The 288358-nt window shown below is 44.0% G+C and overlaps 1 protein-coding gene across 4 annotated transcripts; it reads left to right on the top strand.

The window, feature by feature from the left end:
- The first annotated feature begins 119031 nt into the window (after positions 1-119031).
- On the top strand, positions 119032-241422 carry p2ry1 (purinergic receptor P2Y1). 4 transcript variants are annotated; one of them, XM_072254931.1, is made up of 3 exons: positions 119032-119186; positions 172127-172250; positions 237085-241422. In XM_072254931.1, exon 3 carries the CDS (start codon positions 237130-237132, stop codon positions 238213-238215), a length of 1086 nt encoding a protein of 361 aa, XP_072111032.1. In that variant the 5' UTR covers positions 119032-119186; positions 172127-172250; positions 237085-237129; the 3' UTR covers positions 238216-241422. The 4 variants fall into 4 exon arrangements, with proteins under 4 accessions (XP_072111032.1, XP_072111034.1, XP_072111029.1 ...); XM_072254928.1 differs by lacking the exon at positions 119032-119186 and adding an exon at positions 168894-169110; XM_072254933.1 differs by lacking the exon at positions 172127-172250.
- Positions 241423-288358: the final 46936 nt, after the last annotated feature.

Here is a 288358-nt window from a genome sequence, read left to right as displayed (position 1 = left end):
ATGAAGATTCATCAGACAGGGGTATCTTCAAAAAGTAATGCCCTCAGTAAGGTGGCAACCATCATTAAGGACCCCCACCACCCAGGACATGCCCTATTCTCATTACTACCATCAGGGAGGAGGGGCAGGTGCCTGAGTCCACACACTCAACATTTTGGAAACAACTTCTTCCCCTGTGCCATCACATTTCTGAACAAATCCCTGGTTTCTTAAATTGGACTCCCGACCTCTCAATCTGCCGCATCGTAGTCTCGCATCTTATTGTCTAACTCCACTACACTTTCTCTAGCTGTATAACTCTGTGCTGCATTCCGTTATTATTTAGCTTGTACAACCTCAATGTCTCGTGTAGTAAATTGATCTGGAAAAACAGTATGCAAGGCAAACCTTTCACTGTACCTTGATACATGTAACAACAATAAACCAATTCCAATTCTAACTCAGCCAGTCTGTGTAATGCATAAGTACACCATTGAGGACATCACCAAGAAGGCAGCAAGGACTCTCACCATCTGAGGCATACTCTCTTCTCATTATTAGCCTAGGGGAAGAGGTACAAGAGACTGAAAATCCACACACAACATTTTAGAAACAGCTTCTTTCCCTCTGCCATCAGATTTCTGAATGGTCCAGACGTCCATGAAACTAGCTTCACTATTTTGACTTCTTTTTGCACTACTTAAAAAAAAGTCTTATTGTAACTTGCAGATTTAAAAAAAATGTATTTCACTGTACTGCTGCCACAAAATAACACAATTCACAGCATGCAGTATGTCAATGATAACAAACTTATTTCTGATTCCAATTCTGAAACTTCGTTCCAACACATAGAGGATCCAAGCTCCACACACAAAATGCTGTAGGGATTCAGCAGGCTAAGCAGCATCCATGAACAAGAGTAAACAGTTGATGAGATCAACTGTTGAGATCCTTCACCAAGACTGGTGAAGGATCTTGGCCCAAAACTTCAACTCTTTCTCCAGCATTTTGTGTGTATTACTTGGATTTCCAGTGTCTGCAGATTTTCTCTTGTTTAAGATCCAAGTTCAATTGACCAAATGTGATACACAGAAAGTTAAAGCACAAAAGGAGCTCACTCATGGAACTACAATGGTCAGAATTTCCATTTGGCCCATCGTGTGCATTCTAGTGCAGAAAAAGACAGATGCATTCTTGAAAGTATCCTGACTGGTTGCACAGTTCCAATGTAGAGGAAGACAAGAGGCTGCAGAGAATAGTGGATATAGCAAAGTCTCACCACCATTGACAGCGTCTATATGAGGAGTTTTCTCACGAAGGTGGAATGTATCATTAAAGATCCCCACCATCTGGGCCATGCCCTCTTCTTGGTGCTATCATCATGCAGGGGGTACAGAAGCCTGAAGTCCCACATTACCAGGTTGTTGAAAGCACTGCTGGAGGTGACGGTAGAGGCAGGTATACTGGGGACATTTAAGCAACTCTTAGAGAGACACATGAATGATAGAAAAATGGAGAGCTATATAGGAATGAAAGGTTAGATTGATCTTGGAGTAGGTTAAAATGTTGACACAACATCATGGGCCGAAGACCCTGTACTAAGCTGTAATAATCTATGTTCTAATAAACTTATATTAACACAAATTATACAGTATATTCATGTTTAATCCATGATTTATGTATAAAAAACTAAAGAGCTGGTGGTAGACCTGAGGAGAGCTAAGGTACCGGTGACCCCTGTTTCCATCCAGGGGGTCAGTGTGGATATGGTGGAAGATTACAAATACCTGGGGATACGAATTGACAATAAACTGGACTGGTCAAAGAACACTGAGGCTGTCTACAAGAAGGGACAGAGCCGTCTCTATTTCCTGAGGAGACTGAGGTCCTTTAACATCTGGCGGACAATGCTGAGGATGTTCTACGAGTCTGTGGTGGCCAGTGCTATCATGTTTGCTATTGTGTGCTGGGGCAGCAGGCTGAGGGTAGCAGATACCAACAGAATCAACAAACTCATTCGTAAGGCCAGTGATGTTGTGGGGATGGAACTGGACTCTCTAATGGTGGTGTCTGAAAAGAGGATGCTGTCCAAGTTGCATGCCATCTTGGACAATGTCTCCCATCCACTACATAATGTACTGGTTGGGCACAGGAGTACATTCAGCCAGAGACTCATTCCACCGAGATGCAACACAGAGCGTCATAGGAAGTCATTCCTGCCTGTGGCCATCAAACTTTACAACTCCTCCCTTGGAGGGTCAGACACCCTGAGCCAATAGGCTGGTCCTGGACCTATTTCATAATTTACTGGCATAATTTACATATTACTATTTAACTATTTATGGTTCTATTACTATTTATTATTTATGGTGCAACTGTAACGAAAACCAATTTCCCCCGTGGTCAATAAAGTATGACTATGACTATATTTATGTGCAGATTTTAGTTCTGAAATGATTTCCATGCCGTTCAACACAAATGTAAACTTATTGTTCTTGCTTCACTGCCTTTGTCTGCCTCAGGAATGTGGCTTGAATGTTAATATCAGTGCACCGATGGTGTGCTTTTTGTGGAGCTCTCACTTCATAAACTGCCTAATAGTCCACTGCCTTTGCTTGTCCATGAGACATATTAGTAACACAAGGGCCTGACTGGAGCTGATCACCAAAGTCGACTTCGTTGTCACCCGCACATGTACCAGTCTGCACAGGGGCAATGAATATCTTACTTGCAGCAGCATCACAGACACATAGTTTCAGATAGTCAGCATTCGCAAAGAAAACAGGAATTAAAAATAAATCATACACATTGGAGACAAAACATTGAACAGAACACCATTTTTTACACAATTATAACAAGACAGAACAACAATGGAAACAAAACCCTTTGTAGTGATCAAAGTGGTCATAATATTGTAGTCCTGCTGAAGGATTTCGGCCCAAAATGTCAACTATAGAGTCCTGCCAAAGGACCTAGGCCTGAAACGTCAACTGTACTCTTTTCCTTGATGCTTGGTTGAAGGGAAGTAGATGTTCTTGATCCTGGTGCTGTGGGATTTTAGGCCTGTTGTACCTGCAAGACGATGCTGTGGCCAAGATAGTGGGCACTTTTGATGGTAGATATTGCTTTCTTACGGCAGGGCCTCCTCAAGATGGTGAGAACGGATGTGCTGATTGCCAGGTTGTCCCTGGAGAAGGACAACATGGTATCTATGAGCACAAAGGCATTTTCAGGAATGGTTGGCCCGTCAAGGATTGAAATGTGTTGTAGATAGTAATAATCATCTTTTAATTTGAAACCGTAAATGGTCTATGAAGCCAGGATTTATCGTGAATAAGCTCATGTTAAAAAAAAGGGGCGTGCCAGTAATGTGTTGTGCTGAGTTCACAACTCTCTGCAGCTGCTTACATTCCTGTGTATTCAAATTGCATACTAGACCATGACACAACCTGTCAGGACAATTTCAAGTGTAAAAATTTACTAGAATGTGCAATAACTTGTTAAACCTCTTTAAACTTCTAAGAACATAAAGACGTTGGCAGGTCTTCCATGTCTTCTTTCAGGCTAGCTCACTGATTTGGAAACAGTGAAAAGCCGAGGCCTCAGAAAGGTGACATCTATCATTGAGGACCCCCGTCTCCCAGTTCATGCCCTCTTCTCATTGCTATAATCAGGGAGGAGGTACAGCAGCCTGAAGACACACACTCAGTGTTCTGGGAACAGCTTCTATCCCTCTGCCATTGGACTTATGAACGGACAATGAACACTACCTTACTATTTATTGCTCTCATTTTGCACTAATTAATTAATTTAATCTCTATATATAGCTTACTGTAATTTACTGTACAGTTCCTTTTTAGTGTATTGCACTGTATTGCTGCTGCAAAAGAACAAATTTCATTACGTATCATTGATAATAAACCCAATTCCATTTCTGGACTTGGTTTGCTGTGGAATTTTGGGGATAATTGGAACCTGTTTTTGGAGTCTGTGGGTAAGATCCCAGTGCTGGATCCTAATGAGATAGGTGTAGAATGATTAATTGATAATTCCCTTCCTTACACAGCCCCCTCCACCCACTAAATTCATCCAGTGGGTTGCTGTTCCAGATTCCAATGCCTGTCATCTCAGCACTAAGCAACATTCGCCATTAAAGACTCTCACCAGCTAGGAATAAGACCATTAGACATGGGAGCAGAATTAGGCCACTCAGCCCATCTACGTGAAATGCTCCACCATTCCAACATGGATGATTTATTTTCTCTCTCAAATCCATTCTCCTGTTTTTTCCTTGTATCATTTCATGTCTTGTCTAACCAAGATCCTGTTAACCTTGGCTTTAAATATATCTGATTACTTGGCCTCCACAACTGTGGGTGACAATGAATTCCACAGATTCACCACTGTCTGGCTAAAGAAATTCCTCCTCATCTCTGTTAACATAGAAACATAGAAAACCTGCAGCACATTCAGACCCTTCGGCCCACAAAGCTGTGCCAAACATGTCCTTACCGTAGAACTACCCAGGCTTATCAATAGCCCTCTATTTCTCTTAAAAGACCCTATCATATCCACCTCCACCACCGCTGCCGGCAGCCCATTCCACATACTCACCACTCTCTGCGTAAAAAAACTTACCCCTGACATCTCCTCTGTGCCTACTTTCAAGTACCTTAGAACTATGCCCCCTCCTGCTAGCCAGTTCAGCCCTGGGAAAAAGCCTTTGACTATCCACATGATCAATGCCTCTCATCATCTTATACACCTCTATCAGGTCACCTCTCATCCTCCATGCTCCAAGGAGAAAAGGCCGAGTTCACTCAACCTATTCTCCTAAGGCATGCTCCGCATTCCAGGCAACATCCTTGTAAATCTCCGCTGCATCCTTTCTATGTTTTCCACGTCCTTCCTGTAGTGAGGTGACCAGAACTGAGCACTGTACTCCAAGTGGGGTCTGACCAGGGTCCTATATAGCTGTAACATTACCTCTCGGCTCCAATCCCACGATTGATGAAGGCCAATACACCGTATGCCTTCTTAACCACAGAGCTGACCTGCGCAGCAGCTTTGAGTGTCCTATGGACTCAGACCCCAAGATCCTTCTGATCCTCCACACTGCCAAGAGACTTGTCATTAATGCTATATTCTGCCATCATGTTTGACCTACCAAAATGAACCACCGCACACTTATCTCGGTTGAACTCCATCTGCCACTTCGCAGCTCAGTTTTGGATGCTATCAATGTCCTGCTGTTACCTCTGACATCCCTCCACAGTATCCACAACACCCCCAACCTTTGTGTCATCAGCAAATTTACTAACCCATCCCTGCACTTCCTCATCCAGATCTTTTATAAAAATCACAAAGAGTAGGGGTACCAGAACAGATCTCTGAGGCACACTACTGGTCACCGACCTCCATACAGAATATGACCCGTCTACAACCACTCTTTGCCTTCTGTGGGCAAGCCAGTTCTGGATCCACAAAGCAATGTCCCCTTGGATCCCATGCCTCCTTACTTTCTCAATAAGCCTTGCATGAGGTACCTTATCAAATGTCCTGCCAAAATCCATCTACGGCTCTACCTTCATCAATGTAGATGAGGGGTCATCCCAGCATTCTGAGACTCTGCTTCAGGTCATAGACTTCCCCAATACAGGAAACATCCTCTCCACATCCCCTCTGTCTAGGCCTTTCAACATTCAATAGGTTTCAATGAGGTACCTCCTCATTCTTCGAAACTCCAGCGAGTACGGGCCATGGGCTCTAATCAGCACTACCTTCAGGGAGGAGGAGCAGGAGTCTAAGGATGCACACTCAAGATCTTAGGGACAGATTCTTCCTCTCCACCTTCAGATTCCTGAAAATGGTTCATGAACCCATCAACACTACCTCAATACCTTGCTCACTTTATCCACTTTTTTAAAATTTTTATATACAAATGTTTGTATTTCTTATTGTAACTTATTAGTAATTTTTTACATATTGCTCTGTACTGTTGCCACAAAACAACAAATATCATGACGCACATCAGCGATAGTAAACCTGATTCTGAGGTCTGTACTCTCCTCTCACTGCTGTTAACCACAGACTTCTATTCCCTTGGATGGTTGTGAAGCCATTACAGTGTGACATTAATATGTGCTAATGATTATTAGCAGCATATAGGAAGGAAATTGAAAATCTGTCTGAATGGTGCTACATCGACAACCTCTCACTCAATGCCAGCAAGATCAAGGAGCTGATTATTGACTTCACGAGGAGGAAACCAGAGGACCATGTGCCAGTGCTCATTGGGGGATCAGAGGTAGAGCAGGTCACTAACTTTAAACTCCTTGGTGTTATCATTTCAGAGGATCTGTCCTGCGCCCAGCGCAAAAGTGCAATTACGAAGAAAGCATGACGTCACCTCTACATCCTTAGGAGTTTGCGAAGATTCAGCATGACATCTAAAACTTTGACAAACTTCCACAGATGCGCATTGGGGAGAATATTGACTGGCCGTATCACAGCCTGGTATGGAAACACCAGTGCCCTAAGATGGAAAATCCTACAATAAGTAATGAATTCAGATCACGGGTAAAGCCCTCCTCACCACTGAGCATATCTACGCAGAGCACTGTCGCAGCAAAGCAGCACCCATCATCGGGGACTCCACCACCTGGGACATGCTCTCGTCTGGATGCTGCTATCAGAAAGAAGGTACAGGATCCTCAAGACTCACACCATCAAGTTCAGGGGCCATTATTACCCCTCAACCATTAGACTCTTGAACCAAAGGGCATAACTTCACTCTACTGCACTTGGCCCATCACTGAAATGTTCACATAGCCTATGGACTCACCTGCAAGGACTCTTCATTTCATATTCTTGATATTTATTTCTTATTCATTTATTATTATTCTTTCTTTCTTTTTGTATTTGCACAGTTTGTTGTCTTTTGCACATTGATTGGACATCCAAGTTGGTGCAGACCTTCATCACAAACACGAGGAATTCTGCAGAGCTGGAAATTCAAGCAACACACATCAAAGTTGCTGGTGAACGCAGCAGGCCAGGCAGCATCTCTAGGAAGAGGTGCAGTCGACGTTTCAGGCCGAGATCCTTCGTCAGGACTAACTGAAGGAAGAGCTAGTAAGAGATTTGAAAGTGGGAGGGGGAGGGGGAGGGGGAGGGGGAGGGGGAGGGGTGGAGCCAAGAGCTGGACAGGTGATTGGCAAAAGGGATATGAGAGGATCATGGGACAGGAGGCCCAGGGAGAAGGAAAAGGGGGAGGGGGGGAAAACCCAGAGGATGGGCAAGGGGTATAGTGAGAGGGACAGAAGGAGGAAAAGGAGAGAGAGAAAAATGAATGTGTGTATATAAATAAATAACGGATGGGGTACGAGGGGGAGGTGGGGCATTAGCGGAAGTTAGAGAAGTCAACGTTCATGCCATCAGGTTGGAGGCTACCCAGATGGAATATAAGGTGTTGTTCCTCCAACCTGAGTGTGGCTTCATCATTACAGTAGAGGAGGCCATGGACAGACATATCAGAATGGGAGTGGGATGTGGAATTGAAATGTGTGGCCACTGGGAGATCCTGCTGTCTCTGGCGTACAGAGATATGATCCTCTCATATCCCTTTTGCCAATCACCTGTCCAGCTTTTGGCTCCATCCCTCCCCCTCCTGCCTTCTCCTATCATTTTGGATCTCCCCCTCCCCCTCCCACTTTCAAATCTCTTACTAGCTCTTCCTTCAGTTAGTCCTGACGAAGGATCTCGGCCTGAAACGTCGACTGCACCTCTTCCTAGAGATGCTGCCTGGCCTGCTGAGTTCACCAGCAACTTTGATGTGTGTTGTCTTCCATTGATTCTGTTTTGGTTATTATTCTATTATGTATTTACTAAGTATGGCAGAAAGAAAATGAATCTCAGGGTTGTATATAGTGACAGATATGTACTTTGATAATAAAATTACTTTGAACTTTGAGCTTTGATTAGTGACAACAGCACAGTCGCTGCCACATGCATTTCATGTCCATGGTCCTGATAGGCTATTCAGCCTATTCCGTTTGTGCTTGGGATTGTGGCTAAGCAGCTCTCCAGTACTGCAAGCAGGGTATCTTGGGAAAGTTGGCCAAGCTGACCTTTGCTGTGTGGAAGGCCCTCATCCTCAAAACTCGCAGGCCCAGACAAATGTACAGATCACATGCAGCTCCATCGATTTGTTATTGAATGTACATGCAGTGGCCACTTTATTGGGTATGGTTGTACCTAATAAAGAGGCCACTGAGTTGTATGTTTGTGGTCTCCTGCTGCTGGAGCCCATCCACTGCAGGGTTTGACATGTTGTGTGCCCAGAGATGCTCTTCTGCACACCGCTGTTGTAACACATGGTCACTTAAGTTACTGTCTCCTTCCCGTCAGCTTGAACCTGTCCATAAATGAACACTGAGAACATGAGTCGCTGAGTCCTGTAGGTTGTGGATTCAGTTATGTGCTGAGGTGAGTGACGTTATCCATGCTGGATAAGAAGCCTGATGGTTGAAGAGTAACAACTGTTCCTGTACCAGGTGGTGTGGGACATAGGGCTTCTGTAGCTCCTTCCCAATAGCTGTAGTGAGAAGAGAGCATGACCTGGACGATGATGGATGCTGCTTTCTTGGGGCAGTCCTCCTTGTAGATGTGCCCAGTGGTGGGGAGGGCTTTGCCTGTGATGGACTAGGATGTATCTATCACTTTCTGTAAAATTTATAAACACTACAGGTTCTGCAGATGCTGGAAATCCGGAGTAACACACAGAAAATACTAGTGGAACTCAGCAGGTCGGACAGCATCAATGGAGTGTCAACATTTCAGGTCAAGACTCTCAGTAGGCTTGAAAGGTTTAACATATCGATGCAGTTATAAAGAAGACAAGACAGTGACTATACTTCATTAGGAGTGTGAAGAGATTTGGTATGTCAACAAATACATTCCAAAACTTCTATAGATGTACTGTGGAGAGCATTCTGACAGGCTGCATCACTGTCTGGTACGGGGTGGGGGCTACTGCACAGGACCGAAAGAAGCTGCAGAGAGTTGCAAATTTAGTCAGCTCCATCTTGGGTACTAGCCTACAAAGTATCTAGGACATCTTCAAAGAGAGGTGTCTCAGAAAGGCAGTATCCATTATTAAGGACTTCCAGCACTTCAGCACACTTTTCTCACTGTTACCATCAGGAAAGAGGTACAGAAGCCTGAAGGCAGACACTCAGCGATTCAGGAACAGCTTCTTCCCCTCTGCCATCCGATTCCTAGATGGACATTGAACCCTTGGACACTACCTCGCTTTTTAAATATATATTATTTCTGCTTTTTGCGTGATTTCTAATCTATTCAATATACATATACTGTAATTGATTTACTTATAACGCCTTTGTAATTTGGAAAACCAAGTGAATAACAACTTTTTCAGATTTGTTTTTGGGAGATTGTTTAATGTCTTTTTCTCAGTTAGTGGATAAATATGATTTATCTAATGTACACTTTTTTAGATATTTACAAATTAGGAATTTTTTACGTGGTTTCTTGCCAAATTACCCTTCTGCTAATCCATCTAATATGACAGATGCTGTCTTTCAGCTTAAACCACTTCAAAAAGGGTTGATAGCTATAATTTATAAACGGCTATTGAATTTATGAATGATATCTAACGATAAAATTAAACGTGCTTAGGAATTGGAATTTCAAGAGTCATTTTCAGATAATCAATGGAGTAAAATTTTTCATTTGGTTAATAACTCATCTATTTGTGCCCGTCATTCCTTTATACGGTTCAAGGTAGTGCATCGGGCCCATATGTCAAAGGATAAACTAGCACGTATTTTTTCTAATATTAATCCTATTTGTGACAGATGTAATATTGAGGTGGCCACTTTAACTCATATGTTTTGGTCTTGCATAAAGCTAGACAATTTTTGGAGAGATGTTTTTAAAACGTTATCAGGAGTCTCGGATCTGGACCTACCACCTAATTTGCTTACGGCAATATTTGGGATTATCCCATCAGAACCAGGAAATATTCCTATTTCTGCTTAATGTATGATAGCCTTTTTGACTTTATTGGCTTGGAGAGCCATTTTACTGAAGTGGAAGGATTCTAATCCACCTGCTGTCTGTTATTGGCTTTCCTCCATTATGTCCTGTTTAAGTTTAGAGAAAATAAGAAGTTGGACATTTGATATATCCTTTAAATTTGAGCAAATCTGGCGACCTTTTATTCTATATTTTCATTTGATTTGATTTATTACTCTTCCAGTTTTTTTTGAAGTTTTAATTTTGATCAGAAAGTTTTTTTTGGTTGTATCCTCAGAATGGACTGCCCAGTCCCTTTTTTTTGGTAAAGTGTAGTGGGTTTTTTTTCTTCATTTAAAAATTTGAAGTTTTTTTTCTCTCCATGAATTGATAAGAGGAGAATTATCCGTCTTTTTTTTTATTATATACTGCATATTAGCTTAACACTATGTATGATTTTGATAATGTCTATTTCACTTTCTGTTTGTATTGTTATTGATATATATATATATATATATATCAATAACAATACAAACAGAGGAGAATTACCTCATATATATATATAGGAGGTAATTCTCCTCTTGTTTGTATTTATACTCCTTTTAAATCAATAGAAAGATTGATAAAGAAAGAAAGATTTATTTATTTATTTATTTATTTATTTATTTTCTTCTTCTACATTATGTGCTACATTGAACTGGTGCTGCTAAGTTAACAAACTTCACAACACATGCCGGTGATAATAAACCTGATTCTGATTCTGAATTGGGCAGAGGCCAGAATAAGAGGGAGATGTACAAGCTGGCAGGTTATAGGTGAGAGCAGTTAATTGGTTGGCTTGGTTGGGTTGTGGAGGGTGGATGAAAACAATGGTAAGTGTTAGATGGAAGACATCATTTCTCGCCATCAGTGCCACCTGACTTGCTGAGTTCCTCCAGCATCGTGTGTGCATTGCTCAAGGTTTCCAGAAGACCTGCAGAATCTCTTGCGTGACGCGCCACAGCCGATGCGGAATTGCGAATTTATTTGCAACATAAGATTTGGAATGATAATGAGCAACCAATATCCGTAGTGCATTCTATAATGCTAAAGGTGTTCCGTAAAGAAAACATGTGGAAATCTGCCATCATCTGTCTTGTTCAGCTGCGTTGATGTATGGTTGAATGATTTGATTAAACTTGATTGATTGATTAAACATTCTGAGACCATTTGTGACAGCAGTTCCAAAGAATTGCGTTCGACACCTAACTGCCTTCTAACGTTACACTGTTACATGAAAACCGTTACACACTGCGCAGCATGGGCATTCAGCAAGACAGGAAGGAAGCTGAGCACCCTCAGAAGTCTTTAAGTGTTACATAAGTAAAGTTTACCCTAAAATGGACTTCCTTTTTTTCTAATTGTGCTCTTTCTTATAACATTTATGTTTAGTTCATGCTTTTTTGTGAATGCTGCTTATCTAAAGCCATATGCCTGTGATGCTGCTGCAAGTAAGTTTTTCAATGCACCTGTACATACATAGACTTGTGTGCATGACAATAAGCTCGACTTTGACTTTGACTTTGGTATTGGAGCCCACAATCTTCAAATTTAACAATAAAGTACGAGGTGGATTGTGAGGTCAAAGGGCCATCTTATCATAGAAGAGGTCCATCCTGCTTTTATCAGATTCCTGATCAGACCTCTTGTATGGTAAGATGGACCCCTTGACCTCACGATCTACCTTATGATGATCTCGCACTTTATTGTTTATCTGCAGCGCACTTTCTCTGTAGCTTTTACACTTTATCTGGCATTATTATTGTTTTATCTTGTTCAAAGTCCGAAGTGAACTTATTATCAATGTACATACAGTGTATGTACAATATGCTACCCAAGATTCATTTTCCTGCAGGCATTTACAGGAAAACAAGCAATACAATAGAATTTATGAAAAATTGTATACAAAAAAAGACTGACAAACAACCAATGTGCAAAAGGAGACAAACTGTGCAAATAAAATAATACTGAAAATATGAGGTGTAAAGAGTCCTTGAAAGTGAGTCTATAGATTACCGAATCAGTTCAGAACAGTGTTGAGCGAACATCAGTTTAGGAGCCTGATGGTTGTAGGATAATAACTGTTCTTGGTGCTGTGGGACCTCCGGTTCTGGACCTTAGACAAAGTCTTAAAAACAACCAACGTGTAAAAGAAAACAAACTGCAATTTAAAATAACTTTGAGAACATGAGTTGTGAAGAGTCTTTGACAGTTGGTCATAGATTCAGCTTAGAGCAGTGGTGAGTGAAGTTACCCATGCTGGTTCAGGAGCCTGATGACTGTAAGCTAACAACTGTTGTTGAACCTGGTGGCATGAGATCTCGGGCTTTGTCGAGAAGAGAGCATGGTCTGCATGATGGGAGTCTTTGATGATGGATGCTGCCTCCCTGTGGCAGTGCTCCATGTGAATATACTCATTTCTGGGGAGGGCTTTGCCTGCGATGGACTGGGCTGCGTCCACAATTTCCCACAGCCTATTCTTTTCCTGGGCTATGTGCTTCCATACCAGGCCAAGAAAAAATCAGTTAGGAGTCTCTCCTCTGTGCATCTATCGCAATGCACCATGATCTGAGTGAACAGTTCTCGGCTTTTTTTTGCCCTGCCTTACTTTCCATTTTTCTATTTTCTATTTATGATTTATAATTTAAATTTGTAATATTTACTATTGATTTGTAATCCAGGGAGTGGGAAGCACAGAATCAAATATCGCTGTGATGATTGTACATTCTAGTATCAATTGTTTGGTGACAGTAAAGTATGTAAGACAAGCTTTTCACCGTACCTCAGTGCGTGTGACAATAATTAACCAAACTACAAAATCAACTAAGCTAAATTAATTCGTTCAGTCAACCTGCCACATAATAAAATTAGTTGTCACATTGCCATTACCTCCAGCTGTGTACACTTCCTTTCCTTCAGTTCCTGGAATACAGCAGACAGCAGTAACTTCATCAGAGTTCAGCATCAAGCTGACACAACAAATACATTTAATTGACAGCTTGGGTGGTTTTGGACTATTTAGTTTACCGAATTGTGAAGAACAATCATTTTAAGATACTGGAGAACTCGTTTATAATCCCATAAAATAAATATGCCTTTTAGTACAAATAATTTCTAGACCATGTTAACTGCCAGGTGAGCCAATAAATGTGAGATGGGAACCTGGAACAAATTTATTTTAATGTGATCAAACAGAGTGGTAGGTATGCTTCCTTTTCCTCAAACAGTGTCTGCAGCCAGAATTAATTGGAAAAGATAACACTAGGTATACAAAATTAAGAGGGGTATAGATATGGTAAATGCAAGCAGGCTTTTTTTCCACTGAGGTTGGGTGTGACTAGAATTAGAGGTCTTGGGTTAAGGGTGAAAGGTGAAATGTTTAAGGAGAATCTGAGGGAGACCTTCTTCACTGAGAGTGTGGAACAAGTTGTCAGCAGAAGTGGTGGATACAGGCTCAGTTGCCACACATTTGGATAAGGACATGAACAGGAAGGTGAGAGGGTTATGGTCCAGATGCAGGTCAATGTGATTGGGCAACATAACAGTTTGGCACAGACTAGATGGGCTGAAAGGCCTTTTCCCATGCTGTAATATTCTATGACTCTATGACACTATTTATTCAGTTGGTTCATATATTATCAATTGTTAAATTCCACGTCATTCGCTGGCATTGTTTAAGCCCTCACTCAAATCTACCACATGTCCCATGAACTTGCAGATGATCTTCACCAAAGACCACCCCCAACATTGCCTTCAGACCGCTTGCTGTCACTTTGCATGCTGACTCCTATTTTGTGCAGAGCAAATGCAACTCTCAGATCTCTTCTCAAGCTTCTCGCTGGAATGTGCTGCCACTGAACATCAGGCTATTGTCTCCTAGACAGTCACTGATCTTATCTCCTCCATGCAGTCTTCAAACACCCCTCAATCCACTTCTATCTCCTCCCCAAAGTCCACAAACAGGACTGTGCTGATGGATGTATTGTTTCTGCTTGATCTTTTCACTCCACGTAACCTATCTATTCTTCCACTGTCTCCACTCTTTCTCCCCTTCTCTGATCCCGGGAGATGTCCCCACATATGGACAGTTTTTTTTCTGGTCCCCTCCAGCCCATCTGGAGAAGACTAGAATATAAAGGCAAGGACGTAATGCTGAGGCTTTATAAAGCATGGGTCAGATCACACTTAGAGAAGTTTTGGGCCACTTACCTGAGAAATGATGTGTTGGTATTGGAGAGGATCCAGAGCAGGTAAACAAAAATGTTCCCAGAAGTGAAAAGGCCAATGTATAAGGAGCATTTGCTGGTGTTTAGAAGAAAATGAGGAGGGGTCTCTTTTGAATATTGAAAGGCCTATACAGAGTGGACATGAAGAGGATGTTTCCAGTAGTAGGGGAGTCTAAGACCGGGGGCACTGCCTTAGAAAACAAGAAAGACCCTGCAGAACAGAGAAGAGGAGAAATTTCTTTAACTGGGGTGTGATAAATCTGTGGAATTCATTGCAACAGGTCGTTGTGAAGGCCAAGTTATTGGGTACATATAAAGCAGAAGTTAATAGGTACTTGATTAGAAATGGTGTCAAAGGTTATTGAGAGAAGGCAGGAGAATGCTATTGAGATGGATATTAAATCAGCCATGATGGAATGGTGGAGCAGATTTGATGGGTCAAATGGCCTAATTTTGCTCTTTTGTCTTATGGTCTGTACTGTGGATTTTCCATCTCTCTTCATATTTTGCACACAGCAAGTTGGTCTGAAAATCCAGCCAGCTCTTCTCGATTATCATGACATTCACCTCTCTGAATCTGTTCCTACACTTCTCCTTCCACTCCTCTCCCTCTCCAAATATAGGTGGTAGAATCTTGTCTAGTCAGTGTTGTGCTTCCTCTTTGTGGGATATGTGGAACAGCCCTCGTTTCAGTCTTCTTTAGACCTTTTTCTCGCTCTTTCTGTGTTCCAGTGCTTGGTGCTGTTCCTGCACCCATACAGACCTTGAAACTCTCATACTGTTTGAAGCGCTGTCATTTTCATTTTCATTTCATTTTAAAATCTTTTTTATGAATTATTATTGAAAATCAACACAAAAAATACATTAAAGTAACGAAGTCAGCATGTCAATATGTACAATAAGAATTAAATTATCAAATAACTGATTAACAAAGCTAAACAATATATCAATAATATTAAAAAAATGTTAAAACTATTTTTTTGGAAAAGAGAACCCCCATTAACTAAACAAAAAAAATAATCCCTACTAACAAAAAAAAACAAAAAAAAAAAACCTCATTGGGAGAACAACCCCGGAGATATACGCCATACAAGTTTCCATAAAAGAAAAACATCAATCTACCAACCAAATCCATTTAAACAAGAATCAGAAGGGACCACCTTAATTAACTCAAATCAAATGATAACCCCACCTTTTCTCAAGTCAAATTGAGGATCAAAAGTTCGACTTCTGATTTTCTCCAAACTAAGACATAACATCACCTGAGAGAACCATTGTATCAAAGTGGGAACAGAGTCATCTTTCCATTTCAATAAAATAGCTCTCCTGGCCAATAATGTGACAAATGCAATTACATGTTGGTCTGATATAGAAATACCATGAATATATTGATGAATTATACCGAACAAAACCGTCAATTTACTAGGTTGTAAATTAATTTTTAAAGCTTTAGAAATTGTAGAGAAAATATATTTCCAAAACTGTTTCAATACAGAACATGACCAAAACATACGTGTCAATGTAGCTGTCTCAGTTTTGCATCTATCACACTGACTATTAACATTAGGAAATACTTTAGACAGTCTTTCCTTTGTCAAATAGTAACGATGCACAAACGTACAATTTTAAATTGAATTAGATAGTGACTGGCACAAATCGAAGAAGAGTTAACTAACTTCAAAATTCGCAACCAATACTCTGTTATCAAGATCATGTTAAGCTCTCTTTCCCAATCTTGTTTAATCTTAAGTAAAGGATAATTGTACTGTTATAATAGTAAATTACAAATCTTCCCAATAAAACCTTTCACTAAAGGATTCATTTTAAAAATAATGTCTAACAGGTCAGAATCTTGTATATATGGAAAATTACTTAAATATTCTTGTAAGAAATGTCTGACCTGAAGATATTGCAAGAAATGTGAGTACGAGAGAGAATTACTAATTTCTCAAAAGACATCTATCGGCCTTCTTGGAACAGATCCATGAAGGAATAAACTCCTTTATTCCTCCAAAGAGAAAAGGTAGGATCACTCAGTGAAGGTTTAAATAAATAGTTTCAATAAATTAAACTCAGAAGGTTAAATTTTTTAATATTAAAAAAATTACAAAACTGGTACCAAATTCGTAATGACTGCTTAATCATGGGATATAAATTTAGAATAGAAATTTTGGCTAGTTGTACAGGTAAAGAAGCTCCTAATAACGAAGTTAAATAAAATTGTTTCACAGCTTTCAATTCCGAATCAACCCAAGGTGGTCATTCATTTTTATCTGTCCAATATAACCAAGAACACGCATGATGTATATTAACAGCCCAATAATACATTCTTAAATTAGGCAGAGCAAGACCTCCATGCTTTTTAAATTTTTGTAAATGATATTTTCCAATTCTTGGTCTTTTATTATTCCAAACAAAAGATGAAATAATAGAATCAACCTGATCAAAAAACTTCTTAGTTAAAAAAATAAGAATATTTTGATATACATATAAAAATTTTGGTCAGATCATCATTTTAATTGCATGAATTCGGCCAGCTAACTAAAGTGTAAGTGGATTCCATCTACAAAATAATTGCTTCATAAAATCCACTAAGGGAACCAAATTAACTCTATAAAGGTCTCCATAATTTTTAGTCATGATAATACCTAAATATTTAAAAGAGTCTGTAACTTTAAAAGGAATGTCTTCATATATAGAAGCAGAATCATTTAGAGGAAATAATTCCGTTTTATAAAGGTTTAGTTTATATCCCGAAAACTTTCCAAATTCATTTAATAATTTCAATAAACTAGGAATAGATTCTTCAGGATTTGAAACATAAACTAAGAGATCATCAGCATAAAGGGACATCTTATGAATAGTCCCATTTATGGAAATTCTTTAATACCTTTAGCTTCACGAAGTGCAATGGCCAAAGGTTCCAGCATCAAATTAAGTAACAAAGGACTTAACGGACACCCTTGTCTCGTACTGCACAGACGTCAAAAAAAAGGAGATCTGCAATTATTAGTAATAACAGTAGCAATAGGTCTTTTATATATCATTCTAATCCACTTATTAAAATTAGTACCAAAGTTGAATTTCTCTAAAACGTTAAATAAGTATTTCCATTCAACTCTATCAAATGCCTTTTCAGCATCAAGAGAAACAACACATTGGGGAGTCTTAGAAAGGGATGAGTATATAACATTTAACAGTCTCCAAGTGTTAGAGAAGGAATAACGGACTTTTATAAAACCTATTTGGTCCTGAGAGATAATATTAGCTAGAATATTCTCCAGTCGATTAGCCATTATTTTTGAAAGGATTTTAGCATCCACATGTATATGAAGCGCACTCTGTAGGGTCTTTATCTTTCTTAAGAATTAAAGAAATAGAAGCTTCATAAAATGTGGGAGGTATCTCTCCTAACAAAAAAGAATCTTTAAGTGTTTCCAACATATATGGAGAAAGCAAGTTTTCAAGCTTTCAAATTTTTTATACAACAGAAAAACCATCCAATCCAGGAGCTTTACCAGATTGCATTGAAAGAATAGCTTTCTGAATTTCTTTTCTAGTAATAGGAGTATCAAGAGTTTGTTGATCTTCAACAGATATTCTAGGAAAATCAATCTTTTGTAAAAAAGCATTCATTTTAGAAGGATCAGCTGGAAGCTGAGATTTATAAAGTTCACTGGAAAAGTCTAGAAAAATTTTATTAATGTCTTCATAAATGCAAGCTAAACTACCGTCTCCCTTACGAATTTTTAAAATTTGTCTTTTAGCTCTAGTTGCTGTTAATTGAGATGCTAATAACTTATTATTTTTATCTCCAAACACGTAAAATTGACTTTTCAATTTAAGCAAATTTCTTTCAATAGGATAAGTTAACAGTAAATTATATTGTGATTGAAGTTCAACCCTTTGTTTAAATAAATCAATGTTAGAAGAGACAGCATAAGTATTATTCAAGTCTTTAATTTGTTTTGAAATCTTACCTAATTCTATTTTTGTCTGTTTCTTAAGCTTAGCCAAATAGGAAATTATCTGACCTTGCAAATATGCTTTAAATGTATCCCATATAATCAATTTCGACACATCTCCGGTATTGTTAAAAAGAAAAAAATCTTTTATCTGAACCTCAATAAATTTGACAAAATCCGAACTTTGTAATAAATTTTCTTTAAAACACCAAGGCAAGTTTGCAATACCGACAATCATTCCATTCAACAGTCAAGCTTCAAGGCGCGTCATATTCACATTTCTAGACTTTGGACAAAAATCTGAAATCAGCTATAAAATAATCAATTCTCAAATATTTTTTATGAACATGTGAATAAAAAGAATAACCTCTATCATTAGAATGTAGATTTCTCCAGATTTTGATCAAACCATAATCAATTAAAAAAAAGAGTTAGTAAGTGATGCTGAACAACTCAGAAGCCACTGATTGGTTGAACTCTTGTCAATCAAAGGATTTAAACAACAGTTAAAATCAATCACCCATTAACAACATATATTCATTTAAATCTGGCAATAAACCAAATACGTTTTAAAAAAAAGGATCATCTACATTAGGTCCATGTAGATTAACCAGGACAATTTTCCTATTACAAATTGTTCCTCTGAGAATTAAAAATCTACCATTAATATCTGACACAATATCTTCTTGGATAAATAAAATATTAGATTTAATAAAAATAGATGATCCCTTTGTTTTATTTTGACAAGTGGCGTGATATTGAAGGCCCCTCCACTTTTTAAAAAATTATTTTGATCGCCTGTTCTGATATGCATTTCTTGAGCAAAAATTATATCGGGCTGGAATTGATTAATAACTTAAAAAGTCTTCTTTCACCTGATTCCAGCCACGTACATTCCAACTAATAACATTTATCTGTTTAACTACTATAAAATATTTTTTTAACACAAAAATACATGCATACCAACGTGGGCTAATCAAAAATGGCGGTGATAAGTATAACCACTTAGAAAACACGCATGCTCCAGAACTCCGTAATGGGAAAAAATACAAGGAGAAAAAAAACTGGGAAAAAAGAAATTAATCCTGCAATGAAACCCACCATCCCAAAAGGTAGAAATCCGGCAAAGAGAAGGAAAAAGCCGGAATGTGTCCCCACTGAAAAAGAAAAAGAGAAACTGAAACATGACATCCACCTCTCTGAATCTGTTCCTACACTTCTCCTTCCACTCCTCTCCCTCTCCAAATAAAGGTGGTAGAATCTTGTCTGGTCAGTGTTGTGCTTCCTCTTTGTGGGATATGTAGAACAGCCCTCGTTTCAGTCTTCTTTAGACCTTTTTCTCGCTCTTTCTGTGCTCTGGTGCTTGGTGCTGTTCCTGCGCCCATACAGACCTTGAAGCTGTCATTCCGTTTGCTGCCATTTTCCATTCTGCTCTTGTTTCCACATTGCCCCTCTCCGACTCTTCTATAGGTAGATTAAAAGTTAGTTTTATTTAACCTGTGTACAGTGAAATGTGTTGTTTATGCCAGTGACCAATGCTGTCCAAGGATTGTGCTGGGGGCAGCCCGCGGGCGTCACCATGCTTCTGCAGCCAACATAGCATGCCCACGGTTCCAACCCCAACCCTAACAGTACATCTTTGGGCTGTGGGAGGAAACTGGATGCCTGGGGGAAACCCACGCAGTCACGGGGAGAACGTACAAACTTCTTACAGACATCAGCGTAAATTGATTCCCGACCGGTGATCACTGGTGCTGTAAAGCGTTGTGCTAACCACCACGCTACTGTATCACCCTTCTCTTCCCACTCTTGATATGCTGCATCTGTCACCCTCTCGAAGGAAATAGGTTAGTGGCCAACATCCATTAAAGCCACTAACTCCCACAGCTGTTCTTCCAAACAGCTTCATGCAAGCAGCTCATTCCAAACACTCAGATTCTCTCATCTCTGTGACGCAAGAGATTCTACAGATGCTGAAAATCTGGAGCAACACACACGAAGTGCTGGAGGAACTTGGCAGGTCAGGCAGCATCTATGGGGAGAAATAAACAATTAACTTTTCAGATCAGGATCCTACATCCTTCCGCAGATGCTGCCTGACCTGCTGGGTTCCCTTAGTATTCTGTGTGTGTTTCTCCATCTCTGTCCTATCCAAACTGAGGACAATATCTTCCACATTCCTTTATGATTCCTTCTTCTACTTTAACCACAATTGTCCCTCTCTTGTCTAAAGACTTTTCGAATCTGAAATGCTCAAACTTCAGCTTCCTCGTCCCAGCAGATCAAGGATAGAATTTATGTGTTTGCAACTCTTTCTGTTCCTGGTAATTATGCACATTTTATTTCATATCCATGCACTAAGACCATAAAACATTGGAGCAGAATTTGGCCATTCGGCCCATTGACTCTTCTCTGCCATTTGATCATGATTGATCCATATCTCTCTCAAACCCCCTCTACTGCCTTTCCCTATAACCTTTCATGACCTGACTTAGCAGGAATCTATCAACCACCACATTAAATACACTCAATGACCTGACCTCCACAGCCGCCGGTGGTAATAAATTCCACACCCTCTGGTTAAAGAAATTCCTCCTCATTTCCATTCTAAATTGAAGTCCCTCTATTCTGAAGTTGTGCCCTCTGGTCCTAGATTCCGCCACTTTCGCAAACATTCTCTCCACATTCACTCTATCGAGGCCTGTCAACATTTGAAATTTTTCAATGAGATTCCCCCTCATTCTTCTAAATTACAATGAGTAAAGGCCCAGAACCAGCAAATGTTCCCCATATGATAATCCTTTCAATCCTGGAATCATTTTTGTGAAACTCCTTTGAACCCTCTCTAATGTCAGCAGATCCTTTCTTAGATAAGGGACCTAAAGCTACTCACTATACTTCAATTACAGTCTGACCAATGCCTTATAAAGCCTCAACATGACATCCTTGTTTTTATATTTTATCAATGCTAACATTGCATTAACCTCTAAGTTTGTATTTTAGATAATTCTTTATTCATTATAATTGCTGAATGTTGTTATTTTTTTGCATGTCGTGCCAACACACCACAGCAAGTTCCTAATACATGTAAGTGTATATGACAAGTGAAGTTAATCCTTGAAGTTGATCCTTGACCTTCTGGCTTCCTGTCCCTTCAACAGATGATCGTCTGTAATTACCACTGCATTCAAACAGGGCTCCTGCACCAGGCACATCCTCCCCTCCCTGTTACTTTGCAGTTTGTACCACACAAAAAAAGACATCGATGGATTTTCAAAATCCACCATTTTCAGGCACTTTCATGAATTACCAGTTTGACATCTGCAACCAGATAAAAAACCTCAGTGAGATTTTATTTGGCAGTCTATTGCTCTCATGAAGAGGTAACAGCAAACTGTGTTGGCAATGGTTCCAGGACATTACTAGTTAAAGGAGAAAGGGTTCTCCAGGAAAAGATGATGATAGAAAGCAGGAATGGCGTTCACTTAGCCGTCACTTTATTAGGTATATCTGTACACCTGCTCATTAACGGAAATAACTAATCAGCCAATCACGTGGCAGCAAAACAAAGCATAAAAGCATGTAGACATGGCCAAAAGCTTTACAAAGAGGGGTTTCTCGCAGGTCGGTGGCAGTTATTTAAAGAGTGAGCTTCGAGAGTATTTGTCCATTGTACGTGGCCAATTAACGGCTATAACCAGAGCACCAATCGTGAGTTAGATAGCAGGGAAAGTTCAGACATAAAAGGGAGACACTGCCTAGCAGAGTGGTCATCGACGGAGTGATCTGAGGCTTTGGCTCATTTGGGCTTCGGCGATAACGGGTCGAGACGAGGTAAGTTACCTGTGAGGAATAGAAACAGTAAGTATGTCTGTGAGGCCGGTGTTCTGTGCTGGGTGTCAGATATAATCATATAACCATATAACAATTACAGCACGGAAACAGGCCATCTCGGCCCTTCTAGTCCATGCCGAACTCTTACTCTCACCTAGTCCCACCGACGTGCACTCAGCCTATAACCCTCCATTCCCTTCCTGTCCATATAGCTATCCAATTTAACTTTAAACGTCAACATCGAACCTGCCTCAACTCACTTCTGCTGGAAGCTCATTCCACACAGCTACCACTCTCTGAGTAAAGAAGTTCCCCCTCATGTTACCCCTAAACTTTTGCCCTTTAACTCTCAACTCATGTCCTCTTGTTTGAATCTCCCCCATTCTCAATGGAAAAAGCCTATCCACGTCAACTCTATCTATCCCCCTCATAATTCTAAATACCTCTTTCAAGTCCCCCCTCAACCTTCTATGCTCCAAAGAATAAAGACCCAAGTTGTTCAACCTTTTTCTGTAACTTAGGAGATGAAACCCAGGCAACATTTTAGAAAATCTCCTCTGTACTCTCTCAATTTTATTGACATCTTTCCTATAATTCAATGACCAGAACTGTACACAATACTCCAAATTTGGCCTCACCAATGCCTTATGCAACTTCAACATTACATCCCAACTCCTATACTCAATACTCTGATTTATAAAGGCCAGCATACCAAAAGCTTTCTTCACCACCCTATCCACATGAGATTCCACCTTCAGGGAACTATGCACCATTATTCCTAGATCCCTCTGTTCTACTGCATTCTTCAATGCCCTACCATTTACCATGTATGTCTTGTTTTGATTAGTCCTACCAAAATGTAGCACCTCACATTTATCAGCATTAAACTCCATCTGCCGTCTTTCAGCCTACTCTTCTAACTGGCCTAAATCTCTCTGCAAGCTTTGAAAACCTACTTCATTATCCACAACTCCACCTATCTTAGTATCATCTGCATACTTACTAATCCAATTTACCACCCCATCATCCAGATCATTAATATATATGACAAACAACATTGGACCCAGTACAGATCCCTGAGGCGCACTACTAGTCACCGGCCTCCAACCTGACAAACCGTTATCCACAACTACTCTCTGGCATCTCCCATCCAGCCACTGCTGAATCCATTTTACTACATCGATATTAATGCCCAACGATTGAACCTTCCTAACTAACCTTCCATGTGGAACTTTGTCAAAGGCCTTACTGAAGTCCATATAGACAACATCCACCACTTTACCCTCGTCAACTTTCCTAGTAACCTCATCAAAAAATTCAATAAGATTTGTCAAACATGACCTTCCATGCACAAATCCATGTTGGCTGTTCCTAATCAGACCTTGTCTATCCAGATAATTATATATACCATCTCTAAGAATACTTTCCATCAATTTACCCACCACTGACATCAAACTCACAGGCCGATAATTGCTAGGTTTACTCTTAGAACCCTTTTTAAACAATGGAGCAATGTGAACAATACGCCAATCCTCCGGCACCTTTGGCACAGCTTTGTTAGTCCTGACGAAGGGTCTCGGCCTGAAACGTCGACTGTACCTCTTCCTAGAGATGCTGCCTGGCCTGCTGCATTCACCAGCAACTTTGATGTTCATTGCCTGTATTGTGCTGTAGGTTTTCTATGTTTCTATGTTTCTAAAAGGTTCATTTGTTGTTTCAACCTAACATCAGACTGGGGAAGAAATGTGATCTAGGTGATTTTGACTGTGGAATGATCGTTGGTGCTAGAACGGGTGGCTTGAGTATCACAGAACACAGCATTAACCCGGTTTTTGCCACCTATGTGTTTTATTTTAGTTCCAGTTATTGCTCTGGCCCTACAGGTGGAGGTAAGTATAGCAGCCACAAAAGAATCAATGTGATATTGCTGCCGGATGTAGAGATGGAGACATCTGAGACATTGGTGAGCACCAGAAGCTATGTGAGCTCTCTCTACAACTGGATCTGACTTTCTCACTAGAGACCACAGTCTGTGTGGATCGGAAATGACATCTCCTCCTCACTGCCAATCAAGGATGCGTGCTCAGCCCACTGCTCTTCTCTCTTTACGCTCATGACTGTGTGGCTAGGCACAACTCAAGCGGCATCTATAAATTTGCTGATGACACAGCTATTGTTGTCAGAAATTCAGATGGTGACAGGGAGGCATACAGGAGTGAGATAGATCAGCCGGTTGAGTGGTGTCACCGTAACAACCTTGCACTCCGTTTCAGTAAGACCAAAGAGTTGATTATGGGCTTCAGGAGGGCAAGTCAAGGGAACACACACCAGTCTTTGTCAAAGGATCAGAAGTGGAAAGGCTGAACAGTTTCAAGTTCTAAGGTATCAACATCTCTGAAGGTCTATGCTAGGCCCAAAATATTGATGCAGCTACAAAGAAGGCACGACAGGGTCTATATTTCATTAGGAGATTGAGAAGAATTAGTATGTCACCAAACGCACTCGTAAATTTGTGTAGATGTACCGTGGAGAGCATTTCGATTGGATGTGTCGCTACCTGGTGTGGAAGGACCACTGCACAGGATCAGAAAAAGCTGCAGAAAGTTGAAAACTCAACTAAATCCATCATGGCCGCTAGGCTTCCCAGCATTCAGGACATCTTTAAAAAGTGACAACTCAATAAGGTGGCATCTATCATTAACAATCCCCATCACGCAGGTCAATCCCTCTTCTCATTGCTACCATTAAGTAGGATATACAGGACCCTGAAGACACACATTCAGCATTTTAGGAACAGCTTCTTCCCCTCCTCTATCAGATTTCTGAATGGACAATGAACCCATGAATGTTATCTCACTATTTTTTCCTCTCATTATGCAGTACTTACTGTATTTCATTTAATTTCCTTTTTTTACATATATACGTATCATAATTTTTAATTTTTATTATTAGGTATTGCAATGTACTGCTGCCACAAAATTACAAATTTTGCAACATACACCAATGATATGATACTTGATTCTGATATGTACAGGGTCTCTCAGAGTCATAGAGTCATACAGCAGGAATACATACCTTTCGTTCAACCGACCCATGCCTGCCAAGACACCCATCAAAGCCAATCCCTTTTGCCAGAACATACATAAAACATACCTTTGTATGTGCCTATCCAAGTGTATCTATGTGAATATGCCTGCTTGAACCACTTCCTGCAGCTTAATCTATGTACTGACCACCCTCTAGGTGAAAAAGTTGCCTCTTAAGTTCCTCCCCCCTCTCACCAACCTAATGGCCTCTAGTTCTTGATTCCCCAATAGTGGGAAAAAAGGATTATCTCTGCTGTTCATAATTTTCCATACCCTATAACGGAAACAATTGTTGGAAGAAAAAGTTGTAGTTGCCAGTGCATGACGTTCATGAGTTACATCAAGGGATAGATCGACAAAAGTCTTGAATCAGAATCAGGTTTATTATCACTGGCATTTGACATGAAATTTGTTAACTTAGCAGCAGCAGTTCAATGCAATACATAATCTGGCAGAGAGAGGAAAAAAGAATTAAATAAAAAAAACATAACGTATAAACAAGTAAATCAATTATGTATATTGAATAGATAATTAAAAATGTGCAAAAATAGAAATACTTTATATTAAAAAAGTGAGGTAGTGTCCAAAGCTTCAAAGTCCATTCAGGAATCGAATGGCAGAGGGGAAGAAGCCATTTCTGAATTGCTGAGTGTGTGCCTTCAGGCTTCTATACCTCCCACCTGATGGTAACAGTGAGAAAAGGGCATGCCCTGGGTTCTGGAGGTCTTTAATAATGGACGTTGCCTTTCTGAGGCTCCGCTCCCTAAAGATGTCCTGGGTACTTTGTAGGCTAGTGCCCAAGATGGAGCTGACTAGATTTACAACCCTCTGCAGCTTCTTTCAGTCCTGTGCAGTTTTCCCTCCACAGACAGTGATGCAGCCTGTCAGAATGCTCTCCACAGTACAACTATAGAAGTTTTTGAATGTATTTGTTGACATGCCAAATAGCTTCAAGCTCCAAATAAAGTACAGCTGCTGTCTTGCCTTCTTTATGACTACATCAATGTGTTGGGACCAGGTCTCACCTTTCTGAGATACTGCCTCATGAGGATGTTAGTATTGGATTGAATTCTCTGCAATGGGCTCACCGTCTGGCTGGCTATTGACAGAACTCAGGCAAACTATATGCTGGAGATAGAAGAGACTGCAGACGGTGGAAACTGAAGTGTCACACAAGATACTGGAGGAACAGAACACCTGGAGGGAATTGGACAGACGATATTTTGGGTTCAGGCTCTTCATCTGGTGTGAAAGAGTAGAAGGGACATGGGGAGTGTAAAGAGATGTGGGGGGGGGAGAGTGGTGGAGCAAGAGCTGGCAGGTGAACAGGAATGGTGGCAGAAGCTGAGAGGTGACAGGTGGAGATGACACGATAGTATCTGACAGGAGAGTAAGATGGGGCGTGGAATCGAATGAGGGAGGTTGGGGAGTGGTGAAGGAGAGGAATCAGTGTGTGGGTGATGGGGAGATGGAAGGGGGGCAGGAGAGGAAAGAGGTGTGGTGATGGGTGATGGGGGCCCAGTGAATCAGGAAGGGAGAGAAAATGGCTGAGGACTGGGCCGAAGAGCAGTTCTCAGAAGTTGGAGAAATGAATGTTCATACTGTCCAGGCAGATGAGATACTGGACCTGAGGGAGAGTGTGGAATGGCCACCGGTGCATAACAGGAGCTTGCAGAAGTGACAGGCGGCTGGAGGAATTCAGCAGGCCATGCAGCATTTACAGGGAGGATGTGGAAGGAATTGACAATGTTTTGGGTCAAGATGTTGACAATTCCTTCACCACCCCTACCAGGACCTGAAGAAGGGTCTCAGCCTGAAGTGTTGATTCCTCTCCATTGATGCTGCCTGAACTGCTCGTCGTCCTGCATTTTATATGTTTGAGATGGAGGCAGACTCACTTCCTAGAAGTAAAGATCTTGAATAGCCTGTCCTGGTTTAACCACGTAAACAGCACAGCCAAGAAAGCCTCGTCGGTGCCTTGCTCAGTAGGCTGAAGAAATTCAGCACGTCCTCCCTCAGGTTCACCAGTTTTTGTCGATGTGCCCTGGAAATCATGTTGCATCACAGCTTTGTTCGGCTGCTGCTCTGGCCGAGAGCACAAGAAACCGCAGAGCGTTGCGGACACAGCTCAGCACACAAACGGCCTCCCCGCCTCGGGACCTGTCTGCACCTCTTGCTGCCTCGGTCCGCACCCACCCTGGATATTCTCTCTTCTCCCCCCCACCCCCCCCCATGGGCAAGAGTCCGAAAGCACGCACCACCAGGCTCAAGGTCAACTTCAACCCTGTTGTTATCAGAATCGGGTTTAATATCACTGGCATGTGTCGTGAAATTTATTGTTTTGCAGCAGTACAGTGCAATACATCATAAAAAAACTAAATTACAATAAGAAATAGTCAATTAAATTCAATAAATAATGCCAAAAGGGAACAAAAAATGCTGTAATGTACATGGGTTAATTGTCCATTCAGAAATCCGACAGCAGAGGGGAAGAAGCTGCTCCCTAAAACATTGAGTGTAAGACGATTGAATAATCCTCGACTACGATAAAATGGACGCTTGACTTTACAGTCTATCTTGTTATAGACTTGCCCCTTATTGTCTACCTACACTTCACTTTCTCTGCAACTGCATTCTGCAACACTTTATTCTGCATTCAGTTATTGCTTTTCCCACCTACTCCCTCAGTGCACTGCTGTGGTGGAATGAAACAAAATATAGTTTTCCTCTGTACCTCAATGCATGTGACAAGAATAAACCATTCTACCAGATTACCAATTTATTCAAAACAGAAGTCAGTAAATTTTTGGTTATTAAAAGTATTAATTGAGTCAGTGCAGGGAAGTAACACTGATGAAGAGGCTCAGCCATAATCTCACTGAATGACAGGAAACTACAAAGGGCTGAGCAGACTATCCCGATCCTAATTATTCTTTACATTCTTCTGTGATTACCAGGGCTGTTCTGTAAGGAAAAGTCAGAGGAAATGCCTTTGTGATTTCAAATGGGACAGCAGGATGGAGTAGTGGAAACATACAGTTGGTATGTTTCCTGGTGGAAACATACAGTTGGTAGTTGGAGAAAATTGCTAAGGATCTTTCTGGGGCTCGAGGGCGAGATTAGTAAAGAGAGATTGGCTAGGCTAGCACCTTTTACCACTTTGGCCTGGAGTCTTAGAGACCATTTACTGCACAGAAATAGGCCTTTCTGCCCATATAGTTTGTGCCAAACTATTATTTTGCCTAGTCCTGTTGACCTGCACCCAAATCATAGCCCTCCATACCCTGCCCATGCATATACCTATCCAAATTTCTCTTAAATCTTGAAATCGATCCTGCATCCACCACTTGCACTGGCAGCTCGCATCGCACTCTCACCACCTTCTGAGTGAAGAAGTTCTCCCTCATGTACCCTTTAAGTGTTACATCTTACAGCCTTAACCCACGACCTCTATTTCTACTCTCACCCAATCTTAGTGGAAAAAAAACCTGCTTGCATGTATCTTGTCTATACCCTTCGTTATTTTGTACATCTCTGTCAATTCTTCCCTCATTCTCCTGTGCTCTGGGAAATAACCACCTAACCTATTCAACATTTCCCTGTAACTCAGGTCCTCAAGTGCTGGCAACGTCCTTCAAAACTTTCTTTGCACTCGTTCAACATTATAGATACCTTTCCTGAAATAGCTGTCCAGAACTGTAGACCTATGCTTTGTAGGAGGGGTGAATTTATAATCATGAGGTGTATTACCTGAAAGCAGTGGCAGTAACTTTAAATACGAGTTATCATATCTGAGGACTAGCACATAAATGACGTTTCAAAAAAAGCTTGGCAGTTCCTGTACTTTCTTAAAAGTTTACACAGATTTAGTATGTCATCTGAGATCTTGACAAACTTCTATAGAGGCACAGTGGAGAGTACCCTGACTGGTTGTATCACAGCCTGGTATGGAAACAAGAACAGAAAAGCCTACAAAAGTGGTGGATTCAATCCCAGACCATCACAGGAACAGCCCTCCCCACCTTTGAGCTCATCTGTAAAGAACACTGCCACAAAAATGCAACATCCATCATCAAAGCCCCTCATCATTTGGGCAATGTGCTCTTCTCAATTCTACCATCCAGAAGGTATGTCCCACACTACCAGGTCTAGTACCAGTTATTACCCTTCAACCAGTGCCTACACCAATGTCAATGGAGGGCAGAGCTTAAGATGACGGTGCCTACTGGCAACCCCTTTGCTCGCATCTTCGGAAACAGGCCTATTTCGATCTTTGGTATCTCTATTATTTTCCCTTTCAGGGTTCTTTTGAAGACCCTGATCTGGAGTTACATGCTGACTTCGATTCTTTGTGGGAATGGGACCCGCTGTCAGGGCCTCAGGACCGGCTGTTTTTCGATATGCCAAGGACGCGGCCTGGAAGACTAGCACACGTTCAGGGTGTCGGATTTTCGTGGCTCTGGAGGCGGGCAGATTCGAGGTCAGTGCCACCGCAGAAAACTGGTGAGTCGTGGGAATATATGGGAGACCGGAAGCAGCAAGCTGGCCGGTGGCTGTGTGCCCAGAGACGCAAGAGCTGAAGGCACAGAGCTAGGAAAAAGCGATGCAACAGACTTTTAACGCAGTAAGTTGACGAGCTGTTTTGTTATGTCTCCCCTCTCGCTGTAAAACAGGGACACCTCTTTTTCCCTTGTTAGGGAGAAAGAGAGCCTGTGGCATGTTGACTTACCAGGTACTGCAACTCTGTGCCTTTATTGATGCTTTGCTGCAGGCTTGAGTGCTCGGTGGAGGGTGCAGGTGCTTTTTTGCTGGTGGGGAGAGGAGTCGTTGTTTTGTTGCTGCTTGTGCGTGGGGGGGGCTGGAGGGGCCTTCGGGGTTCTAATGTTTAACTGTCATTCATTCTTTGGGGCACTCCTCTGTTCTCGTGGATGTTTGCGAAGAAGAAGAATTTCAGAATGTATATTGTATGCATTTCCCTGACATTAAATTGAACCTACTGATCCTATTGAACTTCACTCACTTCAGCTCTGAACTGATCATGGAACACAACTTACAGACTCACTTTCGAAGACTCTAAAATTCATGTTCTCAGTTTTGATTAATTACTTATCAGAATCAGCTTTATTTTCACCAGCATGTGATGTGATATTTGCTAACTTAGCAGCAACAGTTCAATGCAATACATAATCTAGCAGAGAAAATAATAATAATAATAAATAAATAAGTAAATCAATTACAGTGTACATATATTGAAAGTCATACAAAAAAGCAGAAATACTATATATTAAAAAAAAGTGAGGTAGTGTCCAAGGATTTAATGTCCACTTAGGAATCGGCTGGCAGAGGGGAAGAAGCTGTTCCTAAATTGCTGAGTGTGTGCCTTCAGGCTTCTGTACCTCCTACCTGATGGTAACAGTGAGATAAGTGCTTGCCCTGGGTGCTGAAGGCCCTTAATAATGGACGCTGCCTTTCTGAGACACCGCTCCTTGAAGATGTCCTGGGTACTTTTTAGGCTAGTACCTAAGATGGAGCTGACTAGATTTACAACCTTCTGCAGCTTCTTTCGGTCCTCTGCAGTAGCCTGCCTCCCATGCCAGTCAGAATTCTCTCCACGATACATCTATAGAAGCTTTTGAGTGTATTTGTTGACATGCCAAATCTCTTCAAACTCCTAATGAAGTATAGCCATTGTCTTGCCTTCTTTATAACTGCATGGACATGTTGGAACCGGGTTAGATCCTCAGAGATCTTGATACCCAGGAACTTGAAACTGCTCACTCTCTCCACTTCTGATCCCTCTATGAGGATCGGTATGTGTTCCTTCATCTACCCTTCCAGAAGTTCACAATCAGCTCTTTTAAATTACTGATGTTGAGTGCCAGATTGTTGCTGTGGCACCACTCCACTAGGTGGCATATCTCACTCCTGTACGCCCTCTCGTCACTACCTGAGATTCTACCAACATTGGTTGTATCGTCAGCAAATTTATAGATGGTATTTGAGCTATGCCTAGCCACACAGTCATGGGTATATAGAGAGTAGAGCAGTGGGCTAAGCACACACCCCTGAGGTGTACCAGTGTTGATCGTCAGCGAGGAGGATATGTTATCACAAATCCGCACAGATTGTGTTCTTATGGTTAGCAAGTCGAGGATCCAATTGCAGAGGGAGGTACAGAGGTCCAGGTTCTGCAACTTCTCAATCAGGATTGTGTGAATGATGATATTAAATGCTGAACTATAGTCAATGAACAACATCCTGACATTGGTGTTTGTGTTGTCCAGTTGGTCTAAAACCAGGTGGAGACCCATTGAGATTGACTTTCCCATTGACCTATTGAGGCGATAGGCAAATTGCAATGAGCCCAGGTCCTTGCTGAGGCAGGAGTTTAATTTAGTCATGACCAACTTCTCTAAACGTTTCATCACTGTAGATATAAGTGCTACCGAGCGATAATCACTAAGGCAGCCCACATTATTTTTCTTAGGCACTGGTATGATTGTTGCCCTTTTGAAGCAAGAATTTGAAACTGTCCTTGAGTACTCCTGCCAGTTGGTTGGCACAGGTTTTCAGAGCCTTGCCAGGTACTCCATCGGGACCTCCTGCCTTGCGAGGGTTCACTCTCTTTGACAGCCCAACATCGGCCTCTGAGACAGAGATCACAGGGTTGTCCAGTACTTATTTATTAATTATTATTATTACTTGTTCCTTTTTGCATTTGTGTAGTTTGTCAGTCTGTGTGTGTGTGTAGTATTTCATTGATTGCATTGTACTTCTTTGTTCTGCTGTGAATGCCTGCAGGAAAATGAATCTCAGGGTAGTATATGGTGACACATTTATATTTTGATTATAAGTTAACATTGAACCAAACTTGAGGGCATATGGTTAAGTTGAAAGAGGAAAGATTTAACAGGAACCTAAGAGGCACCTTTTTCCACACAGAGAGTGGTCATTATATAGAACAAGCTTCCAGAGGAAGTGGTTGAGGTGAGTGCAATACATCATTATCATTACATGTCATGTTGTACGACGTGGGCGATCATATCTATCCATGACCATGATTGTTCTTAGCAAATTTTTCCACGGAAGTGGTTTGCCTTTATCTTCTTCTGGATAGTGTCTTACAAATGGGTGACCCCAGCCGTTATCAATACTCTTCAGAAATTGTCTAGCCTGGTGTCTGTGGGTGCATAACCAGGACTTGTGACATACTCCAGCTGCTCATACGACTGTCCACCACCTGCTCCCATGGCTTCACGTAACCCTGATCGAGGTGGGGGGAGGGGGAGCTAAGCAGGTGCTATGCCTTGTCCAAGGGTGACCTGCAGGCTAGCAGAGGGAAGGAGCGCCTTATACCTCCTTTAATCCACCCCGCCACCCATGGTACAATAACAACATTTAAAAGACACTTGGTTAGGTACACTGGATAGAAAAGGTTTAAAGGATCTTGGCCAAACAGGGTCATGTGGAACTAGCTTAGATAGGAATCTTGGACAGCATGCATGAGTTGGGCCAAAGGGCCTGTTTCTCTGTTCTATGACTCTATGGTTTTTTAGGGGACAGATGGAAAACAGATACATGGAGTTGAGAGCCAAATGAAACAACCAAGGTAGCGGCTGTATTTGACATCTGGTAACAAACTAAATACAGAAACACACCAGATACAATTACTACACTGAAATCAGATACAATTGCTGTTATGTTTTGTAACTTCAAAACATCAGTCCAATTCAAAAGAAGGCACCAGAGTCCAAAATGTGAGTCTAACTTTGTGTGTACTTTAAGAGAGGCTCAAATGTATCGTGTGGTAGTGTGGTGATGTATGCAATTCATTTATTTTTACATATGACTTAATTAAACGTGGGCACGTGGCCATGTGGTAGGGCATTCGACTAGCGATCTAAGGTCGTGAGTTTGAGCCCCAGCTGAGGTAGCGTGTTGTGTCCTTGAGCAAGGCACCTAACCGCACAGTGCTCTACGACAACACTGGTGCCAAGCTGTATCGGCCCTTGCTCTTCCCTTGGACAACATCGGTGTCGTGGAGAGGGGAGACTTACAGCATGGCAACTGCCGGTCTTCCATACAACCTTGCCCAGGCCTGCGCCCAGGAGAGTGAAGACTTTCCAGGCGCAGATCCATGGTCTCGCAAGACTAACGGGTGCCTTTATTAACTTATAATTAATTATTTAAGCAAACAAGAATGTTTAATCGAGCAATATATTCACAAGATTACTGAAATATTAAATGCACAATTACTACATTTAAGAAGCATTTAGACAAACATGCAAACAGAAGGATCTAAACTAAAGTGATAGTATAGATGGACAGAAAGGCTAGCATGGACATGGTTGGTTGAAGGGCCTGTCTGTGTAGCAGACAGCTTTAGAATCCTCTTACTCCGACTCTGATGACGCATGACTGAAGCTACTGTAGAAGTTATTAAATTATTAAACGGAACACAGCAATATTGCAGTTGCTGGAAATTCAGAGTAACACACACAAAATGCCGGAGGAACTCAGCAGGTCAGGCAGCATCTATGGAAATGAATAAACTGTCGAGGTTTCGGGCAGAGAACCTTCTTAAGTTTTAAGTTAATAGCTGATGTTTAGAAAGTATATAAAGAGATGTCTATAATTGTGCAGAGGTTTTGAGGCAGTAAAGGGACGGCACAGTAGGGTAGTGGTTCATGCAATGCTCTACAGTACCAGCGACCTGGGTTCAATTCCCACCGCTGCCTGTAACATTCTCCCCTTGACCGCGTGGGTTTCCTCCAGATGCTCCAGGTTCCTCCCTCAGTTAAAACACTGGTCGGTTAATTGGCCCATGGTCAGGCTAGTGTTAAACTGGGTGATGCTGGGTGGCGTGGATCAAAGGGTCAAAAGGGTCTACTCTGTGCTCAATGTCAATAAAATAAAAAACAAAATAAAGTTATATTAAGATAAAAACTGTAACCTCCGAGTGGACCACAGCCTTATTGTGGTTTGGAGGCTGGCGTGCCTCAATGACCCGGGGAGCTATGCTGGCTGGAGTCAGGACTTTCTGCTTCAGCTCTTGGTAGGCTCGCCCACGCCAAACAGGTCAAAGGGCAGAGGCCAGACTAAGAGTGATCCACCGGTCCTCCAGGTTCAGGGGTTCAGCTCAGGGCTAACAATCCCGACTCGTCAAACAAAAATTGTCACTGAAACAGCAATGAAGAATCCGACATCAGAATGTGACAGTATTCCTGATCTCCGCTGGGGACTTGCAACACTGACTGTAGTGAAAACCAGGAGGAAGCTGCTGACATGATGAAGGAAGCCCTGAACACCACCAGAGACAGAGGACCTTCAGTGCTGCTCTAAACACCAGCAGCGTAACGGGCAGTAAGTAAGAAAGTAAAATCTGTAGCGTGGGTTGAGCAATCCCAAGCATGTGAAGACAATGTGGTTCATTCAAGTTACTAGAGTCACAAATACATTCCTTAGGGATGTGAATTACAACCAGAAATGAAGATAGTTTGCACTTCAGAAGGCTGACATTGAATGAAGGAATGTTCGGTCAGGTTTATAACTCTGCATATAGATCTCTTTGTATAATTAGCTGGTTGCATAAACTGATTTCTGTGACTAGGTAACAAGTGGTTTCATTTGATGTCAGAATCGGGTTTAATATCACTGGCATATGTTGTGAAATTTGTTATCCTAGCAGCAGCAGCAGGACAATGCAATACATAATAATATAGAAACAAAACTGAATTACAGCAAGCACACACACACACACACACACACACACACACACACACACATATATATATATATACATACTATGTATGTATATTAAATATTTAAATTAAATAAATAGTGCAAAAACTGAAATAAAGAGTATGCATAAATGTGTGCATAAGTACTTGTTTGATGAGTCCTGATGGTGAAAGGTCTCAACCTGAAATGTTACCTGTCCATTTTGCTCCACAGACGCTGCCTGGCACGCCAGTGTTTTGTGTGTTGTTCCATATTTTCAATTTCTGCAGAATCCCTTGCATCTTGAGTTAATAGTGCGTATGAGTTATGTTATATGTGAAGATTACTTTCCTTTCTGAAGATTCCTACAAGTTCATGAGGGTCCTGGCATACTCTGTATGAAGATTAATGTACCTTTGAAAATGGGTACAATCGCTTCCGAGACATTGTTGAACTGGGCGCACAGTTAATTAGGCATTTACTATCTTCAGTGAAGAGATGAGAGAATAAAGAAATCTCAGCTTTATTTGTCACAAGTACATCGAAATGTCGAAGGATGCAGTGAAATATGTAGTTTGCATTAACGACCAACACAGTACAAAATGTTCAGGGTGCAGCCTGCACCAATTTAGCGTACATACAACTTACTATTGAATTGACTTTATTTCTTACACCCTTCACATACATGAGGAGTAAAAATCTTTATGTTATGTCTCCATCTAAATGTGCAATGTGCAATCATAGTAATTTATAATAAATAGAACAGTCAATGTAATATAGAGAACACTCAAATCAACATGAGTTAATCAGTCTGATGGCCTGGTGGAAGAAGCTGTCCAGGAACCTGTTGGTCCTGGCTTTTATGCTGCAGTACTACTTCCCGGATGGTAGCAGCTGGAATAGATTGTGGTTGGGATGGTTTGGGTCCCCAATGATCCTATGGGCACTTTTTTCACGCCTGTCCTTGTAAATGTCCTGAATCATGGGAAGTTCACAACTACAGATGTGCTGGGCTGTCTGCATCACTCTCTGCAGAGTCCTGCGATTGAGGGAGGTACAGTTCCCATACCAGGCAGTGATGCAGCCAGTCTGGATGCTCTCAATTGTGCTCCTGTAGAAATTTCTTAGGATTTGGGGGCCCACACCAAACTTCCTCAACCGTCTGAGGTGAAAGAGGCGCTGTTGTGCCTTTTTCACCACACAGCTGGTGTGCACAGACCGCGAGGTCCTCAGTGTTGTGAATGCCGAGGAACTGAAGCTGTTTACTCTCTCAACCCCAGATCCATTGATGTCAATAGGGGCTAACCTGTCTCCATTCCTCCTGTAATCCACAACCAGCACCTTTGAGTCTGATTGAGGGAGAGAGGTTGTTTTCTTGACACCACTGTGTCAGGGTGACAGGGTGACGACTTCCTTTCTGTAGGCTGCCTCGTTATTATTTGAGATCAGGACAATCAGTGTAGTGTCATCAGCAAATTTAATTAGCAGATTGGAGATGTGGGTAGCGACACAGTCATGGGTATACAGAGAGTAAAGGAGGTTACCCCTAGCTTGTACAGAATGCCTTTGGAATGTGGGAGGAAACCGGAGCACGTAGAGAAAACCCACAGGATAGAACATAGAACATAGAATAGTACAGCACAGTACAGGCCTTTAGGCCCACAATGTTGTGCCGACCCTCAAACCCTGCCTCCCATATAAGCCCCCACTTTAAATTCCTCTATATACCTGTCTAGTAGTCTCTTAAACTTCACCAGTGTACCTGCCTCCACCACTGACTCAGGCAGTGCATTCCACGCACGAACCACTCTCTGAGTAAAAAACTTTCCTCTAATATCCCCCTTGAACTTCCCACCCCTTACCTTAAAGCCGTGTCCTCTTGTATTGAGCAGTGGTGTCCTGGGAAAGAGGTGCTGGCTATTCACTCTATCTATTCCTCTTATTATCTTGTACACCTCTATCATGTCTCCTCTCAACCTCCTTCTCTCCAAAGAGTAAAGCCCTAGCTCCCTTAACCTCTGATCATAATGCATACTCTCTAAACCAGGCAGCATCCTGGAAAATCTCCTCTGTACCCTTTCCAATGCTTCCACATCCTTCCTATAGTGAGGTGACCAGAACTGGACACAGTACTCCATGTGTGGCCTAACCAGAGTTTTATAGAGCTGCATCATTACATCGCGGCTCTTAAACTCTATCCCTTGACTTATGAAAGCTAACACCCCATAAGCTTTCTTAACTACCCTATCCACCTGTGAGGCAACTTTCAGCGATCTGTGGACATGTACCCCCAGATCCCTCTGCTCCTCCACACTACCAAGTATCCTGCCATTTACTTTGTACTCTGTCTTGGAGTTTGTTCTTCCAAAGTGTACCACCTCACACTTCTCCGGGTTGAACTCCATCTGCCACTTCTCAGCCCGCTTCTGCATCCTATCAATGTCTCTCTGCAACCTTCGACAATCCTCTACACTATCTACAACACCACCAACCTTTGTGTCGTCTGCAAACTTGCCAACCCACCCTTCTACTCCATGGGGAGAAGGTACAAATTGCTAACAGACAGCAACAGGAATTGGGTTCCGATCTAGCAGCTGTCACTGTAAAATGTTACGCTAATCTCTATGTTACTGCGCCACCGGGCTGGTTTGAAATAGCTCCACCTCTAGCACTTGCAACAAAGGGTCTGATCGATATGACACGAGAGATTCTATAAGATGCTAGGAATCTTGAGTGACACACAAAAAATGCCTGAGAAACTCAGCAAGTCAGGCAGCGTCAATGGAAGGGAATAAACAGTCAACTTTTCAGCCCTCGAGCCTTCATCATGTCTCGTCCTGAAATGTTGACTGTTATTCCCTTCCATTGATGCTGCCTGACTTGCTGAGTTTCTCAGGCATTTTCTGTGGTTTTTGGCAGATGTGGCAGATGCCTTCAAAACAGATGGAGATCAGGTTTTCAAGACAAAGACCAGAGTAGGGAGTTTTAGTTTATCTCAGGCCGGAAGTGATGGCCTTGCGACCTTGCCACACATTCTGTGATGGAGAATGTGAGTCAGTTACTGGAAAAGGAAAGCTTGGAAAGCCATAAGCTGATTTGTCTCTCGTCATTCCATTGGGATGCCAACGAGTTAATCTTTGATCACATTTTAGGCATTTTGTAAGGGTATCTTTTATCTTTCTCCCAAAAGTAAACATTCCTCTTCCTGCACCCTTAATCCATGACATACTTTAGTTGTTATTGAATGAGACATGTCTTGTTTCATGTTTTATTTCTGGAATTCAAAGAAATCATTTGACAGTCTGAAAGGGACTGTTTATTTAAACTTTTGATCTTCGTTTGAATAGGGTGCGCCTAGCCAGAGGACTAGTCTGTGTGCTAATCCTACCCGAAGTGTTATGTGCTCACAAATCCCACTGCCACTTTGTTGTAGCGGTGTGCAGTTGTCACGTAATTGCTGCCAAAACAACATTAACTAACATACTCAATCTTCTCTTTTATCTCCCCAGTCAGTAGTTTCAGGTTCCAATGTGTGTATGTTTTCTCGGGCGGCAGAGTAACTGATACATAAATCTGATGTTTGTTTCCAGTGCTCATTAAAATATCCCATGGCCAAAATTCCAATTCATGGCCAACTCCAACGAGAGAGAGTCTAACCACCAACCTTGTCACTCAGTGCCATCTGCAACATGGTGTTCCTGTGGACAGGGTTTATCACTGAACGGCAACAAAGCTGGACAAGCCACATAGATACTGTGGTTGTAGAAGCAGGTTAGTAGGCTTTGGTATTAGTTTATTATTGTCTCATGTACCGAGATACATGTCCATCCATATATAAATAAGTGGCCTGAAGGTTAGACCATTTTGGGAATGCTTGGAATATTGTGTTCTGTCCTGGTTTCCTCATTATAAGAAGGATGGAGAAGCTGTAGAGAAAGCATAGAGGAGATTTACCAGGATGCTGCCTGGATTAGGGAGCATGTCTTATTAGGAGAGATTGAATGAGCTAGGGTTTTGGAGTGAAGGAGGATGAGTAGTGAGCTAATAGAGGTGTACAAGATGCCAAGAGGCATAGATAGAGTGGACAGCCAGAAGCTTTTCCCAAGGGCAGAAATGGCTAATACAAGGATCATAATGTTATGCCTGGTAGCATAGCAATTAACACTTCAGTTTACAGAGCCAGCGACCGATGTACGATTCCCACCGTCATCTGTAAGGAGTTTGTACGTTCTCCCTGTGACTGTATGGGTTTCCTCTGAGTGCTCTGGTTTCCTCCCACATTCCAAAGACGTACGGTTTGTTCGGTTAATTGGTCACATGGGTGAATTGGGTGGTGTGGGCTGTTTGGGCAGGAAGGGTCATTTACCATGCTGCGTCTCCAAATTAAATAAAAACTTAAGGCGATTGGAGGAAAGTATAGGGGGAATGTCAGAATGAAGTTATTTTATGCAGAGAATGATACGTGTGTGCAATACCCTACCAGGGGTGGTGGGAGAGGCAGTTACATTAGGGGCATTTGGGAAACTCTTAGATAGGCACATGGATGATAGGTAAATGGGGGCTTATAAAAGAGTGAGGGGTTAGATTCACGATCATGAATAGAGAAAAGAGAAAGAACAGCAGCATGAAGGGGGTCTTCCCCACAGTCAGATTAAAGGCAAATGGAAGACCATGATCAAACGACATAGCCATAATAATGATAATGAAAAGGTTGACACAATACCAAGGACCGAAGGGTCTGTATTGTGCTGTTGTGCTCTGCGTTCTATGTTCTAAATCCTGAAACCCTTTCTATCATCTATAAGCATGACATTCAATGGCTTGTCGTGGATCATTATGCCACAGGAATGCACCCTTCAGACTAAAGTGTCTGCACTGAACACAAGGCCAAATTAAAATAAGTCCTTTCTGCCTGTGCATCGTCACTATTGTTCCATTCCCTGCATATCGTGTGTCTATTTCGCAGCTTTTAAATCAGCACTATCATGTCTGTTTTCATCACTTCCCCTGCCAGCCTGTTCCAGCTACACATCACTGTGTGAAACTTTTCCCTTCACATCTCCTTTGGACTTTTCCTTCTCACCTTAAATGCATCTGCCTCTCATAATTTATTAAAAGTCCATCAGATTTTCCTTCATCTTCTGACACTCCAGAGAAAACAGCACAAGTTTGTCCAACCTATTCTTGAAGCTCATGCCTAGCATCCTGGTGAACCGCTTCTGCACCCTTTCCAAAGTCTCCCCATCTTTCCTGTAATAGGGCATCAAGAACTGCACTCAATACTCAAAGTGCAGCCAAAACAAGCTTTTATCCAGTTGCAAGATGACCTCCTGAATCTTATACTCTCAACTTGCCAGGTTTCCCTAAAATACTATGTGACTCGTGGTATTCAGTAGGGATCAGAGTAGGGCCACTTCTTTTTACATTATAGGTCTATGATTTGGATGATGGAACTAATAGTTTTGTGACCATGTTTGTGGAGGAAACAAAGATAGACAGAGGGGCAGGTAGTATTGTGGAGGCAGGGAGGCTGAAGAAGGATTTAGACAGATTAAGAAAATGAGTTAAAAAGTGTCAGGTGAAACATAGTGTTGGGAAGTTAGTCGTCGTGCACTTTGGTAGAAGGAGCAAAAGCATAGGCTATTTTCTAAATGGGGAGAAAATTCAAAAATCTGAGGTGCAAAGGGACTTGGAAGTCCTCGTGCTGTCATGGTCCGGTCCGTGAAGTCCACATTCCAGTTCACGGTCCAGTCCATCGTTCCTCATTCCAGGTTTTCCAGTTTTCCCTTGTCCTGTTGTCTGCCTTAATTGAGGCACATGATTCCCATTTTGGACTGGCTACATAAACAGCTCCTGGGTTCAGCTTCAGTTACAGCATTTGTTAGAGGTAAAAAGGAAAGAAAGATATAAAACAGATTTGGTAAATGCATTTAACTGTCATGTGATGGAAAAGTATAGTGATTATACTCATATTTATATGGATGGTGCGAAGGAACCTGAAACAGGAGTGACAGGGTTTGGGGTGGTAATACCAGCAAAAGAAATTGGAATCAGCAGAAGAACATCTAATAAGTTAGGGGTGTTTACAGTGGAGATGCTGGCAGTGTTGGTTGCATTGCAACGGGTGCAGAAAGCCAGACAAGCCAAAGCATTGATATGTTCAGATTCATCCTCAGTTCTAGCAAGTGTAAGGTCTTTTCACACAAACAGCTGGCAAGGTGTACTTTATGAAGTCTTTCAGTTAGTTACAAGAATTGCAAATCAGGGAGGTCAGGTAAAATTTCTATGGGTTCCAGCACATGTAGGGGTGAAGGGGAATGAGAGGGTGGATGAGTTGACAAAGAGGGCGTTAAAGAAAGAAAATGTGGAAATGCACATTAGTATCAGTAAAGCAGAGGTTAAGTGTGTAATCTGGGAAAAAGTCATCCGAATGTGGCAAGAAAAATGGGACAGGGAGGGGAAAAGGAGGCATTTATATCAAATACAAAAGAGTGTTGCAGTTACTAGGGTAGGCAATGGAAACAGAAAAGAGGAAATTGTGTGGACTAGGTTAAGGCTGGGGCATTGTGCATTAAACAAAACATTGAAAATGATAGGGAAACACCAGACAGGATTGTGTGAGGAATGTCAGGAAGAGGAGTCAGTAGGACATGTAGTTCTGAGTTGCAGGAAGTATGGGATACAGAGAGAGATGATGAGAAATAAAATAAGGGAGTTGGGGATGCAGGAATTCACATTAAAAAGGTTGCTGGGCATGGGTGAGAGAGCACAAGTCCGGGTATTTTTAGCGTTTTTAAGGGGTACAGGGGTTTTTTTTATAGAATATGACGAATAATCAGGAATAGGATACTAGGATGGTCAAAGATGGGAGGGTGAAGTGTAGGTTTGTATATATATATATATATATATATATATATATATATATATATATGTGTGTGTGTGTTGCGCGCATGCGCGTGCGTGATTGGGTGAAGGGATTTAGAATGTATGTCTAGTGCACATTCTGGAGCAGAGGGTGGAGGTAATGCACCATTAAGCTGGATGCCAACCGCCGTAAAACAAGATACAGAGAGACAGACAGACAGCTTCAGTTGCTAGACTGTTCCTTTCCCTTCCCTTTCCTTCCGTAGCCCTCGCCTGCTACCTTCGCCTGAAGACTTGCCTGCAACCTCGACTGTGTCCTCGCCTGTATCGCTGTCAAGTTCTATCGCCGGAGCAAGACCGGCGCCTTGCTGTGCCTCGGTAAGGAACTGTCTATCATTGTTTGGAACTGTCTCTGTGTCCACGCCTTCGCTAGGTAGGTCTGGCTGTTTGCCTCTACCTTGTGTAGAGATTTGTCTCTCAATGTTCTGTGTATGAGTCCCGGCCCTACGTCCTGCTCCCCAGGAGGGGTCCTGACTCTGTGTTGAACCCTGGCCCCAAGTCCTGTTCCCAAGGAGGGGTCCCAGCTCTGTGTTCCACGTTCCTGTTCTCCCACGACCAAGGCTCTGCGTTCCTGTTCTCCCACGACCAAGCCTAGGCTTCGTGTTCTCGTCCTGCCTATGTGCCACACCCAGCCCGGTGCTGGGGTTCCCTTGTCTTGTGCTAGGGTTCCCTCATCCTGTCCAGGAGTTTCACGTCCAGTCCTGTTGCCACACCTCGTCCTGTAGCCGCGTCTTGTCCTCGCCTGGATCCAGGGTCCAAGCCAGAGTCAAGACCCAGGTTCCGGGTCCCTGTCCAGTCTCTGGCTCGGAGTCCTTGTCCAGGTTCCAAGTTCCTAGTTCCTCGTCCAGGTCCCGCTTTCCTAGTCTAGTCCTACCCCAGGCCCTGTATCCTATCCTTGTCCAGGGCCTGTGTCTTGTCCAACATCATTTCTTCCCCACTTCTCTTGTTTTCTTGACACACCTAGTCCTGTTCCTAGTACTGCAGTGTCTGTGTCTTGCATTTGGGTCCGCCTCCAATGCCGGCCCCTATGACTCGTGCAGGATTCCCTAGAGGCTAATTTGCAGGTTGAATCAGTGGCGAGGAAGGCGAATGAAATGTTAGTATTCATTTCAAAGAGACTAGAATATAAAAACAAGGATGCCATGTTGAGGCTTTATAAGGCACTGGTGAAGCCTCACTTGGGGGACTGTGACCAATTTTGGGCTACTTATTTATGAAGGGATCTGTGAGGGTTCAAAGGAGGTTCACAAAAATGATTCCAGGATTGAAAGGCTTACCATATGAGGAATGTTCGATGGCTCTGGGCCCACAGTATACTTACTGGAATTTAGAAGAATGAGAGGGTGATCTCATTGAAGCCTGTCAAATGTTGAAAGGCCTCGATACAGTGGATGTGGAGAGGATGTTTCCTATGGTGGGGGAGGTCTCGGACCAAACTCAGAATAGAGGGATGTGCATTTAGAATGAAAATGAAGAGGAATTTCTTTAGCTAGAAAGTGGTGAAATACATTGCAACAAGTGGCTGTGGAGGCCAAGTCATTGAATGTATTTAAGATGGAAATTGATAGTTTCTTGATGTCAGGGCAGTGAAAGTTTACATTGATGGCAGAAGAGTGGGGTTGAGAGGGAAATTTATCAGCCATGATCATGTGGTAGAACAGATTTGATGGGCCAAATAACCTAATTCTTCACCAATATACTTTATACTTTATTGTCGCCAAACAATTGATACTAGAATGTACAATCATCACAGCGTTATTTGATTCTGCGCTTCGCGCTCCCTGATCGATAGTAAATATTAAAAATTTAAATTATAAATCATAAATAGAAAAGAGAAATTGGAAAGTAAGGTAGCGCAAAAAAACCAAGAGGCAGGTCCAGATATTTGGAGGGTACGGCCCAGATCCAGGTCAGGATCTGTTCAGCAGTCTTATCACAGTTGGAAAGAAGCTGTTCCCAAATCTGGCCGTACGAGTCTTCAAGCTCCAAAGCCTTCTCCCAGAGGGAAGAGGGGCGAAAAGTGTGTTGGCTGGGTGGGTCGTGTCCTTGATTATCCTGGCAGCGCTGCTCTGACAGCATGCCGTGTAAAATGAGTCCAAGGATGGAAGATTGGTTTGTGTGATGTGCTGGGCTGTGTTCACGATCTTCTGCAGCTTCTTCCAGTCTTGGACAGGACAACTTCCATACCAGGTTGTGATGCACCCTAGAAGAATGCTTTCTATGGTGCATCTATAAAAATTAGTGAGGGTTTTAGGGGACAGGCCAAATTTCTTTAGTTTTCTCAGGAAGTAAAGGCACTGGTGGGCCTTCTTGGCAGTGTCCTCTGCTTGGTTGGACCAAGTCAGGTAACTTGTGATACTGACCCCGAGGAACCTAAAGCTTTTGACTCGTTCCACTTGCGCACCACTGATGTAAATGGGGTGGTGCAGTCTGCTACTCCTTCTGAAGTCAACAATCAATTCCTTCATCTTGCTGACGTTGAGGGATAGGTTATTGCCTTTGCACCATGCCACCAGGTTCTTAATTTCCTCTCTGTACTCAAACTCATCTTATAAAGTAATTTTTTTGGGATGTATCATGAACCAGAAACTCAGGTAGGCCAACCACATAAATACCATGTTTATAAGAGTGAGTCAGAGTCTGGCCCTTCTGCAATGATTGACTCCCCAAAGACTTTCCACCATCTACAAGGCATGAATCAGGAGTGTGATGGAATATTGGAATTGGAATTGAAATTTGTTCATTGTTAAAACAATGCCAATGCAGAATCAAATGTAACAGCTACAGTGCAGCAAACAATTAGGTCCAAGATTATAATGTAGATTGTGCAGTCAAGAGTCCATCTTATCCTACTAAGGGACTATTTATTTATCTTGTAACAGTGGGGTAGAAAAATATTTACCACTAACTTGCAAGAGTGCAGCCTGCAGACATGGTATGGAATGGAATAGAATGGAATGACTAAAGAATAGAGATTTGCTTTATTTGTCATATGAACATCAAAACATACAGTGAAATACATCACTTGCATCAAATCAAATCAACAAGGATTTTACTTGGGGCAGCCAACAAGTTGAAAAAAATGCCCACACTAGTCCTAACCCTGACCACATGGCTTTTGAGCGTGGGAGGAAACCAGAGCATCCCGAGGAAACCCAGACGGTCATGAGGAGAGCATGCAAACCCCTTACAGACAGCGCCGAGAATCAAACCTTGAATGGTGATCGGTGGGCTGTGTAAAGTGATCATGCTAACCGCTATGCTCCAAACAACCCCTATGGAATGGAATAAAATTGAAATGGTTAATTATTGTCACATGTAGTGAGGTACGGTGAAGAGCTTGTCTTGTATACCATTTACACATCAAACAAAATGCTGGAGGAACTCAGCAGGCCAGGTAGCATCAAGGAAAAGAGTACAGTCGACGTTTTGGGCTGAAACCCTTCGGCAAGATTGAAGGACTGTGCACCATTTAGTGTTTTGAGATTCAACAAGGTAAGGCAATGACCAATGCAGATTACAGTGTAACAGCTAGGGAGAGTTTACCATGCAGGTGAACAATATGCTGCAAGATCACAACGAGGTAGATTGTGAGGCCATGGGTCCATCTATTGTACTAGAGAGCTATTCAATAATCACATAACAGTGGGATAGAAGTTGTCCTTGAGCCTCATAATATGTCCTCTGAGGCTTTTGTATCTTGTGCCCAGTGGTTGAGAGGAGAAAAGAGAATGTACGTCAGTTCACCAGGGTTGCATGCTAGCGTAGTGGATAGGACAACACCTTACCACAACAGCGATCATGATCGGGATCAGTTCCATTGCTGTGTATAACGAGTTTATATGCTCAACTTGTGACCATGTGGACTTCCTCTGCTTACTCTGGTTTCCTCCCACACTCCAAAGACAGACGGGTTAGGGTTAGTAATTTACAGACATGTTATGTTGGCGTCGGAAGCATGTTGTGTGATTTATTACCATAGTTTGTATACATTATACAACCTTGAGATTCGTCTCCTTACAGGCAGCCACAAAACAAAGAAACCCAATGGGACCCATTACAGAAAGGAAGACCGTTGAACACCCAGCATGCAGAAAAAAAAATCCTGCAAACAATAAAAATAAGCAAATAACTTTCAGAACTCTGATAAGTCCAATTTGAAGACAGAATATAATATAAATGGTAAGACTCTTGGCAGTGTGGAAGATCTGAGAGATCTTAGGGACTGTGTTGACAGGACACTCAAAGCTGCTGTGCGGGTTGGCAGTATTGTTAAGAAGGCGTATAGTGTATTGGCATTCATCAACTGTTGGATTGAGTTCAAGAGCTGTGAAGTAATGTTACAGCTGTATAAGACCTTTGTCAGACCCCACTTAGAGTACTGTATTCAATTCTGGTCACCTAAGAGTTCGGCTCGCCTTTGAAGGCCTAGGATCTCAGGGCTCTGGCGACGGGCGGATTGAAGGTCGGTGTCCTGGACCGGTGTGTTGTGGGAGCTGGAAGATCTTTGGCTGTGTGCCCAGAGACCTGAGATCTTTGGGCACAGAGCTTGGAAAAAGCGAAGCAATGCACTTTTAACATTATAAACCAGCGAGTTGTTTGTTATGTCTCCCCTCTTGTTGTGAAACGGAGACACCTCTTTCCCTTATTAGGGGGAGAGAGAAAACCTGTGGTATGTTGAATACCGGGTGAACAAGTGGTCGTTGGAGTACCACAAGTCTGTGTCTTTGCTGTTGATTTTCCTCCACACTTCAGTGCTCGGTGGCGGGTGGCGATGCGTTTTTTTCCTGTGGGGGGAGGGGGATCATTGCTTGTTGCCGGTTACACGCAGGAGGGAGGGGGAGCTGGGGAGGGGCTTTGGAGTTCTAACATTTAACTGTCATTCATTCTTTGGGGGCACTCCTCTGTTTTCGTGGATGGTTGTGAAGAAAAAGCATTTCAGGACATATACTGTGTACATTTCTCTGACATTAAATGTACCTTTGAAACCTGGGAACTACATGAAGGATGTGGGTACTGCAGAGAGAGTGCAGTGGAGTTTTACAAGGATGTTGCCTGGATTGGAGGGCGTACTTTATGAGAATAGGTTGAGTGAACTTGGCCTTTTCTCCTTGAAGTGATGGAGGATGAGAGGTGACCTGATAAAGATGTATAAGATGATGAGAGGCATTCATCGTGTGCATAATCAGAGGCTTTTTCCTGGGGCTGAAATGATTAATGCAAGGAGGCGTAGTTTTAAGGTGCTTGGAAATGGGTACCTAGGGGATGCCAGGGGTGAATTTTTCACACAGAGTGGTGGGTAAGTGGAATGCACTGCCGGTGGCAGTGGTGGAAGCAGATACAACAGGGTCTTTTAAGAGCCTCTTAGATAGGTACATGGAGCTTAGAAAAATAGAGGGCTATGCGCTAGGGAAATTCTAGGCAGTTTCTAGAGTAGGTTATATGGTCAGCACAACATTATGGGCTGAAGGGCCTGTAATGTGCTGTAAGTTTCTATGCTCTGTGTTCTTGAACTGAAGTTCATGAAGGTAAGTGCTCAACCATGAAGCCAGTCACAGCCGATCCAGGAGCCCGCTTGTCAGGCCACACCCTCAGTTTAGCACCAAGATGAGTAAACTTTGTGGAGCAGTGAGCTGAACACTGGCCCGTCCCTTGCCTCTGACCCTGACACCCTGACCTTTTCAATCTGGCCCGACAATGAAGTCTGCCAGACAGCGGGTCATTCCTCTCTCTCTCGGAATGGGGCCCTGCTGCTTTGATACGCACTTAGTCCATGAAACCACCACTCTATTATGCCAATACCCAACCTTTCCAATTTAGCCCGGAGCTTAAATCAGTCAAGCATTAGCTTGACTCTCGGCCTTGGCCCTGGGGCCTGCCGCCTCAATTCGGCTGCTTCGCATCATCTCCAAATTCGCACCAGCAGCTCGTTCCCTGCCCTCAGGCCTCTGTCCCACTGGTTCGATTCAGCCCACACACACTACACTGTAACTGCCCTGTGCTTTCAAGTCTTCAATGCAAACTGCAAAACTCTCAGGTCAGACAGGCAGTTCAAAAGCTCAGCTCCAAAAGGGAATTTACAGACTATTGAAGTGACAATGATCACTTTTGAGAAAAAGTGTGAGTAATAACATAGATAGTAGTTGTGTTTGCCACCAGTAAGTCATCGCTGTGCTTCACCAGTACCATTTTCAACTGGAAATTTAACATGACAGGAAGTTAACACACGAGGGGTGATTGATAGGTTCGTGGCCTAAGGTAGAAGGAGTCAACTTTAGAAAACCTAGCACATTTATTTTTCAATATAGTCCCCTCCTATATTTACACACTTAGTCCAGCGGTCATGGAGCATACGGATCCCTTCTTTGTAAAAGTCAGCGTCTTGGACCTCCAGAAAGTTGTCCACAGCAGGGGTGATTGATAAGTTTGTGGCCTACGGTAGAAGGAGATGAGTTATACAGCTCTCGTTACATGCACATGCAGTTCAACTCTTTGAGTGATAATCCAGAAAGTTTGAAGTTAATAACTCATCTCCTTCTACTTTAGGGCTGAAACATTTAACGCCTATTTCCCTCCACAGATGACTGACTCACTGAGGTTCTCCAGAATTTTGTTTGTTCCTCCTTCTAAAATCTCCCGAGTCAGTATTTGAAAGTAGCATCACGGGTAGTTAGGATCGTAAAGAGAGCTTTTGGCACATTCATCATCATCATCATTATGTACCGTGTTACATACCCCGTGGGTATCTTGTGACTGTCTTATGAGCATGATGTAATAGTCTTGTGGAGGTCACATGATGTAATTTTCCCGCCAGTGTGAGGTCACATGATGACCTGTTCTCAACAGGTATATAAAGGGAAACCCTGGTGATGCAGTTTATTTTTTTCAGTTTAGTTTTGTGTTAGTTCGTTATGCTACTCCATTGTGCTGCATATTTGTCATGATGCAGTTTCATTTTAAAAAGGAGTTTTCCTGTCTACTTTAAGGTGCAAAGATTGGTGCTGGCAGTTTCGCCAATTTCTGCCAGGTTTATGTGTGTTGCATCTATAATTTTCCCTTTTCAGTAGTATTGGAGAGTGAAGACTTTATTAAAGGACGGGAACCTGAAGGATCGGAATAAAGTTGGAGTTGTTCGGCGGCTTTATAAAGGATCGACCTTATTGAGGACTCGTTTCAGAAATGGTGACCTGTATCTGAGATAACTCCTGCAGGAGCAGGGAAGTTTGAGCAGTGTTCACTCGCCAGTGAAAGGTCAGTTCCTTTAAGCCGTTTTATTTTCTTCGTCGTGAATTCTTTGCAGAATCAGCAGTAACATCACGCCTTTGAAGAAATTCGTTTCCAGAGAAGTCTCTCCTTTTGATTGTGTGAATCGCTTGGACTTTTGAATTTACCACTTTAAGAACTGTTTTCGCATTTACCTTTTTAAGAACTGTTCCAGAGTTGCCGTATAGCAGTTAACTTCTGGTTAAGTTAATCGCTTGAATACTTTTCGCTATTTGTTGAGCAGAGTTTAATAAATGTTTGTTTGTTTATAAAGCCTGCCTCAATTCATAACTCATTGTTGCCGATCACATGACAACCGTGTTGTATGACATGGGTGATCATGGTCCATCGTCATGATTATTCTCGGCAAATTTTTCTACAGAAGTGGTTTGCCTTTGCCTTTTTCCAGGCAGAGAATTTACAAGATGGATGATCCCCACCATTATCAATACCTATCAGAGATTGTCTGGTGTCAGTGATCACATAACCAGAACCTGTGATATGAACCGGCTGTTCATCCAACCACCCGCCACCTGCTCCCATGGCTTCATGCGGCCCTGATCAGGGGTCGAAGCAGGTGCTACACCTTGCCCAAGGGTGACCTGCAGGCTAGTGGAGGGAAGGAGCACCTTACCCCTCCTTTGGTGGGGTGTATCTCCACCCCACAGCCATTAGCACATTGGCCTTCGTAAATCAAAGTATTGAGTATAGGTGTTGAGATGTTACATTGAAGTTGTATAACACGTTGGAGAGACCAGAACTGCACACAATACTTCATATTAGGCCTCACCAACATCTTTACAACTTCAGCAAAACATGCCAACTCCAATACTTAATATTTTGATTTATGAAAGCCAATGTGCCAAAAACTTTCTTTACTTCCTTATATCCATCTGTGATGCTACTTACAATGAATTGTGGATCTGTATTCCCAGATCCCTCTGTTCTTGCTTTTACAGCAGCTAATTTTTCTGCAAGGAAATTCAGCGACCAATTTACACAGAGCCCTCTCAGGAGTAATTATGGGGTCTGCAGTGTAGGGAATATGTCCTCAGCTGACTAAATAATCAAGAACACTTATTAACTGTGTAGCAGAATCTACACGTCAGACCCTGAGCTGTAGATTGCTGTGGAGCTTATACACAGCTGGCATCCTAGTTTCTGGTAATAGGAAACCTTGGTGATATTATCAGCACCTTTCCTGCTTTTCATTAAAGTTTGGCTCTTTGAGTTTTTTACTGAGTGCGTGCTGAAAGTTGAACTGTTACTGCACTGAACAATATGATGGTAGGGGTGGCATGGCGGCGTAGTGGTTACCACAGCGCTTTACAGTGCAGGCGATCTGGGTTCAATTCCCGCCACTGTCTGTAAGGAGATTGTATGTTCTCCCCATGACTGCGTATGTTTCCTCCAGGTGCTCTGGTTTCTTCCCACAATCCAAAGACTAACAAGTTGGTAGGTTAATTGGTCAATGTTAACAGTCGCATGACTAGGCTAAGGTTAAATTGGTGGTTTGCTGGACGGTGTGGCTCGAGGGGCCTATTCTGCACTGTATCTCAATAAATAAAGTAAGTAAATTAGAGACAGGCACCATTTCAAAAGGACATAAAAATACCTCCTGCATTTTATATTTAAAATGTTTCCCTCTCTCTCTCTACAATGGACAGTGCAAATATTTCCTACATTATAAAGTGACTGTCCTTCAACAATGCATCATCAGTTGAAGACTGTTTCTGGAACGTTCTGAGAAGTCAAATGCAAATCTTTCTTATTTATATTTTATAGAAAGGAGAGAAGCCAGGTTGAAAGCAGAAATGGGGACGGGAAAGGAAGGGAGCAGAGGCCAGATTAAGAAGGAAAGTGGTTGAGGATGGAACGCTCCTTTGAATATCCCTTCCTTCTTATTCTGGCTTTTTCCCTCATCCTTTCTTGGCCTGATGAATGGTCTCAGCCCAAAATGTTGACTGCTTATTTCCCTCCATAGATCCTGCCTGACTTGCTGAGTTCCTCCAGCATAATGTGTGATTTACTCAAGGTTTCCAGCATCTGCAGAGTCTCCTGCATTTATGAAAGCAGAGATGTTGAACAGGGCCTCAACCTGAAACGAGGACTGTCTATTACCCTCCGCAGGTGCTGCCTGACCCACGGAGTTACTCCAGTGTTTGGGTGTTGCTTCAAATCCCCAGCATCGGCACTCTCTTATGCCCTCAGATAAAGAGAGATTTGACTTTATGTAGCATCCTGTCGTAACCTCAAGAAAAGAGGAGACATTAACAGCAACACAGGAAACTCTAGAGGAAATCTATAGATCAGGCAGCATCCCAGAATCAGGTTTAATATCTCTGTCATTTGTCATGAAATGTGTTGCTTTGTGGCAGTAATACATTGTGATACTTAATAATGAAACTATAAATTAGAATAAGAAATGTATACACTGTAGTACTGGGCAAAAGTCTTCTGCACAGTAGTGCACCTCTCTATCCCTTCAGATCGCCAACTCCTAATTTCTTTGCCCTTCCTCTCCGACCCCAAGTGCCTATCTCCCTTTTCACTGTGTCCTCTTTCCTCACGGTTTCCATCTGCTCACCCCATTTCACATATTTGTTTCTTCTTCATCTTCCTTACCTTTCAGACTCCACCATTCTACAGCCCCTTGTTAGAAGATAAAAATTAGGTTTCTCTTTTGCCACATGTACATCCAGGCATTCAGCAAAATGTTTCGTTTGTGTCAATGACCAACAGAGTCCGAGAATGTGCTCAGGGCAGCCTGCAAGTTTCTCCACACTTCTGACACCAACATAGCATGCCCACAACTTATTAACCCTAGCCTGTCTGGCTTTGGAATGTGAAAGGAAACCGGGGCACCCTGGTTACGAGGAGAACATACAAACTCCTTACAGTCAGTGGCATAAATTGAACCATGATTGGTGATCGCTGATGTAGATAATTCCACCACTCATTGGACTAGAAGTGCCTGTTACTGTGCTGTAACTTAAAATCTACAGGGCACTTGAGTCATAGAGCACTACAACATAGAAACGGGCTCTTCGCCCCATCTAGCCTGTGACAGTAGCTTATAGAATCTAAGAAAGAGTACCAAAGGAAGCCATTCAACTCATCACATTTGTCCTGGTCTACCCAATTCCTCCGACACACACTCAACCACCACCCAATCCAATCACCAATATCTCTTCCCCTTCCTCCACTGTCTCTATTGGTCCATTAACCACATTCCTCACACTAGGCCACCTGCCGACACTGTTCCATCTTCGCTCCCACCTCTCTCACTCAGCTCCATGCTCCATCTTCCTCTCCTATCACATTCCTCTCGTTTTCTTCTCCTGTCACTTTCCACTCCTACAGCCCTTTGCTGCCTCTAGACTCTTCCACAATTCCCACTCTCCCCTCCTCCATCTGCCTATCACTACTCACCTGGATCCATCTATCCCCTGCCAGCTCTTGTCTTGCCCTGTTCCCTTACCTCTTTAAACTGGCTACCTCCCTCCTATTTTTCAATTTAATTGAGGTGTCTTGACCTGAAATGCTGAATATCCTTTCCCCTCCATAGATGTCGCCTGATCTGTGAGTCGTTCAGCAGCTTGTTTTTCTTTCCTCCAGATTCCAGCATCTCCAATCTCATGTCTCCATGACAACACTGGCTCTCTTAAAGAACAAACAAGTTCATCCCCGCATCCTGGCTTTTCCCCAATGCACTATTATTTCTACTATTTAAGACATATTTTCCTTGCACGCAATGTAGAAACCGTTCATGAGACTGGTTCCTGAGATGAACCTATTGTCCACTGAGGAAGAATCATGCTGTACACTCTTTGGAGTTTAGAAGAATAAACGGTATGCACAAAAGCAGTAAGATTCTGAGGGGGCTCTTGAGAATGGAAAGCTTTGGGTAACAGAAATAAATTTAGCACAAGACGACAAGGCTTTGCAATAAAGTGACTAACAATGGAATTTGTTTTACCTGAGAACATTTTAGGAACAGCTCCTTCCTCCCACTCTCTGATTTCTGAGTGGTCCATGAGCCGACGAACATCACCTCAGTACTTTGCTCCCCTTATATAATGTTTAATATATTTCCTAATGCAGCTTATAGTAAATTTTTATGCATTGTACCACACTACTGCCACAAAATAACAGATTTCATGACATATGTCTGCAATAATAAATTTGATTCTGATCCATGGGAGCTCAGTACTCAATATTAAGTATACCGTAAGATGAACAAGTACGTGTGTGCTCAGGTGCAATGAAAAACTTACTTGCAGAGGCATCACAGGCACATGGCATCAGATCAGCAGCGTTGACATGTAAAACATAAATTAAACACAACCCTTACAACAGGAGGAGCACAAACGATGCCCATTTCAGTGCAAAGCGGCCATAGTGCTGCTATGCAGAAGCAGTTAGGATTATGTTGGTTGCTTCAAGAGCCAAAGGACTAAAGGGAAGTAACTATTCTTGAACCTGCTGGTGTGGGACTTCAGCCTTCTGCATCTGCTGTCTGATGGTAGTTATGAGAAGATGGTGTGGTCCGGATGGTGGCGATTTGTAATGCTGGATATTGCCTTATGGAGGCAGCGCCTCCTGTAGATACTACTGATGGTAGGGAGGGATGTACCTGTGATGTACTGGGCTAAGTCCAGTATTCTCCGCAGCTTCCTGTGTTCCTGTGCCGTACTAGACCACGATGCAACCACGATACTTTCAAAAGTACGTCTGTAGCAGTTTGTTAGAGTGCTTGGTGACTTACCAAACCTCCTTAACCATCTCAGAAGATAAAGTCGCTATCCTTGTGATTGCATCTATCTGCTGGGTCCAGGATGACATGTTGACATCTTGGAATTTAAAGCTGCTGACTCTCTCCACCGCCGACCCCGAAATGTAAACTGGCACATGCTCGCTCTCCTTCCCTTCCTGAAGTCAATGTGATAGCCTTGTAACACACACAAAATGCTGGAGGAACTTAGCAGGCCAGGCAGCATTGATAGGGAAAAAAAGTACAGTCGACGTTTTGGGCCGAGACCCTCCCCACCCCGCTGGCTGACCGTCCTTTGTTCCATCGATGCTGCCTGGCCTGCTCAGCTCCTGCAGTATTCCGTGTGTGTTGCTTGGATTTCCAGCATCTGTAGATTTTCTCTTGTTTGTGATATGATAGCATCGTAGTTAGAGTAAGGTTTTAAAGCACCAGCTAAAACGTTGGGGTACAATTCCCATTGCTGTCTGTAAGGAAGTTGCCCATTCTCCCTGTGACTGTGTGGGCTACCTCTGGGCACAATTCCTACTGATGCCTGTAAGGAACTTGTACATACTCCCTGTGACCGTGTGGGCTTCCTCTGGGTGCAATCCCCTCTACTGTCCGTGAGGAATTTGCACATTCTCCCCATGAGTACATGGGCTTCCTCAGGATGTTCTGGTTATATGTTGTGGGCTTGCCACGTTGGCACCGGAACTGGGGTAACACTTACCAGATGTTCCTAGCACGTCCTCAATACAAACAACACATTTCACTATTTGATTTGATGTTTCAATGTACATGTGACAAATTAAGCTAATCTTAATCTTAATTCAATTCAAGTTTAATTGTCCTTCAACCATACATGAATACCTATTAATACAGCGAAATAAGATATCGTTACTACGGGGTCAAGGTCCAAAACACAATACCAACAGTCACACACAGCACTAAGTACTTACAGCACATTCAAGAAAGCAAGTACGTGTAAGATATCAGTAAGGTACAGTGACGCAGAAAAAAAAGTCCAGACCAAAGGCATGAATGCCACAGAAATCTGCAATTGACCACAATACAGCTTGTCTTCTGCTGAGTGTACACCCGGGGGCAGCACTGGCTCCAGCCTGGACGCTGCACCACATCAGTCCCCGGCGGAGTGCAGCAGCTCGGAGGCCTCCCTTCTGGCAGCTGTAAGCAGGTGACATTGCAGTTTGAGGCATAGTCCTCGTACGCACAAGATAGCAAGCGCGGTAAACTTGTAAGATTAATACACTATTCTGATATTCAGCAAGAGGTTGCAGTTATGTTACTACTCAACCAGCTTTGCTTGTTCATTATAATCCCCGAATATCCCACTCCTTTCTAGCGTTCTTGAATTCAGAATGTCACAGGACCTTCTACATCCACCCGAGAGACCTTGATCAACATCCCATTTCAAGGGTGGTTTCGTACAGCATTAGAGACTCAATGAAGGGTTTTATGCTTGAATCTCTGGAGTAGAAATTGGACCCACAACCATGTGACTCAGAGGCAAGAAATGTCGATCCAGTGAACAGCTAACAATGAAACAGGAAATGAGAAGACTTATAGCCAACAGAAAAGCCAGGAATAAACGCTCAGTAGTAGACTGTGGTTAGGCATGTCAAGTTATGCATTAACAAGCTAAAACAGCTCACTTCCTTATCTCCCACAGGCATAACTTAGCAGAGTTTATTTCATGTCCATTGCAAGACGCTGTCTCTCTGCCTCTGTAGAGTTTGGCCAGATTATTTAATTTGAGCAGAGTTAAACCCATAATTCAGAAACCTTGATAGAACAGCTAGAGAGAGGAATCCGGGTACCAGAGTAACTTGAGAACTTGAATCTAAGTACTTGAAGTGGGGGAAAAACAACTGGTATCAGTTATTGTGAAGATAAAATTACTGTTGTGAAAAGCCTTCTCGCCCTAAAGGATGACAATCTGCTTTCCTTACCCGGGACAATAAATTTTAAGTTGGTCTCACAAGCTCTTACATTTATCTTTATATAGCAGACAGCCTTCAGCTCAATTGGGCCTTAGGAACTTCTATCTACATTAATCCCATTTATCTGCTGTTGGCCCATATCCATCTAAAATTTTCCCTTCAATGTTCAAAGTTCAAAGTTCAAAAATTCAAAATTAATTTGGTATCAAAATGCACACATGTTATCTTATACTACCCTGAGATCCATTTTCTGACAGGCATTCGCTTTAGACCGATGACTGTGTGGCCAAGTACAGCTCCAACACCATATACAAGTTTCCTGATGACAGCACTGCTGTTGGCCATATCAAAGGTGCTGATGAATCAGCATACAGGAGGGTGATTGAAAATTTGGCTGAGTGGTGTATTAACAACAACTCACTCGATGTCAATAAGACCAAGGAACTGATTGTAGACTTCAGGAGAGGGAAACCAGAGACTATGAGCCAGTCATCATCAGAGGATCAGGGGTGGGGAGGGACAGTAACTTTAATTTCCTGGGTGTCACTATCTCAGAGGACCTGTCCTCAACACATCATATAATTGTAATTGCAAAGAAAGCAACAGTGTCTCTACTTCCTCAGGAGTCTGTGGATGTTCGGCATATCATCAAAAATCTTGGCAAACTTCTAGAGTTGTGTGGTAGAAAGTCTGAGGACTGGCTGTTTTACAGTCAACCATTGAGCATATCTACATGGAAGATCTCCTAGGAAAGCAACATCCATCATCAAAGATCCTCACTACCCAGGCCATGCTCTCTTCTCGCTGCTGCCGTCAGGTAGAAGGTACAAGTGCCTCAGGACTCTCACCACCAGGTTCACAAACAGTTACGACCCCTCAACCATCAGGCTCTTGAGCAAAAGGGGATAACTATACTCATTCTATTTCCATGGTTCCCACAACCGATGGTCTCACTTTAAGGGCTCTTTATCTTGTTATTTCATGCTCATTATTTATTGCTGTTTATTTATCTTTGTATTTGCATAGTTTGTTGTCCATTGATCCTGTTTACAGTTACTGCTCTATAGATTTGCTAAGTATGCCCATGGAAAAAAGAATCTCAGGCTTGCATGTGGTGACATGTATGTACTCTGATAACAAATGTTACTTTGACTTTGGCATTCACAGGAAAATGAAGAAATACAATTGGATTTTACAAAATAGAAGTCTACATAAACAGACAAAGATGGACAAACATCAGTTGCAAAAGAAGGCAAAATATGCAAATGAAAATAATGCCGAGAACATGGGCTGTGGAGTGTCCTTGAATGTGAGCCTGTAGGTATTGGTATATGATCGTCACATGTACCAAGCCACACTGGAAAACTTGCCTGGCATCCTGGTTTTGCAGATCAGATCATTACACAGCACATCGGGCTGGAATTGGCTAAAACATTGACACTGCAGAATAAAGCATAAAGGCTACTAAAAAGTGGATGCAGGTAAACGATAAATAAGGTAGAATATAATGAGGTAAATTGCGAGGCCAAGAGTCTGTTTTATTGTACAAGAGGTCATTCAGGGGTCTGATAACAGAGGGGTAGAAGCTGATCTTGAGCTTGATGGTGCATACTTTTAGGCGTCTACATCTTCTGCCCGGTGGGGGAGGGGAGAAGAGAAAATGTTCTGTGGAAGAGATCGCAGAATCAGGTTTGGAGTCCATGCTGGTTCAGGAGCCTGATGGCCGTAGGGGAAAAACTGTTCCTGAACCTGGTGCTGTGGAACCTAAGGCAATTCTGTATCTCCTGCCTGATGGTAGTTGCGCTCAGGGGGCATGGATTAGATTGTGGTGCTCATTTATGATGGATGCCTTTTCTTGTGGCTGCACTCAATGTAAATTACTCATTAGCAGGGAGGGTTTTGCCTGTGAAAGTCTAGGCTGTATCCATGACTTTCTATAGCTGTTTCTATTCCTGGGCATTGGTAATTCCACACCAGACCATGATGTAACCAGTTAGGATACTCTCCACTGAGCATCTAAGAACATTTGCTAATGCTTTGGGCAACATGCCGAATCTACCCAAACTTCTAAGAAAGTGGAGTGACAGTCATGCCTTCCTTGTGATGACACTTTGCTCCTCTGATATGTTGTCTCCAAGGAATTGAAAGCTACTCATCCCCTCTACCTCTGTTCCCCTGTCTCATGGACATTTGAACCCTTCCTCCTATTAGTGATGATAACTTTCTTGGTTTTGCTGATGTTTGGTGAGAGGTTGTTCTTCTGGCACCACTCAGCCAGATTTTTCAACTCTTTCCTATCTGTCCCAAAGTTTTGATTTAAACTTTGTAACTGTACCAGCCTCCTCCACCTCCTCTGGCAGTCCGCTCTACATATACACACCATCTTCTGTTTGGAAAAGTGTGTCCCTCAGATCCCCTATGAATCTTTTCCCCTCAAACAAACTGCTGGAGGACTCACTCAACAGATCAGACAACATCTGTGGAGGGAAAGCATCTTGGCCTCAATACCTCTGTGTAAGATTGGATAATGGATTTCCTTACCTGTAGACCCCAGTCAGTTTGGGCACAGCTCTAACACCATATTCACGCTTGCCGATGACACCACTGTTGTGGGCCCTATCAAAGGTGGTGATGCGTCAGCATACAGGAGGGAGAATAAAAATTTGGCTGAGTGGTGTAACAGCAACAACCTCTCACTCAATGTCAGCAAGACCTAGCAGCTGATTGTAGACTTCAGGAGAGGGAAACCAGAGATCAATGAGCCAGTCCTCATCAAAGGATCAGAGGTGGAGAGGGTAGCAGCTTTAAAATTCCTGGGTGTTACTGTTTCACAGGACCTGTCCTGGACCCAGCAAGGTAAGTGCGACTGTGAAGAAAGCACAGCAGCGCCTCTACTTCCTCAGGAGACTGCAGAGATTTGACATGACATCTGAAACATTTACAAAATTCCATAGATGTGTTGGGGACAGTACATTGACTGGCTGCATCACGGCCTGGTATGGAAACACCAAAGCCTTTGAACGGAATATCCTACAAAAGATTATGGCTTTGTCCCAGTACATCACAGGTAATGTCTTCCCAACCATTGAGCACATCTACATGAAACGCTGTTGCAGGAAAGCAGCATCCATCATCGGAGATCCCTACCATCCAGGCCATGCTAAGTACTCACTCTGCCATGAGGTAAAAGGTACAAGAGTCTCTGGACTCGCACCACCAGGTTCAAGAACATTTACTACCCCTCAACCATCAGCTTCTTGGATAAAAGGGGATAATGTCATTCAACTTCACTTGCCCCATCTTTGAAATGTTCCCACAACCAATGGTCTCACTTTCAAGAACTTTTTATCTCATTATCCCATGTTCTCAGAATTTATTGCTGTTTATTTATATTTGCATTTGCAGTCTGTTGCCTTCTGAAATCTAGTTGATCTTTCATTGATCGTGTCGTAGTTACTATGCTATAGGTTTGCTGAGTATGCCCACAAGAAAGTGAGCCTCAGAGTTGTATATGGTGACACATATGTACTTTGATAATAAAGTTACTTTGAACTTTGGACTTTACTTTGAGCAAGGTGGACACTGAGTGATAATAAAGGTGATCTGATTTTGAGAGAAATGCACGTGGGTGTCTCCAATGGACAATCTGTTCAGAGGGCACAGTAGATGTGAACTTTGCCAACCGATTGGCCAACCTGTAACAACACACATACTTCCTCCAGGAAGCTCACCCAGACTCTGTAGCGAAGGAAGAATGACATCGTGGAGCTTTCACTTTAATAGCTAAATGCCTTTAAGTTAATGATTTATTGGTTTAAGTTAGTTTCACAACGAAGTCTGTGGACTACTCAGAGTAACGTACACAAAACACTGGAGGAACTCAGCAGGCCAGACAACATCTATGGAAAAGAGTACAATTGACTTTTCGGGGCAAGACCCTTCAGGTCTCAGCCTGAACCATCAACATTTGACTCTTTTCCACGGATGCTGCCTGGCCTGCTGAGTTCCTCCAGTAGTTTGTGTGTGTTACTTTGATTTCCAGCATCTGCAGATTTTCTCTTGTTTGTGACTGGACTAGCTAAACCTTAGTTAGCATTCTCCCAGATATCTGCCCCTCTCCCTAGAAATGAATACAATCTCTATTTGAGACAGGCTAGAAATTGCCCAAGTGTAGTGTGGAGATATCCTGACATAACTACAGGGAAACCAAAGGAATTGCCACTCTGCCATTGGACAGCAGGACGAGCCCAACCTCGAAGCTCAGTTAGAGCAGTAGCAGGAAACAGCTCACTGAGGGAGTCTGAGATGCGTAGATATGTGCCAAGTGTTTACAATGTTTAGTTTGGCCTTTCAGGCCAAGATGCCCTGCATTAGTGCATTACAGCCATCTCCCCCAGGGAAAATACAAAAAGCAGAATGATTTACTGAAGATCGCCAGACGTTCCGCATTCTAAACAGAAAGCCCTTCAGGACAGCAATTTATGTAAATAAAATATTAAATAGTAATACAGATGGTGTCTACTAAAGAAGCTGAATTGATGGTAAGTATAAATTGGCAGTGTGCTACCGTCCTGGAAATTCTTCACACAGAGAATGGTTATTAGAACATAGAACAGTACGGTAAAGTACGTACCATTCAGCCCACAATGTTGTGCTGGCATTTTAGCCTGTTCCATGATCAATAGAATCTTTCTCTCCGACACAGTCCATAACCCTGCCATAGGGTGGCATGGTAGCATAATGGTTAGCACAACACTTTACAGTAGCAGTGACCCAGGTTCAATTCCCGCCGCTGCCCGTAAGGAGTCTATACGTTCTTCCTGTGACCACGTGGGTTTCCTCCGGGTGCTCCGGTTTCCTTCCACAGTCCGAAGATGTACCAGTTGGTTGGTTAATTGGTCGTTGCCAATTGTCCTGTGATTAAACTCAGATTAAATTGGGGGATCACAAACAAGGGAAAATCTGCAGATGCTGGATACCAAAGTAATACACACAAAATTTTGAAAGGGGTAGATAAGATAGAAGTAGGAAAGTTGTTTCCATTGGCAGGTGAGACTAGAACTAGGGGACATTGCCTCAAGATTCAGGGGAGAAGATTTAGGATGGAGATGAGAAGAAACTGTTTTTTCCCCGAGAGTGGTGAATCTGTGGAATTCTTTGCCCAGGGGAATAGTTGAGGCTTCTTCACTAAATATGTTTAAGATACAGTTAAATAGATTTTTACATAGTAGAGGAATTAAGGGTTATGGGGAAAAGGCAGGTAGATGGGAGCTGAGTTTACAGACAGACCAGCCATGATCTTATTGAATGGCGGGGCAGGCTCGATGGGCCGGATGGCCTACTCCTGCTCCTATTTCTTATGTTCTTATGTTCTTCTTAAAATACTGGAGGAACTCAGCAGGCCAGGCAGCATCTGTGGAAAAGAGTAAACTGTCGACAGTTCAGACTGAGACCCCTCATCAGGACTAGAAGATTCTCAGCCCAAACCATTGACAGCTTACTCTTTTCCACAGATACTGCCTGACCTGCTGAGTTCCTCCAGTACTTTGTGTGTATTAAATTGGGGGATTTCTGGGCAGCACGGCTCTAGAGGCAGCAATGGCCTATTCCCCACTTTTATCAATGTGCCCATCTAAGTCTGTTAAGTATCCTGAATGTATCAGCATAACCACCACTCCCAGTAGTGCATTCAGGAACTTACCACTCTCTGTGTAAAAATACAGTAACTGACATCTCCTCTAAATGTTCCTCCACTCACCTTGTAATGATGTCCTGTGTTGCAAGCTTTGCCACCCTGAGAAAAAGGCACTAGCTGTCAACCCTGTCTGTGACCCTTAATCATCGTCGTGGCTATCCCTTGAGGTCGAGGATGATGGTCTTCATTCTGTTGATCTACTTATGGGCTCTCAAGTGGCTTATGAGTCCAACCTTGGCTTTGAAAGTTCTGCCGCATTCAGGACAGGTAGTTCCAGATGGCAGATTGGGCTTTGGTTGTTGCTGCCTCTCTTTCCATTTTCCTCTCTTTGCTTCTAATTCTGCACATCTGTTGGCTTCGAAAGTGACTGTTCCTTCTCGGATGATGGCTTGCCAGAGTTTCCAGTCCTTGGCATTGGTTTCCCAATTGTTGATGTCGATGTTACATTTTTTCATGTTGGCTTTTAAGACGTCTTTGAATCTCTTCTGTTGTCCGCCTCTTTTACGTTTGCCTTCTTTAAGCTGGGAGTAGAAGATTTGTTCCGGCAGATGTTCGTCTTTCATCCAAACAACATGACCGCTCCATCTTAGTTGGTTCTTGATGACGTAGGCTTCAATGCCTGTTGTTTTTGTTTCGTTTAGCACACTGACATTGGTTCTTCTATCTTCCCAGCTGATATTTAAGCTGTTTCGAAGACAGCGTTGATGGAGCCCTTAATGTTATACACCTCAATCACGCCACCTCTCATCAGCCTTCAAAAGGCAAAACAGAAGTTGGGACTATGGGGAAGGTGCTCCCTGTCAGCAGTGGTCATCAGGTACGAGGCGCTCTCAGGGCTGCTGTGCTTGGCACAGCTGTGGCTCACTCCACCCACCTTCTCCAGCTTGGGAATCACCTGAGCTGTCTTCAGGCCCATCTGGAGATCCAAGATGGAGTGGGTCAGATGGGTCACGATGCACAAGTCCATGGACAACCGGGGCAAATATGTACCCAGTCGCCCTCACCCTGATGACCACCTTCGTGCGTGGCTCTGTGTGGAACCGAAGAACATGGACACCAAGTAACACTACATGCCAAGGTTCTATCTGTCCCTGGTGTTGTGAAGGATGGGTCTGTCCCCGATGCCTCACAACGTCCCAATCAGCCAGGTGCTCTGCACTAGCTGTCCTCCATGGAAAAGGTCTTGCAGACCAACACTTTGACCACAAGTCCATCAGGCCGTGGTCAGCACGGAACGTCCTGCAAACATTTCAGAAGAAGGGCTCGATGAACACAGTGGGGTTGTTTCCTGCGCAGACTATCCAGACCATCTGACAGAATGCCTCATCGTCAGACCATGCCAACAGGCATCAAGACCTTGCCTGGCTGATGGTGAGGGGGGTGCCCTCCAAGTCAGATCCTTCCTGCATATCTGGGCCATCACTCCCAAGTTGCGCTGCCTGTGGGATGACCGTAATGGGGACAAGACGGTCACTCACCTCTTTGGGTTTGCAAAAAGGGTGTGGAGACAGATACAAGGGCCTGTGTCACGGTTGATCCTGAGCAGCTACGAGAGAGAGAATACTCTCTGATCTACAGGCTGCTCCCAAGGGCACACAAGCAGATGAACACCTAGTGCTGCTGACAGATCACCAATTTAGTAAAAGACACCCTTTGGTCTGACCGAAGCTTGTTGGTCTGCCAGCACATCGAGGTGCCCGTGGAGGATTGCTGGCAATTGGCACATCCAGGCTGCAGGGAAACTTGCCGAGGGCTGGATTGAAACTTTGTGCATCCACTGCAAAGGCTCCGTGGGGAAGGGCCACTGTATAAATTCTTCTACCGGAGAGGCGGGGGCTGAGTTGGGTGAGGAAGTCCCTCAACTATTGTAGTAGTACACTGTCCCAGGAGGCCACTTGAGTGCTTTTGGTGTGTAGGAATGTAATAGAGCAATACTGAAAGCATTGACTTTGAATGTAAAAGTGCACGGTTTACTCTTGTAAATAATTATTTATTATGAATAAAGTATAATTTGATATGACAAGAACACCTCAGTCAAGTTGCCTCTCATCCTCCTTCGCTCCTAAGAGAAAAGGCCTAGCTCATTCAACCTTTCCTCATAAGACTTGCTTTTTAATCCAGCCAGCATCCTAGTAAAATCCTCTGCATCCTCTCTAATCCTCTCGCATCCTTCCTATAAGGAGGTGACCAGAACTGAAAGCAATACACTAAGTGTAGTCTAACCAGAGCTTTATAGAGCTGCAACATTACCTCATGGTCCTTGAAATCAATCCCCAACTAATGAAGGCCAACACAACATCTGCCTTCTTAATCACCCTATCAACTTACACGACAACTTTGAAGGATAAATGGACGTGTTCCTCCACATTGTTACGAAACCTGTCATTAAATTATACTCTACCTTCCATAGTGAATCCCTTCACACTCTTCTCGATTGAACTAGTTGCCAAGTCTTAGCTCAGTCCCGTTGTGACCTATGATAACCTTCTATGCTATCCACAACACCAACAAACTTAGTAAAGCTTTCACCTAAGCCATTTATAAAAATCCCAAAGAGCAGGATTGGCAGAATAATCAACCAGAAGGCTTTGAATGTGTTTGAACAATGAATGGAAGCTGTGATGTAATGTCAAGAGACCCACTGGAAACGGCTTCAGTGGAGCCAGCGGTGGTTCACATCCCTTCTATTAGACCTTAAAGTAGACAACTTTACCAGTATCTCTCGGAATCCTGCAACACCTCAGTTGATTGATGTTTGAAACCACACACTACTCATGGTATCTTTTCAACAACTCCTGACATTTATGATAGAACATAGAGCAGTACAGGCCCTTCAACCCACTACGTGGCGCCGACTATTAACCTTCCCTCCCGCACGGCTTTGTTCTTTCAACTGTGTGCCTATCTAAGAGTCCCTAATATACCTACTTCTACCATGCACCCACCACCACTGACACCTTCCTATAGTTTTCTCCAATCACCATAAAATTATGTCCTTTCGTGTTAGCTGTTTCTGCCCTGGGACAAAGGCAGTGGCTAGCCAGTCGATCCGTTCTTTGCTCCAAAGAGAGAAGCCTTAGATCACCCTGTTATGTTTTGTCACTTCGAAATATTAAAGTAATACCAAGTGACCCATGATGAGCTCGGAAATACCAGTCCAGTCCATGTTTTACTTTAACCGAGATGCGTGCATATCAATTGGTACCGTGATGATGCATGCACTTAATGTATATTTACCTGTAACCTGTGACTAGTTATTTAAATGAACAAGAATTCTTAATCAAACAATATATGTACAAGATTACTCAAATATTATTGAAATATTAAATATACAACACACTCAACCTTTCCTCATAAGATATGCCCTCTAAACCAGGCAGCATTCAATAAATTCCCTTTGCCCTCTCTCTAAAGCTTCCATATCCTTCCTATAATGGAGTGACCAGAACTCAGCACAATATTCAGGTGTGGTCCAGCCAAAGTTTTATGGAGCTGCAACATTATCTTATGGCTCTTGAACACAGTCCCCTGACGAATAAACACCAACATACCATATTCCTTCTGAATCACCTTGTCAACTTGCGATCTCAGAGCATTCCTGGTTTGTCAATTCTGGTTGTATTCTGGTGCCCAGCTAATTTCATAGTCTTTCAGTCCAAGTGAAACTAAAACTGGCCCTTCAGCCCATCAAGTCTATACTGACCATCAACTGCATTAATAAATCCATTTCTTATTCTCCCTGACTCCCCTGCTGTCCCTCCTCCCCTGATTCTAACACTCACCCGCACAGTAGATGCAGCTTACAACTGCCAATTAACTTACCAACACATTTAGGCTGTGGGGGAGTCTGGAGCACAAATAGAATCTCATGCAATCATGGAAAGAGCATGCAAACTCCACATGGACAGCGCTGAAGGTCAAACTATAATTTATCACTTTGACAACCCTTGCTATCCTTTCAGAGATATTCCCTTTATCCTACCCACCTCTTTCCTACCCATTCTGCACTTTTTAAAAATATTTTCTGTTTCCCCCAGTTCCAACAAAGGACACTAAACATGAAATGTTACTAAAATTACTGTGAGGTGATGCATTATGGAGATTCAAACCGGAGTATCACTTATACTATGAAAGGTAGGGCACGATGGAGCATAATAGATCAGAGGCTACTCTCCAAGGAGCATCACCTTGTTGTGCTGGAAAAGCTTGTGGGTTTTTGAGATCCCGAGAGTGATGCTGCCTGGAGTTTAGCCATCTGGTGGTAAGATCAAAGGGAAGGTTCCACACACAGTGTGATCCAACCAAGAACTCAACGGTTAAGCTGGCAGAAGATGATAACACATCACAGCAGCAGTGAACGTGGAGAAAGACTGCAGCAGTGAAGGGTCTCCAGTCCTCTTGCGTTCCGTGACCCCAGTCTGTCAAGGTCTGTGTGGTGGCTCTCCATTAAGGGAATCCACCCAAACACCCCAGTTATGTGGACCCCTGACTGGATCTACAGCCGCCTGAGGATCCAGCAATAGGTAACCCCTTCTGAGAACATTAGACTTCTCTCAAGCGATTGCGCCCCTGCTAGTAACAGAGAGAAACCTGGGAGTACAAGGGCACAGTTTATTGAAAGCAGCGTCACGGGTAGACTGGGGTGGTGTAGAAAGCACTTTAGCAAGCTGGCCGTAATCTGTCAGGACACTGAATACAGAAACCGGGACATCATGTTGCAGATGTATAGGGTTGTCCGTGAAGCTGCACTTGGAGTACCATATATAAACTCGTTGCTCCTGCTGCTGCAGCTCACCCACTTCAAGGTTCGATGTGTTGTGCATTCAGAGATGCTCTTCTGCATGACTGTTGTAACACTCGGTTATTTCAGTCACTGTCGCATTCCTGCCATCTTGAACCAGCCTGGCCATTCTCCTCTGACCTCGATCAAAATGTTTTTACCCACAGAATTGATGCTCACTGGATTTTTTTCTTGTGTCTGTCTTTTGCACCATTCTCTGTAGAGACTGTCGTGCATGAAAATCCCAGGACATCAGCGGCTTCTGAGATATTCAAACTGCCCCATCTAGCACCAACAATCATTCCATGGTTAAAGTTACTTAGATCACATTTCTTCCTCACTCTGGTTTGGTTGAAACAACTGAACCTCTTGACCGTGTCTGCATGCTTTTACGCATCGAGTGATTTATTTATTAATTGTTTGAGTGATTGAGTTACAGTGCAGAACAGGATCTTCCAGCTTCGTGAGCAGCACTGCCCAGCAACCCCCAGTTTAATCCTCACCTAATCACGGGACAACTTACAATGGCCAATTAACCTACTAACTGGTACATCTTTGGACTGTGGGAGGAAACTTAAACACCCAGAGAAAACCCATGCACCCATGGGGAAGATGCACAGACAGCACCGGAATTGAACTCCAAACTTCAGAACACCTCGAGCTGTATCAGCATCACGCAGGCCGCCGTGCGACCACGATTGGCTGATTAGATGTTTCCATGAATGAGCAGATGTGTTTAATTGACGTGGCCACTGAGTATAGTTTTATACTCCCTGTTATAAGAAAGATGACGTTAAAGTGGACAATGCAGGAAAGATTTATGAAGACTTTTCTTGGACTAGAACACATGAGTTTGAAACATAGAAAATAGGTGCAGGAGTAGGCCATTCGGCCCTTCGAGTCTGCACCGCCATTCAGTATGATCATGGCTGATCATCCAACTCAGAACCCTGTACCTGCCTGCTTTCCATACCCCCTGATCCCTTTTGTCACAAGGGCCATATCTAACTCCTTCTTAAGTATAGCCAATGAACTGGCCTCAACTGTTTCCTGTGGCAGAAAATTCCACAGATTCACCACTCTCTGTGTGAAGAAGTTTCTCCTCATCTCGGTCCTAAAATGCTGCCCCTTTATCCTCAAACTGTGACCCCTCGTTCTGGACTTCCCCAACATCAGGAACAATCTTCCTACATCTAGCCTGTCCAATCCCTTTAGAATTTTATACATTTCAATAAGATCCCCCCACAATCTTCTAAATTCCAGAGAGTATAAGCCTCGTCGATCCAGTCTTTCATCATATGAAAGTCCTGCCATCCCAGGAATCAATCTGGTGAACCTTCTTTGTACTCCCTCTATGGCAAGAATGTCTTTCCTCAGATTAGGGGACCAAAACTGCACACAATACTCCAGGTGTGGTCTCACCAAGGCCTTGTACAACTGCAGTAGTACCTCCCTGCTCCTGTACTCGAATACTCTCGCTATAAATGCCAGCATACCATTCGCCTTTTTCACCGCCTGCTGTACCTGCATGCCCACTTTCAATGACTGGTGTATAATGACACCCAGGTCTCGTTGCACCTCCCCTTTTCCTAATCGACCACCATTCAGATAATAATCTGTTTTCCTGTTCTAGCCACCAAAGTGGATAACGACACATTTATCCACATTTGGGGAGAGCCAGCCAGGCTGGACCTTCATTCCTTAGAATGTAAGGGAATTAGTGGCAATGTTATACATGTTTAAAATTATGAGAAGCATAGGTACAATGAAAGTTAACAGTCTTTTCCCCAGGGTAGGAAAGACCAAAACTAAGGATGGGAGGGCTTAGATTTAGGGCAGGGGTTCCGAACCTGGGGTCCTTGGACCTCTTGCTTAATTGTACTGGTCCCATGGCTTAAAGAAAGTTTGGAGCCCCTGATTTAGGGTGACAGAGGAAAAACTTAAGGGACAACCTTTTCCGTAAAGAGGGCTTAACGTTTAAAGTAAATTTATTACCAAAGCACTTAAATGTTACCATATACTAAATTGAGATTCATTTCTTGCAGAACCTTACAGGAAAAGAATATAATAGAATTTACAAAAAAAACAACTATACATAAGCAAAGAGTGACAAACAGTTAAACAGCCAAGGCAAACTGTGGGAAATAAATACTATAATACTGAGAACGTGAGTTGTAAAGAGTCCTAGCAATTGAGAAATGAGTGTGCTTGCCTACGCCCGTCCTTCAGGTTTTACCAGCTTGAGCTGAGAAAAAATAAATAATAAAAAAAATAATCACTTATTTACGGAGGACTCTTCAGACAAACAATATAGTTCAAAGTGCTTTACAATGGGATAAAATGCAAACATAAAAATAAAGAACAAAATGATGTTAGTTAAAGGTTAAATAAATAGGTTTTGAGCTGGAGTTTAAAGGTGTCAACTGAGTCTGCATCCCTTGTAGTTTTAGGTATTGAATTCCATAGTTTAGGAGCGTAGTTCAAAAAACTTGACCTGCTAACTTTCTTTTGAGGGAGATCGTTTAAACTTAAGAGACAGAAGAAGACCAGGGAGCTTGCGAAGGATTATAAAACAAATGGACCTTTTCAAGTGAGTCTTCTGAGCACGTTCCTTTTTGTTTTTCTTCAAACTTTAGTTTGCTTGTTCCAAACTAATACTGATTTTCCCCCATCCGGTATCTACAATCCAGTCTGTAAACAAGTAAGTGTTTCAGGATGTTGCCAAAGATTTTCCCGTACATAAAGCAGAAACCCTTTGTCAGTTCTGTCTTGACTAATTCACATTCCATGATTAGAGCAATTACTTTCAGTAATTACCATTTAGATAGGTTAATGAGAAAGAAGTCATAGCTTATTTTAATGAACTTGTTCATCTAATTTCTGCTTAGTTGAAGCAGATCATGATACTACTGCTACTACGTCAACTCAGGCCTAGGGGGCCGGCGTCGGGCACGATGATGAACTCTCCACTTCTCCCTCTCCCTCATCAGTGTGTTCAGTTCATCTATATTAGCCGCGCCGCTATCTTCCAGGAGCGTGTTGGCCATAGTCTTGGGAGGGCACCCAGGGTTCATCCTCCCGTGCTTGGGCTCCCATATGATGACTAGGCTGGCAGGTAGCTCGGGGTGGCGTAGACAGTGCCCCGCTAGTTGCGGTCTTCTCGCCTTGATTTTAGTGGAGAGCATCGGTGGGTTGTTATAAAGCTCAACGTTCGTCATGTGCTGTTGCCAACTCACTTCAAGAGCCATCCAGAGCATTTGTGTATAGCAACCATCTAGAGACTTTCACATCGTCTTGGTGAGTGTCCACGTTTCACATCCATACATGAGAATGGACTCTATGACTCAATGAAAATCCTCTTTTTATGATACACAAGGCATTAAAACACCACCATCAAATTAGCAAATGATGGAGAAAGCAATGATATATCTTGTGTCTTCAATCCAGTTCTGAATTCCATTAAAGCACAAACCACAAAATGATAATCGTGTTTTTTTTTAGAGAATAAATGTATAGAGGGATTGGACAGATATAACAGACACAATTGTCCACTGAGCCCATTAAGTTGGAGGCTATGATCTCTGAGTGATTTTACAATTCAAGCAGTGAAATATATTCAATAATTGCTTACAGCTAATGGGCTATCCAGCTTCAGTGTTCATTAAACTGATGGTTGCCCCAGCTGGGAATGGAGCAATGATCTACACTCATTGGCCACTTCATTAGGTACACCTTTATACCTGCTTGTTAATGCAAATATCTAAATATCAAAGTAACTTTAACCATGGAATGATGGCTGGTGCCAGATTGGATGGCTTGAATATCTCAGAAATGGCTGATCTCCTGGGAGTTTCATGCACAAAAGTCTCCAGGGTTTACAGAGAAATATTGTCCCTTATGGGAGGCCAATCCAGAAGATGAAGATGCATGGGGTCTGCGGAGCTGTTTGAATTCAGAACTGGCTTGCAAATAGAAGGCAGAGGGTATGGTCAAAGAGACTTATTTGAGCGGGTGGCCTATAATTAGTGGTGTTCCACTGGGACCACAGCTGTTTGTGATGTCTATAAATGACCTGGATGAAAATGTAGATGGGTGTTTTAGTGAGTTTGTGGATGATACCAAGATTGGTAGAGTTGCAATTAGTGTAGTAGACTGTGCAATATAATCAGTTGCAGATATGGGCAGAGAAGTGGCAGATGGGGTTTAACCCAGATAAATATGAGGTGCTGCAAATGCAAGGAGACAGTGCACCATTAAGGGCAAGATGAGGTGGTCTGAGTACGTCAGAAACTGCTGATCTCCTGGGATCTTCACGTGCAACAGTACAGCCCTTCGGCCCATGATGCTGTACCACCATTTAAGCTACTCTAAGGGCAATCTAGTACTTCAATAGCCCACATCAAAGTTGCTGGTGAACGCAGCAGGCCAGGCAGCATCTGTAGGAAGAGGTGCAGTCGACGTTTCAGGCCGAGACCCTTCGTCAGGCCTGAAACGTCGACTGCACCTCTTCCTACAGATGCTGCCTGGCCTGCTGCGTTCACCAGCAACGTTGATGTGTGTTGCTTGAATTTCCAGTATCTGCAGAATTCCTGTTGTTTGCATTTAACTTCAATAGCCCTCCATTTTTCTTTCATCCATGCGCCTATTCTACATGTCCCTAATGTGTCTGCCTCAGCCACCACCCCTTGCCACATGTTATTTTGTCATGCTCAGTGGGAGCTCAACGATCGGGACTGTAAAATAAATAATCACTTATAAATCCTGACCTCAGGTGCTGTCTGTGTGGAGTTTGCATGCTGTCCCTGCAACTGGGCAGGTTTCTGCCTGCTGCTCTGGTTTCCTCCCACTTTGAGGACAGGAATATAAAAGCAAGGATGTAATGTTGAGGCTTAATAAGGCACTGGTGAGGCCTCACTTGGAATATTGTGAGCAGTTTTGGGTCCCCTATCTTAAAAAGGATGTGCTGATATTGGATAGAGTCCAAAGGACATTCATGGAAATGATTACAGGATTGAGAGGCTTATCATAAGAGGAATATTAGATGGCTCTGGGCATGTGCTCCTGAAATTCAGAAGAATGAGGTGGGATCTCATTGAAACCTACTAAATGTTGAAAGGCTTCAATAGAATGGATGTGAAGAGGATGTTTCCTATGGTGGGGGAATCTAAGACCAGAGGACACATCCTCAGAATAGAGAGATGTCCATTTATAACGAAGATGAGTGATTCCTTTAGCCAGAGAGTAAAGAATCTGTGGAATTTGTTACCACAGGTGAATGTGGAAGCCAAATATTTAGGTATATTTAACACAAAGGTTGATAGATTCTTGATTGGTCAGGGCGTAAAGGGATGTGGGGAGAAAGCAGGAGATTGGGGCTGAGAGGAAAAATGGATTAGCAGAGCAGACTCAATAGGCCAAATGGTCTAATTTTCCAACTCTATTGTATGTTCTTATGGTCTGAACCAAATTGTGAGGCTTGGTAAGTTAATTGGCTGCTGTAGATTGCCCCTGGTATGTAGAAGAGTGGCAGAAGTGAAGGGGGCAAAAGAATTTGAGGAAGATAGGTTTAGGATAAAGATGAAGCTATTGTCTTTCGGTGTTCCTTAGTGTCAAGGGTAAAAATCATGCAATGTAGTTGTGTAAGTGCATTATTCCTTACTTTTTAATGATGGGAAGCAAAGAGTACCAGTCACTATCTTTGTCCAGAGTAGAAATGTCTAACACTAGAGGGCAAGCGTTTAAGGTGAGAATGGGGAATATTCAAAGAGGAGGTTCAGGAATGTTTACTGACACACAGAAAATGTTGGGTACTTGGCACATGATACCAGAGGTGATTGTGGAGACGGAAGTAATTATGGCAATTAAGCAACTTTTAGCTACAGTACCGTGTAAAAGTCTTAGGAGGAGTGCGGGGGCGGGAGGTGGCACGGGCGCAGACACACCCAGCCCTGAGCCACCAGCAAGGTCACTTGATTCCAAACAATTGGTTTATTGATCATTACACAATGTCCCGCTGGTACTTTCCTCTCCCTTCCCCTTTTCCTAACCATGATTTCCTTCTCCCTGCCCCCTTCCCGCGCTCAGGGCACAATAGAGACCCAGATCAGAATCAGGTTTATCATCACTGATATGTAACATGAAATTTGTTTTTTTTTTGTGGCAGCAGTACAGTGCAATACATAAAATTACTACAGTACTGCGGAAAAGTCTTAGTTGCCCTAGCTAAGTATATGCACAGTACTCTAGGTACACGAATAAGCAGAGAATGGAAGGATATGGACTATGTGCAGGCAGAAGGAGGGATTCTTTACCTTAATTAGTTTGAAGGCTTGGCTCTGTTTTATGTTGTCATTCCTTCACCATTGCTGGATCACAGCTCAAAATCCTAGTCTAATAGCACATTAGTGGAATTGACGGTCATTTAAACAAAGGGCCCTCCCGTTTCCAAGATGGTCATGTTTACAAGACTGTTGCCGGGACTGTAGGACCCGAGTTATAATGCAAGCAAGCTTTTTCCACTGAGGTTGGGTGGACTAAAACTAGAGTTCACAATACTAAACACCACTAGAATAGACTGAAATTTTCTAGCAATTGAAGAATAAGTCTGCACGGCTAACCCATACCTTGGGTTTTACCAGCTTGAGCTGAGAAAAAATATATAGTAATAATAATAATAATAATAATAATAATAATAAAGTAACGTAAAGTGTGATGATAAACCATTCTAAATCTGATCTGAAATGTCGATTGTCTATTTCCCTCCACAGATGCTGCTTAACCCATTAAACTCCTCCAGCACTTCATCTGTTGATCCTATAGTCAATCCCTTAACTGTCAGAAATGTTCAATATGTCTGATATCCAAGCTATTTATAGAGGGAGCTAATAACTCAAATTGTCATTGCAGTCCTACTACACACCCACCGAAACATCCGGTCAGGAGCTCCTGAACCTCCAGTCAGATACTTCATGTTCAAGAGCCGTGAGATAATATTGCAGCTCCATGAAACCCTGCTGTGGCCTCACTTGGGATGTCATGTTCAGTTCTGGTTGCCTCATTATAGGAAGGTTGCATAACCTTTAGAGATGGGGCAGCGCATATTTACCAGGATGCTGCCCGGACCAGAGGACATGGCTTAGGTTGATAGATTGAGCAAGCTAGAGCCTTTCTCTTTGAAGTGAGGGAGGATGAAAGAGGACTTGGTAAAGATTTTTGGAAGCATAAATAGAGCAGATTGCTCGAGAAATTTTCCAAAGCAGAAATGGCTAATACATGAGCCCTAATTTTAAGACAAATGGAAGAAGGTATAGTGGTGATGCCAGAGGCAAGTTCAGTGGTGGATGTGTAGAACCAGGAGTGGTTCCAATGCATTCAGCAGAATTGGCACTTGCTTCTCACTAGCTGTTCCGCTGGCTTCAAAATACGGTTTAGTATACATGAGCCAATTACCTATTGTATAATCAAACTCATCAATATTTCTGATGTAGCCAGACATTTCTGATTTTTTAGTGATTATTATCACCCAGTATTCACTCTTTATGAACCTTGAAAACTTCTGTTTACGGCCTTTTTATAACCCAACTCTCAACTCTGCATGTGCTGGAGTGCGGCTTTCACTCGCCGTGCTCTTGCTGTGTTGTCGTTAGTCTGAACATCTTGCTGCATCTTGGATTCTTTTTAAAAATATTTTGTCACCGATGTTATGTTTTGTAACTTCAAAACATTAAATTAACTCAAAGGAAGACACAAGAGTCCGAAATGTGAGTCTAGCTTTAAGTGTACTTTAAGCGAGGTGCGCATGTGTCACATGATGAAGTAAACATTTAACGTATTTTTACATGTAACCCTTAAATAATTTCTTAAATGAACAAGACTGATAATCAAACTATATATATATATGATAAGTCAAATATTGTGGTTCGTCCACCGTCGTCAATGAAGACCTCGATACCATTAGTCACTTTGAGACTGGATGTGGTGCGTCCGAAGATGACTGGTCAGGCTAATTCAGGCACGGATTGTCCTGGCACATGTTGGGCAGACATGTGTAGGCACTGCAGTTGGTGCGCTGGTGGCTCTGGACTTGCACAGCTCGCGCTTGTGTTGTGCTTCAGCAATGCGCCTTGTTTCGTAAGCTTGACAGCCCTTGTGGATGAGGCCGCGCCAGGTAGGGCGGTTTTGTGCCAGCGTTTACCAGGAGGTCGTGTCTATGTCAAATGACTTCAGGGAGGCCCTTTGTGTGTCTTTGTACTATTTCTTCTGCCCTCCATGCGAGCCTCTTCCAGCAGAGAGTTCCCCAAAAAGGAGCTGCTTGGGTATGTGCTCGTCCGGCATGTGGATGACATGACCTGCCCACCGGGTCTGTGCTCTCATCAGCCGTGTGTGGACTGATGGTAGACTTGCTCCAGAGAGAACTTCAGTGTCTGGTACTTTGTCTTGCCATCTGATGCCTAATATTCTGTGAAGACAAGTCATGCGGAAATGGTTGAGCTGTCTTGCATGCCTTCGATACACAGTCCACGGCATACAGGAGGGTTGTGAGTACCACGGCTCTGTAGACCTTCAGTTTTGTTGCTGGACAGATTCCTCGATGTTCCCATACAGTTGAGCGCAGTCTACCGAAAGCAGAACTTGCCTTTGCTATTCTGCAGTTAACTTCTGTATCAATAGTCACTGCTCGGGAGAGGGTGCTGCCAAGATCAGTAAACTGGTCCACTGCCTGTAGTTCCTGTCCTTTGACAGTGATTTTGGGTTCTGTGTGTGGTGCATGAGGGACAGGCTGGTGCATGACTTTTGTCTTTTTGATGCTGATGGTGAGTCCAAAGTTGTCACAAGCTGTGGAGAATTTGTCCATATTGACTTGTATCTCTGGCTCTGAGCCAGTATACAGGGCACAGTCATCGGCAAAGAGGAAGTCTCTAGAACAGTCTCCTTCTCTTTGGTAATAGCTTGGGGTCTCCTCAGGTTGAAGAGCTTCCCATCCTCTCTATACTTGAGGCTGATTCCAGCATCACTGTCCTGGAAGGTATCATTCAGCATGGCAGTAAACATCATGCTGAACAGTGCGGGTGCGAGCACGCAGCCCTGTTTTGAGGCCATTGGTGACTGGGAACGCCTCAGAGGACTCTTCGCCGTCCAGCACTCTGGCAATCATGCCATCATGGAACTGACGTACCATCTGAATGAATGTGGCGGGGCAGCCGAACTTTGACATGATTCTCCACAGGCCTTGTCGGCAGACAGTGTCGAAGGCTTTCGTGAGGTCAGCAAAAGTTGTTTAGAGTTCGCGATTCTGCTCCTGACACTTCTCTTGAAGTTGGCATGCAGCAAAAGTCATGTCAATAGTCCCACGACCTTTGCGAAAGCCACACTGTGACTCTGGCAGCAGGCCCAGCTCCAGATGAGTGACCAGACGATTTAGCAGAACTCTTGCAAGGGTTTTTCCTGCGATGGAGAGCAGGGAAGTTCCACAGTGGTTGTTACATACTTGTCGATTGCCCTTCCTCTTGTAGAGGTGTACGATGGATGCATCTTTAAGTTCCTGAGGAATGGATCCTTGCTTCCAAAAAGACTGGAACAACTCGCTGAGTTTCTCTGTAAGTACAGGACCACCAGCTTTGTAGATCTCTGCAGGTATAGCATCTGCCCCTGGGGCTTCGCCACTGGATAGCTGGCTGACAGCTCCGTGACTTCGGCTGCTACCGGTGGGTCATCTGTGGCGCTGTTGATGTCGACCTGGGGAATTCTGTCTATTGCCTCATCGTTAATAGATGACCGTTGGTTGAGGATGGCTTCAAAGTGTTCAGCCCATCTCTGCAGGATCTGAGCCTTCTCTGTAATGAGAGTTGCACCATCTGTATTCAGGAGGGGGCAACTCCCGAGAGACTGAGGTCCGTAGAGAGTGTTGAGGGCTTCATAGAATTGTTTCAAGTCATTTCTGTCAACTTATCCCTGTATTCCATCTACCTTGGCGCTCAGCCAGGCATCTTGCATTTCACGCAGATTATTCTGGACTATCCTGCGAGCACTGGTAAAGGTGTTTTTCTTGGCAGCTGATGATGGGTTGTTCTGATGGGCATGACGAAGACAGTGCTTTTCAACAAGTTGAGCTTGTATCATCTCATCATTCTCACCGAACCAGTCATGCTGCTTGTGGGTAGAGAGCCCTAGCATCTTCAGTGCAGATGAATGAACAGCATCCCTGAAGCGATCCCAGTCGTCCACAGCGCTGCCTGCAAGGTGTAGGTCAGCAAGCTTGGTTTCTAAATCTTCAGCCAGTGCTGAAGCAATGCTGGGATTCTTCAGCCTGGCCACATTGACTCTTTTCATAGTCTTGCTTCCTTGTGGTCGCATCTTGGGTCCGATGCGGAACTTCATTTTGGAGACAATGAGCCTGTGATCTGTCCAGCAGTCAGCACCACACATGGCCTTGGTCACTCTGATATCCTGCCTGCCTTTTCTCCTGACAATGACATAGTCGATAAGATGCCAATGCTTAGAGCGGGGGTGCATCCAGGAGGTCTTGTTACGGGTAGGCAGGCGGAAAGTTGTGTTGGTGATGAGGAGGTCGTGTGCTGCACAAGTCTTCAGTAAGAGTAGGCCGTTACTGTTACATTTGCCCACTCCATGTCCCCCAACGACTCCCTGCCAGGCTGCAGAGTCGCACCCTATTTAATATTATTGAAATATTAAGTACACAACATTCTATATCCTGAAAATTTACATTCTCATCCTTATCTGGATATTCTGAAGTCATGTGTTGACATACCCAGGCAGATATTTAATTGGGACTCTAACTTGATAGGGATTGGGTTAAGGTCAGGGGAAGAGGCAGCCGTGATTTACTGACTTACTGAGCTGCAATTACTTTGCCTGTCCAATGTAAAGAAGTGCAATGTTCCATTATCAATGTCACTCAGATGCTTTTGCGCAATTATCTCCCCAACATTTTCCCAGCAATCCTTCAGGATGGAAGAAGCATTTGAAAATGAGGTCATGTCTTGAATCAAGGCCAGGCATGAGTGCTTGCAGTGTGGAATGATCTCAGACAGATATATTAATAGTTACCGAACAATGGAAAGAGGCCATGCCGTCCATTAAGTGAGAACTGGCTCCGTGAAAGCATGTAATGAGCTCTCCGGTCCTGCGGAGGGAGCTGGTGAGCGATGGACACTGAGGTTTTTAAGAGTACCTGAATTAGTCTATTGTTGTTTGACATGATTCATTAATTGTTTATATTTCCTTGCTAAGTTTATTTTGATAGGCTCAGGGATTTCATGTGTCTTATATTATTTAGGCACAGGCTCTATTAGCACTATCGAGCAGGGCCCTTTTGTTAACGGTGTGTGCTGGCAATGATGGGACCCAAGTGCAGAGGAAAGACAGACCCTCATGTGGAGATGGCAACCAAAGGAATTCCATCAATGGTCAGCCGAGCAACACTGCACAACGTAACATTCTCAAAATTGGACCCCATGATATTTATTTATCTATTTATTTGTTAACCAGTTTATTTATTTATTTGTTTGTTTGTTTGTTTACTTACTGAGATATAGTGTGGAATAGGGCCCTCTGGCCATTTGAGCCATGCTGCCCTGCAATCCCCAATTTAATGCTGGCCTGATGACAGGACAAGTTACAATGACCAATTAACCTACCAGCTGGTACATCTTTGGAGTGTGGGAGGAAACCAGAGCCCCCGGAGAAAACACACACAGTCATGGGGAGAATGTACAAACTCCTTATAGGCAGTGGTGGAAATTGAATGCCTGCAGGCAGGGGGTTGGGAACCGGAGTGAAGGGACTCAGGATTGAATGGATGGTTAAAAAAAGCAAAGATAGCGTGCAGTCAGACTGTCAGGAAGGGCAGGCAGATGTTAGGACAAAATTGCAGCCAGCAAGGTGAATATCATAAGACCATAAGGCAAAGGAGCAGAAGTCAGCCATTCAGCCCATCGAGTCTGCTCTGCCATTTTATCATGAGCTGATCTATTTTCCTATTTAGTCCCACTCCCTCGCCTTCTCACCATAACTTTTGATGCCCTGGCTACTCAGATACCTATCAATCTCTGCCTTAAATACACCCAATGACTTGGCCTCCACTGCTGCCCATGGCAACAAATTCCATAGATTCACCACCCTCTGGCTAAAAAAATTTCTTTGCATCTCTGTTCTGAATGGGTGCTCTTCAATCCTTAGGTCATGCCCTCTCGTACTAGACTCCCCCATCATGGGAAACAACTTTGCCATGTCCACTCTGTCCATGCTTTTCAACATTCGAAATGCTTCTATGAGGTCTCCCCTCATTCTTCTAAACTCCAAGGAATACAGTCGAAGAGCAGACAAACGTTCCTCATATGTTAACCCTCTCATTCCCAGAATCATTCTAGTGAATCTTCTCTGTACCCTCTCCAACGTCAGCACATCCTTTCTTAAATAAGGAGACCAAAACTGCCCACAGTACTCCAAGTGAGGTCTCACCAGCGCCTTATAGAGCCTCAATATCACATCCCTGCTCCTATACTCTATTCCTCTAGAAATGAATGTTAACATTGCATTCGCCTTCTTCACCAATATCAGTGCATTAGGGATGCAGAATCAAAAACAGTAGCAAATACAGCTCTCAAAGCATTATGTCTCAATGCATAAGAGTATAAGAGATGAGGTGGATGATCTTGTTGCACTATTACAGATTGCCAGTAATGATGTTGTGGCCATCACTGAATCATGGCTAAAGGATGGTTGTAGTTGGGAGCTGAATGTCCAAGATTACACGTTGTACCAGAGCGATACGAAGGAAGGCAGAGGGGTGGTGTGGCTCTGCTGGTAAAGAATGGCATCAAATCAGTCGAAAGATGTGACATAGGATCAGTAGATGTTGAATCCTTGTGGATTGAGTTAAGAAACTTCAAGGCTAAAAGGACCTGATGGCAGTTATATACAGACCTCCCAACAGTAGCTGGGATGTGGACCGCAGATGACAACGGGGAAAAAAAAAGCGTGTCAAAAGAACAATGTTATGATAGTCATTTTAAAAACGCAAACAACAGGAATTCTGCAGATGCTGGAAATTCAAGCAACACACATAAAAGTTGCTGGTGAATGCAGCAGGCCAGGCAGCATCTCTAGGAAGAGGTGCAGTTGATGTTTCAGGCCGAGACCCTTCGTCAGGACTAGGCCTGAAATGTCGACTACACCTCTTCCTAGAGATGCTGCCTGGCCTGCTGCATTCACCAGCAACTCTTATGTGTGCTGCTTATGATAGTCATGGGAGATTTCAACATGCTGGTCAATTGGGAAATTCAGTTTGGTAATGGATCTCAAGAGGGTGAGTTTGTTAAATGCCTGAAAGATTGCTTTCAAGAGCAGTTTGTCAGTGAGCCTACTAGGGGATCAGCTATACTGGATTGGGCGTTAATGGTATGAACCGGAGACGATTAGGGAGCTTAAGGTAAAAGAACCCTTAGGAACCAGAGAACACAATACGATTGAGTTCAACTTGAAATCTGATAGGGAGAAAGTAAAATCTGACATAGCAGTATTTCAGTGAAGTAAAGGGAATTACAGTGGTGTGAGAGAGGGGTTGGCCAAAGTAAATTGGAAGGAGCTGCTAGGTCGGATGACATGAGACCTGCAATGACTTGAATTTCTGGGAAAAATGAAGAAGGTGCAGGATAATGTATTCCAAAAACAAAAAAATACTCAAATGGCAAAATAGTAGAACCATGGCTGACAAGGGAAGTGAAAGCTAATGTAAAAGCAAAAGAGAGGACCTACAACAAAGCTAAAATTAGCTGGAGATGGAGGATAGGGAAGCTTTTATAAACCTACACTGAGCAAATAAAAGAATCATTAGGAGGGAAAACATGAAATATGAAAGTGAGCTACCAAACAATATCAAAGTGGAGAGGAAAAGCTTTTTCAAGTATGTAAAAAAGAGATGAGAGTGGATACAGGACCACTAGAAAATGAGGCCGTAGAAATAATAATGGGAGAGAAGGAGATGGCAGATGAACTAAACCAGTATTTTACCTCAGCTTTCATGTGGAAGGCACTAGCAGTGTGCCAGATGTTGAAGGGGGTGAGGGAAGAGAAGTGAGTGCAGTTACGATTGCAAGGAAGAAGGTGCTCAAAAAGCTGAATAACCTAGGGGTACATAAGTCATTGGACTCTGGCATGGTGCCAGAGGACTGGGAAGTTGCAAATGTCACTTCACTCTTTAAGAAAGGAGGAAGGCGGAAGAAAGGAAATTACAGACCAGTTAGCCGGACCTCAGAGGAGTCAATTATTAAGGATGAGTTTATGGAGTACTGGTGACACAGGACAAGCTAGGACAAAGTCTGCATGGTTTCCTTAAGGGAAAATATTGCCTGATGAACCTATTGGAATTCTTTGAAGAGATTACAAGTAGGGTAGATAAAGGATATGTGGTGGATGTTGTATATTTGGACTTTCAGGAGGTCTTTAACAAGGTGCTACATATGAGGCTGCTTACCAAGTTAAGGGTCTGTGGTATCACAGGAAAGTTATTGGCATTGTTAGAGCATTGTCTGATTGGTAGGAGGTAGTGAGTGGGAATAAAGGGATCCTTTTCTGGTTGGCTGCCATTGACTAATGGTGTCCTGCAGGGGTTGGTATTGGGACCACTTCTTTTTATGTTGTATGTCAATGACTTAGATGATGGAATAGATGGCTTTGTTGCCAAGTTTGCAGGTTGTACAAAGATTGGTGAGGAAACAAGTAGGCTGCAGAAGGACTTAGACAGATTAGGAGAATGGGCAAGAGAGTAGCAAATGAAATACAATGTTGGAAATGCATGATCCTGCACTTTGATAGTAGAAATAAATGTGCATACTATTTTCTAAATGGGGAGAAAATCCAAGAATCTGAGAGGTAAAGGGACTAGGGAGTCCTTGTGCAGAACACCCTGAATGTTAACTTGCAGGTAGAGTCAGTGGTGAGGAAGGCAAATGTAATGTTAGCATTCATTTCAGGAGATCTATAATATAAGAGCAGGCATGTGATGCTGAAGGTTTATAAGGCACTGGTGAGGCTTCACCTTGAGTATTGTGAACAGTTTTGGGCTCCTCATCTAAGAAAAGATGTGCTGGCATTGGGGAGGGTTCAGAGAAGGTTTACAAGGTTGATTCTGGGAATGAAAGGGTTATCAGACGAGGGACATTATAAGGCTCTGGGTCTGTACTCATCGGAATTGAACTGAATTGAATTGAGAGCAATGCACACAAAATGCTGGAGGAACTCAGCAGGCCAGGCAGCATTTATGGAAAAAAGTACAGTCGACATTGGGGCTGAAACCCTTCGGCAGGACTGGAGAAAAAAATTTGAATTAAATTGTATTGACTTTATTTCTTATATCCTTCACGTACATGAGGAGTAAAAATCTTTATGTTATGTCTTCATCTGAATGTGCAATGTGCAAACTAGAGTAAATTGTAATAAATAGTATGTACTGTAAGATATACACAGAACAGTCAACATAGCTTAGAAATACAATTGCATCAGCATGAATTAATCAGTCTGGTGGAAGAAGCTGTCCCAGAGCCTGTTGGTCCTGACTTTAATACTGCGGTACTGTTTCCCAGATGGTAGCAACTGAAACAGTTTATAGTTGAGGTGACTCGGGTCCCCAATGATCCTTTGGGCCCTTTTAATGCACCTGTCTCTGTAAATGTCCTGAATTGTGGGTTGTTCACATCCACAGATGCGCTGGAGTGTCCACACCACTCTCATGCTGAATTTAGAAAGATGGAGGGGGATCTCATTAAAAAGTTTTGAATGTTGAAAGGCCAAGACGGAGTAGATGTAGAAAGAATGTTTCCCATGGTGCGGGAGTCCAGGACAAAAGGGTACAGCCTCTGGATAGAGAGTCATCCACTTAAAACAGAGATGCAGAGAAAGTTCTCCAGCCAAGCTGTGGAATTTGTTACCAAAGGCAGCTGTGGAAGCCAGGTCATTGGTTGCATTTAAGGCAGAGCTTGATAGATTCTTCTTTCGCCATGGCCTCAAAGGTTATGGGGAGAAACCCAAGGAGAGCGGCTGAGGAGGGGGAAAAAAGTTCAGCCATGATTGAATGGCAGAGCAGACTTGATGAGTCAAGAAGCCTAATTCTGCTCCTATGTCTTATGGTCCTTTGGTCAGTCAGTCAGTCAGTCATCGGGTGCCGTCCCAAATCCGGGGTTGGCGGCTATGCACCTCTATCTTCTTCGATCTTGTGACAGCACCGAGTACAGTCTCTCCTCCAGTTTGTTCTCGCTGGCCGCCTTGGCACCGCCGGCCGCCGCCCTGCCGAACCCGAGCCCGAGGCCATGTCGGCCTCCAGCCGCGGCCGCTTCTTTGAGCTCGGCCCTTCCTTAGGCGGAGGCCTTCGGCAGGTCCAGGCACACGGTGCAGCGTCCAAGCTCATCATGTCTCTTCTAACTAGGTGCATAGCATACGATTCATAGATACGTGGTGAGGCTTTAATCTCTTCCACGGAAGATGGCTGTTGGCTCACAAGGAGCTCATCCGCCCTTTGTCAGGTCTTGTCTTTTTCAGTCCTGCTGGGTGTCCTCACACACTCCTCACCAGACTAAGTCCAGTGGGGGAACCGGCCCAAGTCACCGACCACTCGACCATGGCCCCCGGCCGAGTGCCGGGTGCCCGCCTTTGGTCTGTACTGTACTGTAAAGCGCTGTGCTGGCCATTATGCTGTCGTGCCGCCCCGCAATCTGTCTGTCTATCAGTATATTTTATATCTGCTATTTATTTACTTTTTTAATATTCACACAGTTTGTCTTCTTTTGTACGTTGGTCACTTGTCAATCTTTGTGTGTAACGAGATCAGCACAGACAGAGTGACAGACTGGGCCCTTCCGGCCTTTTGAACCTCGCCATTGATTCTATGGTATTTCTTTGTTCTACTGTGAATGCCTGCAAGAAAATGAATCTCAGGGTAGTACCGGGTAATGTATATACAATTCGAAAATAAATTTACTTTGAACTTTGAAACACTTCCACTTACGGATATTCAACTGAATCTCCTTTAAGTGCCATTTCCTCCTTCACAACTCTTTGGCAGAGTAAGTGCTTGCCAATCCAATTAACAAACAAATGGTTACAGCAGAAATTCCCAATCTAAGATTTACTCGTCGTCCATCAGTTTTTCCTGTTTGTGCTTTGATCTGATCTAAATTGCTTTGTTTACATTGAACCGGGAGTTAAGCCAAGTGTAATTACTAACGCCTGGAGCTGTGTGCACAGAGCAGGAAATGAACCTTTGGAGGAACTCAGTGGGTTAAGTTGCATTGTGGAGGCAGAGGATGGTCAGGAGCATCGGAGCAGCACAGCACAGTAGCGCTGCAGTTACCGCAATGCCTTACAGCCGTAAGTTTCGGGTTCAACTCCTGCTGCTGTCTGTGAGAAGTCTGCACATCCTCACAGTTCAGACTCCTGATCTAACAGCACACTAGCGGGATTGGTAGTGCTTTATGCAAAAGTTGCTCCCTTTTGCAAGACGGTGGTGTATGACGTGGGGTACTGATGCTTCCTTGTTTCTCTTGACCCTGTCCTAAATGGAGTCTATACTCATGATCAGGAGACAAGGTGAAAATAAAATTTTCCTCTCCAGTACTTCCCCCCCCCCACCCGAAGGACAGCTAAAAGGCTGGGGTTCAATTCTTGCCACTGTCTGTGAGGTGTTTGTCTGTTTTTCCTGTGACCGTGGTGGTTTCCTTCAGGAGCTGATTTGCTCCCACCATCCTAAGATGCAAATTCGTGAATCATTCCATATCCTTGGGGGCAGCACATAGTCATAGTCATTGTCATACTTTATTGACCACGGGGGACATTGGTTTTCGTTGCAGTTGCACCATAAATAACAAATAGTAATAAAACCATAAATAGTTAAATAGTAATATGTAAATTATGCCAGGAAATAAGTCCAGGACCAGCCTATTGGCTCAGGGTGTCTGACCCTCCAAGGGAGGAGTTGTAAAGTTTGATGGCCACAGGCAGGAATGACTTCCTATGACGCTCAGTGCTGCATCTCGGTGGAATGAGTCTCTGGCTGAATGTACTCCTGTGCCCAACCAGTACATTATGTAGTGGATGGGAGACATTGTCCAAGATGGCATGCAACCTAGACAGCATCCTCTTTTCAGACACCACCGTCAGAGAGTCCAGTTCCATCCCCACGACGTCAATGGCCTTACGAATGATTTTGTTGATTCTGTTGGTGTCTGCTACCCTCAGCCTGCTGCCCCAGCACACAACAGCAAACATGATAGCACTGGCCACCACAGACTCGTAAAACATCCTCAGCATCGCCCGGCAGATGCTAAAGGACCTCAGTCTCCTCAGGAAATAGAGACGGCTCTGACCCTTCTTGTAAACAGCCTCAGTGTTCTTTGACCAGTCCAGTTTATTGTCCATTCGTATCCCCAGGTATTTGTAATCCTCCACCATGTCCACCCTGTCCCCCTGAATGGAAACAGGGGTACAGCACGGTACCGTAATGATCACCACAACGCCTACAGTATCAGTGACTCGTATTCAATTCCTGCCACTGTCTGTAAGGAGTTTGTACGCTCTCCCTGTGACTGTGTGGGTTTCCTCCGGGTGCTCCTGTTTCCTCCCACAGTCCAAAGACGTACCAGTTGGTAGGCTAATTGGCCATTGCTAATTGTCTCATAACTAAACTAGAGTTAAGTTCTGGGGTTGGTGGGCGGCATGGCTCAAAGTGCCAGACGGCTGATTCCGTCCATGCTCTACCTCAATAAATAACTAAATATATAAATATTCTGGTGAGGGCTAGTGAGTTGTGAGCACGTTACGTTGGTGCTGGAAGCGTGACAACATTTGTGGGTTGCCCAGCACTGCCCCCACTAGTTTGACTTAGTGCAAATGACCCACTTCACTGTGAAGTTTGACATACATGTGACAAATAAAAATATTCTTTAATCAGGCCCAAAGCTGCAGCCATTTCTCGCCCCCACCCCAACCAGCAGAGGCTGCTTGACTGATCACATTCTTCATCACCTGTGTTGTTTTGCTTTCGGTTTCAGCATCTGCAGATTCTTGTGTCACCACACAGCTTTGTAGTCACATTTACTTGGCCACAGATTGGTGCCCAACGTCTGCCCCTGAATGCAAAGGCAGACATTGCTAGGCTTGCAATATTAATGCAGCCATTTACACTCAGTGGCCCCTTCATTAGGTACCTCCTGTACTTGAGAAAGGGACACTGAGTGTATGTTATATGCGTGGATCTCTGCCACATTAGCCCATTCTCTTCAAGGTTTGGCACGTGTGCGTTCAGAGATGCTCTTCTGCCGTAACGTGTGGTTATATGAGTTACTGTCGTCTTCCTCTCAGCTTGAACCAGTCTGGCCATTCAACTCTGGCCTCTCTCATCAACAAGGCATTTTAGCCTACAGAACTGCTGCTCACTAAATTTGTTTTTTTTTTGCACCCTTCTCTATAAACACTAGAGACTGTTGTGTGTGAAAATCCCAAGAGATCAGCAGTTTCTGAGATACTCAAACCAGCCTGTCTGGCACCAACAATCATTCCAGGGTCAAAGTCACTTGGATCACATTTCTCCCCCATTCTGAAGTTTGGTCTGGACAACAACTAAACCTCTTGACCGTGTCTGCATGCCTTAACAGATTGAGTTGCTGCCATATGATTGGCTGATTAGATATTTGCCTTCATGAGCAGGTGTCCAGGTGTCTCTCATAAAGTAGCCACAGAGTGTATATGCGTTAGACCATACTGGTGCTGTGATTTTGGCCGCTGCATTGTTATTGCTAACTACTAATTGTTTTTATTGCTGTCAAAGTTGAAGACAAGATCAAAGTCGAGTTTATTGCCATGAGCTCAAGTACATGTACACACAAGTACAATGAAAAACTTGCAACTGTAACACTGGCACATAGTATAATATCAGCAGATTCACAAGAAAAAACATGACAATAAACAACTTTTACAAGAATGAACATGTGTTGATATACTGCCATAAAAGTTGTTTTGCATGCCATGCATGGATCATTTCAAAACATTAATACATCAAAGTACTAACTTTCCAAGATCCTGACTGGTTTCAACCATGTCTGGTGCAGCTGTAGGAAGGTAAGAAGCGGAAGAGAGGAGTGTACTCTGCCCAATGCATCATGGGCACATCTGTCCCCATCATTGAGACTTCAAGATGGAAACACATCTCATCAAAGATAGCCACCATTCGGGCCATACTATCTTAGGCAGCAACTGTCAAACTCATAACCTCTACCATAAGACCATAAGACATAGGAGCAGAATTAGGCCATTCAGCCCGTCAGGTCCATTTCACCTTTCGCCATTTGATCATGGCTGATGATTATCCTCTCAGCCCCATTCTCCTGCCTTCTGCCTATAATCTCTGATAACCTTATTAATCAAGAACCCTTCAATCTCTGCTTCATCTGTCTGTGGCAATGAATTCCATGGGTACACCACCCTTTGGCTAAAGAAATTAATCCTCATCTCAATTTTAAAGGGAAATCTTTCTATTCTGAGGCTGTGCTCTCTCATCCCTGAATCTCCCATTAATAGAAACGTCCTCTCCACATCCACTTTATCTAGTCCTTTCAATATTCAATTGGTCCAGCTGGAAGGACATTGGTCAGCAAAAGGACATTACGAACTGGAGCCACCTCCTGGCCTCACTCCATCCTGATTTGGAAATGGTGCATCATCTCACTGTTGCTGTATCACAATCTTCAAGGGTAAAAATTCAAAGTAAATTTATTATCAAAGTATGTCTCTCTCACCTCCCTGAGATTCATTTTCTTCTTAGCATTCACAGTCAGTACAATAAAACCTACCAATTTCGAAGCTCCCTCCCTTACCCCATCTGGGTGCCCCACACTGCAAGGACTACAGCACATTAAGGCAGCTCACCAACACATTCCCAAGGGCAACTAAGGATAGACAACTAATCCTCTGCAAGGCTCACATCCCTCGCACTATTTAGAAAAGGAGGGATTTGAGCTTCAATGCATGTTTATCTGGCAGTTCACAATCTGGTGCTCTCAAATAACTGGCTGTTCAGTGGTGAGAGTTAGAGGGGCTTCTCCATTCAATGAACCAGTGGTGGAGCATTAAGGGCAAGGGAGCTGCCACGGTTGAGATAGATGTAGGGCTGAGGGAGGAGCTTGAATAGGTGGGAGGGTTCCAGGCTGGTCTGGCCCAGATTTGCAGAATCGACCTTCAGGCCTCTAACTCTGGACTCACTGATTCTGGTCTTTGACGTTTTGGGCTTCTTCCTCTGGACGTACCAAGCTCTGTACTTTGACCTCCAGACTTTGCTGACCTCTGGGTATTGGGCTCTGAACTCACTGACTGGGGATTTGATCTTCGGGCTTAGACCCTACCATTTGAAGAGCATAAGCAAGGTCATGAATGGAGCAGCTGAAGATGATTTGACCTAGAACAGAACCCTGAGAAAATTTTTAGACAATGTCTGGGGGTGGTGGTGTTGGATGATTAGCCTTTAGTAATTACAACCATCTTCCTTCAGCAAAAAAGATTTATCGATGTGAGGCTGTGAATTGCCAAAAGCAACAAAGAGAACAAAGAGAAACATTAATGGAAGTGTACGATTAGAAATCCATAGAAACCATAAAAAAACTACAGCACAGAAACAGGCCTTTTGGCCCTTCTTGGTTGTGCTGAACCATTTTCTGTCTAGTCCCACTGACCTGCACATGGACCATATCCCTCCATACACCTCTCATCCATGTATCCGTCCATTTTATTCTTAAGTGTTAAAAAAGAACCCGCATTTACCACCTCGTCTGGTAGCTCATTCCACACTCCCACCACTCTCTGTGCGAAGATGTTCCCTTTAAACTTTTCCCCCCTCACCCTTAACCCATGTCCTCTGGTTTTTTTCTCCCCTTGCCTCAGTGGAAAAAGCCTGCTTGCATTCTATCTATACCCATCATAATTTTATATACCTCTATCAAATCTCCCCTCATTCTTCTATGCTCCAGGGAATAAAGTCCTAACATATTCAACCTTTCTCTGTAACTGAGTTTCTCAAGTCCTGGCAACATCCTTGTAAACCTTCTCTGCACTCTTTCAACCTTATTTATATCCTTCCTGTAATTTGGTGACCAAAACTGAACACAATACTCCAGATTCGGCCTCACCAATGCCTTATACAACCTCATCATAACATTCCAGCTCTTATACTCAATACTTTGATTAATAAAGACCAATGTATCAAAAGCTCTCTTTACGACCCTAACTACCTGTGACGCCACTTTTAGGGAATTTTGTATCTGTATTCCCAGATCCCTCTGTTCTACTGCACTCCTCAGTGCTTTACCATTTACCCTGTATGTTCTACCTTGGTTTGTCCGAAGATCATTTCAGGGGGAGCTTTGCAAAGTGTGAAGTGATGCATTTGTGGGAACCAAAGCAAATGAAATTGACCAACTTAGCAAATGGGTCCCTTTTCCCTTTCCTCCTGATCTACCCAGTCCTTCCTGCTGCCGCTCCAGCACCAATCACCTATTTCTAACTCCTCAACCAACTCCATCTGCCTATTATTGACAAACTCCTCCCACTAGATCCCTTCCCCCAAATGTTCCCACCTTCCTTCCATATCTCTCTTGTTCAGTTTCATTCTCCGCCTTCCTCTCCTATCCGATCTGACCATCTGCAGTCCTTTGTTACCCCTACCTATCGCATGTCAGCCTCTGGCACCACTTTCTCTCTCCCCTCTCCATCTTTCTATCACGGCTCCTCATCTAGATTCATCTATCCCATTCCATCCCTTGCTTCATCCTGTTCGTCCACCTTTTTGCACTGGCTATCTCCTATTTTTCAGTGTAGATGAAGGGTCTCATCCTGAGACGTAGAATGTCATTTCCCTCCCCAAATGCTGTCTGACTGACTGAGATCCTCCAGCATCTTGTACATTCGTCCAGGTTCCGGCAACTGCAGCCGCTTGTGTCGTCAGCAGGATGGCAAGTACTTTTAAAGATTCAAAAAATTTGATAAATTTGATAACAGGCAGGAGGAGAAGATGGCGGCGTGACACAGCGCGCGCCACCTCTCTGGTGATGAATATCTGTTATCTGTCAAGTAGGATGCCGTGCACAATTCTGATTTGATGGGGGCAGACGTGAGAGCACGGAGGAACATCTGGTGAGACTTCTGAAATGCCTGTTTCGCTGCCGCCGCTACTGTGTGATACGAAATCTCCGGAGGGGAAGGCCCCGAACCCTTGGCTTTGCCTGTTGCTTGGCAGCTGGGGCTGGGGTCGAAGCGCTCGGCAGAGATGGCGCTCGGTGCTCGGTATTGGAGGGGTGGTCTGAGGCTCGAAGTTTTCGGACGGACTCAGGATCGGACTGTGGTTGGGTGCTTCCAGGATGCTGCACCGGCAAGTTTGTGGTGCTGGAAGCTCATGGCAGGGAGAGTTTCTCCCTTCTACTGTCTGCGTGAGATGTTGGGGCTATCGGGACTTTGAGTGTTTTTACCATGCCCATGGTCTGCTCTTATCAAATTACGGTACTGCTTTGCACTGTTGTAACTATATGTTATAATTATGTGGTTTTTGTCAGTTTTAGTCTTGGTCTGTCTTGTGTTTCTGTGATATCATACTGGAGGAACATTGTATCATTTTTAATACATGCATTTCTAAATGACAATAAATGAGGACTGAGTGTCCTCATAATCTAATCTAATCTAAATCTAAATTCCTGCCTTTTATCCTCTAGTCTATGGTGAATGACGGTCTTATAAATCACTCCATGCGATAACGTTCTTCAAGTGGCTTCTATTAGCAAGAATCAAAGCCTTTGGTATTTTCTGCTCCAAAACTTCAATAACGCAATATCATTTTTTTTTATCTTCATATTATTCATCAAGAGAATCAATTGTTTTTATTGAAGTTACAAAGCTTGCAAATATATAAATTACTTTAATGATGTGAGGTCCAAAGTCACAATGGACTTGAAAAATCAACGGGTTTTCCAGAAACAGATTTTATGTGATCCTAATATGTGCAAAAGGCAAACATCATACATCCAACATGTATCAAAGTGGCAGCGATGTTGTAGCCCCATCAGCATGGATAACTTCAGCCACCTCAATAATGAACTGAATCTACAAATGACGGACTCACTGTCAAAGACTCTACTACTCAGGTTCTCAGTATTATGTATGTCCACATTATTTAAATATGCATGTATTTATTCATCTATTTATCTATTTGTTTGTTTGTTTATTTATTTATTTTCCTGTTTATTTATTATTTGTCTCTTTGTTGTTTTTGCACAGGTTACAGTTTACATGGTATTACAGGAAAGATACTAACATGGACAGAGCATTAGCTGACTGGCAGGAGGCAGTGAGTGGGAATAAAGGGGTCTTTTCTGGTTGGCTGCCGGTGACTAGTGGTGTTCCACAGGGGATGGTGTTGGGACTGCTTCTTTTTACATTATATATCAATGACTTGTACGACAGAATTGATGGCTCTGTTGCCATGTTTGTGGAAGATACAAAGATAGCTGGAAGGGCAGGCAGTGTAGAGGTAGTAGGGATTCTGCGGAAGGACTTAAACTGATTGAGAGAATGGGCAAAGAAATGGCAGATGGAACATAGTGTAGGGAAGTGTAAGGCTATAAAATTTGGTAAAAGAAATAAAGGCATATACTATTTTCTAAATGGGGGGAAATTTCAGAAATCAGAGATGCAAAGGGATTTTGGAGTCCTCGTGCAGTATTCCCTAAAGGTTAATTCACAGGTCGAGTTGGAAGTAAGAAAGACAAATGAGATGTTAGCATTCATTTCAAGTAGTCAAGAACATAAAAAGCAAGGATGTAATGCTAAGGATTTATATGACATTGGTCGGACTACACTTTGAGTATTGTGAGTAGTTTTGGGCCCCCTATCTACAAAAAAAAATGTTCTCGAATTGGAGAGGGTCCAAAAGAGGTTTATGAGAATGATTCTGAGAATTGAAGGGTTAATATATGTGAAGCATTTTACATCTCTGAGTCTGTACTTATTGGAGTTTAGAAGAATAAGGGGGATCTCATTGAAACTTATTGAATAATAGAAGGCCTTGATAGAGTGGATGTGGAGAGGTTGTTTCCAATAGTGAGGGAGTCTAGGACCAGAGGGCACTACCTCAGTATAGAAGGAAGTCTAGACCAGAAATGAGGAGGAATTTTTTTTAGCCAGAGGGTGGTAAATCTGCAGAATTCATTGCCACAGTAGGTTGTGGCGGCCAAGACATGGGTATATTTATAGAGGAGGCTGATAGATTCTTGATTAGTAAGGGCATCAAGGTTTACGGGGAGAAAGCAGGTTGAGAGGGATAATAAATCAGCCATGATGGAATGGCAGAGCAGACTCAATAAGCCCAATGGCCTATTTCTGCTGCTGTGTCTTATAGTTTTGTGGTTGACTTCTTTTGCACAGTGGTTGTTAGTTTTTGTGTGCAGTATTTTAGTTGATTCTATTGTATTTCTTCATTCTACTGTGATTGGCAGCAAGAAAATGAATCTCAGCGTAGTGTGTGGTGACATACCTTGATGATAGATTTACTTTGAATCTCGTACTTTTTGGAAAACAGTGGCTGAGATGGTGTTGTGCTGTGCAAAATGCTACTGTTGAAATCCTGCCAGCAGCATTCTGTCAACAATGAGGTAATCTGTGTCTTTGCCTTTGTGTGCCAAGACAGAACTCCCCAGATCTACAAATGTTTCCAAGGAATTACAGTATTGAGGTCCACTCCTTTAGGTCTGCTGCTGTCAACAACCTTGAGCACCGTCTCCTAGTTAACACCTGTGACGGAGTTGCTGGTGAGTTTTTATCTTGCACATCTGCATACATGTACTCGTGCATGTGACAGTAAACTCAACTCTGACTTCTGAATCAGAATCAGGTTTAATATCACTGGCATATGTCATGAAATATGTTGTTTTCTGGCATCAGTACATTGCAATACATGATTTAAAAAGCTATAAGTTACAATAAGAAATATATAAATAAAATTTAAATTAAATAATTAGTGCAAAAAGTATAAAACGCTTCGGTACTCCAAATTTGAAAATCTGATGACCAAGGGGAAAGGGCTGTCCTTGAAACATTAAGTGTGTGTCCTCAGGCTCCTGTGCCTCTTCCTTAAAGGTAGCAATGAGAAGAGGGCATGTGCTGGCTGATGGGGGTCCTTCACAATGGATGCCATCATTTTGAGGCATTACCTTCTGAAGGTGTCCTCGATGCTGGTGAAGCTGGTGTCCATGATGGAGCTGGCTGAGCTTGAATCTTTCTGCAGCTTTTTCCAAACCTCTGCAGTGGCCCCTCCATACCAGACAGTGATGCATCCAGCTAGAATGCTGTCCACAGTACATCTGTAGAAATTTGCAAAGTCTATAGCAACATCCCAAGTCTCCTCAAGCTCCTAATAAAATATAGCCGTTGCCATGGTACCTTTGCGATTGCTTCAATATGTTGGGCCGAGGATAGATCTTCTGAGACATTGACACCCAGGAACTTGAACCTGCTCACCCTTTCCACTGCTGACCCCTCAGTGAGGACTGGGGTGTGTTCCCCTGACTTCCTCTTCCTGAAGTCGATAATCAATTCCTTGGTCTTACTGACGCTGAGTGCAAGGTTGTTCATCCACCCAAAACGTTTATTCTGTTTCTCCATAAAGCCACAAGACCATAAGGAAAAGGACCATTCAGCCTATCAAGTCTGCTGAATTATTATCCCTCTCAACCCCATTCTCCTGCCTTTTCCCCATAACCTTTGACACCCTTTTTACTTAAGAACCTATCAATCTCATCTTTAAATATACTCCAAGACTTGACCTCCACAGCCACCTATGGCAATGGATTCCACAGATACATCGCCCTGTGGCTAAAGAATTCATTCTCCCTCAATGGATGCTGTTGGACTTGCTGAGGATTTCCAGTATCCATTGCTCTTATTTCCATATTAGAATATCGACTGCACTAAAAACATTTCATAGCAGGTCACTTTGCTACAATCTGAGATGGTAAAAGGCACTATAAAAATGTAAGTCACCTTTGTTCCTTATCTGAATTACTCTCAATAGATACATAAGGTACGATCATTAGGGAATGTTCCCTCTGGAAAAACAGTTTTTTAAAATGAGGCTACAGAACGAAAGAAGATCAGGAAGATCACCTCTCATTTGAAAGAAAGAACCACTGGCTTTATTTGTCGCATGTATACAAAAAACGTCAAATCATGCAGTGAAATATATCATTTGCAACGACGACCAACTCTTTCCGAGGATTGTGCTGGGAGCAGCTGGCAAGTGTCGCCATGCTTCTGCCACCAATGTAGCATGTATACAGCTCACTAACATTCGCTGTCCATCCTTGGAATGTGGGAGGAAACAGGGACACCCGGGGGGGGGGAGCCCAGGCGGTGATGGGAGAACAGAATTTGCTGCCCTTTAAAACTCCAGCCTGCTCAACCTTTCCTCAAAAGGTAGCACCTTCGTCCTCCCTTCATTTCCCAATGGTAGTCAGCCTGTAGGTAAATCTAGCAGTTGTGAGTGAAAATGCTGAGGGAATTCTGTTCCACTCCTAATCATTTCCTCCCCTTGCGTAATTGTGTCTTAATGATGACAGCAAGCCATTATGCCATTCTAATTAACCCTACCCCTTCCACAACCCTCAGTCTATTACCCCAGTCATTGCACTGCACTGCACTTTAAATCTCTTTTTTATAATGCTACTTACTTTGTAAGTACATGCTGGTGTTTATGCACATTTTATTTCATATCCATATTTTAACCAACAATTTTGTTTTTATATAATTTTTAATGTTTTATAATTGCTTTTGTTGCATGCCATACCAACACACCACAGCAAATTCATAATACATGTAAGACCATAAGACCATAAGACATAGGAGCAGAATTAGGCCATTTGGCCCATCGAGTCTGCTTCGCCACTGCATCCTGGCTGATCCTTTTTCTCCCTGGCCTTCTCCCTTTGATGTCATGGCCAAACAAGAACCTATCAAGATCTGCCTTAAGTACCCCCAATGACCTGGCCTCCACAGCCACCTGCGGCAACAAATTCTACAAATTCACCACCCTCTGGCGAAAGAAATTTCTCCACATCTCTGTTGTAAATGGATGCCCCTCTATCCTGAGGCTGTGCCCTCTTGTCCTAGACTCCCAAATCATGGGAAACATCCTTTCCATATCCACTCTGTCTAGGCCTTTTCAACATTCTGAAGGTTTCAATGAGATCCCCCCCTCAGCCTTCTAAATTCCAGCGAGTACAGACCCAGAGCCATTGTATGATAATCCTTTCATTCCTGGAATCATCCTTGCGAACCTCCTCTGGACCCTCTCCAATGCCAGCACATCTTTTATTAGGTAAGGAGCCCAAAACTGGCCACAATACTCGAGGTAAGGCCTTACCAGTGCCCAAAGCCTCAGCATCACATCCCCGCTCTTGTATTCAAGACCTCTTGAAATGAATGCTAACATTGCCTTTGTTTTCCTCACCATTGCCATATATATTGTAAAGGTACAGTGTGAATGAAGTTGATCCTTGGTTCTTGATTTCCCACTTCAGATATAGTAAAGCCACTGTTCAAGTTCCTCTAATTCCTTTTTCTCTATAATAATTAGTGCTTTGTAAAGAGCTGTTACTGTTTCCACCACACTAACTTTCACTGTTAAAAGAGCATTGTCCAGCTGCCACTGTGCAAATGGAGGGCACTGTTCTACTCCATTATCTCCCAGTCTGGCTTAGATCCCTTCTTTTTATTGGGAAACATTTGCTTCTTCTTCCCAAAGTAAAACTCAAAGCATGTCTCTTTTTAAAATATTAGGGATGTTTGAAAGGCCTAGATAGAATGGATATGGAGAGGATGTTTCCGCTGGTGGGGGAATCTAGGACCAGAGGGCACAGACTCAAAATAGAAGTATGGCCCTTTAGAACCGAGATAAGGAGGAATTTCTTTAGCCAGAAGGTGGTGAATCTGGAATTCATTACCACAGACAACTGTGGAGGCTAATTCACTGGGTACGTTTAAAGCAGAGTTTGGTAGGTTCTTGGTTAGTAAGGGCATCAATGATTACAGGGAAAAAGCAGGAGAAGAGGGTTGAGAGGGATAATAAATCAGCCATGATGGAATGGCAGACAAGACTCAATGGGCTGAATAGCCTAATTCTGCTCTTATAAATCTTATATTTATGCCTTGTAATATTCTGCTGCTACAAAACAACAAATTTCACGGCATATGTCAATGATAATAAACCTTATTCAGATTGTGATTCAATCTTGCAGATGCCTAAGTCTTTCTGAATCCAGACATGGTCTTCATTTTGTGAGCAACTGGGGACATAATCAAACAATGTGCCACATGAACATTCCCAACTGGAGTTGGTTTATTAATGATACATACTCCAAAGTACAAAGAAAAACTTGCCTTGCATGTCGGCCCTACAGATCAGTTCACTACATAGTGCTTCATGCTGGTACACGGTAAGACAATAACAATGCAGAATAAGGTGCAACAGCTACAGAGAAAGTTCACTGCAGGTAAACAGGAAGATGCGAGTTCACAACACTCTGCTGAACTGAATTATGTCTGGACTCTTTGATTTTGTATTTCCTGCTTATTTTTTATGATGTCATTTGCATGGTTTTTTTGTACGTGGGTGCGTGTTGATGTTTTTCTTTGAGACGGTTCCATGGTTCTCTTTGTTTCGTGGCTGTCTGTGGAGAAGACGAATCTCAGGGTTGGATACTGCTTACGTATATGACAATAGATGTACTTTGAATCTTTCAGTTTAAGATGGTGCTACTGAACATGGATGACAGTTTACTGGTGGTTCATAAAGCTGGAAATGCAACTAAATTAGATTAGATTAGATTATGAGGACACTCCGTCCTCTTTTATTGTCATTTAGTAATGCATGCATTAAGAAATGATACCATGTTTCTCCAGAATGATATCACATGACAAACCAAGACTGAAAAACTGACAAAAACCACATAATTATAACATATAGTTACAACAGTGCAAACAATACCATAATTTGATAAGAATAGACCATGGCAGAGTAAAATCTCAAGGTCTCTTGAAAGTCCCATCGTCTCACGCAGACGGTAAACCTCCAGCGCCGCAAACTTGCCGATGCAGCATCCCGGAAGCATCCGACCACAGTCCAACTCCGAGACCGTCCAAAAACTCCGAGCCTCCGACCAGCTCTCCGACACCGAGCATCGAGCACCATCTCTGCCGAGTGCTTCGACCCCGGCCCCGGCAACAGGCAATAGGCAATAATGAAGTAATAAATACTTCATTAATAAAACAGTTTCTGTGGTAAATGATCACTACAAACCATGAAGACGTGAGCAGAGGTGAGGCTGACTCAAGGATCAAGGTGATGTAGTGCGATGTTGAGGCACGTTTGAGTCGGAATCAGAGTTGGAGAGAGTTGGGGATCAGTGTTCGTCCACCTGAACTGGGAGCAAGGTTGGATCAACCTCAGTGCTGGGCGAATTTGGATACGTCAGGTACGGCTGAAATGTGGCAGCGGGGTCCAGGCCCAGACAGTATCGCTGTGGTGAGACTCACGACCTAGTGCCGGGGGCAACTCGGTGTCTGGACAATTTAAACACTGGCCCAGGTGGACTGAAAAGGTGAGGCATTGGGACCAGAGGCAAGGGTTGGGCCAGTTCTGCTCGCTGCCCTGCAATGCTTTCTCCACTCTCTGTAGGGAACTGAGGCTCAGGCTGTGAGCTGCTCCGTCGGCACTGGGCTTCGTGCCTGCGAGCTTTGTGATAAATTGCCCCGCTGTGTGATGAACTGAGGATGAGGCTAGTTTTGGCTGCTTCAGGCTTCGTGTCTATGGAAGACCGTGTAAGGAATCTGGAGCAGCCCCTGGATGACCTTCGACTCATAAGGGAGAATGAGGCAGTCATAGATGAGAGCTACAGGGAGATAGTCACACGTGGGCTGTCGGAAGCAGGTTGTTGGGTGACAGTCAGAGGGGGGGAAAGCGAAGGTGAGCAGATGGGTAGTGCAGAGCACCCCTGTAGCCATTCTCCTGAATAATAAGTTTACTGTCCTGGATACTGTTGGCGGGGACGACCGACCAGGTGTGAGCCACGGTGGCAGGGCCTCCGGCACTGAGTCTGACCCTGTGGTGCAGAAGGGTGGGACGGAGAAGAGGAGAGCTGTCGTCATTGGAGACTCTATAGTCAGGGGAGCAGACAGGAGATTTTGTGGACGTGAGAAGGATACCCGCATGATTTGTTGCCTCCCGGGCGCCAGGGTCCGGGATGTCTCTGACTGGGTGCACGACGTCTTGGTACGAGAGGGAAAGCAACCAGAAGTCGTGATACATGTTGGGACCAATGACATAGGCAGGAAGAGGGATGAGGTCCTGAAGTGTGAGTTTCGGGAACTAGGCAGAAGGCTGAAGAACAGGACCTCAAGGGTGGCGTTCTCAGGATTGCTGCCAGTGCTACGTGACAGTGATGGTAAGAATTGGAGGAGATGGCAGTTGAATGCGTGGCTGAGGAGTTGGTGCAGGGAGCAGGGTTTTAGATTTTTGGATCATTGAGATCTCTTCTGGGGAAGGTGGGACCTGTACAGATTGGATGGCTTGCACCTGAACTCGAGGGGGAGCAATATCCTTGCAGGTAGGTTTGTTAGCATGGTTCAGGAGGGTTTAAACTAATTTGCGAGGGGGATGGGATCCAGAGTGATAGAGCAGTGAAAGAAGTGCATGGAGTAAAGCCAGATCTAACATATAGAGAGGCTTTGAGTAAAGAGAAACAGAATAAACGGTGTAAAGACAGTAAGGTAGAAGGGCTGAAATGTGTGTACCTCAATGCAAGAAGCATCAGGAGCAAAGGTGATGAACTGAGAGCTTGGATACATAGATGGAATTATGATGTAGTGGCCATTACAGAGACTTGGCTGGCACCAGGGCAGGAATGGATTCTCAATATTCCTGGATTTCAGTGCTTTAAAAGGGATAGAGAGGGCAGTAAAGGGGAGGAGGGGTGGCATTACTGGTCAGGGATACTATTACAGCTACAGAAAGGCTGGGTGATGTAGCAGGATCCTCTTTTGAGTCAGTATGGGTGGAAGTCAGGAACAGGAAGGGAGCAGTTACTCTATTGGGGGTATTCTATAGGCCTCCTGGTAGCAGCAGAGATACAGAGGAGCAGATTGGGAGGCAGATTTTGGAACGGTGCAAAAGTAACAGGGTTGTTATCATGGGTGACTTTAACTTCCCTAATATTGATTGGCACCTGATTAGTTCCAAGGGTTTAGATGGGGCAGAGTTTGTTAAGTGTGTCCAGGACGGATTCCTGTCACAGTATGTGGACAGGCTGACTAGGGGGAATGCCATACTAGATCTAGTACTAGGTAATGAACCGGGTCAGGTCACAGATCTCTCAGTGGGTGAGCATCTGGGGGACAGTGACCACTGCTCCCTGGCCTTTAGCAATATCATGGAAAAGGATAGAATCAGAGAGGACAGGAAAATTTTTAATTGAGAAAGGGCAAATTATGCGGCTATAAGGCTAGAACTTGCGGGTGTGAATTGGGATGATGTTTTTGCAGGGAAATGTACTATGGACATGTGGTGAGGTTTAGAGATCTCTTGCAGGATGTTAGGGATAAATTTGTCCTGGTGAGGAAGATAAAGAACGATAGGGTGAAGGAACCATGGTGACAATTGAGGTGGAAAATCTAGTCAGGTGGAAGAAGGCAGCATACATGAAGTTTAGGAAGCAAGGATCAGATGGGTCTATTGAGGAATATAGGGAAGCAAGAAAGGAGCTTAAGAAGGGGCTGAGAAGAGCAAGAAGGGGGCATGAGAAGGCCTTGGTGAGTAGGGTAAAGGAAAACCCCAAAGCATTCTTCAATTATGTGAAGAAAAAAAGGATGACAGGAGTGAAGGTAGGACCGATTAGAGATAAAGGTGGGAAGATGTGCCTGGAGGCTGTGGAAGTGAGCGAGGTCCTCAGTGAATACTTCTCTTCGGTATTCACCAATGAGAGGGAACTTGATGGTGGTGAGGACAATATGAGTGAGGTTGATGTTCTGGAGCATGTTGATATTAAGGGAGAGAAGGTGTTGGAGTTGTTAAAATACATTGGGACGGATAAGTCCCCGGGCCCTGATGGAATATTCCCCAGGCTGCTCCATGAGGCGAGGGAAGAGATTGCTGAGCATCTGGCTAGGATCTTTATGTCCTCGTTGTCCACGGGAATGGTATCGGAGGATTGGAGAGAGGCGAATGTTGTCCCCTTGTTTAAAAAAGGTAGTAGGGATAGTCCAGGTAATTATAGAGCAGTGAGCCTTATGACTGTGGTGGGAAAGCTGTTGGAAAAGATTCTTAGAGATAGGATCTCTGGGCATTTAGAGAATCATGGTCTGATCAGGGACAGTCAGCATGGCTTTGTGAACGGCAGATCGTGTCTAACAAGCCTGATAGAGTTCTTTGTGGAGGTGACCAGGCATATAGATGAGGGTAGTGCAGTGGATGTGATCTATATGGATTTTAGTAAGGTATTTGACAAGGTTCCACACGGTAGGCTTATTCAGAAAGTCAGAAGGCATGGGTTCCCGGGAGGTTTGGCCAGGTGGATTCAGAATTGGCTTTCCTGCAGAAGGCAGAGGGTCATGGTGGAGGGAGTACATTCAGATTGGAGGATTGTGACTAGTGGTGTCCAACAAGGATCTGTTCTGGGACCTTTACTTTTCATAATTTTTATTGACAACCTGGATGTGGGGGTAGAAGGGGGAGTTGGCAAGTTTGCAGACGACACAAAGGTCGGTGGTGTTGTAGATAGTGTAGAGGATTGTCGAAGATTGCAGAGAGATATTGATAGGATGCAGAAGTGGGCTGGGAAGTGGCAGATGGAGTTCAACCCGGAGAAGTGTGAGGTACTTTGGAAGGACAAACTCCAAGGCAGAGTACAAAGTAAATGGCAGGATACTTGGTAGTGTGGAGGAGCAGAGGGATCTGGGGGTACATGTCCACAGATCCCTGAAAGTTGCCTCACAGATGGAATAGGGTAGTTAAGAAAGCTTATAGGGTGTTAGCTTTCACAAGTCGAGAGATAGAGTTTAAGAGTTGTGATGTAATGATGCAGCTCTATAAAACTCTGGTTAGGCCACACTTGGAGTACTGTGTCCAGTTCTGGTCGCCTCACTATAGGAAGGATGTGGAAGCATTGGAAAGAGTACAGAGGAGATTTACCAGGATGCTGTCTGGTTTAGAGAGTGTGCATTATGATCAGAGATTAAGGGAGCTAGGGCTTTACTCTTTGGAGAGAAGGAGGATGAGAGGAGACATGATAGAGGTGTACAAGATATTAAGAGGAATAGATAGAGTGGATAGCCAGCGCCTCTTCCCCAGGGCACCACTGCTCAATACAAGAGGACATGGCTTTAAGGTAAGGGGTGGGAAGTTCAAGGGGGATATTAGAGGAAGGTTTTTTACTCAGAGAGTGGCTGGTGCGTGGAATGCACTGCCTGAGTCAGTAGTGGAGGCAGATACACTAGTGAAGTTTAAGAGACTACTAGACAGGTTAACGGAGGAATTTAAGGTGGGGGCTTATATGGGAGGCAGGATTTGAGGGTCGGCACAACATTGTGGGCCGAAGGGCCTGTACTGTGCTGTACTATTCTATGTTCTATATCTTCTACATGACTCACTTTCACTCTGAATACTGCTACTTGCTCCTACTGCATGAACGATTTGCACTTTCTCTCTCTCTCTCTCTCTCTCTCTTTCTGCATTGTGTGTTGTTCTTTTTTTAATTGGGTTCTTTCGGCTTTCTTGTTTCATAGCTGTCTGTAGAAAGATGAATCTCAGGATTGCATACTGAATACATATTCTGATAATAAATGGACCTTGAATCTTTTGAATCTTTGAACTTTTGGATCCCCTCTGCTTGGAGTAGTGAGAAATGGTCATATCCCAGATAGTGAGCATCCTGAATGATGGAGGTATTGTCTCTTGAAAATGTGCTCGATGCTGGGGTCAATATGTGGCAAGTTATACATACACACACTACAAAAGTGCCAGGCGAGACTATCTCTAAGAAGAAAACATCTATTGATCATCTGTTGGCAATCAATGGTTGCTGATTCCCACTGACATTGTCCAGAAACTCATCTGGACCAGTGACATAAATACAGTGGTGACTGGAGCAGAGCAGAGAGTGGACTTTCACCCAGTAGCACTCACATCTGCTGATCTACTATGATGAAATGCTTTGAGAGGTTGGTCATGGCCAGAATCAATTCTTGCTTAAGCAGAGACCTGAATCTACTGCAGTCTGCCTATCGCCACAGTAGGTCTACAGTGGATGCAACCTCACTGACTCTCCACTCGGCCTCGGACCAGCTGGACAATAGCAATACCTGTGTCAGACCTCTGCTTATTGAGTTGAGCACAGCATTCAACACCGTCAGACCATCACTACTAATCAACAAGCCCCAAAACTTGGGCCTCTGTACCTCCCTCTGCAACTGGACTTCCTCACTGCTAAACCACAGTCCTGTGCAGATCGGAAATAACTTCTCCTCTTCGCTGCCGATCAGCACCTGCACACTTCATGGATGCTTCTTTTGTGCTCTGCTCAACTCTGTCTACACCCACGACTGTGTGGCTTGGCACAGCTCAAACACTATCTATAAATTCACTGATGACACAACTATTGTTGGCAGCATTTCAGATGTTGACGAGGAAGTATATAGGAATGAGATAGACCATTTGCTTGAGTGCTGCTGCTGCAACAACCTTGCACTCAATGTCAGTAAGACAAAGCAATTGATTGTGGATTTCAGGAAGGGCCACACACCAGTCCTCATCAAGGGATTGGCGGTGGAAACAATAAGCAGTTTCAGGTTCCTGGATGTCAAGATCTCTGACGAACTATCCTGGGTCCAACATATTGATGCAATTACAAAGAAGGTACAACAATGGTTATAGTTCGTTAGGAATTTGAGGAAGCTTGGTGTATACCAGAGACACTTGCAAATTTCTACAGGTGTGTCCTGGACAGCATTCTAACGGATTGTATCAATATCTGGTATTGAGAGCCCACCGAGCAGGATCAGAAAAAGCTGCAGAAAGTTTTAAACTCAGTCACTCCATCATGGGCACCAGCCCCCCAGCATCCAGGACTTCTTCAAAATGTGATGCCTCAAAACGGTGGCACCCACTGTTAAGGATGCCCATCACTCCGGAAGAGCTCTCTTCCCTTTGCTCCCACCAAGGAGGAGGTTCAGGAGCGTGAAGACACACACTCAGTGTTTTAGGAACAGCCTCCTCCCCTCCACCATCAGAATTCTGAATGGACAATGAACCCATGAACAGCCCCTTGGTGTTCTTTCCCCCTTGTGCTGCATTACCTAATTAATTTTATATATATATCTAAGTTTATACGGTGATACAGTGGATTCGGATTAATTGGGCCATTGGTTAATTGGGACAGCCACTTATTTGGGACAGCTCTTAAAGAATAGAAGCTAATTGAGAATATAGCCGGGATTCCCTTTCTTTATTTGGGACACTCTACCACTTAATTGGGACTGGAGACCGGTGCTGAATATTTCCTAACTTCTGTCAGTCGTTTGCACTCATGGTCATTAGGCACTATACCATCCTTAGAGCAATCGGCATTTAAATACCATCAGTAATGTGCATTTGTCTTCAAAAAGCAGTGCTTTTTGTCATTGATAAATAGTATAAAATAAACAGTAAAGCTGTTAAGATCGCTGTGGTTTCACGCACTCAGACTTGCAGATGCCAGAAAAGACCAGAAGAGAAAATGAAACAATTTCAGAACTTCAGCAAGTTAGTAACTATGAAGAATTGGAAGGTATTGACAATTATCTTCAATAGTCATAAGCATTGTATCAATCAGCCATGATAAAATGGTGGAGCAGACTCGATGGGGCAAATGGCCTAATTCTTCTCTTACATCTTATGGTCTTCTGGTCTTATTATCTGCACTAGGTTTCTGTGCTAATTTTGTTAATTTACGAACAACCTAAAGAAGATGGCAACGTGCACTGGATGAATTTCTCCATCAATAACTATTAGGAGATAACAGATAGTTTTATAACACTGTAGTGCTATTGATGATGTTCTAATCTGTTCTGTATTCCATTTAATTACGTAAGTTGTGACTCCATTAAATGTCGGTTTGTCTTTTTTATTGCTTTTTAACTATTTTCATGAAACCTTGGCTAGTTGAGGCAGCCATTTAATTGGGCAGTCAGCACATTTTACACACCACAGTTCCTGAGGAAATGCTGGATTGCGTAGAGAGAGACCAGGAGATTAAAAGAAGCAAAAGGGAACAGTTGGCACATTTTTCATGACACAGTTCCCAAGCAGATAGTGGATTGCACTTACTGTAGTTAGGCACTTGGTAAAATCCAATAAAAGGAACTCAGGTTTAAGTGGAGTAGCCATTGTGTGGGTGGGCTATTGATAGAGTGAGGAGTTGAGGCTTTAGTTCATCCAGGCTTTGGCATTATACTATGTTCCTTCATCTTGGCTCCACTTATCATTGGAACAACTTTCTTGCCTGCATCTTATATATCTCCTTTATATGCTTCCAAATGATCCCTTCTCATTATTCTGAATTCCAGTGAGTTTAGACCCAGGCCTCCCAGTCTCTCCTCTTACACTAAAGCCTTCATCTGTGGAATCTCCTCCCAGTGAACCTTCACTGCACTAGCTCCAAAGTCAGTATGTCTTTCCCCCAAGTAAGGAGAAGCGGATGTTTGGACAAAGATTTAAATGCCAGGCTAAAGAGGAAAGGTCAGGTCCAGGTTGAATCAATGCCAGAGCTTATCGAAGTGATTGAGCCCAGTTTGGACAATAACTGGGGTGATCTAGATTCAGGGCATCAGGGGCCCGAGGCGAGGGATGGGCTGGTTCGGCTCGCTGCTCCATTGCATTGACTCGGCTCTGCGCTGAACTGAGGTCTGGGGATGAACTTTCTGTGGACTTCAGTTCAGAGTGCTGTTTGCTTGTGTTTATTGTCTGCATGATTTGGTTTTTCTTCTGCACATTTTGACGGTCTTCTTTTTTTATGTGTTCTTTACGATTTCTTTGTTTCGTGGCTGCCTCTTAGAAGACAAAGCTCAAGGTTTGTATAGTGCATAATATAATATAATATATTCGATAATATAAATGTAGTTTGAACTTTTAATCTGAACTGTATACAGTACTGTGGGCGCAGCCTCAGCATTTCTCTGTAGAGTTGCAACATAACCTCCCCGCCCCCCCACCGCACCTAAAATCAATCCGTCTAGCAAGGAAGGCCAACCTCGATTTGCATCTGACTGGGAATATATTATGCTTCTTCATTGCCACTGGATATAAGACCTGGAACTTGCTTCCAACAGTACTGTGGGAGTCCCTGCACCAAATGAACAACAGTGGCTTAAGATGGCAGCTCACTATTACATTACCAAGGGCAGTTAGCATTGGGCAACATGTCTTGGCTTTGCCAGCAGCGTACAGATCCCTGAAAAGGAATAAATAAATAAATTTCCAGCACTTGTAGGCTTTGCTTCTGCATCCGTTTTCTTATGTTCATCAATCTTCCAACTGACTTAATCTATGTTCTTTAGCCCTGCGTTATCTTCCATCTTTTCTGCAACCTATGAGCAAATTACTTGGTTTGCCTGCTGGCTCTGTGTTAAGCTGAGATATTTTCAATTCCTCCCACAGTTGGTCTGTACTTCCACCCTATATTTGCCTGGTTCCGTTCGACTAAATTTTAAAGTTAGCCTTACCAAATTTAGAAATGGTTTTAAGTTTCTCGCTGTATAAACCTCACATTTGAGCTTGCTTGCATTTTAATCTCTCAGCCGCCATCTTTCAGCGGATTTTCTGGTCAGTTGCTTCCATTGACTTTAGCTCTTCCCACCCTATTTCCGGTAAAAATGCTATTCCCTTTTCTCAGTCCTTTGCTTCTGCCGCATCTGTTCCTAGGACACTACTTTCCTTTGCAAGAGATCAGAGATGTTCCCCTTCTTCAAAGAACAGAATTTTCCTCCTTCTGCTATTAATGCTGCCCTCACCCACATCTCCCCCATTTCCTAAGCATCTGCACTCACCCCATCTTCCTGACACCCTAGCAGTGAAGGAATTCCTCTAGTCCTTACTATAAGCCTCCGCATCCAACATATCATCTTCTGCAACTTCCACCATCTACAAAGGGGTCATACCACTAAATCTATCTTTACCTCCCCCCCCCACTCTGCTTTCTGCAGGGATCGCTCCCTCCACAATTCCCTTTTCCATTCATCCCTTCCCACTAATCTCCCTCCCGGCATCTAAACCTGCAGGCAGCCTAAGTGCTTACCCCTGCCCAATCAGCTCCCCCTTCACCTCCGTTCACAGCCCCAAATAGTCCTTCTGGATGAGGGAGCACTTCACCTGCGAACCTCCTGGGATGGTCTATTGTGTCCGGTGCTCCTGATGCGGCCTCCTTTCTGTTGGTGAGATGTATTGTTAATGGGGAACTGCTTCATTGAGCACCACTGCTCCATCCACCAAAAGCAGAACTTCCCGATGGCCAAATATTTTCATTTCGATTCCCATTCCCATTCCGACATGTTAGTCTATGAACTCCTCTTGTGCCAAGGTAAGGCCACTCTCAGGGTGGAGGAGCAGTCTGAGTCTGGGTAGTCTCCAATCTGATGGCATGAATATTGATTCCTCCTTCTGGTAAGAACCATCCTCCTTCCCTTTCTCCTATGTTCCTCTCTTCTCTCCTATCAGATTCCTTCTTCCCCACACACCAGACTTCACCTATCTCCTTCCAGCTATCCTCCCTCCCCTCTCCACACCTTTTTATTCAGGCAACTTGGCATCTCCTAACCGTCGACTGCTTATTCACTTCCATGGATGCTGCCTGAGCTGCTGAGTTCCTCTAGCATTTTGTGTGTGTGTTGTTATGTAAGGGTAACCACAGAGATGCCACTGCCAAGAAATCTCTTCTCAGGAACCCAAATAAGTTCAGCACGCCCACAACGGTTCTCGCCAGTTTTTATCGATACTCTATAGAAAGCATTCTGTTGGATGCGTATCTGCTTGATATGGCACAAGAAAGCCACAAAGAGTTGTGGACACAGCTCAGCACATCACAAGAACTAGCCTCCCCTCTGTGGAGGTGTACTCTGTGCGTAGTTCACACTGCCTCAGTAAAGCAGTCAGCATAATCAACACCCCCACCCACAGTCCCAGACAGTCCCTCTTCTCTTCCCTCCTCCCCTAATCGGGTAGAAGGTACAAAAGCCTAAAAGTACCAGGCTGAAAGGACATTTTCAATCCCACTGTGATCAGACTGCTCAATGCACCTCTTGGACTATAAGATGAACTCATGACCTGCTCTGAACTCTTTCGATAACTTTACACTTTATTCTGCATGGTTATTGTTTTACTTACTGCAGTTCTAACGATTTAATCTGTATAAACAATATACAAGATGAGCTTTTCTTTGTACCCTGGTACATGCGGCAATGTAAATAAATCAATAGCATTTTGCCCATTAAGATATCTGCGTTAATGTGACATGCATTTCAGGTGAGAGGACCGGGCTGCCAGGACTGGTGGTGGAATCTGATATGAGACTTAGAAGCTATTAGAGAGGTGCATGGATGTGCAGGGAGTGGAGGAAGATGGATTATGTTCAGGCAGAAGGGCTTAGTTTATTCGGCATTGCGTCCAGCACAGATATTGTGGGATGAAGGGCACACTCCTGAGCTGTACTGACAGCCCCCGACGACCCTTTGGTTTCGATCTCTGAGGCTGGGGTGAGAGCATCCTCCAGGAGGGTGAGCACACAGAAAGCAATTGGCCCAGCTGGGATACCTGGCCGAGTACTAAAGACTTGTGTTGGTCAACTGGTTTGAGTGTTCATCAGCGTCTTTAACCTCACGCTTCAGCAGTCTGAGGTATCATAAGACAAGAAGATATAGGAGTAGAATTAGGCCACTTAGCCCATTGAGTCTGCTCTGCCATTTCCACCATAGCTCAACCCCATTCTCCTGCCGTCTGTTCGAAACCTTTGACACCCTAACTAACCAAGAACCTATCAATCTCCACTTTAAATATACTCAATAACTTGGCCTCCCCAGCCACCTGTGGCAATGAATTCCACAGATTCACCACTGTCTGACACCAGAAATTCCTTTTCATCTCTGTTCTAAAGAACATCCCTCTATTCTGAGGCTGTGCCTTCTGGTCATAGACTCACACATTATAGGAAACGTTCTCTGCACATTCACTCTGTCTGGTCCTTTCAATGAGATTCCTCCCTCATTCTTCTAAGCTCCAGCAAGTACAGGCCCAGAGCCATCAAACACTCCTCATACATTTACCCTTCCATTCTCAGGATCATTCTCATAAACCTCCTCTGGATTCTCTCCAATGCCAACACATCTATTCTTCCCATTTAGAAAATAACCTACGCCTTTATTCTTTCTATCAAAGTGCGTTACCATATGGTTCCCCACACTATATTCCATCTGCCACTTCTTTGCCCATTCTAGCAAACTGACCAAGCCATTCTGAAGACTTCTGTTTCCTCAAAAATACCTGCCCCTCACCTATCTTTGTATTATCTGCAAACTTGGTCACAAAGCCGTCAATTCTATCATCCAAATCATTGACATATTATGTGTAAAGAAGTGGTTCCCCAGTGGATCACCATTAGTCACCAGCAACCAAACAAAAATTAGCCCCCTTTATTTCCACTCGTTGCCTCCTGCTAGTCAGCCAATTTTATATCCATGCGAGTATATTTCCTGTAATATCATACACTCTTATCATGTTAAACAGCATCATGTGCGGCACCTTGTCAAAGGTCTTCTGAAAATCAAAGCGAACAACATCCACTGACTCTTCTTTGTCTATCCTGCCAGTTACAGTATTTGCTCAAAGAATTCTAACAGATTGGTCAGGCAAGACATCCCCTTAAGGAAGCAATATTGACGTTGGCTTTCTTTATCATGCACCTTCAAGTATCCTGAAACCTCATTCTTAATATGGACTCCAATATCTTCCTGATAACTGAATTCAGGGTAATTAGCCTGTAATTTCCTTTGTTCTACCTCTTCCATCCTAAAGAGTGCAGTAAGATTTGGTCCAGTCCTCTGAACCATTCCAGAATCCAGTGATTCTTGAAAGATTATTACAAATGCCCCCACCATCTCTTCAGCTACCTCTTTCAGATCCCTGGGGTGTAATCCATCTGGTCTAGATGACTTATCTACTACAGTCTATGCAGCTTCCCAAGAACATTCTCCTTAGTAATAGTAACTTCTGGCCCCAGCACTCTCGCTGTTCTGGCATACTACTAGTTTCTTTCACAGTGAGGACTGATGCAAAATGCTTATGAAGTTCATCTGCCATTTCTTTGTCCCCTACTACTCTCCTCACTAACATCATTTCCAATATCCATTCTCGCCTCTCTTTTACTCTTTATATATCTGAAAAAACTTTTGATATCCTTTTTAATTTTATTAGCTAGTTTACCTTCATTTTCATCTTTTCTCTCCTTATGTTTTTAGTTGCTTTCTGATGATTATTAAAAGCTTCCCAATCTCCAACCTCCTAATAATTTTTGCTGCATTATCTTTTTTGCTTTTATGTTGTCTCTGACTTCCCTTGTCAGTGACGGTTGCCTTCAGAATATTTCTTCATCTTTGGGATATATCTATACTGTGCCTCCTGAATTACTGCCAGAAACTCCAGCCAATCTTTTTCCAATCAACTTTGGCCAGCTCTGCTCTCATGCCTCTATTTCCTTTTATTCCACTGTAATATTGATACATCTAACTTTATCTTCTTCCTCTCAAACTGCAAGATGAATTGTACCATATGTAATCATTGCTTCCAGAGGGTTCCTTTCCCTTAAGCTCCCTAATCAAATCTAATTCACTACACAACACCCAATCCAGAAATGGCTTTTTCCTAGTGTGCTTAACCACAAGCTGCTCTGAAAAACTATCTTGTAGGTATTCTACAAATTTCCTCTTTAGGGATCCAGCACCAATCTGATTTTCCCAATAAACCTGCATATGGAAATCCCCCATGACTATCATAACAATGTGCTTATTATATGCCTTTTCTTTTTCCCATTGTAACCTGTACCTACTTTATGGCTACTGTTCTGGGGCCTATATATAACTCCCATCAGGGTCTTTTTATCTTTGCATTTTGTTAACTCTACCCACAAGGATTCTGCATCTTTCGATCCTGTGATACCTCTTTCTAAGGATTTGATTTCATTTTTTACCGGTGAAGCCACTCCGGCCTTCTGCCTCCCTGCCTTCCCTTTCAATACAATGTGTATCCTTGGATGTTAAGCTCCAGAGCGTGCTCTTCCTTCAGTCATGACACAGAGTTGCCCACAATGTCATACCTGCCAATCTCTAACTGCACTACAAGACCATCTACCTTATTCTGTATATTGTGTACATTCAAATATAATACCTTCAGTTCTATGTTCATCACCATTTTTAATTTTGTCCCCATGTTACACTTCAACTCATCCATTGACTGCAAGTTCACCCTATCATCTGCCTGTCCTTCCTCACAATCTCACTACACACTGCATTAACTTGTATACCAGCTGCCTCATCCTCAGCCCTATCACTCTGTTTCCTATTCCCACTGACAAACTAGTTTAAACCCTCCACAACAGCCCTAGTAAGCCTGCCCACATGAATATTGGTCCCCTTTGGGTTCAGATGCAACCTGTCCTTTTTTGTACAGGTCATACCTTCCCCAAAAGGGATCACAATAATCCATAAATCTGACACCTGCTGCCTGTACCAGTTCCTCAATCACTCATTCCTCTGTTCTATATTCCTATTTCTGCCACATGGTTCAAGCAGGTTTTGGTTATATTGGTGCCCAAGAAGAACAAAATTAAACTTTCATCCACTGTGATGAAGTGCTTTGAGAGGTTGGTGATGAAGCATATCAATTCCTGCCAGAGAAGTGATTTGGATCTGCTCCAGTTTGCCTCCCATCACGACAGGTCAACAGCAGATGCCTTTTCATTGGCTCTTCACTCAACCCTGGAACGTCTGGACAATGAAGAAGTATAAATCAGGAGAGCTTTCATTGACTGCAGCTCAGTATTCAATACTATCATCCCCACAAAACTAGTCAATAAAGTTTCAAGACCTTGGCCTCAGTACTTCCTCGCGCAATTGGATCCTCGATTTCCTCACTTGCAGACCCCAATCAATTAGGATTGTAACAACATCTCCTCCCCAATCTCCATCAGTACAGGTGTGCCATAATGTTGTGTTCTGCTTGCTTTATATTTATGTTTGTGTCTAAGCACAGTGCCAATGCCATATTTAAGTTTGCTAACACCACACCGTCGCAGGCCAAATCAAAGGCGGTGATGAATCAGCATTGAACATCTGGCTGAGTGGTGCCACAACAATAACCTCCCACTCGATATCATCAAGACCAAAGAGCTGATTGTTGACTTTAGTAGGAGGAAACAATGGACTGGTCCTCATCGGGGGACCAGAAGTGGAAAGGGTCAGCCTCTTTAAACTCCTCGGTGTTACCGTTTCAGAGAATCTGTCCCGGGTCTAGCACTTAAATGAAAGCATGGAAGCACCTCTACTTCCTTCAAAATTCATGAAAATTAGGCATGCCATTTGAAACTTTGACCAACATTTATAGATGACCAGTGGAGAGAATGTTGATTGGTTGCATCCCATTCTGGTATGGAAACACCAATGTCTTCGAATGGAAAATCCTGCAAAAAGAAGTGGATACAACCCAGTCCATCGTGGGTAAAGCCCTACCCCACCATTGATAGAGCATCTATAGATATAGGTGCTGCCTGGCCTGCTGCGTTCACCAGCAATTTTTATGTGTGGTACCCTACCAGTGAGCTCATTTACATGGAGCGCTGTTGCAGGAAAGCAGCATCCATTGTCAAGCACCCCCACCTTCCAGGGCCATGCTGTGAGGGAATAACTTCACTTGCCTCATCACTGAACAATTTCAATGAACTAAGGGCAGTCTTTCAACACATTGGTTGTTGTCATTTCTGTTGGTTGCAGCCTCTTGTTGATTCTATTATGGTTATTGTATTTATTGAGTATGCCCACAAAAAAATTAATATTAGGGTTGCATATGGTTACATATATATGTACTTTGATAATGAGTCTGCTTTGAACTCTGAACTTCTATTATATCAATGTTCCCTTGCCTCTGAACAGAGATGGTTCCAATGTGCCTCAACCTCTTCATCAGAGTTTGTGCTATTTATATATTGGGCTGAGGAACTTGGTGAGAAGAAAAGTGACAAACCATCATAACCAAACTGTCCCCGTGGGATTCTCCTTGTCCATTTTGAGTGTGAGGCAACTATGGGTGTCTGAGAGTATAGGCTCAATTGATTCTCGAGAGCTATTGTCTGCTGTTGCCCGTGTTATAACAGGTAGAGCCTTGAATGTGAACATAGAACATAGAACATGTGGCTGGTCTTTGTATAACTGTAGATTATAGTCATTGACTCAAAGAGGAATGCAGTACTGAAGCTGGATCTTCAGTCCAACATATGTGTGCCAGGCTTCTATACCAATCCTACTCTCAGAGGCCTCTTCATTAGGTACACCTGCACACCTGCTCATTAATGCAAATATCTAATCAACCAATCATCTTGCAACAAGTCGATGCACAAAAGCACGCAGACATGGTCAAGAGGTTCATTTGTTGTTCATACCAAACAGCAGAATGGGGAGGAAATGTGATCTAAGTGACTTTGTGGAATCACTGTTGGTGTGAGATGGTGGTTTGAGTATCTCAGAAACTGCTGATCCTCTGGGATTTTCAGTCAGAGCAGTCTCCAGAGTTTACAGAGTATGGTGCGGAAAACAAAAAAAAAATCCAGTGATTGGCAGTTCTGTGGGTGAAAATGACTTGTTAATGGAAGCAGTCAGAGGAGAACGGCCAGACTGTTTCAAGTTGACTGACAGACAACAGTAAATCAAATAATCATGCACTGCATCAATTGTGTTCAGAAGAGCATCTCTTAACAAATAACACATCAAACCTTGAAGCGGATTGGCTTCACCACAAGCATACACAAATATAGTCAGTGGCTTCTTTATTAAGCTTCTGATGTTTACAATTTACAGATCCTGTTTATAGTTACAGTTCGACAGATTTGCTAAATTTGCCTCCAGATAAATCATCGTAGGTTTGTATGTGGTGATATGCATGGACTTTGATAATAGATTTTATTCTGAACATAGAACTTTGAATATTTTGGTAGCTCCTGGACCTAATAAAATGGCCACTGAGTGTTAATAGGTGAATGCACAGTCTTTTTCCCAGTGAAAGAGAAGCAAATACCAGAAGGCTTAGATGTAAGTTGAGAGGGGAAAGGTTTTAATGACTCCATAAGACATAGAAACAGAATTAGGCCATTTGGTCCATTGAGTTGGCTCCACCATTTGATCAAGGCTGATTGCTTTTCCTTCTCCTCCTGCCTTCTCCCTGTAACCTTTGACACTCTTATTAATCAAGAACCTATCAACCTCTGCTTTATATCCTGTGACTTATCTTCTCCAGTCTCTGTGGCAATGAATTTCACAGATTCACCACCCTCTGGCGAAAGAAATTCCTCCTCATCTCTGTTCAAAAGCGATGCCCTTCTGTTCTGAGGCTGTGCCCTCCAATTTCTGTACTGTCCGAAGGGCTCTTTCTATTCTATGTGACTCTTCCACTAGAGCAAATATCCTCTTCATGTCCACTCTATCTAGACCTCTCAATATTCAGTGCAGACCTGGGACGAACTTCTTCAGGCAGAGAATAGTGGGTATATGGAACAAGCTGCAGGAAAAAGTGATTGGGGGAAGTAAAACAAAACATTTAAAAGACATTTGGACAGGTACTTTGATAAGAGAGGTTTAGAGCAGGGCTTCTCAATCTTTTTTATGCCATGGACCTGTAACATTAACTGAGGAGTCTGTGGAACACGGGCAAATGGGACTTAGATGTGCATCTTGGTTGGCATGGACCAAAAAGTTCAAAGTAAATTTATTGTCGATGTATGTATACGTCACCGTATACAGCCCCGAGAATCGTTTCCTTGAGGTCATTCACAGGAGGTACAAAAAAACACAACAGAATCAATGAAAAACTGCACACAAGCAAAGGCAGATAAGCAACCGATATGCAAAAGATAGCAAGTTTTGCAAAAGCAAAAAGAAAAATAAAATAATGATAATAGATAAATAAGTAATAAATAAATAATATTGAGGACATGAATTGTGGAGTCCATAGGTTATAAGGTCAGTTCAGTTTTGGGGTGAGTGAAGTGACCCACCAGTTGGTCCGATGGGCCTGTTTCTGTTGACTATAACTCTGGGACTCTATACCAATGTTTTACAATTGCATGCCTTGCCCATTTGAGCTCAAGCACGGCTGATTGTAATCCATCTCTGCCTTGTGTCACTGATGGTGAACTCCCTCCTGTAAACCTCCAGTAAGTTGTTTAGACCTTTAAACTAATCTAATGAGCCCTGTGCCAGAAGGTTGCAGAATGGAATTTTATGGAAGACTTTTAACATATGAACTTGGTATTAATCAGGTGTATTTTCAAGACAAGGCAAACCAAAGCTCTCACCAAATAAGGTTATACAACTTCTGAGTTTATTTCGAATTAGAAAAATAAATCATGTAAAAGACCAAAAATATTTACTGTAGGATGACTTGTCTTCAAAAAGAGCTGGGAGAGAGAAAAGACTTTTCATAAAATATGATATTCTCAGACAAGCAGTGGAGTCAAGGCTTTGGGTATATTTAAAGATGAAATTGATAGGTTTTTGATTAGTAAATGCTTCAAAGGTTATGAGGAGAATGGAGTTGAGAAGAAGAATACATCAGCAGTGATGGAATGGTGGAGAAGACTCGATGGTCTAATTCTGCTCCTATGTCTTATGGTCTTAACATATAATGAGCAGTGAGCCAAGCTGATTAAACACACATTCTTATAAGAGTTATGAAGGGTAAAGATATTTGTAAACTCAGGCAGTGTTATTACACACAAATTGATGCTCATTGCTTTAAATCAGAGATATACACATTTTGATCAGGATAATTAATTGTCTCCAGACTAACATCTCAAAGTGCCATTTATTGCTTTGGTTTATTATAGGTTACGTGTGCTGACTTGTCCATAATGCTATTCATTATTGAGTCAAAGAGTCATAATACTTACAGCATGTAAGTAGGCTCTACAGCCAAACTCATTCATGCCAACTGTGTTGCCCAGTGAGATGGTCCCTTCTGTCTGCATTTGGTCCACTGCCCTCTTCACCACTCCTAACAATGTACTTATCTAGATGGCTTTTAAATGCTGCTTACGTACCCACCTCAACCACTATTTTTGGGAGCACATTCCAAATTCACACCAACCTTTGCGTGAACCCTTACCTCTGATCTCAAGCTTACAACCTCTTGTGTTTAGTGCCCCTCCCTAGAAGAAGATGTCTGTTCCTCTTAGATGGCTCTGTCGGGTCAGCTTTCAATCTCCTACGTTCCAGGCAATGAAGTCCTAGTCTACACAAGCTCTCCTTGTAAATCAGGCCCCCCCAAGTCCAGGTATCCCCCTCTGCACTTGAAGGCCAGTGATGTGGGCATGGGATGAAGGAGACGTGGAGTCCAGGCCTCTGTTCCATGCTCAAAGACCAGTGATGTGAGCATGGGGCGAAGGAGATGTGGAGTCCAGATCTCTACTCCATGCTCGAAGGCCAGTGATTCGGGGTTGCGATGAAGGAGATGTGGAGTTCAGGCCTCAGCTTCATGTTCAAATGCCAGCAATATGGGCATTGGACGAAGGAGATATGAAATCTTTTAATGCTGTCTTTGATGTCTCTTGTCAGTCACTGTTGCCTCATTTTCCCTTAAGAATGCTTCTTCATAAATGGGATGTACTGTATCTACCTGCACATTTTGAATTGCCCCCAGAATCTCCAGCCATTGCTGTTCTGCCATCATCCCTGCTAGTATTCCCTTCCAATCAACTATGACCAGTTTCTCTCTCATGTCTCTGTAATTCCCTTTACTCCATTGTAATATGTTGTGAAATTTGTTGTTTTGAGGCAACAGTACCATATAATACATGATTAAAAAGAGCTATAAATTACAACAAGAATAAAATGCATATGTATAATTAAATTAAATAAGTAGTCCAAAAAGAGAGCAAAAATAAATAGTGAGATAACGTACATGGACTCATTGTCCATTCAGAAATCTGATGGCAAAGACCAGAAGCTATCTCTGAAATGTTGATTATGCATCTTCAGGCTCTTGTACCTCCTCCTTGATGCTAGCAATGAGAAGATCCTTAATGATGAATGCCATTGTCTTTTGAAGGTGTCCTGGATATAGGAGTGGGATGAATTTCTACTGCTCTTTCCGATCCTGTGCAGTACAAGACGGTGATGAAACCAGTTAGAATGCTCTGCGTGGTACATCTACAGAAATTTGATAGAATATTTGATGACAAACCAAGTGTCCTTAAAGTCCTAATGAAATATAGCCGGTATTATGCCTTCTTTGTCTCTGGGTCAATATGTTGGGCCCAGGATGAACCTTTAGAGCTGTTGGCACCCAGGAACTTGAAAATGCTTACCCTTTCTACTGCTGATCCCTCAATATTTTCTGGTGCACGTTCCTGCCACTTCACCTTTCTGAAGTCCACAATCATTTCCTTAGTTGAGTGCAAGGTCATTCTTGCGACACCACTCTAGCTGAGTGGTACCACAATACCAACTTATTACTCAGTGTCAGCCAGACCAAGAAGCTGATTATGGACTTCAGGAGGAGGAACCTAGAGGTCTATCAGCCAGACCACATTGGGGATCAGAGGTGGCAACTTTAAACTCTTCAGTGATATCACTTCAGAGGATCTGTCCTGGCTCCAGCACATAAGTGCTATTTTGAAGAAAGCACAGTAGCGCCTCTGCTTTCTTGGAAGTTTTCAAAGATTCAGCCTGTCGTCTGAATCTTTGACAAAGTTCTATAGATGTGTTATGGAGAATAAATTGACTAGTTGCATCACAGCCTGGTATAGAAACACCAATACCCTCGAAAAGAAAATCCTACAAATAGTAGTGTACTATTAGTGGTCCAGTAGTGGACTAGTAGTGGTCCATCACGGGTAAAGTCCTCCCGACTATTGAGCACATCTACATGAATTGGTATCGCAGGAGATCAGCATCCGTCATCCAGGAACCACCATCCAGGCCATGCTCTCTTCTCACTGCTGCCATCAGGAAGAAGGTACAGTACAGGAGCCTTAGGATCCATGCCACCAGGTTCAGAAACAGCTACTACCCCTCAACTATCAGTCTCGTGAACCAGAGAATCAACTTTACTCGTCCCTTCACTAACCTACTCTACAACCTATGAACCAACTTTCAGGGACTTTTCATCTCATGTTCTCAATATTTATTACTTATTTATTTATTCCTCTTCTTATTTATTTATTTATCTATCTATCTATCTATTTATTTATTTATTTATTTATTCGCAGTTTGTTGTCTTTTGCACATTGGTTGTTTGTTGGGTGTGATCTTTCATTGATTTTATAATGTTTCCTGTATTTACTGTGAATAAGGACAAGAAATGAATCTTAGATTAGTGTGTGGTTATAGATAATAAATGATGATAAATAATAATAATAATTTATTTTAAACATTGAACTAGCTGATCTGTCTCACTCCTGTACACCAACTTGTCACCATCTGAAATTCTGCCAGTTATAGATGGAGTTTGTGCTGTGCCTACCCAAACAATCGTGGGTGTAGAGTGAGTAAAACAGTGAGCTAAGCACAAATCCCTAAGGTGCGCCAATGATGATTGTCAGCGAGGAGGAGATGTTATTTCTGATCCGCATGGACTGTGGTCTCCTGATGAGGAAGTCAAGGATCCAGTTCCATTTGGAAATCTGATGGTGGAGGAGCAAAAGCTGTTCCTGAAACACTGATTATGTGTTTTCCGACTGCTATAGCTCCTCCCTGATGTTAACAATGAAAGGATTCTTATGTTAGATGCCACGTTTTTAAGGCATTGCCTTTTAAAGATGTCCTGGATGCTAGCGTCCAAGATGGAGTGGGATGAATTTCTGCAGCTATTTCCAATCCTGTGCAGTACTCCTCCCCATGCAAGACAGTGATGAAACTAACTAGAATACTTTCTCTGTACATCTGCAGAAATTTGAAAGTCTTTGGTGACATACCAAGTCTCCTCAAGCTCCTAATGAAATATAGCCTCTGCCTTCTTTGTATTTGCATCTCGATGTTGGGCCCAGGATAGTTCCTCAGAGATGCTGGCACCAGGAACTTGGAACAGCTTACTCTTTCCACTGCTGATCCCTCAATATGTACTGATGTATGTTCCTTTAACTTCCCCTTCCAAAAGTTCACAATCATTTCCTTAGCCTTGCTGGGGTTGAGTGCAAGGTCATTGTTGTGACACTACTTTGGCTGAGTGGGGCCTGAACAACAACCTCTTACTCAATGTCAGCAAGACTAAGAATCTGATTACTGACTTCAGGAGGAGAAAATCAGAGGTTTATGAGGCAGTCCTCATCAGAGAATCAGAGATGGAGAGTGTCAATAATTTTAAAGTCCTCAGTGATATCACTTTGGAGAATCTCTCCTTGATCCAGCACGTAAGTGCCATTATGAAGAAGATTAGAATATAAAAGCAAGGATGTAATGTTGAGACTTCATAAAGCACTGTTGAGGTCTCACTTGGAATATTACGAGCAGTTTTGGTCCCCTTATCTTTGAAAGGATGTGCTGGCACTGGTAAGGGTTCAAAGGAGGTTCACAAAAGTTATTCCAGAACGGAACGGCTTGTCATATGAAGAGCGTTTGATGGCTCGTGACCTCTGTTCACTGGAATTTGGAAGAACGAGGGGCGAGCTAATTGAAATCTATCGAAAGTTGAAAGGCCGTGATTGAGTGAGTGTGGACAGAATATTTTCTACGATGGGACATTCTATAACCAGAGGACACAGCCTCAGTATAGAAGGACATTCTTTTAGAATAGAAATGGGAAGGAATTTCTTCAGCGAGAGGGTAGTGGATCTGTGGAATTCATTACCACAGACAGCTGTGAAGACCGTCATTCTTGTTTAGTCAGGACATCAGAGGTTTTACCCTGTATCTCCTCCCTGATAGTAGAGAAGAAGGCATGTCTTGGATGGTGGAGTCTTTAAAAATGGATGCCACCTTCTTGAGGTGTCGCCTATCGAAGATATGTTCGACGTTGGTGAGGCTAGTGCCCATGATGGAGCTGGCTAAGTCTGCAGCTTTTTTCCATCCTGTGCAGTGGTGCCTCCATACCAGATGGTGAAGTAGCCAGCCGCAATGATCTCCATGGTACATCTGTAGAGATTTGCCAGTCTTTGGTGACATAGCAAATTCCACTGCAAAAAAATTCAATGGAATTTAAATAATTCCTTTCCAACTTAGAACTTGTGTTCCTTAGGGAATGAATTCCTGTGCCCTGCTTGTACATCTACTGTTGCCTTTAGAAACTTGCACAGTCACTTCCTCCATTCCTTTTCCTGTCCCTGCGTGACGACAAGAAATTAATGCAGCTATTTATATCCGGCTTTTTTTAAACTCAGGATATCCTCAACTGCTCAGGGAGCTCTGACTATTCCAAGGCATGGAGGTGGTGCAGTATTTCTACGAGTCAGGTGATCTGGATTCGATCCTGATCTCCGGTGGAGTCTGCACAGAATTTACACGTTCGCGCTGACGCTATGTGGATTTCCGCTTGATGCTGCCATATCCTAAAAGGTGTGTTGGTTACTTATTTAATTATCCTGGGATACAAAATTATGAGGGGTGCAGACAGGATAAATGCAAACAGGCTTTTTCCACTGAGGTTGGGTGAATCTAAGACTAGAGGTCATGGGTTAAGGGTGAAAGGTGAAATGTTTAGGTGGACCATGAGGGGGATCTTCTTCGCTCAGAGGATGATTAGAGTGTGGAACAAAATGCCAGCTGAGGTGGTGGATGCGGGTTTGATTTAAACATTTAAGAGGAATTTCGATAGATACATGGACGTGAGGGTTATGCGGGGCGATGTTCCAGGTGCAGGCCAATGGGACTCGGGAGATTAATAGTTCCACATGGACTAGATGGACTGAGTGGCCTGTTTCTGTGATGTAGTGTTCTATGATTCTACGTGGAACAGACCCTTCCGCCCCAGCAAGACGCGCCATCCGGCGACCCATCTGTTTAACCCTAGCCTAATCACAGGACAACTTACAATGACCAATTCGTCCATAAACTAATACTTCTTTAGAATGTGGGAGGAAACCTACAGGGAGAAATGTACAAACCCCTTACAGATGACGTCAGATTTGAACTCTGAACTCCGATGCCTGATCTGTAATAGCAGCATGATAACCACTCTGTTACCATGGCAATTAAATTAACCAAATACTGTAAATTGAAATTGTCACATGTATCGAGACACAACGAAAAGCTTTTGTTTACATGGAATCCATGCACACAAGAGATTCTGCAAATGCTGGAAAACTTGAGTAACATACACTGCATATGTTTCCCACTGATCTCCCTGCTGGCACTTACCCCTGTGAGCATGAGAGGTTCTATACCTTCCCCCTACACCTCTTCCCTCACCACCATTCAGGGTCCCAAGATATCCTTCCAGGTGAAGTGGCATTTCACCTGTGTGTCTGTCAGGGTTGTCTACTGTATCCGGTGCTGCAATGTGACCTCCTCTACATCAGAGAAACCGACGTAGGTTGGGGCACCTTTGCTCCGTCCACTACAAGAGGCAGGCTTTCCTGGTGACCACCCATGTTTCACATGCCCATTCCAACACATCAGCCCATTGATGGAAAATGGACGTGAAAGCACAGAGGAACATCTGGAGAAATTTCTGAAACGCCCGTTCGCTACTGTCGTTACTACGTGGTCTGGAATCTTTCAGAGGGTAGGCCTCAAAATCCCCGTCCTTGCCTGCTTTTGGTGACCGAGAAGAAGGTGGAATCGTTTGGACAGAGATGGCGCTCAGTACTTGGTGTCAGAGGGCTGATCAGAGCTCGAAGTTTTCGGATGACTCAGAGTCGGATTGTGGTCAGGCATGGCAGGGAGAGTTTTTCTTCCTTCTCCCGTCTGCGTGAGATGTGGGACATTTGAGAAACTTTGAACTTTACTGTGCTCACGGACTTCTTCATCAAGTTATGGTATTGTTGCACTGTTGTAACTATATGTTATAATTATATGGCTTTGTCGGTTTTTTCAGTCTTGGTTTGTCCTGTGTTTTGTGATATCACACCGGAGGAAATAATGTATCATTTCTTAATGCATGCATAACTAAATGACAATAAAAGAGGACTACGTGTCTTCATAATCATATCATATATGTCCTTCTCTACTGCCACAATAAGGCCACTTCATGTTAGAGAAGCAACACCTCATATTCTGTCTTGATAGCCTCCAACCTGATAGCTTGAACATTAATTTCTTTAATTTACAGTAATTTCTCTCCAATCCTCCTTCTCAATTTTTGCTATTCCCCATTCTGGATCTCCTCTTACCCCTTCTCTTGTTCTCATCTGCCTATCACCTCCTTGTGGTTTCCCTCCTCCTTCCTTTTCTCCCATCAGATCCCTCTCCTATCAGATTCCTTCTTCTTCAGCTCTTTGCCTTTTCCACATATCACCTCCCGGTTTCTCACTTCCTCTACCCACCCACCTTCCCACTCACCTGGTGTCACCTATCACCTCCTGGATTGTACTCCTTCCACTTCCCTCCACCTTCTTATTCTGGCTTCTCTAACCACCCCAACTTCCAGTCCTAATGAAGCGAAACATCAACTATTTATTCTTCTCTCTAGAAACTGCCTGCCCTGCTGAGTTTCTCCAATATTTCGTGTGTGTTACCTCATACACTCTATACCATTCTAGATCTCCCAGTGGCCACACATTTTAGTTCCACGTCCCATTCCCATTCTGATATACCTATCCACGGCCTCCTCTACTGTAAAGATGAAGCCACACTCCGGGTGGAGGAACAACATCGTCTGGCTAGCCTCCAACCTGATGGCATGGACATTGACTTCTCAAACTTCCGCTAATGCCCCACCTCCCCATCGTACCCCATTCGTTATTTATTTATATACACACATTCTTTTTCTCTCTCTCCTTTTTCTTCCTCTGTCCCTCTCACTATACCCCTTGCCCATCCTCTGGGTTTCCCCCCCCTCCCCCTTTTCTTTCTCCCTAGGCCTCCTGTCCCATGATCCTCTCGTATCCCTTTTGCTAATCACCTGTCCAGCTCTTGGCTCCATCCCTCCCCCTCCTGTCTTCTCCTATCATTTTGGATCTCCCCCTCCCCCTCCCACTTTCAAATCTCTTACTAGCTCTTCTGTCAGTTAGTCCTGACGAAGGGTCTCGGCCCGAAACGTCGACTGTACCTCTTCCTAGAGATGCTGCCTAGCCTGCTGCGTTCACCAGCAACTTTGATGTGTGTTGCTTGAATTTCCAGCATCTGCAGATTTCCTTGAGTTTGCGTTTTTAGATCAGAGAGATATTGGTTCAAGTCCCACGGCAGAACCTTATCTTGTGGTGCAGAGATAACCCCAACCCATACTTCTTTGGAATGCAGAAGGAAACTGAAGCACGTGGAGAGAAGCCAACATAGACACAGGAAATTCCTCACAGACAGAGGGGGGAATTGGACACCATCATGGGAGATGTAAAGCGTTGTGCTAGCTGCTACCCTATTGTGTCTGGAGCTATGGTAATAGAAAGAACCTATGAGCTGCCCCTGGTTAAGGAAGGGTCATATTTTTCAAGATATCCTAAAATCAAGTCTTTAAGACAGAACATTTCTCAGTTTGGTAACTATACCTTCACAATTTTGTAATGAATGACGTTGATGAGACATGATTAACAAACATGTCATTTATTTATTGCTTTCCTCTGCCCAGTTACAATTAATGGTACTAAGTTAGGATATCGCATACTCAATTGCTGTTTCAGTGGGTTTGAACTATCAATGGATGTTACATTGCTTAATCGAGCATCGTAACAAAAGTATCAATAGAAGCAATTGTCAGTTTCCAAAGCAACTCTCTTAAGTAGCCTCCCGCAGTGAAGCTGGCAGTCTTCAGAGATGAAAGTGTCCAATTACTGCAGGGAGATTACATGGAGACAGGGATCTTTTTCCACAAGAAATGTCTGAATTTAATAATGTTACCGGAGCACAGTTATGTGTTTGCATCCCTGAGTAGGCCTGGACCTTCACTTTACCATATTGATGTTTACGGGAGCTTGATAAGCAAAACAAAACAGAACATGAACACAACATTCCGGAGGCCCAGTCAGCTGGAGGAGCAGAGCACAGCAACGAGGTTTCTCGTTTGTTTAAAAGGAGAGCTTCGCGGGTATTTGGACATTATCCTGGAGGTGAGAAGACTGCAACTAGCGAGGCACTGTCTACACCACCCTGATCTACCTGGCAGCCTAGTCATCATATGGGAGCCCAAGCACGGGAGGATGAACCCTGGGTGCCCTCCCAAGACTATGGTCAACATGCTCCTAGAACACAGCGACGCGGCTAATGTAGATGAACTGAACACACTGATGAGGGAGAGGGAGAAGTGGAGAGGCCGTCACCGTGCCCGACGCCGGCCCCCTAGGCCTGAGTTGACGTAGTAGTAGTAGTAGTCCAATCAGCAGCGGGAACAAAGAAATACTCAAATGGCAAAATAGTACAACTGTGGCTGACAAGGGAAGTCAAAGTTAATGTAAAAACAAAAAAAGACAGCATACAACAAAGCAAAAATTAGCAAGAAGATAGAAGTTTGGGAAGCTTTTAAAAACCTACAGAGAGCAACTAAAATAATTATTAGAAGGGAAAAGATGAAATATGAAAGCAAGCTAGTAAACAATATCCAAGTGGATAGAAAAAGCTTTTTCAAGTATGTCAAAAATAAAAGAGAGAAGAGAGTGGATATAGGATTGCTGGAAACTAAGGCTGGAGAAATAATTGAATTGAATTGAATTAACTTTATTTCTTACATCCTTCACATATGTGAGCAAAAATCTTTATGTTACGTCTCCATCTAAATGTGCCATGTGCAATCATAGTAATTTATAATAACTTATGGTAAATAGAACAGTCAATGTAACATAGAGTACACTCAAATCAGTATGAGTTCATCCGTCTGATGGCCTGGTGGAAGAAGCTGTCCTGGAGCTCGTTTGTCCTGGTTTTTATGCTGCGGTACCACTTCCCTGATGGTAGCAGCTGGAATAGATTGTGGTTGGGGTCACTTGGGTCCCCAATGATCCTACGGGCCCTTTTTACACACCTGTCCTTGTAAATATCCTGAATCATGGGAAGTTCACAACTACAGATGCGCTGGGCTGTCCGAACTACTCTCTACAGAGTCCTGCGATTAAGGGAGGTACAGTTCCCATACCAGGCAGTGATGCAGCCAGTCAGGATGCTCTCAATTGTGCCCCTGTAGAAAGTTCTTAGAATATGGGGACTCATACCAAACTTCCTCAACCGTCTGAGGTGAAAGAGACACTGTTGTGCTTTTCTCACCACACAGCTGGTGTGCACAGACAACGTGAGGTCCTCAGTGATGTGGATGCCGAGGAACTTGAAGCTGCTTACCCTCTCAACCCCAGATCCATTGATGTCAACAGGCGTTAGCCCGTCTCCATTCCTCCTGTAATCCCCAACCAGCTCCTTTGGTTTTCCAATATTGAGGAAGAGGTTGTTTTCCTGACACCACTGTGTCAGAGAGATGACGTCTTCCCTGTAAGCCACCTCGTTATTGTTTGAGGTAAGGCCAATCAATGTAGTATCATTGGCAAATTTAATTAGCAGACTGGAGCTGTGGGTGGAACAAGGAGATGGCAGATGAACTAAATGAGTACTTTGCATCAGTCTTCACTGTGGAAGACTCTAGCAGTGTGCCTGATTTTGTAGTGTGTGAAAGAAGAGAAGTGAGTGCAGTAACTATTACAAGGATGAAGGTGCTCAAATAGCTGAAAGACCTTAGGGTACATAAGGCACCCAGACCTGATGAACTGCACCCTAGGGTTCTAAAAGAGGTAGCATTGGAGATTGTGGAAGCATTAGCAATGATCTTTCAAAAATCTTTGAACTCTGGCATGGTGCCAGAGGACTGGAAAATTGTGTCACCACACTCTTTAAGAAAGGAGGAAGGCAGCAGAAAGGAAATTATAGACCAGTTAGCCTGACCACAGTGGTTGAAAAGATGTTAGAGTCAATTGTTAAGGATGAGGTTATGGAGTACTTGGTGACACAGGGCAAGATAAGACCAAGTCAGCATGATTTTCTTAAGGGAAAATCTTGCCTGATGAACCTGTTGGAATTCTTTGAAGAGATTACAAGTAGAATCGATAAGGTAGATGCAGTGGATGTTGTATATTTAGACTTCAGAAGGCCTTTGACAATGTGTAATACATGAGGCTGCTTACCAAGTTAAGAGCCCATGGTATTACAGGGAAGTTACTAACATTGGCTGGTTGGTAGGAGGCAGCGAATGGGAATAAGAGGATTCTTATCTGGTTGGCTGCCAGTGACTATTGGTGTTCCGCAGTGTTTGGTGTTGAGACCGCTTCTTTTTATGGTGTACATCAATGATTTAGATAATGGAATAGATGGCTTTGTTGCCAAATTTGCAGATGATACAAAGATTTATGGAGGGCAGGTACTGTTGAAGAAACAGTTAGGCTGCAGAAGGACTTAAACAGATTAGGAGAATGGACAAGAAGGTGGCAAATAAAATACAATGTTGGAAATACATGGTCATGCACTTTAGTAATAGAAATAAATTTGTGGACTATTTTCTAAATGGGGAGAGAATCCAAAAACTGAGAGGCAAATAGGGCTTGGATGATCTTTGCAGAACACCCTAAAAATTAACTTGCAGGTTGAGACAGCTGTGAGGAAGGTAAATGCAATGTTAACATTCATTTCAAGAGGTCTTGAAAAGAGCAGGGAAGTGATGCTAAGGCTTTATAAGACACAGATGAGTCCTCACCTTGAGCATTGTGACAGTTTTGAGCTCCTTATCTGAGAAAAGATGAGCTGATATTGGTCAGGGTCCAGAGGTGGTTCACAAGAATAATTCCGGGAATGAAAGGGTTATCGTACGAGGAACATTTGATAGCTCTGTGGTATAGAAGGATGAGGGGGATTTCATCGAAGTCTTTCGAATATTGAAAGGCCTGGACAGAGTAGATGTGAAAAGCATGTTTCCCATGGTGGGGGAGTCTAGGACAAGAGGGCACAACCCTCTTGAGGGTCGTCCATTTGAAGCATAGGTGTGGAAATTTGTGGAATTTATTACCACAAGCAGCTGTGGAAGCCAGGTCATTGGGTGTATTTAGGCAGAGCTTGATAGGTTCTTGATTGGACATGGAATCAAAGGCTAAGGGGAGAAGGCCGGGGAATGGGGCTGAGGAGGGGAAAAAAAGGATTAGCCATGATTGAATGGCGGACTAGACTCGATGGGCCAAATGGCCTAATTCTGCTCTAAGTACTTATGGTCTTATAATGAGTTCCCATTCCCATTCCAACAAGTCAATCCATGGTCTCCTCTTGTTCCATCATTAAGCCACCCTCAGGGTGGAGGAGCAACACTTTATATTCTATCTGGATAGCTTCCAATGAGAACACAAAATAATCTCCAGATGCTGGGGCCCTGACGAAGGGTTCCGGTCCAAAACATCGACCAATCTTTTCCACGGACGCTGCCCGACCTGCTGAGTTCCTCCAGTGTGGTGTGAGTCTAGCTTCCAATGAGATGGCATGAATATCGATTCTCCATCCAGTAAAAAAATCCCTCCCCTCCCCTTTTCTTCTATTCCTCACTCTAGTCTCTTGCTTCTTTTCACCTTCCCATCACCTCCTCCGACTCCCCTCCTCCTTTCCTTTCTCCTATGGTCCACTCTCCACTCCTATCAGATTCCTTCCTCTCCAGCCGTTCACCTTTCCCACACCCCTGGCTTCACCTATCACCTTCGAACTATCCTCCTTCACCTGCCTCCACCTTTTCATTCTGGCATCTCCCTCCCTCCTTTCCAGTCCTGATGAAGGCCCAAAACGCCAGCCGTTTATTCATTTCCATAGACGCTGCTTGACCTGCTGGTTTCCTCCAGCATTTTGTGTGTGTTGCACAATATAACGGCTATGTTTCTCAACATTACAATGATAACTGCACTTTGGAAGGACAGTGTTTTGTTGCAATGCACTTTGGGACAAATTGAAAAGGAGGTGAAAGTTAACATATAAATACGCTGATACTTTTTATATGAAAGTGGATACCCTACCATATGTATTTTCAGCATACCGGGAGTGTGTTCAGTGGGGTTGTCTGTCAAACATTCACAGTTTTGACGCCTGATGACCCTGTTCCTCTCGGCTTAATGCTGTCATGCCCATTCCTTTCAGCTGATCAGTGTGGCTTTACAGCAGCTGCTTTTGTCTTCTTACCATCCCTCCCCTCCCCCATTCCCTCCCTCCCCCTCTAGAGTTGGCCATGAAACTAAAGGCTTTTTTGGGCTCATTTTAGCTTGAACAATCCTCATGGCAGGGATGGAAACAACGAGGGAGGTGGAGCGCTGAAGTAAAAGGGTTTGCTTATCAGTCCATGTAGAAAGTTACTGATGGACGTCCCTGTTTTATGTTCTTGATGCTTTAATTATGGCAGTGTAAGCAAAGGTCTGTTAGATAGTTCCAATGTAACAAAGCTGTCCAAATTATTCTGGCTACAGAGAAGTGGGCTTCTATTTCTGTTTGGCATTCAGAGCACTACATTGGGACGCTGCAGAGGCAATACTTTATATTCTGCCTAGAATGATATAGAAACAACATGTTGAAAGGAATTCCAACCCAATGGGCTAATGTTGTTGTGTAAGACTTATGCAACACTCGTACACTGTTAACACGACTTTCTATTCCTTTTTGCTTAGTATCGCATTGTTTTTTTAATCATGTAATAACTTTTTTACGGAATGTGGGCATCATTCATGGTGTCATGAAAACATGATGTCATGGAAACAAACCTGACAGGAAATTAGTTTCAATATCAGCATGGAAGTAGTTTCAATACCAGCAAGAAAATAGTTTTAATACCAGCGAGAAAGCAGTTTCATTTTCAACAAGAAAAAGGTGCTGGCCATTGACTTCAGGAAGGAGGGCAGTGTCGATGAAGGGCCTTGGCCCGAAACATCAGCTGTCTGTTCTCTTCCATAAATGCTGCCTGACCTGCTGAGTATCTTGTGTGTCATGCTCGTTATGATCTTGCATTTTAATGTTTACCTGCACTGCACTTTCTCTGTAGCTTTTAATTTTATCCTGCATTTTGCTATTGTTTTATATTGTTCTACCTTAGTGCACTGTGCAGTGATTTGATCTGTATAAACAATATACAAGACAAGTTTTTCATTGTACCTCGGAAACGTGACGATAATTAACCAATATCAATACCAAAGTTGTTGTGTAAAGCTCACTCCCTAACATTACCCTAACATAGCTGGTCATGAACCTTCCAGGCTTGTGCTGCAAGCCATAGAGAGTTGGGCTTTGAGGTTTCTCAAGCATCTGTATTTGTTAATTGTTATCTTACCTAAAATCATTAAGCCCTTGAGCTTTCTTTTTAATCTTGACAAGTATATTTTGACTGGCACGGGTTTCCAAGTACGGTGATTACTTAAAGTGGACTCTCAATTAGCATGTATCACGGGGTCCTTGTTCTGAGAAGCATAGAAACATAGAAAACCTACAGCAATATACAGGCCCTTCGGCCCACTAAGTTGTGTCAAACATGTCCCTACCTTAGAAATTGCTAGGCTTACCTATAGCCCTCTATTTTTCAAAGCTCCATGTACCCAGCCAAAAGAGTCTTAAAAGACCCTATTGTATCTGCCTCCACCACCGTTGCTGGCAGCCCATTCCACACACTCACCACTCTCTGAGTAAAAACATACCCCATGTCACCTCCTCTGTACCTACTCCCCAGCACCTTAAACCTGTGTTCTCTTGTGGTAACCATTTCAGCCCTGGGAAAAAGCCTCTGACTATCCAACGATGAATGCCTCTCATCATCTCATACACCTCCATCAGGTCATCTCTTATCCTCTGTCGCTCCAAGGAGAAAAGACCGAGTTCATTCAACCTATTCTCATAAGGCATACTCCCCAATCCAGGCAACATCCTTCTAAATCTCCTCTGCACCCTTTCTATGGCTTCCACATCCTTCCTGCAGTGAGGCAACCAGAGCTCAGCACAGTACTCCAAGTGGGGTCTGACCAGGGTTCTATATAGCTGCAACATAACCTCTCAGCTCCTAAATTCAATTCCATGATTGATAAAGGCCAATACACCGTATGCCTTCTTAACCACAGAGTCAACCTGCGCAGCTGCTTTCAGCGTCCTATGGACTCGGACCCTAAGATCCCTCTGATCCTGCACACTGCCAAGAGTCTTACAATTAATACTATATTCTGCCATCATATTTGAACTACCAAAATGAACCACCTTACAATGATCTGGGTTGAACTCCATCTGCCACTTCTCAGTCCAGTTTTGCATCCTATTAATGTCCCTCTGTAACCTCTGACAGTCCTCTCCACTATCCACAGCACCTCCAACCTTTGTGTCATCAGCAAACTTACTAACTCATCCCTCGACTTCCTCATCCAGGTCATTTATAAAAGTCACGAAGAGTAGGGGTGGCAGAACATATCCCTGAGACACTCCACTGGTGACTGATCTCCATGCAGAATATGACCCATCTACAACCACTCTTTGCCTTCTGTGGGCAAGCCAGTTCTGGATCCACAAAGCAATGACCCCTTGGATCCCACGCCTCCTCACTTTCTTAATAAGCCTTGCTTGGGGTACCTTATCAAATGCCTTGCTGAAATCCATATACATAACATCTACTGCTCTTCCTTCATCAATGTGTTTAGTCACATCCTCAAAAAATTCAATCAGACTCATAAGGCATGACTTGCCCTTGACAAAGCCATGCTGACTATTCCTAATCATAGGAACCTTTCCAAATGTTCATAAGTCCTGCCTCTCAGGATCTTCTCTATCAACTTACCAACCACTGAGTTAAGACTCACTGGTCTATAATTTCCTGGGCTATCTCTACTCCCTTTCTTGAATAAAGGAACAACATCTACAATCTCCAATCCTCTGGAACCTCTCCTGCCCCATTGATGATGCAAATATCATCGCCAGAGACTCAGCAATCTCCTCCCTCGCCTCCCACAATAGCCTGGGGTACATCTCATCCGGTCCCGGCGACTTATACAACTTGATGCTTTCCAAAAGCTCCAGCACATCCTCTTTCTGAATATCTACGTGCTCAAGCTGTTCAATCTTCTGTGAGTCATCACTGCATTCACCAAGATCCTTTTCCATAGTGAATACTGAAGTAAAGTTTTCATTAAGTACCTCTGCTATTTCCTCTGGTTCCATACATACTTTCCCACTGTCACACTTGATAGGTCCTATACCTTCACGTCATATCCTCTTGCTCTTCACGTACTTGTAGAATGCCTTGGGGTTTTCCTTAATCCTGCCTACCATGGCCTTCTCATGGCCCCTGCTGGCTCTCCTAATTTCCTTCTTAAGCTCCTTCCTAATAGCCTTATAATCTTTTAGATCTCTAACATTACATAGATCTCTGAACCTTTTGTAAGCTTTTCTTTTCTTCTTGACTAGATTTATTCTAGCCTTTGTACACCACGGTTCCTGTACCCTTCCATAACTTCCCTGTCTCATTGGAACATACCTCCACACAAATATCCCCTGAACATTTGCCACATTTCTTCCGTACTTTTCCCTGAGAACATCTGTTTCCAATTTAAACTTCCAATTTCCTGCCTGATAGCCTCATAATTCCCCTTACTCCAACTAAACACTTTTCTAACTTGTCTGTTCCTATCTCTCTCCAATGCTATGGTAAAGGAGATAGCATTATGATCACTATCTCCAAAATGGTCTCCCACTGAGAGATCTGACACCTGACCAGGTTCATTTCCCAATACCAAATCAAGTACAGCCTCTCCTCTTGTAGGCTTATCTACATACTGTGTCAAGAAGCCTTCCTGAACACACCTAACAAACTCCACCCCATCTAAACCCCTTGCTCTAGGGAGATGCCAATCGATATTTGGGAAATTAAAATCTCCCATCATGACAACTCTGTTATTTTTACACCTTTCCAGGATTTGTTTCCCTATCTGCTCCTCAATATCCCTGTTACTATTGGGCGGCCTATAAAAAACACCCAGTAAAGTTATTGATCCCTTCCTGTCCCTAACCTCCACCCACAGAGATTCCGTAGACAATCCCTCCATAGCGTCCACCTTTTCTGCAGCCATGACACTATCTCCGATCAATAGTGCCACGCCCCTATCTCTTTTGCCTCCCTCCCTGTCCTTTCTGAAACTTCTAACACCCAGCACTTGAAATAACCATTCCTGTCTCCAAGCCATCCAAGTCTCTGTAATGGCTACCACATCATATCTCCAAGTTCTGATCCTCGCTCTAAGCTCATCTGCTTTGTTCACAACCCTCCTTGCATTAAAATAAACGCACCTCAAACCTTCGGTCTGAGCGCGTCCCAGCTCTATCACCTGCCTATCCTCCCTCTCGCACGGTCTACAAGCTTTCTCTACTTGTGAGCCAACCTCCTCTTTCCCAGTCTCTTCAGTTCGGTTCCCACTCCCCAATAATTCTAGTTCAAACTCTCCCCAGTAGCCTTAGCAAACCTCCCCACCAGGATATTGGTCCCCCTGGGATTCAAGTGCAACCCCAATCATTTTGTACAGGTCACAACTGCCCCAAAAGAGGTCCCAAAGATCCAGAAATCTGAATCCCTGGCCCCGATCCAATCCCCCAGCCACGCATTTATCCTCCACCTCATTCTATTCCTATTATCACTGTCACATGGCACAGGTAGTAATCCTGAGTAATCTGCGGTCCTGCTTCTCAACTTCCTTCCTAACTCCCTGTGCTCTTTTTTCAGGACCTCTTCCCTTTTCCTACCTATGCTATTGGTAGCAATATGTACCACGACCTCTGGCTGTTCTCCCTCCCACCGCAGGATATCTTGGACGTGATCTGAAACATCCTGGACCTTAGCACCTGGGAGGCAAACTACCATCCGAGTTTCTTTCCTGCGTCCACAGAACCACCTGTCTGACCCCCTAACTATAGAGTCCACTATCACTACTGTCTTCCTCTGCCTTTCCCTGCCCTTCTGAGCCACAGGGCCAGACTGTGTGCCAGAGGCACGGCCACTGTCGCTTCCACCAGGTAGGCTGTCCTCCCCCCAACAGTACTCAAACAGGAGTACTTATTGTCAAGAATGACTTGTCTTGTGGTGATCCACCAATATTCTGTTGGAATTCCTATGTAGAAACTCTTGTTACCATCTCTGTATGGGAGTCTGTGATTCCTCAGACCTGGGTTCAGTTGGTGCCAGTGCACACTGTGTCAGAAGGACCCCACAATCAATGGACTCAGCAGAGGTTCTGTAGTGGCTGGACAATGGTCAGCTGGAGGTGAGGGTGCCTTCCATACTCAGTTCATGTCCTGACTCTGCATTCCAGGTGCACGTTCCGAGCTTCTCCAGTCTACATTCAAGTCTTTTTCCAAGTTCACTAAGTCGACAGGGTCCACTTGGTTTCTCATGATATTCAATGTTCCCGAGTTTACCAGCCCTGTCCTGAGAGCATCTGTCATCCTGTCACCTGCACTGTCTCAAGTTCCTCAGGTCTCCCTGGGCCAATGGGTGCCAGATTTAGGGAGGGAGATACAGTCACGAGCCCCGTGGACCTGTGTAGTGAGCTGTAGAGAGTTAGGCTCCGAGGATTCTGGAGCACATGTGTTTATTAATTGTTGTCTTATCTAGAGTCATCAAGCCCCTGTGCTTTCTGTTTAACCTTGTTAAATTTATTATGACTGGCACAGGTTTCCACGTACAGTGGTTATTTAAAGCGTACTCCGGATTAGCACTTATTATGAGAATGATTTGTCTCGTGGTGTCACTCAGTCAAGTCAGCAAAGTTTTGTTGGAGCTCCTATGTATAAACTCTTGTTTCTATCTCTACATGGTAGACTGTCGTTCCTCTGCACTTGGTTCAGCAGATGCCAGCACTCACCATGACACATTAGGGATATTTAAGAGACTGCTAGATAGGCACATTGATGAAAGAAAAATAGAGAGCTGTGTGGGAGAGAAGCACTGGATTAACCTTGGAGTAGGTCCACACCATCGTGGTTGAAGGGACTATACTGTGCGGTAGTGTTCTATTATCTATGAATCGGCGGGTGACATGCTAACTCCTTGGCTGTGAAAACACCAGGCAGGTAGCTTTTTGAAGGGAAGGCTGCCAGCAGGGTTCTGAGTGCTAGTGACCACTCTCGTGTTCATAGATTGGAGCACAGCCCCTCCGCAAACCCACAAGGCCCCATGGGGCTGATTTGCCGGTTTGGTAGGTGATCTTAACGTGGCGGAGATTCAAGCTGAACACCAGTGGCACATTGGGTGTTTGATGGTCTTTTTTAATGGGTTCTACTGGATTTGTTGTTTTGTGGCTGTCTGTAAGGAGATGAATCTCAAGGTTGTATATAGCATATATATTTTGATAATAAATGTACTTTGAACTTTGAACCTACTTCATTCAATCAGACTCTTCCTTCCTACACAACCTTCTATTTTTTCTATCATCCACATGCCTATCTAAGAGTCTCTCAAATATATCTTAATGTATCTGCCTTCATCACCACCCCTGGCAGCGCAGCCCTCGCACCTATGACTCTCTGTGTAAAGAACTTAGCTCTGTAATCCCCGCTATACTTTTCTCCCATCAGCTCAGAGTTATGTCCCCTTATATTAGCTATTTCCATCTTGGGAAAAAGTCTCTGGCTGTCCACTTGATCTAAGCCTCTTATCATCTTGTACACCTCCATTAAATCGCCTCTCATCTTCCTTCACTCCAAAGAGAAGTGCCCTACCTCACTCAACCTATCCTCATAAGACATGCTCTTTCATCCAGGTAGAATCCTTGTAAATCTCTTCTGCACCTTCTCCAAAGCTTCCACATCCTTCCTATAGAGAGGTGACCAGAAATGATCACAATAGTCTAAGTATGGTCTAACCAGCCAAGGAGGAGTTATTCAGCATATTTTCACTTTCTATCTCTTGATCAATACGTTTCAGTTGAACCCCTTTCATCCAGCCTGCCGAGCAATGCAACCCAGACCCCAATCACTGTAAATAAGCTCTTGAGCCGCCTGGACATGGAATTCTATGGGTCAAGTGATGGAGAACAGGATTAAAATGGATGGGTGTCCATGAATAGCATGGACATAGTGGGCCGATTGGCCTCTTTCCATGCTGTACAAAGATACAGCACTTCGTAAATATGGCCTGTAATATTTGTTATTCATTATGTTAGCATTCGTTTCGGAAGGACAAGCATATAAAAGCAAGGATGTAATGCTGAGGTTTTACAAGACATTGGTCAGACTGCATGTGAAGGATTGTGAGCAGTTTTCAGCCATTTATCTCAGAAAGGACATTCTGTACCTCTAATTAATGAAAAAAATAAAATTCTGGAAACCATTATCTGGCTGTACTTTGCAAGCATAGAGCATGGAACTGTACAGAACAGTAACAGGTCTTTCTGCCCACAATGACAATACCAGACACCAAGTTGACCTAACCAAAGTTGCTTCTGCCTGCACATGATCTGCATCCCTCTATACAAGGGGTTCCTAACCTAAGGTCTACTGACTCCTTGCTTAGTGGTTTTGGCCCATAATATGAAAAAGCTTGGGATCCGCTGCTCTGTACTCTGAATATGTTGAGAGGGTGTTTCCTATAGTGAGAGAATCTAGGACCAGAGGTGCAACTTCAGAACAGAAGGACGTCCCTTTAGGACAGAGATGAGGAGGAATATTTTTAGCCAGACGGTGGTGAATCTGTGAAATTCATTGCCACAGACAGCTGGGGCGGCCACATCATTTGGGTATACTTAAAGAAGTTCTTGATTAATGAGGGTATCAAAGTTTACTGGGAGAAGGCAGGAGAATGGGGTTGAGAGGGATAATGAATCAGCAGTGAGCAGACTTAATGGGTATATTCATGTATGTATCTAACAGCTTCCCAAGCACAACTATCATATCCACTTCCCCTAGCAGCCCAGTCCCAGGATCTACCATCCTGTTGCAAAAAAAAACTTTCCCCACACACCTTCCTTAATCTTTAACCCCTCATGTATTGGACATCATTATATACCACTACCTGGAATAAAAAATCCCTAGAGGTGATATGGTGAACAAATTTTAGTGATAATTTTTCAAAACTCGTTAGATTCTGGACTAGTTCCTGAGGATTGGAGGGTGGCTAATGTAACTCCACTTTTTAAAAAAGGAGGGAGAGAGAAACCGGGGAATTATAGACCAGTTAGCCTAACGTTGGTGGTGGGGAAACTGCTGGAGTCAGTTATCAAGGATGTGATAACAGCACATTTGGAAAGCGGTGAAATCATCGGACAAAGTCAGCATGGATTTGTGAAAGGAAAATCATGTCTGACGAATCTCATAGAATTTTTTGAGGATGTAACTAGTAGAGTGGATAGGGGAGAACCAGTGGATGTGGTATATTTGGATTTTCAGAAGGCTTTTGACAAGGTCCCACACAGGAGATTAGTGTGCAAACTTAAAGCACACGGTATTGCGGGTAAGGTATTGGTGTGGGTGGAGAGTTGGTTAGCAGACAGGAAGCAAAGAGTGGGAATAAACGGGACCTTTTCAGAATGACAGGCGGTGACTAGTGGGGTACCGCAAGGCTCAGTGCTGGGACCCCAGTCGTTTACAATATATATTAATGACTTGGATGAGGGAATTAAAGGCAGCATCTCCAAGTTTGCGGATGACATGAAGCTGGGTGGCAGTGTTGGCTGTGAGGAGTATGCTAAGAGGATGCAGGGTGACTTGGATAGGTTGGGTGAGTGGGCAAATTCATGGCAGATGCAATTTAATGTGGATAAATGTGAAGTTATCCACTTTGGTGGCAAAAATAGGAAAACAGATTATTATCTGAATGGTGGCCGATTAGGAAAAGGGGAGGTGCAACGAGACCTGGGTGTCATTATACACCAGTCATTGAAAGTGGGCATGCAGGTACAGCAGGCGGTGAAAAAGGTGAATGGTATGTTGGCATTTATAGCGAGAGGATTTGAGTACAGGAGCAGGGAGGTACTACTGCAGTTGTACAAGGCCTTGGTGAGACCACACCTGGAGTATTGTGTGCAGTTTTGGTCCCCTAATCTGAGGAAAGACATCCTTGCCATAGAGGGAGTACAAAGAAGGTTCACCAAATTGATTCCTGGGATGGCAGGACTTTCATATGAAGAAAGACTGGATGAACTGGGCTTGTACTCGTTGGAATTTAGAAGATTGAGGGGGGGATCTGATTGAAACATATAAAATCCTAAAGGGATTGGACAGGCTAGATGCAGGAAGATTGTTCCCGATGTTGGGGAAGTCCAGAACGAGGGGTCACAGTTTGAGGATAGAGGGGAAGCCTTTTAGGACCGAGATTAGGAAAAACTTCTTCACACAGAGAGTGGTGAATCTGTGGAATTCTCTGCCACAGGAAACAGTTGAGGCCAGTTCATTGGCTATATTTAAGAGGGAGTTAGATATGGCCCTTGTGGCTACGGGGGTCAGGGGGTATGGAGGGAAGGCTGGGGCGGGGTTCTGAGTTGGATGATCAGCCATGATCATAATAAATGGCGGTGCAGGCTCGAAGGGCCGAATGGCCTACTCCTGCACCTATTTTCTATGTTTCTATGTTTCTAAATTTTGGCTTGTGGTGGGGTGGAGATAGATCTCTACCAAAGGAGATATGAGGTGCTCCTTTCCTCCACTAGCCTGCAGGTCACCCTTGGACAAGGTGTAGCACCTGCTTAGCCCTGCAGATCAGGATTACATGAAGCCATGGGAACTGGTGGTGGATAGTCATATGAGTAGCCGGCGCACATCACAAGTCCTGGTTATGCCAGGCAGACAATCTCTGAAGAATATTGATAATGTCTGGGGTCACCTGTCTTGTAAAGACACTACTCAGAAGGCAATGGTAAACCATTTCTATAGAAAAAATTGCCAAGAATAATCATGGTCATGGAAATACTATGATCACCAAGTCATACGACATGGCACATAATGATGATGATGTTTATACAAGGTACACCACAAGCCTCTCAAGAGATCATTGGAAACATATGGACAAAAGGAGAGTGTTTATGGAAGGAATTACTCTATGGAATTGATCTCCATATCCATGATCAGTAATGGCAGAACAATTAAAGTGAGACATGGGCATTTGCCTAAGTTAGAGAAATCAAAGATCATTATGAGGGTTAGGTGATAGTATGTGCTAAGTTAGCTAGCCTAGAGAAGAGAAACTTTTAAACATAATTCTTCCACATTAATACAGGCAATAGAGACACTACCCAAGGGTCCCAGGCTCTAACTGGCCTTTGGCACTGTGTATGCGGAATTTGCAAATTGCCCCCCACCCCATGACTCCTCCCAGATTGCAAAGGTGTGAAGCTCAGTACATTAACTCGCTATTGTAAATTCTTCCTAGTGTGAAGGTGAATGACAGAATTGGGTGGGGAAGGTAGGGCTTTTGTAAGAACATTGAAGGAGTACAAAAGGGATTTGGCAGAATTCGTGTAAAAAAGTCATCAGTGATAACAGCCTTGCACTCGACATCAGTAAGACCAAAGAATTGTTTGCGGACTTTCAGGAAGGGGAAGTCAAGAGAACACATACCAGTCCTCGTCGATGAGGTCTTCAGTGGAAAGGGTGAGAAGCTTTATATTCCTAGGCATCAACACCACAGAGCATCTAACCTGGGCCCAATATATTGATACAATCATGAAGAAGGCATGCCAGCAGTTATATTTCATTAGGAGGTTGAGGAGATTTGGAATGTCATGAAAGAATCTAGCAAGTTAATACAATTTGACTGGTTGCATCACTATCTGGCATGGAGGGTCCAATACACGAGATCGAAACAGGCTGCAGAAGGTTGTAGCCTTAGCCAGCTCCATCATGGGCAGAACCCTCCTCACCATCAAGGACACCTTCAAAAGGTGGTGCCTCAGGAAAGAGAGCATCCATTACAACTGACCATCGGCATCTGGGGCAACCATCTTCTTCCTACTATCGTCAAAGAGCAGGTACAGGAGAATAAAGTCCTACACTCAAATTTTTAGGAACACCTTCTTTCCCTCTGTCATGGGAATTTTGAATGGTCCCTAAATCCATGAACACTACCTCAGTATTCCTCTTCTGAGCTGTTTGTTTTTCATTCGCAACATCGTAAGTTTTTTTATGCATCTTGCAGTGACATATGTATGTGATTATAAACCTGATTCAGCTTCTGACACGGGTCAAAGAATCTGTTTCTACACATACTGTGCCATTATATCCAAACTACAAAGGAGCTTCTAGACAGTGCACACTTGTTCATATCATGGAAGGCAGACTTGGTTTTCACTCGTATGTGGCAAAAATGAGATCTTTGGTTGAACAGGAGCTTCTAGCAGACTCTCATTTGATACATAGGCAAAGTCCAGTTGTGCGAGGGACTTGATATCTGGCAAAGAGTATACTCATATCTGAAAACAAAGATAAGAACAGTATTTACTGGACTGGAAACCATTGGGACCGGGGGTGTGCGCAGCAGAGATTTCACTTTGACTAAACTAGTGGCAGCCCTGAAATTATCAGAATTATTCACTTCAGTTTCACATCTTGCTGCACGATTTTCAAGTCCCAACGAAAGCATTCTTCTAACAATAATTAATAACAAACACAAGAGATTCTGCAGATGCTGGAAATCTTGAGCAATACACACAAAATCCTGGAGGAACTCAACAAGTCAAGCAGTATCTTAGGAGGGGAATAGTCATTGTCTTGGGCCAAAACCCTTCATCAAGTTCCTGAGTTTCAAATTCCTGGATGTCAAAATCTCTGAATATCTATACTGGGCCCAAGGCACTGATGCAATTACAAAGGAGGCACAATAGTGGCTTTATTTCATAGGGAGTTTGAGGAGATTTGGTACGTCTCCAAAGACTCTTGCAAATTTCAACAGATGTACCTTGCCGAGCATTCTGATTGGTTGCGTCAACATCTGGTACGGAGGGGCCGCTGCACAGGATCAGAAAAAGCCACAGAGGGTTGCAAACTCAACCAGCTCCATCTAGCCCCCCAAGCACTGAGGAGATCTTCAAAAAGCAATGTCACAAACAAGTGAGATCCATCATTAAGGACCCCAGCAATCAAGACATGCTCTTTTCATATTACTACACTCAGGGAGGAGATTCAAGAGCCTGAAGGCACACATTTAACATTTTAACAATACAGGTTTCCCCCGCCATCCGAAGGTAGAGCGTTCCTATGAAATGGTTCGTAAGCTGGAATGTCATTAACTGAAGAAGCAATTACCATTTATTTATATGGGAAATTTTTGTGAACATTCGCGGGCCCAAAAATAACCTACCAAATCATGCCAAATAACACATAAAACCTAAAATAACAGTAACATATAGTAAAAGCAGGAATGATATGATAAATACACAGCGTATATAAAGTAGTTTTCCACAATCATTGCCTGCACTGTTGTCTGTAGTGAAAATCTCACGCAAGCGCTTTCGGCAGAAACACGGCGCAAGTGTTCTCAGCAGAAAATCTCATGCAAACACTGTTGGCAAAAACACTCTCTCCAGTAACCTTTAAGCTATGAAGCTGCCAAATCATACCAAATAACATGTAAAAATACACAGCCTATATAAAGTAGAAATAATGTATGTACAGTCTAGTATCACTTACCGGAATCGGGAAGACAGCTTGCCGAGCACACTGACGATGGTGTGTTATACTGAGTTGTCGCAGGTTGGGGTGGTGCAGTGGCCCCCACCCTCCGGGCAGCAACCCGATACCGATCCGCAAAGCGTACAGCGGTAGCTGGGAGGTACACAGCACACCTTTAAGAAAAAAGCCAAAATAAACAAGCTAATTAATTAGGTGCCACCCGGCATGTAAATGTCGGCCCAGATCAGAGGCGATTGTTGATTGCATCGCCTCTGATCTGGGCCAACAATCACGTGTCAGGCGGCACCTAATTAATTATCATGTTTATTTCGGCTTTTTTCTTAAAGATGCGCTGGGTGCATTCTCCGCGAATCGGTATCTGTCTGCAGCCTGGGGGCTGGGGTGATGGGACACTGGGGTGTCATCTCGTCGTTGTCTGTTTCCATTAGGGCAGGCAGCTCATCTTCTCCTATGACTGCCCGCCTCGATGTCGAAGGTCGAGGTTCGTCGTCTGCTGTGGCTGATGTGGGAGGCTTGCTTGACTGCTGAGCCTCGCACATTTTTCTATCATACAGTTCTTTGTAAGCACTCAAACCATCTTGCAAATATCCCCTAAACTGATGTACCCTTTCAAAATTAAAGTCGTACTTTATCATTGCAACGAAAATCTCACGCAGTTGCTTCACGTTCAGTTCGCCACTACATTCGGTTTTGATTGTTATCCTTTCCTCTTCCAATTGCATCAGTTCTTCATCTATCAGTTCTTGGTCATGGGATGCCAAAACCTCTTCAACAGCATCTTCGTCAACTGCCATAAGCCAAACTCACTTTGTCCTTACTTCGTTCACCACGATCAAAATGCTTAATTATGTCTAGTTTTACGTTAAGTGTAACACCCTTATGAGCTCTTTTAGGCTTTTCCGACACCTTAGAACTCATCTTGCAAACGGCTGCTCACAGACACGTGTTAAAGCAATGCCGGGGAGAATGCCGTTCCGAATCCAGGGTCAGCGGCAGCTCGGAGCGCGTGCTGCCTTTTATCGTGCGCTGATTTTTTCGTAACACTGAAAACACCTTCTGTTAGCGAAAACAAGGTACTAATGTAGGTCTTTTGTAACAGTGAGGTTTCGTAAAGCGAACGTTCGAAAAGCGGGGGACACCCGTAGCTTCTTCCTCTCCACCAAAGAATTTCTGAATGGACAATGGGCCACCCCATGAGCACTATCTCAATACTTTCGCTCTCTTTTTACGCTACTTATTTAATTTAATCTTTATATAAAACATACATTTTGTGTTGTAATTTATAGTATTTGTATGTATGGCTTGCAATGCCACAGCAAAGCAACAAATTTCCCAACATACAGTCAGTGGCCACTTAATTAGGTACATTCATGGTCTTCCTCTAGCTTGTGATCTTCACTCTAGCTCATCCACTTCAAGGTTTGACATGTTGCGCATTCAGAGATGCTCTTGTGCACTGCTGCAATGCGTGGATTTTTGAATTATGGTCGCCTTTCTGTCAGCTTGAAACAGTCTGGCCATTCTCCTCTGATCTCTCATTAGCAAAGGCAGTTTTGCCCACAGAACCACCCTTCCTCCCCACCCCCCAGCTCATTGAATGCTTTTTGTTTCTTACACCATTCTCTGTAAGGGACTCTATAGAGACTGTTGTGTGTGAAAATCTCAGAAGATCAGCAGTTTCTGAGATACTGAAACCATTCTATCTGGCACCAACAAATATTCCATGGTCAAAGTAACTCAGATCACATTACTTTCATATTCTGATGTTTGCTCTGAATAACAACTGAAACTTTTGACCATGTCTGAATGATTTTATGCATTCAGTTGCTGTCACGATCGGCTGATGAGATATTTATGAGGCCAGACCTAGGAAGATTATACAGATTAATACGTGGCTAAGGAGTTGGTGTAGGAGGGAGGGCATAAGACTTTTGGATCATTGGGTTCTCTTCCAGGGAAGGTGGGACCTGTACAGAATGGACAGCTTGCACTTGAACTGTGGAGGGACTAATATCCTAGTGGGAAAGTTTGTTAATGCTGCATGGTAAAGTTTAAACTAGATTTGCAGGGGGTTGGAACCAGAATGCCAGAACAGTTAGTGCAGAGATTGTGGAGAGAGATGTTGGTAAGATCTCAGACAAAGTTAGGAATCAAAAGGTCAAGCACTGGCACTCTGAGTTGCATATATTTCAATGCAAGGACTATTGTAGGAAAGGCGTATGATAATGCTGAAGACAAGTTAGTTGGTTCACAAACAAGAGGCAATGTGTAGTGAGGAGAGGCTGTTGATTGAGCAAAATTGTAGTCAACAGGATGAGTTCCAACAAAAATCGGAAATAGTGAATACAGGACTGAAGATGTTGTATTTGAATGTGTGCAGTGTACAGAATAAGGTAGATAAACTTATAGCACAGTTATAAATTGGCAGGTATGATAACATAGGCATCACTTAATCATGGCTGCAAGAAGATTATAGCTGGGAGCATAACGCCCAAAGATGCACATGATATCAAAATGACAGACAGGAAGGCAGAAAGGCTGGCACTGCTCTGTTGGTAAAAAATGAAATCAAATCATGAGAATGAGGTGACATAGGGTCGGAAGATATTGATTCATTGAGGATAGAGCTGAGGAGCTGCACGGGTGTAAAGACCCTGATAAGAGTTGTATACAGACCCCCCAAACAACAGTAAGCATGTGGTCTACAAATTGCAACTGGAGGTAGAAAATGCATGCCAGAAGGGCAATGTTACAATAGTCATAGGGGACTTCAATATGCAGGTAAATTGGGAAAATCAGGTCAGTGCTGGATTACAAAAGGGAGTGCCTACAAGATGAATTTTTAGAGTACCTCATCATTGAGCCTACTGGGGGATCAGCTATTCTGGATTGGGTGTTGTGCAATGAACCAGAGTTGACTAGGATTTTAAAGAAAAAGAACCCTGAGGGGAAAGTGATCATAATATGATTGAATTCATCTTGAAATTTCAGAAGGGAAAGCTAAAGTCCGATGTATCAGTATTACAGTGGAGCAAAGGGAATTGCAGAGGCATGAGAGAGGAGTTGGCCAAAATTGATTGGAAAAGAACACTGGCAGGGATGATGCCAGAGCAGCAAAGGCTGGAATTTCAGGAAGCAAGTTGAAAGACATAGGATATGTACATCCGAAAGAGGAAGATCTATTGGAAAGAGGAAGATGTATTGTAAAGGGAATATGACACAACTGTAGCTATCAAGAGAAGTCAAAGCCAACGTAAAAGCAAATGAGAGGGCATATAATAGAGCAAAAATTAGTGGGAAGTTAGAAGATTAAGAAGTTTTTAAATACCAATAGAAGACAACCGAAATGCCATTAAGAAGGTAAAGATGGAATACAAAAGTAAACTAGCCAATAATATAAAAGAGAATACCAAAAGTTTCTTCAGATGCATATGGTGTAAAAGAGAGGCGAGAGTAGACCACTGGAAACAATGTTGGAGAGCTAGTAATGGGGGGGAAGGGGAGGCAATGAAAAGGTAGATGAACTGAGTAAGTATTTTGTGTTAGTCTTCACTGTGGAAGACACCAGAAGTTCCAGGTGTCAGGGGTCATGAAGTCATAAAGTGTGTGAAGTGAGCAAAACTAGAGAGAAGATTCTTGAGAAATTAAATGATCTGAAGGTAGATAATTCAGCTGGACCAGATAGTGTAGGCCCCAGGTTTCTGAAAGAGGTGGCAGAAGAGATCGTGGAGTCACTAGTGATGATCTTTCAAGAATAACTAGATTCTGGAATGGTTCCAGAAGACTGGAAAATTTCAAATGTCACTCCACTCTTCAAGAAGGGAGAGAGGCTGAAGAAAGAAAATGATAGGCCAATTAGCCTGATCTCAATGGTTGGGAAAATGTTGGAGTCGATTGTTAAGATTGAGGGCTCAGGGTACTGGGAGGAACATGATAAAATAGGCCAACATATTTCAACAGATTTGTCAGGCAAGATGGTTTCCTCAAGGGAAAATCTTGCTTGACAAATCTGTTGGAATTTATTGAAGAAATTATAAGAGGTATAGACAAAGGAGAATTGGTTGATGTTTTGTAGATGGATTTTCAGAAGGCCTTTGACAAGATGCCACACATGAGGCTGCTTAGCAAGGTACGAGTGCATGGTATTACAGGGAAGATTCGAGCATGGATAAAGCAGTGGCTGGACGCGAACAGTGAGAATAAAAGGAGCCTTTTCTGGTTGGCTGTCACTAGTGGTACTACACATGGGACTATGTTGGGACAGGTTCTTTTTATGTTATATATCAATGATTTTGGAATTGATGGCAGTCTGCAGAAGATATGAATATAGGTGGAGGGGCAGGTAGTTTTGAGGAAGTAGAGAGGCTACAGAAGGACTTAGACAGATTAGGAGAATGGGCAAAGAAATGACAGATGGAATACAGTGTACGGTCATGCACTTTGGAAGATGAAATGAAAGGGTTAGCAAATTTCTAAATAGAAGGAAAATACAAAAAAAAACTGAGGCACAATGGGGCTTGTGAGTCTTTGTGAAGGATTCCCTAAATGTTAATTTGCAGGTTGAGTCAGTGGTGAGGAATGCAAATGTAATGTTAGCCTTCATTTCAAGAGAACTAGAACATAAAAGCAAGGATGTAATGCTGAGGCTTTGGTGAGGCCTCATTTGGAGGATTGTAAGCAGTTTCGGCTTGTCACATGAAGAACGTTTGATGGCTCTGAGCCTGTATTCACTCGAATTCAGAAGAATGAGGAGTGACCTCATCAAAACCTATCGAATGATGGAAGGCCTCGAAAGAGTGGATGTGGAAAGGATGCTTCCTATGTTGGAAGAGTCTAAGACTCGAAGACACATCCTCAAAATAGAGGTGAGTCCTTTTAAGATAGAGATAAGGAGGAATTTCTTTAGTCAGTATCTGTGGAATTCTTTAAACAGGCAGCTGTGGAGGCCACGTCTTTATGCATACTTAAGGTAGAGGTTGATAGATTCTTGACAGGATACAGGGAGAAGGCAGAGGAATGCATAGAGTGGACAGCCAGCACCTCTTCCCCAGGGCACCACTGCTCAATACAAGAGGACATGGCTTTAAGGTAAGGGGTGGGAAGTTCAAGGGGGATATTAGAGGAAGGTTTTTTACTCAGAGAGTGGTTGGTGCGTGGAATGCACTGCCTGAGTCTGTGGTGGAGGCAGATACACCAGTGAATTTTAAGAGACTACTAGACAGGTATATGGAGGAATTTAAGGTGTGGGGGGGGTTATATGGGAGGCAGGGTTTGAGGGTCGGCAGACAATTGTGGGCCGAAGGGCCTGTACCGTGCTGTACTAATCTATGATCTATGTTCTAAGGCAGGAGATTGGGGCGGAGAGGAAAATTGGATCAGCCATGAAGAAATGGTGGAGCAGACTTGATGGGCCAAAATGGCCTAATTCTACTCCTATATTTTATAGTCTTACTCACAATAATGGGCACGTGTATAAATGTACCTCCTTAATGTTACAGATTGACTGTCTTAGGGCAATGCTGGGTATTTTGTATGGGTTCATCAACCCCACACCATTCCAAGCTAGAGAACTTTTAGCCTCCTGTACTTTCTCAAATGAATTAACTGTTGTGAAAAGCCACATAAAGTGTCATTTTACCAACAGAATGTTAAACAGTAAGAACAGAGGCTGCATTTATCAGCAAGTGCTTAAGCCAACACAATTGATTTATTATGTCGTTCAAATTATCTGCAATCCAAATAAATGTTCCTGATAATTGGGCTACAACCCGCCAGCATTTTCGAAACAACGAAGTCAAACAAGAGCATAGGAGAATGAGGGGAGATCTGATAGTGGTGTACAAAATGATGGGGTGTGTGGAAACGGTAAATGCAAGCAGGCTTTTTTCCAGTGGGGATGGGTGAGACCACACACCTGTATTTAGGAAAGTGGCCACTGAGTGTAGGTCAGGATTGAACCTTGAATCTGGAGGAGAACTGGGTGGGGTGGTTCTCACATGCCTCCTAACATTGTCCTTTCCAATTCTGGATCTCAAGAGCCACTGGGGTAAGTACAACTGGCCAAATCAAATCACTCAGCTATTTATGATGTTGCTTCTGAGCTCTAATTCACTGCAGGAACATTCTTGTCTCTCTTACTTCATTGAAGGAGTCTCCTAAAGACGACGTCTCTGATGAAGTGTTTGGTAATTTGCCCTAACATCCCCTTCTGTAGATTGGTGTTTTGATCTCCTTGGAGTTTTGATTTGCCTTGGCAGATTTTAGACCATACACCAGGAGTTACCAACCACTTTTCTGCCACTGGCCCTTACCAATAACCGAGGAGTCCTTGGACCCCAAGTTGGGAGCTCCTGCCATAGCCTATAAGACATGCAAACAGAACTGAGCTATTTGGTCATTTGATACTCTGATTTAATATTCCTCTCAACCCTATTCTCTTGCCTTCCCCCTGTAATCTTTGACACCTCTACAAGCAAGAACTTCAGTTTTAAGTATACCCAATGACTCAGCCTCCACAGCCATCTATAGAACATAGAACATAGAACAGTACATCACAGGAACAGGCTATTCAGCCCACAGGGTTGTGCTAAACTAATTGAATTAGTAATCAAACGTCAGCCTACACAATGTCCATATCCTTATATTGCCTTGCATTCATATGCCTTTCTAAACCTCTTATAAAAGTCCATAATCTATCTGCCTCTACCACCACAACCCCAGGCAGCACATTCCAAGAACCCACCACTTGCTGTGTAAAAAATACATGCCACTCACATCTCCTTTGAAATTACCCCCTCTCACCTTAAGTGCACACCCTCTGGTATTAGACATTTCAACCCTGTGTTGGGTTCCATAGATACTTCCACAGATTGACCACCCTCCGGCTAAAAAGCTCCTCCTCATCTCTGTTTGAAAGGGACACCCTTTAATGCTGAGGCTATGCTGTCTGCTCCTAGACTCTGCCACTATAGGAAGCATCCTTTCTATGTGCTTGCAATGTTAATAGAGCTATGGGAATGTTTCTGATAAATGAATCCTCTTTAGAAAGTCACTAATTAAAATAGCGCAACAAGAGACGGTATTTTATTATGTTTACTCCCTGATACCAGTCCTTCCTGCTTTGCTCCATGTTTTGTGTCTTATCAGTGATCAGAGGCTCAGACTGTACCAGACAGTGAACTCACAGGGGTCAAAACACGGTAACGTACTGATACATAATATTGAGCCTCCAGACAGGCAAGAACATTGTCTACTAAGGAGGTTCTCAAGGACTCAGTGTACAGCCTGGAGATAGAGTCACGATAGATGCACCGTATTCCAAGATGACATTCTTTCTCATTTCTGCACCAGTAGTGCTATCAGTTGAGTCAAGTATAATGTTCTTCCAAGGCGTTTTTCCCTTATTGGAGAAAGCCTCTGTGTGACTTGTTTAATGCCGATACATGGGCAGCTACTACATGGTCCTTGACAGACTGGGTCAAGGTCCAGTGGCATGCAGGGTGACTGGGGACCCTTGACAGCTCCACCTTCACTGCCCTTGTGACGTGTCATCATCTTCTGCCAGCTCCACCATTGAGGTCTTGGTTGGATCCCTCTTTGTTTGGAACCCTCGACCTTACCACCATGGGCGACCCTACCAGGAACCAAGCTCCAGAAGGCATCACTCTCAGGATCTCAGACACTCACAAGCCTCTCCACGACAACAAGGTGACGCTCCTCAGAGACCCTTGACTCTTTTTTTAACAAAACTACAAAAGTTTATTCACACAAAAATACACGGAATACAAAACATCAAGTAATTATAAGACAGTGAACAAATTCAAACCAATTTCCTCCGGGATCAATAAAGTATGACTATGACTATGACTATGACTATGACTATGACTATGACTAAATTAAAACATTCCCACCAGACAAAGCAAACGCTTGGCGTGTCAAAGTTCCAAGTGAATTTTTTAATCGATGGCCATGATGATCATCAAGTTCAAGTTTAATTGTCATTTAACCATGCATGAAGACCCATGAATACAGACAAACAGAACTACAGTCCTCTGGGGCCAAGGTGCGAAACACTACCAACAGTCCTAAACAGCACAAAGCACACATCAGATATCAATAAAATACAGTCACAAAAAACAAACATAGTCTCAGTCTCCGAGTCCATGAATATTGCGACAATCTGCAGTCAAACATAATATTTCTTATTTTCAAAGTTTCTGGTGAACGCAGCAGGCCAGGCAGCATCTCTAGGAAGAGGCGCAGTCGACGTTTCAGGCCGAGACCCTTCGTCAGGACTAACTGAAGGAAGAGCTAGTAAGGGATTTGAAAGTGGGAGGGGGATGGGGAGATCCAAAATGGTAGGAGAAGACAGGAGGGGGAGGGATGGAGCCAAGAGTTGGACAGGTGATTGGAAAAAGGGATACGACAGGATCATGGGACAGGTGGCCCACGGAGAAGGAAAAGCGGGAGGAGGGGAAACCCAGAGGATGGGCAAGGGGTATAGTGAGAGGGACAGAGGGAGAAAAAGGATAGAGAGAGAAAGAATGTGTCTATATAAATAAATAACGGATGGGGTACGAGGGGGAGGTGGAGCATTAGCAGAAGTTAGAGAAGTCAATGTTCATGCCATCAGGTTGGAGGCTACCCAGACGGAATATAAGGTGTTGTTCCTCCAACCTGAGTGTGGCTTCATCTTTACAGTAGAAGAGGCCGTGGATAGACATATCAGAATGAGAATGGGATGTGGAATTTAAATGTGTGGCCACAGGGAGATCCTGCCTTCTGTGGCGGACAGAGCGTAGGTGTTCAGCAAAACGATCTCCCAGTCTGCGTCGGGTCTCGCCAATATATAGGAGGCCGCATCGGGAGCACCGGATGCAGTATATCACCCCAGCTGACTCACAGGTGAAGTGTCGCCTCACCTGGAAGGACTGTCTGGGGCCCTGAATGGTGGTAAGGGAGGAAGTGTAAGGGCATGTGTAGCAATTGTTCTGCTTACAAGGATAAGTGCCAGGAGGGAGATCAGTGGGGAGGGATGGGGGGGGGACAAATGGACAAGGGAGTTGAGTAGGGAGCGAACCCTGCAGAAAGCAGAGAGAGGGGGGAGGGAAAGATGTGCTTAGTGGTGGGATCCCGTTGGAGGTGGCAGAAGTTACGGAGAATAATATGTTGGACCCAGAAACTGGTGGGGTGGTAGGTGAGGACCAGGGGAAACCTATTCCTAGTGGGGTGACGGGAGGATGGAGTGAGTGCAGATGTGTGTGAAATGGGGGAGATACGTTTGAGAGCAGAGTTGATGTCTATCCACGGCCTCCTCTACTGTAAAGATGAAGCCACACTCAGGTTGGAGGAACAACCGTCTGGGTAGCCTCCAACCTGATGGCATGAACATTGACTTCTCTAACTTCCGCTTATGCCCCACCTCCCCCTCGTACCCCATCTGTTATTTATTTCTATACACACATTCTTTCTCTCTCTCTCCTTTTTCTCCCTCCATCCCTCTCACTAGATCCCTTGCCCATCCTCTGGGTGTTTTCCCCCCTCCCCCTTTTCCTTCTCCGTGGGCCTCCTGTCCCATGATCCTCTTATATCCCTTTTGCCAATCACCTGTCCAGCTCTTGGCTCCATCCCTCCCCCTCCTGTCTTCTCCTATCATTTTGGATCGCCCCCTCCCCCTCCAAATTTCAAATCTCTTACTCACTCTTCCTTCAGTTAGTCCTGACGAAGAGTCTCGGCCTGAAACGTCGACTGTACCTCTTCCTAGAGATGCTGCCTGGCCTGCTGCGTTCACCAGCAACTTTGATGTGTGTTGCTTGGATTTCCAGCATCTGCAGAATTCCTTGTGATTACTTGTTTTCTGCCAGTTGAACACTGGGGGCAGCACTGACTCTAGCTTTGACCCCACAGCGCACTGCCTCTGATGGAGGGCATCAGCTTCGAAGTGCCTGTAAACAGGCTACATGGCGGTTTGAGGCAGAGTTCTTGCTACGAACGGGGCCACGCAGCTCCCCCGCCAACTGCCAATATATCAGTGAATCGGACCTGCAGCATTCTACATTAACCATGCCCAATGGACTCTTGCGACCACAAGAGAAGAGATGACGACTCGCCGTTAGACCGTACATCGCCTTCACGTACTGATTCTGCTCTGACGCAGACAGCAGCACCATCTGCACCAAGCCCAGCTCCTTCAGTTTCCCAGCCAACGAGCAACTCGCTGCAGTACTTTAGGTTCTGAATGACCAGCAGAATCTTGCGATTGTAAAAAAATACATCTAAAAAAAGACAATAACGCCTTTAGTTGGCTCCGTAGAAACCTGTGCAATATATCCCACTCACCATCAATCTTCAGGCCAGGCCATTTGGGGACTTGCACTAATATTATTTTGCGACTACCTGTGCTATCGGAGCTATGTGTGCTGTGTGTGACTGACTGTATGCGCTGTGTTTCGCAGCTTGGCCTGGGAGGAGTGATGATTCGTGCAGCTGTGTGCATGTGTATATTTCAATGACAATTCAGCTTGAACATGAACTTAGATGGCATGAAATGTGTTGCTTTGCAGTGTAAAGGCGTAATCCTACCATGCTATAAAAATAAATCAATCATTGCAAAATAAAGGAAAATGAAGGCTGTGTGCATGGATTCATGGGCTGTTCAAAACCCTAGTGATAGAGGGAGCAAGTGGTCTCTGAACTATTGAGAGTGGATCTTCAGGCAGAATTACAATTATGTGTTCACTTCAGGTTGCCTCATTATAGGAAGCACAGAGATTTACCAGGATACTGCCTGAATTGAAGAGCATGTCCTATGAGGAGAGTTTGAGTGAGCTAGGGACTTTCCCTTTGGAGTGAAGGAGGAATGGGAGGAAGAGTAACTTGATAGAGTTGTACAAGATGATGAGAGGCAGAGATTAAGTGGATAGCCAGAGACTTCTTCCAAAGATGTAAATGGTTAATACAAGGAAATATAATTTTAAGGTGATTGGATGAAAATTTAGGGGGTTCGTCAGGGGTAGGTTTTTAACATGGAGTCATGGGTGTTTGGAAAGCCCTGCCAGGGTGGTGGTAGAGGCAGATACATTAGGGACATTTAAGAAACTCTTAGATAGGCACATGGATGATAACGGGCTATGCTGGGGGAGGGGTTAGATTGATCTCAGAGTAGGTTAAGAAATTGACACAAAATCATGGGCCAAAGGGCTCATCCTGTGCTATAACAATCTGTGTTCTATGTTCCTGATGGTAGTATGAGAAGAGGGCATGCCCTGAGAGGTAAGGATCTTTAGGGATGGATGGCATGTTCTTGATGGCAGGGAGGTGGAACGATATTTATTTTGGAATGACCTCACTTTTCTAATCTCCAATGTGCATGTGCCTGACTAGCTCAACGTTTCCTCCTGAGACAAATTCTTTGCTCCAGTAAACAGGAAGGCAACTATTAAGTCACATCTGACTAACTGGCAGAGACTGACTGCTTGCACCCTCCATCGTCAGTGCCTTTAGAGACCACATAATGACAGCTGGTGATCCAGATGGAAAAGTCTGATCTGAAAGAAAATGTTATTCCAACCACCTTCTCTTCTGGTATGATGAATATGAAGCAAATTCTCAAAGAACCTTATCGAATTATAACCTTGTATCTTGCTTATCATGTGGGGAAGCAGAACTGATATGAAATGTAACATTTGCTTCATATTCACTGGATTGTTAATCCACATAGATAATGTTTTGACAACCATGAAATTAGAATATCACAGAGTGATAGAGAGACACAATGTAGAAACAGGTCCCATACTCATTCTGATTGCACTGAGTATCAAGAACCCATTTATTCTGATCCCACACTAACTTGATTGATTGGTGCAATTACAAAGAAGGCACGACAGCATCTATACTTCATTAGGAGTTTGAGGAGATTTGGTAGGTCACCAATGACTCGCAAGTTTCTACAGATGTACCATGGAGATCTTTCTGACTGGTTGCATCACCATCTGGTATTGGGGGATTGGGAAAAGTTGCAGACAGCTGCAAACACAGCCAGCGCCATCATGGCCGCTAGCCTCCCCAACGTCGAGGACATCTTTAGAGGACGGTCCCTCAAAAGGCAGCATCACCATTGAGGATGCCCATCACCCAGGGCATGCCCTCTTCCCATTCCTACCATCAGGAGGAAGATACAGAGTCCTGAAGGCACACACTCAACCTCTTCCCCTCAACAATCAGATTTCTGAACAGACAATGAATTCCTGTACACCGCCGCATTTTTCCTCTCTTGTTGCACTTCTTATTTAATTTAAATTTATATATAGTTATAATTTCATGTCAAATTTATATAATGCAGGGGTCCCCAACCTTTATCGCACTGCGGACCGGTTTAATATTGACAACATTCTTGCGGACCGGCCGACCCAGGGGGTCGGGGGGTGTGGGTGTTAAACACGACAGGAATATAGGTGATAAATCAACTATAAGTCACTTATAAGTGGCTAATACACTCAATTTTGTTTCTAAAGGGGTTTATCTAATGAATTTAATATTAAGCACACAGCGCATATTTTCCTCACATGAATATAGTGATAAGTTAATTGTAACAGTGGTCCCAAACCTTCGGGCTGTGGACCAATACATTGCTGCGAAGAATGCAGCAGTACAGCGGTAGCTGGAACACACCCAGCACATCTTTAAGAAAAAAGCCGAAATAAACAAGCTAATTGATTAGGTGCTGCCCGCCTCTGATCTGGGCCGACATTTACATGCTGGGCAGCACCTAATCAATTAGCTTGTTTATTTTCTTTGCGTCTTTGGTCACTGATGACCTCGCGTGCGTAATGGCCTCGCGTGCATTAAAGTTCAACAGTGGGCGTGACAGGGAATGAGGAAAGGTGCAGCTGACTCACATCATTTCATATCGCCAAATCATATCGCTTTCTCGCGGCCCGGTAGCACATGCTTTGCGGCCCGGTGGCTGGGGACCACTGATGTAATGTATAGTTTTTTCCATTAGGTTTTACATTGTGCTGCTATTGCAAAACGACAAATTTCAGAACATCTGTCAGTGAGTTTAAACCTGATCCTGATTCTGGCACAAGATGCTGGAAATCTTGAGCAGCACACGGAAAACTCAGCAAGACAGGCAGCATCAACGAAGGGAAATGAACAGACTACGCTTCGTGCCGAGACCCTTTTTCAGGACTGATTCATTCTTCTCACATTCCCACCAACTCCTCCCAGATTCTACTGCTTGGCCACATGTGAGCAGCAAACTACAATGAACAAATAACTTACACATTTATGTGATGTGAAAGGAAATTAGAGAACCCAGAGGAATCTCAGGCAGTCACAAGTGGAAGGTACAAACTCCTCATAGATAGCAGGGCTGGACGTAGACAGGGGGCTAGGAAATTGGAGGTGGAAAGGGTATGTAACTTATATTCCTTGTCATTATCTTATCAGAGGATCCCTGAGACCAACGCATAAGTGCCTTTATGAAAAAGGCACAACAGCACCTCTATTTCTGGGAGAAGTTGTTCCAGTGGTGGAGTAGTACAAATACTTGCGTTTTCACCTCGACAACAGACTTGACTGGAAAACCACCAAGGCTGTTTACAAGGAGGGGATGCACAGACCCCATTTTCTAAGGAAGCTGAGATCCTTCAAAGTGTGCAGCCAGATGAATGGAGATCTTTTACCAGTCTGTTGTAGTGAGTGCAGTCTTCTTTGCTGCTTTACGTTGGGGGAGCAGCATTGGTGCTGGTGATTGAAAAAGACAAAATAAACTCATCATAAAAGGCTGGATCTGTCCTTGGCTACAGCCTGGACACTTTTGAGTTAGTGGTGGAGAGGAGGTCACTAAACAAACTGTTATCCATTATGGACAGTCTGGCATGTCTTCTCTATGACCTACTGAATAAGTAGTGGAGCGCCCTTTCGAACAGACTCATTCAGGTCCGCTGTCACAAGGATTGTTACCGAAAATCTTTCCTACCAAACGCAATAAGCATACATAACAGTTCATCTCTGTGCAACGAGAGAACACGCATCATGGTACAATAGTCTCTGTTTTAATATTTCATACATTATTATTGCACATTAGTAAATTATTGGGAATGTTATTATTCTGTACTTTATTATTAGTTAAGTCTGCACACTGCTAAGTGTGTTTTTAAATGTTGCTGCTGTAATGAAGGAATTTCCCACTCGGGATCAATAAAGCACTTATTATTATTATTAATAATTTCTTTAAAGTTTGTGCAGTTTTTACATGTGATCTAAAACTTTGACAAAGTTTTCTATGTAACACCCTGGTTTAAGACCATGCTTTATTTTATTAATACAGTTATGATGTTGGATATTTTATTTTCTCAAAGTTTAATAAGCATTCCTTTAATTACATTATACAATCGAGTATTTCATTTTTGTCTGTTTAAAATAATAATTCTGTTGATTAAGTTAGGTTTACTGTATTATCCAGTAGGATTTGTCTTGTTAACATTTTTTTAGAGAGAGAGAGAGAGGGAAAAGAATGGGGGAGCCGTTTTTTCGGGAAAGCATGGGATCAAAGAAGGAGAAAGAAAGAAAATGGAAATGGACAAACAATATGGCGTAAGAACATGGTGAAACAAAGAAGTAAATTTGGAAGGATACTGCTGTCAAAAAATCCTCATCCAGACTTTGGTCTCACAGAGAATGTACAGATAACTATTAATTAGCTAGTTACCATATGACCTTGAAGAAAGTTCGATGCCTTTTCCTTGGACATTACATGAACATTTTTCTTCCTGGAATGAGTTCTTCAGCACAAAGCTGTTTCATTACCTTGAGTAAACAAAGTGAAGCAAATTGGATTGATTATGCAACAATGAGCTCCAACAATTACGTACACGTTATAGACTAATACATAATATATATACATACAAAAGTTTGGGCACCCCTGGTCAAAATTTCTGTTACTGTGAATAGCTAAGCAAGTAAAAGATGAACTGATTTCCAAAAGGCATAAAGTTAAAGACGACACATTTCTATAATATTTCAAGCAAGAAAACTTTTTTTATTTCCATCTTTTACAGTTTCAAAATAACAAAAAAAGAGACGGACCCGAAGCAAAAGTTTGGGCACCCTGCATTGCAGTACCTAGTGACATACCTTTGCTCATTGCGGCCAAAAAGTTCTATTCTGACAGGTTGCATTTGAGTCCATTAAAGGGCAAAGTCATGCTATACTGAAGCATCAGTAAGGTAGTGCAGGCAGATTCAAGAACTAAATATTTGAAGGGAGGTAACTGTCCCTGAACCTCATAGTGTTGAACTTCAGGCTTCTTGTACTAATGGTAGATGTGAGAGTTGTGTGGATATTTGATGATAGACGATTTATACTTTGATGATAGAAGCTTGTGAAGTATCACACATTAATCCAAATATTTCAACACCACCTTGATGTCAGAAAGTTATACCTCAAGGGCAACTTCTACCCAACTGTTATCGGACTCTTGAATGGATTGCCTGTATGATAAGGTGGACCCTTGACCTCACAATCTACCTCGTTAAGATCTTGCATTTCGTTGTTTACCTGCACTGCACACTCTTGGTAGATTTCACACTTTATTCTGCACTGTTATTGTCACCTGGTTCGGATAGGGCCCAAGTGCGGAGTGAGAGACACTGAAGTGGGTTGATAGTTCACAGGCTTTAATGCGAAGGGAAAATAAAACAATAAATGCTAGGCCAAACAGGACTGTTAACTAAAACTCTCAAATGGAAACTGAAGCCTACACTGCGGCTGAAAAGTGCAACTAAATATAAAACGACTACCACTAGTCTTCAGAGTTAGAAGAATTGACAGTCCAATTTCTCAGGCAAGGCTGAATGCAAACAGGCAGCGATGCATTGCTGTGCTGTGTCCAGGTCTCGACAAGCACTATAATGAAAAGAATGAAGTTAAATACTATCACAATGAGATAATAATTAGCTGATACGTGCATATTCATAAGCACAATTGCCATATCTACTGCGTTGCCAAATCCATTGGTGTGACAGCTATTGTTTTATCTTATGGACCGTGTAATGATTTGATCTGTATGTACTGCACGCATGATAAGGTTTTCAATCTACCTTGGTATATGTGACAATGATAAACTTATACCAAGATCCTGACGAAGGGTCTCGGCCTGAAATGTAGACTGCACCTCTTCCTAGAGATGCTGCCTGGCCTGCTGCGTTCACCAGCAACATTGATGTGTGTTGCTTATTATCTTTTAATGCTGGTTTCCAGATATTTATTATCGTTTTGCCTCTGATCTAGCTTTTGTTTTCATTCTTTGTCTGATTGTAATTTTTGGATGAAGATGTGGAAGGGTGAGTTAAACGCAAACATGAGGAAATCTGCAGATGCTGGAAATTCAAGGAACACACACAAAATGCTGGTGGAATGCAGCAGGCCAGACAGCATCTACAGGAAGAAGTGCAGTTGATGTTTCGGGCTGAGACCCTTCGTCTCGTCATGCCCTAATAACAGGGGTCCCCAACCTTTTTTGCACTGTGGACGGGTTTAATATTGACAATATTCTTGCGGACTGGCCAACGGGGGGTTGGGGGTGGTGGTGTTAATCACGACCAGAATATAGGTGATAAGTCAGCTATAAGTCACTTATAACTGGCTAATGCACTCAATTTTTTTTCTAAAAGGGTTTATCTAATGAATTTAATATTAAACACACAGCGCATATTTTCCTCGCGTGAATATAGTGATAAGTCAATTATAAGTCATTAGCATCATAACATTTTAAGTAACGTTTGGATATTAAACGCACAGTGCATATTTTCCTCGTATGAACATATAAAATCATTACAACACACCAATATCGCTGAATCAGTGGGAGCCCTGGGCTTGTTTCCCTGCAACAAGACGGTGCCATCGAGGGGTGGTGGGAGAAAGCGATACTCGAAGGGGGTTCCTTATGTCCAGTCTATTCTGCAATTTAGTTTTCATTGCATTCATTGCTGAAAACGCCGCTTCGCAGAGGTATGATGTTGGAAACGGAAGCAATGTTTTCAGTGCTTTCATGGCTATCTCAGGATATTCAGCCTTGACTTTGATCCAGAACGCCGGCAGAGATGTTATGTCTAACATACTTTTCAGCCCACCATCATTTGCAAGCTCGAGGAGTTGATCTTCTTCCCGCGCTGACATGGACTATTCACGGGGGACATTCACAAATGGGTCTCGGACCCATTCCTTTGCATGTCTTGGGTCATTTGCGGTTGAGAAGTAATGCTCGAATTCCGTCGACAGCGAAGATGGGTGATCGCGCACCAACTGTGAGAAGGATGGTGAAGCATCAGTAGTTCTCCCAAAATCCCAGCTAATGTTGGGAACATGTCAAATATGCCCCTGTCCACTCGCTGTCCCCACAGTTCCAGTTTGGCTTTGAAAGCAGACACTTCATCTGCCAACTTGAAGATAGTTGTCATTCTCCCCTGAAGTGACAAACTGAGTTCATTGAGCAGGTTGACGATGTCACACAGATAAGCAAGTTTTCTATCCACTCCTCGTCACTGAAGTGTGCTGCCGGTGGTGACCTTTTTCCTGAAAGAAATCTCTGTAGCGGCCCTCTTAACTCAAAAACCCGACCCCTTGATAGCCACCTGACTTCAGTGTGTAAGAGAAGGTATTTGTCCATTTCCTCGCAAAGCTGCTCAAACAGACGTGAGTTAAGGGCTTTTGCTTTGATGTGATTGATAACTTCAACAACGTTGAAGCTTCTCCCAACAGTTCATGGCACATGTCCTTGGCAGCAGGCAGAATCAATTCTTCACCAACGGTGAAAGGCTTCTTAGCCTTAGCAATACGGCTAGCCAGTAAGTATGAAGCTCTCAGAGCAGCAGCATTTGTGGAGGTGGTGGCTCTCAGCACTTGCTTCTGTCCCGCTTGCTCACGTTTTTTCCGCTCAAAAAACTCGACGAGTTTGTCTTTAAGTGCAGGGTACTTGGACTCAATGTGCCGAAGCAGTTTTGAGGGCTTCATTGCCTCATTAGACAGCTTGTCTCCAAATATCACACACGGGGCTTGGAGCATGAAAGTCACCCGTCGCAATAAAGCCATATTTTATGTACGACTCGTCGTATTTTCTGTTGAAGGAAGTTTTCTTTTTTTTTGCAGCCTTGGCCTCAGCTGTCTCTACGTTATCATCATCATTAGGCCTTTTATGTCCCTTACCACCTCTTCCAAAGAAACTTGCAAGCGATGTTTGTTTTTCACTCATCGAGTAGTTGTAGGTTAATGACCGACTGATGACCTCGCATGCGTTCAAGTTCAACAGTGGGCGTGACAGGGAATGAGGAAAGGTGCAGCTGACTCATATTGTTTCATACCGCCAAATCATATTGTTTCCTTGCGGCCCGGTAGCACATGCTTTGTGGCCTGTTAAGTCCGCAGCCCGGTGGTTGGGGACCACTGCCTAATAAGGTAGTTCTGAAATGTTGTCCTCCAAAAGGATCACAATTTTGTCGTGGTTCAGAGGCTTGCATGCCTTAATGAGCCAGTGAGTTATACCAGCTGGAGTCAGCATTTTATGCTGGGTCACCCATGCCAAACAGGTCAAAGGGTAGAGGACAGACTAAGTGTGACCCACCGGTCTTCCAGGCTAACAACCCTGACTGGTCAAACTGAAATGTTATGGAAACAGCACTGAAGAACCCTTCCACATCTAAGTGTGATGGTATTCCTGAGCCTCTACCAGAGACTCACATAACTGACAGTAGTGAAAACCGCAAGGAAGCTACTGTCACGATGAAGGAAGCCATGAACACTGCCAGAGATGGAGGACCTTCATTGCTGCCCTAAATGCCAGTGGCGTAATGGGGAGTAAGTCAGTAAGTAAGAAATGAGTTGTGGTTGATGTCTAAGCAGAGGTAGAATCTGATTTGTGCAAAGAAATAGACTGCTGAACAATAAATGTTTAAATGCTGAACACAGAAAAGTCTCTTCAGGGGACGATGTTGTGTCAATCTAATTAAACTTGCAATTAAAAGCCAACTAGACATCCCTTCTGCCTGCACAAGTCCATATCCCTCTATTCTCTGTATATTCATGAGCCTATCTAAGATGCTCTGAAGGTCATCCATTGCATTCCTTTGTGGGCTTCACCCTTTGTAGGCATCTCGACCGAGCAGTTCGGGGTGTTCCAGGGTTCAGAGTTCAATTCTGGCTCCACCTGTGAGGAGTCTGAACGTTCTTCCCGTGAGCACGCGGGTTTCCTCCAGGTTCCTCCACGGTCCAAAGACATAATGGTTATTAGCTTAATTGGTCATTGTAAATTGCCCTGTAATTAGGTCAGGATTAAATCAGTCACTTGTTGGGCGACACGGCTCATTGGGCTGGAAGGGTCTGTCCGTGTTGTATCTCTAGATAAATAAAAGTAAATAAAATAAAATATTTGCCTCCACCGTCATATTTGGCAGTGTCTTCCATGCAGACACCACTCTCTGTGTCAAAAGATGTCCTGTGAACTTCAATACCCTCTCTCACCTTCAATGCATGCCTTCTACTGTTCGACTTTTCAAGCTGGGAGACAGATACTGGTGCTCCATATCCCCCAACACCTGAAAGACGCGCGGGTTAGTAAACTAAATGGTCTCTGTAAATTGCCCCTGGTGTAATAAAAACAAAAAAGTATCCAGTGAGCAGCAGTTCTGTGGGCAGAAGTGCCTCGTTAATGTGACAGGTCAGAGGGGAATGGCCAGACAAGTTCGAGCTGACGGGAATACTCAGTAACTCAAATAACCAAGTGGAACAACAGTGGTGTGCAGAAGAGCATCTCTGAATGTGCAACACATTGAACCTCGAAATGAGTGGGCTACAGCAGCAGAAAACCATGAACAGCAGGTTTTGCAGCCACTAATTATAGGTAAATGGTTGAATTTGGGTGGAGATAGGTAATACAAGGTTAATGAGAATGTGGCGAAAATGTTATAGAATTACAATAGGATTAGTATAAATGGATGTTTGATGGCCAGTATAAGTCCTGTGGACCAAATAGCCTTTACCTTTCTAACCTCTATCCTTGGTAATGTTTTGCATTTTAAGTGTTGGCCTATATCTCCCTAAATTAATAGCATTCTAGTTTAAAATGCTATTAAAAAGTAAATTAGTTATCAGTCCACTGAAGAAGCATTCCCATCAGAATATTGCTTATCAATGACATTATCCAACACCATCATCCCCTCAGTACTAATCAACAAGCTTCAAAAGCTGGGCCTTTAACAGGATCCTCTCTACAACAGGATCCTGGACTTCATCACCAGGAGACCACTGTCTGTGTTGATAGAAAAGAACATCTACTCCTCACTGACAATCAACACTGGCACACCTCAACAATGTGCACTCAGTCCCCTGTTCCACTCCCTCTACACGCATGATTATGCAGCTAAGCTCAGCTCAAGGGCATCTATGAATTCACTGATGGCACCACTGTTGTTGGTAGCATCTCAGATGGCAATGACGAGACTTACAGGAATGAGGAAGTTGGAATTCCCCAACTTCCAGTAATTCCCTCCCCCCCGCTTCCTCTATCCCTATGTCACTCTGTCCCCTCCCCCAGGTGCCTATCACCTCCCTCATGGTTCCGCCTCCTTCTACTACCCATTATGTTTTCCCCTATTCCTTCTTCACCTTTCCTGCCTATCACCTCCCTGCTTCCCCTCCCTAACCCCTTTATCTTTCCCCTTACTGGTTTTTCACCTGGAACCTACCAGCCTTCTCCTTCCCACCCTCCCCCCACCTTCTTTATAGGGCCTCTGCTCCTTCCCTCTACAGTCCTGACAAGGGGTTCCGGCCCGAAATGTTGACTTATCATTTCCACGGATGCTGCCCGACCTGCTGAGTTCCTCCAGCGTGTTGTGAGTGTTGCTTTGACCCCAGCATCTGCAGAGTATTTTGTGTTTAGGAATGAGGTAGACTGGCCGGTTGAGTGGTGTCACAATAACAACCTCGCACTCAGTGTCAGAGGCACTAACGAATTGAGCGCGGACCTCAGGACGCAGAAGTTGGGAGAACACGCACCAGTCCTCATCAAGGGATCAGCAGTGGAAAGAGTGAGCAGCTTCGAGTCCCCTGGTGTCCGCATCTCTGAGGGTCTATTCTAGGCTCACCATTTTGATGCAATTATGAAGAAAGCACGCTAGCTGCTTAACTTCAGTAGGAGTTTGAGAAGTTTCGGTACATCACCAAAACTTCCACAATGAGTATGAGAGGTCGTTCTGACTAGTTGCATGGGGGGTCCGATGCACAAGTCTTATAGAGTCAGCCAGCTCCATCCCTTCCCACCAACGAGGATGCCTTCAAGAAGGCGACATTCATTACTGAGGGCCACACCATTCTCTTATTACTACATCAGGGAGGGTGTACAGAAGCCTGAAGGCCCAGACTTAATGAATCAGAAATAATTTTTCCCTCTCCGCCATAAGATTTCTGAACAGTCCATGAACTCGTGAACACTACCTCGTTATTCCTTTAGTTTGTACTATTTTATTTTGGAACAGAATAATTTGTGTCTTTACACTGTACTGCTGCTGCAAAACAAAATAAAAAGTCACAAGATATATCAGAGTTAGCAGTCCTGATTCTATTTCTGCTCCAGGTTTCCTCATGTAACGCAATCCTGAGATCTCATGAGTCAGCCCCTGAACACCACACCCACAACACACTCCTGACACCCTTACATTAACTGGGATGTTTTGCTAACTCTGGTGGATATGTCCATGCTGCCTGAAGGCTGGAGGCGTGCTCTCAGATTACTGGGAGGGATGTCCTTGATTTTAGTCAGCCTGGGAGATGCCAGAGTGGGTATGGGCGGGGTCACTGAATGCCCAAGCTCTCTCTGCCTGCTTCTGTTTCCAGCAGCAAGTGAGTAAATTAAATCCATTCCAGTGGAGCCGGGAGCATCAATGTCCCCCTTGTTGCAGTAGCGATCACCTCACTGTGATACGTGACGTGCATTAGCAGCTGTGGGTGGACTGATCCTGACGCGAGGAAGGTGAAAATTAGGGTGACTTTGACTTAACACAAGCACATGCGTGATCTTGTAATTGAATTGGATCTGATTTATTATCACTGTCTTATGTGACAGTGACGGGGTGGAGATATGTCTCTACCAAAGCAGGATGTAAGGTGCTCCTTCCCTCTGCTGACCTGCAGGGGTAGCACCTGCTTAGCACCCCAGTCAGGATCATCTGAGGCCATGGGAGCTGGCGGCGGATGGTTGTATCACAAGTCCTGGTAATGCGACCACTGACACCAGGCAGACAATCTCTAAGCATTCTTGATAATAGCTGGGGTCACTGTCTTGTAAAGACACTGCCCAGAAGAAGACAATGGCAAACCACTTCGGTAGAAAAGTTTGCCAAGCTCAATCATGGTCACGAAAGGACGACGATCATCCATGTCATACGACACGGTACATAACGAATGAATGGACTTACGTGACATGAAATTGCTTTATCTTGGTAGTAGCGCAGTGCAAAGACATAAAATGACAAAATGTTACAAAATAAATAAATAGTGCAAAAAGAAGGAATAATAAGATAATATTAATTACCTTCAGAGATTTATAGATAATAGACAATAGGTGCAGGAGTAGGCCATTTGGCCCTTCAAGCCAGCACCGCCATTCCACTGTGATCATGGCTGATCATCCACAATCAGTATCCAGTTCCTACCTTATCCCCATAACCTTTGATTCCGCTATCTTTAAGAGCTCTATCCATCTCTTTCTTGAAAGCATCCAGAGACTTGGCCTCCACAGCCTTCTGGGGCAGAGCATTCCATATATCCACCACTCTCTGGGTGAAAAAGTTTTTCCTCAACTCCGTTCTAAATGGCCTACCCCTTATTCTTAAACTGTGGCCTCTGGTTCTGGACTCACCCATCAGCGGGAACATGCTTCCTGCCTCCAGCATGCCCAACCCCTTAATAATCTTATATGTTTCAATAAGATCCCCTCTCAGCCTTCTAAATTCCAGAGTATACAAGCCCAGTCGCTCCAATCTTTTGACATATGACAGTCCTGCCATCCTGGGAATTAACCTTGTGAACCTACACTGCACTCCCTCAATAGCAAGAATGTCCTTCCTCAAATTTGGAGACCAAAACTGCACACAGTACTCCAAGTGTGGTCTCACCAGGGCCCTGTACAGCTGCAGAAGGACCTCTTTGCTCTTATACTCAATTCTCCTTGTTATGAAGGCCAGCATGCCATTAGCTTTCTGCCATTTGCTGGTGGAGGGGAAGAAGAGGTATCTGTGGGTCTTCAGGCTCCTGTACCTCCTCCCTGATGCTTGTACTGAGAACAGGGCATGTCCCGGATAGTGAGGGTCCTTAATGATGGATGCCACCTTCTCACCTTTGCTCATCATGCTCTGTGGGACAATAGTGTTGAACGCCGAACTGAAATCTAGAAACAGCGTTCTGACATTAGTATCCTTGTTTTCAGGTGTGTCAGGGCCAGGTGCATGAAGAAGAGTGATAAGAAAGTTAAGAAGATAATTAGAAGGAGAGAAAGAAAGAGAGGAGTGAAACAGGAGCGAGAAAGAGGAGTAAGAATCATAGAAAGAGAGAAGAAGGGAAAAAAGATTAGAAGGAGAAAGACAACAGCTCTGGAGAGAGAAAGCGAGACAACGAGGAGAGAAAGGAGGAAGAAAGAAGAGAAAAAGTGAGAGCGAGAGACAGAGAGAGAGAGAGAGAGAGAGGGAGAGAGAGAGAGAGAGAGAGATTTATAGAGTCCAGCCCTGTTGCTGAGCCTACAGCATGTATGAATATCAACCTTTCCACTGCTTCTGGTAATATTCAGGTCACTGGGTCTAAAAGTCTTCATTGCAGGGGTGTCACTTAGATGAGGTCATTTGGGTGGAAACAACACCAGCCAACACAAAAACCTCACCAAGAAAACTGAGCAAACAACTTCAGAGGCTGGAATTCAAGCAGCTAGAAGTATCCCCAGAGATGCTGCAGTGAATTTTCAACTACTCCATGGTGCTTGTTTTTGTTGCTGTGCAGATGACATTCCAGATTGCAAGCGTCTCATGACCATTAAGTTTTCTTGAAGGAATGTTACTGGTGCAAGGCAGAAATAGCCAAGCCCGCCAGGGTACAGCAATTCCCGTAAGTATCACAGTGATGGTCACCAGATCATCCATTTTGGTTGAGGGATATGCTGATAAATTGGTCAGGAGAGCACAAAGAACACTTACTGTCATGGAATCTATTAGCTGGCTTAAAATTATTCAAAGGCGGGATCTACAACACAACAAGATCACCTTGGAAAGTCACCTTATGAGTTGAGGGTAACTTTAATGGTACAGGTATTAATGTAGATAGGTCAGTATAGACACAGTGGGCCGAAAGGCCTGCTTGTACACCTTTTGACTTAGTGGGTCAAGGAGCAAAATTTGAACCTGGCTCGGAAACAGAGTGCTCACAACTAATGGAGCCACAGCTGAGGAGGGAGAGGAGTGTCACAGAGTGCCAGAGTTGTACCGCACAGAAACAGGCCCTTTGGCCCATCGACTCAATGCTGACCATTTTCCCCATCTACACGAAGCCCATTCATCAATATTCAAACCATATCTCAGTGACACCTTGGTGACACACACAAAACGCTGGAGGATCTCAGCAGGTCAGGCAACATCTATGGAAATGAATAAACAGGCAACGCTTCAGGCCGAAGCCCTTCTTCAGGACTGGAATGGAAGGGGAAAATGCCGGAATGAAAAGGGTGAGGAGGGAGGATAGCTAGAGGGCGATAAGTGAAGCCTGGTGGGTGGGAAAAGTAAAGAGATGGAGAGGAAGGAATCTGATAAAAGAGGAGAGTAGATCATGGGAGAACGGGAAGGAGGAGAGAACCCAGGGTGAAGTGATAGGCAGGTGAGAAGAGGTAAGAGGCCAGAGTGGGGAGTAGAAGAAGAGGGGAGGGGGAGGGAATTTTTTCCCTCTACAACCTGCCTCTTTAAATGCCTGTCTAAGGTGCCTGTGAAACATAGAATCTAATTCCACCGTCATCTCCTCAGGCAGGAAGTTTTGTTGGTTCTACTATCAGCAGTGATACTGTCCCCATACAGAACCTTCAAGTTACAAAGACAGCCCCTTTGCCCCAACTTTTCCTGGCGAACACAACTGCTTACCTGACCTAGTCCCATTTGTCAGCTTTTACACCATATTCTTCTCAATCATTGCAACCCTTGTACCTGTCCACATATCTTATAAACAGTCAGATTTCAAAGTTCAAGTTAATTTACTATCAAAGTACGTATATGTCACCATGTACAACCCTGAGTTTCATTTTCTTGAGGAAATAAACCAGTTGTTTGGAATCAAATGACCTTGTCTGGTGTCTCAGGGCTGGGTGTGCTGCCACTGTGCCCCCAAAAGAGATGGTTGTTGACTTCAGGAGGACACGGAGCGACCACTCTCCGCTGAACATTGATGACTCCTCCGTAGAGATCGTTAAGAGCACCAAATTTTTTGGTTTTCACCTGGCGGAGAATCTCACCTGGTCCCTCAACACCAGCTCCATAGCAAAGAAAGCCCAGCAGCGTCTCTACTTTCTGCGGAGGCTGAGGAAAGTCCATCTTCCACCCCTCATCTTCACCACATTCTACAGAGGTTGTACAGAGAACATCCTGAGCAGCTGCATCACGGCCTTGTTCAGGAATTGCACCATCTCGGATTGCAAGACCCTGCAGCGGATAGTGAGGTCAGCTGAGAAGATCATCGGGGTCTCCTTTCCCGCCATTACCGACATTTACTCCACACACTGCATCCGTAAGGCAAACAGCATTATGAAGGACCCCATGCACCCCTCATACAAACTCTTCTCCCTCCTGCCATCTGGCAAAAGGCACCGAAGTATTCGGGCTCTCACGACCAGACTATGTAACAGTTTCTTCCCCCAAGCCATCAGACTCCTCAACACCCAGAGCCTGGACTGACACCAACCTACTGCCCTCTACTGTGCCTATTGTCTTGTTTATTATTTATTGTAATGCCTGCACTGTTTTGTGCAATTTATGCAGTCCTGGGTAGGCCTGTAGTCTAGTGTAGTTTTATGTAGTTCAGTGTAGTTTTTGTATTGTTCATGTAGCACCATGGTCTTGTCTCATTTTTACTGTGTACTGTACCAGCAGCTATGGTCGAGATGACAATAAAAAGTAACTTGACTTGACTTGCCATCCCTGACACTTCTCTGCTGCCTGTTCCACAACTATCCCGTGGTGCTCTGCCCTCACCTTTCCCAACATCCTTTGCTCCTACCAGATTTACAAACTTGCCCTCTGCTCCACATTGACAAATATAGTACTGTGCAAAAACCTTAGCATCCTAAGACTTTGGCACAATACTGTAAATAGACAATAAATATCAAGGACATGAGATGAAGAGTCCTTGAAAGTGAGTCCATGTGTTGTGGGAATAGTTCAGTGACGGGGCAAGTGAAGTTAAATGAAGTTATCCCCATTGGTTCATGAACCTGATGGTTGGGGGATAATAGCTGTTCCTGAAACCAGTAGTGTGAGGTCTGAGGCTCCTGTACCTTCTTCCTGATGGCAGCAGTGAGAAGAGAGCATGTCATAGGCTGTGGGCATCTCTGATGATCCTTGTGGCTTTCCTGCAACAGTTCACTGTATAGATGTGCTCAAAAAGGGTGAGTCTTTTACCTATGCTGGATTAGGCTGTATTCACTACTTTTTGTAGGATTTTCTGTTCAACAGCTTTGGTGTTTCCATACCACACCATGATGCAACCAGTCAATTTCATTCCACCGAGATGCAACACAGAGTGTCATAGGAAGTCATTCCTGCCTGTGGCCATCAAACTTTACAACTCCTCCCTTGGAGGGTCAGACACCCTGAGCCAATAGGCTGGTCCTGGACTTATTTCCTGGCATAATTTACATATTATTATTTAATTATTTATGGTTTTATATGACTATATTTATACTCTGTTCTTGGTTGGTGCAACTGTAATGAAACCAAATTTCCCTCGGGATCAATGAAGTATGACTATGACTATGACTAATATACTCTCCGTCACACACCTATTGTAGTTTGTCGAAGTATTAGATGTCATGCTGAATCTTCACAAATTTCTGAGCAAATAGAGACATTACCATGTTTTCATAATTGTACTGCATGCTGGGCCCAGCATCTACCACTTCTCTGGCAGCTCATTCTGTATGCCATAAAACCATAAGACATAGGGTCAGAATTAGGCCATTTGGCCCATCAAGTCTGCTCCACTGTTCCATCCTGACTAATTTATTATCCCTCTCAACTTCATTTTCCTGCCTTTTTCCTGTAACCTTTGACATCCTTACTCATAAAAAACCAATGAACTTCCATTTTACATATTCCCAATGACTTGGCCTCCTATGATTTCTCCATTTGCTTCCCACTTAGAAAATAGGGAGTAGAAGGAAGAGCTTATTCCTTCTACCAAATTGCATGACCGTGCACTTCCCTACACTATGATCTATCTGCCACTTCTTTGCCCATACACATTATCTATCTAGGATCTTCTGCAGACTCCCTGCTTCTTTAACACAACCTGCCCCTCCACCTATCTTTGTATCTTCTGCAAACTTGAGCACAAAGCCATCAATTCCTTCATCCAAATCATTGACATATAACGGGGAAAGAATTGGTCTCAACACCACTCTCTGTGTGAAAATCCTCCCCTGCAAATCCCCTATAAGTGTTTCCCCCTCACATTAAACCCATGTCCTCCAGTCGTAGACTCTTCTGTATAAGGGGAGAGGAATCTGTGACCTTAACTATGCACCCCATTATGTTATGAAACTCTGTAAGGTCACCCCTTAGCCCTCAGCTTCCTGCAGTCCAGGGAAAACAGTCCCTGTCTGTTCAGCTTCTTATAACTCAAGTCCTCCAGTCCTGGAAAGATTTTAAAATTGATATGAATTAGTAAATGACTCTCATATGTATCGAGGTACAATGAAAAACTCTGTTCTGCATGTCATCAGTACATAACATTTCATTGCATTAGTGATCTGAGGTAGCACAAGGCAAAACAGTAACAGACTGCAGAACGATCAGGCATAAAGTAGGGTTTTAGACAGGGTGGCAGAGTGCAGATACATCCCTACCAAAGGAGGTTTAAGGTGCTCCTTTCCTCCACTAGCCTATAGATCACCTTTGGGCAGGGTGTAGCACCTGCCTAGCCCCGCGATCAGGGCCACTTGAAGTCATGGGAGCAGGTGGCGGATGGTCGTATGAGCGGCTGGTGCACATCGCAAGCCCTGGTTTTGTGCCCAGCGACGCCAGGCAGAAAATCTCTGAAGAGTATTGTTAATGGCTGAGCTCACCGGACTTGTAAAGAAGACAGTGGCAAACTATTTCTGTAGAAAAATTTTGCCACATGCCAAACGACGTGGCACATAATGATGATGATGACGAACAGGGTAAATGCAAGCAGGCTTTTCCCACTGAATTTGGGTGAGGCTAGAGCTAGATGTCATTGGTTAAGGGTGAAAGGAGAAATGTTTAAGAGGAACATGAGGGGGAACTTCATTCAGAGGATGGTGAGAGTGTGGAACAAGCTGGTGCACGTGGTGGATACGGGTTCAATTTCAACGTTTAGAAGAAACTCGGATAGGTACATGGATGTGAAGGGTATGGAGAGCTATGATCCCTGCGAAGGTCAATGGGACTAGGTAGCATAATAGTTCGGCACGGACTAGATGGGCCAAAAGGCCTGTTTCTGTGCTGTTGTGTTCTATGATTTGTGACTTGTTACAGTTACAGAGAAAGAACAGTAAAGGTAGACTATAACGTGCAAGGCCACAACGAAGAAGATCGTGAGTTCCAAAAGTCCATTTTATGGTACCAGAGAACTGTTCAACAGTCTGATAACAGCAGGGTAGAAGCTGTCCTTGAGTCTATGATACGTGCTTTCAAGACTTTGTATCTTCTGCCCGATGATAATCGACTATCCCAGCGGCAAATGACGCCGCTTGTCCGGGGAAAATTGAATCTGGGCACAGAACTAGAGTTGCCAGTGGCGAGTTATGTCCCGCCCAGAAACTGAACACTTGTCAATCATCCCTCCGCTTCCGTGTGCTAGTTAATAAAAGGGTCATTAACTGAAAACTTTAGAACTTCACAGTTTCTTAAGAGGAAATAATTTTACCTAATTTAAAGAGCGCAAAGGGGAATTGGTTTGCAGAAATAAAAATCCTTCCGGCTAAAAGGAGGGCCAGGAGTACAGGAGAATGAAGTGTTGAATGGTGGAGCAGTCGTGATGGGCTGAACGGCCTCATTACTGCTCCTTCTTTCCCCCAGCTTATCTCGGCTGGAGTTTCGACAGAGTGGGGAAATGTAACTAATTAGCTCGGAGATCTCGAGGTTATTTCACAACCGCCAGAGTGCGAGATGAAATCTGATGCGAGCAATGTAATGTTACTCCGGCGAGAAGCTGAGGGAGCAGAAATAAAAAAGGGAGGGGGCTTCCAAGGCCACGCCTGCCCCATGACGCCACCCTACAGAACCGCGGACAGGAGCGACATTTGATAGACGCACGTTGTGTTCTTTGTACGTCTGTGAGATCTTTCGGAGAGTATAGTGACTTTCAATGGAAGAGATCAAAAGCAGCAAGAACAGGGAGAAACTTCTCTTTAACGCCCGCGCTTCTCTCTCCAATTATCCCCGGTGGATGTGATTCTTGACCTATCCTTGGGTATTTGGGAAGTCTGCAGTATGTGGTACGTAAAATTCATCTTGTTAAGGTAACTTTTGTGTCTCTCTCGAGTAACTTTGTATCACAAGGGACTGCGCGTGTGTTAAATCCGTGTGTAGTTTTCTGTCGTGACAGTCCTCGATTTTCTTGGCTGATCTGATTTTCGCCTGGCTGTTCTTGCGTTAATGGTGAATACGCGGCTCGGCAGGTTGCAATACGCCCCGATGTTAAACGAACTGCGGGCGGTTAAACAAAAAAAATATATGTGTCAATGAGAAAACGTGTGTGGGTTGATGGAATGGGAGTGTCAGGCGAGCAGGCACATCTCCACTTTAGTGGAAGTCACTAAACTGGTGTTCCCGGTACTGTACTTGAGAGGGTGCGAGAAGACTTCGCAATCCCACCTCCCACTTCTCACGCGTGGCCCTCCAGGTTAGAAACCTTCAAGCTTTCTATAGATAATAAACGTCAAAGTTCCAAGTACATTCATTATCAAAGGACGTAGACAACGTTAAAATTCATTTTCCTTCAGGCGTTCACAGTGGATACAAAGAAACGCGATAGAATCAATGAAAAGCTTCGCACGGAGACATGCCAAACAACCGATGTGCATAAGAAGATGTTTTGCAATTGTACAAACTGTGCAGTTATGTGTGTTGGTTGAAAGGTAGCTGATCCTGAAGCTGGTGGTGTGGGTCCTGAGGCTCCTGTACCTCCCGCCCGATGTCAGTAGCGAGGAAACATCATGGTGTAGATGTGGGGGTCCTAGACGACACTGCCGCTTTCTCGGGGCAGGCTCGCTGTAGTGGTGTGGAGGGCTCTGTCAGAAAGGATGATGTCGTAATGGAGGGATTACAGAATTAATGAGGACTTTTGATGGAGTGAATGCTCTGGAGCACAGGAGAACGTTTGGAGGAGGTGAAATCATGAAGGGCGTCAATTGATTGAATGCTGACAGATCTGCTCCCGGGGAACTAAATACCAGAGGATTTAAGTTTTGAGAGGGCAATTTAAATGGGAATTTGGCATCAGATTTCTGAACGGTCCACCAACCCACCAAATGTTCAAAGTAAATTTACGATCGAAGTTCATATATGTCACTTTCTTTTCATTTCATTTTCTTGCGGGCATACTCAATAAATCCATAACAGAATCAATGAACAACCGCACCAACAGGGCAGACAACCAGTGTGCAAAGGCAACACACTGCAAATACAAAAAGAAAGAAATAATAATAATAATAATAAGCAATAAATATCAAGAGCATGAGATGAAGAGTCCTTGAAAGTGATTTCACGGGTTGTGGAAATAGTTCGGTGATGGGGTAAGTGAAGTTATCCCCTTTGGTTCAAGAGCCTGATGACTGAGGAGTAATATTACTGTTTCTGAACCTGGTGGTGTGAGTCCTGAGACACCCGGACCTTCTTCCTGGTGACAGCAGTGAGAAGAGAGCCTGAGCTGGGTGGTGGGGGTCCCCAATGATGGATGCTGCTTTGTGTAATTGTGCTCAATGGTGGGGAGGGATTTACCTGTGATGGACTGCACCATATCCACTAAATACAACCTCACTACTCTTCTTTGGCTCCATCCATCTATCTAACCATTGTTCTGTATAGTTCAAAGCTCAAGGTAAATTTTATTTTCAGAGTACATGTATGTCACCACATAGGACCTTGAGATCCTTCTTTTCCTGTGGGCATACTCAGCAAATCTATAGAATAGAAACTGTAAATGGGATCAATGAAAGATCAAGTAGCGTGTAGAAGACGACAAATTGCAAATGCAATTATAAATAAATAGCAATAAATAACAAGAGCACGCAATAACAAGATAGAGTCCTTAAAGTAAGATCATTGGCTGCGGCAACTTCTCAACAGATGGGCAGGTGAGTGTAGTTATCCCCCTTTTTTTTCAAAAGCCAGAATGCTGAGACATGGTAACTGTTCTTGAACCTGGTGGTGCAAGTCCTGAGGTTTCTGCACCTTATACCTGATGGCAGCCCGAGAAAAGAGCATGGCCTGAGTGGTGATATTCTTTGATGTTGGATGCTGCTTTCCTATGACAGTGTTTCAAGTAGACTTTCTCAATGGTAGGGAGGGCTTTACCCATCACTCACTGGGCCAAATCCACTCCCTTTTGTCAGATTTTCCACCGAAACGTATTGGTGTTCCCATACCAGGCCATAATGCAGCCAGTCAATACAATTTTTAATACACTTCTAAATAAATTTGTCAAAATTTTCAATGTCATGCTGAATCTCTGCAAACTTTCTTGGTTTGTTGGTAATTGCACTTGTCTGCTGGGCCCAGGACAGGTCCTCCCAAGTAATAACACCCAGGAATTTAAAATTACTGACCCCTTCCACCTCTGATGAGGACTCGTACCTCTGGTTTCTCTCTTCTGAAGTCTACAATCAGTCCCTATACATTGTTCTATCTCTCATTCTATCATTCTGTCTATCCTCCAATCCACCTATTTATGGGTGCTTCTATCCTTCCATCATTCTATCTATCAAGGATTGTCTTTATTTGCCACTTACATGCCTGAGGAAGGGTCTCAGCCCGAAACTGTTTACTCTTTTCCATAGATGCTGCCTGTGCTGCTGAGTTCCTCCTATTCTGTGTGTGTTGAAAGGAAATTATAGACCTTCGTTAGTCCTGACAAAGGGTCTTGGCCTGAAACGTCGACTGTACCTCTTCCTAGAGATGCTGCCTGGCCTGCTGCGTTCACCAGCAACTTTGATGTGTGTTGCTTGAATTTCCAGCATCTGCAGAATTCCTCGTGTTCGCGCTCAATTATTGGGAAGATGTTAGAGTCAGTTGTTAAGGATGTGGTTTTTGCATTCTTGGTAAAATAGGCCAAAGTCAGCATAGTTTCCCTAAGTCAAAATCTTGCCTGACAAACCTGTTAGAATTCTTTGAGGAAATAACAAGCAGGACAGACAGACTCAGTGGATGGTGTGTACTTGGATTTTTGGAATGCATTTGACACGGTGCCGCACATGAGGCTGCTTAACAAGCTATGAGTCCATGTTGTTACAGGAAAGGGTCTAACGTGGATAAAGCAGCAGCGGATTGGCAGGAGGCAAAAAGTGGAAATAAAGGGAGCCTTTTCTCCTGGGTTGCCGGTGACGGGATCGGTGATGGGACTGCTCCTTTTAAAATGGTATGTCAACAATTTTGATGACAGATGGTTTGTGGCCAACTTTGTGGACAGTATGAAGATAGGTGGAGGGGCTGTTGGTACTGAGGACGCAGCGAGGCTGCAGCAGGACTTGGACAGATTAAGCAAAGAAGTGGCAGATGGAATACAGTGTGGTGAAGTGTTTGGTCATGCATTTTGGTAGAAGGAATACAAGCACAGACTATTTTCTAAATGGAGAGAAAATTCAAAAATCAAAGGTGCAAAGGCATCCAGGATTCCCCAAAGGTTAACTTGCAGGTTGAGTCGGTGGTGAGGAAGGCAAACACAATGTTAGCTTTTCTTTTGAGAGGACTAGAATACAAAAGTAAGGATGTAATGCTGAGCAACACACACAAGATGCTGGAGGATCCCGGCAGTTTAGGCAGCATCTAGGGAAATGAATAGACAGTCAACATTTTGGTTTGAAACCCTTCTTTAGGACTGAAAAGGAAGGGAGAAGACGCCAGAATAGAAAGGTAGGGGGAGGAGAAGGAGGATTGTTAGGTGATAGTTGAAGCCAGGTGGGTTGGAAAGATAAAGAGCTGGAGATGAAGGAACCCGATAGGAGAGAAGAGTGGGCTATAGGAGAAAGGGAAGGTGGAGGGGACCCAGGAGGAGGTGATAGGCAGGTGAGAAGAAGTAAAAGGACTGAGAGTCAAACAGAAGAAGAGGGAAGGGGTGAATATTTGTACCAGAAGGAGAAATCAATCTTCAGGCAATGAGGTTGGAGGTTACCTAGATGGAATATAAGATGTTGCTCCTCCACCCCAAGGGTGTCCTCATCTTGGCACAAGAGGTTGCAATAGATCAACACATCAGAATGGGATTGGAATCAGAATTAAAATGTTTGGCCACCCACCGGGAAGTCCTGCTCTTTGCTGATGGAGCAGAGATGCTTGACAAAGCTGTCCCCCAGTTTATCACAAGTCTCACCACTGTAGAAGATGCTGTATCGGGAGCACCAGAGACAATAGACATGCCAGCATGTTTGCAGGTGAAGGGTTGCCTCACCTGGAAGGACTGTCTGTGGCCCTGAATAGAGCTGAAGGGGCAGGTGAATGGGCAGGTGTAGCAGAAAGGCTGCTTGCAGGGATAAGTGCTGGGAGGGAGTTTAGTGCAAAGAGGCTGAGTAAAGAGAGTAGCATTTTTACAGGAGATGGGTGGGGAGAAGTATAGTTAAGATACCCGTAAGAATCGATAGGTTTATAAAAGATAGACATTGCTTGGCAGTTTGACTCCAGAGATGGAGAAGGAAAAGTCAAGAAAGAGGAAGATGGTGTCTGAAGTGGACCAAGTGAATTTAAGGGCAGGGTTGAAGTTAGGGGCAAAATTGATGAAATTGATGAGCTCAGCATGGATACAGGAAGCAGCACCAATGCAGTTGTCAATGTAGCGGAGGAAGATTTGGGGAGTTGGGCTGTAATCTTGAGCCTTTTTAACACACTGGGGGGCCTCACTTGAAGTATTTTAAGGAGTTTTGGGTTCCTTATTTGAGAAAGAATGCACTGACATTGTAGAGGGTTTAAAGGAGGTTAACGAGAATGATTATGGGATTGAACGAATAGTCATGTGAAGAGTGATTGATAGCTGTGGACCTTTACTTGATGGAATTAAGGAACATTGGAGAGGATCTCATTGAAAGCTACCAAATACTTAACGGCCTTGATAGAGTGGATGTGGAAAGGATGTTTCTTATGGTGGGGGAATCTAGGACCAGAAGGCACAGCATTAGAACAGAGGGACATCCATTTAGAATGGTTCTGAGGAGGAATTTCTTTAGCCAGAGGTTGGTGACTCTGAATTCATGCCACAGACAACTGTGGAAGCTAGGTCATTGGGTGTATTTAATGTCGAGGTTGATAGGTCCTTGATTAGTCAGGGCACTGTAAAAGCTTTTATAGATATGTGAAAAGAAAAAGATTGGTTAAGACAAATGTAGGTCCCCTACAGACAGAAACAGCTGAATTGATTATGGGGAGCAAGGACATGGCAGACCAATTGAATAATTACTTTGGTTCTGTCTTCACTAAGGAGGACATAAATAATCTTCCGGAAATAGTAGGGGACAGAGGGTCCAGTGAGATGGAGGAACCGAGGGAAATACATGTTAGTAGGGAAGTGGTGTTAGGAAATTGAAGGGATTAAAGGCAGATAAATCCCCAGGGCCAGATGGTCTGCATCCCAGAGTGCTTAAGGAAGTAGCCCAAGAAATAGTGGATGCATTAGTGACAATTTTTCAAAACTCTTTAGATTCTGGACTAGTTCCTGAGGATTGGAGGGTGGCTAATGTAACTCCACTTTTTAAAAAAGGAGGGAGAGAGCAACCTGAGAATTATAGACCGGTTAGCCTAACATCGGTGGTGGGGAAACTGCTAGAGTCAGTTATCAAAGATGTGATAACAGCACATTTGGAAAGCGGTAAAATCATCGAACAAAGTCAGCATGGATTTGTGAAAGGAAAATCATATCTGACGAATCTCATAGAATTTTTTGAGGATGTAACTAGTAGAGTGGATAGGGGAGAACCAGTGGATGTGGTATATCTGGATTTTCAAAAGGCTTTTGACAAGGTCCCACACAGGAGATTAGTGTGCAAACTTAAAGCACAGGGTATTGGGGGTAAGGTATTGATGTGGATAGAGAATTGGTTGGCAGACAGGAAGCAAAGAGTGGGAATAAACGGGACCTTTTCAGAATGGCAGGCGGTGACTAGTGGGGTACCGCAAGGCTCAGTGCTGGGACCCCAGTTGTTTACAATATATATTAATGACTTGGATGAGGGAATTAAATGCAGCATCTCCAAGTTTGCGGATGACACGAAGCTGGGCGGCAGTGTTAGCTGTGAGGAGGATGCTAAGAGGATGCAGGGTGACTTGGATAGGTTAGGTGAGTGGGCAAGTTCATGGCAGATGCAATTTAATGTGGATAAATGTGAGGTTATCCACTTTGGTGGCAAAAACAGGAAAACAGATTATTATCTGAATGGTGGCCGATTAGGAAAAGGGGAGGTGCAACGAGACCTGGGTGTCATTATACACCAGTCATTGAAAGTAGGCATGCAGGTACAGCAGGCGGTGAAAAAGGCGAATGGTATGCTGGCATTTATAGCAAGACGATTCAAGTACAGGAGCAGGGAGGTACTACTGCAGTTGTACAAGGCCTTGGTGAGACTACATCTGGAGTGTTGTGTGCAGTTTTGGTCCCCTAATCTGAGGAAAGACATCCTTGCCATAGAGGGAGTACAAAGAAGGTTCACCAGATTGATTCCTGGGATGGCAGGAATTTCATATGATGAAAGACTGGATGAACTAGGCTTATACTCGTTGGAATTTAGAAAGTTGAGGGGGGATCTTATTGAAAAGTATAAAATCCTAAAAGGATTGGACAGGCTAGGTGCAGGAAGATTGTTCCTGATGTTGGGGAAGTACAGAACGAGGGGTCACAGTTTGAGGATAAAGGAGAAGCCTTTTAGGACCGAGATTAGGAAAAACTTCTTCACACGGGAAACAGTTGAGGCCAGTTCATTGGCTATATTTAAGAGGGAGTTAGATATGGCCCTTGTGGCTAAAGGGATCGGGGGTATGGAGGGAAGGCTGGTACAGGATTCTGAGTTGGATGATCAGCCATGATCATACTGAATGGTGGTGCAGGCTCGAAGGGCCGAATGGCCTACTCCTGCACCTATTTTCTATGTTTCTATGAAAGGTTATGGAGAGAAGGCAGGACAATGGCGTTGATTAAAAAATGGCAGAGTAGACTCAATAGCTGAATAGCCTAATTCTGCTCCTATGTCTTGTAGTCTGTGTCTATTTATCTCTCTAACTATCCTGCTATCTCTCTATTTATCCTATGCATCCATTGATTGGAGTACTGTGCAGACACATCAGTAGTGTTCCCCCGCAGGTCCAAAGAAAAGTTTCGATGGGAAACTCAGTCTCTAGGAGGATGATCCCAGTTACCACAGATCGTAATGCGAGATTGAAACCTTACCTATTTAGAAGGATGAGAGGGGATCTGATTGAAACATGTAAGATTATTAAGGGATTGGACACGCTAGAGGCAGGAAACATGTTTCTGATGTTGGGGGAGTCCAGAACCAGAGGCCACAATTTGAAAATAAGGGGTAGGCCATTTAGAACGGAGTTGAGGAAAAACTTCTTCACCCAGGGAGTTGTGGATCTGTGGAATACTCTGCCTCAGAAGGCAGTGGAGGCCAATTCTCTGGATGCTTTCATGAAAGAGTTGGATAGAGCTCTTAATGATAGGCGAGTGAAGGGATATGGGGAGAAGGCAGGAAAAGGGTACTGATTGTGGATGATCGACCATGATCACAGTGAATGGTGGTGCTGGCTCGAAGGGCCGAATGACCTACTCCTGCACCTATTGTCTCTATAAAAGAGAAGTACCACCAAGCAGAATAGTTTGAGTCAGAGTAAGAAGGCGTTGGCTTAAACAGGACTTCAGTGAGAACAGGCGGAGTCTAGGTAAGTTCATCCCTTATTTCTTATTCAACTCCAGAGAGGATAGGGGGTATGTCTATAGAGCCTGTGTTCTGTTCGGGGTACTGGATGTGGGATTTCCATGAGACTCCCAGCCTCCCCGATGGCCACATTTGCACCAGGTGCATCAAGATGCAGCTTCTAGAGACCATGTTAGGGAACTGAAGTTGCAGCTCGATGACCTTCGGCTTGTTAGGGAAGGTGAGGCAGTGATGGACAGGAGCTCGAGAGAGATAGTCACCCCTAGGCTCCAGGAGACAGATTAATAGGTGACTGTCAGGAGAGAGAAGGGGGAACGTCAGATAGTGGAGACACCCCTGTGGCCATTCCCTCAACAATAAGTAGTCAATTTTGAGTACTGTTGGGAGGGATGACCTAGCTGGGGGAAGCGACAGTGGCTGTACCTCTGGCATTGAGTCTGACCCTATGGCTCAGAAGGGTCAGGAACCGAAGGGGATGGCAGCAGTAATAGGGACTCTATAGTCAGGGGGACAGATAAGTGATTCTGGGGATGCAAAAAGGAAACACGGATGGTAGCTTGCCTCCTGGATGCCAGGGTCTGAGATGTTTCTGGATGTGTCCACAATATCCTGAAAAGGGAGGGTGAGTAGCCAGAAGTTGTGGTACATATTGGTACCAACGACTTAAGAAGAAAAAGAGAGGAGGTCCTGAAAAAAGAATATAGGAAGTTAGGAAAGAAGCTGAGAAGCAGGACCTTAAGGGTAGTAATCTTGGGATTGCTGCCTGTGCCACGCAACAGTGAGCACAGAAATAGAATGGGGTAGTGGAGGTATAATTTGTGCATCTGTGTTGATCATCCCATCCTTGACTAAGCTGTTCCACTGTGAACACGATCTGTTATGAGTCAACATAATGCTTTCAGAGCAGGTCTTGCATAGCACACACCTCCGCCGCACCGCTCAGGTGTGCTTCTGGGGTACAGGGGCTAGCGACCCTAGTGCCTTTTTTGTTCTACTGCTGAGCAGCTGTGAACCATCTGACTGGCCTGTCAGAGTTGTCTTTGGGAACTAGTTGACTTGATCAGCATTTCTGATCTGGCTATTGTTCACGATTGCACTTAATATATAAAAAAAATAAAGAATGGGGTGACAGATAAATGCGTGGCTGAAGAGTTGGAGCAAGGGGCAGGGATTTAGATTTCTGGATAATTGGGACCTCTTCTGGGGCAGGTGGGACCTGTACAAAAGGGACGGGCTGCACTTGAATCTGAGGGGGACCAATATCTTTGCGGGCAGATTTACTAGAGCTGTTGGGAGTGGTTTAAACTAATATGACAGGAGGATGGGAACCAGGATGATGGAGCTGAGGATGAGCCAGCAGGTTTACAAGTAGATGTTGGATGTAACATGAATGTGAGGAAGGACAAGTCAATGACTGGGTACAAATACAGACAAAACAAGGAGATAAGTTGTACCACAGAGACAAAATTCAAAAGGGTGAAGAATGCAGGACTGAAGGTGCTGTATTTAAATGCGCATGGCAGTCGGAATAAGGTGGACGAACTTGTGGAGCAATTAGAGATTGGTTAGTATAACATTGTGGGCATCACTGAGTCGTGGCTGAAAGAAGGCCATATTTGGGAGTTTAACATTAAAGGATATACCTTGTATCAAAAGGACAGGCAGGAAGGCATGAGCAGTGGTGTGGCTCTGTTGGTAAGAGATAAAATTACATCTTTGGAAAGATGTGACATAGAGTCAGAAAATGCTGAATCTTTGTTGGTGAAATTAAGAAATTGCGAAGGTAAAAAAAAACCATTATTGGAGCTGGAAAAGGCATGTAATAAGGGTAATTGTAATGGGGCCTTCAAGATGCAAGGAGATTGGGAAAATCAGGTTGGTGTCAGATTGTAAGAGAGGGAATTTGTTGAATGCCCATGAAATGGCTTCTTGAAGCAGCTTGTGCTTGAGCCTACTCTGGGAAAAGCTGCCTTAGACTGGGTGTTGTGTAATAACCCAGATCGTATTAGGAAGCATAACGTAAGAAAACCCTTAGCAGGCAGTGATCATAATATGATTGAACTCATACTGCACTTTGAGAGGGAGAAGAGTAACTCAAATGTATCAGTACTGCAATGGAATAAAGGGAATTACAGAGGCACGAGAGAGGAGCTTCCCAGGTGGATTAGAGGAGGATACTGGCAGGGATGACAGCAGAGCAGAGATGGCTGAAGATTCTGGGAATATTTCACAAGTCACATGATAGATACAGTATATCCCACCGAGGAAGAAGTTGTCAAATGGCAGGGGTAGGCAACCATGGCCGACAAGGGAAGTTAAGGACTGCAAATAAGCCAAGGAAAAGGCATTTTAGGTAATAAAAGTGAGTGGGATGTTGGATGATTGAGAAGCTTTTAAAGTCCAATAAAAAGCAACTTAAAAAGCTATAAGAAGGGAAAAGACAAAATATGAGGGCAGACTAGCCAATAATATAAAGCAGGATACCAAAAGTTTTTTTCAGTTACCTAAAGAGTAAAAGGGAGGTGAGAGTTGATATTGGACCACTGGAAAATGATGCTGGTGAGGTAGTAATGGGGGAAGAAATGGCAGATGAACTTAATGGGTACTTTGCATCTGTCTTCACTGCAGAGGACACTAGCAGTATGCCAGAGGTCTGTGAGTGTCAAGGAGCAGGAGTGAGTGCCATTGTTATTACGAAGGAAAAAGTGCTATCAAACTCAAAGGCCTTTAAGGTGGATAGGTCACCTGGGCCTGATGGACTACATCCCAGAATCCTAAGAGAGGATGCTGAAGAGATAACAGATGCATTGGTCATGATCTTTCAAGAATCACTTGACTCTGCCATGGTCCTGAAGGGCTGGAAGATTGCAAATATCACTGCACTTTTAAGAAGGGAGGAAGGCAAAAAAGAGATATTTTAGGCCAGATAGCCTAACCTCAGTGGCTGGGAAAATGTTGGAGTCTATTATTAAGGATGAGGTTTCGGGGTATGGTTGAAGTCAGAAGTTTACATACACCTTAGCCAAATACATCTAAACTCAGTTTTTCCACAATTCCTGACATTTAATCCTAGAAAACATTCCCTGTCTTAGGTCAGTTAGGATCACTACTTTATTTTAAGAATGTGAAATGTCAGAATAGTAGTGGAGAGAATGATTTATTTCAGCTTTTATTTCTTTCATCACTTTCCCAGTGGGTCAGAAGTTTACATACACTTTGTTAGTATTTGGTAGCATTGCCTTTAAATTGTTTAACTTGGGTCAAACGTTTTGGGTTGCCTTCCACAAGCTTCTCACAGTAAGTTGCTGGAATTTTGTTCCATTCCTCCAGACAGAACTGGTGTAACTGAGTCTGGTTTGTAGACCTTGTTGCTCGCACACGCTTTTTCAGTTCTGCCCACAAATTTTCTATCGGATTGAGGTCAGGGCTTTGTGATGGCCACTCCAACACCTTGACTTTGTTGTCCTTAAGCAATTTTGCCACAACTTTGGAGGTATGCTTGGGGTCATTGCCCATTTGGAAGACCCATTTGCGACCGAGCTTTAACTTCCTGGCTGATGTCTTTAGATGTTGCTTCAATATATCCACATAATATTCCTTCCTCATGATGCCATCTATTTTGTGAAGTGCACCAGTCCCTCCTGCAGCAAAGCACCCCCACAACATGATGTTGCCACCCTATGCTTCAGGGTTGGGATGGTGTTCTTCAGCTTGCAAGCCTCACCCTTTTTCCTCCAAACATAACGATGGTCATTATGGCCAAACAGTCCAATATTTGTTTCATCAGACCAGAGGACATTTCTCCAAGAAGTAAGATCTTTGTCCCCGTGTGCACTTGCAAACTGTAGTCTGGCTTTTTTATGGCGGTTTTGGAGCAGTGGCCTCTTCCTTGCCGAGCAGCCTTTCAGGTTATGTCAATATAGGACTCATTTTTCTTTGGAAATAGATACTTGTCTACCTGTTTCCTCCAGCATCTTCACAAGGTCCTTTGCTGTTGTTCTGGGATTGATTTGCACTTCTCGCGCCAAAGTATGTTCATCTCTAGGAGACAGAATGCGTCTCCTTCCTGAGCGGTATGACAGCTGCGTGGTCCTGTGGTGTTTATACTTGTATACTATCATTTGTACAGATGAACGTGGTGCCTTCAGGCGTTTGGAAATTGCTCCCAAGGATGAACCAGACTTGACATCATTTTCTGACCTCAATCCAATAGAAAATTTGTGGGCAGAACTGAAAAAGTGTGTTTAAGCAAGGAAGCCTACAAACCTGACTCAGTTACACCAGTTCTGCCTGGAGGAATGGAACAAAATTCCAGCAACTTACTGTGAGAAGCTTGTGGAAGGCTACCCAAAATGTTTGACCCAAGTTAAACAATTTAAAGGCAATGCTACCAAATACTAACAAAGTGTATGTAAGCTTCTGACCCACTGGGAAAGTGATGAAAGAAATAAAAGCCGAAGTAAATCATTCTCTCTACTATTATTCTGACATTTCACATTCATAAAATAAAGTAGTGATCCTAACTGACCTAAGACAGGGAATGTTTTCTAGGATTAAATGTCAGGAATTGTGAAAAACTGAGTTTAGATGTATTTGGCTAAGGTGTATGTAAACTTCTGACTTTAACTGTAATTGGACACTAATGATAAAAAAGGTCAATGTCAGTATGGTTCCTGTAAAGGAAAATCTTGCCTGACAAATCAGTTCTTTGAGGAAGTAGCAAGCAGGGTGGACAAAGGAGAGGCAGTAGATGTCATTTACTTGGATTTTCAGAAGGTGTTTGATAAGGTGCCAGACATGAGGCTGCTTAACAAGATAAAATTCTATGGAGTTACAGGAAAGATACTGACATGGATAATGGAATGGCTGATGAGCAGGAGACAGTGAGTGGGAATAAAAGGGGCTTTTTCTGGTTGGCTACCAGTGACTAGTGTGTTCCTCAGGGGTCAGTATTGGGACTGCTGCTTTTGACATTGTTTGTCAGTGATCTAGATAATATAATTAATGACCTTGTGGCAAAGTTTGCAGATGATACGTAGATAGGTGGAGGGGTAGGTAGTGCTGAGGAAGCAACGTGATTGTAGCAGGACAGACAAATTGGAAGAATAGGCAAAAAAGTGGCAGATGTAATACAGTGTTGGGAAATGTATGATAATGCATTTTGGTAAAAGGTGTGGATTATTATCTAAATGGGGAGAAGTCAGAAACATTAGAGGTGTAAAGAGACTTGGGAGTGTAAAGAGGTGTAAAGAGACTTGGGAGTCCTTGTGCAAGACACTCAGAAGGTTAATTTACAGGTTGAGTCTGTGGTAAAGAAGGCAAATGCAATGTTACCATGGTCCTGAAAAACGTTGTCTCATTTTTACTGTGTACCGTACCAGCAGTTATGGTCGAAATGACAATAAAGGTGACTTGACTTGACTTGACTTATTTCAAGGTGAAAAGAATACAAAAGCAAGGAGATAGTGCTGAGCTTTTATAAGACATTGGTCAGGCCGCACTTTTGTCAACAGCTTTGGGTTCCATACCTCAGAAAAGAAGTTGCTTGTTTCCTGATCGATCAGGGCATCAAAGGATATGGTGAGAAGGCAGGTGTATGGGGTTGCGTGGGATCCAGGATCAGCCATGATGGAGTGGCAGAGTAAACTCAATGGGCTGAATGGCCTAATTCTGCACCTGTGTCTCATGGTAGTGGAAGCAGGTACATTGGCAATATTTACCAGACACCTTGACAAGTACATGGATAGGAAAGGTTCAGAGGGATATGGATCAAAGGTGGGCAAGTTGCTGTACTAGATGCTGAAGTTTAGGTGCACTCATCCAGAACCATAAGCTAACTCAGATGGGCATCTGAGCCCATGAAAGGGTGGCATATGAGGAGCATCTGATCGCTCTGGACTTGTACTTACTGGAGTTTAAGAGAATGGTGGAGGGAGTGATCTCATTGAAACCTATTGAATATTGAAAGGCCTAGGTAGACTGGATATGGAGAGGATGTTTCCTTTGGTGGGGGACTCTATGACCAGAGCGTACAGCCTCAGAACATAAAGATGTCTCTTTAGAACAGAGGGCATGTCATTGGGTATATTTAAAGTAGAGTTCGATAGGTTCTTGATTAGTCCAGGTGTCAAAGGTTATGGGGTGAAGGCAGTATGATTCTAAAGAGATGGCCATTCATTTCCAGGGACAAAGAGGATAATTTTCTAGACAAGCCCAGTGGTGAATAGAGTCACAGAATAACACAGCATGGAAATGGGTTCTTTGGGCAATCTAATTCATGTCAACCACAGCATCACATGCACCTGCCCCCCCCCCCCAGTTAGTCTCAGAGTCTCAGTTGTCTATACTTAGGTACTTCTCCAGATGTTTCCCAGATGCTGTGAGAGTTCCTACCTCCACCAGCTCATCATGCAGCATGTTCCAGATTCCGATCACTCGCCCTCTCCCTCAGATTCCTCAGAGTCTTCAACACCCGAACCATGGAAAACAGATACTTAGTAAAAAGATGCAAGATATTCTGTAGGTGCTGGAAACCTGCAGCAACGCACAAAATGCTGGAGGAACCCAGCAGGTCAAGCAGCATCTATGGTGGGAAGTGGACAGTTGACGTTTGGGTCGAGACTCTTCATCTGTGGTTCTGAATCCAAAATGCTGACCGCTCATTTACTTCCATAGATCCACAGATGGGTTCTAGTCAGGATCAGAGTCTGGTTTATTATCACCGGCATGTGACGTGAAATTTGTTAACTCAGCAGCAGCAGTTTAACGCAATACATAATATAGAAGGAAAAAAAAAGTAAATCAATTACAGTATACGTATGTTCAATAGATTAAAAATCGTGCAAAAAAAACGGAAGTACTATATGTTAAAAAAAGTGAGGTAGTGTCCAAAGCTTCAATGTCCATTTAGGAATCAGATGTCAGAGGGGAAGAAGCTGTTCCTGAATCACTGAGTGTGTGGCTTCAGGCTTCTGTATCTCCTACCTGATGGTAACAGTGAGAAAAGGGCATGCCCTGGGTACTGGAGGTCCTTAATAATGGACGCTGCCTTTCTGAGACACTGCTCCTTGAAGATGTCCCAGGTACTTTGTAGGCCAGTGCCCAAGATGGAGCCAATTAAACTTACAACCCTCTGCAGCTTGATTGCTGATCTAGGAGCAGGGAATGTGGCCCACAGATCCATAACTGTGAGTGTGAATCCCACCCTGACAGCTGTTGCATTCGGGTTTCATTTAAATCCAATAAAATAAAACCAGGATTTAACAGGAAACAAGAAGCTACTCTCAGTAACAATGACCAGAGAAATTGGGGATTGCCTTAAAACCCATCTGGTTAGAACATTGAACAGTAGAGCACAGGAACAGGCCCATCGACCCACAATGCTTGTACCGAACATTATATCAAATTAAATTAAATCTCTTCTGCCTACAAATAATCAATATCTCTCCATTCCCTGGTTGTTCATGAGCCTGTCTAACAACTATTGTACCTGCTTCCATCACCATTGGCATCCTTTTCCAGGCACCCATAAGGCTATAAGACATAGATTATTTAGGTTATTTGGCCTATTGAGTCCATTGTGGCTGATTCATTATCCTCTTCAACCCCATTCACCTGTGTTCTCCCCGTAACCTTTGACACCCTCACTAATCACGGAAATATCACCCTCCATGTTAAATATTCTAATGACTTTGCCTCTGCAGCTGTCTGTCATCATGAATTCCACAGATTCTCCAGTCTCTGGATAAAGAAATTTCTCCTCATCTCTGTTCTAAAGGAATGTCCTTCTATTCTGAGGCTGTGCCCTCTGGTCTAAGACTCCCCCACTACAAGAGACATGCACTTTATCTAGGCCTTTCAATATTTGATAGGGTTCAATGAAATCCCCCTTCGTTCCTCTAACCTCCAGCGAGTACAGGCCTGGAGCTGTCGTGTGTCCTCATGTGTTAACCCTTTCATTCTCGGGATCATTCTTAGGAACTTCCTCTGGGCCCTGTGCAATGCCAGCACATCCTTTCTTAGATAAGGGGCCCTCCTCCTCTCTGTTCAAAAGGGATGCCCTTCTGTTCTGAAGCTGTGCCTTCTGGTTCTAGACGCCCCCACGTTAAAGAAGAAACAAAAAGCTAATCTCAGTTACAATGTCCAAAGAATTAACGGTTTGTTTTAAAGCCCATCTGCTGAGAACATAGAATACTACAGAACAGGAACAGGCCCTTTGGTCCACAATGATTGTGCTGAACACGAAGTCAAATTAAATCCCTTCTGTCTGCACGTGATCCATATCCTGCCCTTTCCTGCACATTCATGTGTCTAACAGCCTCTTAAACACCACCATCCTATCTGCTTTCACCACCACCACCCCTAGCAGCCCGTTCCAGGCACCTACTACTCTCAGTGTTTTTAAAAAAAACTTGCCCCACACACATCTGCTTAGAACTTTCCCATTTTTTTCCTTCTATCTTAAATGCATGTCCTCTTGTACTTGACATTTCTACCCTTGGAAATAGGTGACAGGGTGGAGATACGTCTCTACCAAAGGAGGTATCAGGCACTTCTTCCCTCTGCTAGCTCGCAGGTCACCCTTGGGCAAGGTGTAGCACCTGTTTTGACCCCCGATCAGGGTCATGTGAAACCATAGGAGCAGGTGGTGGATGGTTGTATGAGCAGCTGGTACACATCGCAAGTTCATGTTATGCGACCACTGATGCCAGGCAGACAATCTCTGAAGAGTATAGATAATGGCTGGGGTCACCCATCTTGTAAAGACACTGCCCAGAAGAAGGCAAGGGCAAACCACTTCTGTAGAAAGATTTGCCAAGGAAAATCATGGTCAATGTCATACAACACAGCACATAATGATGAAGACCCTTGCAAAGAGATTCTGATGGGTTCGTGAATGTAAAACCAGAAAATTCTGGAAACACTCAGCAGGTCAGGCAGCATCTGTGTGAGGAGAAACCAAGCTCTGACAAAAGATGTTGGCTGTGAAATGTTGACTGTTTTTAATCCAGACTACCTCCAATACAAGATTTTTTTATTATGTTAATATTATTTTGTGCAATATATGTATTGTGTTTTGCACCTTGGTCCCAGAGGAACTTTGTTTCATTTAGCTGAATACATGTGTACAGTTGAATGACAATAAACTTGAACTCAAACCACTTTCTCTGGCTGCTTGTTCCATATATTCACCTCCCTCAATATGTGGCCCTTCAAATCCCTTTTAAATCTTTCCCATCTCACCCTAAACCCATGTCCCCTTGTTATGGACTCTCCTACCTTGGGGATTGACTGTTACTGTCGCCTTATCTGTGTCCCTGATAGTTTAAACATTTCTGTAAGGGCGCACTTCATTTTCCTCCAGACCCATTGGTTACTTATTGTTTGCTCAGTTCAGGGACAAATGGGGATGGGCAATATATACTGAGACGGTGAATGACATCCACATCCAGTGAATCAATAAAGAGAAGGACATTTATTATTCATTGTATTTCCGTATTGCCTTCCAGTATTGGCAGTGGGCAAGAACTTATGAATGGGATCATTGAGATTTCTCTTGTGCTGTGCAGTAGGTCTTTATCCAGTTCACAGGACATTGAACAGTACAATGCAGGAACAGGCCCTTCAGCCCACAATGTTGTGCTGAACCAGCTGAAAAGTAAATCAACCCCCCCACCAAAAACTAACCCCTCCTATCTATAGAATATCTATATTCCTCTATGAACTTCACATCCATGTGCCTACCCAAACTTCTCTTTAATGTATTTGCCTCTACCACCATACCAGGCAGTGCATCTTGGGCATTCCCAACTCTCTGAGTATAAAACTTAGCCCTCGCATCTCCCTTGAACCTACCCCCTCTCACCTTCAATGCATGCCCACTGGTATTAGACATTTCTAACCTGGGAAACGGATACTCCCTGCCTACTCTATCAATGTCTCTCATAATCTTGTAAACCTCTATCTGATCTCCCCTTAGCCTCTGCCGCTCCAGAGGAAACAACCCAAGTTTATCCAGCTTCTTGTGATAACAATTGTCCTCTAAACCAGGCAGCATCCTGGCAAACCTCTTCTGTACCCTCTCCAAAGCCTCAACATCCTTCCTGGAGAGGGGCGACCAGAACGGTACGTAATACTCCATGGACCATGGAATAGTATAGTGCAGGAAACGCTTCTTTGGCCCACAGTGTCTGTGCTGAGACTAAAAGTCCTCTGCCTGCACATAATCCATCTGCCTATATTTCCTGTGTCTGACAGCCGCTTGAAAGTCTCAAGCACTACCCCTGGCAGCCCATCCCAAGCACCTGCCACATTCTTTGTGAAAAACTTGCCTTGCGCATCTTTAAACTTTCCTCTTCTCACCTTAAATCTGTGTCCTCTAGTACTGGACATTACTGCACTGGGTGAAAGATATTCTGGCTGTCCACCTATGTCTCATATAATTTTATAAAATCATCTCTCCCCTCAACCGCTGATGCTCCAGAGGATGCAACTCAAGTTTGTCCAAGCCCTCCTTGTAGTCCAAAACCCTCTAATCCACAAGACATTCAGGTAAACCCCTCCTTTTACTAGGCTTTTTCTATGGCTTCCACATCTATCCTGTATTGGAATGACCAGAGTTCCACATAATATTCAGTATGCCCCTTTTCTCCCTCCCTGTCTTTTTTAAATGCACCGTCGAAAGCATTGTATCCAGATGCATCACAGTTTGGGACGGCAACTGCTCTGTCCAAGACTGCAAGAAACTACAGAGATTTGTGGGCACAGCTCAGCACATCACAGAAACCAGTCTACTTTCCATAGACTCTGTCTACATCTTCTACTGCCTTGGATAAGCAGAAAACATAATCAATGTCCCCACTCACTGGTCATTCTCTCTCCTCCCCATCTCTCCATGTGGCAGAAAGTAAAAAAAACTTGAAAGTCAGCTTCTGATTGTATCTTGTGCCTCTTGTTGAGATGCAGCATAGAATAAGCCCTTCCGGCTCTCCAAGACTGACCACATAGCAACCCACCAAATAATCCCTAGCCTAAACCAGAGGACAACTTACAATGACCAATTAACCTACCAACTCGTATGCCTTTGGACTGTGGGAGGAAATTGGAGGAAATTTACGTGGTTACGGGGAGAACATACAAACTCCTTACAGGCAGTGGCGGGACTTGAACCCAGATTGCTGGTACCATAAAGCGTTGCGCTACCCCGTGCCGTGCACTTTCTGTGGAACGGTAACTAACACTTCATGTATATTCTGCACTCTGTTATTGCGTTTCCCTTCATGCTTGTGTTTCGAAATGATCTGTGCAGATGCCGTGTAGGGCGGCACGGTACTGTAGCGGTTAGCACAACGTTTTATAGTACAGGCGACGCAGGTTCAATTCTCACCGCTGCCTGTAAGGAGTTTGTGTGTTCTCCCCCTGACCGCGTGGGTTTCTTCCAGCTGTTCCGGTATCCTCCCTCCACCCAAAAACCTACCGGTTGGTAGGTTAATTCATCATTGTAAATTGTCCCGTGATTAGGCTAGCTTTAAACTGGTAAATTGCTCTGTGGCATGGCTCAAAGGGCCATCAAATAAATAAATAAAAAGAACAAAGATCTTCACTGTATCTCAGTACTTGTGACATCAATAAAACATTTAGCAGTTCTCCAGGAACGATCTAACCAGTTCTGTTAGCGTGAAAGGATTTGACGCTCAGTTGCTGTCAGCAGCCCAGCCTCCAATTTTTGCACTTTCTTGGACGTAGTGTCACCACGCTTCATTTCATTGTCAAATTGTGCATGTACAATACAGCTCTGAGATTCATCTTCTCCAGATGGCGATGAAATGCAGAAAAAAAATCGTGAGGGTCATTGAAAGAAAAGGCATCAAACCCCTCCCCACATGAAAAGGAAAAAGGAACAAAACTCATAAGCCCTAATCCTCCCCGCTCCTTCCATCGCACAAAATCTAACAGATCATCCACACAGAAAACAGCGGCTAGAACATCAAACCCCACACCCCCCAAATCCCCCTTGCAAAAGAAACAACAATACCATCAAACCCCTAACCCCCTCCCTCGCCAAAGAAACAGCGGCAATAGCATCAAACCCCCACCACCTCAGCTTGTCTCTTCTCCCTGCCACCGCCTCAGCTCGCTCCTGAGAGGTTTGGCTGCATGGAACTGTAGTAGGTATTGTGATGCTATTACAGTGCAAGTGACCCAGGTACAATTCCTGCCATGTTTCCTAAGGAGCTTGTAGGTTTTTCCTGTGATTGTGTGGGTTTCCTCTGGGTGCTCTGGTTTCCTCCCACATTCCAAAGATATTGGATTAAGTACGTTCATTGGTTACATGGGTGTAATTGGGGGGTGTGAGCTCATTGGGCTGGAAGGGCATGTCACCATGCTGTATCTCTAAAACAACACAGTAAATCCGAGTGAGTCGGTGAGGGGTGAGACTGCCTGCCATGCCCACGGAGCTGTAGGTGGTCAAATGAAGCGGGAAGACTGGAAATGGCACAGCAAATTTTGCAGAGGTTTATAAACATCTGCTCACATTTAGAATGTGCCTGAAAAGTTGGCTGTGCAATCAAAAACACCATCTGCAGATGCTAGAAATTGAAACCAACACATGCAAACTGCTACAGGAGCTCACCAGGCCAGGCAGTGTCTCCAAAGCAGAATCCTGGCCTGTCCAGGTCCTCCAGGATTTTGTGTGTGTTGCTTTCGCTATGAAATCAAGATTCTTGTGAATACATTCTGATGGTGGATGTGGGTGAGTTTTATTGCGTGAGTCATCATAGATAATGGAAAGTAAGGAAATGTTATCAGTGTTGTGCATCAACTCTAACTCAAATGGTTAATGTGATTGGCTTCCAAAAGTTAGGTATTGGTTTATTACTGTCACGTGAACGTGATGAACTCCGTCTCCAAATGGAATACAGAAATTGGGATGTTATGTTGCAGCTGGACAAGACATTGGTGAGGCTGCGTTTGGAACGTTGTGCTTCGTTTTCGCCACCCTACCAGACGAATGATGTCATGAAGCGGGAAAGGGTGCAGAGGAGATTTATGAGGATGCTGCTCGGACTGTTAGAGAGAGAGGCTGAACATGAGACAGATTTTGGGGCACAAGGGACTGAGGGGTGATCTTATAGAGGTGTATAAAATCATGAGGGGTGTACATAGGGTAAGTGCCCTCGGTCTTTTCCCAGGGTTGGTAATCACGAACTAGAGGGCATAGGATTAAGGTGAGAGGAGTACTCTTGGGAGGCATGTACTGATTGGGCTGAAGGGCCGGTTTCTGTGCTGTTTGACTTTAGAACTCTATACAGTGAAAAGCTTGTCTTGCATACTGCTTATAGAGAACAAGTCATTTGCACAGTGTATGAGAGTCATTCTTCGAGACAAAGAATTTATACTTTATACTTTATTGTCGCCAAACAATTGATACTAGAACGTACAATCATCACAGCGATATTTGATTCTGCGCTTCCCACTCCCTGGAGTACAAATCGATAGTAAGTATTAAAAATTTAAATTATAAATCATAAATAGAAAATAGAAAAATGGAAAGTAAGGTAGTGCAAAAAAACCCAGAGGCAGGTCCGGATAGTTGGAGGGTACGGCCCAGATCCGGGTCAGGATCCGTTCAGCAGTCTTATCACAGTTGGAAAGAAGCTGTTCCCAAATCTGGCCGTATGAGTCTTCAAGCTCCTGAGCATTCTCCCGGAGGGAAGCGGGACGAAAAGTGTGTTGGCTGGGTGGGTCGTGTCCTCGATTGTCCTGGCAGCACTGCTCCAAGAGCGTGCGGTGTAAAGTGAGTCCAAGGACGGAAGATTGGTTTGTGTGATGTGCCGCGCCGTGTTCACGATCTTCTGCAGCTTCTTCCGGTCTTGGACAGGACAACTTCCATACCAGGTTGTGATGCACCCTAGAAGAAGTTAGATTTATAAAGGTAGAACAATGACAATAAAAGCAGAAGATGGATATAAACTCAGTCAGCTCCACCATGGGCTCTAGATTCCCCATCATTCAGGACATCTTCAAAAGGCGATTCCTCACAAAAGCAATGCCTGTCCTTAAGGACCCCCATTGCCAAGCACATGCCGTCTTCTCATTGCTGCATTCAGAGAGGAGGTACAGGAGCCTGAAGACCCACACCCAGCTTTTGCCCCTCAGCCATCAGGTTTCTGAACGGACAATGAACCCAGGAGCACCCCTCACTACTTTTGCCCTCTTTTTCCGCTATTTATTTCATATATTCATTAAACTTTATAGTAATTTTATGTCTTTCACTGCACCGTACAACTTCTGCTGCAGAACATCAAATTTCACAACACATGTCTGTGATAATAAACCAGACTTGTTCTGACTCTACTGAGTGGCTGCGCTTTGAGCAGCTTGCAGTGAGGCACCACCTCTTCACCCTTCACCTAGCAGGAATTTGATTGCTTTGTAAAGCCTCACAACCCAGCCGTCGTACTTCAATCTGACCTGCCGCCTCTAGGCTGAGCCACTCTGAGGCTCTCCTGGTTGTATTCGTTCTGCACATCATTAGTTTAAAAACGTCCAAACCTCAGCTGCACGCAGCCCAGCTGAAGCCCATTTAATATCATTTCTGCTAATACTCATCAACACAATGATTCCCTGTCCACCGGGGACACACCGATAACCTCACATTCTTGTTATCAAAAGTCATCATAACTTGGTTCCTCCCCATGTCTGTAAGCTCTCCTCCACCCTGACGACTTACTGTTCCTATCATAGAAACCAGACTCATTGCATACTGTATTATCTCCAGAGAGTATTGTATACATCAAACTCACTGGGAAAAAATTACATCCCACCTGAAGACACACACACTAGAACTAGACTTGTGTTTAACCTTGATGTTCTGACATAAGAACATAAGAAATAGGAGCAGGAGTCGGCCATCTGGCCCGTCGAGCCTGCTCCACCATTCAGCAAAATCATGGCTGATCTGGCCATGGACTCATCTCCCCCTACCTGCCTTTTCCCCATAGCCCCTAATTCCCCTCGGGTTGTTGAACAACAAGGGAGGTTGTTAGACTCTTCTTTTGGAAATAGAACATAGAATACAGAACAATAGAACACAAGGAAAGACACTTAGGCTCACAATGTTGTGCTGAACCTACTAAGCTAGTAATCAAATGGCCAAGTAAACTAATCCCTTCTGTGTACACAATGTCCATATCCTTTTATTTTCCTCACATCACTTAAAAGTCTCTGAAGTATCTGCCTCTGTCACCACCCCAGTCAATGCATTCTAGGCACCCACAGCCCTATGTAAAAAAAACAACTTGCCCCTCACACCTCCTTTGAAATTACCCCCTCTCATCTTAAATGCATGCCCTTTGGTATTAGACATTTCAACCCTGAAAAAAAGATATTGTCTGTCTACTCTATCTATACCTCTCATAATCTTACAAACCTCCATCAGATCTTCCCTCAGCTACTGCTGCTCCAGAGGGCAATTTTCTGTGCACAAATATCCCTTGCCATTTCCTAGCCCAAGTCTCAATGATGCCTCTGTCTTGCTTTAGGCGGGCATGGACAATGTCACTATGAGGGGATGTGCAAGTGAAAATGAAGAGTGTGGTTCTCAATAACCTCCGCACTTCTGACCTTAAAGTTGGGCCTAGGACAGGCTAGTTTCCAACTTTGTTAATTGGGAAGTCAACCCTGATGGCGGAAATTTGGAGACTGGAAACACGAGGAAATCTGCAGATGCTGGAATTTCAAGAAGCACACATAAAAATTGCTGGTGAACGCAGCAGGCCAGGCAGCATCTATAGGAAGAGGTACAGTTGACGTTTTGGACCAAGACCCTTCGTCAGGACTCACTGAAGGAAGAGTTAGTAAGAGATTTGAAAGTGGGGGGGGGAGGAGGAGATCCGAAATGATAGGAGAAGACAGGAGGGGGAAAGGATGGAGCCAAGATCTGGACAGAAGGGGTATGAGAGGATCATGGGACAGACAGGAGGCCTAGGGACAAAGAAAGGGGGAGGGGGGAAGCCCAAAGGATGGGCAAGGAGTATAGTGAGAGGGACAGAGGGAGAAAAAGGAGAGAGAGAGAAAAAAAATATATATATAATAATAAAAGATAAATAAATGGCGGATGGGGTACGAAGGGGAGGTGGGGCATTAATGGAAGTTAGGGAAGTCAATGTTCATGCCATCAGGTTGGAGGCTACCCAGATGGAATATAAGAAGACTGGAGTTGGACCCCTCTCCGTGTGTGTGGGTGAGTTACAGGGAGGCTGTTGTAGTTTTGTTGCTTGCTGTGTTCTGTTTTGGTATGTTCTGTGTTGTTCTGAAAGCCATTGTTGATGAAGGAGTGTGCGGTCACACTTGTGAGCTGCCCCCAGCACACCACTAAGTTGTGTTGATTATTAACGCAAATGATGTATTTCACTGTATGTTACAATACACATGCGGTGAATGACTTGGAACCTGAACTTGAAGTTATGTCTTGGGGGTGGGATGAGATGCTCCCAAAGACCACAACCATCATATTTTTGGTACACCTCCAAACATCATGATTTTTTTTCTGCATGGCTGTATTTTACAGATATCTTTATGTGTTTGCCATCTTTTATGTGTGATGTGTGCCTTGTGCTGTATTACCGTTGGTATTGTGTTTTGCACCTTGGACCTGGAGTACGTGTGGTTGAATGACATTTAAACTGGAATTGAATTGAATTGAATCTTTGCACCCAGAGGTCCAGTAACTCCAGGCCTCTCTGATGCCACATCAGGTCGAGGGTCAAGATAGTCATCTTCATACTAGCCCTGAAATTCAGTTCTTTGGTCCACTTTGGAGCAAGTCCACAATGAGACCTGGAATCAAATGGTCACGTCAGCCCTTACTTTCCTTGTGCATAACAAGTGCCACCTGATAGCTCCCCCCCCCATCATTCTCCTAATGACAAGACCATAAGACATAGAAGCAGAATTAGGCCATTCGGTCCATTACGTCTGCTCCGTCATTCCATTGTTCCCCTCAATCCCATCTTTCTGCCTTCTCCCTATAACTTTTGATGTCCTCACTAATCAAGAATATACTCAATGAATTGGCCTTCAAAACTGTCTGTGGCAATGAATTCCACAGATTCGCTACCCACTGGAAAAAGGAATTCCTCCTCTTCTCTATTTTAAAGGGATGTCCTTCTATTCTGAGGCTGTGCCCTCTGGTCCTAGACTCCCTCACTGTAGGAAACATCCTTTCCACATCCACTCTATCTAGGCCTTTCAGTAGTCAATAGGTTTCAATCAGATCCCAATCTCCAGCGAGTACAGGCCCAGACCTATGAAACTCTCCTCATACATTAACTCTTTCATTCCTGGGATCATTCTCATGAATGTACTTTGGAACCTCTCTAACACAACGCAATACGTCCTTGCTTTTATATTCTAGTTCTCTCAAAGTGAATGGAATCAGATTTTTGGTTACATTTTATGATGATGTCAAAGGCCTTCATAATTTGGTCCCTCTGCATTTCTGTTACCTCCTCCCCCCTAATGATCCACTGATTTATTTGTGCTGTTCATATGATAGACAGTACCTGAGTCAATGCTCTCCATGTTATCTCAAGAAAACTGTGTGCATCAAACACTCTAGGACTTGACAACAACCATCCTTCTGAACTGGGAGAAAGTTAAAAAAAAATCCAAGATGCAAAGGAACTTGGGTGTCCATGGGCAGGATTCCCTGAAGGTTAGCTTCAAGATAGAGTTAGTGGTAAGGAAGGCAGGTGCAATGTAAGCATTCATTTTGAGAGGATTGGAGTATTAGATTAGATTTTGAGTACACTCAGTCCTCGTTTATTGTCATTTAGAAATGCATGCATTAAAAAATGATACAATGTTCCTCCAGAATGGTATCACAAGAAACACAGGACAAACCAAGACTAAAACTGACAAAACCACATAATTATAACATATAGTTACAACAGTGCAAAGCAATACCATAATTTGATAAAGAGCACGGTAAAAAAAAATCTCAAAGTCCCGATAGCCTCATCATCTCATGCAGACGATAGAAGGGAGAGACTCTCCCTGCCATGAACCTCCAAGCGCCGCAAACTTCCTGAGGCAGCACTATTGGAAGCACCCAACCGCAGCGGACTCTGAGTCTGTCCGAAAACTTTGAGCCTCTGACCAGCCCTCCGACACCGAGCACTGAGCACCAGCTCTGCTGAGCACTTCGACCCCGCCCCGGCCGCCGAGCAACAAGCAAGGCCGAGGATTCGGGGCCTTCCCCTTCGGAGATTCTGGATCACACAGTACCAGCAGCAGCGAAGCAGGTATTTCAGAAGTTTCACCAGATGTTCCTCCGTGCTCTCACGTCTGTCTCCATCAAATCAGGATTGTGCACAGCACCCTACTTGACAGATAACAGACATCACCACCAGAGTGGCTGCTGCGAGCTCCATCACGCCACCATCTTCTCCTCCCGCCGAGTATACTGTAAAAGCAAGGATGTAGTTCTGAGTCTTAAAAGGCATTGATCAGACTGCACTTGTAAGCAGTTTTGAGTTCTTATCTAAGGAAGAATTGCTGGCATTGGAGAGGATCCAGAGGAGGTTCATGAGAATAATCCTGGGAATGAAAGAGTTAACGTATGGTGTCTCTGGGCCTGCCCTCACTGTAGTTTAGAAGAATGAGGCGGGAACTCATTGAAACCTTTAAAATATTGAAAGGCCTGCATAGAGTGGTGAGAATGTTTCCAATGGTGGGTGAGTCTGGAGACTAGAACCAGAAGGCAAAGTGTCAGAATCGGAGGACATCCCTTTCGAACAGGGATGAGGAGGAATTTCTTTAGCGTTGAGTCTGTGGAATTCATTGCCACAGATGGCTTTGGAGGTCAAGTCATTGAGTATATTTAAAGTGAAGGTTGATAGGTTCTTGATTAATAAGTATGTCAAAGGTAATGGGGAGAAGGCAGGAGGGAGATAAATATATCAGCCATGATAGTAAATCAGGATGGAGAAGTGTACTTGATGGGCCAGATAGCCTAATTTTGCTCCTATGTTCTTTATCAAAGCATATTCTCAAAAATTAGCCTTTCTGCTCCAGAGCTTTTGAACTGCAAGGGAGGTTGCTGGGCTCTCTTCGAATAACATATTCTGCCCTCTCCTATCAGATTCCTTCTTTTTCCAATCCTTTACATCTTTCATCTATTACCTTTCAGCTTCTTATTTCTTCCCCACCTTCCCCCCTCACCTGGCTTCACCAATCAGCTGCCAGCTTGTACTCCATTTCCTTACCCCTCACCTTCCTATTCTGGCTTCTTCCGCGTTCCTTTCCAGTCCTGAAGAAGAGTCTCAGTCTGAAACGTCAGCTCTTTCCTCCTCTCTATTGATGCTGCCTGACCTGTTGTGTTCCTCCAGCATTTTGTGTGTGTTGCTCTAGATTTTTAGCACCTGCAGAATCTCTGATACTTGTGATTTACCAGCAAAGATCAGCCGTGATCGTACGACTGGCAGCGGGAAGCTTGAGGGGCCTGGTGATCTCCTCCTCCTCCTACCTCCTTGTGTTCTTGTGAAAGAAGCTACTCCACTGTCCACCCTAAGCACTCTTCCCCCTTCTCCAGGCCCAATCTCCAACGCTGAGTGACACATTCCATTCTCCTTGGCTCAACAACCAGAGGCTTTGGCATAACTTAGATTAGCAAAGCAACTGGTATTTATGCAGCAGTGTATCATGTTTGCGAGATGTCCCTGAAATCCAGCATGCAAGTGGTGGTTTACTTTTGAAGGACAGCCAGCAACAGTCAAGTTGCAACATTGTTATATTTTACAAACAGCAAACTAAGATATTAAGTAAATCTTTTACTTAGATTATGAAGACACGCAGTCCTCTTTTATTGTCATTTAGTAATGCATGCATTAAGAACTGATACAATATTCCTCTGGTGTGATATCACAAAAACACAGGACAGACCAAGACTGAAAAACTAACAAAAACCACATAATTATAACATATAGTTACAACAGTGCAACAATACCATAACTTGATGAAGAACAGTCCATGGCACAGTAAAAAGTTCAAAGTCTCTCAAATGTCCCACATCTCACGCAGACGGGAGAAGGAAGAAAACTCTCCCTGCCGTGCCCGAACGCAGTACGACTCTGAGTCATCCGAAAACTTCGAGCCTCCGATCAGCCCTCCGACACCGAGTACCGAGCACCACCTCTATCCGAACGTTTTGACCTCAGCCTCGGTCGCCAGCAGCAGGCAAAGCTAGGGATTTTGGGGCCTTCCCTCCAGAAGATTCTCGATCGCACAGTAACAGCAACGAACCAGGCATTTCAGAAATTTCTCCAGATGTTCCTCTGCTTCTCGTGTCTATCTTCAACAAATCAGAATTGTCCACGGCCCCTATTTAACAGAAACAATATCATTTCACCGGAGAGCTGCGCGTGCTGCGGCGTGCTGCCATCTTCTCCTCCCGCCTTCTGTACCTCCAGTAGCCAATACAATGGCCACTGAGTGTGAATTCAAAATTCAAAGTAAATTTAATTATCAAAGTACATATATGTCACCATGTACACCGCTGAGATGCATTGTCCTGTGGGGTGATTAGCAAAACTATAGAATAGTAACTATAACAGGAACAATGAGAGATCAACCAGAGTGTAAGGGGCAACAAACTGCAAGTACAAATACAAATAAAAAAGGAACTGGTGCTTTGCCGGCATATATGATGAAAAACTATTCTCGGGCTTCCAGCCGGGTACAAGTATCAATTTTAACCAACATTTCAATGACAGACTCTGCCAGCTTCATCAGAGATGATGCCTGGGCATGTCTAGTTCAGTGATATTTATACCCCGGTTGTCCGTCCCTAATCAGTCAGGAGGGATGGACGACAGGGGATAAATACCAGCAGACTAGACATGCCCGGGCATCATCCCTGATGAAGACAGTGGAGTTTGTCATTGAAACGTTGGTTATTATAGATAACTGTACCTGCTGGAAACCCAAGGAGAATTTATTCAACAGATATTAATAAATAATAATAAATAACGAGAACATGAAATAAGAAAATAGTCCTTAAAGTGAGATCATTGGTGGTGGTAACATCTAAATGGATTAACAAGTGAGTTTCATTATCCCTTTTGTTCAAGAGCCTGATGGTTTAAGGATAGTAACTGTTCTTGACCCTGATGGTGCGAGTCCTGAGGCTGTTTTACCTTCTACCTGATGGCAGCAGTGAGAAAAGAGCATGGCCTGGGTGGTGAGGATGCTGTTTTTCCACAACAGTGTTTCATGTAGATGTGCTCAATGAGTGGAAGGAATTTACCCGTGATGTACTGGGCCAAATTCACTACCTTTTGTAGGATTTTCCATTCAGAGGCATTGGTGTTTCCATACCAGGCTGTGATGCAGTCAGTCAATATACTGTCCACCACACATCTATAGAAGTTTGTCAAAGTTTTAGATGCCAAATCGCCGCAGTCTCCTGAGGAAGTAGCGGAAATATCTTCTGCTGTTGTATCCCTTCCACTTCAAGTTTCAACATGGTCTACGTCCAGAGATATCCTTCTGCACACCATTGTTGTAATGCATGGTTATTTGAGTTACTGTCGCCTTCCTGTCAGTTTGAACCAGTCTGGCCATTCTCCTCTGATCTCTTTCATTAACAAGGCATTTTCGCCCACAGAGCTGCCACTTACCTGAACATTTGTTTTGCTTTGAATAAATAAATATTGAAAAGCTGAATGACATTAGGGAGTCTTGGCCAATATTCTGCTTATAATTAGAAACTACACTCAATGGCCACCTTGTTAGGTACGCCTGTACTTCTGCTCATTAATGCAAATATCAAATTAGCCCATCACATGGCAGCAACTCAATGCATAAAAGCATGCAGACATGGTCGAGAGGTTCAGTTGTTGTTTGGAACAAACATCAGAATGGGGAAGATATGTGATCTAAGTGACTTTGACTGTGGAATGATTGTTGGTGCCAGACAGGGTGGTTTGAGTATCTCAGGAACTGCTGATCTGCTGGGATTTTCATGTACAACAGTCTCTAGAGTTTACAGAGAATGGTGTAAAAAAAACCAAAGGAACATCCAGTGAGCCGCAGTTCTGTGGGCAAAAACACCTTGTTCATGAGAGGACTTTGAGGAATCCTGATGAAGGATCTCAGCCTGAAATGCCAACTGCTTACTTTTTTCCACAGATGCTGCCTGGTCTGCCGAGTACCTTCAGCATTTTGTGTGTGTTGCTTAGTTTTCCAGCATCTGCAGATTTTCTCTTGTTTGAGGTTTGAGGAGAATAGCCAGACTAGTTCAAGCTGACAGGAATGCGACAGTAACTCAAATCACCACACATTCCAACAGTGGTGTGCAGAAGAGCATCTTTGAACACACATCACTTCAAAGCTTGAAGTGGATGGGCTGCAGCAGCAGAACGCCACCAACATACACTTAGTGGTCACTTTATTAGGTACAGGGGGTATCTAGCTATTTATCCTAACTATACCCCTCATAATTTTGTATATAATCTGTGTTTCCCATACTGTTGTCCACAGTATGAGCCCAAATCCCTTTGAGATTTCCAGTATCGCGCTGGTGTTCTGAGAGCTGAATGGTGCTGCAGGAGGAAGAGCTGCTGCCTTTCAGTGACCCAGGTAGGACTCTGAACTCGGGTGTTACCTGTGTGAAGTTCACACCTTCTCCCTGTGCTATCATTTATTTATTTAGAGATACTTAGCAGAGGAGCCAATTCCAGCCCAATGAGCTGTGCAACCCAGTTATTTAATCACAGGGCAACTCACAATCACCAATCAACCAACTAACCGGAACATCTTTGGGCTGAGTGAGGAAACCAGAGCACCTGGAGGAACCCTACACGCAGACGGAAGGAACGTACAAACTTCTCACAGACAGCACCAAAGCTGAACTCCGAATTCCGATGCTCCCAGCTGTAATAGCATCACTCCACTAGTGTTCTCTCTGGCTGTTCTGTCTTCCTTCCACATCCCAAACATGTGCGGGCTGGTAGATTAATTTGCTGCTGTAAATTGTCTCCGGTGTCATTGAGAGGCAGGGGAATCAGCAGGGGCTGGCGTAACAGCCGCATGAGAGAAAAGATATTAGGTAAGTGGTGGAATATAATTCATGGCATTTCTTTGAGGGCTGGCATAGATTCGATGGGCTGTATGACCTGCTTCTCCTCTGCAAGGAGGTGTGATAACTAGTATAAGAAATCTTCTAGCTTTTCACACATTCAACGATCAACTTTATTCACCATATACATTTACACGTATTAGGAATCTGCCATGGTGTGTTGGTCAGAGAGCGACATGCAACAAGAAACAACAACATTCAACAATTATAAAGAATTATAGAAAAAATAAAGTTAGAGACTAAAGGACAGAAATGAGCTATAATGTGCATAGTACATGTAGCACCCATGGGACTGGGCGTACGGTCCACCGTTTGGGGAGCAATGTCACTGTGTGTACCTGGATTGGGTTTTTGTGTCTGCAGGACTGGTTGGCGAGTTACTTAAAAGTCATGAGGACATGACTTTATTTGGTGGGGGGAGAGTGTAAGGGGTTTCTTCTTTTATGTTACTGTGTTGGCTACTTAAAATGGCTTCTTTGTTATGTTATAATTAAAATGGCTTCTTTGTTATGTTAACTGCTGAGAAAGTTCTCCTGCTAGCAGCTTGTTTGGGTTATGTTACTGATAAGAGGACAAACAAATCAATTGGAATAGGTGTTATTCTTTCTAGTGTGTCTGTAAGTTATTTTGATGCGCGGGTTTTTGGGCAGAAGGCGCGATGGAGAGAGAGAGGATGGACAAGGTGCTGTGAGGCGGTTAATGGCGTTGGACCCTGAGCAGGAGTCCGAGGTCCATTGTCATCGGCAAGGAGAGGAGACTCGTGTGGAACTTTCGAAAAGGGTGCTTTTGGAAAAGGCAGTTTGCAGGTGGCTGGTAACCACATCTTTGTCCTGGACATATGCAAGAGCTGCAGTGATAGTGGAGAGCAGCCAATGACCGTTTCTGTGGACTTGGCAGTTCATTGTAGTTTTCAAGTGCTGGACCATAAAACGTGAATCAGGCCATTCGGCCCATTGAGTCTTCTCCACCATTCCATCATGGCTGATTTATTATCCCACTCAACCCCATTCTTCTACCTTCTCCCCGTAACCTTTGAGACCTTTACTGATCAAGAACCAATCAACCACCACTTTCAGTAGACCCAGTGGCCACTTTATTCAGCCAATCATGTGGCAGCAATTCAACGTATACAGACATGGTCAAGGGTTCAGTTGTTATTCAGACCGAACATCAGAATGGGGGAGAAATGTGATCTAAGTGACTTTGACCGGAGTATGATTGTTGATTCTAGATGGGGTGATTTGAGTATCTCCTGGGATTTTCACGTAAAGCAGTCTCTAAAGTTCACAGAGAATGGTGCGAAAAACAAAAAAATTCATCCGGTGAGTGGCAGTTCTGTGTGTGGTAATGCCTTGTTAATGAGAGAGGTCAGAGGAGGAGAATGGCCAGAATAGTTCAAGCTGACAGGAAAGTGACAGTAACTACTTCAGTAGTATGCAGAAGAACTTTGAAGTGGATGGGCTACAGTAGCAGAAGACGACAAATGCTCACTCAGTGGCCACTTTATTAGGTGCTTCCTATACCTAATAAAGTGTCCACTGAGTGTATCTCCAATGACTTGGCCTCCAAAGCGGTCTGTGTCAATGGATTCCAGAGATTCACCACGCTCTGGCTACGGATCATTGTGAGAGGCTGCTGCACCAACCAAACATTGGCAGCTGATGTGAGGATTGTGCTCTGAACATCGCTGAACACAACTGTGAGATATTGTCGGGCCTGATGTGTTATTGGCAGGGTGAAAAAGCGTGCCCATTACACTGTAGCAGGATAGCTGGAGAGTTTCCTGGCCATGATATAACATAGAAAACATAGAAAATAGGTGCAGGAGTAGGCCATTCGGCCCTTTGAGCTTGCACCGCCATTTATTATGATCATGGCTGATCATCCAACTCAGAACCCCGCCCCAGCCTTCCCTCCATACCCCCTGACCCCCGTAGCCACAAGGGCCATATCTAACTCCCTCTTAAATATAGCCAATGAACTGGCCTCAACTGTTTCCTGTGGCAGAGAATTCCACAGATTCACCACTCTCTGTGTGAAGAAGTTTTTCCTAATCTCGGTCCTAAAAGGCTTCCCCTCTATCCTCAAACTGTGGCTCCTCGTTCTGGACTTCCCCAACATCGGGAACAATCTTCCTGCATCTAGCCTGTCCAATCCCTTTAGGATCTTATACGTTTCAATCAGATTCCCCCTCAATCTTCTAAATTCCAACGAGTACAAGCCCAGTTCATCCAGTCTTTCTTCATATGAAAGTCCTGCCATCCCAGGAATCAATCTGGTGAACCTTCTTTGTACTCCCTCTATGGCAAGGATGTCTTTCCTCAGATTAAGGGACCAAAACTGCACACAATACTCCAGGTGTGGTCTCACCAAGGCCGTGTACAACTGTAGTAGTACCTTCCTGCTCCTGTACTCGAATCCTCTTGCTATAAATGCCAGCATACCATTCGCCTTTTTCACCGCCTGCTGTACCTGCATGCCCACTTTCAATGACTGGTGTATAATGACACCCAGGTCTCGTTGCACCTCCCCTTTTCCTAATCGGCCACCATTCAGATAATAATCTGTTTTCCTATTTTTGCCACCAAAGTGGATAACTTCACATTAACCCACATTAAATTGCATCTGCCATGAATTTGCCCACTCACCCAACCTATCCAAGTCACCCTGCATCCTCTTAGCATCCTCCTCACAGCTAACACTGCCACCCAGCTTCGTGTCATCCGCAAACTTGGAGATGCTGCATTTAATTCCCTCATCCAAGTCATTAATATATATTGTAAACAACTGGGGTCCCAGCACTGAGCCTTGCGGTACCCCACTAGTCACCGCCTGCCATTCTGAAAAGGTCCCGTTTATTCCCACTCTTTGCTTCCTGTCTGCTAACCAACTCTCCACCCACACCAATACCTTACCCCCAATACCGTGTGCTTTAAGTTTGCACACTAATCTCCTGTGTGGGACCTTGTCAAAAGCCTTTTGAAAATCCAAATATACCACATCCACTGGTTCTCCCCTATCCACTCTACTAGTTACATCCTCAAAAAATTCTATGAGATTCATCCGACATGATTTTCCTTTCACAAATCTATGCTGACTTTGTCCGATCATTTCACCGCTTTCCAAATGTGCTGTTATCACATCTTTGATAACTGACTCCAGCAGTTTCCCCACCACCGACGTTAGGCTAACCGGTCTATAATTCCCCGGTTTCTCTCTCCCTCCTTTTTTAAAAAGTGGAGTTACATTAGCCACCCTCCAATCCTCAGGAACTAGTCCAGAATCTAACGAGTTTTGAAAAATTATCACTAATGCATCCACTATTTCTTGGGCTACTTCCTTAAGCACCCTGGGATGCAGACCATCTGGCCCTGGGGATCTATCTGCCTTCAATCCCTTCAATTTACCTAACACCACTTCCCTACCAACATGTATTTCGCTCAGTTCCTCCATCTCACTGGACCCTCTGTCCCCTACTATTTCTGGAAGATTATTTATGTCCTCCTTAGTGAAGACAGAACCAAAGTAATTATTCAATTGGTCTGCCATGTCCTTGCTCCCCATAATCAATTCACCTGTTTCTGTCTGCAGGGGACCTACATTTGTCTTTACCAGTCTTTTCCTTTTTACATATCTATAAAAGCTTTTACAGTCCGTTTTTATGTTTCCTGCCAGTTTTCTCTCATAATCTTTTTTCCCCTTCCTAATTAAGCCCTTTGTCCTCCTCTGCTGAACTCTGAATTTCTCCCAGTCCTCAGGTGAGCCACTTTCTCTGGCTAATTTGTATGCTTCTTCTTTGGAATTGATACTATCCCTAATTTCTCTTGTCAGCCATGGGTGCACTACCTTCCTTGATTTATTCTTTTGCCAAACTGGGATGAACAATTGTTGTAGTTCATCCATGCAACCTTTAAATGCTTGCCATTGCATATCCACCGTCAATCCCTTAAGTGTCATTTGCCAGTCTATCTTAGCTAATTCATGTCTCATACCTTCAAAGTTACCCCTCTTTAAGTTCAGAACCTTTGTTTCTGAATTAACTATGTCACTCTCCATCTTAATGAAGAATTCCACCATATTATGGTCACTCTTACCCAAGGGGCCTCTCACGATAAGATTGCTAATTAACCCTTCCTCATTGCTCAAAACCCAGTCCAGAATAGCCTGCTCTCTAGTTGGTTCCTCGACATGTTGGTTCAAAAAACCATCCCGCATACATTCCAAGAAATCCTCTTCCTCAGCACCTTTACCAATTTGGTTCACCCAATCTACATGTAGATTGAAGTCACCCATTATAACTGCTGTTCCTTTATTGCACACATTTCTAATTTCCTGTTTAATACCATCTCCGACTTCACTACTACTGTTAGGTGGCCTGTACACAACTCCCACCAGCGTCTTCTGCCCCTTAGTGTTACGCAGCTCTACCCATATCGATTCCACATCTTCCCGGCTTATGTCCTTCCTTTCTATTGCGTTAATCTCTTCTTTAACCAGCAACGCCACCCCACCTCCCCTTCCTTCATGTCCATCCCTCCTGAATATTGAATATCCCTGAACGTTGAGCTCCCATCCCTGGTCACCCTGGAGCCATGTCTCTGTGATCCCAACTATATCATAATCATTAATAACAATCTGCACTTTCAATTCATCCACCTTATTACGAATGCTCCTTGCATTGACATACAAAGCCTTCAGGCGCTCTTTTACAACTCTCTTAGCCCTTATACAATTATGCTGAAAAGTGGCCCTTTTTAATGCTTGCCCTGGATTTGTCGGCCTGCCACTTTTACTTTTCTCCATAGTACTTTTTGTTTCTACCCTCACTTTACACCCCTCTGTCTCTCTGCACTGGTTCCCATCCCCCTGTAGTGAACTAACCTCCTCACGCCTAGCCTCTTTAATTTGATTCCCACCCCCCAACCATTCTAGTTTAAAGTCACCTCAGTGGCCCCCGCTAATCTCCCTGCCAGGATATTGGTCCCCCTAGGATTCAAGTGCAACCCGTCCTTTTTGTACAGGTCATGCCTGCACCAAAAGAGGTCCCAATGATCCAAAAACTTGAATCCCTGCCCCCTGCTCCAATCCCTCAGCCACGCATTTATCCTCCACCTCATCGCATTCCTACTCTCACTGTCGCGTGGCACAGGCAGTAATCCCGAGATTACTACCTTTGCGGTCCTTTTTCTCAACTCCCTTCCTAGCTCCCTTCTGCTCTGGTCGGGCTGCAACAGCGTCCCAAACCTCTTGGCTTGAGACATTGTTGTTGCATCATGCTTTATACCCTTAAGATTTCAAATAAAAAGACTCCTTTGCATTACTTCGCAATGCAGTCCAAAACTGATTTTGTCCGGGGTGCATTGCATTAATGTCCTTTTCTAGGCTGGATTGCGGCAGAACAAAGTGCATTAATGTGTGGCATGGTACCATCGTGGTTAACACAACACTTTACAGTATCAGCGACTAGGGTTCAATTCCTGCCTCCTCCCATGACCATGTGAGTTTCCTCCGGGTGCTCTGGTTTCCTCCCACAGTCCGAAGACGTACCGATTAGTAGGTTAATTGGTCATTGTAATTGGCTGAAAGGGCCCTACTCTGCACTGTATCTCAATAAATAAATAAAGGAAGGAAGAAAAAAAGAAAGATGCTTAGTGCCTTCATTGTGGTTTAGTATCATTCCCAGCATGTGCTGAGCTCAGAGCGGTATTAAACGTCTGTCTTGGAGCAGTCACTCGGGAACAGGGAGCACAATTTTCTTAAGATGGCCACTGTGCTGATACTGGGCCATCTCCAGCCTTGAACATAGGCTGGTCATACCTCACAACTGAGCTCAAAGTGGCCAGGAGTGCTAGTAGGGCTGATGCGGTAGCATAGTGGTTAACATAATGCTTTACAACACCAGTAATCAGTGTTCATTACCAGCCACTGTCTGTAAGGAGTTTGTATGCTCTCCTCATGCATTTCCCCTGACATTGCAAAGACGTATGGGTTATGGTTTGTGTAAGTGAGTTGTGGACTTGCTGTGTTGAAGTTGGACACTTGTAGGCTGCCCACAGCACATCCTCGGCTTGTGTTAGTCATTGATACAAACAACGCATTTCACTCTGTGTTTCAGTGTTTTGATGTACGTGACAAATAAAGCTAATCTTTAGTTGAAGCATTAAACTGTTGAGAAACTCATTCATTGGGTGTCCTGCTGATCAGATGTTGATCCCTGAGACCTCAGTCGAGGTGTTACATGCAGTTTGGAGACTGTTGGTGTTTTGGAGGCAGAAGGGACAGCTGTACTCTTACGTGAAGGCAGCATGCCTCAAGGAGACAATGTCAGCAAGACCCAGGAATTAATTGTGGACTTCAGGAAGGGAAAGTTGGGAGAAGGCACACCAACCTTCACTGAGGTGAGTGTGGTGCAAAGGTCATACACTTGAAGTTCTTGGGCATTAACATTTTGAAAGGTCTACCAGGACTGAATATATTAATACAATAAAAAAGAAAACAATTATATTTCATCAAGAGTTGGAGGAGATTTGTATGTTACCAAAAACACTAACAAATTTCCAGAGATGTACCATTGAGAGCATTCTACGTGGCCACACCACCACCTGGTATGAAGGCTCCAGTGCGCAGGATCAAAAGAGGCAGAGGGTTGCAAATTCAGCCACTTCCATCAAGGACACAAGGGTTAGACTGATTTTAGACCATAAGACGTAGGAGCAGAATTAGGCCATCTGGCCCATCGAGTCTGCTCTGCCATTCAATCACGGCTGATCCTTTCTTTTTCCTCCTCCTCAACCCCAGTTCCCAGCCTTCTCCCCATAACCTTTGATGCCATGTCCAATCAAGAACCTATTAATCTCTGCTTTAAATACAGTCAATGACCTGGCCTCCACAGCTACACATGGCAACAAATTTCACAAATTCACCACCCTTTGGCGAAAGAAATTTCACCGCATCTCTGTGTTGAAAGGGCTCCCCTCTATCCTGAGGCTGTGCCCTCTTATCCTAGACTTTCCCACCATGGGAAACATCCTTTCCACATCTACTCTGTCTAGACCTCTCAACATGCGAAAGGTTTCAATGAGATCACCCCTCACCCTTCTGAATTCCAGTGAGTACAGACCCAGAGCCATCAAACGTTCGTCATATGAGAACTCTTTCAGTCTTGGAATCATCCTTGTGAAGCTCCTCTGGACCCTATCCAAGGAGGGTCCAGAGGAGGTTATCAAGGAGATTATCAAGGACACTGTCAAAAGCTGGTGCCTCAAAAAGGTGGCCTCCATCATTAAGGAACCCCATCATCCAGGACATGCTTTTCATTACTAATGTCAGGGAGGAGATACAGGAGCCTCAAGCCACACACTCAACATTTCAGGAACAGCTTCTTCCCCTCTGCCATTAGATTTCTGAATGGACAATGAACCTGTGAATACCTCCTCACTATTCCTCTTTTCCACCAATTTATATACTTATTATAACATTTTTATGTCTTGCACTGTACTGCTCTATAAAACAAAAAATTTCATGACATACACTCAGTGGCTATTTTATTAGGTACATCTCTCATTAATGCAGATATCCAATCAGCCAATCCTGTGACAGCAGCTCAATCCATGAAAGCACATAGACATGGTCGATGTTCAGTTGTGTTCAGACCAAACATTGGAATGGGGAAGGAATGTGATCTAAGTGACGGACCGTGGAATGTTATTGGTGCCAGATGGGATGGTTTGAGTATTTCAGAAACTCTTGATATCCTGGGATTTTCATGCACAACAGGCACTAGAGTTTACAGAGAATGGTGTGAAATTAAAAAGAAATCCAGTGAGCGGCAGTTCTGTGGGTGAAAACACCTTGTTAATAGGAGAGTTCAGAGGAGAGTGGTTCAAGCTGACAAGAAGGTGGCAGTTACTCAAACAGACAAGTGTTACAACAATTGTGTGCAGAAGAGGTACTCTGAATGTACAACATGTCGAACCTTGTAGTGGATGGGCTACAGCAACAGAAGACCATGAACACACACTCGGTGGCTACTTTATCAGGTACAAGAAATACCAAATGAATTGGCCACAGAGTGTATGTCAGTGACAATAAACGTGATTCTGATTCTGCACATGACAAAATTGCTCCAGGACGTCTCCAATGGGCAATGTGTTCACCAGCAGCAGTAACTGTGACCTTTGACATTCTATTGGCCAACCTTTAACCTTACTCATACTTCTGGACTCCTCTGGGGAGTACACCCAAGTTCTGTAGTCAAGGAAGAATGCTGTCATTGGGCTTCGAATTTAGTAAGGAGCAGATAGTATCTTATGCCCTGAACAATGTTCCAGGCTTCCCTGATTGGGCTACACACCTACCCCGGGGCTCCCTTGCAGAACATCAAAGTAAAGTTCAAGGCAAATCTATAATCAAAGTATGCATACCATATACAACCTTGAGATTCTTTTCTTTCAGACACACAGGAAAATAAAGAAATACAATAGAATCCATGAAAAACCACATGTAACAATGACCAATAAAGATTGGCCAATAGGATGTCAAAGGTCACAGTTATTGCTGCTGGTGAACACATTGCCCAATGTGCAAAAGAGGACAAATTGTGCAAACAACAATGTGAATCTCTTCACAGGTTCAAAAGTTCATTTATTATCAAAGCACGTATCCATACACAATTCCGAAATTTGCATTTCTCTAGCTAGCCACGAAACATAGGAAGATCATGAAAGTCACTCAGAGAGAAAACATCAAACTTACCCTCCCTGTACAAAAAAGAACGGCATCCCGACCATCAACCCCTCAAAACCCCCCTCCCCCAACTCAAAACGGAACAGGAACATCAACCCCCAAAATCAATCCCCCCCCCCCCAGTCAAAAAGACAAAAAGAGGAAAACTGAACATCAAAAACCAAACACCATCCCCCCTGCACAACAATACGGAAGAGGAATGGTTGATAAAAAAACACAGAATATGAAAACTATAAGTCTGAAAGGGTCCACAGTGCATAAACACAGAACCACGGTACCGTCCTACGGTTGACCAACATTCATTGAAAGAGAGGGACACCACACAAGGTAGAGAGTCCTACCCACCTGCCGCACGGCGACAGGCTACTCACAAACCCCTTCTGCAACAGCAATCAAAAAGCACGCGGTAGGCCCTGCAACCGTTGTTCACCATCTGCATTTGCCTCGATGTCTCAATCTTTCTTGACATTTTGATCGGGGATTAATGGACACTTTAAACAGCAAAATTGGTTCCAACATCGGCTTGTGTCCCGTCTCGAAGTTTCTTCACATTGAGGCTGTCCGAGTACGCACTCGCTTCCTGGAATCTCCTCAGCGCCAACAAAGTGCTGGATCACTCAAACGATCTCCAAGCTGTAAATTGCAGGCTCTAACAGTCCCAGAAACACGGTTAAGGTGAAAAGCCGACATAAAAGAAGTGAAAAAGCTACTTTTGTTTGCTATCAGGAAGATGTCAACCCAGGGAGCGTTGTATGCTGGTGGCATCTTGACCAGCAGTTCAGAACAGAAAGGGACTCCACTCTTTAACTGTGCAGTCTTACTAAATCATGGCGGTCAAGTCTCGAGAAATACTTCACCCCGAGGGAGTTTGCACCAAGAGGGTGGGGGTAGGGGGAAAGATACTTCTAATTCTTTGACCTTTAATCTTTGTGTCCACACGCACCATTATTTCTTATTTTTAAGCGGCACCTCCCCCCCGGTGGAGATAGTATGCTGATATTGAGGGCCGTGTCAGCTGAGTGGTGGCAACTTCAGGGCTGACTGCTGGAGCCCCACCTGCTGATCTGAGACTGCCAGAAGTCAACAAAATGATAAATCCTGCCGTGGCTATCTCTGTGGGACGGACTTGGAGGGCTGTGCCGGCAGTGGGGCGGATTGCGGGAAGTCTGCATGCCAATCCTGATTTTCTTGGTTCTGAGGTGACTGGGGAGGCCAATATAGGAACCCTAACTTCATGCACACCTCAGGTAGGGGATGCCTAATGAATTAGGATCAAGTTCAGATTTGTTATCACTGACTTCAAAGATGTGACGTTTGGTGTTTGCAGGCGGCAGCAGAAAACAAAGAAGTAAAATTACTTAACTACTCTGTGAGACTTACTTGACCTACTGAATGGGTTCCGTAGTTGTGGCCTGCAGCCATCGAGCTCCTGGTCCAGCTGCAGTGCTGAACTGGCTCCGTGGCTGTGGACTGGCTTTCAGGGACTCCGCAGTTCATGCTCTGTGTGTTATTTATTTACTTTATTTTGTTTGCATAATTTGTTCTTTTTCAGCACATTAGGTGTTTGACTGTGGGGGGAGGGGTTTAATGTGTTCTATTGAGCTTATTTGTTTTGTGCCTGCCGGCAAGGAGATGAATCTCAAGGAGAATGTTTATGGTTTACATTCTCTGATAATAAATGTACTTCGAACTTTTGAACTTTTGAACTTTGAACTAAATTACAAAACTAGAAATGGTTCTGTGGTTAGTTGGCACACTCTTCCCACCATTTATGCTGGGATTTTGTGATCTGCCAGTACATGGAGTCAAGATTCTCAGTACCATCCTTCGTCCACTTCGAACAGTTGAGAGCCAGAGATTCTCTGGAGCCCGTGCAGTTGTTGCATTTCTTCGGCAAGGCCTTGACGATGTCCTTGAATTCTAAGAGTTGATTTCTTATTGTTACATGTATCAAAATACAGAGTTAAGCATTGTGTTTGTGTTCCATCCAGACAGATAATTCCATACATCAAGGGAAATAGATTGTCGAATATTGGTACAGGGAGCTTAGAAAAATAGCGGGTATGCAGTAAGGAAATTCTAGGCAGTCTCCGGAACAGGTTACATTGTTGGCGCAACATTGTGGGCTGAAGGGCCCGTAATGTGCTGTAGATATCTATGTTCTATGTTCTGTAATTACAGAGAGAGTGCAGTGAAAGTGGAGAAATGGGCTACAGGAAGTCCAGAAGTCATAGCCCGATGGCCAAAGCAGTGGGTTTACAATCTGAAGTCTACGTGGAGCCTGATGTCCACTGGAGGCCTGTGGCCTGTTCTGCGGTTGGAGAGGACTTGTGTGGCTGTGCGGGCGGTGGGAGGGAGGAACGTGGCGTGTTTAGCTGCTGTTGTTTCGTCATGTTGTGGGTGGTTCTGCCAAGCACGGTGATAAATAAACAAGTCTGAAATTTGAAACCTTAGTCGGCCTGGATGGTGCAGTCTGAGGGCCTGTTTTCATGCTGTGTTACTCCATGACCCACTGGTTTTGCAACATTTGGTTCTATTTGCAACTCTTCAGAAGATGAAGCAATGCAGGCCTGCATACAGCAGGCCCTGAACAACTTTCAGTGATGAGCTGATTTGTAGCACTTATACACGTACACCACATATATCTGCTTTTGATAATCAGTCCCATTATCATTAATAGGCCCCTGAACCAACAGCCTAGATGCCATCACCAACCAACAGCCTAGGGTCCGTCACTAACCAGTAACCCAACTCGGCCAGCTGCATCAATGCTATGTCTTCCAGAGTTAATTGAAAGCTCTGGAACAATACCTATAGACCCTTATGAAGGATTTCGAGAACCAGCTGGAAGGACAGACACACTAACGCCAGCGTACTGGAGGAGGCCAACGTGAACAGCATCTCCCCCATGATAAAGCAGCACCAACTCCAGTGGATGGGTCATGTTATCTGGATACCTAACTCACATCCCCCCCCAAACAGAGCCTTCAATCCCAGTTGATGGAAGGTCAGCAAGCAAAGAAAATGCTTCAAAGATAACATTGAAATCAGCCTGAAGAAATTCAACATTACATCTAGAAACTGAGAAGATGTTGCACTCAATAGATATACCTGGAGGAAATTTGTTTAAGAGGGAGCTGTGCTACATGAAAATGACTTCCCCTACACTGCAGAGAACAGGAGGTGAAAGAGGAGAAGGAACAATCAAAAGACCCAACCACTGACCACAGACAGCACTTACTCTTGCCCACACTGCACCAGAATATGTGGAACTTGGATCAGCCTCTACAACCACCTGAGGACCCACCAATAGAGGATCACTTTGGAGAAAATCATACTCCATTCGAGTGATTACATCACTATTACTATAGCAACATGAGTATGTTGAATTGTGGGTATCCTGCAGCAAATGACTCATGAGAGATTTGAATTCTTGTTATATCTCTTCACATCTCACTTTAAACATATGTCCATACTAGTTCTTGATTCCCCACTCCTGGAAAAAAGTCTGAGTGCATTCACCCTACCTTTGCCCCTCATGATTTTATAAACCTCTGTAAGGTCAGCTCTCAGTCTCCTACACTCCAAGGAATAAATCCTTGCTTGTCTATCCTCTCCCTATGACTCAGTCCCTCAAGTCCTGACAGTATCCTTATAAATTCTTTCTACACTCCTTTCAGTTTAATGACACGCTGTCCTGCAGCAAGGTGGCCAAAGCTAACACAATACTCCAGTGCAGCCTTATCTGCATCTTGTACAACTGCACCATGACCTCTCAACTTTAGTATTCAGGGCCCGGATGGATGAATCCCAGTGTCACCACCCTGTCTACCTGTGACTCCAATTTCAGGGTGCCATGTACTTGAACTCCAGATCCCGCTGTTTTATAACTCTCCACATGGACCTGGTCTTCACTGTCAATCACACTAAACGTTCATTTCCTTCTCTGAGTTAAACCTTACAATGCTGTGATCGAGAGCGCATGGTGAACACACTCCTTACGGATGGGCATTGCACGCACGCATGCACACACACACACACACACACACACACACACACACACACACACGTATACACACACACACACACACACACACGTACACACACACACGTACACACACGCACACACACACACACACACATACACACACACACGTACACACACGCACACACACACACACACACGTACACACACACACGTACACACACGCACACACACACACACACACACACACACACACACACACACACACACACACACACGTATACACACACACACACACACACACACACACACACACACACACACACATGCACACACACAAAGATGGCCCCTGGTATATTCTGATAAGTCCGAAAGGGTTTGGCTTTGTGGTGCCTTTCCTGCCATACACAATGGAACATTCCATTTATACATTCCCATTACTAAGGAATTGTGTATATAGTCATAGTCATAGTCATATTTTATTGATCCCGGGGGAAATTGGTTTTTGTTACAGTTGCACCATAAATAGTAAATAGTAATAGAACCATAAATAGTTAAATAGTAATATGTAAATTATGCCAGTAAATTATGAAATGTCCAGGACCAGCCTATTGGCTCAGGGTGTCTGACCCTCCAAGGGAAGAGTTGTAAAGTTTGATGGCCACAGGCAGGAATGACTTCCTATGACGCTCTGTGTTGCATCTCGGTGGAATGAGTCTCTGGCTGAATGTACTCCTGTGCCCACCCAGTACATTATGTAGTGGATGGGAGACATTGTCCAAGATGGCATGCAACTTGGACAGCATCCTCTTTTCAGACACCACCGTCAGAGAGTCCAGTTCCATCCCCACAACATCACTGACCTTACGAATGAGTTTGTTGATTCTGTTGGTGTCTGCTACCCTCAGCCTGCTGCCCCAGCACACAACAGCAAACATGATAGCACTGGCCACCACAGACTCGTAGAACATCCTCAGCATTGTCCGGCAGATGTTAAAGGACCTCAGTCTCCTCAGGAAATAGAGACGGCTCTGACCCTTCTTGTAGACAGCCTCAGTGTTCTTTGACCAGTCCAGTTTGCTGTCAATTCATATCCCCAGGTATTTGTAATCCTCCACCATGTCCACACTGACCCCCTGGATGGAAACAGGGGTCACCGGTACCTTAGCTCTCCTCAGGTCTACCACCAGCTCCTTAGTCTTTTTCACATTAAGCTGCAGATAATTCTGCTCACACCATGTGACAAAGTTTCCTACCGTGGCCCTGTACTCAACCTCATCTCCCTTGCTGATGCATCCAACTATGGCAGAGTCATCAGAAAACTTCTGAAGATGACAAGACTCTTATTGTTTGTTGCGTTTAGGGTAGATACTTCTCTCTATTTTGTAATATGATTGTAACTACATTGTGGGGTACATTCATGTGTCGTCTCAAGTTAACTTTGTGGGTGATTGAAGATGGTATGTCCTGGTACCTAAAGAACCAGGGTGGCTTGCTCTCGTGAGCAGGGAGGTAGCAGCCAGGATGAGGCTACACTCTGGTTGGAGGAGCAACACCTCATATTCTCTCTGGATAGTCTCCAACCTGATGGCATGAACATCAATTCCTCTAACCCAGTAATTTTTCCACTCCCCTTCCCTTCCTCTCTTTTTCAGTTCCCCACTCTGCCTCCCCTCCTACTGCTTCTCTCATCCTCACCTGCCTATTACCTCCCTCTGATGCCCTGCGTCCTTTCCTTTCTCCCAAGGTCCCTTCTCCGATCAGATTCCTCCTTCTTCAGCCTTTACCTTCCCATCTATCACCTCCCTGCTTCTCCCCTTGTCCCCCCCCACCTGTTCACCTATCACCTTCCTGCTTGTACTCTTTTCCTTCCCCCCACCACCTTATTCTGGAGTCTTCCCACTTCTTTTCCAGTCCCGATGAAGGGTCTCGGCCCCAACTGTTTACTGTTAGTGCCTTTCCATGGATGGTGCCTGAGCTGCTCAGTTCCTCCAGCATTTTGAGTTCATGTTGATCTTCAAAATCTGCTCTGTAATGTCTCACTTGCTCCTCAGCGTCTCACAAACCACAACATCTTTACTTAAAAAAAAGGAAAGACTCAGTGGTGCATGGCAGCATTAGCACTTGGCATGGTGCTCTCCAAGTGGAACACCAAACTGATTTGAAAACACACTGCTCTTATTTCATGCAGTAGAAAATCTGCAGAGAACTTTGAGGCCTTCCCGGTGGAGGGTGGAAGTGTATAGGGACTGGACATCTGTAGTGAAAATAAGATGCTCGGGGCCGGGGATCTTGAAATCATTGAAAAGATGATTTTTCAGCGTGTGAGGTGTAATGGATGTAGGTAGGAATGAATTGAACAAGGGGAGATAAAACTGTGTCGAAGTATGCAGATATGAGTTCAGTGGGGCAGGAACAAGCAGAAACAATGGGTCTCCACTGTTCTTCGTTTCTTTCTGCACACCAGAACCAACCAGTTCCCCTCCTCCACCACCCTCCTCTGTCTGGCAGAACGTGCTCACTCTCAATAATGTCTGCTTTGGCTCCTCCCACTTACTTCAAACAAAAGGTGTAGCCATGGGTCCTCGCATAGGTCCCAGTTATGCCTGCCTTGTTGTCGGCTACATGGAACAGTTGATGTTCCAAGCCTACACTAGTGTCTCACCCCACCTCTTCCTATGCTACATCAGTGACTGCATCGGTGATGCATTGGTGCTGCTTCCTGCACCCATGCAGAGCTTGGCGACTTCATCAACTTTGCCTTCAACTTCCACCCTGTCCTCAAATTTATCTGGCCTATTTCTGACACCTTCCTTCCCTTACGCAATCTCTCTGTCTCTGGAGACAGCTTATCTACTGATGAGTATTATAAACCCACTGACTCTCACAATTACCTGGACTATACCTCTTCCTATCCTGTTTCTTGTAAAAATACCATCCCCTTTTCTCAATTCCTCCATCTCCACTGCATCTGCTTTCAGGATGAGGCTTTTCATTCCAGAACGAAGGTAGAACGAAGATGTCCTACTTCAAAGAAAGGAGCTTCCCTTCCTCCACCATCAACGGTGCTCACAACTGCATCACTTCCATTTTGTGCATGTCTGCACTTACCCCATCCTACCGCCAGCCTCCCTTTGCTGAATCCATGCTGCATCTGCTTGATGGGTCCATTTCTTTCCAGATGCCACACTATTTCTTCTTTAATAATGGGTTCAAGCATTTTCCCAACTACAGATGTTAACCTAACTGGCCTATAGTAACAACGCCTTTTGCCTACATCCTCTTTCCAGAGAACTTTGGTAAATTACAGCAAAGCCTCTACTATAACTTTTGCCATTTCTTTCAATACCCTGGGATTCATTCCATCAAGACCAGGGGACTTATCTATCTTCAGGCCCACAAGTTTTCTCAGAGCTAACTCCTTAGTGATATCTATTGTATCTCCCATCGCATCTATAACATCTCTCTTTGGCATGTTAGACGTGTCCTCTACCATGAAAACTGACAAAAAATAGTTATTCAAAACCTCGGCCATTTCCTCATTACCCAAAATCACTTCCACCTTCTCGTTCTCCAAGGGACCTCCGTTCACTTTGGCCATGCTTTTCCACTTTAAATAATTATAAAAACTTTTACTATCGTTTTTATATTTTGTGCTAGTTTATTTTCATAATCTACTTTCACCTTCTTTATTTTCCATCGATGCTGCCTGGCCTGCTGAGTTCCTCCAGCATCTTGTGCGTGTTGCTCTGATTTTGTTATCACTGAGTCTAACTCCTTCCTGCCCAACTTCCTTATAGGACTACTTTCACCAGAACATTATAAGAACCGCAGGAAAGGGGAACGCACAAAAAATGTAAGAGGAACTCAGCAGATCAAGCAGCATGTATGAAAATGAATAGACAGTAGACGTTTCAGGCTGAGACCCCTCTTCAGGACTGAAAAGGAAGGGAGAAGACACCAGAATACAAGGGTAGGTAGAGGGGAAGGAGAACTATCTAGAAGGTGCTAGGTGGGTAGGAAAGGTAAAAGCTGGAGAGAAAGGAATCTGATAGGAGAGGAGAATGAAACATAGGAGAAAGGGAAGGAGGAGGGGCATCAGGGGGAGATGATAGGCAGGCAGGAAGAGGTAAGAGACCAGAGTGTGGAATAGAAGAAGGGAGGGGGCAGGGAATATTTTTTACCAGAAGGAGAAATCAATATTCGTGCCATCAGGTTGGAGGCTACTCAGGTGGAATATAACGTGTTGCTCCTCCACCCTGAAGGTGGCCTCACCATGTGCAGGTGGACTGTGGTTCAGAGGAACGTTGTTTCATTTGGTTGGGTAAATGTACAATCAGAGGACAATGAACTTGAAGTTGATTTACCCATGTTAGGCCCATGTCCATCTACTTCAGGGGTTGGGAACCTTTTTGCCTCTGTGGGCCAGATAAATGCCATAAAAAAATTGAAATATGGGAATTATCCATTTAAATACATCTAGTTTTGTGTTGTCTCAAATTAATGAATAACACATGCTGGAAGATCATTTGTGTTTAACCAAGGATGCCAATTGGTAATCAAAGAACTCAGTTTAGTTTTTCTGCCCCACCATTGCTGGTGCCCCATCAGTTGTGATGCCAATTAGTTTCGACACATTAAGTTTCATTTCTGACATCATTTTCAACAAAGCTTCAAAAATGTCTGCTCCAGTAACCGTGTCCTTCATAGGAATTAATTGAATAAACTCTTCAAAAATTTGAGAAGTTGAGGTCACTCCTCGCACAAACACTGCAAGTTGAGCAGTGTCTCACAAGTCTGTGCTCTCATCCAGCGCAATTGAAAAAAAATGCAATTCGTTTCAGGCATCCCTTAAACAACTTTTAACAACTGCTGACATTTCTTCAACTCGCCGTGTGATCGTTCTTGCTGACAGCTGGTAGATGCAAATAAAGATTTCTTTTCAGGACAAAAAATATCCACCACTGCCAGTAAACATTCTTTGACAAACTCTCCATTTGTAAAAGGCTTCATCTTTTCTGCAATATGTTTTGAGACTTTGTAGCTGGCATGGGTATCTCCTTCATTTTCACTGCTTTTTCAGCACTCAGCGTCGACCTTCCTGCGTTTTGCATTCATTGCAATGGGAATTTTTTTCTTTGATTTTATTTCGAAACGCGAGTTATTCAACAAGTATCGTAGCACATGTAAATATCTGGATATTTAGCGTGGATTTCTTGTTAAAACACAGTGACGCTGTTTCTGTTTACAAATTTGAACGACCCCATCTGAAAACCTGTGCGTGCACGGAGAGTATCTAATACATATTAATAAGGTAGTCTGCCTTCCCGTCATTCGTTTATACCAGTGTCTGGTTTGGAACAAAACGGAACCTGGGGCCAGTGTAACAAGACGCCATGCATGTCCATCGGTGTGGTCGCCTGAAACACTCAGAATAAGGAAAGATCACTTGCGGGCCGGATAAGCATAGTATCCCAATATTTGCTCATGGGCCGGTCAAAATACCTTCGCGGGCTGGATCTGATCTACTTCTTTCCTATCTATAGACCTATACAAGTGTCTCCAAATGCCCTCTTCTCGTTGCAACAATGGGGAGGAGAATCAGCTTTAATATCTCTGATGTATGTTGTGAAATTTGTTGTTTAGTGGCAGCATTAAAGTGCAATACATTAAAATACTATAAATTACAATAAGAAATAGATATATTAAAATAAGTAAGTGGTGCAAACAGAACACAAGAATAGTGAAGTAGTGTTCGTGGGTAGGTTCATTGTCCATTTAGAAATCTGGTGGCAAAGGGGTAGAAGCCATTCCTAAAATGTTGAGTGTGCGTCTTCAGGCTCCTGTCCCTCCTTACTAATGATAGCAATGGGAAGAGGACGTGTCCTGGGTGACGGAAGCCCTTAATGATGGGTGCTGCCTTTTTGAAGATTCACATGTTGAACATGTCCTTTGAGGAGGTAGGACCCTGAAGGTCCACATTCAGCAATTCAGAAGGGGCTTCTTCCCCTCAACTGTCAGATTTCTGAATGATCCATGAACCTATGGACACCACTTTGTTGCTCCTTTTTTTGCACAAATGTGTTACATTTCTAACGTACACTCAGTGCCCACCCATCCACCTGTACATTAATGCAAATATATAATCAGCCAATCATGTGGCAGCAACTCAGTGTCTGTTCAGAATGAGAACGAGACCGTACATCAGAATGAGGAGGAAATGTGATCTAAGTGACTTTGACTGCTTGTGCTGGATGGGGTGCTTTGCGTATCTCAGGAACTGCTGATCCCTTGGGACTTTCATGCACTGTGGTCTCTAGAATTTACAGAGAATGGTGCAAAAAGCAAAAAAAAAAGCATCTGGTGAGCAGCAGCTATACAGGTGAAAATGCCATGTTAATGAGAGAGGTCAGAGGACAATGGCCAGATTGTTTCTAGCTGACAGGAAGGCGACAGTGACTCAAATAACCACATGTTACAACATTGGTGTGCAGAAGATCATCTCTGAATGCACAGCACGTCAAACCTTGAAGTAGATGGGCTACAGCAGAAGAAGACCACAAAAACACTCTCAGTGGCCATTTTATTCGGTACTGAAGGTAACTAATAAAGTGGCCACTGAGTATGTTTGAATGTGTAGTTATCTGGTATCTTTGCATTGTACTGCCACAGCAAAAAAAAATTAATGGCATGTAAGCCAGTGATGGCCAGCTGGTGGTGTAATGGCATCAGCACTCGACTTCAAGGCAGACGGTCCTGATACCGAATCTAGAAGGTCCCAACCTGGGCAGCAGCAGCTTCTGCACGGAAGAAAAGCCTGGCAATCTACTTCCGTATCTCGCCATGAAAACCCTATGGACCCTACGGTCCATGAGGTCACAAAGAGTCGGACTCAACTTAATGACTGAACAACAAAAGCCAGTGATAACAAACCTGATCTAATTCTGTATTTACCTCCACCGTTTCCCCTGGTGACTAGTGAAGTGCTTCATTGGTTCTGCTCGTAAGTTGTATGTGCTGATCCAAATCCCAGCTTCGCAATAAATATTGTCTCTCATATCTTTTCCTGCAGCTCGGTCCTAAGGTAACTGTCAGCAGGATTGTAGCAAGGGCAAATCTTCTCACGCACAGAGTGGTGGGGTGGGATTGGGCTCTGGAACACTCTGTCTGAAAGGGGGGTGGAAGAGGGAACCTTCCTCGCACTTCAACCATCTCCGGATGAGATGACACAGCAGCACCCCCACTTTCTTAGAAGCCTGCGCAAGTTTGGCATGTCATCTAAAACTTCGACAAACTTCCTTAGATGCTCCCTGACTGGTTGCACCACAGCCTGTTACAGATCCCCCCAATACCCAAGACTGGAAAAGTCTATAAAAAGTGGATACAGCCCAGTCCATCACAGAAAAATCCCTCCCCCTGATTAAGCACATCCACAAGGAGTACTGTCACAAGAAAGCAGCATCCACCATCCGGGCTATGCTGTCTTCTTGCTGTTACAATCGGGCAGGAGATATAGGAGCATTAGGTCCCACACCACCAGGTTCAGGAACAGTTATTACACTTCAGGAGTAGTTACTACCCCATCAGGATTCTTAACCGGCGAGGATAACTTCACTGTCCTCGGCACTGGACTGATTGAACAACCGATGGGCTCACTTTCATGCTGCACTACAACTCATGCTTGCAAAATTATTTATTACTTTTACTTTTATTATTCGTTTTCCTGTTTGTATTTGCACAGTTTGTCATCTTTGGCACATTGGTTGCCTGGCCCTCCTTGTACAAAGTTTGTCACTGATTCTATTGCTTTACTTTGTATCTACTGTGAACGCCTGCAGGAAGATGATTCTCAGGGTAGTATATTGTGATGTATACGCACTTCGATAATAAACCTGAACTTTGAACTTTGAGTTGCTGAATTGCTTAAACCTCCAAAGGGCTAGGAAATGGAATTTGGCTTGTATGGTATGCATGTGCTGGACAGTTTTGTGTCTTTTGATGGCTAAAATGGTGTCAAACTGCGATGTAAGCTGAATCAGGCTTAGTTGCTTCTTAAATTCATAGAGATGGTTTTGGGGACAGATTAGGGTTTAAGGACTGGGATAAGGGGAGTTAAGAGTTAAGGGCATTAAATGAAATTGAAATGTTAGTGGCTGGAGCCAGTGCTGAGATGACCAGCACTTCCCAGTGCCCATAGATGAGGGCTGGTGACCTGCCCCTTCCCTCACCAGTGCCCACAGATCGACGAGTCCTGGGATCGGAGGTCCTTTCAGGCAGGAGCGCCAGAACCAGTGGAAAGTCTGTGTGATGGAGTCTCAATATCATGTCTGGAAGTCAGAGACCACAACTCTGGGGCGGGGTAGGTTGGAGGCCTGGAGGCGGCCTGTCCGGGAGTCGGAATTCTGTCTGAGTGGGTAGGAGAGAGAGGAAAGGAGCTTAGTTTACTGTTGTTCATTGTATGTTGTTGTCTTTCTTGTTGGGAGCGCTGGTCTGCTGAACATTGATGGCATACTATTTTGGTGCCGGAATGTGTGGCAACATTTGCAGGCTGCCCCCAGCGTATTGTTAGGTTGTATTGCTCATTAATGCAAGCAATGTATTTCACTGTATGTTGCTAAGGATATGTAATAAATAAATGAATTTGAATCTGAGTCCATATAATGATCACTGAACCCCTAAGAGTTTCAATATCATGAGTTCTCTAATTCATAATGAAGCAACTAGAAATGAACATAACTGAATTGAATTGACCCTATTTCTTACATCCTTCACATACATGAGAGTAAAAATCTTTATACTACGTCTCCGTCTAAATGTGCAATGTGCAATCATAGTAATACATAATAATTTATAATAAATAGAACAGTCAATGTAACATAGAAACACACTCAGATCAGCGTGAGTTCATCAGTCTGATGGCCTGGTGGAAGAAGCTGTACTGGAGCCTGTTGGTCCTGGCTTTTATGCTGTGGTGATGTTTCCCAGATGGTTGCAGCTGGAATAGATTGTGGTTGGGGCGACTTGGGTCCACAATAAGAACCTGCCTTTGTAAATGTCCTGAAGTTCACAACTACAGATGCGCTGGACATAATATTGCAAGTGTGGTCTAACCAGAATTTTATAGAGCTGCAACATTTCCTCTCAGCTCTTAAACTGAATGCCGCAACTAATGAAGGCCAACAGATCAGGTGTCTTCTTAACAACCCTATCAACTTGTGCAGTAACTTTGAGGGATCTATGGACATGAATCCCAAGATCCCTCTGTTCCTCCACACTACTGAGAAGTGTTTTCTTTTCCCCTTTCAGGAGAGGGCTATCAATAAGCAGCAGGGCCTGGGAGACAGGACTGATACAGGTCAATCGTTGAACTGATAGAAGTTTATAGGATTATGAAAGGCAGGGATGGACAGACAGTATCTTTTTTCCCCAGAATTGAAATGCCTCATACTAGAGGGCATGCATTTAAGATAAGAGGGAGTAAGTTCAAAGGAGATGGTGAAGGGGCAAGTTATTTTACACAGAAGCTGGTGGGTGCCTGGAGTAGTGGTAGAGGCAGATATCTCAGGGACAAATAAGAGACGCTTGGATAGGCACATGAATGTGAGGGAAATGATAGAATATGGACATTGTGCAGGCATAAGGGATTAGTTTAGTCGGTCATTTGATTACTTTATTGGTTCAGCACAGCATTGTGGGCCGAAGGGCCTGTTTCTGTGCTGTCCTGTTCTCTGTTCTATACCCATTGGAATAATGTTCCCTTTTGTGTGCAATATGTACATTGGGACTCTGTGCTTGGTGCAACTCCGTACAAGATTCCCAGGTGCGTGTGTGTGTGTGTGTGTGTGTGTGTGTGTGTGTGTGTGTGTGTGTGTGTGTGTGTGTGTGTGTGTGTGTGTGCGTGTGTGTGTGTGTGTGTGTTTGTGTGTGTGTACATGTGTGCAGCTGGTAGTGCTAATGCTAATGCAGATTCAGAGACCCAGGTTTGATCCTGACCCCGGCACTGTCCATGTGAAGTCTGCACTTTCCCCTGTGACTTCATGGGTTTTGTTACTTCACCCACAGTCTCTAAGACCATAAACCATAGGAGCAGAATTAGGCCCATTGAGTCTGAGCCAATATTCTAACATGACTGATTTATTATTATCCTGTCTTAACCCCATAACCTTTGACACCCTTACTAATTGAGAACATAACAACCCATGGTTTAAATATACCCAATGACAGCCGTGTGTGGCATTGAATTGCACAGGTTCACCGTTCTGAAGAAGTGCAAGTCAAAAGGTGAACTGTTGTTCGTTGCTTCTTGTGGATTCCTTCATTACTCCTACTATAACCATTCTACCCTTCTAAATTTACATTTCCCGTCTGAAGGAACTAAGCTTTATTCTGCTCTGTTAGACTGTACTTAGAGTATTGCGAATAGATTTAGGCCCCTTGTCTAAGAAAGAATGCGCAGACATTAGAGAAAGTCCATAGCAGATTCACGGGAACGATTGGGTTAACACATGGTGGCTCTTGGTCTGTATTCACTATAGTTTAAAAGATTGAGGGGGGATCTCAATGAAACCTACTGAATATTGAAAGATTCTGTCTCTCTATTGAATATAGATAGTGTGGACGTGGAGAGGACATTTCCTGTAGTGGGGGACCAGAGGGCACAGTCTCACAATAGAAGCAGAACTTTAGAATCAAGATGAGAAGGAATTTCTTTAGCCAGAGGGTGGTGAATCTGTGGAATTCATTACCACATTCTGGAGCGAACATATCATACCCACAATGTTTCATTGTATCTCAGGATATGTGACAATAATACTCAATTCCACTTCCACCATTAATTGCTCCTATGTGTACATATGGGTGGTGGCATGGAGACATGTCTCTACCGAAGGTGTAAGGCAGTCCTTCCCCCTCCGCTAGCCTGCAGATCACTCTTGGGCAAGGTGTAGCACCTGCTTTGCCCCTGAGCAAGGTGACATGAAACCATGGTTGTATGAACAGATGGTGCACGTCACAAGTCCTTGGTATGTAACCACTGACGCCAGGCAGACAATCTCTGAAGAGCATTGATAACGGCTGAGGTCACCCATCTTGTAAAGACCCTGCCCAGAAGAAGGCAATAGCAAACCATTTCTGTAGAAAAATTTGCCAAGAACAATCATGGTCATAAGACCATGATCGCTCATGTTATTGGGCATGGCACATGATGATGACGATGAGTGTGTATGTGAGTGGTAGATTCTGGGGAGAAGTGTGGGGAAAATTCAATGGGATTATTATAAGTGGTTGTTTGGTGGTTAGTTTGGAATTGGTAAACAGAAAAGCATCTTTCCTCACTGTATAACTACCATGTCTCTACAATATTCTGAACTTGCATGTGCTTACCTGGAAGTCAGGAACATATTAAAACGAAAGCAAAGTGCTGTTGGGCCACAGCAGATCAGGCAGCATCTGTGGAGGGAGATGGACAGTCAATGTTTCAGGTCAAAGCCATTCATCAGGATTGGAAAGAAAGAGGGTAGAAGCCAGAATAAGAAGCTGGGGAAGAGGGTGGAGAGAGAGAGATAGATACTTTATTGATCCCAAAGGAATTTACAGTGTCGCAGTAACATTACAAGTGCACAGATATAAATATTAGAAGAGAAGTAAGAAGGAATAAAAACTAAGTTACCACAAACAGTCTAACAGGAGGAGGCATCACTTCCCCAGCTATGGGTTGACTCATTATAGAGCCCAATGGCCAAGGGTAAGAATGACCTCATACAGCGCTCTTTGGAGCAGCACAGTTGTCTTACTCTACTACTGAAAGTGCTCCTCTGTTCAGCCAAGGTGGCATGCAGAGGGTGAGAAACATAGCCCAGAATTGCCAGGATTTTCTGCAGAGTCCTTTGTTCTACTACAGCCCCCAGTGGGTCCAGTTTGACTCCTATAACAGAGTCGGCCTTTCCGATCAGTTTATTGAGACTGTTGGCATCACCCATGTCGATGCCATTGCCCCAGCACACCACCACATAGAAGATTGTACTGGCAGCACGAGACTGGTGGAACATGTGAGGGAGAGGTCTACTCACTCCAAAGGACCTCAGTCTCCTCAGGAAATAGAGGCGACTCTGGCCCTTCTTGTACACAGCCTCTGAGTACAACTGGCAGGTGATTGGTGAGACTGAATGATGTGGGTGGGCCGATGAAGTAAGAATCTTGGAGATGATAGGTTGAAAACATCAGGGCTGAAGAAGTAGGAATCCGATAGAGGAGGAGAGTGGACTGTGGGAGGAAGGGAAGGAGGCGGGACAACAGATGGAGGTGATGGGCAAGCGAGGAGAAGAGAAGGGGTAAGAGGGGAGCCAGAATGAGGAACGGAAAAAGGGAAAAGAAGAAGAGGGTAGAAACAGCTGGAGTTTAGAAAAAATGATGTTCATGCCAGACAAAAAGGAAGGGGGAAGAAGCCAGAATAAGAATGTGGAAGCAGGAGAGGATCACAGGTTGGCAGGTGATAGGTGAGACCAGGTGAAGAGCAGGTGGGTGAGTGGGTGAGGGAACAGAGGATGAAGTAAGAAGTTGGAAGGGGATAGATGGAAAAGGCAAAGGGCTGGAGAAGAAGGATTTCTGATAGGAGAGGAGAATGGACTATGGGATAAAAGGCAGGAGTTGGGGAACCAGAGGAAGGTGATAGCCATCTGACCTCTCAACACTTGAATGAAAATATATGGATATGTTCTCACTGCTGGATATTAGAGAAATCTAGAGTCATCTTACCTTGAGATTTCAGAAAAAAAAGTTAGAGGGCGAGGAGTTGTAATACAATATAAATGTCTGAATTATTGAAGGAGTGATTGTATGGAGCATACAACATAAAAGATCCTGAGGGGCCCTGAAAGGAAGATCCACATATCACCTTCTTCAGCCCTTTACCATTTCCATCTATCACCTCCCAGCTTCTCACATCATCTCCCCTTCCCTGGTCTCACCAATCATCTTCCACCCTTACTGCTTTTATTCATTGACTTTTATTCTCCTCCATAGATGCTGCCTGACCTTCTGAGTTCCTCCAGCAGTTTGTGTGTGATGATCATAATAGCTTGTCACAGCAGACAGCCAGCCACTCTAGTGTTGTTTGGTTGATGTTGAGCAGGTCAGTATCGGCTACATCATGTGAGAGAGGGCAGTTGCGCAGAACGTGTTCAATGTTCTGCATCCTTTTGCCACACTCACAGGATTTGCTGGTCTTTAAACCCCACTTCACCATATTGTCTCCTGTCCTACAAACTCCCGCTCTCGCTCTGTTGAGAGTGCACCACTTCCATCTGTCAAGCAGTGCCCCGTCTGGTAACATTTCTGTGGGATCTTGCACTGTATTGTTTGGTGGGGTTCTGGCTTCTGTTTGTTGCCAGAGGTCGATCCTGTATGTTTGGGGGGATGTTCCATGTGGTAGTTCCCCCACTGTAGCAAAGCTTATCCCCTGCTTTAGGCGGTTGGAAACTGGCACATGATGATGTAGTGGGTGCCATGGATCCGAGTTCTGTTTACCTTTTTCAGTTTTTGTGGTAGTGTGTCTTCGGATCTCTGGGGGGAGCAATGCCTTCAAGTCTGTAAATGATGTTAGTGGGTGTGGGGCGCAGTGTACCCGTGATTATTCAGCAGGCTTCGCTAAGCAACTGGTCTATTTTCTTCGCCTGGGCTGATCTGCCCCACACAGGTGCATAGTATTCTGCAGGTGCATAGCAGAGCGCTAGGGCAGTTGATCTAAGTGTGTGAGCATTAGCCTCCCATTTCGTGCCTGCTAATTTTTTCAGGTGAGAGTTGCGAGAGCCAACTTTCCCTCAGAGTTTTTGGATGTGGGTGGCAAATGAGAGCGTCCTATCCAGTGAAAAACTTTTTCACCCAGAGAGTGGTGGACATATGGAATGCTCTGCCCCAGGAGGCTGTGGAGGCCAAGTCTCTGGATGTTTTCAAGAAAGAGATGGATAGAGCTCTTAAAGATAGCGGAATCAAAGGTTATGGGGATAAAGCAGGAACTGGATACTGATTGTGGATGATCAGCCATGATCATAGTGAATGGCGGTGCTGGCTTGAGGGGCCGAATAGCCTACTCCTGCACCTATTGTCTATTGTCTATTGTCATGCCCAGGTAAATTGGAGTCGGATGGTGTTCAAGCTCCTTCCTACGTCAGAAGATCTTGAGTTTCCGAGCTGCTTCTCGATTCCTCAGGTGGAATGCACTCACTTGAGTTTTTGGTGGATTTGGGTTCAGAGACCATTTTTCATAATACTGCTTCATTGCTTCGAGAACTGCTGTAAGTCGTACTTCAACTTCTTGGAAGGAGTTAGCTTGTGTTGCTCTGCATGGGTCGTCTGCATAGATAAACCTTCGTGTGTTGGAAAAGGTTAGTTGGTCGTTTATGTAGACATTAAATAGTAGAGGTGCCAGGACTGATCCCTGTGGTAGTCCGTTCTTTTGTGGACGCCACCTACTCTTAATTCCATTCATTTCTACATAAAATCTACGATTTTCTAGGAGGCTTCTTATTACTTTGACTGTGGTTTCGTTCTTTAACATTTTAGATAATTTCAGTAGAAGGCCTCTGTGATTCACAGTGTCGTATGCTGCTGTTAAGTCAATGAATACTGCCCCTGTAATTTGTCGCATTTCAAAGCCATCCTCAATATACTGGGTTAAGTTCAGAACTTGACCGCAGCAAGAGCGGCCTGGCCTGAACCCAGCTTGGCCTGGTGTTAGAAGATCTTTGACTAAGGGGGATACTCTTTTCAGTATGAGTCTCTCGTAGAGTTTATAGAGGGTGCGGAGCAAGGAAATCGGTCTGTAGTTTTTAGGAATATTGGGGTCTTTATTGGGTTTTAGGAGAGCAACAACTTTGGCTCCTCTCCACTTTTGTGTGTGATTGTAGAGAGGATGTTTCCTCTGTAAGGAGATTTAAGAACAGGGCCTCAATGTATAAAATAAGAGATGGTCCGATTAAGACAGAAAGGACAATTTGTTCTTTGTCTTGTGCATCTTTGGAATTCTCTTCTCTAAAGACAGTGGAAGTAGAGTGATTACTTTTTGGACAGTGGCTTATAGATTCTTGATAAACAAACATTTACTTTGGATGAATGGGAATACAGAGCTGAGATCACAATTAGAACAGCTATGACCTAATCTTATTGAATGACAGAACAATCGAGGTACTGAATCACCTACTCTTAGTCCTAAGGGTAGCTTTGTCAGTGGGATCGTAGTTACCAAGGCAGTGGAATGGATACATTAAGATCCATTGTATGCAGATGGCTAATGGTGGGAGTGCCAAATGTGCAACACTAAATAATTGACATTATTTGAGATTTGTGCAGTCAGTAGTGTCATGGTGAAGAAGCAGAAGATAGACTACTACATATTCACAAAGAGCTCGAGTCACACATAATTACAGGTACACAATCGCATTAGATACCCAGTCACATTTGCATTTACGCACAAATTCACTCGCACACACTTGCACACAACCGTATTAGCACAAGCAAATTCACGCTCAAAGTCATGTTTTTTGACTATCACACACATGTTCACATTCACACACACTCATGCACACAATGGTCCATGCAATCACACAATCACATATATTCACACTCATTCACAATCAGATCCATACACATGTATAATTGTAATACCCTGGTTTAAGACTATTCTTATTTTGTTAATACAGTCATGCTTTCTGCAGATTTTCTCACACTGCATTAAATGTTCCTTTAATTACATTATACAATTGAGTATTTCATTTTTGCTGTTTAAAATAAAAATTCAGTGGATTAAGTTAGGCTTGCTGAATTAGCCCATAAGATTTGGCTTGTTAACATCCTTTTTTGAGAGAGAGCATGCAAAAGGAATGGAGGAGCCATTTTTTTTGACAGAGCACGGGATGGAAAGAGGAAAAAGACGGAGGAAAGAAACGCACAACAAATATAACATAAGAACATGGTGAAATGCTCAAAGAAATCAATTTTGATGGACAGATACTGCTGTCAGAAAATCTTCTTGCAGACTTTGGTCTCAAGGGGAATGTACAGATAACTTTTACTTAGCTAGATAGCACACAACCTTGGAGGTTGCGTGAACTTTTTTCGCTAGGATGGGTTCCTCAGTACAAAACTATTTCAGTACTTTGAGTAAACGAAGTGAAGAAAACAGGATTGATAATGCAACAATGAGTTCCGATAATTATGTATATGTTTATGTTCTTTAACAGATTTGACATTGTGGCCCCTGCCCATCCCCCACATGAGTCATCTGTTGTCGGCCCCCAACCAACACATGTTCCACTTTCCCTCCTACCCCTCCTCACAGTCCCCCACCCTGCTTTCATGACTATACCCCTTCCCCACACGAAATCACCACGGTGGGCTTCACATCTGAACAGGTGAGAAGACAGCTGAAACGTCTCAACACAAGCAAGGCTGCAGGACCTGATGGTGTCAGTACCAGGGTGCTAAAAGCCTGTGCCCCTCAGCTATGTGGAGTATTTCGCCATGTCTTCAACCTGAGCCTGAGGCTCCGGAGGGTTCCTGTACTGTGGAAGACGTCCTGTTTCGTCCCTGTGCCGAAGACGACGCGCCCCAGCGGCCTCAATGACTACAGACCGGTGGCATTGACCTCCCACATCATGAAGACCCTAGAGAGACTTGTTCTGGAGCTGCACAAGCCTATGGTTAGGCCACACTTAGATCCCCTCCAGTACGCCTACCAGCCCCGACTAGGAGTTGAGGATGCCATCGTCTACCTGCTGAACCGTGTCTACGCCCACCTAGACAAGCCAGCGAGCACTGTGAGGATCATGTTTTTTGACTTCTCCAGTGCATTCAACACCATCCGCCCTGCTCTGCTGGGGGAGAAGCTGACAGCGATGCAGATGGATGCTTTCCTGGTGTCATGGATTCTTGATTACCTGACTGGCAGACCACAGTACGTGTGCTTGCAACACTGTGTGTCAAACAGAGTGATCAGCAGCACTGGGGCTCCACAGGGGACTGTCTTGTCTCCCTTTCTCTTTACCATTTGCACCTCGGTCTTCAACTACTGCACAGAGTCTTGTCACCTTCAGAAGTTTTCTGATGACTCTGCCAGAGTTGGATGCATCAGCAAGGGAGATGAGGCTGAGTACAGGAAACTTTGTCACATGGTATGAGCAGAATTATCTGCAGCTTAATGTGAAAAAGACTAAGGAACTGGTGGTAGACCTGAGGAGAGCTAAGGCACTGGTGACCCTTGTTTCCATCCAGGGGGTCAGTGTGGATATGGTGGAGGATTACAAATACTTGGGGATACGAATTGACAATAAACTGGACTGGTCAAAGAACACTGAGGCTGTCTACAAGAAGGGTCAGAGCTGTCTCTATTTCCTGAGGAGAATGAGGTCCTTTAACATCTGTCAGACGATGCTGAGGATGTTCTACGAGTCTGTGGTGGCCAGTGCGATCTTGTTTGCTGTTGTGTGCTGGAGCAGCTGGATGAGGGTAGCAGACACCGACAGAATCAACAAACTCATTCGTAAGGCCGTGATGTTGTGGGGATGGAACTGGACTCTCTGACGGTGGTGTCTGAAAAGAGGATGCTGTCCAAGTTGCATGTCATCTTGGACAATGTCTCCCATCCACTACATAATGTACTGGGTTGGGCACAGGAGTACATTCAGCCAGAGACTCATTCCACCGAGATGCAACACAGAGCGTCATGGGAAGTCATTCCTGCCTGTGGCCATCAAACTTTACAACTCCTCCCTTGGAGGGTCAGACACCCTGAGCCAATAGGCTAGTCCTAGACTTATTTCCTGTCATAATTTACATATTACTGTTTGTTATAGTTTACAATATTTTGCCAATACAATCTCAATCTAAGTTTACACTGGTGTGAGTTAGATTATTGCTTCCTGATGAGCAGTAAATTTGCATGGGTGTGTCAGTTTTCACACAAGTAACAGTCCTACTTTCACTTAAAGGAACATTCAAACTTTTATGTGTTGTGTTCACTGGAATCATGTTTATCTCGGAGTGTTTATTGGAAATGGCCTCCTCATTGTTATTCCCATGATTGTAGAGTTATGTTGCTGTTAGTTTATATTCACCATAATAGCTAACTCATTACAAGCCTACAGTGAGAGGGTTACATAATGAACACACATATAATCAGTCCCTCAAAAACTCATACGTCATACATGCTCAAAGAATGGCAGTAAATGCAGAGATATCTAATTCCTAACCAAGTAATAAGGCTCTCTTTAGGGGGGGTTGTGTCAAAGCTGTTCACATGACCTGTCCTCTGTGGCTCCATTGGTAATTGCACATTTCCACAATCAGGAGGTCCAAAGAATTATTTTGTGTCTGAGTGGGTGTAAATATGTTAACAGGCACATGTGAAATGAGCTGCCAGCACAAGTGGTGCATGTGAGCTTGATTTCTATGTTGAAGAGATGTGTGGATAGGTACATGGATGGTTGGGGTATGGAGGGCTATAGCCCCAGTACAGACTGATCGGAGTAGGCAGTTGAAATGGTTTGGTCTGGACTAGAAGGGTCAAAGGGCCTGCTTCTGTGCTGTACTTTTCCTATGACTCAATATATCTGTTCAAACTGCTCTTAAACGTTGAGATTGAGCTTGCCTGCCCCACTTGTACTGGCAGTTTATTCCACGTTCCAATGACCCTCTGAGGGAAGAAGTTTCCCTTATGTTCCCCTTAAACTTTTCACCTTTCACCCTTAACCCGTGACCTCTGGTTGTGGTCCCACCCAACCTCAGTGGAAAAAGCCTGTTTGCAATTTTACATAGAAACATAGAAACATAGAAAATAGGTGCAGGAGTAGGCCATTCGGCCCTTCGAGCCTGCACCACCATTTATTATGATCATGGCTGATCATCCAACTCAGAACCCCGCCCCAGCCTTCCCTCCATACCCCCTGACCCCCATAGCCACAAGGGCCATATCTAACTCCCTCTTAAATATAGCCAATGAACTGGCCTCAACTGTTTCCTGTGGCAGAGAATTCCACAGATTCACCACTCTCAGTGTGAAGAAGTTTTTCCTAATCTCTGTCCTAAAAGGCTTCCCCTCTATCCTCAAACTGTGGCCCCTCGTTCTGGACTTCCCCAACATCGGGAACAATCTTCCTGCATCTAGCCTGTCCAATCCCTTTAGGATTTTATACGTTTCAATCAGATCCCCCCTCAATCTTCTAAATTCCAACGAGTACAAGCCCAGTTCATCCAGTCTTTCTTCATATGAAAGTCCTGCCATCCCAGGAATCAATCTGGTGAACCTTCTTTGTACTCCCTCTATGGCAAGGATGTCTTTCCTCAGATTAGGGGACCAAAACTGCACACAATACTCCAGGTGTGGTCTCACCAAGGCCTTGTACAACTGCAGTAGTACCTCCCTGCTCCTGTACTCGAATCCTCTCGCTATAAATGCCAGCATACCATTCGCCTTTTTCACCGCCTGCTGTACCTGCATGCCCACTTTCAATGACTGGTATATAATGACACCCAGGACTCGTTGCACCTCCCCTTTTCCTAATCGGCCACCATTCAGATAATAATCTGTTTTCCTATTTTTGCCACCAAAGTGGATAACTTCACATTTATCCACATTAAATTGCATCTGCCATGAATTTGCCCACTCATCCAACCTATCCAAGTCACCCTGCATCCTCTTAGCATCCTCCTCACAGCCAACACTGCCACCCAGCTTCGTGTCATCCGCAAACTTGGAGATGCTGCATTTAATTCCCTCATCCAAGTCATTAATATATATTGTAAACAACTGGGGTCCCAGCACTGAGCCTTGCAGTACCCCACTAGTCACCACCTGCCATTCTGAAAAGGTCCCGTTTATTCCCACTCTTTGCTTCCCGTCTGCTAACCAATTCTCCACCCACACCAATACCTTACCCCCAATACCGTGTGCTTTAAGTTTGCACACTAATCTCCTGTGTGGGACCTTGTCAAAAGCCTTTTGAAAATCCAAATATACCACATCCACTGGTTCTCCCCTATCCACTCTACTAGTTACATCCTCAAAAATTCTATGAGATTCGTCAGGCATGATTTTCCTTTCACAAATCCATGCTGACTTTGTCCGATCATTTCACCGCCGTCCAAATGTGCTGTTATCACATCCTTGATAACTGACTCCAGCAGTTTCCCCACCACCGACGTTAGGCTAACCGGTCTATAATTCCCCGGTTTCTCTCTCCCTCCTTTTTTAAAAAGTGGGGTTACATTAGCCACCCTCCAATCCTCAGGAACTAGTCCAGAATCTAACGAGTTTTGAAAAATTATCACTAATGCATCCACTATTTCTTGGGCTACTTCCTTAAGCACTCTAGGATGCAGACCATCTGGCCCTGGGGATTTATCTGCCTTCAATCCCTTCAATTTACCTAACACCACTTCCCTACTAACATGTATTTCGCTCAGTTCCTCCATCTCACTGGACCCTCTGTCCCCTACTATTTCCGGAAGATTATTTATGTCCTCCTTAGTGAAGACAGAACCAAAGTAATTATTCAATTGGTCTGCCATGTCCTTGCTCCCCATAATCAATTCATCTGTTTCTGTCTGCGGGGGACCTACATTTGTCTTTACCAGTCTTTGCCTGTTTACATATCTATAAAAGCTTTTACAGTCCGTTTTTATGTTCCCTGCCAGTTTTCTCTCATAATCTTTTTTCCCCTTCCTAATTAAGCCCTTTGTCCTCCTCTGCTGAACTCTGAATTTCTCCCAGTCCTCAGGTGAGCCACTTTCTCTGGCTAATTTGTATGCTTCTTCTTTGGAATTGATACTAGAGGTATTTTGTATACCTCTATCAAATCACCCCTCAATCTTCTTCGTTCCAAGGAAAAGGGTTCTAACCTGTTCAAACTTTCCTTATAACTCAGGTCCTCCAGACCTGGTAACATCCTTGTACATCTTTTCTGCACTCTTCCAATCTTGTTTACATCTTTCCTGTAGGTAGGTGACCAAAATTTCACACCAAAATTAAGCCTCACCAATGTCTTGTACAACTTCAACATAACATCCCATCTCCTGTACTCAATACTTTGATTTATGAAGGCCAATGCACCAAAAGCTTTCTTTACAACCCTATCTACCTGTGACACCACTTTCAATGAATTGTACATGTCTTCCCAGATTCCTTTGTTCTACCGCACTCCTCAGTGCCCTACTATGTAAGACCTACACTGGTTGGTCCTACCAGAGTGCAACACCTCACACTTGTCTGTATAAAATTCCACTTACTATTTTTCTAGCTGATGCAGATTCCTCTGCAAGCCATGAAAGCCTTCCTCGCTGTCCACTACACCCCCAATCTTGGTGTCACCCAGAAATTCGCCGATCCAGTTAACCACATTATCGTCCAGATCATTAATATAGATGACAAACAACAGTGGACCCGGCACTGATCCCTGCAGCACACCACAAGTCACAGGCCTCCAGTCAGAGAGGCAACTATCTAATAACATTCTCTGGTTTCTCACACAAAGCCAATGTCTCATCCAGTTTACTACCTCTTCCTAAATCCTGAGCAACTGAACCTACTTCACCAACCTCCCATGCGGGACCTCGTCAAATGCCTTGCTAAAGTCAACACCCACTGCCTTGCCTTCATGAACTTCCAAGGTTCCCTATATCTGTTATCATTACCTTTTATTCTGACAGACACATATAAGCTTTGTACTTCCAAAATTTCACTTTTGAAGGCCTGCCACTTATCAAGTACACCTTTGCTAGAGAACAGCCTGTCCCATCTGCATTTGACAGGCCCTTTCTGATACCATTTAAATTGACCTTTCTCCAATTTAGAATTTCAATCTGTGGACAAGACTTATCTTTTTGCATATTTACTTTGAAACTAATGGCATTCTGTTCATTGGATGCACAGTGTTCCTCTACACAAACTTCTGTCACTTGCCCTGTCTTATTCCTTAATAGCAGATCAAGTGTCACACAGTCTCTTGTTGGGACTTCTACATACTGATTAAGGAAACTTTCTGGAACACACTTGACAAGCTCAATCCCATCTAGTCCTTTTACAGTACAGTTTACAAACAGAGGCAGTGTGTAGTGAGACTCCTAATAAGGAGAGGCTGATGAAAGGGCAAAATTGCAGTCAATAGGATGAGCTGCAATCTAAATGGTAGACAGAATCGAAAAGTGTGAATACAGGACTGAGGGTGTTATATGTGAATGCATTGTGTATACAGAATACGGTAGATGAACTTGTAGCACAGCTACAGATTGGCAGGTATGATGTTGAAAGCATCACTGAATCATGACTGAAATAAGGTTATATCTGGGAGCTTAACATCCAAGGATACACATTAAATTGAATGGACAGGCAAGTAGGCAGAGGGGGTGGCGTGGCTCTGCTGGTAAAAAATGAAGTCAAATCATTACAAAGAGGTGACAGAAGGTGTTGAATCATTGTGGGTAGAGCTAAGGAATTGCAAGGGTAAAAAGACCTTGTTGGAAGTTATATACAGCAGTAAAGATGTGGGCGATGTTATGATAGACATGGGAGATTTCAGTACACAGGTAATTGGGAAAATCAGGTTGGTGCTGGATCCCAAGAGGGGGAAATTTCTAGAATGTCTATACAATGGCTTTTTAGAGCAGCTTGTAGTTGAGCCAATTAGGGATCAGCTATTCTGGATAGAGTGTTATGCAATGAACCAGAATTGATTAGTCAGCTTAAGGTAAAGGAACCTTTAGGGGTAAGTGATCATAATTTGATCAAACTCACCCTGAAATTTGAGGAGGAGAAGCTAAAGTCAAATGTGTCAGTTTTACAGCCTTTCCTACAATACTTCTTTCGCTGAAATATATGCAGCTCAGGACTCTAGTCACAGCCTGCTCAACCTTTTGGTTCCTGACTTTGTCTGATGTCGTAACAACATGTCCCCACAACCTCTCCACTAGTTGTTCTGGCACTGTGGTTGCCATGCCCCTGCAACTCTAGTTTAAACCCCACTGTATTTCTACAGCAAAAAATATATTAAGGTAGAGTTCATGGGTTTGTTTCATGGGGTGAGTTGAAATGGTGTAAGAGGCTGGGAGCTGCTTGGTGGAAGTGACGAATGGCTGAAGAAGATGGAATCTGGCCATGTAAACCAGGTAGGGTAGACAATTTGGACCGTGCAATAGTGGGAAAGAAGTGAGGAGGGGAACCGCAGAGAAGAATGTTGGCAGATGATGGACAGATGGAGTGGGCAGGGGAGGGGAAAGAGAAGGGGTGCTGGCGCCAGTAGGATAAAGAGCGTCACGGTGGCGTAGCAGTTAGCGTAAAGCTAAAACAGTGCCAGCAACCCATGCTCAAGTCCGTTTCTCTCTGCAAGGAGTCTGTGCATTCTCCCCATGACCACGTGGGTTTTCTGTGGATGTTCTGGTTTTCTCCTACATCGCATAGAAGTACACGTTAATCGTTAGTGAGGCGTATTTGGGCATTGGACCAGAATGGCCTGTACCATGCTGTGTCTCTAAACAGATGGATAGTTAGTTTATAAATGGATGGATGTGTGGAGAAGACAGAGGGGAATGGCTACCAGAAGCTGGGGAAATAGATGGTCATGACGTCCGGTTGGAAACTAGCAAGTGGAAACTGAGGTGCTTTTCCCTAATCTGTGTCTGGCTCAAATTGGCATTAGAGGAGATCGTGGACAGACAGATCAGTTTGGGAATAGGAAAACAATTAAAATACCTGGGAGGTCCCAGATGGTATGGTGGACAGAGCAAAGGTGCTCGACGAAGCTATCCTCCAATCTGTGTCCAGTCTCACCGGTGTAGAGGAGTACGATATATGAAATGAAATTAGTTAGATTTTTAGAAATTTAGGAAGTCAAGGATTGCAGTGCTAGAGCAAAAAAGTGCAGGTGAGGACAAGATCAAATGAGTCATGATCTCACCAAATGTTGGAGCATAATAATCTGCGTATTCACCCATTCTTTTTGCCTCTAGCGGATTTGGCACATAAGATACAAGACCATAAGACATAGGAGTAGAATTAGGCCACTTGGCCCATCATGTCGGCGCTGCCATTCCATCATAGCTGAATTATTAACCCCCTCAACCCCGTTCTCTCACTTTCTTCCCATAATCTTTGACGCCCTTACCAAACAAGAACCTATCAACATCTGCTTTAAATATATCCAATGACTTGGCCTCCATCTGTGGCAATGAATTCCACAGAATCACCACCCTTTGACTAAAGAAATTCTTCCTCATCTCTGTTCTAAATGGACATTCCTCTATTTTGAGTCTGTGTCCTCTGGTCCTAGACTCCATCCCTATAAGAAACATCCTCTCCATGGGCACTCTATCTGGGCCTTTCAAGTTAATAGTTGATAGAGATAATTGCCTTGAAATAGCAAAATATTGATGAAATATTGCAGATAATACAAAGCTAAACTTCTCTCGTTCAATGTTTCAGATCCTTTTTACCTTGTTGGAACACGGGCCAACCTGTTGATGCTGAATGGACAACCTTGGCTTTGATACAATGGAGGACACCTTTTCTAATTTCTCTGATTTGACGAGTAGTCCAACTGCTGCTATCAACAAAACCTGTTACTTGAACAAGGGCTTCCAGTTTTACTACCTGCCCATCATGTACATCATCGTCTTTGTCACCGGATTCATCGGCAACAGTGTTGCCCTCTGGATGTTCATATTCCACATGCGACCTTGGAGCAGCATCACCATCTACATGTTCAACCTCGTCCTCGCCGATCTCTTCTATGTCTTCTCCTTGCCCATTCTGATCTTTTACTATTTCAACAAGACAGACTGGATCTTTGGTGAGGTCCTGTGCAAACTGCAGCGGTTTATATTCCACGTCAACTTGTACAGCAGCATCTTGTTCCTCACCTGCATCAGTGTCCATAGATACACGGGGGTTGTCCATCCCATGAAGTCGCTGGGCAGGCTGAAGAAGAAGTCCGCCATCATCGTCTGCACATGTGTGTGGGTTGCCGTGGCAGTCAGCATCTCCCCGATACTGTACTTCTCCAGAACAGGGCTCAGGAAGAACAAAACCAACACCTGTTATGACACAACGTCAAAAGAACTCCTTCACACATACTTCATCTACAGCATGAGTACCACCTTCTTTGGATTCTGTGTCCCCTTCGCCACCATCCTGGTCTGTTACGGTTTCATAGTGAAGGCGCTGATATCAAATGACATGAAGACTCCTCTACGGGGCAAGTCCGTGCGTCTGGTCATCATTGTGTTGCTGGTCTTCGCCATCTCCTACTTGCCCTTCCACGTGATGAAGAATCTAAACCTTCAGTCCAGACTTTATTACCAAGGGATAGACACGTGCACGTGGAATAATAGGGTGTATGCCATGTACCAGGTGACCAGGGGTCTTGCCAGTCTCAACAGCTGCGTGGACCCCATCCTGTACTTTCTGGCTGGTGACACCTTCAGGAGGAGATTCACCTCTGCTGCCTCTAGGATTATGTCCAGGCGAAGTGGGGCCCAACAACCATTCAGGAGTGAAGATAGTCCACTGCAGGCTGTGACAAATATCTCACAAAATGGAGACACTTCCCTATGAACCTGTATTTAGGCAGTGAACTGTGTCATTTTCTCTAGGGTCAACAGGTACTGTAAGCTATTGCACTTAAGGCTGATGTAATTTCGAAGCATTTGTCTCCATAGGAAATGACGATGAGTGGGGTATTCAGGAATTAAGTGCTCAAGCATGCTGTCCTTACAGAACCACTCTGATTCCAAATCAGTCTCCATTGTGAACCTGAAACTTGAATTTTTTAAAAAAATTGTTTTGGCATTTGACAAGGTTTTTAATTGTCACTCCACTTCCTGCCGCATCGTGACCCTCCCTCCCTGTCCTAGAGGTCCCACAATGGATGCATTTAGAAATGGGCTTTAAAAGGTAAAGAGTTTAAACACCGTGAAATGAGTTGTTTTGCCTCAATGAGCAAAACGACCTGAAAATGTGCTGGGGGGCAGCTCACAATTGTCACCATGCTTCCAGTGCCAACATATTGTGCCCACAAATGACTAAAAGTGACTTTTATGTGTTTCTGAAACGTAGGATGAAACTGGAACACCCGGAGGAAACCCATATGGTTACGGGGAGATTGTACAAACTCCTTACAGATGGTGGAGGGAATTGAACCCTGACCGAATGCTGTTGCTGCAAAGCGTTGCGCTAACTGCTATGCTACTGTGCTGCCCATCGGTCTCATCCTGCAGGAGGTACCAAACCCAGCACTGTCCATCCCCATAAAGTGGCACAGTGCCACTGTCAGTAGAGCTGCTGCCTCACAGCTCCAATAAACCAAGCTAAGTCCTCACCTCTGACGCTGCAACGTTTGTTCCTTCTCCGTGAAATTAATTCTCCTGCAGCCATTCACACTAGAACAAGGAAGTACAATACAATCAATGTAAAACCACACACAAAGACGGACAAACTACCAGCATGCTAAATACGACAAACTAACAATGTGCAAAAGAAGACAAGCTGTGCAAATACAAAAAAAACAAATAGTAATAAAAAATAAGTAAATAAATAATACTGAGAACTTGAGTTATACAATCCTTCAAAGTGAGTCGGTAGGTTGCGGAATCAGTTCAGTATTGACGTGAGTGAAGTTATCCATGCTGATTCAGGAGCGTGGGGGTTGGAGGTCGTAAATTGTAATAGGGTTGCATGTGACAATGAGAAACATTTTTTCAATGTTAAATCTGGAAGGCTGCAATGAAACTAGCTGAAGAGTAAGGTGCTGTTTTTCAAGCTTATTGGCTCTGGCCCTGAGTACAGTTCTCCACTGAATGCAAATAGACCGTTGGACGTTAAACTACTCTCCACCTGTACCTAACAAAGTGGTCAGAGAGTCACTGAGTATACGTTCATGATTTTCTGCTGCTGTAGCAGATCCACTTCAAGATTCAATATGTTGTGTTTTCAGAGATGCTCTTTTGCACTGTTATAACGTCGGGTTATTTGAGTTAATGTCGCCAGTCTGGTCATTCCCCTCTGATCTCTGTCATTAACAAGGCATTTTCACCCACAGAACTGCTGCTGACTGGATGTTGTTTGTTTTTCACACCATTCTCTGTAAACTCGATGGGGTGGGGGCCGCCTCCAATGGGATCCAACCAGCAAACAAACTTTGCCTCCTCCAACGGGACCCTGTACGTCGGTGAGACCTGACGTAGATTGGAAGACCGCTTCGAGCATCTACGCTGCATTCGCCAGAACAAGCGGGAACTCCCAGTGGCCACCCATTTTAATTCCACTTACCATTCCCACTCCGATATGTCAATCCATGACCATCTCCACTGTCATGATGAGGCCACACTTAGGGTAGAGGAACAACACCTTATATTCCATTTGGGTAGCCTCCAACCTGATGGCATGAACATTGATTTCTCGAACTTCTGGTAATACCCTCCCCCCTTCACCATTTTCCATTCCCTTTTCTCTCTCTCATCTTATCTCCTTGCCTGCCCATCGCCTCCCTCTGGTGCTCCTTTCCTCTTTTTCTTTCTTCCATGGCCTTCTGTCTTTTTCACCAATCAACTTCCCAGCTCTTTACTTCATTCCTCCCCCTCCAGGTTTCTCCTATCACCTGGTGGCTCTCTCTCCCCCACCGCAAACCCCCATCTTTCAAATCTACTCCTCAGCTTATTTTTCCCAGTCCTGATGAAGGGTTTTTGCCTGAAATGTCAACTGTACTTTTTTTTTCCAGAGATGCTACTTGGCCTGCTGAGTTCCACCAGCAATTTGTCTGTCTGTATCTTGTTTTACGGTGGTTGGCATCCAGCTTAATGGTGCATTACCGCCAACCAGCAATTTGTGTGTGTTACAAGGAACTTTAAATGCTTAATGACTGTCGTAAACAACAATTAACATGTTCAAGTTCTCTCAAAGGTTCAGAGCTCAGTGCTCTCTGGTGCCCCACACAGGCCCAGAGAACTCATTACACTATCAAGTGTTCCTGGCGTTCCATTTGCTCCATTCCCACATTCCCACCATGGGTCACCCAAATCCTGCATCTGAACCTGAGCCCTCCTTCATCTTACCTGTTTTTGTGACTTACAATCAAAGTATCAACTATTCTTTCCCACCTTTCCATCTCTGCAACTGTTACAATCACTCAGTGTGCAAAGTGGATGAATACAAAGCAATTTTTGGCCTCCTCTACAGCTATGATGAGACCACTCTCAGACTGAAAGAACAATACTTCATACTGTGTCCAGGAATGAAAGAACAACACATCATATTCTGTCCAGGTAGCCTCCAACCTGATGGAATGAGTACTGATTTTTTTTAACTTCCAATAATTTCTCCCCATCCCTTTCCCCCCATATCATTCCTTATTCTGGTTCACCTCTTACCACTTCTCATCTCCTCACCAGCCCACACCTGTCTACCAATCACCCTCAGACATGCCCACCACCTACCTACAGAATCAGAATCAGATTTAATATCACCGCCCTATGCCGTGAAACTTTTTGTTATGCAGCAGCAGAACATTGCAATACATAATAATTAAAATTTGTAAGTTACAGTAAGTGTATACATATTAAATAAATTAATAGTACAAAAAGAGAAACAGAAGTAATGAGGTGGTGTTTGTAGGTTCAATGTCCACTCTGAAATCTGATGGCAGAGAGGAAGAAGCTGTTCCCAAATCATGAGTGTGTGCTTTCAGGCTCCTGTGCCTCGTCCCTGAGGGTAGCAATGAGGAGAGGGCATGTCCCAGGTGATGGAGGTCCTTAGTGATCGACGCCACATTTATGAAAGCATTGCCCCTCTGAATATGTCATGGATACCGGGGAGGCTAGCGCCCAATATAGAACTGACTGAGTTCACAACTTTTAGTAATGGCATCCGTTAGTCTTGCGAGACCATGGATCTGTGCCTGGAAAGTTTTCACTCTCTAGGGCGCAGGCCTGGGCAAGGTTGTATGGAAGATCAGCAGTTGCCCATGCTGCAAGTCTCCCCCCTCCGCGACACCAATGTTGTCCAAGGGAAGGGCATTAGCACTCATACAGTTTGGCACCAGTGTGGTCGCAGAGCAATGTGTGATTAAGAGCCTTTCTCAAGGACACAACACGTTCCCTCGGTTGGGGCTCGAACTCACGACCTTCAGGTCGCTAGTCCAATGCCTTAACCACTTGGCCACACATCACAACTTTTAAGTAGGGCAATTTACAGTTAGTCTACCGACCTGCACATCTTTAAGGTGCTGGAGGAAGATGGGAACTTGCAATTCATATTGCGAACGTGCAAAGTATTGTACCTGGATCCTTGGAACTCTGATGCAACAGAGGTGACCACTGTGTCACCATAGTCACAGAGTCATAGAGGAACACAGCATAGAAACAGGCCCTTCAACCTCATCTACTTCAGACGTCCTCAGTAATCGGGTGCTAAGGTATCAGCAGCCCACCTTACTCTCTATACAAACTTACTATCCACTTAAAGTAAAGGAAATCCTACAATGGGAACGAAAGTTAGCTTTTGTTTCCCTCAATTCCCATCCCCCCATTCAGATATTCAGATTCAAATAGAGTCACACGGTAGCCTAGCGGTTAGTGTAACACCTTGCAGAACTAGCTGCAAAGTTTGGGGTTCAATTTTTGCCACTGTCTGTGAGTGTAGTGACATGTGGCCAGCCCAGCACAATCCTTTCTGATTTGGTTTGATGCAAAATGACGCTTTTCACTGCAACACACACAAGATGCTGGAGGAACTCAGCAGGTCAGGCAGCATCGATGGAAATGATGCGGATTTAGGACTGAGACCCTCCATCAGGTCAGATTTCACTGTATGTTTTGAAGTACATATGACTAATATGGCTAGTCTTTAATCTTTTATAGACAATCCATAGATAATCTGCACATTAATTCCATTCACTGGCCTTATCTCTACCTTCCCCAGTATCTTTTAATAGTATTATTCTGTCAATCTCAGATTTAAGATAGTTTATTGAGTAACCACCACTTCCTTTTGCCAGATCTATATTTTGATCTTGTGTGAAGAAACCTATCCCCGCCCCTCTCCTGAGAGAATGGCCTCTTGATTTTTTTCTTCAGTCAGTCTCATGGCCTTGAAAAGACTGATCAATCTCAGATTCCAATCTTTTATATGCCACCCACCTTCAAAAACCTTTGTCAGGACAGAAGTCTTGATCAATGTCAAAGATGACCTTGAGATGTTGACACTCGGAATTTGAAACTGCTGATTGTTTTCACTGCTGATCCCTCGACGGTGACTGGTTGGTGTTACCTCGATTTATCCTTCCTTAAGTTCACGTCAGTTTCTTGGTCTTACTGACATTGAATGCAGGGTTGTTGTTGATAGACCACTCAATGAGCTGATCTATCTCGCTCCTGTACGCCTCCTACTTACCATCTGAAATTCTGTCAACAATAGTTGTGTCAGCGGCAAATTTATAAGTGGTGTTTGAGCTGTGCCCAGCCACGCGGTCCTGTGTGTAGACAAAGTAGAGCAGTGGGTTTACTCCTTGAGGTGCGCCAGTGTTGATTATCAGCATTGAGGAGATGATATTTCTGATCTGCACTGACTGTGTTCTCCTGGTGAGGAAGTCAAAAATCCAGTTGTGGAGGGAGGTACTGAGACTCAGAATTTGGAGCTTGTTGATTAGAACTGAGGGTATGATTGTGTTGAAACCTGAGTTGTAATCAAAAAACAGCAGCCTGATGAAGGTGTTGCTATTGACCAGGTAATCCAAGGCCAAATGGAGAGCCAGTGAGATTGCACTAGCTGTAGACCTATTGTGGCAATAGGCAAATTGCAGTGGGTCCAGGTCCTTTCTTAGGCAGGAGTTGATTCTAGCCATGACCAATCTCCCAAAGCAGTTCATCACAGTAGATGTGAGTAACGACTGGGCAATAGTCATTGAGGCAGCTCAACCTGCTCTCCTTGGGCACTGTTATGATTGTCACCCTTTAGAGGCAAGTGGGAACCTCCAACTGCATCACTGAGAATGAAGGTGCCCTTGAACACTCCTGCCAGTTGCTTGGCACAGGTTTTTAGTGCTCTACTAGGTACACCGTCAGGGCCTGACGCTTTGCGAGGTTGCACCCTCTTGAAAGATGTTCTGATGTCTGCTTCTGAGACAGAGGTCACAGGGTCACCAGATGCCTCAAGGATTCACACAGGTGTAGTTTTATCCTCTCTTTCAAAGTATGCATAAAAGGCATTGATTTCATCTGGGTGTGACATCACAGCCGTTCATGATTGTGGGAAATAATGGCCTGCACACCCTGCCAGAGCTGATGTGCATCTGATTCCATCTCTAACTTCAATTGGAATTGTTTTCTCACTCCCAATATAGCCTTTCACAGGTCGTACCTGTCCTTCCAGTTTAATTCTGGAGCAGAGGTTCAAAGGTTAACTTTATTTTCAAAGTGTGCATGTAGAATACAATTCTGATATTTGTCTTCTCCAGCTAGCCATGAAATACAGAAAAAACACAAGAGTCATTGAAAGAAAAGTCATCAGCCCCCCTCCCCTCATGAAAAGGAAAAGAAACAAAACTCGCAAATCCCAACCCTGCCATCCCTTCCCTCGCACAAAAGAACTGACAGATTATCCACACAGAAACGACAGCTGGAATACAAAATCCCAAACTCCCCAACCCCTCCCTTGTACAAAAACCAACAGATCAGAATCAAAATCAGGTTTATTATCACCGGCAGGTGATGTGAAATTTGTTAACTTAGCAGCAGCAGCAGTTCAATGCAGTGCATAATATTGACGAGAAAAAAAAATAATAAATAAATCAATCAATTACAATATATGTATATTGAATAGATTAAAAAATGTGCTAGAAACAGAAATTCTGTATATTTAAAAAAGTGAGGTTCAATGTCCATTTAGGAATCTGATGGCAGAGGGGAAGAAGCTGTTCCTGAATTGCTGAGTGTGCGCCTTCAGGCTTCTGTACCTCCTACCTGATGGTAACAGTGAGAAAAGGGCATGCCTGGGTGCTGGAGGTCCTTAATAATGGATGCTGCCTTTCTGAGACACCACTCCCTGAAGGTGTCCTGGGTACTTTGTAGGCTAGTGCCCAAGATGGAGCTGACTAGATTTACAACCCTCTGCAGCTTCTTTCGGTCCTGTGCAGTAGTCCCCCACCCCCCACCCCCCACCCCCCATACCAGACAGTGATGCAGTCTGTCAGAATGCTCTCCATGGTACATCTGTAGAAGTTTTCGAGTGTATTTGTTGACATGCCAAATCTCTTCAAACTCCTAATGAAGTATAGCCACTGTTTGGCCTTCTTTATAACTATATCAGTATACTGGGACCAGGTTAGATCCCCAGAGATCTTGACACCCAGGAACTTGCAGTTGCTCACTCTCTCCACTTCTGATCTCTCTATGAGGATTGGTATGTGTTCCTTTGTCTTACCCTTCCAGAAGTCCTCAATCAGCTCTTTCATCTTACTAACGTTGAGTGCCAGGTTGTTGCTGCGGCACCATTCCACTAGTTGGTATATCTCACTCCTGAACGCTCTCTCATCACCACCTGAAATTCTACCAACAATGGTTGTATCATCAGCAAGTTTATAGGTGCTATTTGAGCTATGCCTAGCCACACAGTCATGGGTATATAGAGAGTAGAGCAGTCAGCTAAGCATACACCCCTGAGGTACACCAGTGTTGATCATCAGTGAGGAGGATATGTTACCACTAACTGCACAGATTATGGAATTCCGGTTAGGAAGTTGAGGATCCAATTGCAGGAGGAGGTACAGAGACCCAGGTTCTGCAACTTCTTACTCAGGATTGTGGGAATGATGGTATTAAATGCTGAGCTATAGTCGATGAACAGCATCCTGACATAGGTGTTTGTGTTGTCCAGGTGGTTTACTGTAAAGCTGTGTGGAGAGTCATTGAGATTGCATCTGCTGTTGACCTGTTATGGTGGTGATAGGCAAATTGCAATGGGTCCAGGCCCTTGCTGAGGCAGAAGTTCAGGCTAGTCATGACCAACCTCTCAAAGCACTTCATCACTGTTGATGTGAGTGATACCGGGCGATAGGCATTAAGGCAGCTCACATTATTCTTCTTAGGCACTGATATAATTGTTGCCTTTTTGAAGCAAGTGGGAACTTGCACCCGTAGCAGTGAGAGGTTGAAAATGTCCTTGAATACTCCCGCTAGTTGGTTGGCACAGGTTTTCAGAGCCTTGCCAGGTACTCCCTCTGGACCTTCCACCTTGCGAGGGTTCACTTTCTTTAAAGACAGCCTATCATCGGCCTCTGAGACAGGGATCACAGGGTCATCAGGTGCAGCAGGGATCTTCACAGCTGTAGTTGTGTTCTTCCTTTCAAAGCAAGCATAGAAGGCCTTGAGTTCATCTGGTAGTGAAGCATTACTGCCTTTGTAGGAAGTAATGTCTTGCAAACCTTGCCAGAGTTACCGTGCATCCAATATTGCCTCCAACTTCATTTGAAATTGTCCCTTCGCCCTTGAAATAGCCCTCTGCAAATCATACCTGGTTTTCTGGTACAGGCGTGGGTTGCCAGCCCTGAATGCCACAGATCTAGCCTTCAGCAGACAACCTACCTCCTACTTTGTCCACGGCTTTTGGTTTAGGAATGTACAGTAAGTCTTTGTAGGCACACACTCATCCACACCTGGAAGACAGCAGCCAGAGCATCAGAATCCCCAAACTCCCAACACCTTCCCTCACAAAAAGAACAGCAGAAACAGCACCAAACCCCTTGCCGCCTCTCCCACACAGTAAAACAGATCGTCCACACAGAAAAACCAATAAGAACATCAGATTCCAAATCCTGAACCCCTCCCTTGCACAAAAGCTAACACATCGCCCACCCAGAACCCCAACCCGTCAATCAGGAACGGGAAAGCAAACAGGAAACTGAAGGAGACCAATATAAACTACAGTCCAATAATCACATAAATCTCATCTCAGAATTTCAAAAACATCAGGAGATTAATGTAATTACTGGACTGTAGTTTGGTCTTGAATGCCACAGATCTAGCTATCAGATGACTACAAACTTCCTTGTTTATTCACAGCTTTTGATTTGGGTATGTCCAGTACGTTCTCGGAGGCACACACTCATCCACACAAGTCTAAATGAAAACAATGGCATATTCATTCAGATTCAAAGGTGAATCCCTGAATGTTGTCCAGTCCACCAACTCAACGCAGTCCTGTGGGTCCACCTTCCTTAACCAGACCTTAATGGTCTTCACTACTACTGCTACTGTCTGTAGTCTCTGCCTATATGCCAGGTGTAGAAGTTATCGGACTTTTCAAAAGTTTGGGCGTGGGATGGCACGGTAAGCATTCTTGATGGTAGCATAACAGTAGTCAAGTACTGTATCTGCAGAATCTTTTGTGTCTCTGTATTTCCCCATTCCTCTTCAACAACCAGTGACTTCCCGGACCGTTTTAAATACTTTAATTATTTTACTTCCTGAATGCAGGAATACATTTAGTGTAACCTCATAATTTAACAGTGTTCGTCCATTTGTCTTGCTGGTAAAAGAAGAGTAGTGTGGTCAATGATGTCCATCATGTTGGGTGCAGAAGAGCAAATCTTATTAGGTACACCTGCTCATTGATGTGAATATCTAATCAGTCGCTGAGTTCATAAAAGTAATGCAGACATGATCAGGAGGTTCAATTGTTGTTCAGAATGGGGAAGAAATGTGATCTAAGTGACTTTGACTGTGGAATGATTGTTGGTGCCAGATGGGGTGGTTTGAATATCTCAGAGTCTGCTGATCTCCTAGGATATTCACCCGCAACAGTCTCTGGAGTTTACAGAAGATGGTGCAAAAAACAAACAAGAAAAAGATCAGTGAGTGGCAGTTGTTGTTAATGAGGGAGGCCAGACTAGTTCAAGCTGACAGGAAAGCAACAGTAGCACAAGATTCATAATTGTTTAATGTCATTTACAGTACACTAGTGTAAAGGAGAATTCAGTATTAGCTACTCATAACCACATGTTACAACAGTGGTGTGCAGAAAAGCATCTCTGAATGCACAACACATTGAACCTGAAGTGGATGGGCTACACAGTAGAAGACCACAATTGTGCACTCAGTGGCCACTTTATTAGGTACAAGATATATCTAATAAAGTGGCCACTGATTGTACTCATTTTCCAAGGAAAGGGAACTAAAACCTGGAGGATATTGGTTAAATGTTGGGGGGAGAGGGGAAGGAGAAGATTTGGAAGGGACTTGGGCAACCTCTTCACACAGTGGAGGTCGCATATATGGATCAACCTGTCTGAGGAAGTAGTTGAGGCAGATGCAATAACAACATTTGAAAAACATTTGGATAAGTATTGTACAAGTGTAGGAGGGACTGAAAGAGATGTGGACCAAATGTGGAAACAGTAGTTAGCAGGGACAAGTTGGGCTGAAAGGCCTGTTTTCATAGTCATAGTCATAGTCATACTTTATTGATCCCAGGGGGAAACTGGTTTTCGTTACAGTTGCACCATAAATAATAAATAATAATAGAACCATAAATAGTTAAATAGTAATATGTAAATTATGCCAGTAAATTGTGAACTAAGTCCAAGACCAGCCTATCTGCACAGGGTATCTGACCCTCCAAGGGAGGAGTTGTAAAGTTTGATGGCCACAGGCAGGAATGACTTCCTATGACACTCTGTGCTGCATCTCGGTGGAATGAGTCTCTGGCTGAATGTACTCCTGTGCCCACCCAGTACATTATGTAGTGGATGGGAGACATTGTCCAAGATGGCATGCAACTTAGACAGCATCCTCTTTTCAGACACCACCATGAGAGAGTCCAGTTCCATCCCCACAACATCACTGGCCTTACGAATAAATTTGTTGATTCTGTTGGTGTCTGCTACCCTCAGCCAGCTGCCCCAGCACACAACAGCAAACATGATAGCACTGGCCACCACAGACTCGTAGAACATCCTCAGCATCGTCCAGCAGATGTTAAAGGACCTCAGTCTCCTCAGGAAATAGAGACGGCTCTGACTCTTCTTGTAGACAGCCTCAGTGTTCTTTGACCAGTCCAGTTTATTGTCAATTCGTATCCCCAGGTAATTCATGCTGTATTATTCTATGACTGGGCACAGAGGCTATCTCCTGCTCATATTTTCTTGTGTCCTCCTGCTCTGTGACATGTCTAGATCTTCCCTAGTTCTGGCCTCATGCTCAAACCTGATTTGGATCACTCTACACCAGGATGACATACCTTGCCTTTCCTTTATCCTGTAATTCCCTCTCAAACTCTTGTTTCCCCTGGTGTTGCTTGAAACTCACCTCTTAGACAAGACTTTTGGTTGTTGTTCTGGAGTCTTGGGTGGTTCACTGTCAGAATCAAAGAACTTTAGATGGATAATGTTTTGTTTGAAGGTGTTGTAAAGTTTTAGAACATAGAACAGTACAGCACAGGCTTTTCAACCCATGATGCTCTGCCAAACCTTTAACCTACTCCAATATTAATCAAATCCACATAACCAATCATTCTTCTTCCACCCATGTGTCTTGAATGTCCCTAATGTATCTTCTTCTTCCACCACCTCTAGCTGCAAGTTCCAGGGAACCACTACTCTGTAAAAAAACCTATGTCTGACATCCCCCAAATATTCCTCCAATCACTTTAAAATTATGCTCCTTATATTATCCATCTCAGCCTTAGGACAAATGTGCTGGCTGTCCATTCTATCAATGCCCCATCATCTATCAAGTTACTTCACTTCTATCAAGTTACCTCTCATCCTCCTTCACTCTAAAGAGAAACGGTCTAACTTGCTTAATCTTTCCTCATAAGACATGTTCTCTAATCCAGGCAGCATCCTGGTAAATCTCCTCTGCACCCTCTCCAAAGAAACCACATCTTTCTTTTCATGAGGCTACCAGAAATTAACACAATACACCAGTCCTGCTGAAGGGTTTTGACCTGAAACATCGACTGTACTCTTTTCCATAGGTGCTGTCTGACCTGCTGTTCCTCTAGCATTTTGTGTGTGTTGCTTGGATTTCCAGCATCAGCAGATTTTCTCGTGCTTACAGTATGCCAAGTGTGGTTGAACCTGGATTTTATAGAGCTACAACATTTCCTCATGGCTCTTGAACTCAATCCCCCATCTAATGAAGGCCAACACACCATATGCTTGTGTAACCACCCTATCAACTTGCGTAGTAGCTTTGAGGGATCTATGGCCAAAGACCCCAAGAAACCTCTGGATCTCCACTTTTGCTGTATTACTGGCTATATTATGTGACCAATGTGCCAGCACTCTACCTGGGGTCTGAGTGGAGTTGAGCTGCTGGCAGAGGGGTTGGAGTTGGATGTACGATTGGAGATTTGGAGGGACGAGGGAAGTGAATAGTTAGTGGGAAACAGTTTGTCAATCAGAATCAGGTCTACTATCTCTGATGCAAGTCATGAAATCTGTTGTTTTGCAGCAGCAGTATCGGGCAAGCATAACAAATTACTATAAATCACAATAAAAGTAAAACATAAAGAGTGCAAGAAAGGAATAATGAGGCAATGTTCACACGTTCATGAACAATTTAGAAATCCAATGGCAGAGGGGAAGAAGCTGTTTCTAAAATATTGAGCACATATCTTCAGGCTCCTGTACCTCTTCCTTGATAGGGAGAGCGGGGTATGTCCTGGGTGATTATGGTCATTAATGATGGATGCCATAGTCTTGAAGCATTGCCTTTGGAAGAACCTGGGCAAGCACTTGTTGTTCATTGTGTATCGTGTCATACGACGTGGGCGATCATGGTCCTTCCATCACCATGATTGTTCTTGGCAAATTTTTCTACAGAAGTGGTTTGCCGTTGCCTTCTTCTGTGTAGTGTCTTTACAAGATGGGTGACCCCAACCATTATCAATACTCTTCAGAGATTGTCTACGTCCGTGGTCGCATAACCAGGACTTATGATATGAACCAGCTGCTGATACGACCCATCCTCTCCTGCTTCCATGGCTTCATGTGACCCTGATTGGGAGGGCTAAGCAAGTGTTACCACCTCGCCCAAGGGCGACCTGCAGGCTAACAGAGGGAAGGAGCGACTTACACCTCCTTTGGTAGAGACGCATCACCCTGCCACCCAAGGGCAAACACTAGCCTAATGCTATAACTGTTATCCCCCCCCCCCACCACACCCCACCTTCCCCCAGACTACTTCGAGTCAAATGCCTTCCTTTCACTGAGGCACTAAGAAAATTCCGGAAACACGCAGTGGGTTAGGCCCCATCTGTGAGAAGAGAAACAGCAGTGATGTTTCAGCTTGAAGACCCTATATCTGAATCTTTGACCTGAAACCTTGGCTCGGTTTCTCTTCCCGCAGCTGCTGCCAGTCCCCCTGAAAGAACGCAGCATCTATGGAGGGAAATAAACAGCCGACATTTCGGGCCGAGATCTTTCATCAGGACTCCCTGCTGGAGTGTTGCCAGCATATCCAGATTTTCTTTCAGACTTGCAGCATCTGCATGATTTTTGATTGGCATTGACACGAGCAAAGTGAAAAGGAGTAAACTTCCAAATACCCGGAGAGTTAACCTAGCATGGATCGAATGCTGTGTAAGAAATTACTGGCCAGTACCTGATGATACTCATTTCGCCAAATTATACAGCACAGCCGTTTTGTAACCAGCTGATATGAGATTGAGTCTTGAGTCCAGACATTGCTGAACTTAGTGGCAACTCAGACTTTATCACTTTGGTTTGATGTATTAAAAAGTTCTAATTACAAAAGCTTTATGAGGAAAGGTTGAGAGAGCTGCGACTTTTTAATGTTCAAAATTCAAAGTAACCATATGCAACCGTAAGATTCATTTTGCTTGTGGTTCAACAGAATAAATAACCAAGAAGCACATTAGAATTAATGAAAGACCACACCTAACAGAACGGACAACAATGTTCAAAAAAACAAGTGGAGTGAATGCAAATAAAAAAGAAAAAAAAGAAATAATAACAATAAAAGAATTAAGCAATAAATATTGAGAAGTGTTTGGCCCATAACCTTCTCAACCTTTCCAATCCATGTACCTGTCTTTCAAAAATTGCCTTTCAAAAATTACAATTGTACTTGCCAACCACTTCCTCTCAAACCATATCCATATATGCTTGTTCCACAAACTGTATATACCTCCTTTTGTTTAATAAAATTCTGCTCCTCCAGTTCCTATTAAATCTCTCCCCTTTCACCTTTAACCTATGCTCTTTAGTTGTTGATTCCCTAACCCTGAGAAAAGGACAGAGTCCATGCACCTTAACTCTGCTGCATATGACTTTAAATACCTGTATAGGATTACCTCTCAGTCTCCTATGCTCTAAGCAACAATGTCTTAGCCTGTCCAACCTCTCCATATATCTCTGTCCTTCAAATCCTGGTAAAATTCTTGTACAATTTTCTGTATTTTTTCAGTATAATGATATCTTTCCCATAGCAGGGCAACCCAAACAGAGCAGAATTTTCCAAGTCCAGCTTCACCATTGTCCTGAACAGCTGCAGATTTCACTAGGCTAGGATACATGGCCAGTTGGTATCATGTTTACTTGCTTTGATTTCATTCCTCCCACATCCCATTCTTTGAATGTGGATCATTCTGGCAAGGCCATTGCTTATCATCCATTCCAGTTTCCTTCGGAAATTTCTAGTGATCTTTGTCCTTGGGCCACTGCAGTGGAGTCACTCATCAGACCTATAGACATAGTCATACTCCATGGAAACAGACTGTTCAGCCCAACGTTCATGCCCACTGTGAGATCGTGTGAGCTAGTCCCGTCTACCTGTGTGTGGCCCACAGTCCTTCAAGTATCCCCTATCCACGTACTTATCTGAATGGTTTTTCAATATTGCTAATGTGTCCAACCCAATCACTACCTCTTGTAGCACACACCAAATACAGACCACCCTCTGTGTGAAGAATATGACTTGAATTCCCTTTTAAATCTCTCAACTCTGACCTTATACCTATAGTCACTTGTATAGGCAATGTGCTTTCACCCCCTTTCTTTGCTCCTCAAGATCTTATACACCTTTATCAGGTCACTCCACTCCCATTTTCCTACGTTCCAGGAAGTAAGGTCCTGATGTTCTTTGGAGATGGAAAGGATGGTCAATGGTATTCTCCAAAGTAACATAAGTGAACCAGATACGTTTTATAAATAAGAAAAAGAAGTCTTTTCTAAATTGCAGATTTCCACTTTCCAATTAGCAGTATTGGATTCTTAATCAGTTCAAAGGACTAAGTGACTCATTCTGGCTTCTTAATCACTCTTACTGCGTGTTATCAGATTTCAATTAAACTATGTTCCAATTCCTAATAGCAAAATGAAAGTGAAATTTATTATCAAAATGGAATGTAGAAAGTTGCACAGATTACAGGCCCTTTGTCCCATGATGTTGTGTCAACATTTAATTTACACTAAGATCAATTTAACCTTTTCTTCCTTCAAATCCCTCTATTTTTCTATCATGCCTGCACCTGCCTAAGCTTTTCTTAAATACCTCTAATGTACCTACCTCTACCACCAACTCTGGCAAGGCATTCTGTGCACCCACCACTCCCTGTGTGAAGAACTTAGCTCTGATATCCCCTTATACTTTCCTCCAATCACCTTTAAATTATGCTTCCTGTGGGAAAAAGTTTCTGGCTATCAACTCAATCTGTGGTTCTTATCATCTTGAACTCCTCTCTGAAGTCATCTCTCATCTTCCTTCACTCCAAAGAGAGGAACTGGCTCAACTTCTCTTCATAAGGCATACCTCTCACCCAGGCAGCGTCCTTGTAAATCTCCTCTACACCCTGCCTAAAGCTTCCACATCCTTCCTATAATCAGGTGAACAGAACTGAGTACAGTATTCCAACACAACAAACCCAAAATGCTGGAGGAACTCTGTGCTGGAAAGGCAGCATCTATGGAAATGAATAAACAGTTGATGTTTCAGGCCGAGACCCTTCTTCACGACTGAAAAGGAAGAGGGAAATTGCCACAGTAAAAAGGTAGGGGGAAGAGAAGGAGGATAGCTGGAAGGTGATAGGTGAAGCCAGGTGGGTGGGAAAGATAAAAGGCTGGAGAGGAAGGAATCTGATAGGAGAGGAGAGTGGACCATAGGAAAGGGGAGTGTGATCTAATCAGAGTTTTATAGAGCTACAACATTATCTCATGGCTTTTGAACTCAATCCCCCTGACAACTGAAGGCTAACATATCATATATCTGCTGAACAAGCCTGTCAATTTGCTCGGCAACTTTGAGGGATCTGTTAATGTGGAGCCCAAGAAATCTGTCATTAGCCCTCATCAAAGTTGCTGGTGAACGCAGCAGGCCAGGCAGCATCTGTAGGAAGAGGTGCAGTCGACGTTTCAGGCCGAGACCCTTCGTCAGGACTAACTGAAGGAAGAGTGAGTAAGGGATTTGAAAGTTGGAGGGGGAGGGGGAGATCCAAAATGATAGGAGAAGACAGGAGGGGGAGGGATGGAGCCAAGAGCTGGACAGGTGATAGGCAAAAGGGGATACTAGAGGATCATGGGACAGGAGGTCCGGGAAGAAAGACAAGGGGGGGGGGGGGACCCAGAGGATGGGCAAGAGGTATATTCAGAGGGACAGAGAGAGAAAAAGGAGAGTGAGAGAAAGAATGTGTGCATAAAAATGAGTAACAGATGGGGTACGAGGGGGAGGTGGGGCCTTAGCGGAAGTTAGAGAAGTTGATGTTCATGCCATCAGGTTGGAGGCTACCCAGACGGAATATAAGGTGTTGTTCCTCCAACCTGAGTGTGGCTTCATCTTTACAGTAGAGGAGGCCGTGGATGGACATGTCAGAATGGGAATGGGATGTGGAATTAAAATGTGTGGCCACTGGGAGATCCTGCTTTCTCTGGCGGACAGAACGTAGATGTTCAGCAAAGCGGTCTCCCAGTCTGCGTCGGGTCTCGCCAATATATAAAAGGCCACATCGGGAGCACCAGACGCAGTATATCACCCCAGTCGACTCACAGGTGAAGTGTTGCCTCACCTGGAAGGACTGTTTGGGGCCCTGAATGGTGGTAAGGGAGGAAGTGTAAGGGCATGTGTAGCACTTGTTCCGCTTACACGGATAAGTGCCGGGAGGGAGATCAGTGGGGAGGGATGGGGGGGACGAATGGACAAGGGAGTTGTGTAGGGAGCGATCCCTGCGGAATGCAGAGAGGGGGGGGAGGGAAAGATGTGCTTAGTGGTGGGATCCCGTTGGAGGTGGTGGAAGTTACGGAGAATAATATGTTGGACCCGGAGGCTGGTGGGGTGGTAGGTGAGGACCAGGGGAACCCTATTCCTAGTGGGGTGGCGAGAGGATGGAGTGAGAGCAGATGTACGTGAAATGGGGGAGATGCGTTTAAGAGCAGAGTTGATAGTGGAGGAAGGGAAGCCCCTTTCTTTAAAAAAGGAAGACATCTCCCTCGTCCTAGAATGAAAAGCCTCATCCTGAGAGCAGATGCGGCGGAGACGGAGGAATTGCGAGAAGGGGATGGAGTTTTTGCAAGAGACAGGGTGAGAAGAGGAATAGTCCAGATAGCTGTGAGAGTCAGTAGGCTTATAGTAGACATCAGTGGATAAGCTGTCTCCAGAGACAGAGACAGAAAGATCTAGAAAGGGGAGGGAGGTGTCGGAAATGGACCAGGTAAACTTGAGGGCAGGGTGAAAGTTGGAGGCAAAGTTAATAAAGTCAACGAGTTCTGCATGCGTGCAGGAAGCAGCGCCAATGCAGTCATCGATGTAGCGAAGGAAAAGTGGGGGACAGATACCAGAATAGGCACGGAACATAGATTGTTCCACAAACCCAACAAAAAGGCAGGCATAGCTAGGACCCATACGGGTGCCCATAGCTACACCTTTAGTTTGGAGGAAGTGGGAGGAGCCAAAGGAGAAATTATTAAGAGTAAGGACTAATTCCGCTAGACGGAGCAGAGTGGTGGTAGTGGGGAACTGATTAGGTCTGGAATCCAAAAAGAAGCGTAGAGCTTTAAGACCTTCCTGATGGGGGATGGAAGTATATAAGGACTGGACATCCATGGTGAAAATAAAGCGGTGGGGGCCAGGGAACTTAAAATCATCGAAAAGTTTAAGAGCGTGAGAAGTGTCACGAACATAGATCGGAAGGGATTGAACAAGGGGGGATAAAACCGTGTCGTGGTATGCAGAAATGAGTTCGGTGGGGCAGGAGCAAGCTGAGACAATAGGTCGGCCAGGACAGGCAGGTTTGTGGATCTTGGGTAGGAGGTAGAAACGGGAAGTGCGAGGTGTGGGAACTATAAGGTTGGTAGCAGTGGATGGGAGATACCCTGAGCGGATAAAGTCGGTGATGGTGTGGGAGACAATGGCCTGGTGCTCCTTAGTGGGGTCACGATCGAGGGGTAAATAAGAGGAGGTATCCGCGAGTTGTCGCTGTGCCTCGGCAAGGTAGAGGTCAGTACGCCAGACTACAACAGCACCCCCCTTATCGGAAGGTTTAATAATGAGGTTAGGATTAGTGCGGAGGGAGTGGAGAGCAGAGCGTTCGGAAGGAATGAGGTTGGAATGGGGACAAGGTGCGGTGAAGTCGAGACGGTTGATGTCCCGTCGGCAATTAGCGATAAAGAGATCCAGAGCAGGCAGAAGACCAGAGCGGGGTGTCCATGAAGAAGAGGAGGGTTGAAGACGGGAGAAGGGGTCATCGGTGGGGGTGGAAGAGTCCTTGCCGAAGAAGTAGGCTCGGAGACGGAGACGGCGGAAGAAAAGTTCCGCATCGTGGTGAACACGGAACTCGCTGAGGTGTGGGCGAAGGGGGCCAAACGTGAGGCCCCTACTGAGGACCGAGCGTTCTGCCTCCGACAGTTGAAGGTTGGAGGGGATGGTAAAGACCCGGCATGGATGAGAGCTGGGATCAGAGGGGTGAGGGGGGAGGCTGGGGGTGTCAGTGGAGAGGGGAGGGTTGGGGTGAGAGGAAGATGGAGCCTCCGAGGGCCCAGGAGTTGACGGTGGGATCTGCGGAAGACGGGGCTGCGGAGTGGTGGTGGGGGAAGGAGAGACGGGAGTCACAACAGCAGCACATAAAGACCCGGCCTGGAGTTGAAGGCTGGCGTCGCAGTTGGTGGTTGCGCGATCGCTGTGAAGGTGTCCATGGTCGTTGCTGGAGTCCGGGTTTTGAATATGCCCTGAGGTGTTGGAGCCGCCGAGATCAATGGCAGCACTCGCAATCTGAAGTTCATGCCTGCTAGCGTCGGGGCCGGCAGGCTCTGGAGTCTGTAGATGTAGGATCTTGCGATCTTTGCCTAACATGACAAAGTCAAAAAAACGGCGATTGCAGGCGTGAATCCGACGGAGGATGAAATAACGGGTAGGACCATTGCAGACGGCGAAGAAAGTGTCCCGAAGGTGTGGAAGGGTCTGGGATAGGGACGCCAAGTACCTCCTCATGGCGGAGAGAGTCGCCTTCAGAGCATGACGGGAGAAGCGGCGAGAGGCAGAGTCAATAAAATGTGAGTACCTGGGATCCTCAGAAGGTCCAAACTGAGAGGCTTGGAAACAAATCCTAAAGCCAACTGGAGTAAGTTGGCGACGGAGGCATGTTCCAAGAAAGGATATATGGCTGTGATAGCGAGTCTGAGTCAAAGTGTGGTCGAAAAGTTGAAGAGCCGAAGAAATTACAGATGGGGAGCAGTGAGAGATGGTTTCACTGAACTCCCGTCGAAGAGAGGATCTAAACTTCTTCGGTGTAAGCATCACCGGAAGAGGCTTCGCAGTAGTGAATTTAAACGCAAACAACAGGAATTCTGCAGATGCTGGAAATTCAAGCAACACACATCAAAGTTCAGTGATCAGTGGATCCCCTTCTCGCAATTCCTCCGTCTCCGCCGCATCTGCTCTCAGGATGAGGCTTTTCATTCTAGGACGAGGGAGATGTCTTCCTTTTTTAAAGAAAGGGGCTTCCCTTCCTACACTATCAACTCTGCTCTTAAACGCATCTCCCCCATTTCACGTACATCTGCTCTCACTCCATCCTCCCGCCACCCCACTAGGAATAGGGTTCCCCTGGTCCTCACCTACCACCCCACCAGCCTCCGGGTCCAACATCTTATTCTCCGTAACTTCCGCCACCTCCAACGGGATCCCACCACTAAGCACATCTTTCCCTCCCCCCCTCTCTCTGCATTCCGCAGGGATCGCTCCCTACACAACTCCCTTGTCCATTCGTCCCCCCCATCCCTCCCCACTGATCCCCCTCCTGGCACTTATCCGTGTAAGCGGAACAAGTGCTACACATGCCCTTACACTTCCTCCCTTACCACCATTCAGGGCCCCAAACAGTCCTTCCAGGTGAGGCGACACTTCACCTGTGAGTCAGCTGGGGTGATATACTGCGTCCGGTGCTCCCGATGTGGCCTTTTATATATTGGCGAGACCCGACGCAGACTAGGAGACCGCTTTGCTGAACATCTACGCTCTGTCCGCCAGAGACAGCAGGATCTCCCAGTGGCCACACATTTTAATTCCACATCCCATTCCCATTCTGACATGTCCATCCACGGCCTCCTCTACTGTAAAGATGAAGCCACACTCAGGTTGGAGGAACAACACCTTATATTCCGTCTGGGTAGCCTCCAACCTGATGGCATGAACATCGACTTCTCTAACTTCCGCTAAGGCCCCACCTCCCCCTCGTACCTCATCTGTTACTCATTTTTATGCACACATTCTTTCTCTCACTCTCCTTTTTCTCCCTCTGTCCCTCTGAATATACCTCTTGCCCATCCTCTGGGTCCCCCCCCCCCGTCTTTCTTCCCAGACCTCCTGTCCCATGATCCTCTCGTATCCCCTTTTGCCTATCACCTGTCCAGCTCTTGGCTCTATCCCTCCCCCTCCTGTCTCTCCTATCATTTTGGATCTCCCCCTCCCCCTCCAACTTTCAAATCCCTTACTCACTCTTCCTTCAGTTAGTCCTGACGAAGGGTCTCGGCCTGAAACGTCGACTGCACCTCTTCCTACAGATGCTGCCTGGCCTGCTGCGTTCACCAGCAACTTTGATGTGTGTTGCTTGAATTTCCAGCATCTGCAGAATTCCTGTTGTTTGTCATTAGCCCTGTATCCTTTCTTCAAATTCGACCTTCCAAAGTGAATCTGTATTCCAAAATATGAATATTTTACCATATACTACCTCGAAATTCATTTCCTTGCTGGCACTTACAGGTGAATAAAGAAATACTACAGAATTTACAAAAAAAAACCTCTACATAACCAAAGGCTGACAAACGACCAAAGTGAAAAAGAAGACAAACTGTGCTAATGAAAAAAAATAATACTGAGAACGTGAGCTCTGGAGTCCTTAAAAGTGGATCCATAGTTGTGGGATCAGTTCAGTGTTGAGGAAAGTGAAGTTATCCATTCTGGTTCAAGAGCCTGATAGTTGAAGGGTAATAACTGTTCCTGAATCCGGTGGTATGGGATGAAATGCTTCTGTACCTCCTTCCTGATGATACCACTGAGACGAGGGCATGGTCTGGATGGTTTGGGTCCTTGATTTTGGATGTTGCTTTCTTGTAGCCGTGCCCCATTTAAATATACTCGGTTATCCCCAGCTAATCATTGGATCAGCAACTTAAGGCAGAGGGGTCAGTAATTCCTCATCGCCAACAAACCATACCCACAATGCTCGACAGAACCACAGCTAAACAGAATGTACCAAGCAGCAAAGCAGCAATAGTGAAACAAATTTCCTCCCACCCTCCCGGGCACAGCCACGCACATATACAGTCCTTTGACACCAGGAAAGGCTACCTTCTTCAGCCTTCTGCTAACTTGTGGATTCACAAACACTGAGCTGCAATTGCCCCGGCAGATTTGCAGAGCTAAGCTCTGGTCATCGGGCCTTGACTTCTGGACTTCCAATCAATCTCCAGCCTCCCACCTGGCCTTCAGTTGACCTTTGGGTTTCAACCCACACTTCCAATTGACCTTCAGTCTTTGATCTATGGTATTGACCCACCAGCACTTTCTTGGCAACGAGGGGCGGGCAATTAAATGCTGGCTCAGCCTGCAAAGTCCACATCCCATTCAATTGGAGACTCAACACTACAGATGCTAGAAGTGGTTCAAAAGTTCAAAGTATATTTTATTATCAAAGTACATATAGGTCTCCATATACAACCCTGAGAATTATTTTCTTGAGGCCATGCTCAATAAATCCATTATAGGATAATAATCGTAACAGAATCAATGAAAGAATGCACCAACCTGGACTTTTAACCAGAGTGCAGAAAGCAACAAACTGTGCAAATACAGGAAGAAGAAATAATAATAATAAACAAATAAGCAATAAATATTGACAACATGAGATTAAGAGTCCTTCAAAGTGTGACAAATGGTTGCAGTAACATTTCAATGATGGGTCAAGTGAAGTTGAGTGAAGTTGTCCTCTTTGGTTCAGGAGCCTGATGGTTGAAGGGTAATAACTGTTCCTGAACCTGGTGGTGTGAGTCCTGAGGCTCCTGTATCTTCTTCCTTTTGGCAGCAGCAAGAAGAGAGCATATCTTATGTGGTGGAAGTCCCTGATGATAGATGCTGCTTCTGTCCAACGGTATTTCATGTAGATGTGCTCAATGGTTGGGAGGGCTTCACCCGTGATGGACTGGGCCACATCCATTATTTTTTATAGGATTTTCCAGTCAAGGGCATTGGTGTTTCTATACGAAGCTGTGATGCAGCCAGTCAATGCACTCTGCACCACACAATAGACAATAGGTGCAGGAGTAGGCCATTCGGCCCTTCGAGCCAGCACTGCCATTCCCTGTGATCATGGCTATCTACACATCTACAGAAGTTTGTCAAGGTTTAGATGTCATGCCGAATCTCTGCAAACTCCTAAGAAAGTAGAGATGGTGCTATGCTGTCTTTGTGATTGCACTTATGTGCTGGGCCCAGGGCAGGTCCGCTGATATAATAACACACAAGAACTTAAGGTTGTTAACTCTCTCCATCTCTAATCCTCCAATGAGGTTTGGCTCATGGACCTATGATTTCCTTCCCCCGAAATCAAGATTCGGCTCCTTGGTCTTGCTGACATTGAGTGAGAGGTTGTTGTTATGAAATCATTCAGCCAGATTTTCACTCTCCCTCCAATATGCTGATACACCACCACTTTTGATTCAGCCTACAACAGCGGTGTCATCGCACACTTGAATATGGCATTGGAGCCACACAGAGATAAGTTTAAAGCGAGTAGAGCAGGGGATTAAGCACACAGTCTTGTAGTGTAACTGTGCTGATGGACATTATGGAGATGTTGTTGCCAGTCTGAACTGACTGGGGTCTGCAAGCGAAGGAAATTAAGGGTCCAGTTGCTCAAGGTGATATTGAGGTCAAGGTCTTGGAGCTTATTGATTGGTTTTGAGGTGACGACGTTATTGAATGCTGAGCTGAAGTTGTTAAAGAGCATCCTGATATATGTATCATAAGACCACAAGATATAGGAACAGAATTGGGCCATTTGGCCCGTTGAGTCTGCTCCACTATTTCATCATGGCTGATCCTGTATTTCTCTCAACCCCCGAATCCCTTCATGCCCTGACCAATCAAGAATCTATCAATCTCTGCCTTAAATATCCGTAAAGACTTGCCCTTCACGGCCACCTGCGGCAAGAAACCCCACAGATTCACCACTCTCTGGCTAAAGAAATTTCTCCTCATCTCTGTTTTGAAAGGACACCCCTCTATTCTGAAGCTGCGTCTTCTGGTACTAGACTCTCCCACCACAGGAGGTATCCTCTCCACATCCACTCCTTCATGGCCTTTCACTATTCGACTGACTTCATTTAGGTCACCCTAACTTTCAATTGTCACGTGTACCAAGATACAGTGAAAAGCTTTTGTTTACCTGCCATTGAGATAGATCATTCCATACATATGTACATTGAGGTAGTAGTAAAGAACAACAGGATACAGTATATAGTTTTACAATGGTAAAGAAAGTGCAGTGTAGGTAGACAAATAAAGTTCAAGGGTCATGAGAACTGAGAGATCAAGAGTTGATCTATTAATGTATGAGAGGTCCACTTAGGGGTGTGGTAACAACAGGATAGAAGCAGTCCTTCGGCCTGGTGCTACATGCTCTCAAGTTTTCATATCTTCTACCCTGTGAGGGAGGGGGAAGAGATTTTGCCCAGGGTGGGAAGGATCATTGTTTAAAACAAATTCAATGACAAAATACAATTCAATGATAAAACAAAATATGTTGGCTGCTTTCCATAAGATCATAAGACATAGGAGAAGAATTAGGCCATTCGGACCATCGAGTCTGATGCCCTTACTAATCAAGAAGCTGTCAAACTCTGCTTTAAGTACGCCCAATGACGACCTACACAGCAGTCTGAGTCAGTCAGTTCCACAGATTCACCACCTTCTGGCTAAAGAAGTTCCTCTTCTTTTCTGTTCTAAGGAGATTTCCCTCTATTCTGACACTGTGGCCTCAGGTCCGAGACTCCCCAATGATCAGAAGCATACTCTATCCTGGCCTTTCAATGTACAATTGGTTTAAATTCTTTTAAACTCCAGCGAGAATAGGCCCAGAGCCATCAAATGCTCCTGACCAATTTATTCTTTCATTCCCAGGATATTTCTCCTGAACCTCCTCTGTCCTTCCAGAGAAAGACAGGCATCTACCTTTCCAGAGACAGTGGGAAGTGTAGGTAAAGATTTAAGAAACCACATCACTAAAACAAATTACCTGGTTAGTCTGACATTGTTTTGTGGAACCTTGCTATGCACAACTTAACTATTATGTACCCTTTATCAGTCTTGTCATAGTTAACTGGCTGTGTGATTGGGCTGTCTTGAAGGAGGTCACTTAAATGCTAATTCTCCATACTATTTTTTTTAACTTTCTTCCTGTCTGCATATCCCACGACGCTGTGCAATGAGATTGCCCTGGTGCGATTCACGTTATAAATAATTATCTTTTGTTTGTGTCAATACAGTCAAATTGGAGAAAGAAATAAAGCTGGCTTTTCTCCCTCAACCCTCCCCCATTAACGACAGCGGATATTCAAAGCAATTCCAGCATGAGTCCATGAAGACAGACTGTTTGATATTTTTGTTATGACTGTGCTTAAGCGTGAGAAATCTTTTCACATAAGTTGAAGAGGTTGAACAAAATAAGATGTAGAAATTCTTGCTTGTAAGTAAAGGGTTGGATTGTGTGAGGCAATCCACTGCTGTCAATCCTCAAAGGCACTACTGTTGCTACTGTGTTCCAAAAAATAAAGATAACTATTACAACACACACAACATGTTTGGAGGAAATCAGCAGGTCAGGCAGCATCTGTGGAGGGGGAAGGCAGGAGAATGTGATTAAGAGGGATTACAATAATTAATCAACCATGGTGGAAAGGTGGAGCAGACTCAATGGGCCAAATTGCTTCTGTGTCTTATGGTCTGTGGTCTTCTGGTCATCAAACTGAGAGGTAGAGAATTCCAGAGATTCACTACCCTCTGTTTTAAAGGACTAGACCCTTACTTCTCAGCTACATCCCCTTATTTGAAACTGACCCACTAGTGGAAACATCTCATTTCTTGGTTTCCTAACAGGGCTGTGAATGCTTTGGTGAACTATTTGGGCTTCAAAACAATCAGTAGTTTCATTGTCACCATTGAGAATGCTATCAAGTTATCTCAGATGTAGGTAGTTAAATTCCCCAGGAAGATACCCAAAATGCTAGAGGAACTCGGCTGGCCAGGCGGCATCTACGGAGAGGAACAAACGGTCAACATTTTGGCTCCAGACCTTTCTTCAGGATGAGAAAGGAGGGTGGAAGGTACCAGAATATGAAGTGGAGGAAGGGGAGCAAGTACAAGCTGGCAGATGATTGGTGAAGCCGGGTGAGGTAGAAGATAAGTAGGTGGGGGAGGGGGAATGAAGTAAGAAGCTGGGAGATGATAGGTGGAAGAGGTAAAGGGCTGAAGAAGGAGGATCTGATGGGGGAGGAGAGTGAACCAGAGGAGAAAGGGAAGGAGCGGGGTACCTGAGGGAGATGACAGGAAGGTCAGGAGAAGAGAAGGGGTGAGAGGGGAGCCAGAATGGGGAATGAAGAAAGAGAGGAGGAGGAGGAGGATTAATAACTATTGAATGCACTGCTAAAAAAATTGTTTTATCTTTCAGCTATAACAATATCTTCAGAAGAAGTGAAAAGGGAAAAATCAATTGTTGATGCTGGAAACTTGAAATTCAGTATAAAATATTTGAAGAGGAAGCATCAGAGGAAAAAAAAGAGGATTAACCTTTCCATTCAGTCACCATTCACAGCTCTAATGAAAGATCACCAAACTGGAACATTAATACTCTTTCTCCACAGATGCTGTCTGACCTGATAGAAGTGAACAAGATAATGAGAGGCATTGATCGTGTGGATAGTCAGAGGCTTTTTCCCAGGGCTGAAATGGCTAGCATGAGAAGGCATATTTTTAAGGTGTTTAGAAGTAGGTACAGAGGAGATGTCAGGAGTAAAATTTACGCAGAGAGTGGTGAGTGCGTGGAATGGGCTGCCGGCGACAGCGGTGTAGACAGAAACGGTAAGGTCTTCTAGGAGACTCCTGAATGGATACATGGAGCTTAGAAAAATAGAGGGCTATGGATAAGCCTAGATGGTTCTAAGGTAAGGACATGTTCGGCCTAGCTTTGTGGGCCGAAGGGCCTGTATTGTGCTGTAAGCTTTCTATGTTTCTATGTTTGTAAGTAATGTGTATTTCCAGCATTTTCTGTTTTAACACATTCAGGAGATGAGCCCTGTTCACAATGATGTGAACAAAGTTAGCAGAAGATATCCGGTAAGTTATGAAACACATTTTGGGCAATTTAATTTGTGCATATGATTGTTGTTGGCAATGGAAGTGAACTCTCATTTTTAAATCTTTTTATTAATTATTATTGAAAATCAACAAAAAAAACATTAAAGTAATCAAGTCAACATATCAATATGTACAATAAGAGTTAAACTATTAACCAAGCTAAACAATATATCAATAATAATAAAAAAAAACAAAATGTTAAAACTTTTTTATTGGAAAAAAGCAAGAAGGAAAACTCTCAACTAATGTAGAATGGGCTGTTAAGGACACAATCACAGGCGCCATGGTAACGTAGCAGTTAGAGTGACGTTATTCCATCTCGGGGTGTTCTGGCCTTTGGATTTCAATTCCGGCACCATCTATAAGGAGTTTCTATGTTCTTTAGGTGAGCCGTGTGGGTTTCCTTCATGTGCTTCTGCTCCCTCCCACATTCCAAAGACGTACCGGTTAGTAGGTTACCTGGTCATTGTAAATTAGCCTGTGATTAGGTTAGTGTTGAATAGGGTTGCCCAGCAGTGTATATAAATTTACACCTATTAAATGTTCCCAATGGCATGCACCTTAAATAGCCTCTGACAACCAAGTCCAGCTCCTGGCCTTCCCATGTGGCTTAGCTACGAAACCCGGTGGATCCATGCCGACTGACAGAAGAAAAGGTAGGTTGCTGGTGCCTTCAAACCGCCGCTTTGGGCAGAGGGGGCTCATCAGCTGTGGTTCGCAGCTCGTCTCGGAGAAGGAAAACTCTGATCCCAAACCACCACTGCCTTACAGCCATACCCACTCATAGGGGAGGTTTCGGGAGTAAATCCCAAGGGAAAGTCCAGAGCTAGAGACCCTAGGATAGTCCTACGTTGAGTTGAATGCTGACTGGCAACTCCTGCGATGCTACTGGTGCCAAACTGTTTCAGTCTCTGCTGGTCCTTTAGAGTCATCAACTGTGTGGAGAGAGGGTGCCTGCTACATGGACAACAGCTTGCTTCCATAGCGTACTGCCCTGGCTCGCGTACAAGCTTGCCTATCGCATAGACAGCTGGGACACAACATCCTCTGTCAACCCTGACCAACAAAGGACCTCAAAAAATAAACTGTATATACAGTATCTAAATATAGCTTTATGGCCTAGTTTCCAGATGATGAAAGGATAGGTGGAGAGGCATGGCGTGTTGAGGAAGCACAGTCTGCAGAAGGACTTAGACTGATGGGGAAAATAGGCAAAGAAGTGGTAGGTGGAATATAGAAGGAATAATGGTGCTGACTATTTTCTAAATGGAGAGAAAGTTTAAAAATCAGAGGTGCAAAAGGACTTGGGAGTCTTAGACTATGGAAGCTTTGTGACTGGTTATCAAATCTATCAATACTATCCTTTGCCAACGGCAGCTCACCGGAGTCCTCTGTCCAGGGCCTGTAGAAGGTTGATCGGCCCTGTGGCTTCCATTTTCACCACTTCATCTCATACGTCTTGTAGGTGAAGGCCCTTCCTCTCCCAGGGATGAGATCTCTGACGCTTTTGTTGGCATTTCTGGTTTCTATGGGTTGGGGTTGTTAGCTCCATTCCTAACCTTCCTCTATTCACACCTGGGCTTGGGACTCTCTATGACTGAGTTGGAGAAACTGATGAACTTCAAAAACTCCAAGTCATTGGTAACTGGTTTATTATTTTTCCTGCATTGTACAATACAATGAAGAAGCCTGTTTTGCCTGCCATCCATATAGATCATTCCAAACCTAAGTGCGCTGGGGTGGTACAAGGGAGAGACAATACCGAATGGAGAGTATAATGTGAGGTGCAGGTAGACAAATGAAGGGCAAGGGTCATGAAGAGGTAGACTGAGAGATGAAGAAGTTATCGTTATTGTATAAAAGGTCCACTCAAGAATCTTGTAACAGCAGGATGGAAGCTGTCCTAGAGCCTGGTAGTGCATGTTCTCATGCTTTTGTGTCTTCTGACTGATGGGAGAAGGGAGAAGAGAAAATGTCTGGGGGAGTGATCTTTGATTACGCTGGCCGCTTTCCCGATGGAACGAGACTGTAGACATGGAGGGGAGGCTGTTTTTGTGCCCTATGCCATCCAGACAGATTTCCGATTCCTCTGACTCCAGGTACCTGCCCATGAAAACGAGGAGACATAGATGTACTTTGATAATACGTTTACTTTGAACTTTGAATCTGATGGGAATATACTGAGAATAAAATGAAGGAGGTAGAATCAATGATTCAAGGGGCTGAAGGGCCTGTTTCCATGCTGTATCACTCTCTGACATCATGACTCGATTAAGGGTCACCCCGAGAAGTTGACTCAGTTTCCTCTCCACAGAAGCTGCTTGACCTGCTGAGAATCATTTATTTGTATCACCATCATGACAATGGTGGGCTCCAATGTAGGAAGCAGCTCGCCGGGAGCTATTCAACCAGTGCAAGGACACTATAGATAATGGAATCCAGAGCAATCAGGAAGAATTTCAGATCCTATTCTATCTGGGATTAAAGGATAACGAAGGGGTTTATTCTGTTTTACCATGTCAATGTTATACTGATATTTAAATGTAGAAATTTCTTAGAACCTTCTTAGAACTTTAAACATGCTGGCACAGAAATATACCATTCATCTCTTTTGCTATGAGTTGTTTGACATCATAACTATCGGCACTAATTGTGAATCTCCTCTTCACTTTCAACTGCTGTGATTGAATAGTTGTGAAGCATGCTATATTATAACAAAAACAAGTCTTCCAACTTCTCGCATTGCGCCTGTAAATCCTCCTGCCTGTTCAGCTCTAGATCTTCCAGCCAATTAAGAAGAAAACTGGCTCTCTTTCACTCTGAAAATCCAACTGTGCAGTTGTAAGGAAAGAGTGAAATTTGATTCCTCCTTGGTACATGCTAAAATGTGAAATGGAAGGTGGAAGTTTGTGATACAAAATGGTGCCAGCTTGGAATGTGGTAATGGCCTGTTTTCCCCCCTTACAGACCAAAATAGTCTTTATTTTGAATGCACATTGATAAGTTTAGATACTGGTAAAGAATGGTTTCCTCCTTACACATCTGCTGCCTCTGTTTTGGTGTTTGTGTGTGTGTGTGTCTAGGAAGGTTGAGAGAACTAAAAAGGGATCTTGAAAGGTATCAAAACAGGCAATATCTTTTTGCAAGGTGGGTGCTAAGAGCTAGAGACAGAGACAAGGATGTCAGGAGAGAGACTAACAGGAAAGGATGTTGGGCAGCTGCAGTTTCTTCTTAGTGTGGCATGGATAAATATTATTTTGCCTCTTTTACCATATAACCTCAATAAAGTACCCTTAATATGTGTATATTGCCTCCTTTTAAAAAAAAAGCCTCCTGCTGCTTACACAAGGAAATCTGCAGATGCTGGAATTTCAAGTAACACACTTAAAAGTTGCTGGTGAACGCAGCAGGCCAGGCAGCATCTATAGGAAGAGGTGCAGTCGACGTTTCAGGCCGAGATCCTGCTGCTCAATCAGATATGAACTAGCAATAACATTTGAAATTATTTGTTTGTTACAGCAATCATACCATAACTTGTGTTGTTGCATGCAAGGCCAATATGCGCTCAATGGCCACTTTATTTGGTAGCTCCTGAACCTACTGAGTGCATGTTCATGGTCTTCTTCTGCTGTAGCCCATCTACTTCAACGTTCAACACGATCTGCATTCAGAGATGCTCTTCTGCACACCATTGTTTTAACCTGTGGTTAGTTGAGTTACTCTCACCTTCCTGTCAGCTTGAACCAGTCTGGCCATTGCCCTCTGACCTCTCACATTAACATGGCATTTTCACCAGTACAACTGCCGCTCGCTGGATGTTTTTATGCTTTTTGCTCCATTCTCTGTAAACTCTAGAAAATCCCAGAGAACAGCAATTTCTGAGATATTCAAACCACCCCATCTGGCTGCAACAATCATTCCACGGTCAAATCACATTTCTCAGATGACACTTCTGCCCCATTCTGATGATTGGTCTGAACATCTTGACCATGCCTGCATGCTTTTATGCATTGCATTGCTGCCAAATGATTGGCTGATTAGATAATTGCATTAATAAGCAGGTGTACATTAATGGCCACTGAGTGTATGTTCATCATGTCAGGATGTGCTTCCTGTCTTATCCTTGTGTGATTTATTAAAACTACCATGTTATTGAGGAACACAGTAACACACACAAAATGTAGGATGATCTCAGCAGGTCAGGCTCCATCTTTGGAGAGGAATAAAGAGCCGACGTTTAGGGCTGGGACCCGTCATTGGGAAGGTAAATAGGTGAAACCAGGTGAGAGGGAAGGTGGGTGGGTGGGAGAGGGGGGGGATGAAGGGAGAAGCTGGGAGGTAATAGGTGGAAAAGGTAAAAGGCTGAAAAAGGAGGAATCTGATAGCTGAGGAGAATGGACCGAACCAGAAAGGGAAGAAGGTGGGACACCAAAGGAAGGTGATAGGCAGCTGAGAAGGAGAAAGAGGGGAATGTTATCAAGCAGCACTTGATTCTGATGCTATCTCTTATGGTCTTAATATATCTCAATAAATGCTTAAAACATTTCCTGAAGGCTTAACATTTATTTGGTTTTAACAAAATCCATGATGTCTCCCTTCCTCTCTCAACGTTTGCCCTAAGCGAAGTATTCCAATCCCGTTTATCCTCTGATTATCCATTCAATTATATTTCCACATGATTGAAATTCATTTGCAGTCCATCACAAAATTAACTAATTGTTGCCATGCGGTATTTGAACGATTCTTTCCGATGTGTACCTGGTTCTCCGATTCAGAGGGTTACATGCTCTCTCTGAGCTTCCACGAGGTGCTCCAGTTTCCTTGAATATAGTGTTATATCACATGTAAACAGGCCCTTCAGCCCAAAAGGCCCATACTAACTAAGATAGTCCCGACTATGTTTGGCTCATATCCCTCTAATCCAGGGGTTCCCAAACTGGAGTCCATGGTCTCCTCGTGTAATGGTGTTGGCCCATGGCATAAAAAAGGTTGGGAACCCCTGCTCTAAACCTTTCCTGTCCATGTAGCTGTCCACGTGAGTTTTAAATGTTGTTAATGTACCTGGCTCAACCATTTCTTCTAGTGACTAGTTCCACATACCATAAGACCAGAAGGCATAAAAGCCGAATTGGGCCATATAGCCTATTGAGACTTCTCTGCTATTTCATCATGACTGATTTATTATCCCTCTCAACCCCATTCTCCAGCCTTCTGCCATAACCTTGACACTGTTACTAATCAAGAACCTATCAACCTCCCCATTAAATATACCCAGTGACTTGGCCTCCACAGCCATGAGTGACAATGAATTCCACTGAGTCAGCACCCTCTGGATACAGAAATTCCACCTCATCTCTGTTCCAAAGGGACATTCTTGTATTCTGAGGCTGTGCCAGCAGGTCCTAGGCTCCCCCACGAGAGGAAACATCCTCCCCACGTCCACTCTATCTAGGCCTTCCAGTATCAGAACAGGACCATAAGTGATAGGAGAAGAATTAGGCTATTCAGCCCATCAAGTCTGCTCTGCCATTCATCATAGCTAATCCATTTTTCCTCTCAATCCCATTCTTCGCACCCTAACTAATCAAGAACATATCAACCTCCAGAATATTAAAGCAAGGATGTAATGCTGAGGCTTTATAAGACACTGGTAATGCCTCACATGGAATATGGTGAGCAGTTTTAGGCCCCTTACCTAAGAAAGGAAGTGTTGACATTGGAGATGGTCCAGAGGAGGTTGATGAGAATTATTCCAGGAATGAAAGGGCTATTTGATGAGGAACATATGATACACCCAATGAACTGGCCTCCACAGATGCCTGTGGCAATGAATTCCACAAATTTACCACCCTCTTGAATAAAGTAATTCCTCCCTATCTCTGTTCTATATGGACATCCCTCTATCTTGAGGCTATGGACTGTGGTCCCAGACTCCCTCTCTATAGGACACATCCTCCCCACATCCACTCTACTGAGACCTTTGAATATTCACTATGTTTCAACGAGAACCCCCTACCCCCATTCTCCTAAACTCCAGTGAGTACAGGCCCAGAGCCTTCAAACGCTTCTCATACAATAACTCTTTCATTCCTGAAATCATTCTTGTGAACTTCCTCTGAATCCTTAACAACGTTAGCACATCCATTCTTAGATAAGGGCCCCAAAACTGCTCACAATACTCCAAGTGAGGCCTCACCAGCGCCTCATAAAGCCTCAGCATTACATCCTTGCTCTTATATCCTAGTCCTCTCAAAATGAATGTTAACATTGCATTTGCCTTCCTCACCACTGACTCAACCCGCAAGTTTACCTTTAAGGAATCTTGCATAAGGACTCCCAAGTCCTTTTGCACCTCAGATATTTGAATTTTCTGCCCATTTTGAAAATAGGCTACACTTTTGTTCTTTCTACCGAGGAGCATGATCATACACTTCCTCACACCATGTTCCATCTGCCACTTCTTTGCCCATTCCCCTAATCTAAGTCCTTCTGCAGACTCCCTGCTCCCTCAACACTTCCATCTATCCATGTATCATCTGCAAACTTGGCCAGAAAGCTATCAATTCCATCGTCCAAATTATTGACATTTTACACAAAAAGTAACAGTCCTAATACAGGCCCCTGTAGAACACCACTAATCAGAAACGGCCCCCTTATTCTCACTCTTCGCCGCCTGTCAATCAGCCAATCTTCTATCCATGCTAGAATCTTTCTTGTAACACCATGGCTTCTTGTTAAGTAGCCTCATGTGTGGAATCTTGTCAAAGGCTCCAAATACACAACATTCACCAATTCTCCTTCGTCTATTCTGCTTGTTAGTTCCTCAAAGAATTCCAACAAATATGTCAGGCATGATTTTCCCCTTAGGAAACCATACTGACTTTAACCTATTTTATCATGTGCCTCCAACTTTAACAATGAACTCCAACATCTTCCCAACCACTAAAGTCAAGCTGACTGGCCAATAACTTCTTTTCTTCTTCCTGAGAGCAGAGTGATATTTGCAAATTTCCAGTCCTCCAGAACCATCCCAGAATCAAATTCCTCTTACCTTCACCCCTTCATTCACGGAATCATTCTCATAAACCTCCTCCTGACCTATATGGAGCACCTGTGCGAAGGAGTTACCCTCCGGTTCCTTCTAGCTTTCTCCACTTGCACCCTAAACCTACGCCTGTTCGTTTGTAATGTTATGTGCCGTGTCCTATGACCTGGGTGATCATGGTCTTTCTTTGACCATGATTCTTCTTGGTTTTGCCATTGCTTTCTTCTAGGCAGCAACTTTACAACATGGGTGACCCCAGCCATGATCAATACTCTTCAGAGATTGTCTGCCTGGCATCAGTGGTCGCATAACCAGGACTTGTGATATACACTGGCTGCTCATAATACCATCCACCACCTGTTCCCATGGCTTCATATGACCCTGATTGAGGGGCTAAGCAGGAACTACACCTTATCCAAAGGTTGCCCGCAGGCTAATGGAGTGAAGGATTGTGTTACACCTCCTTTGCTAAAGATGTATCTCCAGCCCTTCACCTTAAAACCTACTAGTTCTTAATTCCCCGATGTAAGGGAAACATTGTGTGATTTTCCCCTGTATACAGTATATGACCCTCATGATTTTGTACACGTCCCTCATTCTCCTGCTCTCCAATGAATAGAGACCCAATGATTATATCCCAAAGATATTTGAGTTCATCGGTTCATAGGCCATACCCCTGCCCCTAGTGTGTGGATAAATGGTGGAATCTGCAGGGATTTGAAGGGAATATGGAGAGAACAAAATGGGGCTAGTGTGAATGGGTGCTTGATATTTGTGAGTCTGTCCTTCAAGGCATGGCCTTTGGGGTCCCAGTCATTGGAGAATTCACCATTTGGCGGGAGGAAAAGATGGCAGTGCACCACGCGTGCGCAGCTCTCCAGTGAAAAATGATGTCGTATCTGTTAAATAGGGGCCGTGGACAACCTCTGATTTGATGGTGATAGACGTGAAAGCACAGAGGAACATCTGGAGAAATTTCTGAAACGCCCATCCGCTGCTGTCATTACTGTGTGGTCGAGAATCTTTCGGAGGGTAGGCCTCAAAATCCCCGGCCTTGCCCCTGCTTTTGGCGACCGAGAAAGAGGTCGAATCGCTCGGATAGAGATGGCGCTCAGTACTCGGTGTCGGAGAGCTGATCAGAGCTCAAAGTTTTCGGATGACTCAGAGTCAGATTGCGGTCAGCATGGCAGAGAGTTTTTCTTCCCTCTCCCGTCTGCGTGAGATGTGAGACATTTGAGAAACTTTGAACTTTACTGTGCTCATGGACTTCTTCATCAAGTTATGGTATTGTGCACTGTTGTAACTATATGTACAATTATGTGGTTTTGTCAGTTTTTTCAGTCTTGGTTTGTCCTGTGTTTTTTGTGATATCACACCAGAGGAAATAATGTATCATTTCTTAATGCATGCATTACTAAATGACAATAAAAGAGGACTACGTGTCTTCATAATCTAATGGTCAGGGTCCCAGTCATTGGAATGTCCGCATTTGAGGCCCAGTGTTCAGGGTTCCGATCATCGGAGATTCTATCATTTGAGGCCTAATGTTCGGGGTCCTGGTCATCGGAGAATTTGCCAATTAAGTCCTAATGGTCGGGGTCCCAGTCATAGGACAGTCCAGCATTCGAGACCAAGTGTTCGGAGTCCCAATCATTGGAGAGTCAGGCCTTCAAGGCCTAGTGTTCAGGGTCCTCACTCGGAAAAAAAAATGGTGATTCCTGGGTCGAATCCAAAGATCAAAGCTCAAAGTTTGAGTTTGATTTGACAACAACAGATGGAGATTTGTTTTTAAACAATGTATTATGAACCAGAACATGGTGCTTGAAAGAATCATTGAAGCAGCTTTTGTCATACAACTGTTTGATGATAACTCTTTACTAGTATAATAAAGAAACTCTACTATGGGCAGAATGATCGCCGCCATCGAGGGCTTCTTCATGAGGTGGTACCTCAAGAAGGTGACATCGATCACTAAGGATCCTCACCAACTGAGACAAAAGTTCAAAGGTTCCAAGGTCAAATTTAATGTCAGAGAAATGTATACAATATACATCCTGAAATGCTTTTTCTTCACAAACATCACAAAAACGGAGAAGTGCTCCAAGAATGAACATGAGAACCCCAAAGTACCCTCCCAGCAACCCCCCGCGTGTAAGTGGTTACGAGCAACAATTCCCCCCTCCCTCCACTGGCAAAAAAAAAGCGCACCCGCTACTGAGCACAAGCATGAGCAAAGCAATAGCAAAGATACAAACCAAAGTTACCCCAAAGGCTTCGCATTTTGTCTGAAATTTGACAAACCACAGGTCCTTTCTTTCTCTGGCAAGGGAGAGGGAGGTGTCCCCCATTCTCACAGTGAGCGGGAGAGATAATAACAACCCATTGGTTCACGATGTTAAGAGTCCGTTTTGTCGCTTTTTTCAAGCTCTGTGTCTGAAGATCGCAAAGATCTCGAGTCTTCAGGCCCACAGCAGAAGATTTTCCGGCTTCCCTGATGACACATGAGCCTCCTGCTGTGACACCGACCTTTGATCCGCCCATCTCCAGAGCCCCGAGATCTTATGCTTCCGAACGCATTCGAGACTCTCAGGGCAAACCCTTGACATGTCAACTAATGGCCAGTCGTGGAACTCCAAGAAAGGCTCCCATTCCCACAAAGAACTGAAGTCAGCGTGTATCTCCAGGTCGGGATCTTCAGAAGAACCCTGAAAAGGGAAAAATGAAGATATTAAAGGTGGAAATAGAGCTGTTTCTGAAGATGCTAGCAAAGGAGTCACTGTTAGGCGCCATTATCCCTCCTAAGCTTCGCCTTCCTTGACTTGCCCTCTTCTTATTGCGATCCTCAGAGAAAAGATGCAGGAACTGAAACACCCCCACTCAATAATTTAGGAAGAGCTTCTTCTCCTCCACCATCAAATTTCTGAATGGTCCGTGAACCCATGACTACTACGGCATTATTCTCTTTTTTGCACATTTTATTTAGAAACATAGAAAACATAGAAAATAGGTGCAGGAGTAGGCCGTTCGGCCCTTCGAGCCTGCATCGCCATTTATTATGATCATGGCTGATCATCCAACTCAGAACCCCGCCCCAGCCTTCCCTCCATACCCCCTGATCCCCGTAGCCACAAGGGCCATATCTAACTCCCTCTTAAATATAGCCAATGAACTGGCCTCAACTGTTTCCTGTGGCAGAGAATTCCGCAGATTCACCACTCTCTGTGTGAAGAAGTTTTTCCTCATCTCGGTCCTAAAAGGCTTCCCCTTTATCCTCAAACTGTGACTCCTTGTTCTGGACTTCCCCAACATCGGGAACAATCTTCCTGCATCTAGCCTGTCCAATCCCTTTAGGATTTTATACGTTTCAATCAGATCCCCCCTCAATCTTCTAAATTCCAACGAGTACAAGCCCAGTTCATCCAGTCTTTCTTCATATGAAAGTCCTGCCATCCCAGGAATCAATCTGGTGAACCTTCTTTGTACTCCCTCTATGGCAAGGATGTCTTTCCTCAGATTAAGGGACCAAAACTGCACACAATACTCCAGGTGTGGTCTCACCAAGGCCTTGTACAACTGCAGTAGTACCTCCCTGCTCCTGTACTCGAATCCTCTCGCTATAAATGCCAGCATACCATTCGCCTTTTTCACCGCCTGCTGTACCTGCATGCCCACTTTCAATGACTGGTGTATAATGACACCCAGGTCTCGTTGCACCTCCCCTTTTCCTAATCGGCCACCATTCAGATAATAATCTGTTTTCCTATTTTTGCCACCAAAGTGGATAACTTCACATTTATCCACATTAAATTGCATCTGCCATGAATTTGCCCACTCACCCAACCTATCCAAGTCACTCTGCATCCTCTTAGCATCCTCCTCACAGCTAACACTGCCACCCAGCTTCGTGTCATCCGCAAACTTGGATATGCTGCATTTAATTCCCTCATCCAAGTCATTAATATATATTGTAAACAACTGGGGTCCCAGCACTGAGCCTTGCGGTACCCCACTAGCCACCGCCTGCCATTCTGAAAAGGTCCCGTTTATTCCCACTCTTTGCTTCCTGTCTGCTAACCAATTCTCCATCCACATCAATACCTTACCCCCAATACCGTGTGCTTTAAGTTTGCACACTAATCTCCTGTGTGGGACCTTGTCAAAAGCCTTTTGAAAATCCAAATATACCACATCCACTGGTTCCCCCCATCCACTCTACTAGTTACATCCTCAAAAAATTCAATGAGATTCGTCAGACATGATTTTCCCTTCACAAATCCATGTTGACTTTGTCCGATGATTTCACTGCTTTCCAAATGTGCTGTTATCACATCTTTGATAACTGACTCCAGCAGTTTCCCCACCACTGACATTAGGCTAACTGGTCTATAATTCCACAGTTTCTCTCTCCCTCCTTTTTTAAAAAGTGGGGTTACATTAGCCATCCTCCAATCCTCAGGAACTAGTCCAGAATCTAACGAGTTTTGAAAAATTATCACTAATGCATCCACTATTTCTTGGGCTACTTCCTTAAGCACTCTAGGATGCAGACCATCTGGCCCTGGGGATTTATCTGTCTTCAATCCCTTCAATTTACCTAACACCACTTCCCTACTAACAAGTATTTCACTCAGTTCCTCCATCTCACTGGACCCTCTGTCCCCTACTATTTCTGGAAGATTATTTATGTCCTCCTTAGTGAAGACAGAACCAAAGTAATTATTCAATTGGTCTGCCATGTCCTTGCTCCCCATAATCAATTCACCTGTTTCTGTCTGTAGGGGACCTACATTTGTCTTTACCAGTCTTTTCCTTTTTACATACCTATAAAAGCTTTTACAGTCAGTTTTTATGTTCCCTGCCAGTTTTCTCTCATAATCTTTTTTCCCCTTCCTAATTAAGTCCTTTGTCCTCCTTTGCTGAACTCTGAATTTCTCCCAGTCCTCAGGTGAGCCACTTTCTCTGGCTAATTTGTATGCTGCTTCTTTGGAATTGATACTATCCCTAATTTCTCTTGTCAGCCACGGGTGCACTACCTTCCTTGATTTATTCTTATGCCAAACTGGGATGAACAATTGTTGTAGTTCATCCATGCAACCTTTAAATGCTTGCCATTGCATATCCACCGTCAATCCTTTAAGTGTCATTTGCCAGTCTATCTTAGCTAATTCACGTCTCATACCTTCAAAGTTACCCCTCTTTAAGTTCAGAACCTTTGTTTCTGAATTAACTATGTCACTCTCCATCTTAATGAAGAATTCCACCATATTATGGTCACTCTTACCCAAGGGGCCTCTCACGACAAGATTGCTAATTAACCCTTCCTCATTGCTCAAAACCCAGTCCAGAATAGCCTGGTCTCTAGTTGGTTCCTTGACATGTTGGTTCAAAAAACATCCCGCATACATTCCAAGAAATCGTCTTCCTCAGCACCTTTACCAATTTGGTTCACCCAATCTACATGTAGATTGAAGTCACCCATTATAACTGCTGTTCCTTTATTGCACATTTATTTTGTAATTTATAGTAAATTTAAAACTCAGGATCCTGGAAATCCAAGGCAAATCACACAAAGTGCTGCAGGAACTCAGCAGGTCAGGTAGCCCCAATGTAAATAAATAAACTGTTGGCGTTTCAGGCTGAGACCCTTTTTCCAAACTGGAAAGGAGGGGAGAAAGCACCAGAATAAAAGGTGGGGAGAGGTGAAGGAGGATAATTAGAAGGTGATAGGTGAAGCCAGGTGGGTGGGAAAGGCAAAGCACTGTGGGGGGGGGGGGAGGAATCTGATAGGAGAGGAGAATGGGATCATAGGAGAAAAGGAAGGAAGAGGGGACTCGGGGCAAAGTGATAGGCAGGTAAGAAGAGCTAAGACGCCAGAGTGGAGAGTAGAAGACGGGAGGGGGGAGGGAATTTTTTTTTTTACCAGAAGCAGAAATCAATGTTCATGCTATCAGGTTGGAGGTTACCCAGATGGAATATAAGGTGTTGCTCCTCCACCCTGAGGGTGGCTTCATCTTGGCACAAGAGGAGGCCATAGACTGACAAGTCAGAATGGGAACGGGAATTGGAATTAAAATGTTTGGCCACCAGGAAGTTCTTCTTCCCATATAAATATTTATTTCCCATAAAGGTATAAAGTAAGTTCATATCTTTTGCCACAAAACAACACACTTCACTTTATATACACAAGAGACTCTGCAGATGCTGGAAATTTTGAACAACACACACAAAAAGCTGCAGGAACTCAGCAAGTCAGACCTGAATTGTTGACTGCTTATTCACTTCCATAGATGCTGCCTGACTTGCTAAATTTCTCCAGCACTTTATGTGTGTTCCATGATAATATTTCTGATTCTCATTCAGTCGATGATCTGATTGAGCTCTTTGCAGGAACTAAGAGAGGAGATGGTAGACCATGTGACCCTTGGTCTTCATGGAATTGGTTTATTATTGTTAGATGTGCCAAGGTACAGTGAAAAGCTTAAACACGAGGATGTCTGTGAACGCTGGAAACCCAAAGCACACAAAAAATGATGGAAGAACATCAGCAGGTCAGGCAGCACCTATGGAGAAAAGTACAGTCGATGTTTTGGGCCGAAACCCTTTGGCTCGAAATGTCAACTGTACATTTCATGGTATGTATGTTTCGATGTACATGTGATAAATAAATCTGAATCTGAATCTCAAAACTGAAATCTGAAATAAGGGCAGGTTAGAAGCTATCCCTGAGCCTGGTGTTATATGTTTTCAGGACTTTACATCTTCTGCCTGATGGAGAGGGGGAGAAGAGAGAATGGCTGGGATGGGTGGGGTTTTGATTATCCTGGCTGCTTTACAGAGGCAGTGAGAAGTATAGACAGAGGCCATGGAGGGGAGGGGAGGCTGGTTTCCATGATGTTCTGAGCTAAGTCCAGAACTCTGCAGTTTCTTGCAGTCATGTGCAGAGTGGTTACCTAACTCTAATGCTTCATAACTCTCAGGCTTTATAATGCACTGGTGAGGCTTCACCTTGAGAATTGTAACCAGTTTTGGGCCCCTCATCTTAGAAAAGATGTGCTGCATTGGAGAGGGTCCAGAGGAGGTTCACAAGGATGATTCCAGGAATGAAAGAGTTATCATACGAGGAATGTTTGATGGCTCTGGGTCTGTACTCGCTGGAATTCAGAAGGATTGAAACCTTTCGAATGTTGAAAGACCTAGGCAGAGTAGATGTGGAAAAGGATGTTTCCCACGGTGGGAGAGTTTAGGACAAGAGGACACAGCCTCAGGATAGAGGGGTGCCCTTTCAAAACAGAGATGCAGGGAAATTTCTTTAGCCAAAGGGTTGTGAATTTGTGGAATTTGTTGCCACATGCAGCTGTGGAGGTCAGGTTGTTGGGTGTATTTAAGGCAGAGATTGATAGATTCTTGTTTGAACATGACACCAAAAGTTACGGGGGAAAGGCCAGGAAATGGGGTTGAGGTGGAGAAAAAAAAAAGGATCAGCCATGATTGAATGGTGGAACAGACTCGATGGGCCAGATGGCCTAATTCTGCTCCTATGTCTTATGATCTTATGGTCTAATGCATGGTTGACATACTTGTAGAGGTGTGCAGAGGAGAGTATGCTGACTGGTTGTTACATGGCCTGGTATGATATAGCCCAAAAAATGGCAGACCCTGTATCCAGCTCCATTTTGTGATCTGCTTCAGTTATACTATGCAGTTTTAGGAATGACCGTTCACCTTCGTCAGAGTCGTTTTCTGATTCTGTTTTACATTCGGTAACTTTGTACGTTTGCTTAGTTTTGTGTTTGAGACGTTTCACTCAGTTGTGCTTTTTGTCTCCCTTGCATAATCTCTCTATGTGACCTTGTCTGTGACACTTTCTGCAGACTTTTTCTTTGAACCAACAGTCATTTGCATCATGGGAGGATTTGTCACATTGATAACATTTTCAGCTTTTTGCACCATTCAGGGCCATTTTGTGCATTTCACCTTCTAACCTCCTTTTCTGTAGTTCTGCTGCATCCTTTGCTGCATTCTCTGACAATATTGCAATGGTGAATGCCCATTCTAAGGTTAGGTCTCTTGTGGACAGTAGCCCCTTCTGAAGCTTTGACAATGCATGCCACATACAAGCCAGTCCCTTATGCATCAGGAAATCTACCACTAAAGTCACAGTACTGGGAAAGTTTGCGCAGTTATACAACGTATTCAGAAATATTTTCATCTTTTGACTGGTTCCTTTTGTAAGATCTAAATTTCTCAGCTATTGCCAGTGGTTTACGGTTCGTGATCTTATAAAATTGTAACAACTTTGTCAAATGTATTGCTTGCTGGCTTTTCAGGTGTTACTAGGTTGTGCAAGAGACTATACGTTATTGGGCCCTTAAGCAAAGAAGCGTAGGAGATTCCTTTTGCTCCTCCACGTTGTTCGCATTACAATACAATTCAACCCTCTTGATATATGACTGCCAGCCTTCATTAGCACTATCAAATGCATCAACTTTCATGACTGAAGCCATCGCCGTGTTATTTTCACTTTAAATTCAACGTGTCTTTCACTGTTACTCATGGGTCCTTCGGCTTTCTCGTGCTGTTTAATTCTCGCACTTTCATCCCGTATCTGTTGGTGCAGTCTGTAATATTTGTTGAGATTCAAGTTTGTACTCATTGCTGATTTGTTGTGTTTGGGCACAACTACATATATATTAGATAAAAGCACGCATGCAGGAGATGGCTTAACTGGTGTACTCACTTTGGAGAGAGAGAACAATGCACATGTGCAGACAACAGTACATGCTCAGACAACAGATCAGTACGTAGTGCTAAGGGAGGGGGTCATTACCTTGAAAGAAATCGATCTGTACATTACACTTAGATGTCTTTTTGCACATTGGCTGTCAGTTTTTCCACTGATTTCATTGTATTTCTTTGTTGTCCTATGAATGCGCACAAGAAAATGAAACTGATGACATTGACCTTAATAACAAATTGACAATGACAATTGGCTTTGATCTTTGAACTTTGAAGATGCTATACTTTCAGATAGAAGGCTTTCTGCAGTGCAGCTGTATGTATGTGAGAGGCTTTTCTCCCAACCAATAGTCACTTGAATGAATAGAAATTCCACCCAGCTCTCAGCTCTTTGATCTCTCCAGACTTTTGGACAGCGATCAACAAATAGGGATTACATTTCAGCCAGTTGCTGGGTTCTACAGAAGTATTCTCTGCAGCCTCTGTTTTAAAATGTTGGGCGAAGCTGACATTCATTGACACAAAGAACTCTTTCATCTGACTCTCCAAGGCTTCCATGTTGTTGTTACTATTGCCAATGGCATTGAGAGCCATGTCAATAGTGTACAATGCTTCCCTCCTCTACTACGAGATGGATGATGGTGTTTCCCAGATTCCTGTGACTCCACCAGTAGCCATTGCTTCCACTGCTATGGATCTGGTGCTCAGCATCACGGACACAACCCTCCAAACCATCGAAGACATCTTCGAGAGGTGGTGCCTCAGGAAGGCCAGCATCCATCATGAACAATCCTCACCCTCCAGGACATGTCCACTTCTCATTATTCCAATCAGGGCGGAGGTATAAAGGCATCCGTTAGTCTTGCGAGACCATGGATCTGCGCCTGGAAAGTCTTCACTCTCCAGGGCGCGGGCCTGGGCAAGGTTGTATGGAAGACCAGCAGTTGCCCATGCTGCAAGTCTCCCCTCTCCACGACATCGATGTTGTCCAAGGGAAGGGCACTAGGACCCATACAGCTTGGCACCAATGTCGTCGCAGAGCAATGTGTGATTAAGTGCCTTGCTCAAGGACACAACACGTTCCCTCGGCTGAGGCTCGAACTCATCACCTTCAGGTAGCTAGTCCAATGCCTTAAACACTTGGCCACGTGCCCACACACAAGGGCGGAGGTACAGGAGATCAAGAACCCAGAACTTAGGAACAGCTTTTTCCTCTCAGCCATCAGATTTCTAAATAGCCTATGACATAGAAACATAGAAACATAGAAAATAGGTGCAGGAGTAGGCCATTCGGCCCTTCGAGCCTGCACCGCCATTCAGTATGATCATGGCTGATCATCCAACTCAGAACCCTGTACCAGCCTTTCCCCCATACCCCCTGATCCCTTGAGCCGCAAGGACAACTACACTATTATTCTATTTTTTGCACTAATTATTTATTTTTGTAATTTATAATAGTTTTTATGTCTTTGACTCTACTGCTGTTGCAAAACAACAGATTTTGTGTCATATATATCAGCGATAATAAATCTGATTCTGATCCTAATCTTGGTTTCACTTTTTTTATGACACACAAGGAGGCCATGCGAACAATCAGATAAGTGCCAGCTCACGACAGGGTAATCCCTGCTCTATTTTGCTCTCTCCCCTTCCATCATCTGCAGCCCTTTGTCAACTCCACCCTCCCTTCCTCCATCTGCCTATCACCCCTCCCTCCCCCCGACCCGCATCTCACCTGGATCCACCTGTTGCATACAGTATGTGCAACAAAAATCTGCAGGTGCTGGAAATCTTGAGCAACACACACAAAATGCTGGAGGAACTCAGAAGGTCAGGTAGCGTCCATAGGGGAGAATAAACAGTCGACGTTTTGTGCTGAAACCCTTCATCAGGATTACAAAGGAAGGCGGAAGAAGCCAGAATGAGAATCTGGGGGGGGGGGGGGGGGGGCGGGGTCAGAGTACAAGGTTTCAGGTGATTGGTGAAACCAGGTGAGGGTGAGTGGAGAGGGCGGAATTAAGTAAGAAGCTGGGAGGTGATAGGTATGTAACGCCCTGGTAAAGGCTTTACTGCTAATGTTGCAGAGTATTTCATGTAATGGTCTTTCTGTATAAGCAGTGTTTGTTTACGTTTGGTGATAAGGGATGCTTAAGAATGTGGTCCATTCAATCAGGAGAGTGAAACGGGGAACACACATCAAAGTTGCTGGTGAACACAGCAGGCCAGGCAGCATCTCTAGGAAGAGGTACAGTTGACGCTTCAGGCCGAGACCCTTCGTCAGGAGATGCTGCCTGGCCTGCTGCGTTCACCAGCAACTTTGATGTGTGTTGCTTGAATTTCCAGCATCTGCAGGATTCCTCGTGTTTGCGAGTGAAACGGGGAGAAGGTTCTGGAGAAGACTGGGGGAGTGGTTTTGTGACTGATACCAGTAGTGAGTCTTTGTCTTTTGTTCAGTGGGAGATGAAAAGAGAAGATGCTGGAGAGAACTAGTCATAAGATTTGATCCCACGCGATTCGATGGAACCCTGGCACAGAGGTTTGTCAAGGATTGGTGAATGTGGCTTTTGGAAGATTTGAGCTCCAACCTGCGCCTATTTGACTGTTTAATTATCATGGGCCTTTTTATTTTTTTCCTTTCTTTTCTTCACTAACTCTTTGGTTAAGTTAATGTTCACAAATTTGCTGCTTTATAATTGTATGCAGTGTGCGATCTGTTATTTCATGCTGAGTGGCTATTGCAGGGCAGTAAATCACACAGCATTCACACAAACCGGGCTTTGGGTGGACGAGACATCCCCACCTCACGGATCTGGTGGGACCAAAGTCATATACTCCCTAGACGTATGAAGCCAGAGAAAGGTGGATTCTCACCTCGGAATCCAGTGGCTGTTAGCAAGGGGCTAACAAGCTACATTTCCAGAGACGCCCAGCAGAAGGGAGCTTCATTGTGGGAGCTTGTCCGGGATTGAATTCATTGCCCTAAGGATTGATTGAATGGGTTCATGTTTAGGCCCGTGTAAAGCTATTGTCCGGGAAAGTGATTAAGATACACGGTTATGGACGCTGCAGGGGTTAAGTGTTGATGCGGTTTAAAGAGAATACCTGTAGCTAATGCTTTTGCTCTGAGTGGGGAGGATATCCACTGCCCAGATGAATTGTGGACTAGGGCTTTAAGCACTGTTAAAGCATTAGATCAAGTTATGATCACGAGACGATAATTTGACCAAATGGCAGGCAAAAATTTTGTTTTAGTTCAGATTAGCGCAGAGGGAGCAGGAATGGATCTGCCAAGTACCATTGGACTACCCAGAGAGGTGGGGCCATGGGCAGTCCATATTTTCAGAGAAGAGGGGAGTGTAGGCGCCAAATTGGAAACCGAGTGGAGACTTTAAAGACAAATTGCTCTCGTTTCTGTGGAGTGAGAGGAGGGAGTGGTTTGATGTGAAAGGTCTAATGAGACCTCCAGTGAGGAGTAAAAATTCTACATTAGTGGAGCGAAGTGATGATGTTCCTTTGCTTGCATTTTTGGAGACAGCTCTATTTCTATCTTTAATACCTCTATTTTTCCCTTTCAGGGTTCTTTTGAAGACCCTGACCTGGAGTTACACGCTGACTATGGTTCTTTGTGGGAATGTGATCGGCTCATGGGGTATCATAACTGGCCGTTGTTCAGCATTCCGGGGACTTGGCCTAAGAGTTTGTCTCCCCTTTTGAGGCCTAGGATCTCGGGGCTCTGGAGATGGGCAGATCGAAGGTTGGTGTCAAGGCAGGAGATCCGTGTGTCAACGGGGGAGTCGGAAGATCTGTGGCCGTCTGCCCAGAGACTCAAGATCTTCAGGCACAGAGTTCGAAAAAAGCGACATAATGGACTTTTAATATCGTAAACCAGCGAGTTGTTTGCTATGCCTCCCCTCTCGCTGTGAAAATGGAGACATCTCTTTCTCCCTCATTAGGGAGAGAGAGAGAGCCTGTGGTATGTTGAATGCCGGGTGAACCATGTAGTCTTTGGAGTACTGCAAGCTGTGCCCTTACTATTACTTTACGCACGCTTGAGTCCTCAGTGGGGGGGGCGCTGATGTTTTTTTTGCTGGTGGGGGGAGGGATTTGTTGCTTTGCTGCTGCTTTCGTGTGGGAGGGGGAGCTGGGGGGGTACTTTGGGGTTCTAACTTTTAAATGTTGTTCATTCTTTGGGGCACTCTGTTTTTGTGGATGTTTGCAAAGAAAAAGCATTTCGGGATGTATATTGTATACATTTCTCTGACATTAACTGTACCTTTGAAACCTTCGAACATTTGAGCTGGTATCGGCCCATACATCCCTGGCGGGTGAATGGCAAAGTGCAATGGCAGAAAGTCAAAGTTATCGCAGGCTGGTGATGTTCTCGGTCGTGGAGCCCAGATGCTGGATGAGTGGCGGTGCTCTGATAATGTGAAAAGACAGCGACTGGTAGAGAGACTAAAAGGTCTGGCTGAAGTAGTGAGGTCCTTTGAGGCAGAGAACCCTTTAGTGAGGGCTGTATGCAAGCACTAGAAAACATTTTTGGCACGACAGAAAGCCCAGTGGAGCTTATGATGGCGATTATGAGCATGTTTCAGGAGGAGGGGGATGAGCTTTCTACCTACATCTTTTGACAAGAGGGGCAGCTGAGTTGCTTGCAGTGTAGAGGGGCCATCCTGATGGTTGAGATGAATCAATCAAGGATGGACCAGGTGAAGAAGGGCACAGAGTCACAGAACATGATCTCTTTAAGCCTCCAAATGTCTCGTAAAACGGTTGGGGATATGAACTTGCTTGAGGTGTTGGTGTATCTGGATGATCTCAGTGTTTGGGTCCACCCTAGAAGAGCGCAAGGTGAGGCTGCTGAAAGTGTTAGGCTGCCTGAAAGCTGAAGGGTTAAAACTGTCACAGGACAACTGCCAGTCCTTCAAGACGTCTCTCAACTATGTTGGGCACATAGTCTCACAGATTGGAATAGCTATGGATCCATCTACGACCACATGTGCGGTGACCACATGGCCAAGGCCTCAGACTGTGAGCGCTTTGCACTCATTCCTTGGATTCTGTGGGTACGTGAAGAACTACTCTAAAGTGAGTCACCCTTTAAATCAACTTCTGCGTAGTTACCCTCCCATGGGGAAGAAAGGGAGGATGAAAGGAGAAGGGATAAGATTATCTTATCCCTTCGGAGCCTTTTGGAGTGAGATGGGATGTGAAATGTGAAGAGCCCTTTCAGTTGCTGAAGGAGCTGCTGACAAAAGTGCCTGTGTTGGCTTTTGCAGACCCCTGATTGTCATACTGTATGTACTGCATACAAACGCCAGTAGAAAGGGCTTAAGGGGCATTATATATTGGGATCAGGGCACAGGGTTGAGACCTGTCACTTTCATCAGCTGGAGTCTGTCACCCTCCGAGCGAAACTACCTTACACATAAATTGGAGTTTCTGGCATTGAAATGGGCTGTGGTGGACTATCTATATATGGTGCCAAGTTTGAGGTGAGGACAGACAACAACCCATTAACATGTACCCTGACCTCAGTGAAATTGGATGCCACAGCCAGTCGTTGCTTGGTGACGTTGTCCGCCTATGATTTCAGCCTGAAGTACCAGCTGGAGAGCTGGAATATTGATGCAGATGCTTTGTCCCAATGTGCACACGAGGGGATGGGAATGGATGGACAGTGGGTGAGCTTTTCTGCCCCTGGAGTTAAAGCAATGTGCCAGTTCTCTCTCACGGAGAAGTCAGAGGCAAGGCTAGGGCAGGATCGAGCAGTGGATCATTTGGGAGCTCTGGTTGTGCCATTCCACAAGCTCACTGCATCCTGACCTCTGAATATAAACTGAGTTGAGTCCGGGGAAGTGACTAGCTCTCCATGAGAGTATCCTTGTATCAGCACCGTTTGGTCAGCTGTTGCAGAAAGGGAAAAGACGAAACACCCTGCTGTATCTCTACTGCTGAGAGAACAGAGCAAATCGGGGTTGAGGAACCAGCTTCTTTACCAGGTCACGTCTCCTCCAGACAGGCCTCGGAGTTCCTAGTTGATTCTGCCTGAGAAGTATCGGAAGGTTGTGTTGAAGTCCCTTCATGATGATTCAGGTCATTTGGGATTGGATAAGACCTATAGATTGGTCCAAGATTGGTTCTACTGGCCCCGAATAAAGCTTGAGGTTGAAGAGGACTGTAAGTCATGCATTCGATGTATCTGGAGGAAGACGATGCCTATAAAGTTGCTCCCTATCCCACTTACAGAGTGCAGGACCATTTGATCTAATGTATGGATTTCCTATCAATAGAGCCTGATTCCAGCAACACTGTGAATGTCTTGGTTATTATTGATCACTACACCAGGTATACTCAAGCCTTTCCTACAAGGGAACAGAGGGTGTTCGCTATGGCCAAAGTGTTATGGAAAAAGTATTTTGTTCATTATGGCCTCCCCAGATGGATACATAGTGATCAGGGAAGGGATTTTGAGAGTTGGCTACATATATGAGTTACTGAGCATTCTTGGAGTCGAGAAGCCGAGGACCACGCCTTACCATCCTCAGGGTGATCCCCAGCCTGAGGGGTTCAACTAGACATTGCTAGACATGCTCGGGACCATGGAAATCAGCGAGAAGAACAACTGGAGTCAACATATTGGGCATCTGGTCCACTGCTACAACTCTACACAGAATGAAGCTACTAGATACTCACCGTATTATTTGATGTTAGGGTCTGAAGCAAGGTTGCCTGTTGACGTTTCTTTTGGGACTGGTGGGGAAGACTTGCCACAGAAGACCTATCTGAAGTATATGTCTGACATGAGGAGGGAATTGCGAAAGGCTTTTGAACTAGCAGAGGTCCTTACTACCAAGCAGAATCAAGGAAGTAAGAGAAGATATGATCAAAAAGTTGGGTTCCCACAACTTATGCCTAGAAATAGAGTTTCATGAAGAATTTGGGGCTACCGGGGAAGCACAAGTTGGCTGACCCCAGGTGGCTACATTTTACATAGTGGAATGTCAGATGCCAAATCTACCAGTTTTTCAGGTGAAACCAGAGGATGGGAATGGACATGTCAAGATTCTCCAATTGGAACCACCTTCTACCTCTGGGACAAGAGGTACGTGTTGACCCAGAGCCTGATCCGGACACTACACCTAGAACGAGGACTCTGTGGCAGCATGAGAGAACAGAAGAACAAAGAGTGGAAAGGCAAACTCAGAGGATGAAGAAATGGGGGTATGGTTTATTCTACTCCATGCAAACTCCCCAATAATTGACCGAGACATTCCCAAGCCTCCCCACTCTGCTATGGATGAAATGGCGGGGGAGGGAACTAGCCATGGACAGGCAGGCTTGCGGCTGGACAATGAAGGGAGACTGGGCTCCAGAGCACCTGGAAATGAAGCTGAGCTCAGCCACGTGACACAGGGACCTGGGTTGCCAGAAAGCACGAGTAATGGACAGGGAGCAGCCTCTCCAGGTAGACAGGAAAGATCCCAGAAAGTGTCCGAAACTGAAGTAGATGATGGGATAAGGAGTTCTCAAAGTGTCAGGAAACTCCCAGACAGGCTGGCCTATCTCGCACCGGGGGAACAGAGTGTTGCACCTATTCCACTAGTAAGACATGTTACTACCATTTACAAATGGGTCGGAGATTCTGACATCATGAAATTCCTTTGAAAACTGTCTTATTAATGAGTGGAAGATGAATTATTTCAAGTCATGAGGACATGACTACTTTGGTGGGGCGAGAGTGTATGCCTTGGTAAAGGTTTTACTGCTAATGTTGCAGGGTATTTCATGTAATGGTCTTTTTGTTGAAGCAGTGTTTGGGTTACTGCTGGAGATAAGGGATGCTTAGGAATGTGAGCCATCCAGTCAGGAGTGGAACAGGTAGAAGGTTCTAGAGAAGGCTGGGGGAGTGGTTTTGTGACTGACACTGGCAGTAGGTCTTTGTCTTTTGTTCGGTGGGAGATGAAGAGAGAGGATGCGGGAGAGAACTAGTGATGGGATTCGATCCGGTAGGCAAACGCAATTTGATGGAGCCCTGGTGCAGAGATCTGCCGAGGATCAGTTTTTG

Source organism: Mobula birostris, chromosome 4, assembly GCF_030028105.1.
Source record: "Mobula birostris isolate sMobBir1 chromosome 4, sMobBir1.hap1, whole genome shotgun sequence".
Lineage (NCBI taxonomy): Eukaryota > Metazoa > Chordata > Chondrichthyes > Myliobatiformes > Myliobatidae > Mobula > Mobula birostris.
Note: the sequence above shows the minus strand (reverse complement) of the source record. Positions and strands in the feature narration are given on the sequence as shown.

Coding starts and splice junctions, on each gene's coding strand:
- p2ry1 (XM_072254933.1), top strand. CDS start 237,130: ATGGACAACCTTGGCTTTGATACAATGGAGGACACCTTTTCTAATTTC.